Here is a 266,101-nt window from a genome sequence, read left to right on the forward strand (position 1 = left end):
TTTTTTCCTTTACTCTCTCTGTTCCTTCATTTCTAGGGATGACCGCAATACATGCAACCCACTTAACATAAATAAAACAACAAGAATTGATTCGTATTTATAACACGCATCGATCACTTTTCTTACTCATGATAATACATTGGCAAACATCCCTTTAATGTCTCTATATCATGGTAAAAATCTTTTTTTCAAATATATTATTTTGATTAGTTAAGCATTGTCATAACATCTACTAAAACCAAAGGTAAGTATCGCCATTATATAATAACTATAAAGATTAAGATATTTTTTGTTTGATTTGTTCTAGTTTTGATTCTTTTGAAGTTGGATAAATTTCGATGATATTTTTGCATTCTTTGCACTATTTCCCAATGAATCTAAGTCAATAATGGAAACTAATAACAGTTTCACGAATTTTAGATTATTCTTGTCATCTTAAATAATTTTCTGTTTCGAAGAAAAGTTATCAATCTACTTGTGCAAAAAATATCAACTTCTTCCTAGCTCAATAATATTATATATATATATATATATATATACATAATAGTAGAATTAGTAGTGAAAAAAGTATTATTAATTATAATATAAAATATTTGTCCATACTTCAGGTGTTATATAGGGCCAAGCTCAGGCTCAAGATATAGGCCTAATAGTTAGGTTCGAATTTGGACTTGAGCCTGGTCATTTTCTGTTTAAAAGAGACAAAACTCAACCCGACCCATAAACACGTCTACTTACAAATAATAATATGCATTTATCAATTCAAAATATTTTTTGGACATTTTAAGTTGAAAAATCTCTATCTCATAAATTTATATTAATCCGTCCAAAATACAATGGCAATACAACGCCACTATATTGAATTTTTTTGTATGGTGGTCTTAATGTGAAAGGGAAGTACTTTGCTTTCTACAATAAATATAGGAATTGGATTAAGGACATGGTTTCTTTTATTTCAGAACTGTTAGTATGTAAATAAAGAATTGAAAAAAAAAATTGGTTGCATTTGGACAAGCTTCACGATTTGTGATTTTAAACTCCAAAAGCATAAAGCCCCATTTTTTAGGCTTAAAACTTAAAAGTGTTTTGGGCCCTTTGGCTTGAGATTATTATATTTTTAAAAGCAATTCATGCCAAACTCCCCAATTCACTTTTTGGTTCATCTTTGTTTTCCAGAGTCCAAAAGCTCAAAACTATCCCGACTAGCCTTAATTTTGTTTGTAGGTTTGTAAATAGGAAAACAATTTAAAAAAAAAAAAAAAAGCACTAAAGGTTGAGTAATTTTGTCATTAGATAGTTTAAGTGGATTGTTTTTAATCTTTTTTCATAAAGAATAATGGAGAAACAACAGAAAGTTGGGGAAAGATTTAAGGTATCCCATGAAATTATTTAAATTTTTTTCTCTTCTTTTCGTTGGAATTAACAAGTGAATAACATATAAAGAGAACCCTACATTAGAAAAGAACGAAAGATGCAAAATACTTATATACAAGTGTGGCCCGTAATCTATGTGTAAATTCTACACAAACAACTTAATTGAACAACTACCAAACACTATCTTATCAGTATAAACTGTGTAATCAAAAGCGAGGTACTAATGTAATTCGTAGTTATAGTAAGGGTACTTTTATATTGCACTGTCAAACTTGTTTCGTTTTCTTAAAAATGCGTCTACACTCTGTACTTCTGCTTATTTGGAGACACGTGCATCCTATTTATTCCGTATACATGTATCACTTCGCATTGTTCATCTGATAAACCCTACGTTTCGACCCGTATTTTTATTTTCATCTCGCGAGACGCTGGTCGTCACCGTCACCTGACGCTGTAAACGGATCGAATGGAATTCGAATTATAATCGGATACTAAATATATAAAATTATAACTAAATATAATTAAAATGATATTTATTATTAAAAAAATGATTAAAAATAATTTAATATTATATTTTATGAATAAAATAAATTTAAAATATTCTAATCGGAATATATTGGATAGGATACGGGTGATCAATATTTGGTCCAATTATAAACGGATCGAATTTTCGAATCCGAATTCGAACACTCGGTACCGTTTGCAGCCATATCGCCACCAACCTTTTTTCCCTGTTGCATGCATATATATAAATATATAAAATTCCCAATCTTTGGATTTTCTCTCCAATATTTCTCTGTTTGCCTATATAAATCTTTCACGGAATCTGTTACCGGTCTCTTGCAAAGCGATTGTCTGGTCTTCTCTCGATCAGACCTGCTTTTGAAGAAGGAAAATGTGCGGCGGAGCTATAATATCTGATTTCATTCCCACGAATCGCTCCCGGCGACTCACAGCTGATTACCTGTGGCCTGACCTGAAACAAAATTCTGCAAATTACTACTCCAAACCCTTGCGTCCGGCAGTCGTCGACGTCGATGACGACTTTGAGGCTGACTTTCAGGAGTTCAAGGACGAGATTGATGAGGAGGAGGGGGAGGATGTTAAGCCCTTCACTTTGGCTTCAAAATCTGGGTTCTCCCGAGGTATGCTAGACTCATTCTCTCTCTCTCTCTCTCTCTGGTCAGTTTAGGGTTTCTGATTTTATCTTCCGTCTATGATGTTTCTATTTTATAATCTTTTACTTGCATATTTTTCTGGACGAGGTTCCAAAATGGGATTTTTCCCAGATCTCTTGTTTATACACATCATGTAATAGCTATTGCTTGATTTCCCTTTTTTCCTTTTCCCATTGATCTTCTTATTTCAGGGTCGACACTTTGTATGCTTAGGCCTTTTTATTTCACCTAAAGGTTGGGATTTTTCAGCTATATGTCGTTGGCCAATTTTGATTTCGTACGACTGCTTAAATCTTCACCTTTCATCAAGTGCTTTCAGACCTTCATCTCTTCCCGGGGTTTATTTTCGTTAGAGAGAGAGAGAGAGTTTTTATTTGACGTTTCCAAAACTTTTCAATCTAGGACCGCCTTCCTGTATAACAATCTAGAGGCCTTTTTAGTTTTCCCCTCCTTTTGGTTTTATTGTAAACTAACTTCATTTTCGATTTTTTGTTTTTCTTTTTACAATAAAACGCATGATTGTGCTAATCTTTGTTTGCTAATTATTTTTATGATAATATATATATATATATTATATTCTTGCCCCTGTTTCTTTGGCGGGTTAGAAAGAAATTGAATAAGCAATTAAAGTTAACCATGCCATCGATGGCGATTGAAACTCTTTCGTCGTCATCGGTGGAAATGAATTTGACCAGCAAAAGAAAAATATTATAAGTTAACCATGCCAAGATACTCGTCTATACGGTTTTCATGTTAAATCAAATTCATCTCTCAATAAGGATGTTGTAGAAAATAAGGATCGTTAATTGTTAACTAAACTAAATTTCCCGTCTCCTCATGGTCAATTGGTCATGGTGGATATCTGTTGCGGTAAAATGAGATGATTTCTAATCCTTCGCCTCCTTTTTCCAATGTTTGTAAGTGCTCTTTGGCTTAAAGCTATGTTTTTTTTTCCTTTTTCATAGCTTTATCCATCGTATTGTGCTTCTGTTTTAACGTTGTTATTTCTTTTATAATCGCAGGAGGTTCCACTACTTTGAAACCGGTACAATTCAGTGGACCTGCTGAGAAATCTGCAAAAAGAAAGAGGAAGAACCAGTATAGGGGAATCCGACAGAGACCTTGGGGCAAATGGGCAGCTGAGATCAGAGACCCTAGAAAGGGAGTCCGGGTCTGGCTTGGGACATTCAACACTGCTGAAGAAGCTGCTAGAGCTTATGATGCTGAAGCTAGGAGGATCCGAGGCAAGAAGGCCAAGGTGAATTTCCCTGAAGAGGCTCACCCTACTGCTCCAAAGCGCACTGCTAACCCAAGCATAGAGAAGCCACTTCCTAGGCCTAATTTGGTCTCTGTGAAGCAGAGTTTCAGTTTTATGAACAATGCAGATTCAGACTTTTACGATAATTCAGGGTTTATGGAAGAGAAGGCACCAATTAAAGTGTCTGAATACTTGAATTCTATCCCCATTGTGGAGGACCAAATCAGTTTCAAATCGTTTTCCCCTTCTGATGGTACCACCATGTGCTTTAATTCAGACCAAGGAAGTAACTCTTTTGATTGCTCTGACTTCGGTTGGGGAGAATGCGAGCCCAAGACACCTGAAATTTCATCAGTTCTTTCCTCGACAATGGAAAGTGATGGTTCTGAATTTGTTGAAGATGCTAATCCAAAGAAAAAACTGAAGACCAAATCCGAGGAAGCAGTGCCTAACGAGGGAAATGCTCCTAAGAACTTGTCTGAAGAACTGCCAGCGTTTGAGTTTCAAATCCCATATCTTGAGGGCAGTTGGGATGCATCAGTGGATAGCTTCCTTAGCAGTGAGACAACTCAGGATTGTGGAAGTTCGATGGATCTCTGGAGCTTTGATGACCTCCTCCCACCAATTATGGGAAATGTCTTCTGAAGGATCTGTCTTTGCGGAATGGCTTTAATGTAAATAAGACATGTTAGTAAAATTCATCACTTGTAGCTCCTTTATTCTTCTGGTATGATTTAGTTATGGCGTTATTTTTATATGTTACTTCATTTAAAGGTTTGATCTTGAAAACGTAGGGGGTGTTCGGCTCTCTGCCAATAAATTTGGTTTTAAAAAACAATTGCCATTTCATCGATGAAATCATGCTTTTGTTGAAGCAGCGGTCATTTTGGGTTTTGAAAAACAAACCATTCACATTGGCCAACACTCAATTTGTTTTCGAAAGATATACATTTCATCATCCTGCATTTTCTTTCTCAGGACTGGTGTTTGGAGATGGAGTGCAGACAAGACATGGAGAGCAAAACAGTTGGAACCTACTTCTGAGACCATGAATGCAGCGTCTGCAGGCAGCTTTGGGTTCATGGTAAGTAGGTTTTAGCTTTAGAATTTTAAGCGTAATTTGGTGTATTGTTCTTTTTTTTTCCCTCCTTTTAGGGTACCTTGGATTTGGAAGACATTTGCTTTTCGGACTTAAGTCTGTATTGATGGTCATGTGATGAATATACTAAAGCTGTTCAATACCAGCTTGATCTCCCTTAGTACTTGGATTAAATAATTTAGGGGGTGTTGGCTTCACCAATACGTACTCTTCTGTCTTTCGATTTTAGTTTTGGAAAGCAAAAGCTTTCATCTTCATGTTGGCAGATACCACCGTAATTAATAAATAGGATTCTGTATGAATGATAACGCTGTGCATGGACAGTGGGCACGGTCCTAAACCTTTGTTTGCCAGGATTTGCTTCTATATTTGTTTCCGATTGGCTTTTGGAAAGGTGAAATTCGGGCGGCCGATTCCATGTGTGTTGGCCATTGGCTACCCTTTCGCCTTTAGTGAGATTGTGGGATGTTTTACTGTGTTAATGTTCTAAGATGTGTCATGTGGAGATCGACAAGCGATAAGAATTCTTTATACCATCAAAGCAATTATCATTTATGGTTAGAGGATTACACGTGTTTTCCCTTTTATATACACGTGATAGATACGGTCGATATAGATCGAATAAATTCTTACGAATCTTACAACTACCTGAATCTAATATTTGTATAAGGTATAAATATGTAAGAAAATGTTTTTAGATATCGTACAGTTTACTAGTAATACATAAAACAATTGTTTGAGCTTATAATCTATAAAAAAGTTCATTATAAGGTCCAAAGTCTCGATATTTATCTTTATACTGTTTTACTGTCATTTTTATTTTACCAAGAATAAAGTTTTAAGTCATTATATATATATATATATATATATAAAATTGGGTCACCTGATTCAACACCGATCCATACCATTCCCAAACCGGACCCGGCCAATTGACAGCTCTAAGTAGTATTCCTCAAAGATTAAAAAACAGTATAGTAGTTAAAAGCCAACGTGTGAGCAGGCACACAGCTAGCCCTCCACTCTCCAGTTTGGGTTTGGCAAGAAGGAGGATGGGCGATAGCAGCACTGCGCAATAGAGCTGCGTGACGTTAAAATGAGCACTCTAGTCTTGTAAGCCATATTTTGTATCATTCCAATAAAATAAAGCTTTTCATGTTGTTTCGTTTGGCTTTGTGAAGTAGATCACATTCAAACAGCATACAATGATAAGCAATGTTCGGTGAAATTTTCAGAAAACCCAAATTCGTTGTGCTTCAGGCTTACCAAAAGAAGGATTTTCAGTTGACCACTGGTTTTTTAACTAAATTAACCGGTTCAGTTAATCAGATTTTTTTTTGGTTCGGTTCTTTGATTTTTAATAGGTACCCTACCTGTGATTTACTTTCTTTTTTGCTTGCCTGATACCTACCTGTACATCAATACAATGTGTTTATTAATATGTACAATTTTATTTTGGTATAAAAATGACTGTCAAATAAGCAAAAATAATATAGATTTGCTGTCGTATGAGTTTTTGTTTTGAAAAACAACTATACTTACTGATTGACGCAAAAGAGGGAGTGATTTTTTTTTTTTTACGCCAAAAAAGGCAATTCATTCAAAAATTAGTTCAGTGTACAATCCTAGAGAAACGAAGTAAGAAATCAAGAACTGTGGATCAGGTAAAAAAGATGATATGTTAAGAGCTTTGGCCAAGGTGTATGCAACTTGGTTTCCTGAACGCTTGGTGAATCTCACTGAACTGTAGGATGCTATCTAAGAGAACCCTGCAATCAGCAATGTTCTGTTTGTTGCACTACGGAGTGATATACTGATTATACTGATAAGGAACAAGTAAAAAGTTGGAACTTTCGATTAAGCTGACAGAGACAGGTCATACATAAAACCAAAAGCATTGTTCTTTGAACAGAGATGAATAATTTGTTTGCCTTCTACAAATCACAATCCTTCAACGCAGTCGTCCTCACTTGCCACACAAAAAAGTGGAGTTGATAATTTATTGAGGTGTTCACAAATTAGCATTTTTCTGCCTATTTGCAGCGAGTACATGAGACCAGAACGGGAGAGTTCGGCTTCAGTCAGGGCACAAACAGAGGACGCGCAACGCGTTTTTTCTACCGCATAACTGCTGAAAGCGTGCGAAGCCTATAAACAGTGTTGATAGTAAGTTCTGTTAGAATTCATTAAAAAAAACTGCTAATTGCCGTCTCGCACCGAACCGTATTCCCTCCCGTTCTCTCCCTCTCCAACCAGTGACAACCACAATTATCACCGGCAATTGTTAACACCGGTGACCGGAGGAAAAACTCAGGTGTTTTTATCAGTTTTTCTTCCCCAAAACATTGCATCAGGTATTGCATTATTCTTTATTTTTGAACAAACGGAAGGAAATGCAATACCTGATTATCGCCAGTCGCCGTTCGTCGTTTGCCATTCGCCGCAGAGAGAAGATGAAACTACGATTTAGGTTTTGGGGAAACAAAAGTTAAGAATAATGCAATACCTGATGCAATGTTTTGGGGAAGAAAAACTTAAAAAAAAAAAAAACAACACCTGAGTTTTTCCTCCGGTAGCCGGTGTTAACAATCGTCAGTGATAATTGGGTTCAGTGCAAGGAGGCAGCGAACAGTTTTTTTGAATGAATTTTAACGGAGCTTACATATGGCTTAGTGTGACTGGGGGGTACACCAGGAGCCTTGCCAAAATGCTTCACTGCTTCTCTTGTATTCTTGGGGCCTCTCAGAATAACCTGTTATCATATTCAATATTATTTCGTTTCATTAAAAAACAACACTTGTGTACGTTTTTAAATCAACTGTCGATTATTTTTTCTTTTATAAAAAAGGGTTCTGGTGCAGGTAATTGGTTGGCTCCAATTGAAGCTGCCGATATTAAGGATGAGGAGAAGCCAGGTTAACCACTTCATTAGCAGACATACTCTAAAGTTAGGCAACTAAAAACCAGTGTTACATGGATACCCAGCAACACACAGAAACAAGGACTACTCAAAGACATCTATAGAACAATACAGATTATTAAAACAGTCTACATTTTGTTAAATTTTAACATTACAATTACAAACCTATAAGAAAGGTATAAAAGATATTCTTTGTTGCTTTGGCATTTTATAGGAAAAATGGCACTCGTTGTGTACATTATCTGTTCATATCAGTGCAACCAAACACAGCCTAAGTAGAAAAAGAAAAATGTCTTATAGAAAGAGTCATTCAAGAATCCACCAAGTGCTCAAGTCCAACATATACATTTCATTCATTTGTAAGAGTCCATGTTAACTATACTAGAAACTAACCCCCTGATCCAATTGAGCAGCCCCTCCCCTTGTTCCACCAACTTTTAATCTAGCCAAGCTCCTGCCAAGCCAGATGGGAAAGGAAGAAGAATTAACAAACACTCCAACAATATATTGAAAGTATGCATGAACTCTATGTTATCAACCAGAGTGGGAGCTTTTTACCTTTCCTATGTCATTAACAAACAACATCCTACAATTTCTGAAAATTTGGGCGACATCTTTACCTTTCCTTTCATGAAGCCTATCAACCTAGACAATGACAGTGGCGATTTGTTCACCCTGCTCCTAAACAACCTCTTCAATATAACAGCACTGAATTTGCTGCCGGTCCTCCTGACCAAAAACCTATAGAGCTGGATAACAAGAGTGAGATAAGAAAATATGATATTCATCTTCATCTTCTAAGTTGGAAAAAGGGGGAAAATGATTATCAAATCAGCAGAAACTTCAATATTCTCAGAAAAGAATTCAGGAACTTCCACATTCGATTCCAAGCATATACAGGAAAACCAAAAGAACGACTTCAATAGTTGATAGTAATAAGGAGTCCAAAGTTATCAAACGTGACAATGAAATAACTCAGAAAATCAAAACCAAGAGAAGCAAAGAACAGTGGAAAATACTAGAATATATGAACACGTCAAGCGCATCATGTTACAACTAAAATTTGTACATAAATCATCGAAAAAAAAAAGAAGGAAATATCAGTGTAAGTAAAATAGATCTTTTCAGCGCGGGAATGGCATTCTAAATTCCGAATTCCGGAACTTAGGAAGTTGGAAGAAAGGTTACTAAGTTGTTTTTTTCCCCTGAGGGCTCATGATAAAAAGCGTAAGGACGCTGACCATTAGAATTTAGATTGAGAGGTGAACACAGACTCCTACAGGACAGCTGAACAAAACAGGATCCAAAACAGAAACAATAAACCAAATAGGAATTGCCATCAAAGTAATAGAGTAGAGGTATCATAAATTGGGAGGCAAAACTAACCTTCACTATTGGTTCGAACGGTCCGACCATTCAACCTAAATGGCTTGCCTGTTCTGACAAAAAAATAAAAAAATTAGAAAATGGTCAAAACCGTTCGAACGATTAACTAACCGGTTCAGCGGTTTACTGACCAAAATCAACGATTTTGAGAAAAAAAAAACAATTTTGAGAAAAAAACGGAACCGATCAAATCCCAGTTTTTCCAGACCGACCATTCGATCCGATCCGATTTTGAAAACCATGCTCTCTATCTCTGTTAGAGGCTATGGCCTATGCCTAGCTTATAGGGTGGGCATACACTAATTTGTATTTGTATGAAGCCTGATAGTGTTATATATATATATATATATATATATATATATATATATATATATATATATATATATATATGTGTGTGTACCAAGTCTAATTTGAATTATGTATATGCTAAAATCTAAAATAAAGGGCATGTTTGGTAATGTAGAATCAGGAAAGCAGGTGATTGTGTACAAACTAAGTCTAGCTGAAGCTGAATGCCTGAACCCCTTCTTTGTGCAAATTCCATCCAGTCCACCCGTAATTAATAAAATTTATTAAGCCATAACAAAAACGTGCCTGCTTGGATGGTAAAGACTGAAGAGTGAAGACAGAAAGGCCATCATATAACAAAAACGTACCGCATAGAAATAAACTCCTTCTTCCATGTTTTTGAATCGTCGTTGATTTGGACGATCGGATCGTTTGGTCCAGAAATCGTTGAGGCAATTGGTTTCATTTACCCTAAATTCGGTCTTTAGTCAAAAACCGTTGAATCGATCAATGATTCGTTGGTCTATGCGGTCGAACCATTGGCCTGTTTAATGGTTTTTGACTGTTTTTTATTTTTAATTATTTTTTTATTTTTAAAATTTTTACTATCAGACAATTGAACCGTCAACCTAGAAACCAATGGCCAGAACGGTTCCATTTCCAAGTCATTTTTTAAAGGAATTTTTAAAACCATGCCTTCTTGTGGATGCAAGCTGGTTCTTATTATCATCTATCCCCAACACTCAACTATAATTGCAACCAAATTAATAATGCCCTTTTGAATTCATACTTTTCTTATTGACTAGTAATTAAGCACATGCGTTACACGTGAGAAACTTTTCTTCACATTAATTACTTGAATATTAGATATATCATAGTTAAGATAGAAATTGAAAATAAAAAAAAAATATAAAGTTAAATATTTATTATTCAATTATGACATCATGCGTTTTTTTGAAAAGTTTGATCATTAACCCACCATCTAGATAAGAAAATAGCATTACTTTTGAATTAGTTTTAAATTAGGGAAAGTTATAATCAGAGTTGGCTGTACATTTAAAATTTGGTTACAAGTTGGTCCATAAACCAAAAAAAACTCTAACAAATAGCTCTACATTTCAAGTTATAAAAACCCTCGCCATGTCATCAGAGGGTTATGTGGCTATTGCTAACATGGGACTCTTAATCCATATTGGACACAATAAAAAGCTTATACTGAAATTGCCCTTTAATGTCAGGTGATTGGAAAATAAAAAAAAAAAAGGTTTTTAGTTTCTCTCAATCTCCCTCACACTCTTTCACTCACAGTCATCTTTATCTGTTCAATGACTGAAAATAAATAAAAATGGTCTTTGGTTTCTATATTTACGTTTTCTATATCAATTTCTCTCATTCTCTCTCTCTACCTATCGTTCTCCCTCAATCTCTCTCATTCTCTTTCTCGTTCGACCTCTCCTCCCTTAATTTCTATCGTTCTCCCTTAGTTTCTCTCCCTCTCCCTTTCTCGTTTTTTTATTTTCTTACACACATATGGTATTAATCAAATCGTATTAAAGAACATGAGACCAACTTGGTATGGTTCAAAAATTATTACACCAAATTGATAAAATTCACAAGAAACTCTTGGCTATGAAATTTACACCAATTGGAGAACGATAGAGATTGAGGGAGAAGGAGATTTTGACCGAAAGGGAGAGTGAGGGAGAAGAATGAGAAAGATTGAGGGAGAACAATAGAGAGAGATGTTTTGATTTGGCTACAAAAAGAAGCATAGAGAGCGGGAGAGACAGAGGGAGCGAGAGATCGAGAGATGACTATGAGAGTGAGAGAGAAGGGAAGGAGATCAAGAGACAGAAGGAGTGGGAGAAAAACTGAAAACCTATTTTCAATAAAGGTTTTCTGTTGTGTCCAACATGGAATAAGAGTCTCAAGTTGGCAACAGTCACATAAGCCTCTGATGACATGGTGGGGGGTTTTTATAATTTGAAATGTAGAGCCAGTTTTTAGAGTTTGGTTAGTTTATGGACCAACCTGCAACCTATTTTTAAATGTACAACTGACTTTGACTATAATTTTCCCTTTAAATTATATATTTCATTTACATTATATAAAATATTTTTTACTTGTCACACTTAATTTGTGTTTGTCTATGGTATCATTTTACTCAAACCACTAACCCACCATGTAAAAATAAAAATTGATTTATTTCTAGTTTGACATTAAATTGTGTATTACATTTCCATCATTGATAAAATTATTTATGATGTATAAAACTTATTTTTGTTCAATATAATGAATGTACAATATTAGAGATGTACCCAATATTTTATTTTTTATAAATATAAAACATTAGATATGTGCCCAAAATTTTCTCTTATCTTTTTTTTTTATTTGTGTGATTCTTTGCATTTTCTATTATTAAAAATTTTATTATTTGACTATGACATCATTTAATTTGTAGGTAGATTTTGAAATTGGCTTTCCATTTTCATCATTAATAAAAATACTTCTTACATTTCATAGTTATTTATCTTAATTTTTTATTATTTAATTATGGCATTATTTATTAATCCATTTGACCCCAAATGGTCAAATTGCTTGCCCACCACCGGGAGGGAAGAAAATGATTTTGTTTTCAAAATATTTATTTTTATACTATTAAAATTAATATTGTGGATTTAATTACAAGAATTTAATGATGAGAAAAATATATTTTAAATATAGGATTTAATGAGAGAGAATAGGAAAATATTTTTATTTTCAATTAGTTTTAAATTTGATATTCCATTTTCATCATTAACAAAAACATTTCTTATTATCATACTTATTATTGTTTAATATATATGTTAAAAATGTCCTAATTTTTTAATTTCTATTTTTTAATTTTATTATTTAATCTTGGCAACTTGGATTAACCCATTTGACCCAGAATGATTTAATTTCTTACCACCACTTAGATGAAAACACTATTTTTGCTAGGTAGATTTTAAAGGTATAAGCTTTTATGTTATCGGAATTATTAATTTATTATGAATGAATTTAATTAATAGAACTTAATGATGAGAATAAATAAAAATGACTTAAATATATGATTCAATGAACATGAATGCAAGTTAATAACTTAAATGTTGGATTTAATGAGAGATGATTGAATGCATTGAATATCTTTAAATTATCTCTTTTCAACTCATTTAATATCAAGAACCAATTACCCTATTTGCCCTCATTTTTTATCATTAAATTTAAATATAAAGGGATAAATATTGTCCTTAGAAAATTTCAGAAATACTCTTGAGGCCATTCGTACTTTTTAAAGTAGTATAGATTATTTTGTATGGAGGAGTGATTATTGCACATTCCTTGATCTTTTTCTAATGAAGGAAAAGACAATTATGTCCTTTACTACAACGAAAACTAATGCATGTTTTTTCTATCTTATAAATCTTTTCTTAACTAGGAATTTGTTTTTATTCCTGGACAGCCCTTAACTAAGAATTAGTAGAACAGTGCCCCCCCCCCCCCTAATTATCAAAATATGGGATTTACCTAAATCATGTTCCTTTTCTTTTGTTAATTTATATGTGACAAATAAATAAATTATAAGAATTGTATGAAGTCAAGGGGATAAATATTTCCATTATAGCGTAAATTAAACCGTTGCATGTCATTTTTCTTTACCAAATTACCACCAATATTTTATCAATTATGAATGAATTCTCAATTCTGTAAATAATTTTGGTTACAGTAATTTTTTTTTTATCTAAATCAACTAGGAGATTGCACAGACTGGTTTTAAAAAGATGTCTATATTTTACAAAGGAGTAGTTAGATTCAATTTACTAATAAAAAGGGAACTCAATTGATTGTGAGAGTGAGATTAAATATCCCTATGTTTGATGTTTTTTTTTCTAAAAATTTAGTTTAACACAAAATTTTAAAGGGATTGGAAAATAAAGGGAATAAGGAACAAAATAAGAAAAATAAAAATAGTTAATTAGTAGATCTTGGCAGCAAGCTCTTGCTATATAATTGAGGAAAGATGACTAATATTAATTATATCGTGGTGCTGAAAATTCACAATCCCCCCCTGGGCCCTGGGTCCTGGGTAGACCTGTTCATGGGCCCGGTGGCCTGACGGGCCGGCCCGGTCCTCGAACGGGTTTGAACAGGTATATAGGCCCGCGGGCTTAACCTCAGGCCAAAAAGCCCAGCCTGTAATAAATTCGAGCCGGGTTCAGGATTTGCCAAAATAGCCTGGCCCGAGCCCGGCCCGGCCCGGCCCGACCTATAAATAAATCTAGAAAACCTAGTTGAATACCCCTCTTTTTTTCACCTCTTTCCCTTCTTTTTCCAACCAAATTCTTCTTCTCCACATCCTCTTTCCCTTCTTTATATATATTTTTTAATATAAATAAATTTTGAATTTATATATTTTTTTAATGTAAATAAATTCTGATTTATATTGATTATTGAATAGGGAAATTTCTAATTTTTTGTATTAGGTCGGGTTTCGGGCTCGGGCTCGGGCTTCGGGCTTTTTATTAGGGCCGGGCTCGGGCCCAATAATGGATGCAGATTTTAAATGACGATTTATATATAGATAGATTATAGATAGGTGAAGAATTTATGCTACCAAAAAGAAATTTGATTTCTTTTATTCAAACTCTAACCCCTTTCATCCTCCACTCATTTCCCTTTCTACCCTTATTCCTTCCTTTCCCTGACCTATATTTTCTTTCGAATTAACCAAACACAGCCTAATGAATTATATATCAATAACCATTATTAAGCAAAAAATAGTTCACAAAAACCCACGGCAAATTAACACAAATACAAAGCAAAGCTGATGTATTTGTAATAACTAATAGGTGTGACAACATAAGTATTGTTGTCTCACATGGTCATTGCTTTAATTAGTTTGAACAAAATAATATGTCCCATGTGCATTGATCGAATGCTAATACAAATGTAAATGCATTTTCGTCAATTATTATTGATATTGTTTAACTGATGAAGGGTGATTTGGCCCGATTTAGCGAGAAGGGGACACATTGACATGACCTGACTAAGGGATGACAGTTAAGCCTGGCAAGCCTAGTTCGTAACATTTGGAGTTTGGGCATTCAGCCAATTCGATCTAAAACTCACCTCGGTGTCGAGGCACCTCGGCATCCAATCCAGTTCGAAACTAAAGAATTGAAGTATCAGCTCGGGGCTAACAACTCGAATCGCCACGTAACCGACTCCAGAAGTATCTCCAACGGATCCCAAGTTACTCGAGATCACGATGAGCTAAGAGATCCTGACTTTTCCGAGATCACGATGAGCTAGCAAATCACGATGATGACTCATCCCAGCTCCGCCAGAGTCGAAAGTGAAACGATAAGCCTTATCTACGTATTGCTCATTCGGAAGCGGAACGAACCCTATCTCCACACCCCGAAGATCCCGGAGCTCTTTTGTGAGACCCACGATTACTCCAGTATATAAAGACGGGAACCTCAAGGCAAAGGTACGCGTGATTACTCTATTCTCTAGCACTCAAGCTCTCAAACTCTCAAGCACTCAGCTCGCATTTACAACATACTAACTTAAGCATCGGAGCGACCTCGCCGGATTAGCCACCCCGGGTTCTCTGATAGGCGCAACTTTCTTTGAGCCCTCCGTGGTTTCTCCTGGAGTGAAGAGTTCCCAGTTTCACGACCTTGTTCAGTGCGTCCGGGCCATTCAGATCTAGATGCAGCAGGTCCAACAGTTTTAGCAGTACCAACAATATTACCTCTACTAGCAATATCAACACCAATTCCCTCCACTGCAACCAAACTAGCAGCCGGTTCCACCTCGGCACCTAGGGCCCCATCATAGTCAGAACTCAAATCACCTTTGAGTTAACCAGAACATCAACTGATCCCCCATCGAAATGAAGAGACCTTACAAGCACTGATTCCTCTCAGATGTCAGGTCTCACCCGAGAGAAGAGAGACGGTCAACACACCCCGAGGGAGGAGTCCGGGAATAGAGTTGCTCGTGAGAGTGCTTTATGAGCTAAGAGGTTTTTTTTTGGTTGCTTTAATGAATTGTTTCCCTCTTGATTTGTATATGTGCCGGACGTTTTTTTTTTTTTTTTTATAAAGAATATATGTGCCGGACTCTGAGTCACTGACTATGAGGGTTGGTTCCCGCCTTAATTGCTCTCCTTTGATTAATAAATTTTCCATATTTTGATCCAAAGAAGTCAGCAGAGATCAAAGAATATTTTTGTAAAATTAAATGATCTAGCTTAACGATAAGGTTTAATATCTACTAACCACAAGACGGTGAGTACAATAGCCACGCATCGATAACATCTCTTGTACCTTTGATTATTATTCATGAGAAATGTTCCTTGCCGTGGTTAGCATTTTGTGCATAGTATGTTGGATCACCCTTTCCCTGATTAATTTGAAACTTGAATTCGGATAACTAATGAGGTTATGGGTTTGGCTGATACGTATCATATCCGTGGTTTCTCGAATTTAACCTGGTTCAAAGGGTAAAAAGGCTTTCAAACCGATCCCTATGAAACAGTGAAAAAAAAACTAAAAAAACGAACCAAGATGCAGTCCGATAAATTTAACCTTGTGTGTAATGTGTAATAACTAGTACTGATCGAAAATTGTTGTTCAGTTTTTACTGTTACTGTTTTATGGCCAACAATCAACATGGTCTCGTTTTGTTGGAATTCTCACACCTAATCAAGTGGTTTATGGTGAAGTGATAGCTAACCAAATATCAGAAACATGAAGAGAGATATTGGTCGTAACTCATAAGACGTGACTGGAGCCACTTTTGTTTCTTGGTTGTTTTTTTCCTCCATTCCAGAGGCTAAGGAAAAGGTTTAGTCGCGATCAGTATTGTAATCGATAGGGGTGAGCATAATTCGGTTAAAACCGAAAAATCGAATCGAAATTTTAGTTTGGGTTTAAATGTTTCGGCTTAATCGGTTTTTCGGTCGGATTTGATTTTTTTTTCGATTTTTTTGAATTTTAGTTTTCGGTTTCAGTTATCAAATTTCATAAATCGATTAATCGAAAAAACCAATTTAATATTATAATTTATAATTTAATTTTATATTAACATTTAATAAATTAAGAATCATGATAAAGTTAAACTGCAAAAAACGTGTTATACAAAAAAGTGAAAAAAAAAAGTGAAAAGTTGACGTACGGGCGTGTAAGAGTCAGAGAGAGAGACTCAGAGAGTCAGAGACTAAAGACTCTAAGCATCTTGCCGTCTCGGGACTCTCGTCTTCCTCTTCCACTCTTCCCGTTCCAGTCTTCCAGACCAGAGTCGAGAGTCCCGTCTCTTCGACTACCGCGGCTGCCGAACGTCACCGATTCACCCAGCACCAACAGGAACACCGAACATGAAGTCACGAACGGCGTTGGCTCATTGCCGAATGCCGTGGCTCCCGACTGCCGCTGCTGGGCTGCATCTTCCTCAGTTCGTCTCTTTGATTGTCGCGGCCGCCGGATGTCAGTTCAGTTCGTCTCTTCAACTGTCGCGGCTGCCGGACGTCACCGGCTCACCTAGCACCAGCAATAACACCGAACACGAAGTCATGAACGCCGTTGACTCGTTGCCGAGTGCCGCGGCTGCTGCTGCATCTTCCTCAGTTCAGCTCCTCCATGCTTTGGTCATTTTCTTCTTCTTCCTGCGCTCCAGGCTCCGAACACGAACAGCATTGAATCGTTGCCGAGTGGCATTGGCCACCTGCATCTTCTTGTGCTGTGTTGCATTTTCAGATTAAATAATTTCGATTTTAATAAAAATATCCGAAATAACCGAAAAAAAAAATTCAATTCGATTTATTCGATTTTCACGTATTTCGGTTTCGATTCGGTCTTTCATATAGTTAAATTGGTTTTTAAAACCGAATGCTCACCCCTATTAATCGAGATCAATCGAAGTCTAACAGTCACAGACAGGCTCAAATAATGCAGATGCGTTTTTGTTTTTACTTTACAAAACAAATTTCCATGCATTATGTCAAAACAAATTAGTAGCTAATAGCCATGATGATACAACAGTATTAGGCTATTGGCTTCACCAAAACATGCAGAAAGCTAGACACTCCCATATAGTATCAGATTTAAAAATAATACATAATATTAAAACTTTTTTTCATCCATATAATTTTTTTTCAAGAAAACAAAGTATCACGAGGTAGAGTGTAAAATGATCTCCAGCTTCTTAATTTGCATGACGCTTTGCTTTTTGCTAGTATTCTGTAAATCTGTTTCTTAGTAGTGTTTGGGATCATGATGTTTCCTCATAAAACGTGTCACATCAGCACCATATCAGAAATCTATTTTCTGAAAAAATGCCTGTTGTTTGATTGACTGTTTTTTCGAAAAATGTTTTCTCAGACTATATCTTGGAAATCAGAAAACGTGTGATCTGAAAAAATGCCCATTTTAATGTTTTCCTATTTTTCTGCAGTTACTATCAATGGCGTACAGATGTGGCATTAAAAGATGCCTATATGGCAGCAATAGCAATGATACCAAATAGAAAAGCTGAGAAACAGCATGCTTATACAACACCTTTTTTGAAAAAATGCCTCCCAAAAAATGGTATGTTCCCAAACACCCCCTTAATTTGCATCTGAAAATAGATTAAGCATATTTGATTCCTCTATATGCTATAGCTAGCCCATAATTCATAGCTCTGATTTCAGCATCTCCACCTCCTTTGGCATCACTAATTACCTTATAATTTATTTGCTGTGTGTAATTAATTGCATCGCCCTTTATTATATATAGATATAGATAAAAGATATTAGGAGACATCTGATTCAAGGAAGTACAAGAACAAATGGAGCATATCTGAAGCCTTGTATATCCCCCTTACAATCCCATTTGGGGGTATTCTGTTTTCTTCCCAAAAGCAAACCATATAATATCTATAGTTGGCCTGCACCATTTTTTTGGACAGCTATGTATCTGCATGTAATAATATTTATAGTATACAAATTGATTTTGTCTATCATTTTTTTTTCATAGGATTAGTTTGGAAGGAGTACAAATGCAAATATGTACAGTATAAATATATACAAAATAATACAAAAATACATAGTTTTGCACTTTACATATTTGTATTTGTACTCTTTTCAAACTAAGTCTTAGAGGGTATTCTATAACATGAATGTTTTTGTTTTCATTTGTTTTTGAAATTATAACATTAGAAAAAAAATGTTTTGGAAGGGCAAAAACAAGCTGGTTTTGTTTCAAAAAGCAATACATATTTTTAGAGCTATAAAAAATAATGGTCATTAGAATAAACATACATTTTATGTGTTTCAGAATCAATTTGTTTTCAAATTAGCTAGGTTTTGTTTTATTTTTATAACAAGCAACAAGAAAAACAATTCACATTTGAAGAAACCCTTTAATGATTTTAAAAGTATTAGGTGGTGTTTGGAATTGATGCCGTTTTTTGAGAAAACGATGTCACATTGGTGCCACATTAGAAAAATGGTGCTTCAGAAATGACCTCTTATTTGGCATTGTTTTTTCATAAAAAACATTGCTCCAGACCATGCCTTAGCGGTGCAATGACATGGCATCATCTTGGGCATTGGATAATGTAGACTAATGTTGAAAACAGTTATACAACACTAGTAACAAACAAAACCAGTTTGTTTTCTAAGGATACAGTCTATGTGGCAGCGTTAATGCCAAACAAAAAAAAAAGGAGTCATTTTCTAAGAAAACGGTGCAATAGATCCTCATGCATATAGCATCTGATGAAGGAGTGATTTGGCCCGACCTAGCGAGAAGGGGACACGTGGACACGACTTGATTAAGGGATGACAGCTTAGCCTAGCAAGCCTAGTTCGCAACATTTGGAGCTCAGGTATTCAGCCACCACGGCCTAAAACTCACCTCGGCATCCAATCCAGTTCGGAATCAAAGAACCGAAGTATCAGCTCGGGGCTAACAACCCGAATCGCCACATAACCGACTCCAGAGGTTTCTCCAGCAGATCCCGAATCTCTCGAGATCACGATGAGCTAACAGATCGCGAATCTCTCAAGATCACGATGAGGTAACAGATCCCGACTTTTCTGAGATCACGATGAAAACTCATCCCAGCTCTGCCAGAGTCGGAAGTGGAACGATAAGCCTTATCCACATACTGCTCCTTCAGAAGCGGAACGAGCTCTATCTCCACACCCCGGAGATCTCAGAGCTCTTCCATGAGTCCCACGACTACTTCAGTATATAAAGATAGGAACCTCAAGGCAAAGGTACGCGTGATTACTCTACTCTCTAGCTCTCAAGCTCTCAAATTCTCAAACATTCAGCTCGCATTACAGTACACTAACTTAAGCATCGGAGCGACCTCACCGGGTTAGCCACCCCGGGTTCTCTGATCCACTGTCTTGCAGATAGATCCAGCTCGTTGCTCGATTGGAAGCCAAATCGCCTTCCAGCTGGGAGTAGTTAGATCGCACAACAACAAATCATTTTCTCATAAAACATCTCTGAAGCAACAACATCAATGCCAAACAGCCTACTTAATTGTTTTATAAAACAAAGCCAACTTTTGTTTTTGCTTTTTAGAACAAAACACAAATCAAAAACATGGTTTTTGTTTTTTGGTTAATGTGACAATAATTTCAAAAGTAAATGATAATAAAAACATTCATGATTGTAACAGATCCCGACTTTTCTGAGATCATGATGAGAACTCATCCCAACTCTGCCAGAGTCGGAAGTGGAATGATAAGCCTTATGCTCCTTCAGAAGCGGAACGAACTCTATCTCCACACCCCGGAAATCTCAGAGCTCTTTCATGAGTCCCACAACTACTCCAATATATAAAGATAGGAACCTCAAGGCAAAGGTACGCGTGATTACTCTACTCTCTAGCTCTCAAGCTCTCAAATTCTCAAGCATTCAGCTCGCATTACAGTACACTAACTTAAGCATCGGAGTGACCTCGTCGGATTAGCCACCTCGGGTTCTCTAATCCACTGTCTTGCAGATAAATCCAACTCGCTGTTCGATTGGAAGCCAAATCGCCCTCCAACTGGGAGTAATCAGATCGCGCAACAACAAATCATTTTCTCATAAAACATCTCTGAAGCAACGACATCAATGCCAAACAACCTACTTAATTGTTTTATAAAACAAAGCCAACTTTTGTTTTTGCTTTTTAGAACAAAACACAATTCAAAAACATGGTTTTTGTTTTTTGGTTAATGTGACACTAATTTCAAAAGTAAATGAAAATAAAAACATTCATGATTGTAAAAACATTTTGTTCAAACGTGTGAAGATTAAGAAGAGAGTCATCTTAGGCATCAAAGCCGAAACAAATTTACCATTTAGAAGAAATGTTGGTTATCTAGGCATTTGGTTTGATTGAAAGTAAGAGAAACAAAAAAAGAAACTTCTTTTTTTTTTTCTCATTGAACATTATATAAAACCAGACATAATCTCGGGGGGAAAAGTAGGAAAAGGCCTTTTTCACATTGGATAAACGTCTCCACACTTGGAAATCTCAATTATTGTTGGCATAGGTGTGCATACTATTGTATGACTTATCCTACTGATGAGACGTGATGACGTGGTGTGGCTATCTACTTCACGTGCTTAGAATTAAAAGTCTTTATATAGCCACGTCACCCAATAGGTGTCTCCAGTCTTCAGCTATAATTGGGTTTTGCCACGTGTGTAAAGGCCGATTAACTCAGAATCTCAGATTGTTAAAAAGATTAAAAATTGAAAAAGGGTCATACAATGATACATACACGAGAGCCTTTAATAACTTATTGCCTTTTTTACAGTTTTTCTACAAACATTGAGTTTTTAACTGCCAAAAAATGATTAAATCCTTAAAATAAGAAATGTCAAATGCAGTTAGAGGGCCATCTTCCCCTTAAATAATAGCTCCTTAATTAATTTCGATGGTGGACGCTGAAGCCTAAACACTATGTTTGGTTTGACAGAGGATAAAAGAAAAACAAAAATTTGAAGTTGTAATAGTGGGCGCACATCATGAACAAGAGAAAAAATAAATACAAAAATTTTAGAATTTTACAAAATTTATTAACAACCTTTTCTTATCTTTCGTTTTTTCTTTCTCATTCTCCATCAAACCAAACATAACTTTAAGTGATGGTGGGTGCAAAATGCAAATCGTCTCGTGGACCGTGGACGAGGGACATGCAAGTGGTGACAGGGCCTCATCATAGCGTGGCTCCATTGATTATTAACAATAATAACAGTAATGCTACTTCGTTGTTTTTATTTGTTAGGGTGGAAATTAAAAGAATTTTTAAATTATCTGTTATGATAATTTAAATTTAGAAATAATTAAATTTTCCAAGCGAAGTGTGAAGACTTGGGATATTTACAATTTTTCATAAAAAAACAGAAAGAAAAATAAGTAAACAAAGGTATATTCACACCAGGATATTTACATTTGATCATTATTGAGAAGTTCCGATGAAGTGCTTCACTCATGCTGGTCGAACCGCGGTGATTCGCTCAACTCTCTCGTTTCAAGTTGCATGCAATCTTCTGGAATCCTTCTCGTTTACTTGCTGATGGCTATATATGAGGATTTGATAGTTTGGATCAAGACCAACAGTACTGAGAAATTATTCTCTTACAACTGATCAGCTTAATTATGAATTAAATCATAGTGAGAAATAGTGCTGCTCCATCTTTCTTGCAGTCAATTGCCAACGGTCCCGATTCTGATCACATGAAAGGATTTTCGGAAGGAATCCGGATCTCTATCCCTCACACCCACCTCACAGTATGTTCTGGTCGGTAGCCACACATCAGAAATATCTCTCATATTTGTATTTATTATTGATGAAAAATGTTTCTAATATATCAGAAGATGTAGTGGTGAGATCAGTATGAAAGCAAATCCCAATTCTTACGCAACATCAAACATTTACCTCCACGTGTCCATGCCTTCCTTTGGTGCTTCTTAAATGGGATGCTCCTAGTTCTGGAAAATCTTGCCACATTATCTAATCATGCTGATATCTATTGCCTCAAATTGTAATATATCAAGCCCCCATATAGTGAGGATTCGTGGTGTTTTTAGGCTTTCAAATATAATGGAGATGTAGGAAAGTAGAGACTTTACCCGTTGGGATGTTATATTAAGTGCCAACGCCCAGCTCAATGAACTCTAAGTCTTATTACAAACAATCCCAGAGGAATTCATCTGATTGCTAGAGTTGCATCTCCCTCTCTCTCTCTTTCTCTTTTTAGATGGATACCACTACCAGAAACTAGGGTGGAGATCAACGCTGATGAAGCTACTTTAAATTTAGCGCCAGGTACAGAAATCATGATATGAGATCACCACGGAGCTTTTTGGATGGGCCATAGCTGTCCGTCTCTCTTTGCTCAATGCAAGAAGCTGAAACTCTGGCCGTCTTCTCAGCCTTACAGTTCACGTAGTCATTGGGCCTCAAATGCTATTATCATTGAAAGTGATTGCCAATCTGCTATCAAACTTCTGTTGGTGGGTTCTACCCCCAAGCGCGCGTATCGCCTCTATCGTCGGCAACGGTAGAAGTTTAGTATTTTCCAGTTCAATCTGTAGTTTGATGGTGTGTGATCTGGCTATTCTTAGCTGGAAGGCAATTCGAACTCTAATTAGGCGGCAAGTTGGACCAATCTGCAAAACAGTGAATTAGAGAACCCGGGGTAGCTAATCCGGCAAGGTCGCTCCGTTGCTTAAGTCAGTACTTATGCTGTGAATGGGATCTGAATGCTTGAGAGCTTGAGTGCTAGTGAGTAGAATAATCACACGTACCTCTCTTTTTTCTCCTCTCTAGGTCTTTAGGGTTGATGCCTTTATATAGGCATTGTTCAGTCTGGGCCTCACGCACCGCATTCGAGATTTCCGAGAGATCGTGCCTAATCGGTCCAAAATCCTTGGAAGTAAACATCATGCACGTTGACCACCCTCCAGAACATTCGGTACGTGGGCCAACTTCCAAGAATCGTGGGAGTGTTGGGATATGCATGCCGAATTTGTTGGCAAGCACGTCTCGCAAGTCGCCACCTGGACCTCTCGAGGGAGATCGCTCATTGCATCGAGGTCACTTCGGCCAGTGATGAGGTGCTGCAGGTCGGCCCTGGACGAGGTGCTTCTAGCCGACCTGAGTTGTCGTCGAGGTCGCCAGGTTGGCGGTGAAGGCAGGTCTTCAGGTCTGGGCGAAGAGAAACCACAATTTGGGACTCCAAGTCATTACTTAGGTGGTGTGTGTCAACTAGCTGTTCCAAGATGCCATGTGTCATGATGTCATTGGAGGGCCAAATCCGCCTCATCAATTGCTCCTTTTGGCCTAGGATGACTGATTCGATCAGTTCGTAGTCGCAAGCGTTGGTTTGATTTACTTCTCAGATCGGAATAGTTCGAGTGTTTGCTGCCTTACGCAGGACCTCACTGTCTTGATTCTCGGGGCACGAGAGCGAACTCATCCTCTCGATGAGAGGTGAAGCAGGTACCCCGAGGACATCTACCTTATTAGGGATGTAACCATAAAGGGGTTCCGCAATCCGACCATTACCTCGAGAGCGAAGCTTACCATGCTGTCCTCAAATGGTGGTTCTAACTGCGTGACTGCTTTATTAGGTCGCTCCACCTAGGTAGACTTCGACGCAGTGTCACTCAAACTGGTTCTTAAAAGAGTAGCCAATGAGTTCGACGCGGAGCCTAAAACCGAGATAGAGGTCTACTGTGAAGAGATCAGCCAAGTTTGCGTTTGTCATGGTGCCCAACTGGTATGCCAAATAGGTGATGTATTTTGTCCTCCACTCCATTGCGTAAAAGTTTTCTAAGTGTGGATTACCCCGAGGTGCCAAATTGTATGCACACCGATGAGGCTAAACGCAAACTATTTTTTTTATTCCCATGCCGAAGAGGCGACTAGGTATATGCCCGAGCTGACGTGGATAAGTGTGGATTACTAACGAAGTGTCGGGCTTACGAGCTAGGCTCTAATAGGAATAACCCGATCTCAATGTACGCCGAAGTGAACAGACATTGTAGGGTATGTGCCCATCCTACCTACGCACAAGCTACTTTTTTATTTACCCATGCCGAAGAGGCGACAGGGTCTCATGTGGTACTGAGGTCTTTTACCAGCTCGGCACCTTAGCCCTTGGGCTCTGGGAGCGATTCGCGGTCCACTCTCCTTATCCTTATTTAGCCGACGTGCAACCTAACCTTTCCGCCTAAGCGGGTGGTCATTCTGTAGTAACTTCTCATATGGCTGCTTCTATGTCATCCCATGGGATTATCTTCTTGGGTGAGTGCTTGCGAGACCACAACATACATGTTTTGCCCCCCTTGTGAGGGCATAATGTTGTTGCCGGTGTGAGTCGGCAGTCAAAGGCCACGACTGCATTGCATCAGCCTCGTTAGTGACGTCGGTCATCCACTCCTACAAGAAGCCATTGGGAGCTCGACCTATGGGGGCAACACTACTGACTTTAGGTCACCAGCTCGTACGGGAGACTTGGAAGGCTCAACCTGCAAGGGCGTCCATGCAGTCTGTTGGCTGTCAATTCCCGTGGAAGCCACGAAGAGCTCGTCTTGTAGAAGCGACCTCGCGAAACAGGGCTGATGAGGCCTCATCCTGGCTAACTGCTATTGAGGATGAGTTGATGATGTTTTGCTGTTGTATACATCGGGCTTCTCCCATGCACAAATATGAAAATTCATACTTCATCTCATAGAACTGCTACGCTTCAATCCCGACGAGAACCACTGATGGCTTTACCGCGGGGAGAGGGGTGTTTACATACAGTAGCAGTGTATTTATCTAGGGCACTGGGGATGCTGAGTTTGGCCTGGACTTATCTGCTTGTCACAGGGGAGTTCTCCAGGTTCATCATAGGTGTTTTTGTCCCCCGGTAATCGGTATTCATTCTGCGTGTTGATGATGCTCAAAAGTGCCATTGAGTTCATAAAAAATGAAAATTAGAAAGTGATAACTTTAGTTTCTAAAATGTGAGATCTTAGCTTTCTGGAAGAAGAGGATTTAGCCTTTTAGAAGGTAGAACTTAGCTTATTGTAGCGTTTTCCACAGACGACACCAATTGATGGTGCGCAATCTGGCTACTCCTAACTGGAAGGCAATCTGAACTCCAATTGGGCAGCGAGCTATACCGATATGCAAAACAGTGAATTAGAGAACCCAGGGTAGCTAACCTGGCAAGGTCGCTCCAATGCTTAAGTCAGTACTTATGCTGTGAATGCGAGTTGAATGCTTGAGAGCTTGACTGCTAGTGAGTAGAATAATCATGCGTACCTCTCTTTTTTCTCCTCTCTGGGTCTTTGGGGTTGGTGCCTTTATATAGGCATTGTTCAGTGTGGGCCTCATGCACTGCATCCGAGACTTATGGGAGATCGTGCCTAACTGGTCCGAAATTATTAGAGTAAACAACATGCACGTTGACCACCCTCCGAAACATTTGATACGTGGATCAACTTCAAAGAATCATGGGAGTGTCGGAATATACATGCCGAATTTATTTCAAGATGTCATGTGTCATGATATCATTGGAGGGCCAAATCCGCCCTCATCATAATTTATTTAACCTCAAATCTCCTGCCCACAAATTCTTCTCATATTTCTCTCCACGTAATACTACTGTCTCTTGTCATTAATGGGTAGGGATGTATAAGATTCTTGTGGGTAGGAGATTCCGAGTGAATTTATATAACTGTGAAGTATGAATGTCGTTACATTTAAAGCATTTTTACTTTAATGGTGTCTGGTTTCATTAAGGCTTATCTGAAAAATAACATCTCTTGCCACATAGACGTTATGAAGTTCCAAGTGTTGTTTAATCAAACTATTTATCAAATAAATGTTATTTTCAGATTGTGTGAATATTGAGAAAATTGTATTTTTTTATGTTTCCCATTTTGAGTGTTTATTCACTATTTAATTTATGTGGTGCTTAGTCCTTGTTTGTTTGAAACAGTACAACTTACCCTTATCCATATTTTTTTTGATTTTTAGGATTTCCAGTAAATAATAAAATAACATTTCTATTTATAAAAAATAATTATTAAAATGGGTAAAATGATCCCATCTTATTTTGTAAAAGTTTTTTTCAATTGAAAAAGTCACTTATTCACCTAAGAGAGATATAAGTTTTACCCAAAAAAGTAAAGGTATTGGTCAATGGGAAAAAATTACCCATTGATCAAATTTTCCATGCATATTTACATGCAAAAGAAGAGACCTTAAAGGTATCTAATAGTGCTTAACTGTAAAAAATATTATTATTATTATCATTATTTTTAGGTTCAAAGAAGATATCATACAAAACATTTATTTAATAATTGACAATGGAACTAAGCAACGCTTTGATCTGCTGAGTCACATTTCTTCCATGAACTTATTGCATCTGATATGTTGAATGAATAAATTCTTTGAATTCTTTAGAAATAATCGCAAATTCATTATTCAGGAAACTTTACTCAGTGAGACATATAATTCCGACTTCGATTCTAATTAGCAACTTTTAAGCAATCCTTGGGAGGCAAATGAGGAAACTCCCAAACTGGCCAATATGCATGTAGCAAAACAGGTATTAGAATCTTCAACTTTAAATAATGATAGGAGGGTAGGATCCTCCGAATTTATTTTTCTGTTAACTTTTTTATAGAAAAGGAATTTTTCCTTTTTATGTATCATCTTAATATTAACTAGAAAACATATATATATATATATATATATATATATTTTTTTTTTAAGAAAGAGATTTATTGGAAGGGCAACCCGCTTGTTGGTAGAGTCAAAACATAAAATGTGAATCAAACGGCCCTCCAATCCAACGCTTGGCCCCCCTGATGGGACCCACAATGATTTACTTATAGGCCGAGAAAAAAATAATAAATTGACTTGATTAATTGATCTTAGCCACACATTCAATGGCAGTGCTTTAAAGAAAATAAAAAATGGAAAATAATGAGTCACTGAAGAATAGATTATAGTGTCATGATTTGATTTTACCATAATCCACAATTATTATTATTATTATTTATTAGGTGGAAGTGTAGAACCTCTGTCAAATCTCAACGATGAGAGATACATGGTGTATGAATAATGAATCTACCATGAGCCCAATCAACTCATGACTCAAGAGACAGAGACCCTCAAAGCGGCATGACTCGTTTATTATGAAAATAACACGCTCGAGTGACCGACTCACAACTTTTCAATCTTCAAATATTATTGAACATTGAGAGAGAGAAACGGTAATTACCGGTTGCGGTTTAATCCTTTGAAAGATCAATTTGATTGGTCAAAACTCAATTTCCTTCCTTATTCCCTCCCTCACCTATCCTATTTTTCTCTTAATTTACTGTTTTCCGAATTTTTCGTTCTTTTTTAATTCAAAGAAAATTATTTTTTTACCCCAAAATCCTTATCACCGTAGAAGAACAATAAAAGCTGGACTGCTGGAATCCAGCTCCAAATTCTTGAGAACTTTGATTTTTTTTTAATATTCACGTTTTCTTTTCCTTTTTTCGATCTTGCTAATAAAAAGCCCTTGGGAAAAATCAATTTTCCTACTTTTGTTTTTTTTGTGTGGATTGAGCGGTCATCGTAGCTGTGGTTTTCCTTCGCTCTGAGGATCTGAGCTTATTATTCTCTCTCTCTCTCTCTCTGGTTCTCTGAAGAACAAGAAGAACCATCGATTTCCAGACTTTTCGAGTCTTTTATTCCACTCTTTCCCTCGCTGCTTCAACCTCTCCTTCTATCTCAGGCAAAGAATGTTTTGATTTTTCCGATGTATTTAATTTTTCTAGATCTCTCCGTGTCTGTGTGCGTTAAATCAGATAACCTCTATCTAGAGTTCAACTAGTTTTGAATATCTTTCTTTTCTGTTCCTTTCTAATTTTCAGCTTCCGTATTTCAGTAATCTTCTTTTTTCAATTTCACAAGCTTGGTTTTTAGAGATTAAAAGCTTCTTCATCGGTTCTACATCCATCTTCGCCGCGTTAACTCTTGGGTAGTTCGTTCTCTCCGTCGCCCGCGCATTTGCTTGTGAATGGAGGAAAATGGATTTCATACGGCGTGAGGTGGCCGGAAGAAAATGCTATATTTGAAACAACCTAGCGCTATGTTAGGGTTTCGGAGCTTGGAATTCCGGTGATCTTTTCTCTCGCATGTACGTTTGATTCTTCCCGAGCCTCAGGCTCGGGATCCGAACCATGGCGTCAGAAAGCGAGCCACAGGCTCGGATCAAAGAGGAGCCAGACCCGGGTAGTGGTTATCTGCAAAAATTTCGATTGTACGAGACTCAATCGGTAATTAATTTTTACGAATTCTAAAGTTCTATTTTATTCGTTTTCAATCATTCCTCCTGTTTGATGTTGCGGATATTATCCGAGGATCTACAATTTTATTGTTATGATAGTGTTTGTTACTCCTCCTTAACAGAGATGTATAATGTATTTTCCTTTTCGTGGTTGATACCGAACTTGTTATCCTTTCCCCTTCCGTCTGACCAAGCAGATTGTGATATATTTTCTCGGTTCACTGTTCATTTATTTCTTTATTTTAAAAATAGGGCAATTGTCGAAATGAGATTTTTCTAATTAGGGAAAATTTTCTGGCACCGATACAACTCCTTTGTTTCTTTATCTTCTCATGCATTACTTGGTTTACCATGGCTATGTTTTGTATTTATTTCCATGACTTGTTTATGCATTTTTTCATCATTTGTCTTCCATGGTTTAATATCATTTTGGTTTGTAAATTCCCACAGAAAATTTACACATTTCAAATTGAAATTTTCCATGCCTCAGAAATTTTATTTGATAGGAAGAGACAAGAGTAGAACATTATGGAGAGTATTAAAGATCGACAGATTAGAGCCTTCTGAGCTAAATATTCGTGAAGACTCAACAATTTACACAGAGGGAGAATGCTATGATCTGTTGAAGCGAATTGATGAAGGAAACAGGTCCACTGGTGGACTTAAGTTTGTCACCAGTTGCTATGGAATTGTTGGTATGTAATATCCAGCAGTAAAGTCTTCTGTAATACCTTAATAGACTCTGCTTATGTACATTGCGTCACTTACTGCTGCTTCTTTGCTTAGGATTCATTAAATTTTTGGGACCTTACTACATGCTGCTTATCACAAAAAGAAGGCAGATTGGTTCTATCTGTGGCCATACAGTATATTCCATCGCCAAGAGCAAGATGATTCCACTTTCGAATTCTTCTATGCAGCCTAATATGGCTAATTCTAAGAATGAGAACAGGTCTTTTGTCCATTCTTCATGTAAATGTGTAATATCAGTGGTACTTCTGAAGAAGACTTTAGGAACTAGTACTAAGAGTAAATCATTGTCCCCATGTGTACAGATGTGTAGTGTCTTCTGATGTTATTCTTTTATTATTGGCTTCTATTTTACCATGTTGGGGGAAATAATCTGAAAGTCAGACTTTCATAGTATTTCAAGCTATATTGGTTTTGGGGGTAAATATTCAAATTTTGCACTTGCATGAATATAAATCAATTTTGTTGAACTATCCACCTTAAGATGATCCTATGTATTTCTTGTGGTTAGGGTTGTTTTAATGAAAGATGAGAATGTATTAAATAAACTATTTATACATCTCAGTATTGTGCTCCTTTTAGTTATTACAATTTTCTTAAAGGCCTTGTGCCATTTTGATTTCTGCAAATGTTCCAAGTTAAAATTCTTGCTGTTGTGAGATTAGTAGTACATTATGAGTGAAACAAGGTGTGTTATCAGGATTTTCAGAATGCAGGTTAATTCCCCAACCCCCATGATGGGTTTAGCTTTTAAAAGATAACTTTTGTGCAGTTTAATATTTCTGTTCTAGCTTTGGTTAAGCTTTGGATGGTGAGTAATCATTTGCATTATGTTTTTTGTTTCTTATTGATGACATAGATACAAGAAGCTCCTGTGCACAGTGGATCTTACAAAGGACTTCTTTTTCAGCTACTCATACCATGTTATGCATAGTCTTCAAAAGAACTTGTGTGATCATGAGACAGGGCAGGTAGTCTATGAAAAAATGTTTGTCTGGAATGAGTTCTTGACTCGGGGAATTCGGAATCACCTCAAGAATACCCTTTGGACAGTTGCATTAGTCTATGGTTTTTTTAAACAGGTAAAGTATTTGGTATAGTGATTTGAGGATGAACTTATTAATACTTAAACTCATGATTTTCCTTCCAAGAATAAAAAAAATTAAGCTCATTAAACAGAGGTAGCTGGATTTAAAATGTTCTATTCAAGGTTCCACTTATCCAGGTAGATTATTTGGCAAAACTGTTCCTCTAGTCAACCTACTGTAATGAAACTTTTTAAGTTCTTTATCAGGGTGGATTTGAGCCAACCTGGGCCAATTATCTATCTTTCAAGCTCTGCTTGGCAGAAAAATGTGAGGCTCGAGTTTGGGCTTGAGCTAGAAACATAGGCTCAAATTCAGCTCAACTAAAATGCTCATGAATTTGAGCTTGTCTTGTCTCAAGATCAACAGTGAGCCATTATTTATATAAAAAACAAAAAGTTATACATGTTAAAAATTATACATATAAAATATTATATATGCAAAGAATTATTTATTATTATACATTTAAGAATTAAAAATATTAAATATAGTATAAGCTCGATCAAGCTTTGAGCTTCACCAGTTGAGCTTCATAGGTCTCAAACTTGGCTCAAAGCACAGTTTAGACCGAGACAAATTGGGCTTTTCATGAGTTGATCTTGAATAGCTTGTGAAATGCTCTATTCATATACAGCCTTAGTGCTGTCATATTTTTTGGTTGTTTCTCATCCTGGAATTTCTTATAAAAAATCTTATTTGTGCATTTTAACCTTGTGATCCTTTGCCATCCCAAGTCGCTTTCCTGTGCCTTTTGAATTTAACTCAACTCAGCATTAATCCCTATTCCTAAGTCCTAACTATTTGGAGTTTAATTGCTTCACTTTATTGTGCTTTATCAAGAAATTTTCCTGGTGTTTGAGTTCATTTATGTAATTTTTAATACAATAGAAGAACTTTTATTATATTTGTTCTATGGAATCATTGGAATATGCCAATTTTCATATGCTGACTTTGCTTGAACGAGCATACACATAGTTATTTGTGCGTGTTTGATTGCTACAAGCATGTGCTATGATAGGTTAATGATGAATTTGTGCTTTGTGAAACCAGGATAAGTTTTCAATATCTGGGAGGGAGTTCAAGTTGACACTCATTGCTAGGCGTTCACGTCATTTTGCTGGCACCAGGTTCAGACAAACTGAAGCTTGTAAATTGTATTTTAGATTCTTGTGATTACTGACAAGCATGTTTTTCAACGATGGAGAATGTTCTTAACAGTGAAGTTTTCTTCAGGATAAAAATAAAAAAACCAAGGCAAACCAAGGCACTGTAATATTGACTTTTAATGGAATTGTGAGTGTATAGTAATGTTTATAAAATGTTGAGGAGTCACATTTTCTGGGGCTCAGGCCAGATATAGGGTGCAAGGACTATTAGAATTGCCTAGACACATCACACATCCAGGCCATTATGCTTGACATATAGACCTGGACAAGTTCTAGGTCAGGCCAAACTGGATAAGAAAATTTAGCTGCCATTATACGACAACTTGGAATCCATATAGAAATTAACAAGATGTACAGGCTGGGCTGGACCTAGCAGGTAATGACACTCAACACATTTGTGGAGTTTTTTTTTTTTTGGGGGGGGTAATAAAATAAAATTGGATCAGAATAAAAAAGAAGATTACGAGAAAGGTGATAAGAAGTCACCTGAAAGTAGAAAAGAAGCTCTACACTCGTTGAAGCCACTAAACTCATCACTTCTCACAACCAAACACCCAACACACACATGAAAAAATTAAACCAAAAGAGAAACTTATCCCTCCAAACAGCTCCAATTAATTAATAAATTATACATCCCACAAAACATCTCCCTCCCAAGGCACACTTAACCAACCACCTGGCCACCCCAACTTCAGACACACCCACCCCTAGACAGACTGACAATAGCAAACATCTAAGAACATTTAACACCACCTCTCTTTAATTCTTTCTCAGCTACTCAGCTTCATCAAATGCACGAGAAAAAAAAACCTTGTTATTTTTTTTAAGAACTTTCTTGGCTTTTTTCACTTCTTTATTAGGCCCTGCCAAATAAACCTCCTATCAACCTGGCAAAAACGTTTAAGAGCTGAATAGCTTCATGTATCTTATCCCTTCTAAAGCATCTTACTGCATAAGGGATCTTCCTAACATCCACATCCTTCAGATCTTTAGAATTATCAGTAATACTGTCCAACTCCAAAACCACCTTTATTTGAAGGTAAATGCAAAAGAAAATTTTATTAGAGAAGAAGGAAAAACACTTACACCCAGGTGATAATATTATCACCCGAAAGAAACAAACTCAAAAGCACCCCACCCGAACCCTTCAAATTTTTCAATCACAAATTGCTTTCCCAACCCTTACAAACAAAAAAACAAGGCACTATAAATACCAATACATTGACACCCAGTCAAAATCTTTATTAGAATCCCAAACCAGCAATGAAACTAACATCCTTCACCAATCACCTTTGCCCCTTGAAGCTTTATTTGTTCAAAGGATTTTTCTTCTAATTTCTGTAAAATTTTTCTCACAATTTCTCCCCTTCCCATAAAAGATAACTCTAAAATCTCGCTAACTTGTACTTCAGCTTCCACAACAGAATCTAGACAGGAGGGTGAATGTGACATTCAGTTCTTTAATACAGAAGAAAAGCGGTGCAGTGAACATAACAGAATTCAGGCCAATTAGTTTGTTGAGCAGCCCCTACAAACTATTGGCAAAAGTACTGGCAGGTAGGCTGAGAAAAGTGATTCAGGAGGTGATAGGGGAGACTCAGGTGTCCTTTGTAGAAGGTAGATTCTGGATGGGGTCTTGGTGGCTAGTGGATGTATAGACTCAAGGTTAAGAAGTGGAAGACCAGGCTTGGTTTGTAAGCTAGACATAGAAAAGGCTTATGACCATGTTGAATGGGGATTCTTGGAGGAAATGCGAAGGTTGATGGGGTTTGAGGAGGTCTGGATGGGTTGGATTAATGGGTGCATTTCTTGAACCTCCTTCTCATTGTTAATTAATGGTGTGTCATCGGAATTATTTCAAGCCTCTAGAGGGCTGAGGCAAGGGGATCCACTCTCCCCTTTCCTGTTTGTCATAGTCATGGAGGCACTTAACTTGATCATGAAGAAAGGAGTGCAAAGGGGATGGATAGAAGGATTCAATGTTGGAAATGAAGGTCTGAGTATCAATCATCTACAATAAGTTGATACCCTAATTTTCCTAGACGCTTCAGCAATTCAAGTCCTGAACCTAAGAGCTATCGTAGCCAATTTTGAGATGTTGACTGACCTAAAGGTGAACTTAGAGAAGTGCTTTTTGATAGGAATTGGGGACTTCAGAGCTGAGGTGGTGAGACAGTATTCAGAGGTGCTGGGATGTAAGGTAGGGGAGCTGCCTTTCGTTTATCTTGGGTTACCGTTGGGAGCAAGGGCATTATCAAGTAGTATATGGAAACCTTTATTAGGTGGAGAGGAGGTTAAACAGATGGAAAGCCAAGTACCTATCTTTGGGTGGGAGAATCACACTCATCAAGAGTGTTCTGTCAAGCCTACCAACATATTACCTTTCCCTCTTGAAAGTCCCCATAGAAGTTGCTGCAAGGGTGGAAAAAATTCAGTGGGACTTTCTATGGGAAGGGGTGGGGGGGACTAAAAAAGTCCACCTGGTTAAGTGGGAGAAGGTGTGTAGATCAAAGGAGGGGGGAGGCTTAGGGCTAAGGAGGGTAAAGCTATTTAATAAAGCTCTGTTAGACAATTAGAGAAATAGCTATGGAGGTTTGGGCAAGAGCTCCTATGGGGTGATGAGGTTCGGGTGGGAATCTAGGGTGGTAAGAAGTTCCTATGGGGTGAGTGTATGGAAGGGAATCATGAGCTTCAATCATAATTTCAGAAGCTTAGCTAAGTTTAAAGTGGAGGAAGGCTTTAGGGTAAGGTTTTGGGAAGATGAGTGGTTGGAGGTGGGAAGATTATGTGAGGTATGTCCTAGACTTTATAAATTGACAGATCAGCATGTACCTATTGAGCAGTGTTATGAGTGGAGGGGGGAGAAAGTGGTCTGGAGTCCAAAGTTTAGAAGACCTTTATTGGACCAAGAAGTGGAAAAATGCATTCAGCTATTGGAGAAATTGGAAGAGGCTAACATTTCCAGAGATACATCAGATGGTTTATGGTGGAAAGATTGCAAAGAAGGATGATTTTCAGTTAAATCCTTTTACAAGGCTCTGCTGAGAGATGGTAGGGATTCAGATCGGATGAAGGGGTGTGTGGGGCAATCCTGTTCCCCCAAGGGTAGAGGCTTTTGTGTGGCTGGTGGCACATGATAGTATCTTAACTAGCGATCATCTGAAATCCAGAGGCTTGCAGCTTGCAAGTTGTTAGGAAACAGTTCTCCACTTATTCTTTTCATGCAATGTGGCAAACTTTATGTGGAAGTTTTTCTCTCATCTGTTCGGAGTGGCTGCTTTTCATTCAGCAATGTCTGCAGAAAATTTTGTGGAGCTGTATTCCATTTGCAGTGTGTTGGGCCATTTGGAAAGAAAGGAACAGAAGGGTATTTGAAGACACAAGTAAAAAAATATAGAATATCTGATAGCAGGAGTGGGCAATATGACTTCTGCCTGGGCCCCAAGTCTTCCAGAGTTTGACCAATACACAAGGAAGATCTGTTAGAGAACTTCTGGAATACTTTGGATTTGAATCCATGTAATTTTGATTCATTTTCAGTGTAATTCTGTTAAGCAGATGGTTTGTCATCTAGACAACCAGTATTTTGAGATGTACTGCATCTTTTTCAATTTATTGAATTTGCTTTTTATTCTTCAAAAGAGAACCTTTTCCAAGTTTAAATTTCTTTCACCTTTCCTCACTCTATCAATATTCACCTCCTCAACATTCGCCACCCCTTCTGCATTCTCTTCAGCTAAATTGAGCTTATCCTGCATCTACTTTTCCCATGGAAAAACTTATTTTTTGACTACTAGAAATAGGTTCCAAAGCCTCCATGTCCAAAGCTTCTTCCAAAGGATTCGATTCACAACTGGTCTTTGTTAAATGCTGTAATCTTGATTTGATTTTCATCCCCTTCATCTTATATATTCTCTTGAATCTACTACAAGGACCATCCCCAACAAGATCTTCCTTCAAATGATGGAAAACTTTGCTGACATGAACCAACTGACAATTGCAAGATCCTTTTGATTTTTTCAATCCCCTACAGTGAAACCATCAGTACTAGGATCTTCCAGTGAAATTACATACCTTTTCCTTCCTATGTCCACCCCAACTTTCTTACAAAAACTTGTGTAACAGAAGCTGAGCCAATCATTTCTGCCTCGCACATAATCCCATGATCCAAGGGCCTCAAACCTTCTACATTTTCCTTAGCCATTTCACTGTTTCCATTCTCAAATGCAGGCAAATCAGTTTTCAAAGCACTGAAACAAGAATAATTTTCTAGATCACCCACCATTGAAAGTCTCAAACTCCAAAACCACTTTTTTCTTAAAAGTCTCGAATTCAACCCCCTCTCCACACTCTACCAGTCAGACCAATGATTCCAGTTGCACTCGTATTGCCGAAAGCTTAAGCAACACCTAAATTAAAACCCTTTTCTTCGGGAGCCAGATTATCCTACACTTCTGTTAACACCTTCCTTTCAAACTCTTCACCAAAAAAAATCCCAATATTTTACTTACCTCCGCCACTTTATTCACAATTTTCTTCAAATCAGCCTCTCTTCCAACTGAATGTGTTTCGTCAACAACAACCAAATCTGGTTGATCAACTTCCTCTTCCTTAATCTTCTTCATTATCTCTGTCTTCAATTAAAGGTTTTGTTCTAAAGTTCAACCTCTTTTTGTGCCCCTGATCCTCCTTACCACACTAACGGCCTTTCTCATCCACCCTATTAACCATGTTCAACTCCTCAATTTCTCCATCCTTCTTAGGTTCTCCCATCCTTGTTATTGCCTGCCTAATTTCCTTTTGATTTTTAGCAGAACCAATCTCATCCAGTCCTCCTGAACGTCCCTCTTCACCCCTTCTCCCCCCTCTTTCCCTTAAAATTATTGAGATCTTGCTTTGCTTAGACCTTTCCATCCCCTAATGATCAACCCCTTTTACACCATCTTCTATCAACCGCTCCTTCATCGAACCACTTTGACAACCAACCCCCTGAAATTTGCCCTTTCCAATATTTATTTCTAAATCCCCACCTTCCTCAAAAAAGCCAACCTCCCTAGTTATCAGCTTATTGCCTCTTTCATGGTGAACAGCTCCCTGCAATCCTTCTTGGGCCTGGACATTTTGTCTAGACACTGCATTCAACCCACCCTTCGCATCTACTGTTTTGTGAATAGAAATTGGACACCCGACCTACTGCTTTAGAATGAGCCATCCCGATACCATCTTCAGACCTTCATGACCCAATCTCTACATCTCCACCTCTCCTAATGATGTTGCTCTTTCCACCTCTCCATCTCCACCTCCTCTTGGCATTTATTTTGGTTTTGCATTAATTCCAGAGATGACGTAGCAACTATCCTCACCATGTTCTGATCTAAGAACCACTGCAGCTGACCACTCTGAGAGAGCTTTGCTCTCCACAGCAGTACTTAGCTTTCCATTTCATTGATTTCTATTTTCAAGCGATAACCCAAATCCACTTTTCTTCCTTTTTGCCTTTTTTGGTCTATTTTTACCTATAGCCTGATCACATTTAGCATTTAGAGAGATGTGTTGTATGAAGATATTTGCTAATTTCTGAGGAGGTTTCTATGACTGGATTTTGGTTATAAATAAATACCATGCCTAATGTGCATCAAGAGGTTTCTAAGACTGCAACTGTTTTTAATAACTCCTTTGCTGTTGGTATTCGGATTGAGGTCCACTTCTTCCATGGCTCTTGTTATTAATTTATGATGACTAAGCATTATAGCTTTTCAATATTTAAATAAACCAAAGGGTAATTTTTAATTGAGGCAATTTTTTTGTCTTATCATAATTTGTTAATATGGTGGTTAATTCATTTATGTATTTGTTCTGGTATAAGAATTATAGTCCTTAATTCTTGTAACATGATACATATAGCCTTGTACTGTTATAAGGTAAGACCAAAATTTTAGTGTTCGCATATGTCATCCTATTTGAATTCAGGGCTAGTTTTAGGAAAATGAGGACTTCTGATGCCTAATCTTCATGCTTCAATACTTCCTTTTTTTGCCTTCTATAAAGCATTCTACAATAGCCATTTCTTCCTGAATATACAGAAATCATTTGATCGTGGTTCACTATCTCACATATGTGCCCTAAAAATGTTGGGTTTATAAAACCACATCCCTGCATGTGGAGTTTGATTAGGAATTTTAAATAACCCTTTTTCCCAATAATATCCTTAGTTTTTTCTACATGCTATTGATTTTGAAACTCGACATGCTTTTTACTCTTGTTGTAGGTATCTGAAACGAGGTGTAAATGAGAAAGGTAGAGTAGCTAATGATGTTGAGACAGAACAAATTGTTTGTGAAGATGTTCCTGAAGGATCTTCAACGCAAATAAGTTCTGTTGTGCAGAACCGAGGCTCAATACCCCTTTTCTGGTCCCAAGAAACATCCCGCTTGAACATTAAACCTGACATTATTTGTATGTGTCAAGCTTGTTGAAATTGAAAATAAATGAATTTTATAGGTAATTTAAAGAAATGTACATAAGCTATATTATCTTATAACTTGCATCTCATTCTCATTCAGTGTCAAGGAAGGACCAAAATTATGAAGCTACCAGACTTCATTTTGAGAATCTTGTTAAGAGATATGGAAACCCAATAATCATTTTGAATTTGATTAAGGTAAGTTCCTTTATATTCATTACTGACTGGAATGTAATCTGTAATCATTTACAAAGCTTCAATAATAGAAGTTTCTCCACTATATTTATCCTTTCTTTCATTTATTTTTATTAATATATGGTTGGCTGTGGACAGACACATGAGAAGAAGCCCCGGGAATCTATACTCCGGGCCGAATTTGCTAATGCAATTGATTTTATTAATAAAGATCTATCAGAGGATAGTCGCTTAAAGTTCCTTCATTGGGATCTGAATAAACATTCTAGGAGGTGGATGACTTTTATATTTTCTCTTTGGATTTCTTATATTTTGTTGAAGTTCTGTTTTAGTAACATAATCTGACTTCAAATAACCTGGATTTTTTTTTCAGCAAAGCAGCAAATGTTTTGGCTCTACTAGGCAAAGTGGCTGCATATGCATTGAACTTTACAGGCTTTTTTTATTGTCAAATAATGCCTACTTTGAAAACTGAAGGGTGTTTAAAGTGGCCCCACTTCAAGTGAGTATTAATAAAAAGTGCATCAACTATTTTTGCCAGATTGTACTTTTGGAAAAGCATTCTGTTTAGATTTTAGTTTTGCTGACTATGATTTTTTTTATCAGCAAGAAAAAATTTCTTTATTGAACTCTGAGATTAGATACAAGTGTTTTAGCTACTCAGTAGCCCAAATTTATCAGAATACTGCTTGCCCCCAATGCTTAGATTTGATAGTTCCCTGTTTTACCACTAACAGATTTCAACATTGCCCAAAATAAAGTTGATCTATCATCTCCCTGTTTTGCTTGGACATCCTTCACCCCATTTGTTGCCCTTTTAATCCAGCCAAAACTATTGTTCAAACTCTTTCCAATAAAGTCAATTTCCCTAGACATAGATCTGTATTTCCAAAGGGCTGAATTGGTTTTCTTAGCCCAAGAAATAACCAATAAGGACTCTCCCAATGTGTTAAAAGCGCAAGGGCCATTTTGCGCCTGAGGCGCAAGGCAAGGCGCACGCCTTTTTGAGGCAAGGCGCACAATTAAAAAAAAAGCTAAAAATTCAAAAAAATAAAAAAAGCAAAAAAATCAAAAAAATTATAAAACATAATATTAATAAAAATATACACTTAAGTTTTAAAATAAATGTTCTAAAAAACCTAGTATCTAAAATTAAAATACATAAATATAATATGTAAAGCATATTCAATTGAGAATTTAAAAATGAAATCAAACATATAAAACATTTTCAAGCATATAAAACCCACAATCTCTTTTTTTTTCTCAATTGCATCAAGTAGGTAATGTGACATATTACATTCCTAATTCTACGAGCCGCCTTTGTGCCACGCCCCTCGAGGCAAGCCCAAACAAATTCATGTTAGGGCCTTAAATTCTTAGTTTTCACACAAAAAAGATAATAATTTTATAGTTTTAATTGCTTTTAAGAAGATATTTTATGAGGATGAATGAATGCACAACAGTGAACTAAGAATTTAAGACCCTAACATGGACTTGTTTGGGCTAGCTCAAGGGGCATGGCATGGGGGCCTGGGGGCGGAGCCCCCGGCCCAGCCGCCAGACTCAGAAAAAAGGAAAAAGTGGGAAATTATCAAAAGGCGCACGCTTGGGCTATGGTGCAAGGTGCACCAGGTGCACGCCTAGGCGCACTAGGCGTGCGCCTTTTGAATGGGTTGTGCCTAGGACCTGGGCGAGGCGCCTACCCTAAAATGCACCTTGCTTATGCGCCTAGGCGTGCCTTTTAAATCATTGGACTCTCCTACTTCCAGTTCTCTAATTCGTAGTTGTACTGCTTGTTCTAATCCTTGTAGAAGAGCCATTATCTCAGCCTTAACCAAGTCTCTGAATCCAATTGGTCCCAATCCCAAAGAACAAAGCCACTAAAACTTCTTTATGGTTTCTAAAGACTACCCTGCCCTCCCCAGATTGCCAAAGGAGTTGCCATCAAAGTTTAGTTTTAGTTTGTCGACTTTAGAGGTATCCAAGGTTCAAAATATCAATATACTGGCGTATCGGGCGAATCGATACAGTGTTTCAGGCCCTTTTTTTATTTTTTTTTCAACCGGTTCAGGGTGGCCGGTTTAGGTCTCCTCTACCCCCTGAACCGGTCAGACCTTCGATACACCCATTGTAGGGGCATATCGGAGGGGTCACAGAACGATATGTATTGGCCGATATGGGACGATACGTGTCAATACTTTGAACCTTGGAGGTATCCATTTCATTCTCATGACTTCCTTGTGTGTTTGTTTGTATCACTTCAAATCATTTCCATAACAAGTCATTTGTAGAGAAATTTCTGAAAAGTTCTAATGTTTTTGCCCAATGTGCAGCTCTTACTTAAATGGTTTTGATCACTTTTTCCTTTGACTTGTTCTTCTCATTGAAGATCCTTTGGTTTCTTTATTCCTAAATATTCCACACCAAAGCTGCTCTTGTTATCCTCCACAAACATCTTCCCCTTTTTTCTGTTGCCTCAGAAGTTGGAGTCGAACAAACTAACCACATCCTATGGGGGAACCCATCTGCAACCAAAGAGAGGACGAAAGTATTTACGAATGCAAGTCCCAAAAGAGCAAGAGATTAGTAAATGAGGAAGGGTCTCACTACTAGCCTTACTAAAGAAACACGTATGAGGAGAGAGGCAAGTAACTTGGCTTTCTTTTCTTTAGCATGTTACAAGTCTTAATCTTTCCAAGGAACATCTCCCAACAAAGAGCCTACACTGTAGGAGGGTTGGTTTACACCAAATTTCTCTCATAGGGAGTGTCTTCCCCATAGGACCATGAGGTGAGGGGTACCAAATTCTGCTATCCAAAAGATTTTGGTCCAACTAAACTTTTTTCCAAAAAAGAGATTAGGAGAATAAGCGTTCCACATTCAAAATCCCTTAACCTCCTTCTGAAACCAAAGTCCCAGTTTAACCCGTGTTTTGAGGGCAAGCCAAAAATTGAAACATGTTCAGTCTTATGATTTGATAACGAGTGTTGGGAATTGCAACTTAAGTGGTAGGTCCCCAAGCCAGAGGTCTTCCCAAAATAAGACTCTATTCCCAGAACCCACATCAAAACGAAAGTAGTTTAGAATGAGGTGCTAGTTTTGCATCCCAGCCATTGTCCGCTACACCATTAATGCTTTTAATAACCTTGTGCCACAGTCTATCTCCTTCTAAGGGGAATCTCCAAAGCCATTTTCCTAGAAGAGCTGTAATTTTTGCAATCAAATTCCCAATACCTAACCCTCCTTGCTCTTTTGATTTAAACACTTGTTCCCACTTTACCAAATGGTCTTTCTTTTCTTCTGCCGGTTCCCACAAGAAGTCCCTCATCAATTTTTCTAGGTAATTGTCTATTTTTTGTTGAGATCCTAAACATGGACACTGGACAAGTAGTAAGTGGGAAAATTTGCTAGGGTGGATTTGATCAAAGTGATTCTTCCTCCCAAAAGATAGCTTCTCTACCACAAAGATGAGTTTTTTGCAAATCTTTCAACTGTTTTCCAGAAGCTATCTGCTCTTGGGTTTCCTCCCAATGGCAAATCAAGATACTCTAGGGGCCAGTTTTCACCTCACAATCTAAGATTTCAGCTATCCAAAGAATATCTTCCTCTCCCAAGTTAACCCCGCCACACCACTCTTTTCCCAGTTGACTCTTCAATTTGATATCCTTTGGAAGCGATCAGCTTAAGGCTCTGAATTTCCTTGAATTGAGATTTGTATAGTTCTCACAGTAGATAATTATGTCATCTACAAATTGCAAGTGAGTCATGACTGTAATCTGAAGTGCTATACTCGAAGTAGCAAGGAAGAAAAGAGAATGACAGAAAAGAAGAGAATGTCGAACTGTACTAGCCAGTCGACCAGTTCTTTATTTATAGATGAATATAGTACAAGGTACAAGAAATTACTGGGATGCCCCTGATTAGTGATGGGACACCCAGATGACTTAAACATTAAACAGGATTAGGCCCATTAACTCAAGCCCAGTTACAAGATAAGTTAAACATAAGAATGGGCTAATAAGAACTCTTATAAGCCGAACATAACTCTAATATTCTAACACTCCCCCTCAAGCTAAGCATAGATATCAATCATGTTTAGCTTGCCAAGTATGTCCCTGAACTTCGTTGATGCCAGCCCTTTAGTTAATACATCTGCAATCTGCATCTCTGATGGAGTATAAGGCACATAGAGTTCTCCTGAAATAATTCTCTCTGACAAAGTGTCGATCAATTTCAATATGTTTTGTCCTGTCATGCTGCACAGGATTGTTGGCAATGTTGATAGCAGCTTTATTATCACAATACAGCTTGAGAGGACCCTCTGTCTTGATACCAAGTTCATTAAGGAGAATCCTGAGCCATAAGAGTTCAGCAACCCCCTGTGCCATAGCTTGGTATTCTGCTTCTGCACTTGATCTAGCCACAACATTCTGCTTCTTACTACGCCATGTGACTAGGTTTCCTCCCAAGAATGTACAGTAACCTGAGGTTGATTTTCTGTCTCCAACAGACCCAGCCCAATCAGCATCAGTGTAGGCTTCAATTTCAAGTCTGCTGTTTTTTCTGAATAAAATTCCTTTCCCTGGGCAAGTCTTCAAGTATCTGAGGATTCTTTCCACTGCTCTCATATGAGGGGTCTTTGGTGAGTGCATGAATTGACTGACAACATGCACTGCATAGGCAATGTCTGGCCGAGTAAGGGATAAGTATATCAGTTTTCCTACGAACTTTTGGTACCTTTCCTTATCACAGTATTCCTCACCCATTGATTCTTGTAATCCATGGCTTGGTTCTATTGGAGTGTCTGCTGGCCTGCACCCCATCATGTCTGTTTCCTCTAGGAGATCTAGCACATACTTTCTTTGACATATGTAGATTCCTTCTCTTGATCTAGCAACTTCAATTCCAAGAAAGTATCTCAGATTTCCCAGGTCTTTGATCTCAAATTCTGAAGCTAAGAACTCCTTCAGCCTCTTCATCTCTCTCACATCATTTCCAGTAATCACCATATCATCCACATACACAATGAGTGCTATAAGTTTGTCATCCTGTCTCCTTGTAAACAATGTATGATCTGCACTGCTCTGAGTGTACCCTACTTTCTTCATGGCCAAACAAAGTCTCTCAAACCATGCCCGGGGAGATTGCTTCAAACCATATAATGCTTTCCTTAGTTTACATACCTTCTTTCCAACATCATATCCAGGTGGGGGTTCCATGAATACCTCTTCATGAAGATCACCATTTAGGAAGGCATTCTTCACATCCAGCTGATGAAGTTCCCAAGAGAATTTTGCTGCTAGTGACAGTAGAACCCTGATTGTGTTGAGCTTTGCTACTGGGGCAAAGGTTTCCTTATAGTCAATTCCTTCCTTTTGTGTAAACCCCTTTGCCACGAGTTTGGCCTTGTACCTCTCAACTGACCCATCTTCCCTGTGCTTTACTGTGAATACCCACTTGCACCCAACAGTGCCTTTCCCTTCTGGCAGGTCCACCAATTCCCATGTCCTTGCTTTCATTAGGGCTTTCATCTCCTCATTCATGGCTTCTTTCCACCTTGGATCAGATGCCGCCTCTGAATACCTGGAAGGGACACTTACAGAGGAAAGAGCAGACACAAAGGAATGATAGGCAGGGGATAAGTGTGAGTAAAAAACATAATCGGCTATGGGATGCCGAATGGTACAAGAACGAACAGGCTTACGGAGAGCAATAGGAAGATCCAAATCTGAATTGAGTGAATCAGAATTACCTTGGATTGCAGAGACAGATTGATCTGAGTTCAACTGGTTGCAATCATGAGGTTGAGGGGCCTTCTTCCTTCTACTATATGTAAGTATCTCTTTCTCTTGTTTACTGGAACCTTCAGAAGTATCAGCCGAATCTGGAGAAGCAACTGGCACAGTGGAAGTCTCACTAGGTTGACCCGGAATGTTATAGCTAGTAGTAGTGGAAGGTGCTGAAATGGGAACAAAAAAGAAGGGAGAATGAGAATCCTCTTCCAACCCACTACTCTCCCCCTGAAGAGGATTCTGAGAAGACCTGAAATAGGGTTGAAACTCAAAAAAGACTACATCCCTGGTGACATATTTTTTCTTGGAGACAGGATCATAACACTTATACCCCTTCTGCGTAGGAGAGTACCCCAAAAATATTCCCTTTGTAGCCTTAGGATCCAGCTTGGTCTTCTTTGGATCTTTCACATGTATGAAGCATGTACAACCAAAAACCCGCGGGGGAAGAGGAAATTCTGGAAGAGTGGGACACAAAACAGAGAAAGGGGTCTTCATACCCAGTACCTTAGATGGCATCCGATTTATCAGGTATGATGCAGTGAGAACAGCTTGAGACCAATATTGCTTGGGCACATTGTGCTGGAAAAGAAGGGCTCGAGCTGTCTCCAATAGATGTCTGTTCTTGCGCTCAGCGACCCCATTTTGCTGAGGGGTGTAAGCACACGATGATTGATGTAACATACCTGCATCTTCCATGAATGAGTTTAGGGATCTTTCAAAGTATTCAGCTGCATTGTCTGAACGGAATTGCTTGATCTTTTTATCAAATTGTGTTTCAACCATCTTGCAAAACATCATAGTTATCCGGGGAACTTCTTCACGTCCTTTCAACAGATAAATCCAAGTGCACCGAGAATAATGGTCAATAAAACTGATGAAGTAACGGAAGCCATCAATGGAAACAATGGGCGAAGGACCCCAAACATCAGAATGAACCAAGTCAAAAGGGGCTTGAATTTCATTACTAGAAATTGGATACATTGATCTACATTGTTTTGACATTTGACACACATCACAAATTAAACTCTGACTCGAAATGCCCTTACATAATTCGGGAAACACATTGTTAAGGAAGAAAAGGACAAATGACCTAGCCTAGCATGCCACAAGTGCAGCCTAGCTATTGACTCCACACTCTCCGGACTAGTAGTAGAAGCTTGCATGGCTGAGCTGACATCTTCATCAAAGTAGTAGAGGCCCCCATACTCATGACCACTCCCAATCGTTCTCCTCGTCAATCTGTCCTAGAAGACACAATGAGAAGGAAAGAAAGTTATACTGCAGTTCAAGTTTTTTGTAAGCTTTGAAACAGACAACAGATTTGAGGTAAGACTAGGAACATGTAGGACTGATTTAAGAGAGAGATCCTTGCTTAGGTCAACCACCCCCTTTCCAGAGATGGTGGAGAGGGACCCATCAGCTACTCTCATCTTATCCTGGCCAGACAACAAATGATATGTGGAGAATAAGGAGGACATATGTGTCATATGGTCAGTGGCTCCGGAATCAATCACCCAAGAGGTAGAATTAATGGAACTAGATGCACTAAATGCAGAGGCTGTACCTGATTTGGCAAGAGAGGTGGAAGCTAAAGAATTGTTCTTCAGACGGGCTAATGCCCGACTGAGAACCTCTACCTCACTAGCTGTGAAGCCCAAAGTACTTGGTCCAGAGGAGTCGATAGCCTGCCTTGCGGTGGAAGATGACACTGTCTGAATACTCTGTGAGTTGTCACTACTGTTGTTGGTGGCAAGATTCCCACTTGCTGTGTGGCCCTTCTGTTGCCTTTTGTCCTTTCTCAGAGCAGCTGGCTTCAGATGAGGGTACAGGACCCAACATTTCTCCTTTGTGTGTTTCTCACCACCACAATGTGTACACTTGAGGGACTTCTTGTCTGAAAATCTATTCCCTTTAGTGGAGACTAAGGCTGAATGTTCTTCAGGTTGTTCTGTTGACTGTGTCTGGGAGTTAATTTGCATCTCCTTTCTCCTTACTTCTTCATTCCTCACCAGGTAGTAGACATGGTGAAGCTCAGGTAATTCATCTCTCCCTAGAATCTGTGACCTTATACCTTCATATACGGGGTCAAGACCCGCCAGAAACATTAAGGCTCTACCCTCCTCAATCTGCTTATCATGCCTCCCCTTATCATTAGCATTTTCCCAATCCAAAATCAAATGGTGGTCAAGCTCTTCCCAGAGGCCTTCCAGTGTTGCAAAGTAGGTTGCCACGGACATGTCTCCTTGCCTTAGGGCTGCAATGTCTTGGTTCAGCCTGTAAATTCTAGCATTGTTCTTTTTCTGGCCATATGTCTTAGATACTTTCTCCCAAATTTTAGCAGCTGTGGGGAAGTGATGAACAGTTCTGGCCACCCTAGGAGTCATAGAGGCCAGCAACCAAGACATGACTGTGGCATTTTCTTTACGCCACACGGTGTATTCAGGACTGCCAATTTCTGGTTGTTTCTTGTCTCCATCCAAATAGCCTGTGAGGTCACGAGAGGTAATGAACAGCATTGCTGAGACAGACCACTCTCTGAAGTTATACTCATCTAGCAGCACACTTGTAATCTGCAAGCTGTGCAGATTAGGGTTTTCCAGGTTTGAGGACCTTGTAACAAGTCTGTTATCTCTAGAGGAAACTTCACCGGATAGTGAGGACATCTTGACTTCAGTCCAAGAGTTGTTCACAGTGCTGTAGGTGATTCTGTTTAGGACTGGCCGAAGTGGTCACAGTGTTCACCGTGCTGGTAGAAGTGTTCACAGTTCGGGTATTGTGCAGTGCTGTTTAGGACTGGCCGAAGTAGCAAGTACAGGGTTGTAACTGAACCAGTTCACAGTGCTAGTAACTGAAGTTACTTCAGTTAGGGCTTGTTGTGCAACTTGAAGTAATTGTGCAGTGCAGTAACTGAAGTTCACAAAGTAGGACTGATAACCGACCTGAAGAGAATCTGTAACTGAAGTTACCACAGTTCTGCCCAAGTCTTGCTGGGGCACGAAGGTGCAACTGTAGAGAAGGCTAAGTCTTTACCACTTGTTCTCCGCAAGTCTTGCTGGAGCACGAAGCTGCAACTGTAGAGGAAGCTCTCCCTCTTTCGGCTAGTGCTAGGACTGCTGAAAACAGTCCTCAATTAGGTCTGTCCTATACAGACCTCTCTTAGTAGCCCAATAGCTACTATTTGCTGGAGATAATCTAGTAGGACATCTACTTCTGGGTCTTACTTCTCTTGAGTCCTACAACCAAGAGAAACCCTAGGTTCGAACTTGCTTTACTCTCTTACACTCCTAGGTCTTCACTGCAGCAACCCAGAAAAGGAAAAGAGAAGATGAAAAAGACAGCAAGAGAAGAGAGTGCGCCTGCTGAAACCAGGAAGGAGCTAATGCTCTGATACCATGTAATCTGAAGTGCTATACTCGAAGTAGCAAGGAAGAAAAGAGTGACAGAAAAGAAGAGAATGTCGAACTGTACTAGCCAGTCGACCAGTTCTTTATTTATAGATGAATATAGTACAAGGTACAAGAAATTACTGGGATGCCCCTGATTAGTGATGGGACACCTAGATGACTTAAACATTAAACAGGATTAGGCCCATTAACACAAGCCCAGTTACAAGATAAGTTAAACATAAGAATGGGCTAATAAGAACTCTTATCAGCCAAACATAACTCTAATATTCTAACAATGACAACCTCATTTCTACCAATCCTCCAGCCCATAAATTGGTTTTCTAAATCAACCTTACTGAGCATTCTACTCGATACCTCAGCAATAAGAGTGAACAGGAAAGGGGAGAAAGGGTTGCGTTGCCTTAGACCTCTTTTAGCTAGGGAAAAATCCTTAGCCACTCCATTGATTAGTATTGAGAAATGTGCTGAACTTGTACAACCTTCTATCCACTTTCTCCATCTTTCTCCCAAAACATTTTTTTCCATCAGTCCCGAGAGAAAAGTCCAATCCATCATATCATAGGCTCTCTTTAAATCTAGCTTACATTCCTTCCCCTCCCTGCCTTTTCCTTTCAACCACACACTCATTTGCCACAAGAATATGGTCAATTATTTGTCTCACTTCCACAAATGCTCCTTGATTTTGGGAGATTACCAAAGGCAACAGTCTTAAATATCCCATCCAAGACTTTAGCAATGATATAGAGGCTATCCACGTCGCTTATAGGTTTATAGTTCTTTGGAGTCTTGACTTCTTTCTTCTTAGGTACTAGGGCTAGGAAAGTAGCATTTGCTTGGTGAAATTTCCCCTTTATGAAAGAATTCACCAAAAACCTCAATCAAGTCTTTATGATTTCCCAACAGTCCTAATAAAAAGCCATTGAGAAACCGTTGAGTCTTGGAGTTTTAGATCTATCCATTGAAAATCTGCTTCATGGACCTCCTCCTCACTAAAAGACTTTTCTAGAAGGGTTACTTGGGTGTCCAGTACTCTACTCCAATCCAGGTTTCCTAGTTCTGTGTTCCTTTCTCCTAAAGCTGCAAAGATCGACTTAAAATGCTCCACAAAACTCTTGACAATCTCCTCCCCCAAAGTTATCTCCTAACCTTCAACCTCAACGCTAGAGATCAAGTTTCTTCTTCTTCTTCCATTTGCCATTGAGTGAAAGAATTTTGTGTTACCATCTCCCTCCAAAATCCTCCTCTCTGACCTTTCCTCCACACTAATCTCTCTCTGGCCTTCCTTTTGGTCTAGCATTTCAATCCTTTTTGCAATTCTCTCTTTTGTTTCTTCCATTCTCCCAAACTTTTAGTCTCTTCAATGTTTTAGTAAATCCCACCCTTGTATTACACGAGTAAGTCCAATTTTTTAGTCTCTTCAATTTTGCCGGCTATCATTAGTATCTTCTATACCTGATTGTTGTTTATACAGATTCAAAAAATTGAGAAGTACATATCTGTCGTGCATCTTCATGAAGAGGTAGTAGAACTAGGGATACAACTTGGATTTATTCATGTTGACCACTTGTGAAATCTCAAAGGGGTTCAGTTTGAGGCCCAACTGATGGAGTCAAAACTCTGCATTTTGCGCCCCTTGTGTAAAACTCATTCCATTGAGTTTGCTACAGATTGGTCTTCCTAACTCTGGTCACATTGCACCTACTACCAATCAAGCATGGCAATAATAGGGTTGAGTCAGTGATAAGAGAAAAAGAGAGTTTAAAAGGGCAAACTAACACCATAAAAGAAAGGTGAATCAAGTAACCTCCTGCTTCAAAATTAAGTGAGGCAAAGAAGTGGTCATAGAGCCATCAACAAACTTTTCCTGCACAGAAAATCTGCAAGCAAACCACCATAGTGCTCCCTCTAAATGCCTACACGGTTTGCTGTTCAGATCCAATCTTCTCATAGAAGTTCTGCAAGCAACCACTATAGCTTTGTTCAAAAGGTTTAAGCTGCTAGCTGTCCAGTTCCTATTTTTGCACAGAAAACCTGAAAGCCATAAAGGCTCAAACTATTTGCTGAACAAGAGATTTCCACTTTCTTTCATATATTTACCGTTAACCACTGCCAAACTACTTATGTTGACACTAAGCCAATACGATAATTGTACAATATTCATCTTTACCTGCAATTCTATAGATTGATAGAAGAGAGAATTGTAAGTCATCTTATCAGGAATGAAATAAGTCATATGGGAGGACAGAGAAACAACTTGGATAGGGGCTCAATGACCTGACTTTGAAGGGTTTGAACACAACCCTGACATTGGGCAGGACTACATTATACTGGTAACATGCCCAACCAAACTTGTATGGGTGGTAGGTGGAGGACACCCAATTAACCACCACTTTGACTTCCCTACCCTCCATATCCTTCAGCCACCAATTGGATATGAGAATTTAAGTCAGTTCATATTAAATATAATTATAACATATAAAGTGGGACCTCCCTGCTTACCACCTTCGGACTTTTATGTTGAAGGATGTATCCTCAAATTCTATCCTAATGTGGTCAAATAACAGTACTTGCGTTTTCTTGGCACATGCATTTTTTTTCATTTTAAGCTGTACTTACAGTGAAATCCATTACAGGAAAAATGACGTTGGTGATAGGCCTCCTGGTGAACATAGTAGCAACAGTGAAAACACCAACAATTTGGTAACTAGACCCAGTAAGGATACCGGTTATGTTAATGGAAATCACATGGTCAAGGAACCTATGCTTCAACAAGGTGTCCTCAGGACGAATTGTATAGATTGCTTGGATCGTACAAATGTTGCCCAATATGCCTATGGTTTGGCTGCACTTGGACATCAGCTGCATGCACTGGGATTTATAGATGCACCAAATATTGATCTGGATGCACCTTTAGCTGATGACTTGATGGCTTTTTATGAGACAATGGGTGACATTCTTGCACTTCAGTATGGTGGGTCTGCTGCACACAATAAGGTAACCTTCTAACTATGTTGGTAGTACCTAAAAATCGTCCAACTTAGTGCTGGTATTTTGTCAAATTGGAAATGTGGCTCAGGAACCACTACCTCAGACATAGGATGCCTTGTAGTATCTGGAACCCGATATCCATATCCTATGGCCAAGGGTGGAGCCAGGGGGGACCTGGGGGAGCTTTGGTCCTCCACCCCCCCTCCCATGGCCCAGAAATCTTCACTTGTATTACTCCCCACCCATGTTGATTTTCCACCCTCCCAAATGGTTCCTCCCTATCCCCCCCCCACCAGTAAAACATTAATGGTTTCAATCTTCTATTTTATTTTTTTTGAGTGGTTGTGTAATAATGGTTCATGCTGATTTATTATAATCCCCTAATTGAAAAATGGCAATATCAGGAATATACATTGCTTGGAAAGTGCCTCATGGTACAGGAACATACTGGTATACAGAAAAATGAAAGAATGACAACCTACCTTCTTCTCAAAAAAAAGGGAAATGTCAGGAAAAAAACATTAGCAACTATAGAAGGGTCTATTTTTTAGCTAATAAATAAATTTAATTTACAAGATGTCTTAAAGTCTGACATGCATAATTATGTATGCTTGTGACTTTTTTAAGCTATTGCTTCTGCTATATCCCCTTGTAAGTTTTGTCTTTCAAGGAATGTCCTTATAAGGGGACATATTTGGGAACATATTGAACTTTATAGAAGGGTCGATCTTTGTTTTGGTAACCTTATAAAATTTTGGGGACATATTTGGGTGGGTAATCTACCATTGAAAGATAAATACCCCTCTCTTTGCACTTTCGCAATATAAAGGTAAATCTGTGGCATCTTTCCTGGTTCCCTCAAGTTCAAGAACTGGTTTTGATTGGGATTTGAGCTGAAGGAGGGGTGTGAGGGATTCAGAAGTTAATGAGGTCCTGGATTTGCTTCATATCTTTGATGGGGTTTATTTGGAATCCTCAAAACCTCCAGCCGTATTTGGACTCCTTCCTCCAGTTCCTTTTCTTGTGCTTCTTTCTTTAAGGCCCTCATTCAACCTTTTGATCCCTTGGGAATTTCGTTTCCAGTGGTTGAGGTATGGTGTAATCCTATCCCTCCAAGAATTAGGGGCTTTTGTTGGGAAGTCCTCCTAGAAAGATTTAATAGCTGCGATTTACTCCAAAGGAAAAGAACAAATTGGTGCTTACCTCCTCACCGGTGTATTATGTGTAAGGATAATGGAGAAACTTGCTTTCACTTATTAATCTCTTGCCCTTTTGTTACTTTTATTTGGGAATGGTTTTTCTTGCTATTTGGGTGCAGGTGGTCTCCCCTGACTAATGTGCAAAGCTTGTTTGATTCCTCTTTCTTGAAGTGGCCAAAGAAAAGGGGACGAATTTTATGGAGATGTGATAGGGTGGCTGTAATTTGGGCCATATGGGAAGGGAAGAATGCAAAATTGTTTTCAGAAAAGGAAAGTAGAGGAGCTATAATAGAACCATTACGGTGAGAGTGATTCATTGGGTTAAATCTATGGATATGTTTGCCAACTTCTCAATAGGTGATATCCTGAATTCTTGGAAGTGGCCAGTTCTGAGTCTTAGACCCCATATAAGTCTTGTTTGGTCTCCTCCAATGCCTAATTACATTAAATTGAACTTTGATGGGAGTAACACTGGAAACCCGGGTCCTTCTGTATTGGAGGGGTTTTTAGAGATGGTGAAGGCAGATTTATTGGGTTATATTCAGGTCCAATTGATGTAGGTGACTCCCCAAGGGCTGAGGTTATGGCAGTCATGGAAGGAGTGCAAAAGGCGAAGGAAATGGATGTTAGGAAGTTGATTATTGAAGGTGACTCAAAGTTATAGTGGAATGGTTGCAAAAGGAAGGCAAGGGTTTCTGGATGTACAACAACGAGAAAAAAATATTTAAATGGCTAACTAAAGATATGGAAGTGCAATTCAGCTGGTTTAAAGGACTGCAAAGGAAGGCAAAGGTTTCTGGATGTACAACAATGAGGAAAAAAGATTTAAATGGCTGACTAAAGATGTGGAAGTGCAATTCAGCTGGGTTAAAAGTAGACCTGTTCATGGGCCAGGTAGCCTGATGTGCTGGCCCGGCTTGACCTGATCTAAGTTGGGCTTGGACAGGATTTCAGGCCTGTGGGTTTGGGCTTGGGCTTAAAATATCGGACAGGATTTCTTTGGCACCTTGTTTTGAAACAAGAGAGCACAAGAAGTTTCTATTAGTCTATTTTTCCTCTCTTTAACTCCATTTTGTTGTGGAGTGAAATTGTAAACGGACTAATATAATGGTCCCTCATCATCAAAAAACACATTTAGAGAATTCTTGAAGAACTCTCCCGCATTATCAAAATGAAATTGTTTAATCTTTTTTTCCAAATTGAGTCTCGATTATTTTATAGAAGACTATGGTGATTCTAGGAATTTCTTTTCTTCCTTTCATCAAGTAAATCCAAGTACATCTTGTAAAGTGGTCAATAAAAGTGATAAAGTAACGATAGCCATCCATAGAAATAATGGGTGAAGGATCCCATACATTAGAATGAATCAAATCAAAAGGATCATAAATTTCATTACTATAGCTTAGATAGTTTGTTCTACAATGTTTGGACAATTGACACATTTCACAAAACAGACTCTCATTTAGCACATTTTGAAACAACTTTGGAAACAAGATTGTTAACAAGGTAAAAGACAAGTGACCCGATCTGGCACACCAAAGATAGATGGTAGCACTAGACTCCTTGCATTCACCAATGTGACTTGTTGAAGCTTGAAGAGTTGAAGTAATATCTTCATTGAGATAGTATAGAGACCACTAGCCTCATGACCACTCCCAATTATTTGCCTCGTCAGCCTATCCTGAAACTGAAAGTCACAATACAATCCAAGGTTTTAGTAACTTTAGAAATTGAAAGCAAATTAGCTGTAAAGTTTGGAACATGCAAAACAGATTTGAGAGAAAGATCCTTTCCAAGTTGGATCTCCTTTTCCATGAATAATGGTAGAGCAGAGAGCCATCAGCAACTCTCACTTTATTGCTAGAACCAAAACGATAAGATGAGAAGTAGGAGGAATTATTTGTCATATGTTCAGAGGCACGCCTGAGTCAATGACCCAAGGGTCATTCAAACGAGGCTAAATAGCACTAAGGGTAGAAGCCATACCTGTCTTGGCAAAGGATCAGGAAGGAGTAGTGGATTGTTTCAATCGAACCATAGCCCGGTTGAGGATGTCTACCTTTGCTGCTGTAAATTCAAGTAAGTTATTTGAGGTAGTAGCGGTCTGTCCCACACAAGAAGAAGCACTCTGGGTGGTAGACATTTGCACTCCATCCACTAGATTTGAACTTGCCACATGTCCGTAAGGTCCTAGGCCTTTATTCAGCATTTTCTCCTTTCTAAGAGTTGCTGGTTTAAGTTGAGGATGCAAGATCCAGCAGGTATCTTTGGTATGCTTCTCTCCTCCACAATGAGAACATTTCAGATTTCTTTTATCACTACCTTTTCCTCCTTTTTGAGTGGCTGAAACAAGGGCTGAGTGTTCACCCAGCTGTGGAGGGGCTTCTATCTTCATTTCTTTTCTCTGAATCTCCTCATTTCTATTCAAGTAAGAAACATGCTGCGAAGAGGGAAGTCCTTCTCTCCCCAAGATATGAGAACTGATACTCTCATAAGAAGAGTTGAATCCTGCAAGAATTTTGAACACTCTCATTTCCTCAGTTTTCTTTTGGTGTATTTCTTGGTCCTCAGAATTCTTCCAATCAAGGACAAGATGATGCTCAAGTTCTTCCCAAAGCCCCTCAAGAGTAGCAAAGTTGGTTGCAAGTGATAAATTTACTTGAGTCAAGGCTGCAATGTCTTGTGTCAGTCTAAAAACTCTTGCATTATTTTTCCTTTGTCCATAGGTGTTAGATAATTTCTCCCAAATCTTATGAGCTGTATCAGATAGTGTTGGACTGTCCATTTATATACCCTAGTAAACCACGGCTTGTGATGTGAGGTTTTGGAGAAATGGACCACTCCTTGCAGTTGTATTTATCTAATTTTACATTTGTGATTTGAAGATTAGGGAAGCTAAAGCTAGGGTTCTCCATGTTAAATAAGCTCTCACTTGGTTGACTTTCCTTAGAGGTTACCTCACTAGAGTTTGAGGACATAATGAGCTGTTTCTGATGTGAAATTTCACCCAAAAAACAGAAGAAACAATCAGTACCTACCGGCCCGTAGACTGGAAAACACTCCAACAAAAAAACAGCAGGGCAATGTGAGGGAACTTGAACTGAAATACAAATTGAACACCTGGTTTGCAATCCTTGTTCCATCCTCAGTAAGGCACTTCCTGGTCTGCAACCAGTCACTGTTCAGCTTCTAAATACTTGAACTAGAGGGCAACAACTTGTACTTCACTTTCAGTCTGTTGGAAGCCTCCAACTGAACATAAAATCTTTGAAACAACATCTGAAAATCTTCTCGGAATGCACCTTCCTGTAGTTCACAATCTTAGCCTGCTTATTGCAGGTTACTCTAGTAGTCCAGAGACTACTCACAGCTTGTCTTGCCCTATTGGAGTAAAACCAAACCTCTTCTGGGTTCCATGGACCTCCCAAGGGAAAACCCAAGAAAGTAACTGGGTTTTAGGACACCACGAGCAGAGCTAGGGTCTCTTTAACAACCCTAAATAACAAATAAATAAATAAAACGAGCAGAATGGAAAAGCAGTATATGAGATTTTGAATCAGTGAAGAAGATAGTATCAAAGCTCCGATACCATGTTTGTATTCAGTTCTGAAGAAGATGAAGAAAACGAGCAGAATGGAAAAGCAGTATATGAGATTTCAAATCAGTGAAGAAGATAGCATCAAAGCTCTGATGCCATGTTTGTATTCAGTTCTGAAGAAGATGAAGAAAAACAGAAGAAGAGAGGTTTAGAGGAAATGGGTGGCACTTTCATCCAGCCCTCCAAATAAGCATAAGCCCATTTAGGCCAGAAAAGAAGTTACACAAATAATTAGCATGGCATAACATAAACAGGCCAAAGCCCACAATGCTAGGCTACACAACAAAATCAACCCCAATTTCCCCATTTGTGAGCCTTGTTTATTTGCCTGTTCTTGGTGGTGCTCTTTTTGTTCATAGTTTCTTTTCCAACTAAAGATGTATCTTTCTATATGTTGACTTTTTTATGGAAAATAGATATTCTCTGAGAGAAGGGGTCAATGGAAGGCTGCAACCCAATCCCAGGAATTCTTCAGAACCCTGCAACGGTACTACAGCAATGCCTATATGGATGCTGAGAAACAGGATGCAATAAATGTGTAAGTCATGGCCTTCCTATTTGATACCTGTAGATTATTTTTGAGTTTTATTCGTTTCCTTAATATTGATATTATTGCATGGATTTATTGCTGAGTAAGCAGGTTTCTGGGGCATTTTCAACCACAACAGGGTAAACCTGCATTGTGGGAGCTGGATTCAGACCAGCATTACAATATTGGGAGGCGGGGTTACACATTTGCAGATGAAAATTCTAGGTACTGTTGTAAGTCCATGTTATTGATTGTAATTTTAATTTAAGGTTCGATCCCTGATTTTAGTCTATGATTTGGATTAGATTAGTCTACATCATTGCAATTGAGAATTTATTCTGTTCCAATCTAGTTTGGATATGCTGTTTTATACCCTAGGAAATATGTGGATTTTACGATGATACCTTCTATCAAAAGTCATCCTGGTGAAAAGATGGTTCTACCAGAGAAGCACCTTTCAGGCCCATGTATAGGGGATGTAACTTAGGTGGGCTGGGATTGGGGAATTGGGTACCTGACTTGCACCCAACCATGTCCAATTACTATTTGTATTTTGCAATAACAGGGATCTGTAATGTATTTTCAGAATAGTACTATGCACTTGATCAGTAACTATGAGTTTCTGTTTGTAGGTCATTTTTCAAAAGATCCTTGTCTGATGGCAACATCCTATGCGAAAATAATACACCCATGGCAGCTACAAATACTGGGCAGAAGAAATTTTCTAACTCAGCATTGCCTGAAAGAACACAAGGAGGGAGTGCCAAAGGTCTTTCTGAATCCATGAAAGAAATACCAACTTGTGAAAGTGAAGTCTCATATTCCAGGTTGGCTTACTTTGTCTTTACCTGATGCTTTGAGGGCCCAACTACTATCTCCATGTTCTATGATTCATAATTGCAACTAGATAGATAGAATATCTATATCCTAGGACCAAAAATATTGTATGTGAAACATTAGTAGAAGTATAGACTCTGCTATGTGCAATTGTAGTGAACAAATATTCTTTGAACCATGACCTTTTGGGGGTTTTTTGATTGGTAGGAGATCATTTTATCGAAATCAGTCTGAATGTCACTCCCAAGATTGTTGCTATTTCCTTAATGCCCCTCATTTTATGTCTACCCGACCACCTTTGTATTCTTGAAATTCAATCTATTTGCCAGTTTTAAACCTTCTTTACCATAAATTATTATAATGATAATGTATTCTGCAGTATACAGGAATTTTTCATTACAAAAAATCAAATATCTATTATCTGCTAAAAATGATTATGATGCCATTCATTGGAACAAAAAAAAAGTACAGGTGGAATGATATGTCCTGTGACTCCTGTCTGAATAAGGACCTTTTGGAATGTGATGTGATGGTCAAGATCGTCCCTATGACAAGCAACTAGTCAATCTCTTGATTAGCCATGTATTCAGGGCCCTAAAGTTATCACCAACCCAACCTGTGAACGCCCTAAATGTCAGTCATACTACTTGTAGATATACACTGATATAGGCATAGTTATCAAGGCACCAAGGCAAAACTAGGCAACAGCAAGTGTGTTGTCTCCTAGGCAAAGGATTTTTTTTTTTGAATAGAAATCCTAAATCCTATGGTAATTCCCCAGGATTCATGGAAACCAGCAATCATCTTAACTATTAGTTACTAAATACTAATAATTGCGGTAATTATGTATGAACTTCATATCAGAACATAGAAAATCAACATGCTCATCAAATGAAAAGGAAGAAAAGAAAATTCATAAAATATAGCAGTGGAAAATCTGTCTTAAAAAGAAGAGGAAAATTTTAGGTGTTGTTTAGCAAGTCTCACTAAAATGATCTTTCAAAAGCTCAACAGAACAGATCAAAAGACTTGATGAGGTTTTGGGAGCTGCTTTTTGCAGAGCAAAACATTTTTTGTAAGGTGTACTTTGAGAGATGTTCTCAAAAGACAAAAAGATAAAAAAAGACCATGGTAAGTTTCGTAAGGTGTACTTTGGAGAAGAGGTTGTTCTTTTGTACTCAGGTCCTTTGGGACTTGGTGACTCTGTTAGGGCAGAAATGCTAGCTGCTATACAAAGGGTGCATTTTACAAACCAAATGGGTGTACTGGTGTACAGCAACTAATTATTGAAGGGGACTCAAAGGTGGTGGTGGGCTGGTTAATGAAACCTAAGGAGACTGTTTGGTGCTATAAGAACAAATCTAAGAAGATTAATTGGCTGATGAGGAATATGTCAGTTTCTGTTCAGTGAGTCAGGAGATCAGCAAATACTTTGGCTGATGTGTTAGCCAAGCAAGGGGCTAATAGGGAAGAATTGTTTTGGGCTCAGATATGATTCCTGTACTCTTTTCTAGTTTCTGCAGCTCATGCCTCTTAACCTGAATCAGTTTCTGTTTTAATAAAATGCCATTATTATTCTTCAAAATAATGTATATTACTTTTTAGTATCACAATTTATAAGTATTTATTAGTTATTAATTAATAATACTATATATAATATTATAATAATTCGTAAAATTGTTTCAACTCGTACACATTTGCTAGATATACATGTACTAGAAAGCTTCAATTTAAGCTTCCTTTAGCTCAAACTTCATTTTAAGTTTCCTGATTTTAGGTGTTTGGTCTTTCAAATGAGGGAGTCTTTTGATCTATCTGTAACCAAATGGAAATAGACCATTTTTTGATCTTTTGGTGTTTCGGAAGACCTATTCTTGTCCTGGAAAAAGAAGAAAAGAAAGGGACAGAAGAAGAAACTAGAATATGCTCTTCTGCGTTAGTCATGTAAAATCTTCAATTTCAGGTTATGAAGTTCTCAAGGGTTCAATACAGTGTCAACTAACTTGTGTGATGGTTGACCCTGAACAAATAAGGAAATAATTAAAAGAAACTAGTATATGAATTATGAAAATATTATAAACTGAGAAAATGAATGATTTGGTTTAAGAATATTGTTGTAGTGTTATAATCATACAAATTAAATATGTTAAAACATTATGATGTCTTGTACCAAAACTAGGCAATTGGGTGTGGCCTCCATGGGTGCTTTGTTGCTTAGGCATCACTTTGACAACTATGGAACTAGGTTTTTTCGCCTGGGTATGTGTAATTTCATCAGTTCAGTACCAGTTCTAACCTGATCTTGCCCTAATTTTTAGCAACATATTTAGAATAGCCCTTTCTTTGTGCATTTGTTTATATTTAGAAATGAGAAAACCCAACTGATTATATCAGTTGGTAAGACTACCATTACAAGGTAGGGAGGGGGGATAATGCTACCGGAATGATGGGAACTGTAGATTGACAATAGGGCATATCTACAGGGCCCCCTTACCCTTGTGCCTGTTAGGATCTGCCACATCATCCTTACATTTTATAAATAGGGTATGTTGTGTAGGGAAAGCTTTTGAATTTTTATTATCCTGATTAGGAAACTACTTTTCTACAATGTCATAAATTGCTAATTCAGAATTCGTTTATTGTCCTTTTGTAGGTACACACCTTCAATGGCTCAAAGACAGCTTTTTGTTGATGGGCAAAGGGATAGATGCCTTGAAAGTGATCAGATTTGTTTCAATGAAAATGGGGAAGCATTTAATTTCTCAAATTTTCTCGACCTTGATTGGCTTTCTTCGTCAGGAAATTCATGTGAAGAGGAAACATATGAAAGGTAATTGATGTTATCTTGCTATGCTCTAAGTTTTGTTATTCTACTGCACTTGAAAATGTGTATAAAATAATTATATGCTTATCAGCGTGATATAATGGTTCGTTCTTATTAATCAGGTTCTTAATGACTGGAAATACCTCAGTTTCATTTAGATTTCTATGCACGTGTTTATGTTGTTTGCCTTCATTCTTCAATGTGGAATTAAAACCTCTCTTTCAATATTGTTATTGCTCAATAACAATATTAAGAAGGAAGACTTTGGAGCTCACTTTTGGCACACTCTGAATGATTAATTAGAAGTTTTGGTTATGCTTTATGTTCTATGAAGTTTGTTTTTTGTGATACTTTTCCTTGCCATTGTATTGGCTGGATGGGGTGACTCCTTGTCACCTGTTTAAGCTGTATTCTCCTTTTTAAGCAATAAAATTTTCTTTATTTATCTTCAAAAAAAAATGTTATTGCTCAACCACACAACACCCAAACAAGAAAGAAAAAAGTTGGTTTTTTTATCTTTGCATTAATGCTGATGCATATGCAAGGAGGTGGTTCCGCCTTGATTATGTTCAGGGTTGAAAATCACATTGCTCAGATGTTCTATCTGACAACATTCTGGGAGTTGAGTATGCTTTGTAGATATGCGAGGCAAGACTAGCCTACTGGTTGAACAGTAAAAGTTATATAAATTATGTAGGTCCTTACCAAATCTTCGGAGTTCAGAATTAGGATGGCTTTATTTTTAACTGTCTTAATCTGGCAAATATGTTTGTGTGGCGAAATTAAAGGGGGCCTGTTTTTTCAAATGCTGCAGGTCTGCCCTCATTAACTCTCCAATCGCAGGCATGTCATCAGAAAATGTCATGAGTGTTGTTACAGTGGAAACAACCCCATCTCAAAGTGAATATGGATCCAGTATGAAGGTCAGTATGTCATCAATGTAATGCTAATTTTTGTCAACATATTTTTATCCAGTATTGATCAAATAATAACTATACAGTAGTTGAAAATTACACCTACAGTAATTCAAATAATGCAAGAAAAGAAGAAAAGAAGTTTCAGGAATAGATTGTGGAAGAAGAAAAGAAGGGACGAGAGAAAAGAAGAATTTGAACCTCTCTCTCTAGCCCCCTTTCATCACTTTTATTAATAATTCTAAGTCTGAGTACAATTACTTGGATGCCCTTAATGGGGCGGCCAGCACTAAGGAGATAATTAAAGAAAATAAAAGACGGCCCATAACTTTTAAACACTACTTGAAAAAAATAAAGAACATTAGGGCCCATTTGGCCCATTCTCACAACAACAGTGAAAAGTTAGTACTGTCATAGCTGATAAATAGTATGACTATTGTTCGCAATTTTTTTTAATTTTGGATCAAAATTTAATTGGAATATTTTTCAAAGTAATGTTGGAAAATACAAGGATGTTTTATTAAAACAGTTACTACGCAAATAATACAAACGCATCTTTGGCCTGTTTTTTGCCTATGACATTCGTTTGATCATGTTCAAGGTTCAAAGTATCGATATGATACGCCCCGTATCAGGTGTATCATATCGGACCTTTTGGTCCCTGATACACCTGTTTACAGTTGTTTTTTGGAACCCATTATAATATATATATATATGTGTGTGTGTGTGTGTGTGTTTGAAACTGAAACTTGAAAAAAAATGAAAGGAGTATTGTTCAAGGTACCGATACTCAGGTGTATCGGTAGTTGAACATTGATTATGTTTTTGCTGTTTCTTTTATTCTTGATCCCAAACTATATTCACATACTTCACTCTGTACACTTGTCCACCAATATCTTTATTCACTCAAAATTTAGTATCTGTTGAATGCCGTGAACCAAAAGCAGTTCCTTGCGGAGATTAATCTGAACCTTTTGATTATTTTAGTGATCAAAGGAAAGTTGTAAGAATTGTTTTTACTGCTAATAAGTGTTTTCAACCCATTGTTGACCTGACTACAATACCAGTTTGGGTCAACCTCCAACCTGCTATTTTAGGAAATCGGATTTGGTCCTCACAAAATTGTGCTCACACCATTCTCTAAGCTGTTTTTGTCCGTTTATCCCATGAATAAAAAGATAATGTATGGAGATGTTTCCAATGCACTGCTGAAAAAGGCTGTGAGAACGGAGTGAGCATAATTTTGTGAAGACAGAATTGGCCCTCCTATTTTAGACAAACCTATTGAGTGGGCCAATGATCCATTGACCTTGGACCTTGGTGGTTTAACTGTTGACCCATCTTACCCATTCTGTGGGTTTAACAGGTTCTTGTATTATTTTATTTTATTTTTTATGTTGTTGATAACATCACAGGTTGACATTTTTTCCTAGATGGATGAGCCACTGACCCATTAACCTGGAGGGGAGAACGGTTCAATCTGTTTTTAACACTGCTGCTGATAAACCCTGAACCCTGTTGTCTGTAATGCTTTGGTACTTTATCTGATGGTTGCGGTAGAATGTATAGTCCTTAACAAATAAAATATCTGTAGTTTATTGTTAGTAGCCTGCATTCTGCAAGATCCCCTGTATTCTACATATCAAGTTCTGCTGCAAGCCGTCTTCCTTGTCATATGTGGACTGGGTAGAGTTAATCCAGTTTTTACCAAACTTGTAAGTACATTGCAGACACTGAAGAAAGCCCTGAATTAAATTTGAATGAGACCCAAATATTGCAACAGAGCCAATTCAAATAATCTTAATATTTACTTTTGATGTAAATCTGAGACTAGTTGTGTACTGTAAATGTGGTGCCCTTGTCAATGTGTAGCGTCAGTCCCCCATGCACACACAGAGCAAGAGAGGAGTGTAATTATCCCTCTACCTCCCTCTGTGTTTTCAAGTTCGTTTGTTACCTGATTGTGAACTTTCTTTACCCGTTTAATCTACACCGGCACAGCTTTATGTTTTTTCCCTGCAGGAAAGAGATCAGGAAGAAGCCGATCTTTCTTATGATGCTACCCAGAATTTGGACATACTTGGTGAATTTTCTGATAGTTTTGTGCGGTGGGTGGCATATGGAGAAACACTATGCCATTGATGTCCACGGTTCCATCTTTCAATTTTGCTGAATCATTATACATTTCCAACCCCTTCCTGATTCAAGCGGATCCAAGGATGCTGCGCCTGGAGAGAAAATTGCGAACACGGAAGAACTAAATCTAGCGGTACCGGCATCCTTTTTGTAAGATAATTTCTTAAAAAGGCCTTCGTCTTGTCTAATTTGCTGCATCGGTTGATCTTCAAAATCCCTCCTTCAGAGTCAAATACAAAGGTACAAAGAGTAAATAGTTATAGTTAATTCTTTTTGGAGCTCTCTATTCCTTCTCTGCAATTGACTCCAAAGTTCTCAATCTTGTATATATTATATAGTTATTATTTGCAAAACTGAGCTCCAATTACAATAGTGCTTTATTATTTCCCTTCACAAAATTTTGTTTCTCCAGTCCCTTGACTATGTTCCAGAGAAAATCTCATCTCATCTTCTTCGCCTATGAACCCATCACTGATGATGTAGTAGAAATCATGCACGAGTAATATGGACCGTACGGCATCTTTTCTTTAAAACACTCGCTAAAAGTAACCACCAATCGGAGGGTGTCTCTTGTCCTGAATCCTAACCACAATGCATCTTCATATCATCTAATGCCCTTATCCCTCAACTTGCAAGTTCGATCTCGGGAAGTGTCTAGCAGAGTTACTGGACTTGGTCAAATTGTTAATAAACTTGAAATATGCTCTTAATTTTTATGACCTGCATTCAAGAATTTCCATTCATATAATTTATTATCGGTTTAAAATAATATATGTAAAATTCTTGAACTGAGCCCAACGTGCCGCATGAGTCCACTGTTATAAATCAATGCCCATGATGAAGGCAAATAATATCTTATATATGTGAAGTGAATCTTACCTATAATTATTAAAATTTTGTAAATTGCTAAAATCTTAAAACCTCCCTAATTTTCTGGTTGTTGCTGAAACCTCTCCTAAAGTTTTGTAGTTGTAATCACCTCTCCCAAACTTTCTGTCATGGTTAGAATTCCCTAAAATGAGACATGAAAATATCTAAAATATCTAAGCAGTTTGACCAAAATGTTTATTTCCAGTTTTTCTGTACATATGAACTGCTATCCAAACCCTTCCAATCTCTTTTCTTAAATTCATTTACATTCAAATTTTCCCTTCATATAGATCATTCAAAGGTAAAGCTGCAATTTTAATTAGGATTCGACTGTCATGGAAAATATATGATATCTGAAAAACAACTGACCAATAAATTGGAACCATAAATGTGGTGGCAAATAGTGTCATTTATCAAAATTTATGGGTGGGTTTTGATTGGTCAAAACTTTCCATGCCATATCTTTTTCGCATCATTGATTTTCCCTTTTAATTTTTTTTTTGTAAAATTTGTAGGTTTTTTCTATAAAAACCAACCTCAGTGGTAATTGCATGGGTATTTTGGATATTTCCATGCCTGGTTTTGGAAGATTCTAACAGAGGATGCTTGCTTGCAACTGTCAGAAAGTTCAGGGAAGATTATTGCAATTATCAAACTTACAGGAGGTTTTAGTAGTGGTCCAGAACTTAAGGAGGTTTAAGCAATTTATCCTATTAAATGACACATCATTAATTTATGGATAAATTACAAAGACCTCCCTATACTATGCAAATTTATCCTAAGAAAAACATCTCATTCTCTCCATGAATAAACAGAAAACAGAACTCCACATATCATCTCAAGGAAGACGGCAAACAATGCAACACATATCATCTCAATGATGAAACGCAAAACTAGTATATTGAAAAGAGTAAGGGAAAGTTGAAAATGATAGACAATGCCTTACAACAGAAATCTACATAAAGAGTGTATGCTTTTGTCCTTTAAGCCCCACATCCTTTTAAAAGAAACTGCCACCAAAGATCATCAGCCTATCTACTGCGACTAATATCTACACTTCGAAAAGGATTAAAAGACAGGGGTAAGAGTTTTAACGACAACTGAAATCCATTAAACAAATGGGGTTATCAAAAGAAAATTAAAAAAGAAATCAAAAGGAAGGATAGGTAAGCTAATGAGAAAGAAAATCGAGAAAGGTAATGGAAGCATTGGTTGGAGAGAAAAAATTCCCGTGAAGAGTGGACAAACGAAAGAGAAAGAAAATCTGTATGCATTTGCATTATGGGTAAGGCTGCATACATTTATCCCTTTCCATTGAACAAGCCTCGTGCATTGGGCTGCCTTACCTATTCAAACTAACAAAAAAAAGGGTTAAATCTCAATAATTTATCTGTAATGTGGAAGGAGGATTTTGGAGGGGTCAAAGTTCAGGACGAGATTGAAGACGAGAAAGAATGAGAGAGGATGGTATGGGAGGGGAAAAGAAAAGAATGGAAAAACAATAGGTTAAAAAAGTTTTAAGAGAAAAAAAGGCAAAAAAAAAAAGAAAATAGAAAAAGTTTAATGGGGTATTTTGATAATTTAACGCATTCCGTCATCTAACTTAATGGTCAAGGGGAGTCTTTGTCTCATGGTCATAGTACAGGGGGGTCTTTGTCACGGACCCCATAGTACAGGGGGTCTTTGTAATTTACCCTAAATTTATATTGAACAAATAAATTTAATTGGATTTAAAAACATGAGTCAGAATTAAGTATACAAACCAACTGTAACGAAATCCAGTCGTATCAATGCATTAGTTTTCATGGGATTTGCTCCAACATCCCACTGAGCATTGGTAATTTCGTAATGGAGATGTTCCTATATGCCAAATATGCATCAAGGAATTTGTGTTTAAAATTTAGAGAATTTTCGATTAGTAGCCTGTATTTTATGCCTAGTGTCACTTCAGTCTCTGAACTTTTAAATGCAACAATTCAAAACCTGCCATTAATTAGCAGTTAAATGATATTTGAAAAAGACACAAGTCCTTCAACTGTCATTTAATTTTTTTCATCAACCATCTAAATGTTAACAAAAAATTAAGTCACAAATCACTGCTTCCATTCAAGAATATTGGGTTATATTTGAATGGACATTCTAGTAACTCCAACTTTCTTGAATAGAAACAAGGATTTAGGAGTTGGAAGTATTATTTTTTTTGTGATAGTTGTTGATAAAGAAAATTAAATGACATTCAAAAGGCATTTGTCTTTTTAAAATGTCACTTAACAGCTGATTATCAGCTGGTTAACGACAGATACTGGATCGTCACAAGCCAATAATAATAACAATAAGCAATATATTAAACAAAAAAAAAGGTTTTCGTGAGTCTGACGTTTTACGCAGACAAAAAATTCAGTATGTACTTGTCGTCTGTATCCATCTATGGACTATCTGTCCGTTCATTTTTGCCAAGAAAAACTAAAACCCAGCAAGGGACAATGCATCAAATAATCTGCAGGACAAGCCTGCCAAATATCACCCTTCGGAAACATCCGTTAAAAAACAGTTTTAAGGGTGTCTGTTGTGATAATTTCTAGCGTGTCAATTCTCCTGTGTGGTCTATATATGCAAGGGTATTTGCACACACGAAATGGAAAACCTGATTGGAATAATGAACGCACGCGACTGTGGTAATTTGTAGCGCGCCAATTCTCATATGCATCGGTATTTGCACACATTAAATGAAACACCTGATTAACACAATTAATGCAAGTGCACGACCAACCTGATTGACACAATTAATACAATACCACCATTGCATTAATACAATACCACAATTAATGCAAATGATGATTGCACAATACCACACATTATAAATTTATCATGGCAAAATGGCATTCCAAATTCTTGAAAGAAACTTTCGAAGACAACATATAACCCTCGGTAATCTCCACAAATCCAGCCATGAGACCTTTTACATCACCAAAAATAAAAATAAAAAAACAAAAACGAATAGATTCACCTAAAAATTCAAAAGATTTCGCCAGATAGATTCACCTAAAAATTCAAAAAATTTCGCCAACCCATCACAAGCTACATTCTATCAAAATTAAGTTCATTCCCTCCACAGCAGAGAATGAAAACGATTGTAAAACATCAATAAATTTTCATGGCAAATCAGATAAAGGTAAGTTCCTAACTAAGGCGTTCGCAAAACTGTAGATCTCAAGCTTCCCAACCCGAAGGTGGAGCCATAACAACATCTATTCCGGTTCCTGCCACTGTCGGCGGTGCAGCTGCTGTATCCCATCCATCGCCTGATAATGGAACTATGGTACAGAATAAAAAAGAACAATGTCACACATTGGTACAACTAATGAAATGGCAGAGAATCCTATAAAAGATCAGTTCGTTGGACTCATAAGAGGAAAATATTAGTCAGGTAGACTATCTACTGTGCATACTATTGCAGACAAATGTGGAAAGATGTTGGATCTCTCATTCAAGGTTCAAAATGTTGATATGATGCACCCCGTTGGCCATCAATGTGGCAAAAAATGGGAGTTAGGTTTTTTGTGATCAAAGGAAATTGGGGTTTGAATATTTTAATTTTTAAACATTAAAAGATGATTTAACAAGAAACCTGCCTAAATGTCAAGTCAAAGAAAACCAAAACATGATTATCTATCCAATGGTTAATTAGGATTTAGGGATAAAATGAGCAATCCAGATAACACAAACTACGCACTTTTCCTTCCCTACTGGCAGAGATTATCAAATTTCCAATACCAAAGTTCCAAACTCTGCTCGGGATCTTAAAATTTATCTTGCATATTTCACAATTTAAATCATTAAGAAACGATAAAATGAAATGTGAGAATTAATACTGACCTGGAGCTCCAGTCCATTCAACACTTGTAACAGGAACACCAGTTGCTGCAGCAATTTCTGGAGCCCATTGGCCTTCAGTTATTTGACCAGCCCATTGATCACCTGGAAGGGCGAGTGTAGCAGATGAATATTCTTGTACCCCATAATCTGGGGCAACAACAACATCTTCTTCTTCTTGTTCCTTGGCCTCCTCGGGCTCTCTGTAGAAAAATAGATCCACCTGCACATAAAACACATTATGAAAAATTTGGAGACACCATAGCATCATGGCTTTCAGTATTTCATCTATGAAAATTGAATAGGCAGATGAACAGAAAAACTTCCCAGTTGAACTGTAAGAACAAAATGCTATCTTATTGCTAATAATTTTTCATTGTCTTTTTATCATTCTAATAGTTTTATTGTTGACCAAAAGAAATGGCAACTATCATAGCATTCTCATACAACAAATACAAGGATAGAGCTTAGACTTGCTTCCAAGTATTTAGCAGCCCTTTTCAAAATTTTGCAGAACATTAGAAATTATTCTTACCATGACATCCCATTTCTGTCCAGGAAGAATAGTCCCACGCATTTGCAGAACCATCCTAGCCAACAACCAGAACAGACAACCAATGCTGTGTTTTCCCTTGTTATTAGCTGGAATCCCAATGTCAACATATCGCATTGGTGAATCAGTGTCACAAAAGGCAATTGTTGGAATGTTACCAAGGGCAGCTTCCTTAATTGGCTGCAGATAGATAAGGAAGAATTATAAGACAATATTTGGCTACAAAGAGAAAGAACAAATCAAATATACTACAGAATAACTATCTAGATTATACTCTTGGTAAATGAGGTTTTACCTGGTGATCTGTTCTGGGATCTGTGAGGATCAAGAGACGAGGCTCACTAAATGAAGTCTGCATTTGGTTAGTAAATGTTCCAGGAGTATGTCTCCCTGCAATTGGATGTGCTCCTGTGTATTGAGCAAACTTTAACACTGCCCTTTGACCATAAGGCCTTGCAGACTGAACAATAATATCTTGTGGATTTTCAATTGCAACTATAACTCGGGCTGCCAACTGTAACTTCTCCCACGTTTTCCCAAGGTTAATAATGAAAATACCTGAGCATTAGGACAGAATAAATTATGCAGAAAAGGTTTAGTAGTTGAGCAAATTAATGGAACAAATTCATGCTACTGCAATTGCCATGAAAATATGGTATGTGTGAAAAACACAAATAAATTGCAACGAAAACATAACAAACCGATTATTTCCCTGCAGTCATGTTCATCATTCAGGATTTTGGTATGCTACATCGATCATGCACATTCATACAAGATCCAATTGACTCCAATACATATTAGCATATATATGGAGAACCAAATACATAAACGCACGAGAAAACTTGCTGTACCTATCTCATCAAATTGAACTAGATCGCAAGCATAGGTGAGACTGTATTATGGATTTTTTTTCTTGGGGGGGAGGGGGGGTTAAGGAAACTGCATTGTACATGAGAAACCAATTCTTAATTCACTTCCTTTTTCCATTCCATCAAACTTAGTAGACCAGTGATCGTGAGGACTCATAAACCACACATGACTCTTATGCTTTAGACTATTAATAGGTTTTGAAAAGGAAAAGGGAATAAAAGAATGGAAGTGAAACAAAAACAGCGTAACAAGAAACAGAAACAAATACAAATAACAACAGAAATATGGCCAGAAACAAATAATGACAGTGGAAAATAAAAATGAGAATAGAAAGGAGATCATACCATCGGTTCTTCTCTTGAAAACATAACGCTCCATCTGAAAGTCGCAGTTCTTTGTCCCGAGATGGACGTCCGCGGCCAACATCATCTGGATGTCGGCCTCCTTCTGCGACAATCCCCTTGTAGCATTTGCCATGGTTTCAGATCAGACAAGTTCTCTCTCTCTCTCTCTCTCTCGGAAAATCTACCTCGCCTTTATTAGGGTTTTCTCCGGTTTTAGTTGAAGAAACCCTTGCTCTATCAAGACTGAAGTGGCGCCGCAGAGCCAGAAAGGAATTTGGTGACTTCACTTCGCCCCTATTAAGGGAAGGGTTCGTGATATCGTGGTCCTCTTTAGGTCTTATTCTCCTTAAACTACGACCGTTGGATTGACACCTTTTATAAAATGTGGAACTGATAAGATGTACTGAATCTCCACCGTTATTGTAGTATCCACAGTAAAATAAGACAAAAGATTCTCAATCACTGGTGCTTGTACATGTGAAAATCCGTACCCAACAGTTTCAAATGTTTGGTTTGATTTTCATAGAAAAAAATATATATAAGAGAGGAACAGAAAGTTGAGTTGACAAACTTTATAAAATTTCTCACTATTCCACTCTAAATTTCAAACACAGCCTAAACCAGAAAACTGCACTGATGGACATCCTTATCAACTTTGGGGGCTTAGCATCAATACCCAAAATACAGGGTGATTGATAATCTGCAATTTATCAAAAATGTGGTAAATAAACCCTAATGTGGTATGTGAAGACAAAAGCCTTTGCTAAATTTTGATTGCATTGAGCTACTTTGAAGAAACTACAAAAATTACTATGCATTTGTGAGGGTTTTTAGGACATGGATAGATGTAAATCGGGTTGTTTTGGGCCGCGCAAAGTATGGGCCGTGTTGTATCGGCTCATGGGTCATTTCAGGCTCTCTTGGAATAATTTGGGGGTTGGCCCGGTATGGCCCACAGCCTGAACTTGCATGGACCCGTGCCATGGGTTGGACTGATCCATGGGTCGAGCCTTGGGCTAGATCAGGTTGTGGACCAGGTCAAGCTATGAGAAGTCTATTTAAAAAAATAAAAAAAAAAATGTTTAAGTTTTTATTTTATATATTTTTTATGTATACAATAATTAAATAAAATAGTATAATATAATTACATGACCCACGTATTATCATGCCGGGGCGGCCCGATTTACAACTCTCACATGATATGATGTTTTGAGTTGGGATCCATATGGAAATATCTGAGGTTCTATTTGGTGAAAATCCAAAAAGTCAATATGGGCGTTTCAAATGCCAGAATCATGACTTTATTTCATAAAGCTAATTTAAATAGCTTATTTGGAACACCAAGGATCAACCAAAGTGATTCAATTAACACAGTTCGCCCCAAAATGTAAAAGCCATCTCAACTGGTGCCTTAGTTTCAATGGAAAGTTGATTACATGACTAAACAAAAGTATAATGGGGCTTTCCAGGTTTTTGAGTGAAAGGTGAATGTTGAGGAAACAAAACCAAAAAAAGGTTCTTAAAATAAACCCAACTGAATGGGCCTTAGAAACGAAGGGATACCATGTGACCATTTCAACTACTCCATCAGCAATTCAATTTCGATGCGGGCCACATTAAGTGGTTGTTTGGGAGTGTTTATCTTAATAAGTGTTTATGAGTGTGTGGTGAAAAGGCGATTCTTTCAAATGTGGATAATATATGTATTTTGAAAACTATGTGGCAGGCCAGTACAAGGGCAGAAATGTAATAAGCATTTTTTTCAAAAAGTGCTTGAAAAAAATTGAGCTTATTCAAAACGTGCTTATTTCCTGAAAAAAAAAATAAATACATATTTTGGTTTATTTCCCAGACACATATATAAGTGCTTAATAATGTGGTCCTGGTTAAATAAGCACTTTTTCCAAGTAAGTACTTAAAAACAAACTGTCCCAATAAGAAACTCACAACTTCCTTCATAACTTATTTACTAAAAGACTGAATAAGTCCTCCTGTTCATTTCATTATTAACCAAACACAGCTTAAGGCTATGTTTAGAAAATGAGTGTTTGTTTTTAAGTACTTATTCGAATAAATAGTGGTGTTTTCTCAAACCATTTATATTTATTTTAAGTACAGTTTTTTGTAAGCTATTTATCCTATAAATACTTATATTTATGGAAATAACAATTATGGCCCTAAATAGGAGACATTCAAGATTCAAAAATAGATTAATAAAGAGTTAGAAAATTAGTAAATAAATGATTTAAAACTGACTATTATAGTAGAAGCCACCGGCTAGGGCCGATTGGGTGCTAGATATAAAAAACCAAAGCAAAGCAGGGCAACAGAATCCAAAAGACTAAGGGAATATAGAAAGGGATTGATGTAATAGAATATCAAAGGGGAAAAAAAAAAAAAAAAGAAAGTTAAACAGTGGGGTTTCACAAACATGATCATGGGATTCCACGATAGTCACCACTGTTACAAGTTAGCATTCATGGAGAGAAAACGATAGTATTTTATTGACTTTTTGAAGATGGGAGAGTCCTCAGAAAATAAGTGTTTTTTACAAGTTTTTATTTTCACTTATTGTGTGGTCCTAACACTTAAGTGCTTATTTACCAAACATGAATAATATTACTTATTCAAATAAATATTTATTTAGGTCTGCCTCTATTTTCAAAAGGATGATAGAACCCTATCATTTTTTCTCCATTAAAGGTTAATTTGCAGCAATGACGGCTATTGTGGAATCAAATATCATGTTCATGAAAAACTCTTTATTTTGGCAAAATTCTTAAACTATCACTATAGTCTAATTAATTTATTATCTATACCCCTACTGTTTAACTATTGTCTAAGAATACCTATTATTTCTGACAATTAATTAACTTTATTTAACACCGCATGACATATAATTTTTTTTAAACTCAATTTTACCCTTTATCACTCTCCCTCTCCCTTCTTTTTTTCCACTTCTATCGTCTTCTTCCAGCAAATCAAACTGGGTCTTCCCCTTAGTTCTCTCTCCCCTGTTTCAACACCACCGCTCGTTGGAGCAACGGACCCTCCACCTTCGGCCCTCTCACTCCCTACTTCAGCACGAACTCCCTCTTAGAGGTTGTAGTAGCGAACGACATACCACATCTCAGATCCCACCTAAGATCCAACAAGCCTGCAAAGCCACTTGGTTTGTAGACAGTTGCACAACCACTATAGCTCAGTCATCGTTCCAGACACCTGTTGCCAGGTCGCCGCTCTTCCCAACGGAAAAAGGATATTTTGGGATCATAAAGTGCTCTCTCTCTCTATCTATCTCTCTCCTTCTTCCCCTTCGTTCTCTCTCCCTCATGTACTCCCTACGAGAGCCAGAAGCATCGAGATTGGAATACCTTCGGCCAATACCTAAAGAACCACATGCATCCACTATCGCTCTCCAGGTGCAGCGGCTGAGGTATCTCGACCAATTAGGGAAGACCAAAGTCCACACCCAAATGTGCCCCTTCTTTGGCCACCCGAATCTCCTTGCACAGTGTCCATGCCCACACCGTCATGCTTGGGGAATCCTAAATGCTCTCATCGACGTCTCCGAGCTGCCTTTGAGGAGCACGGTGGAAAGCCGGAAGCCAATCCATTTGGTGCCTAAGCAGTGAGGTTCGTGAGTTGCAGGAGCACGGTGGAAAGCTGGAAGCCAATCCATTTGGTGCCTAATAGAAGAAGCGGAAGCGCCCATAACAGAGGAGAAGAAAAAGTCAGTTTTGTGTTGTGATGTTGATGCCCAGTTCTGATTATCTCTCAGATTTGAGTATCTTTCACATTTGGAGATTCCAAAGTTTTGGAACTGCTCGGAGATTTCCAATTTCTATCTGCCGATCTTGGGAAGCTTCTCTCTGCAACGGGGCCCTTCTTGGCCTTCTTCTTCTCCGTTGCCCTTTTCCTCTCACTGTCACACACCAATCGTGCGGAAGTTGCAGCGACAAACGTCAAATTGAACTTAAGGGCAAAATGGGCATTTTAGCCCCTCCGTCAATATTTAACGACAATTGGTAATTTTTTGGAATAGTAAGAGTAGTCTTAGACAATAGTTAAATAAGAAGGGTATACTTAGTGCGAAAACATAAAAATAGTTTAAAAAATTTGTCCCTTTTTATTTTTATATTTTCTCTATTCTCACTATTTCTCCCATACCTTTTTTTTCTATCTTCCGTTGATCATTTGGATTCTAACGCTCTATTTTGCAGCTTTTGCTTTGATTCTTCAGATCTAGCAACCAATCAACCCTAGCCTCCTACAGTCCTACTATAATAGTGAGTTTTGAATCGTTTATTTACTATTTTCTATCTCTTTATTCATATACTTTTTTTTATCAATTTATTCATATACTTTTTGAATCTTGAATGTTTTCCAAGTAGAAGTTAGGGCTATAATTATTATTTCTGCAAATATAATATTTTATGGGATAAACAATTTACCAAACACTACAACACAAGTAACTACTTAAAATCAGTAATAAGTGATTTTAGAAAAGGCCTCTGAAACACTAATAAGTACTTATTATAATAAATTACTTGAAAACAAGAGTTATTAAATAAGTACTTATTTCTAACACACTTATTTTCCAAACATAGTCTAAGACTCCTCTGTAGAGGTGTAAATCGGGTTGTGTCGCCCGCGGTTCGACACGATTTTGAGCCAGTCCAGTATGATGGTTCATGGGCCGTGTTAGGCACAACATGATTGTATGAACAATGCCGGGCTTGGGGTTTTAGGTCCGTAGGCCGGGCCGACATGGCCCATATATATTTGTATATATTTATATATAATAGATAGTATATTATAAATTATAATTATATAATAATATATAGTATATAATATATTAATAAAATAAACAATTATTTTCAATTTTATTATATTATTTTATTGAATTATTGTATATATAAGCAATTGTATACATCAAAATTCATATAAAATAAAAAATTTAAGATTTTTTCAATTTTATTTAAATAAATAGCTTTGGCCCAATCCACGGTCTGGCCTAACATAAGGCTCAGCCCATGAACCAGCCCGGCCCGTAGCACGGCATGGCACAAGCCTGTGTGGACTCGGGCCGTGGGCCGTGCCATGCCGGCCCAGTGAGGCCCGTTTTACAGCTCTACTCCTCTACAAACCCCTAAATAACAAAAAAAAAAGATAATCTCTGCTAACTTATAATGTTACGCCTTGTTAAAGTTACAAATTGGCATTGTTTTAAGTATTGACTTTCTAAACCATTTTTACCAGCCTTTTCTTATTAATAATAAACAGAAAATTAAAAAGAAAAGCCATGGTTTAATTGTTCTGTCATTTCCCCTCAAGGATGTTTTTGGTTTGATAGAGAAAATATGAGAGAGAAAAAGAGTGTTGAGGGATCACAAAACTTGTTAATAACTTTCCGTCTAACTTTCTTCTTCCTCCTTTTATTTCAGTTAAACCAAATATAGCCCAAGTGTATGACGTTGTTTCCACTTCACATGAATATCTTATTTTTATTAATGTTAGATTTAATTTTATTAAATGTATTGTTGAGATTTATTTCAGTTGCTTGGATTTTCTATGAATATCTTATTTTTTCGACTATATCTATGCATTTTATATGCATCTGCATAAGTACGTTTCCTGTACAGCTGTGCCTGTACTCAACTAACCTTTTGTACAGTTTTTTTCCTTCAAACCAAACACAGCCTGAATGAATTACGTCCATATCCTTCCTTTTAGTCCTCCCTGATTCACTTTTATAACCATCAACAAAACAGGAAATTGCATTGTTTTCTTTTAGCCCTTCTTGACTATAACCATCACTTTTAGTTCTCCCCGGTTCACTTTTACCAGCATAAGATATGTTAGGAGAGCCCTTTACAGTCTATACATCATGAAAAAAGAGAATGTTGTTGCGAGAAATAACGGTTCCCAACTGAATTTCAGAAGTTACACGTAATAATCCTTCCAATAAACCGGCATGGATGCATGTAGAGTTATGCATGAATACATGTCAACAAGTTTGTTATGTTCTTTCACCATTCTAGAGAAAGGCAAAAACTTCTTGATCTGTTGGACCTCACTCGTAAACACAGCGAAGTGGCATGTCGTAAAAGAAAAAATTAGGATTCTTATGCTGAGATCAGATCATATAATGTGATTTCTTGGATGAAATATTCACTTATGAAAGTACTAAAGAAATAGGAGAGAACAGATTGAATCGTTGAGGATTAGAACCACAAATGTTTTCTTACAGATGGAAAAGATTTGATATCAAGTTCCACCCATTCCAAGTTCTTTTATCAGAAAAGGGAACAAAATTGAGCTCAAACATCTCCTTAGTGATGTGCTCATCAGTTTCACAAAAGCCAACAAGCTTTGCTACAATATCTGCACTCTCTTGTACATGCTGCATGTTGAGTGGGTCTGTCCAAAGCTTGTTTACCAATTGTAGTCTCCTCCTTTGCTTCCCATCAGGTGGGACTTCCCACTTAATATAAAGCATTTCCCGTTCATCTGCTGTTAGCCTCGTACTTACCCTCTTAGCAAGATACTCTCTTTCTTGCTTGAGAGCTCGGATACTGCATCACGACACAGAAGATTAAATAGTAGACAGATTGAGAAAACCAAAAATTAAAAAAAAAAAAAAAAGCTAAACAAAAGACAATCACAGATATTTGAATGTTCATCTCTAATAGGTCAGTACTATGTCAATCACCTTAAGCCACTAATTATGAGGTGAATATGTAGTATACCTCCTTCCCTCTCTCTAAACATATAGATAAACCAATTTCCAGAAACCCTTCCAAGTCATACATTTGGACTCTGCTCAGCCATCATCTTTTGGACCAAACATGGATATTGGATATCCAAAACAATCCATGGAAACTGGTAAGTAATTTTCCAGAAACTAGAGAATCATCTCACTCACTCACTCACCAAAGGGGTGTTCACTAGTAATTTTCCATAAACTAGGGATTTTGTTTTTAAAACAAGAATAACTGCAACATCAAAAAAAAATCATGCATATTGGCAAACACCCCCAAGTCAGTAGAAAATTTGGACAACTTCCATGAGATGGCTAGAAGAAAAAAACAAGGTTTTTAAAGCCAAACTGGACAAAAAACCGGTCAGGGGTCCAGTTCCCGAGTCGAATGGTCCATCCCTTCGAACCAAATGGATGGCCAGTTCTGACAAAAATAAAAAAAAAACCCAGCCAAACCGTTGAACGGTTCGACCACCCAGGTCAGCGGTTTGCTGACCAAATCAATGGTTTTTGGGAAAATAACAGTTCTGGGGTAAAACAGAACCGGTCACCTGACCGGTTCCCGGTTTTCTGGTCCGACCGTCTGGTCCGGTCCAGTCCGGTTTTGAAAACCATGGAAAAAATGAATGTATTCAGCATTTATTTTGATAACTACGCTGCTTAAATGTTAACTCATGATCTACTTGGATTGTCTCTACCTTATCCAAACTCCCCCAAAATTTGTCTACCATTTAATTTATCTAACCACAATAATAGTTGGTTTGACACCGCCAAGTGAACTCCCCTCAAATTTTGGCCAGCTTATTTTCAAGTCCAAGTTACAAAGTTTAGAATAAACAAAGAAATAGATGACCAATTGAGTGCAGACAACAGTGAGGACACTTGAATACCTTGAGGAAATGGAACTAGCAGGTTCATCCCCTAAGAGGGCAGGACTTGCATTGCCAAGCTCAGCCAGATATTGTTCCAACCATGTTAACCTACGAAGCTCAACTTCCATGTATATCTGATCGGCAGGATCCCCTCTGAATAACAAGTAAAATTGTGTACGATGTACAATTGAAACATGGCAAAGATGCCATAGCATGATAATCTGCTTTCTCTGGTCCTCAAATACAAAGTGCCATGACATTGGAGACTGATCTGGTGCTACTGTCTCACTGACAGCAGCTTCATTTGCTTCCAGCTCCAATACCTAATATAAAAGATGAAAAAATAAAAACACAAGTGTTACAGGATATTGATGAAATTATGGTGCTTCAAAAGCTATGTTGGATCACAAACTACAATAATGCAGGTGGCAACTGGACTTTGAATTGCAAGATATTGATGTATATTTTCACAAAATCGGTAACATGTATACATCTATACTATATAAAGTGGATACTTGTCTTTGGGTTCTGTAGAGGTCACAAAAGTTAAATTCAAATACCATATATCATATATGGTAAATACTTACTTGTGTGTGCACATCACATGCCCTTACACTATTATATATTAAATTCATAAGGCGAAGCCATTGTCTTCATTTGGAAGTGTTATATCCATCAGAACAACCAAAACATCTTCATATTTGTTGTTAGAGTCACTGGATTACTTATTAGTTTTGGAGATTGACTTATATTGCCAGAACGGGTGTATTGATACTTTGGATTTTTTATTTTTTTAGTTTTTTTCAAAATCTGAGAGAGGGTGGAAATATTACTATTTAACATTGAAATCAAGACTTTTTAAAAAAGCCTTAAAACAACGTATTGGTGACCTGCCGATACATTGTGGAACTTTTATCCTTTCTCCTAAAAACTCTTTCTTCCTCTTCTTTGTTCTCTCTTCCACTTTTCTTCTTATCTATGAATGCAATTGTATTATCATAGCCATAAGGGGAGAAAGAAGCTCATTTGTTAAATCATTTCTTGGATAGGCAAAAAGGGAAAATCTCATACTGATTACATGATATAGGTTTATAGATTACCTGGAAGTCTTTACCAATATGATTTTGGAATATGGCTATCCAGAAGCTCAGTTTCACTCATGCAAGTATAGGGGCATGCATGGGTTGATCTTGAGTCTAGCCATGCTAATCATGGGATCTAGCCCACTTAGTAAAGAAATTTGGCCCATTGGTCCAAAATTGCAGCCAAGCCTAGTCCTTATGATTTCCACAAGATTGGGCCTGACCCAAGCAGTTTATATTAATTTCAGAAAGGCATAGCCCACATAAAACGACCAAACATGGCCCAATAAACAGTATTATATATAGCTTTTTCATTGTCTCAATTTCAATGTACATCGTAAGTGCAAAATCAATTTTCTTTGATATAAACCATATTCATGCAAACCTAGTTCAAAAATGTTAAACTATTTACTAACTTATTAAACACATGCATATTTCAAAATAGTAAGAAATGATTTACGCACCCATTATTTAATAATGGACATGACACTAAACAAAACAGAATGGCAAAACAGGATTCATGTAGCCAACCCCATATAGTTGGGATAAGACTTGGATAGTTGGATCATCATCACTCATCATCCATGCCCTTATCCACTTGGATTGTTGGATGATGATGATGATTAAACACATGTTGTATGTGTACATACACATATATAAGGAAACACACAAATGTTAAATGTTGTGAGTTAAAATAATGCTGTATGAATGATATTGGACTTCACAATGGCCTAATAATCTAAGTGGAGGCCTGGTCCATTTGATAAATGGGCCTACAATTTAGGCCAAGACCAGTTCATGGTCTGAAATCTGCATCCCAAGCCTGGCCTTTGGAAGACCAGGCTCAAGTGAAAATCAGACCATCCGTAGTCCATGTCAGTCCTTGGAACTAAGGTTCAAAGTATCAATACACACTACCTTGCATATTGTATGTTTCAAAGAGCATGCTCATTTTTTTTTCAAAATTTTATAGGGGGGCAGTCTTAGGCCTGACTACCCCCTGAAAGTGGTCAAACCACCAAATTTCTTCCATTGAGGACTGCTAATGGCCTGTTGGTATGATCAGAGAATATCTGTGGAAGACAAGACAACAGAAAAGGAGCTATAGTCTGAAGGAAGACCATAGCGGTCAGGTGGTCTAGTTATACGGGTAGAATGATGTAAAGGAACTAGAGGAACACTCGAGGGGTCTAAAACAGGAATGTCACTTACATGGTTATCTAAGACGAGCGAAGGATCCAAAGCGGGAAAAAGAGGGGTTGTAGACGTAGGTACTAGACCACGAACTCGCCTGCGAAAGAAGACAAGAAGATATTTCCTAGCAGTTGATGGAGCATCCTGTGAGTCAAAATCATATAAAAGAGAAATAGAGGGTGCAGATAACTTGGAAACTCCTGAGAAAAAAGAGATGTGCTCAAGAAAAATTGTATTCCAAGAAATACGAATACAACATGTAGAGGGATCATAACAAAGAAACCCTTTATAGTTAGGACTATATCCAACAAAGGCACACATGACAAATTGAGCTGAAAGCTTTGAACATTCACGAGGGGGAAGATGAACAAAACATAGACACCCAAAAACATGTAAATGGAAAAGATCTGGGGGGGATCCAAACATCTTTTGATGAGGAGACATGTTGCAAAGAACTGATGAAGGGATACAATTAATCAAATGCACAGCCGTACTAGCAACCTACCTAGAAGGTGGGGGGTGCATGTGACTCTTGTAGAAGAGTCCTCACAACACTAAGAATGTGACCATTCTTTCATTCTGCCACACCATTTTGCTGAGTAGTGTCTAGACAGCACCGTTGGACTTGTATGCCATGACTTTTCAAATAAATCAGAAATTCTCCATCACTGCATTCTCCCCCTGAGTTAGAGCGTAAGGTCTACACACTTGCTTGAAATCGGACTTGAACCATGGTATGAAACAACCAAAAGGTTGGGAAAACTTCTCATTTGTGTTTGAGAAAGTAGATCAAAGTGTATCTGGTACAATCATTAATGAAGAGTACAAAATGCTTGTATCCCAATCGAGAAACAATAGGTGAAGTCCAAACATCACTATGTATAATTTCAAAAGGCGAAGTAGTATGTTTAACTTTGTGAGTGAATGGAAAAATACGACTCTTACTCAAGCAACAAGAAACACAAGATGTATCAAACAATTTCATAGAATGAATTTTAGTTCTAATAAAACCAAACTCAAACAAATATTTAAGTTTCTTAGAGTTTGGGTGACCCAAACATTTATGCCACAAATCCCAGTCATAGCTCCTCTGACCCAAAACAAGACTCAATGTAGAGGAGCTCAAAGAGGTAGATGATGGTGTTGGTTGTGATTTCTCAAACTCCAATGCAAACAAGCGGCCCAACCTACACCCCTTCCCTTTCACCTTCCCAGTGCACTAATCCTGAATCAAACAACCATTAGAGGAAAAAGTTAGTATATGACCTTCATCAACTAGTTGACCAACTGAAATAAGATTAGCAATAAGTTTAGGGACAAGGAAAGTCTTGGCCAGGGACAAGGAGTTTGAGGGTGAGAGTTTGAGACATAAATCATCACTCCCAATAATGTCAAGTTTCTCACCATTAGTAGTGACAGTGTGTTTATGGTTGACTTCAGAAGATCTGTTTGATGGTTCAAGGTAGGCCCCAATCATATGATTTGTAGCACCATAATCAATTATCCAAACTTGAGAGGGAGAAGAACAGAAACCGGAGAACTCATCAGATAGGCCAATAGCAGAAAAAAGGCAGATGAGATAGCAGAGGATACCAGTTTTCGTATCTCTTCCTTATTCATGGATGTAGAGGATTCTCCCTTGGCAATAGAGGCATTGGTCATTTGTCCCTCGGACACCTGATAAGCCCGTGGCTGATTCTTCTTCATAGTGCCCTTGGATGGACGAATTGAGAAGTCTGGAATGATATGGCCATGTTATTTGCAATGAGTGCAGACATTCTTTTTCTTGCAGTGTGAAGCTATATGTCCAAATCCCTTACACTCATAACATTGAGTTTTAGAGGGATCCTTCCTACTAGATTTCTTACTCCCACGTGCAATAAAAATTGTATCAGTCCCTGAATCAAGTTGTTTTCCCTCTATGGTTGCAGCAGTCATGAGTATAGTCTCCTCCTTTAACAACTCTCCCATCACAGAGTCTAAATCTGGAAGAGTTCCTCTACTCAAAATGTTTGACCTGATTATTTCAAATTCAGGTCTCAGCCTCATAAGGAATTGATTCACCTTTCTACTCTCAAAGTGTTTTTGCAGATACTTGACACACTCTGGAGAATCCGATGGATCAATGTGAACTAGTTCATATTCTGCCCATAGATCAATGAAGCCTGCATAGTATTCCTATATCTTTTTGTCTCATTGGCAGTAGGCAAAGATTTCAGATTCAATCTGATATTGCTGAGACATATTGGACTGATGGTAAACTTTCTTTAAATAGGAATAGGAACAGAAATATGAGGCGCAATGGAACTTAGAATCCAGGAAACTAATCTTCCATTGTGCAAAGGCTTTGCTGTCCGCTTCATCGGGTTTGCAGACAGTGCCATTCAAGTAGCCTTCAAGCCCCTTTCCATCAACAAGGAAATCATAATGGAACTTCTACATACTGTAGTTGGTTCCATCAAATTTCACAGGGATAATATCTACTTTGTCAGCCATCAAGAATAAATAAAGGCAACCCAAGAAGAAAAGTAGCAGCACTGGTATGCGCAGTTCAGGGCTGTTAACCACTTCACTTAATCCAATAGCAGTTTAAGCCAAACAATTCAGTCAAGGTTGCAGCAAGCAGTTCAGACAAACAACAATAAATTTGGTCTAGAAGAGAAATATAATCAAATATCTTCAATACAGATTTGCCACTCTGTAGAGGAATCAAAATCCTCCAAGAAATTTATCCAGAGTAACTCCAACAAGATTGAGTGCTGTGTTGACAGTCCAACCTGAGTGTTCCAGGACTGTTGAACTGAGAGGACTAAATGCCCTCCAGTATTGAACACAGCTCCTACCAAGTAACCCTAGGACAGCACAAAAAAACTAGGGTTCCAAGGGAGATTCACCAACTTGATGTGTGCAGTTCAAATCAGCCACCAATAGAATTCAGATAAGCAGCTTGAAAAGGAATGAAGTAGGTCTATTGAAACCCTTCAATCTGAAGCACCAGTAGCAATAACTAAATGTTCAAAGTTTGGAGAAGGCCTGAGAATACACTAGTCCAAGGGAAAACTACTGCCGTCCTTGAGAGAAGACCAGAAGAAGAAGAAAACTGCTGCCGCCCTAGAGAGAAGATCAGAACTTCTCCAAAGCTTGACCAATCTCAAAGAAAGCTTCTGAGTTAGAAGAACAGACCAGGGCGACACAACCAATCAGGTTTCTTTGCAAACAGAGGCTTTCCAAGAGAGTTCCAGGAAGACCTCTCTTGCTGAAATCTCAGAACAGAGAGCAAAGATTAGGGTCGATCAGAACAGCCCTATCTTCAGACAAAGCACCCAGAAGTTAGCAGCCTTTGAGATATCAGAGAGAGAGCATGAAGCAAGTGCTGATTACAGAGCAGCCTGCTCTGATACGATTTCAACCAAGTAGGTTCATACAAGAGAGAAGAAGACAGATTTCTGGGGTTAAAGAACTGAATAGTTTGGCCCAACCCCAAGAGCCTCAATATAAAGATTAGTAAAATAATAATATTTACAGAAAAGCCCTTGAAGGGCTAAAGAGAAAATAACAAGAAAATACAAGATAAAATACAGCAAGGACTACACTAATATGGTACATCAGTGAGACTCTTTACACCTTGCATATTGTATGTTTCAAAGAGCATGCTCCTTTTTTTTTCAAAATTTTACAGGGGGCAGTCTTAGGCCTGGCTACCCCCTGAAAGTGGTCAAACCACCAAACCCCTTTTAGATACAATACGCCTGATATGGGGTGTATCATATTGATACTTTGAACCTAACTTGGAACATTATGGGACATTTATATTGCATGGTCAATATGGACACAAATTAGTATCAAATGACATTTATGCAGTTCATCTTATGTAACTATACAGCACCCTTTTGCCCTTTTTGTTCTGTGGGTAAACCATTTAGAATACATCCATTAATTGTGAATTCCTTGTTGTGAAGTATGGATCCTTATAGCCGGTTGGAGAGGTGTATAGATATAGAGAGAGAGATTGCTCACCTGGCAAACGAGAAGTTGCTTTTGGTATTGTAACTTTGCAACCCGTTCTTTCAACTCAGTCACATAAGTTCTTATATTCCTTATATTTTCCTCAGCCGCATTCTTGAACATCTTCTGCATTTTCTTCATGTTAAGTGATTTTGATTGACATGAGCCAGGTGTGCCCTTGTTGGACGGGATACCATTACTGTCTTCACTTTGTGGTGTATTTGTTTTAATGGGTTGTATTAATACATCACCACCACACACAAAGTCATTGTATTCAGGAAGTACCATGTTCTCTTGCCCATACTCCATTACCTTCCTAGAAGAGGATAGTGGCGAGCAGGGGGGGCACGACATATTTGACCTATTTGTGCTGTTGCTTAAGGTGAAAGGGAGTACTTTTTTCTTCCTTAACTTAGCCTTGGATTCTGGAGTCTCAGACTCTGGACTCTCTTCATTATCTGCAAGAGACAATACCAGCTTGTCTATAGATTTCTGAACATTCTCAAGCTTCTTTTCTAGAAATGCAATGTCGCTTCCTTGAGAGTTCAACCGAGTAATCTCTTCTTTCAGATTGGGCCTGTCTCTAACCTCAATATCTTCTATAGTGGAACTAACAGCCTGCATGTCCTTTATCTCAGACAAAAGTTTTGCAATGGTTTTGGCAGTGTCTTGGTTTCCTAATCTATGATAAGCAACCTCCTTTTGAAGAACTTCAAGTGCTCGGCTTGCTTCTTCCCCAAGCTGCTTCTGCCTTTGCTCTAGCTTTCGAATTTCATGGACAAGCACGGAAGGAACTGTAGAAGAACCTGACTGCAACACCAAAGTACAACTTCCCACTTTGTTTTGTATTATGTTTGCTAAACCAGATGCACTAGAAACTGAAGTATTCTCATCTGAAAAGGAAAGACACTTCACTACTTGGCGAGAAGACCCAGATTGACTCCCCTAAAAAAAAGTATAAGATATTGAAGGCAATCATGCATATAAAGAGTAAAGAAACAAAGTTACGAAAGAATAGGACATGGGGACCATTTTATGCAGTACACTTTTGTACCTTCTTTTCTCTGTGCATTATTCTTTCTAATTCTAGCTGGGTCTGTGCATGGTCTCTCTGGCGTTTTAGCTCTTCCATCTCCAGCTCCATCTGCACATCAAAATTTTGAATTAATGACAAATTTGAAATTTTAGATGGAAAGAAATTTTGATATGTTAATTCTTCCTTGTTCTGTGATTGTTTTCCCCCCTCTCATTTAATGGATCAGGTCCATGAACTAAAGACAATATCCTGATTTGTTGCAAGCAAAGGTAGTATCAACTATCAACATATTGCGCACAGTGGCATGGATATCTTCATCTGGTGTTCAAAAGCAATAAAAAGGGTGTGCTCTTGGATAAGTATCCTGGGATTCAATACAACCAACAATCTTATGGTTGTTTGCAATTTAGAAAGCTTTTAGTTGAGCAATGTTTCAACTCTGGAAATGTAAGATAGATAATATCACTAGAGCTCTTGAAACTGGACTAAAATATATATGACCAAGTAAATAAAACCTCTTAGGAATAATATAAGCAACAAATAATACCAAAATGGAAAATGAATAAATTTCTGTCTAATAGCTGGATAAGTAACTCAAGTCAACTCAATTGAAGAAAGCATTTCGATGTTCCATCCTATTTGATTAGAGTACAAAAATCCTTTCAACATGCCACTCTCAACATTTGTATCCTCTGTTAAATCATGGGTCCTTGGGTCTTTCTCACACTTTGACATGTAATCTTCAGTTCATAACAAGAAAGATTGAGAAATCCCTTATTTCATATATGAATACAGGTTATGTTCCAGAAAAAAAAGGAAGAGAAAACTAATGTATGTTTTCTTGATTAGAAAGAAAATGGATTAATGTATGAACGGACATCAGTTACTTGTCCAGTTGGATAAGTGGCAAATTACAAAGAATGGATTACAAATGAGTGCATTCAGGTGAATTTAGAGGTTGTGTGTGTGTGTGTGTGTGTGAGAGAGAGAGAGAGAGAGAGAGAGATTGTTTGCTAATGTTCGCATAAGAAACCGCCTACTATACCAGTAAGGAGTGACCTGATACAGGCCGATAGTTCTAATGAAGCCAATATGCATTATAATACCTCCTGGATTTTCAAGTCCCTTTCTCTCAATAGGGACTTTAAGCATGAAGAAGAAGAAGATTCAGGACTTCGTAGCTCTGCTTCAAGTCTGGTCACTTCCTTCTGCAAATGCTTTAGTAACTGCTTGTCTGAAACCTGCCCATAAAGAAAGGTCAACTGATGAAAACAACCACAGTTGCACTGAAGAATAAATGCTAAGATAAAGACTTCTTTTTTTCAATCCAGGCAAGTTAAACATGCATTTTCCCTTTCAATATTTGGTAGCTTCTGTGCAATTTATATTGTCCAAATGTGGCTAATCCATCAATGCATTTTATAAGGAGATAAAAATAAAACAAAATAAAAATCACATATCTAAAGCAGTGCAATTTTTTTTGGTGTTGGCCATGGATGACTTAACCAAGAAGAAAAAGGAGATTCCAATTTATGTTATCTGTAAAAGTGTAAATAACACTATTGATAAAACTAGACAGGGTAGTGATATGCATCACAATCTAAAGGTTTCAAAACAAGCTACAGTATAAGAGAACTGGTTAATATTAATGGTCAAGAGACTCCCATAATGATTGTGTCAGATATCTTGTGTTAATTATCATGAGTACAAAGATTGAAAAGATGTAGTCCACATAAAAAATGGATGGATGAAGTGTAAGTGCTTCATGAGTGTAATGCAACTACCAGCATACCCACTAAATTTAAAGAAGCTTATAGAACAGGCAATTAGACCTACTATACTTTGTCAAATAGATTATTAAGTGATCAGGAAACAATACATCCATAAAATTATAGTTGCAAAGATGAGGACATAGAGATGAATAAGTAGAAAGGATGAGCCAATTTTGGGGAATAGTACCAGTTGACAACAAGACAACAGGAAGCTGATTAAGATAATTTGGGCCTTGGTTATGTAAAACTAAGATCAAAGAATACACCTACAAGAAGCTATGGTGCAAGTTAAATATTCTAAAAGAAAGATTAAGGCAAATAGACATTGACACAGGTACCAAGAAAAATATAACTGATTTTTTTAATAAAACTACGGTCCTATATAAAGCCAATGGAGGAAAAACATCCATGCAATTAACCCACGTTTCTGGGTAAGGCAGATGATGATAGTAATGGAAAAACAATGATGATGTACCAAAAAAAAAGAAAAACAGCAGTTAATATAAGGGTTGATCCCTCAAGATGTGGTCAATGGACCGGTTTCCTCATTGTGGCCCAATCCAATTGATATATTAAGGTGGGACCAGTTCTGCTGTATTAATCATGTGCTTTTACAATTCAACCAAAATACTTTTCCATGCAAAAAGGAAATGAAAGTGTAGGAAAATGGGTGATTCAGAAAGAGACTTGAATATGTGGGTCCAAATCATAGTTGACTGACCAAGAGATAGATGCATAAAACAATACAAACTTAAAAATACAAAATAGGTTGACCACAAACAGAGAATGGTTATTATACTAAAAGAAGAAACTAAAGTGACAACTTGGAAGTATGAAATTAGGAATTTAAGGAGAAGCAGGCTTTTAACTATCTCTGGGACATGGCATTAATGGATAAAAATGTCAGATGCCAAAAATAAAGCATCCAAAATATGTGTATGTGCATAATACAAAATTTTGAGAGAGAGAGAGAGAGAACGTGACTGGTGCTATAAAGCCAGAGCCCACTGGTGAACAACTGATGTTTGTATTTATAACTGATGCACCATTTTTTATAAAACATCTACCATGTTCACTTGTGCACAGCTGGTGACTTCTTTTGCACTAGTTGCAAATGAGAGAGTATTCCGTGATTGTTCCACATGACTTAAAGCTGGACTCATGGTACATATAATTGCAGTTCTAGCATTTCCCCCCAGAGAAGGCTGCAATATCCGTGTAAGCTTTGAATCTCTGTATGGTATATGGCCATTCCTTTTTCCACCACTGAAAGAAGAAAAGGCTGGATCAGGAAGAAAATCCTATGCATTCCATCTTTCAACTATTTAATGATTCATTGCTAATAAGGAATAACTAATAAGATAGAACAGATGGATTGGACCATCCAGCTAATGGACCCAACAGCAGAAAGAAGATCATCAGTTAGAGTCCAAAGAGTAATCATGGTTAAAATTCAGTAGTTTCAGTTACTAATTCTCTATTCTTGGATATACTTAAGGAAATTGATGTCCAACCATAAGTTCTCAACCTGCAAGGGAAATTATGAATGGTCATATGTGTTTAGATCCAATGTATTACAGCCAATCAAGAAATTTTGATATTGATTACAACTTCAGATACAGGAGGAAACATCAACTGGATGTATCTTTCAGGGCATGAAAAAACCAGAATTAAACAGAATTACAAAATGATTTCTGGGATGTCGACACCACCATATCATCAAGAAATCTATATATTTACATGTTTGTCCAAGTTTCTCTCTCTTTCTTATTTTTTTTATTTATTTTTCTTTTTGCTTAGGGGGGATTTTTGTTGATATCTTTTATGGTAGGTGCTTTAGTGATCTTACTTATCATTGGCACGGGCACCAGTAAAAGAGGGATATAAACCACAATTATCTGATTCAGATCCTTTTTCCCATTGCACGTTGTACATTAGGGCACTGACCTGAGTTTTCTTATCACTGTAGTGAGTGTTAGTAAGCTGCGGTTAATATGACATCCTTCTTTCAATCTTGTACCATCCACATTTGTTTGAGAAGCCCTTTCACTTCCTGCAAGGTCCACAAGATTCTGCAACTTTTCCAATAAACCAATTAGCAGTGCTGAGATATGAATTCTTTAAAGAAACCAGAGCAGTCAAAGAAAGAAGAGAATACCAGACTTGCTATGAATGACTTGACACATCTCAAGTTTTCATGGAAGCTACTCTCAACAGTCTGAAACCAAAAATGTCAATGACATGTAGTAAGAAATTAGTCTTTTGTTCATCAATTTTTATAATAAAAACAATTATGAGAAACTACTTAGTAAACTGCCCAGTATAAAAACCATGTTTTATCCATATTTCATTGGCAGGTGGGATATAGGTGGTCCCAAAGTACATAATTCGTTGGTAGGGTCTTGGAACTGACACATTCCCTAAAAGAGAAATACTAAGGATACCAATTTGTTTTCTTGTACACCTAAAATGTACTGTATGCCACACATCAAGTGGAACCACATCTGTCAGTACAGGTTGGTCCCAAATAGAATATTCCAGATATTGGTGTAAGATGTGTCTGTGAGGGATACAAGAAAAAGAATTTTATATCTTCAGGCATTTTCTCCCCAGAACTCAATGAACTTAACAAGCTGAGGAAAGGACACTTTCCTGGAGCATCTGACTAGATGTTGAAACTGTTTGGAAGGTTGATTGCCCTGAAACAGGGGTAGGGGATGCAGGATGTTGCATTTCATGCCAATACTGTTTCGCTGGATATAGTATCAGTTATACTTACCAATCTGATTATCTGATGTGATCTTGAGCTTGTATCATTTAGAAAAGTTTCTCCAACTTGCCTTTGAGCTGCAAATATTACTCAGAAACAGAAGAGAAAAGAAACATCACACGTGACCAAAGAGGAGTATAGCTAATACAGTACCATGGCATGAAACCATGTTTCTTCACCCATCCATGTGGCACCAACCATTCCATTAATGCCTTTACTTCCAGATTTCCCCATAAATGGCTACATTGTCCTGCCCTTAAACTGGAAAATATCTAAGGTTGTCACATAGACTGATTGAACAAAGGTCTCCTCCAAATGTACCAATTTTACATGGATGGATGGAATAAGAAATTAATAATATGATCTTCCCCCTTTCACAGTACACTTGCAGTTTGAGGCTACCTTCACAAATATCAATTAAGTGTCTCAAATGCTCGCCGTCCTTAGCTACTTCTTCAACAAGCTTTTCAACTATAGTGCCTTTCTGCATCCAAATGAAGATATTGAAACAAATCTGATAAAAAAAGGAGTTTTCTGTCTCTCCAACTTGCAGAGGTTATATTTATTAAATACCTCATGGTCATCTAAAAGCCGAAGAGGCCCCAATTCCCGATTTAGCAAGTCAACAACAGTCTCATTGTAGATTTCCATAGCTGAAAACTTTAGCACAAAATCTCTCTCCGGAGTCTATTGCACGTTTGATATCCCAAGTAATACCATAAAAAATCCATTAGTCCTCAAAAATATAATTTTAATAGCAGAAGAAAAAACAAAAGCAAAATAACCAATCATCGTCATCATCATCTAATCCTTATCCCATCTATATGGGGTTGGCTACATGAATCTTGTTTTGTCATTCTGTTCTGTTTAATTTCATATCCATCACTTAACTTGTGAGCGCTTAAATCATTTCATACCACTTCAACCCATGTCATTTTTGGTCTTGCCCTAGCCCTTCTAGCCCCTTCAACTTGTAACTGATCATTTTTACATATGGGTGTTGTAGGTGGTCTTCCATGCAGGTGACTAAACCATTTAAGTCTACTTTCTCTCATTCTATCACCTATTGGAGCTACTCTTAGGTTCCTTCGGAAGACTTATTTCTGACTCTATCCTTTCTAGTTATTCCCTCATCCATCTCAGCATATGCATTTCTACCACACTCATTTTTTTAACACATTGTTTCTTGACTACCTAACACTTTACTCCATACAGAATTGCTGGCCTTATAGAATTTTCTTTTTAATTTAAGTGGTATTCACCCTATCACATAAGACTCTGATGCACCTCGCCATTTTTCCCATCTTCTTCTAATTCTATGGGCAACATCTTCTTCAATCACTCCCTTGTTATGAATTTTTTTTTTTGATAATTGAAATAGTTTTATTAATCAGCAATAGACAATAGTACAAAATCCCCAAGGAAAGGCACAAGTTGCAACCTCTCCGGGCTAGTTATTAATTTCCAAATTAATAACAACTTACAAAGAAGCACAAAAAAGATCTTCCCTAGAAACCCCCTGTTTGGCTAAAGCATCAGCCAAAGAATTAGCAGACCTACTAACCCATTTTACCTCAACTCTCATACTGCTGGTTAACCACTTTACCTTTTTGATGAGATCTTTGTAGCACCAAATGGCAGTATCCAAGTTTAGGAGCCACCTTGTTACCACCTGAGAATCCCCTTCAACTAGATGTTCCACCCCAAGCTGGTTGGCGATCTGAATTCCTTGTACTGCAGCAAGGATCTCTGCCCTTGTGGAATCCCCCACTTCCACCGGTCCTGAGAATAGGGAAATTATATTGTTATCCTTATTTCTCAGGGTACCCCCTATACCTGAAGACCTGGGGTTGCCTTGGCTGCTTCCATCAAAATTCAGCTTGATGACACCTTCCAAAGGCAGAACCCATTCTGACAGAATTCTATCCTTCTTTGTTGAAGTGTTAGCTATTACTAGCCAATTCCTCCACAAGTCATCAAAGGAGAAGTCATCAAAAATATCCACAGTTTTCAGCCAATGGATTGCTCTTGTTAGGATACAATCCTTCATTTCATCTAACCCTCTTTCCTTCTCTAAGAAAATCCTTGCATTCCTTTCCTCCCAAAGAGTCCACAGAGTGGCTGCCCTGACACATTTCCACATGACCTTACCTCTTCTAGTGTGCCAAACAAAGACAGATGGGTTGAATAACGAGCTTAAATCAGAAGGCATAGACCATCTACCTCCAAATAAACAAAGGCTCCACCTCCATGTAGCTGTAGCAAAGGAACAAGAGATCAGCAAATGGAAACAGTCCTCATTCTCGGCCTTACACAAGGAACACCAATTTGGGGAAAGACAAAGAGAGGGTCTCTTTTTCTATAAGTTTTCCACAGTATTGATTTTCCCATAGAAGACTTCCCAACAGAATACAACAATTTTTGAGGGAATAGGTCGCGCCCAGACTTCTTTGACAGGAAATCCTTGGGAAATGGGGTTAGAAATGAGAGATTTTAGAAAAGAAGAGCAAGTAAAAGTACCTTTTGGAAGAAGTGGGGTCCAAGAAAACAGATTCTAGTAAATGAATTAGCTCAATAACACAACTCGACTCACCATCCCTTAACCCTCTACGAAACCCAAAGTCCCAGTTCAAAGATTAGGGGTTTAACGGGCTCGGGAGAAAAGTTGCAATTGGCTCATGTTTGTGAAGGGAAAGGGAATAGAGCGAGGGGAAACAATCTTTGAGGGGTTGAGTACCCACCCAAATATCCTCCCATAACATAATAGAATTACTAGAACAAGCATCATACCTGATGAATTTGAGGAAGCGAGGGAGAATACCATGTATAGCCTTCCAAGGTGTAGTAAGGGTAGCTCGGCGAGATATCCCGGAATCCCAACCATTTCCTACACAACCATGAACGCTTGCCACCACCTCATGCCATAATCTCTCTCTCTCTCTCTCTCTCGGGGCCATCTCCATAGCCACTTCCCTAGAAGGGCTACATTCTTCAGTACTATGTTCCCTATCCCTAAACCCCCTTCTTCCTTTGGTTTGTTAACTATCTCCCATCTGATCAAGTGATCCTTTTTCACCTCTCCTGGTTCCCATAGAAAGTCCCTCATTCTCTTCTCCAGTTTCTTAGCCTCCCTTGGAGGAATCCTGAACACTGAAAGGAAGTAGGTTGGAAGGTTGGCAAGTGCAGCCTTAATTAAAGTCAGCCTACCCCCTATTGAAATGTAATTCTTTTCCAATCCGCCAAGCACTTATCAAATTTCTCCACAAAAGGGGCCCAGAAACTACTTTCTTTAGGGTTGGCTCCTAAGGGTAGCCCTAAGTATGTCAAAGGCCAAGAAGAAATATTGCAAACTCCCTATTCTCCATGTTTATTCCAGCCACACAACTTTTATCAAAATTTACCTTCAAGTTGGAGACCCTCTCAAAAGTACTTATTAAAATCTTAAGGTTCTTCACTTTGCTCAACTCATTCTCTTCACAGAAAATAACAATATCATCAGCAAATTGAAGGTGAGTTACCGGAATGCCTCTGCTCCCTATTCTCCATCCCTTTATTTGGCCCTCCTCATCTGCTTTGGAGATCATCCTACTAAAGACATCAGCAACAAGTGTAAAGAGGAAAGGGGAGAGTGGATCCCCTTGTCTTAAGCCTCTATTGGATGGAAAAAAGTCCTTAACCACCCCATTCACCAACACTGAATAACGACAAGAGTTTAAGCATCATCTTATCCAATTACACCATTTATCCCCAAATCCACGTCTTCTTGACATCTCCAGCAGGAAACTCCAATCCACTAAGTCATAGGCTTTCTCCAAGTCCAGTTTGCAAACAAATCCTTTCCTACCCGATCTCCTTATCTCTTCCACACTCTCGTTTGCAATAAGGATCTAATCTGTAATTTGTCTATCCTGTATAAAGGCTCCTTGTGCTTGGCTAACGAGAGAGGGGAGAACTGCTTTGATCCTCCTAGAGAGCACTTTTGCCAGAATCTTATAGATGCTTGTCACTAGGCTAATTGGCCGAAAATCTTTGGGGTGTCTGGCATCATTCTTTCTGGGAATTAAGGCTATAAATGTGGCATTGATTCCAGGACTCACAAAATGTTTATACTCAAATTCTCTAAGTACTCCAATTAAGTTTTCTTTGACTATGTCCCAACAGTCCTGATAAAATGCCATTGTAAATCCGTCAGGACCCGGTGCCTTAGCCCTATCCATAGAAAAAACAGTTTGTTTAATTTCCTCTTCCTCAATCATTCTTTCCAGCCATCCCTTATCTGTTTCGTTCAAAGTTGGCCAATTCTCCTCCCCTACTATTAACCGATTCTCTAAGGGTCTTTGAAAGATGGATTTGAAGTGATCCACAATCCTACTGGCAATCTCCTCTTGAGAGGTTATCTCCACACCATCAACCTCAAGCTTTAGTATCAAATTTTTCCTCCTTCTCCCATTACCAAAGCATGAAAGAATTTGGTATTCCCATCCCCTTCCTTGATCCACTTATGTCTGGATTTTTGTCTCCAAGAGATCTCCTCCCTCAACAAAGTCTCCTCTAACTCCTTTTTCAGTTTCCTCCTCATTTCTCTATCTTGCTCATCCATCATCCCTTGGGATTCTTTTGCATCTAACTCCTCAATCTGAACCAATAATCTAGCTTTTACCTCCTCCACTCTTCAAAATTGATCATTATTCCATTCTTTTATTTTGCCTCTCAACCTTTTTAATTTTTTGTGGAATCTAACCCCATCCCATTTCACTTCTCTCATCTCTTCACTCCACCATTCCTAAACCTTAAGAAAGAAGTCCGGGTGTGTCAGCCACATATTTTCAAACATGAATGGTCTAGGTCCATTACCAAGAGGTTCTTGTCCTACTTCTATAGGGCAGTGATCAGAGGTTATCCTAGGTAAGGCCTTAGCCACCAAACCTCTCCAGTGGCTCTCCCAACCCTCATTAAATAGGAATCTATCAAGCTTTGAGCAGGTTGGGTTTTCTTGGAAGTTGGACCAAGTGTAGGTAGCCTGTAATAAAGGAAGCTCCCATAACTCACAGGAATTTATGAAATCATTGAACTTCCTCATACTAGTTGTAATGGCCTACCTAGGATTATTTGACTCATTTGTGAATCTTATTGCGTTAAAATCCCCCCAAACACCAAGGGCCTTCCCACAAACCTTGAATTCCATGAAGCTCCTCCCATAACTCTTTCCTCTCTCTGTGATTATTTGGACCATACACATTTGTTAGCACCCAAATAAATCCATCTTCCACCATTCTGAATTTTAGGGATACAGTGAAGTTTCCTATTAGCTCCTCTACTGGTTCTATGAAGTCCTCCCTCCACAAAGTTACTATTCCCCCCGAGGCTCCCCATGATGGAGCTGAGCACCATCTTACCCCTCTTATTTTCCAGATCTCCCTAACCCACCTTCTATCCAATTCAGCTAATTTTGTCTCCTGCAACATCACAACATCATGTCTTTCTCTCCTAAGTAGCTCCTTAATCGATCTCCTTTTTCTAGCACTACCCAAACCCCTTACATTCCAGCTTATTATCTTCATTACCTTCCAAGAATTTAGCCCTCCAATATAGTGTTCCTTCATTTAGAACCCTTCTTTCTTTCCCCTCTTATTTTTCTGGCACTCCCTTGTTATGAATTATCAAACCAAAGTACTGGAAAAGGCCAAATTGAGTTATCTCTTGGTCTCCAATCCTAAGTGTACCCTGATTTGCACTCCTAATATTATTAAATTTTGCATTGAATATATTCTGTTTTACTCCTACTTATTTCAAAACCTTTTGTTTCTAAGGTATTCATCCCTAAACTTAATTTTACATTTAATCCTTCATCAGTTTCATCAATTAAAATAATGTCATCAGCAAACAAGCACCATGGAACCTCCTCTTGAATATGTTTAGTCAATTCATCTATGATTTGTGCAAATAAATAAGGGCAAAATTTTTTTATCAATTATGAATAATAATCTAAATACCAAGTCGAATGGCTAAACCATAGGATAGCAAGGTTTAAGTTCAATTCTTAAATTTGTCCAGGATCCCAACTTTAGGCATGAAAATATGTAATATTGTTTGAATAGCTGCTATTTATGGCATTATTTTTACAGTCCAAGTTAAGCTGCAGAATGATATGACATTAAATAGAACAGACTGGTGAAACAGGATTCATGTAGCCGACTCATATAGTTGGAATAAGTATCCATGTAACCGACCCCAAAATAAGTCTTGGGTGATGGTGATGATGTTAAGCTGCAGAAACATATAGAACTGGACTTGAAATTTGAATTTAGAATGAGAAACCCAATAATCATTTGCAATGTTAAGAGACCTAATCTGGATCAAATTGTCAGACCAGTTAATATATGACATGATCCCTTTTCTTGGTTTGAAAAGTTATGAGTTTTAAACCCATCCTGGACTCGTTGACCAGAACCAAGCTGACAAGTTTTTGGTAAGGAATCTTATTAAAAAAGATAGTTTTTTTTTGATAAATTAAAAAAAAAAGATAGTAGTTTTCTTCATTTTTTAATTTAGATATTTTGTTTGTTTGCTAATATCCAAACAACAAACAACATTAAAAATTTAAATGTTACCTATTTTCTATAATATTTTACAGCTAATATCGGATATTAATTTTTATGGGTTTTACCTTTATTAAATTTAATTATGATAGAAGGGGTCATTCGATTGACCCATGAAACAGTCCCTTTACAGGTTTGGTTATGAGGTGTTTTTCTTAATATCACTTGTTTTTATTTCTCCAAACTCATGCCTTCAATGTTAAAGCACTTCAGCTCATTAGCTTGTCACAACTCCCAAATTGACTCCTTGGCTCTTGTTAGTTCTTACTCCCAAATACATGGAGTTGAGTCATGGTTATGACTCCAGATACACATGATTCATCCAAGTTAGGTGATTGACTCCAACAACTATCTCACTCTACACCAAGCTTGCATACTCTATTAACAACAAATGGAAATAAAAGGGAAAAAAGGAAACTTAAAAAGAAGAAAAAAATGAGGAGGCTTGGCCTGCTCTCTCACTCAAGGTCTTTGTACGAAATCCTAGTGAGAAAAAAGAAGAATCTAATTGTCAGGTTTTTTAGGCATTGTATCATTAAATTTATTTCCCAATTGACTAATAGAAAACTGAAGTTTGCCTATTGCTTTTTCAACAGAAATTTTACTTCTCCAGACCCACAAACTTATCCATAAGATCTGAATCAGACACATGTCTTAATCAGAGTTGAAGAACCAAAAACTGATTAAGCATGTAATACAAATATTCAATTTCAGAAATTTAAACTCAAACAAATATTTGGACTGAGTACATGATCTTGAAAGCCAAGGATTTCATTATGCACTCAATAATTTACATAGTTAGTTTTCTGTATGCTTTGTTCTTTCTATGAAAAAACTCAACTACAACAATAATGATTTAAATGTTAAGTGCATTTCATTCTACTTTAGTATTAGAAAACAAATAGTTATTTGTGTTTGAATTTAAAATTATGATTATGAGAAGTGTAAAAAACTAAAAACATACAGGAATAAAAGAAACTATGACTTTCCCCTGTTTGGGAGTACTTAGTTCATAAACAAGTGCTTGAAAATAAATGTTTATCCCAATAAGTGCTTGCGAGTTTTTGGCGAAAAAGCACTTATTTCAGATGGGAGTAGTATAGGTATTTTCAAAATGACATGGCGGGCAAAGATGGACCAGAAAGGAAATAAGCTTGAATAAGAACTTAAAAATAAGCTCAAAATTTGGGCTTCTTGAATAAGTGCTCATTTTCAGGAATAAGCACTTATTCGGGCTTATTTCTCAAATACACATAAGTGCTTATTGGTGTGGTCCCGGCCCAACATAAGTGCTTATTCAAATAAGCACTCCTAAACATGGTATTCTTAAGATTAAGAACTTCAGTACCAAAGGATAAATGAAGAAAATAAGATTAAGAACTTCAGTACCAAAGCCACCAAGTCAGCAAGCTATGGTTGAACAACAAGATCAACAAAGAAAAATCTTAACAACTTTGAGTTCAAAATAGGGTTTACATTCTTAATGTGTTCATAGATGTCCTTTACAGAAAGTTCTGTAATTCCTCTCATGGTAAATGTCTTACCACTGCTGGTCTGTCCATAAGCAAATATTGTAGCTGCAAGAGATAGAAGCCAATAGCAGTTACACGTTGTCAAACTATACAACAAGCTGCATGGAAAGAAAAAATTGAAAACTACCATTTATATCTAAATGTCTAATTACCATTAATTCCACTAAGGACAGATAAAGCAACATCCTTTGCCCCTTCCTCATAAACCTTCCAAGTCAAACAGGTTGGACCAAAAACTTTATCTAACAGTAGCAAACGGTAGATAAGAAAAATTAAGCTCAGATCGGAGTTCCAATCATCAAATCAAGACAGAACTTGCTATAAATTTGTAAGTTTAAAACTAGACTTTTCAATGATAAATGCAAGAGTTTTATAAGGAATTATAGTTAGTTTCTTAATCAGTGAAATAAATGTGAGAACTTCAGTACCAAAGCAATAAGAGGGTGTAGGCCTTCCTGGATGCAAATTCTTGAGTGAAATAGTGTGTTCATCAGTACAATCCCAAGAAATTTGGTCATTCATCTCTTGTTCTTTTTGGCTCAATGGCCGCACTCGGACAGTGACAAATAATTTCTCTTCATGAGATCTTGGACCTCCAGGTGTAGATGAAGGGGTCTTCTCTATTTTTGACAATGGTGTTGCCGGTGTTTTAACCATCATCTTTATTATTTAATCACGAATATCTGCAAATGAGAGTTGCATATTTACAGGAAAATTTATATAATATATATATATATATATTAAGGATTAAAATCTGAGAACCGAACTCAAAAAACAAATAACCAGAATTTGTTACAAGCACTCTAGGTTAGATTCAATGATCATAAAAAAGAATACTTGATTCCCACCGGAAAAGAAAGGGATATTCACTGAAATAGTTCTCACTTCGAGGAGATTATTAAGTTTAATTTACAAAATGCACTGAGGAATTCAAGCTTTGCAAGATCAACCATTAAAAAAAAAGCATTTGTTAAGACAGGAAGAATCTTGGTTTTCACAAGTAAGAATCATCCAGCCCAGGTCACAAGAATATGAGAAGCCCTATCTTTCAAGTCATAATAACAAGATCCAGCTACTCATTCCAAGGATAACAACATATCTTTCTACAGTTCCTGGACTTCAATAATCTCCAATTATAAAATCCGGCCGATATCATGGTAAACCTCACAAGAATTTGTGAAAACAGTAGCGAGTCCTTAACAAATTTGAGAAAAGTCACTTTTCTGGATCATATTAGAAGAAATAAAATCTTAAATAAATCGGAAAATCCAAGATCAATGACTTCTTGGAATTGTATTCCAGTGAAGTGTACTAAATGTATTGTTTCAATGAGCAGTTCTTTCAAGGGTCCGAGAAGTGGTAGCACCCAAAATCTAACAAAATGACCTGAGAGTCTGAGACTATAAATCAACAAAACCATAAAATCCAATCAACATAGATTTTCTTATGTTTAAACCCAAACGATGGATGCGCGTAAATTCCTCCAATATTGCCGGAAATTTTTACCGGGAAATTCAAAATACTGACAGATGCGCCAGAATTCGACCAAATGAGGCTGTGATGACCAGCAAGGTACAAAATCGGAAGAAAAAAAAAAAGAAAAGAAAATGAAGCAAGAACACGAAACAGAAGAGATCATAAATGTAGTAACGAACGCTGGGGGGTGGGAGTTCGGCTATGAATTTCGAATCTTTCTGACTCGCAAACAAAAATGTAACGGCCGGCGTTGGGTTTAACATGTTTCAATTGTGACTGGATCTGCTCCTCACACCTGGCGCCTCACACGCACATCTTACCATGCATTGGGAACATCTCCCATTCTTAACATTTATTATTCACGGGAGATGTTCTCAATGCACGGTGGATGTTCATGTGAGGCGCCCATTAGTGAGGAGCAGATCCCGCCCCGTTTCGATTTCCCTCGCGCACGGCGCCCCACAAGTGCCCCATACGGGAGATGTCCTCAGTACACGGTTGGGATGTGCTGTAGCGCACTTGTGGGGCGCAGATGTGAAGTCCACACTTGAGTCAGTTGTGAAAGCAATATGTTCAGATAACCGGATCGAAATGAACCGGGGGGATGTTCATGCATTAGAGATTGAACCGGAGTCGAATTGGAGGTCCAACCATACTGATATGTATGTACATAATATAATATATAAATATGCACAATTATATCATATATTCATAATAATATTAAGTATATACATATACTCAATTATATAATTATATTATGTTATAAGCCTATAACATTTTTTATTTTAATTTCAATTCTTTTATATTAAAATTCAGATTTGAGGCCCAAAAAGGGTTTTTTGTCAAAAAAATGTGGGGCAAGGTGCCTTAGGAATTGGGATCATGTGGATCTTGAAGACCCAAAATAAAAAAATATATATATATAAAAGAAAAACTAAGGGTTTTTTTCTTTTTAAGATAATGTTTCGTTGATAATTATGGTGAATGAATAGCATCATAGTTGGCATCGATGAGAGTTTTAAGACACTATGGCATTATACGAGGGAACACATAAGAAAACCTAGTACTCTGATCTCTACGGCAATGGGGTGGGTTCGAGGAGGGTTTTGTAAATTCTAGACCTTATTTGTCTTTCTAAACCTTTCAACCCGTACTTTCCCCAAAAACACATAATGGGTTGGCTTTTTAGAATCTAAACCTTACCCACACATGAAAACGCAAAACCCTCTCTGACGCTACCCTCCCCACATTCAAGGATAGGACATGTTGGATTTAGAACCCGTATCTAATTTTCTATTATTTATTGTCATATACAAGCAATAAATAATAAAATAACACAAGTAAACAATAAAGTTCCCAATTAATTGATTAAGACATATAGAAAGCACATGAACTATCAATTATCTTTCACATAAAATTCAAAAATATTACTAAATTCAACACTTGGTACATAAAGTTTATATGCTTTCCTATAATATGCGGTCAGATCTAGCCTAATACTGTACCTTACTCATACCCGTATGGGTTATAGAATATATAATCCTAAAACCTGTCCCCACCTCAAAACCCATCATTCAAGCAAAAGGAAAAGAAAAAAAAAACGCCCCATCGGGTAGGGTAGGAGCGGGTACCCACTGGGTAGGGTAGAAATTGCCATCCCCTACTTGTCCAATGAGTGAGCCAGTTGGCTAGCGCTTCTACTAATGTAGTTGAAGGATTTGGATATCCATTTCAAAGACGACATGTGGACAATGTCAAGTATGGTGTTTCCTTATGGATGGTGGATGATAATACTCAAAGCATCCCACTCTGCAGATAGGATTAGTTGAACAAAATAACTATTCAATAGGTTGTGGAATCAGTAATAACCCTCCACATTAGTCATAAAAATACATAGGAGCTATAGCCATTCAACCTTTTAGAGAGCCACGTGTATTTTGCCATTGACATGGAGCATTATCAAATTAGCATTGGTTTCATAGCTTGTTATGTAACTAAAATGTTCAGCTAATCCAAACTCCCCAACTCCACCACCGCATGGGTCACACTTAATTTGGAGACAACTTCACATCATCTAGCTTCTGCATCTTCCACCGAGGAATACAAATCAGGGGCTTCTTAAACAATCTTTAAGACGATATGTGGACAATGTCAAAGTTGGTGTTTCCTTGTAGATGTTAGATTGGATTTGGGTGAAAACATTCAAAGCATCCGATTCTGGAGAGGAACGGGATCTGCTCCTCACACGGGGGCGCCTCACATGCACATCCACTGTGTATTGGGAACATCTCCCATGAATAATAATTCATAAATACGTGAGATGTTCCCAATGCATGGTATGATGTGCATGTGAGGCGCCCTGTGTGAGGAGCAGATCCAGTCTCCTCTGGAGATAGGATTAGCTAGACACAATAACTGTTTAGAAGGTTGTGGAACTAGTAATAGCACTCCACATTAGTCATAAAAATACATACGACCTATAATCATTCAACATTTTAGTGTGGGCCATGTGTATTTTGTCATTGGAGTGGAACATTATCAAATTATCATTGGTTTCATAGCATGTTACATAGCTAAAGTGTTCAGCTAATCCAAATTTCCCAACTCCACCACCACATGGGTCACATTTAGAGACAACCAATACAGATATATCTAGCCTCTTCATCTTCCACTAGGAACACAAATTAGGGGTTTCTTAAACCACCAATATGAAACGTTGGTGACTTATGATAATACAAACCTACAAACCAAACCATATGAAAATGGTGGAAAGTTAAAATTAGCATCACAGTGTTGTGCTCGATAGCCTTACCTAACATGGGTGAATTAGGTATAGCTTAGAAATGTTAAATAAAATCTGAACTCTTTGACTATTAACAAATCAAGCTCAAACCCGGTCCCCTAAAACTGAATCTAAACCTTTTGACACTAGGGATCAAGATGCATAAGAATAATAGGCTTAATTTAGTTCAACAATTAATCAAGATGTCACTCAATGATTAACAGGATTTTTAAACAAGAGATCAGCAACTATACAGACAAATAAACAGTATGAGCAGGAGCTGCAATGGTTACCAACCAACAAATAATAACAGCAATAACATTGATTGCTAACAATATAATATAAGTTGAAAAAAATAGACTAGATAAATATTGCAAGCTGCTATTTGGTTGGTGGTTCTAAAGTAAAAAAATATAAATGTTGAAAGTAACTAGACTATAGGAGTTAAATGATCAATTGAAAATAAATAAATGATAAAAGTAAATTGTAGTATATATAATAACCTGCTAGAGAGAGGACCATCCACTAATAGTAGCATAGATAATAATAATATATTACATGATGATAGTTGAGATGATGATCAACTATCCAAAATAATCAACTTGAGATTCAAGTAGTCATTAGTTGCTACCGGAATATCAATGATAGATCTAGCTATAAAAAATGTAAATAAAGTTGAATAATAAATGAACAATAAAAATAAGCAATTATAAAAAGGTAAATCAACTAGGTTAAATGGTTACCAACTGGGAGATGTTGGTAAAATGAAACCCAAACTGCAGAACCAGATAGTTAGTGTAATTAGTAAAGCTAGTAGGGTTAGCAGCTCAATAACTACACTAATTAAATGGTCATATATCTTGTAGATCCAAACAAAGAAAAACAAATAAACATAATACCTGCAGGATCTCAAGAACTCAAGTTGTTGCAGTTATGGGATTAAGTTAACAGATAAAGATAAGCCACAACACTTGAAGAAAAGAAGTACAACACACAAGGGGCACATGATTTTTTATAGATGATTGACCAATGGTACCTATATCCTTTACCTCATATCACCACCGAGGATTTCTATTAACCAAACCAACTTGATTTCCCATACACCAATAAAATATTTATGCTAACAAGACTTCATAGGTGTCTGCAACACCTTGATCGTTTGGACTTCATGGATGCCAATCCAACATGAATTAACAAGACTTTTGGGTGCCTATAAGATTTTGTAGTTGGGCTTCAAAAAGATGCCAAGAAGACCTTAATAGTATTCAGAAGCTTTTAATAACTATGTGCTTAATAATATTTCTTTATTTTTTTAGCACATGAACAAGTTTACAAGCAAGATAAGCCTCTAGATAAGCAAATATAGCAATACAAGCACAAGCTATTAAGTTGTTAGAGTTCTCAATATATTCTCAACTCAATAAAGTAGAGACCCCCAATAAATGGAAGATATTCTACAAGCTCAAAAGATCCCCAACTTTGTTCAACATTGGCACTATTGAAACTCAATGATCCATAAAACAAAAATGGCTCTAGCATATTTACTCTCTCTAAAAAACAACTATGTACAATGTGCATAATGGATGCACAAGTTGTTTTTTCACATGTCTTGGTTTAATCTTTTTTTTTTTTTTTTGGGGGGGGTGGGGGGGGTTTGAATCAAGTAACCGTTTTCTATTTATAGGGGAGTCGAGAGCAAGTAACTGTTTTCTAACCATTGAAAGGATTTGTCGTTTTCCTTTATAAACGATTCAAATTTCTCCCAACATGTAAGAAAGTTTTCCATACAAGGCAAATATATTAGAGCCTTCAAATGACCTAATATCTTTAATGTAATTAAATATTAATGTTGCTAGTCAACTAGTTGATGAAGTGATGAATATTTTTTTGGGTTTCTGGAGGATAAGGGCAATTTTTTGCCATGAATATCAATAAAAGATAATGTTTTTATAAAATAGCCAAAATAAGATTTTTTTTTTTTAAATATCAAGGAAGGGCAATGGCACTACTACTAGAAACCCTATATAACCCCTGTTAACTAGAGTCTCAAAGAAGAAAAAAAATAAATTAAAATAACCAATTTGCTTCTCCTCGTTCCTCCCTCCCCCGTCTGTCTCCCTCTACTGCCGAAACAGATATCAACCCGGCCAATCGCCGAGGAAAGGAAGAACACCGCCAATGGTGACGTCAGAGAGAGACCCTACTTCCCAGTTAGTGTTGCCGCCGGGCTTCCGGTTTTATCAGACGGATGAGGAGTTATTGGGCCTGACTTATCTTTTACCTTTTCAACAGCGTCCATCTATCTCAATAAACCCAATATCTATTTTCACCTCTTAGCACCGTTTTGATGCGTTCCAGACCCTTTACATTCAATCAATTCATCAGGTTTTTGTAAATTGAAGTTTTATCACTTTTCCAAAAGTTTAATTGCATATTTGGAATACTTGACTTCCTTAAGTACCGTAATATTAGTTTTACTTTTACAGAAAAAAAAAAAACACACTTTCATGTTCCTATTTCGTGCCATTAAGGTGATGCTTGGAGTTGCGGTATTGCGCGTCCATTGTATTTTTTCATTGGAAATCATGAAAAAAAAATGTTGAAGGCACGAAAGGCAATGAAATAATAATCTCTTTCTTCACTCGGCCAGTTTGGTTTGGCTCTTGCTTGGCTATTAGAATGGATTATTCCATTTACCAAAATCTTGATGGATGACTTTCTTTCTAGTGGGATCAGATCCAGTGTATTTGGATGAATGCAGGGCAGAGGAAGATGATGAACAGTGCCATTGCCCATTCTTGATATATTTTTTTAAAGTTACCTTGTTTTAGTTATTTTATAAAAATATTATCTTTTATTAATATTCAGGGCAAAAAGTTGCCCTTATCTGCTGGTTGACTAGTCCCCTCAAATAGTACATATTTTGTGCCTCATCTGACATAATTAGCCGACTATATTTAACAATGATATCATTCATGTCACAATTAGTCAATTGTGATATTTGGGAGTAGACAACTATGTCTCACTGTTAGGCTAAACTTTCCTATCAAAACAACACGATACTTAGAAACCTTAGAAATTCTTATCCAAATGCTTGGGATCTCTTATAGTCCATTGTCAAATGAAAACTTAAGAACTAAACCCATTTTAATTGGTGGTTTCTAAGGTTGATTATATTAAGTTCAGCCTTGTAGAGTATCTAGACAGTACATAATGCAGCTAATTACATCAATACCCTAAAATATAAATACAATTTGGGAACAACATGACATAGTCTTCTCATCGATAAGATGTTGTAGCATAGTCCTTTGAGCAACTTCATAAACATTAAAGTTCTTATGTAGCTTTATGCTTGAATTTCTCAAATCTTCCTTAGCTAGAAAGATGTGGCGATGGTGTGGAGATCCTTGAAGCACAGACAACCAACTCAATAAAACTTCCATTCTTCTTCTTTGGTAGCATTCTAACTTCAATACACTGCTGATCTCTTGGCTGCTAAAGCATTGGAACAACAATATCAAAGAAAATTGCAAATTTTTTGAAGAACCTTTAAACTCTAATTTTTCTTTCTTCCATACCATTGACTCCAGAGATGACTTTAGAGCTTCATTTAATGTGATAAATGGAATTTATTATGTAGATTTCACTTTTGTGATGGCTCCAAATAATGTTGTCTTGTTTCAATTGAGCACTTGGAGGGATTGCCACTATGGCTATGGCTTTCAACTCAGGGAAAAAAAAATAGCTCGTTCAAATGGTTGGTATTTTACATGCCCTTAACCCAGATGATTTAGGGGGTGTTTCACAATATGGATGCTTTTGTTTTTTAAACAAAAACAGCTACAATGTCAACAAAAGCAATACAATTTTGCCAATGTGGCAATTGCTTTTATTTTCAAAAACAAAATCAACCATGTTTGTTTAATGCTCTTGTGTTGATCACTAGCTTTATAGGTGATATGTTCTCCTTCTTCCTTGACCCTATATGATTAAAGGCTCATTTATATGCATTAAATGTGTGTGTGTGTGTGAGAGAGAGAGAGCATATCAAATTCATGAATCACGTCTTATCCCATAACCCCTAATCTCTCTCTCTTTAGGACATAACCCAAACAAAAGCATGTCCATTGCCAAATAAACAAATAAATAACTAAAAGCATGCCCATTTACCCCCAATGAGTTAAGATGTGTTTTATAGCTTTCTTTAAAGAATGACATCATACTTTGATAGAAATGCCCATGCTTTTTACCTAAAACCCTAGCACCATCTCACATTAGTGCATCTATTTATTATGTCATTGGTTCCATGGGCATTTAGATATGGGTATGTTTCTCAGATAAATGTTTAATTGAAAAATATTACTTTAAATGTTTATTGTTTTGGTTATTCGGTTGGGCATTTAAAGTAACACCTCATAAAGTTATTTTATACTTCAAATTACAATGTTTCAAGTAAGCATTTCATTTTAATAAATGATGGAGCAGAGAAACCAGATTTTGAATTTTCCCCCAATGCCTCATGCACATAAGTCCAAACGTTTATGTTTTTTAATGTTTATTTGATAAATGTTGAAATCAAACTATGGTTTCATGTACAATAAATGCTAACACCTAAGTGGCGCTGATGTGACATTGTTTTTCCAATAAATGCTCACAAAACCAAACATAACCTTAGTTTCTCTTTACTTAAATGGAGCCAATGCTATTACCAAATCACTTTTCATAATCTCATTTTATCTCTTATATAGGAAAAAAGCATAAATTTTTAGGGGTAAATATGTAAATAATCAATTTTCAAATATTATTACATTCGGATAATCAAAATGTTCAATAACATTTGAAGGGTAAAACAGCTAAACTTTAGGTTACACTCAAATCTTGTTTACTTTTCCAAACATCAGAGTTTAATTTTGTGTTTTACCAAACGCAACCTATGCAAAAGCCGAGGTTATTGTTTAGGATTTATCAGAAAAAACAGGGGAGGTTTATAGGATTGTCAGAAAACTCAGGGAGGGTTTTTAACTTTTTATCCCTCACGCATATATAGTATGTGTTTGGTACCGTTTATGTTTATTGAATAAACGTTTGTATTTTATTTGTTGGTAAAACCGAAAAATGCAATAATTGCAACCGTTTATGACAATTAGGCGCCACTTCAACATAACAGTGAATAAACGCCTGACCGTTTGTGGAAGCTTCAAAAAATAATTTCTACAAAGGGCTGGCATGCACATAAACCAAAGTTCACTTTCCATATTTTCGATGTATGCAGAAAAGCAAGAGAGAAAAAATGCTGTGATGATGTTTATTGACACCATCAATAAACGTTTAATGAATAAACCTAAAGGGTACCAAACATCACCTATAAGAGGTTTTCCGAGTAAGTTGAACGACCAAACCCTAACCAGCCGGCCAACAGGCCATTTATAAACGGCTTTGTGGCCTTGTGGGGTGGGTTGGGGAAAAAAAAATTCCACAAATTCCCGTCATTTTGTTCGAAGTTCTAAAACCCTATGTGACATTCGACGTCTTCTGTTCTGTGGACTTCACTTGCGACAGTTCAATGAACCCTGTAAGAGAGGGTGGAGAGAACATGACGATATCCAAAACTAAGAAGCATGAGAACCCTGAAGACGTAGAGCTTTTGAAATCGGATGTAGCGTTCTTTGCTTCCTCAATAGGTCTATCTTCTGCAGTTTCGTCTTCTCTCCCAAAATTTGATTTTGACGACTCGGATTTTCGAAAAACTGGCCCCCTGAAACCTAAAGAAACAGAGAAGACTCCAAAAAACAAACCTACACATGGGGATAACAAGAAAAAGGAAACGAAAGTGGCCGAGGAAAAGAAGGGGAAAAATGGTGAACGAGAAAAGACAAGGCATCCTCCCTTATCACTTGACCATTATAAACCATTTGATCGCTGGAAGCATCTTCCTAAGCTGCCGTTGATGAAGGCAAGTTCTTTGGGGGTTTGGCACGTGGATGCGGATGAATTGGAAGCCAAGGTAATCGGAAATGAAAGGAAGAGAATTGAGGTAAAGAACGCGGAAGAGCTGAAGAATTTGGTTGCAAAGAAGAAGGAACTTGGGGAAAGGTTGTTGGCACAATATACACAGGATTTCGAGACGTCGAGAGGACAGAGTGGGGATATAAAAATGCTCATGGCGACGCAAAGATCGGGAACAGCAATTGACAAGGTCTCTGCTTTTTCAGTATTGGTAGGAGAAAATCCAATTGCAAACATGAGATCACTTGATGCCCTTCTAGGTAAGATTTGTTTCTTGAGAAGCAAAGGTTCTATATTCTCTTTGGTTCCACAATTCCAACTTTTATGATAATGTAATGTGGTTTTAGAGGACACGGGGAAGGCACAGGAGAAACTGGTTTCGGGCAGTGAGAAAAGTGTTATTAGTTCATTCACAAACTAGTTACTGGCTCATTCATTGTCAGAAGATATGGTCTGGAATAAGGTAGAATGACTATGATTATCTTGTCATTCTGACTTCACTTCTAAACTAAGAGTATATATTTGCTTCAATTACATCGAAGGAAAAAAAAGAAAGAAAAGAAGCTAGTAATTAGTATCTTGAATTTAATGTGAGGTGGGGAGAAACAAATTTTAGTAAGGTTAAAGCTAAGCTACATATGCTAGGTTTTTGCTGATGCTAGTTTTTTTTTTTCCTTTTAATATGTTGCAAGCTTCTGAAGTTTTTTTCCTCCTTTTTAATCTGGAACTCATGAGGTATGAAAAATGCATTTGATACTACGACTTCAACTAATTTGACCAGAAAAGTAATTTATATTAGTTTATAGAAAACATATTGTTGTGAGTGCTTTTTGTTTACACCCCAATGTTCATATTTACTGGTCAAATAATAGCAACACATTTGCCTTTTAATCCTTTGTCATATCAACCTCTATTTGTATAATGGTTTGCTTACGAAATGGCCTTGACCTTATAAATGCAGCAATGGTGACTTCAAGGGTGGGGAAGCGCCATGCATTTTCTGGATTTGAGGCTTTAAAGGAGTTGTTCTTGTCGAGGTCTGCATTTTTCTTTCTGTTTTGTGGACTGCTTTTTCCTTCGTGTGCTATGCTAATTTTTGCAATCTGTTTTAGACTATTCTTTGCAGCTCTTTAGCCTCATTGTGGAACTCTAGAATGACAAGAACCATGTGTTTATCTTTGAGGAATACAAATATGATTCTATTATTGTTTTACATATCTATGCAATATACCCATAGTTTGTGGTTATAAAAAGTTGATGTCAAAGACATCTTTATTATACAATGGACCTTGGGGTTTGATTTCTTTTATTAGTCTAAGAGATTGGTGAGGCACCTTAGACACTCCAAATCTGATGATTACTATTAGTGGGATCCATAACTGGATCCCCAATAGGAATACACCTTCAAGTATGTAAGCACAGATTGCTGCATACATACAATGCATGGCCTGTATTTACATGCTTGAAGGTGCATTCTTGTTGGAGGATCTAGCAGTGGATCCTGCTAATAGGTAGCCAGCATATTCCTATGCTGTTGCAATGATGAACTTGAAAATAATATAGTTATGAATACATGAGTGTAAAAAATGAAACAAAAACAAGATAGTATTTAGTTTTCAACAGTGTTTACCTGGGACATGGCAAGTTTTTGGGTGTTTAGCATGTTATTCGGAAAAATTAATAGCACTGAGACAATAAATAGGAAAACCTTAGAAAATCAAAGTGTATTGTCTAGTGCCAAGTCTCAGCATGGGTGTCCAAGTCCTATCTTAGCTACTTGCTTGGAATGTTGGAAAGCTAGATGCTTTCTATTCGTACACTGCGTGTGCACTCTATCTCATCATCTACAGTTTGAGGCAAGCACCTTGATGATATTGCTGAGCATTCATCTAAAGGCTTTGGGGTTTTCCTTGTGTTAGGTGCTAGATTAAGGTCATTAGGTAGTATTCAGATAAAATTTATGTTTCAAGTAATTGCTTGAGTTATATGTTTTCATGCTTTCTGGTAGGAGGTGACAATTGTTCTTATGTCAAGATGGAAAGGTTTTCACTGTTTTCCACATGCTTTTCTCTCGTCTAAGAAGCTATGCTCTTCTTGTTGTTCATTTAAAGAGTTCTGTCTGAGTTCATTCTTGTTCTTCTTTATGCCTGTTCTTATGCCCCTGGTACAAGTTAAGTGCTTTACTTGGACAGCAATGTGCTTCTCAGGATTTATTATTTGATTACCTGCTTTTCTTTTCAGTCTATTACCTGATCGTAAGCTGAAAAACCTTCTTCAGCACCCGCTGAACCATCTTCCTGAATCAAAAGATGGCTACTCTCTTTTACTTTTCTGGTATTGGGAGGAATGCTTAAAGCAGAGGTATGTTGTAACTAAGGCTCAGTTTGGAAGGAGTACAAATACAAATATATAGAGTGCAAAGCCTTGCATTTTGTATTATTTTATATGTATTTGCACTCTACATATTTGTATTTGTAGTCCTTCCAAACTGATCCTAACTAACTATTTGCATGACAATTTTTGTTTCCTTTGAAACAATATATGCTAATATGCATGAGCTTCATTATTTCTGCACCAATGTTTTAAAACTCAAATCCGACATTGGACCTGAAAGCTGACTGGGCCACTGATTCAATAGGGTTGTTCAGCCATCCAGCCCCGTTGGGCCATTCAAAATGTGGAAATTAGAAATCTCTTTGGTTACTGCTTTGACCACCCTGTCTTTTTTGGGTTTCAAAACATTGGCTTATAAAGAATCCTTAATTTTGCTATGTGTGCTCATGACAACTAATTGGCCTTTTAATGGTGACTTGCAAATCAATAATATATTGAAAATTCTGGATTTAGATTCTATTCTGTGAATGAATAGTCAGTGCAAAAACATGAATTTCTAGGATTTTATACCATAACTGTATGTGCATGGCAAATTCATTGTAGAAGAGTTTAAAGAAGATACAAGTTTTGTTACTCTTTTTCAAGATGCCCTGATGTACATTGTTCTTCTCTTTCTTTTGACAATACATGAATATTATTATTATTATTATTATCATTATTATTATTTGATCAGTAACGAGAATTCATTATCTTCAATTTAGGTTACATTGCAAACATTACATTTTAATCTATGGGAAACATTCCCTCCTTCATTAGAAACACCATCCAGATTACATATGTGTTTGGTTCCGTGGGCTTTTATTGATGAGATGTTTATCAGATAAACGTTTATTTGAAAAATGCTACTTTAAACATTTATTGATTTTGTTGTTTGGTTGGGTGTTTTATTGGTGTTTCAAGTAACACCCCATAAAGTTACTTTTCACCTCATCTTAAAGTGCATCACGTAAGCATTTTGTTTCAATAAATGCCCATGCATTGGGGGAAACAAGAATTTGAAGTTTCCCCAATGCCTCATGCACATAAATCAAAGCATTTCTGTTTTTCAGTGTTTATTTGATAAACTTGTCAGCAACTGAGTTTAAGCCTGTTGTGATCCACCTGATCCAAAGCTGAGATATACACTAGGGTTTCTCTCATCTCATTTGCAAGTTTCCAAGAACCACTTTCGACATTTTACCTCTAGTTGATTGTATTAACCAAATCACCTTCAATGGCTAATGAAGTGAAGTGCCACTGCCTTACCTTGCCTAGAATGGGAGTTGGAGGGGTGGGGTATGAGGGGAGGACCCAATGATATATGGTGGGTGCATTCTAAGATCATCTGAGATACCTATGGGATTGTTTGAAAGGATGAGTATCCCAATTTTAAACTGTCTTTTGTAAATAAGTCAGCACTGATGTACTCCACTGTACAATGTACACAGAAGTAACATATGATATATTGCTTTTTTTCCTTTGTAAATACAACCTTTGCCCTATTAGGAGACAAACTATACATCTAATGCTTCAAAGCACTCTAAACCTGGTTGTAAGTTGGATCTAGTGGTTTCAACAGTATGCAGGAAGAATTGATTATTTAAATGTTGAACTTATCCTAAAATATTCTTTTGTTCATTGATTGTTCCTATTAAATTCTGTGATAAGTATCTAGATCATGCTCATCTGGACTAGAGTTTTTGGTGTACTGCAAGGGTCAAAGTATCGGTGTCGGATATCGTATCGGACAGTTTGGATACGGATACGCTTTGGAAACGCATGGATACGGACGAAAGATAGGAAAACACATGGATACATTATGAAAATGATACAAATTTCATAAATACATCAATTACAATAATTTTAAAAGTCAAAATAACCACAAATAAAGCATAAATACATAAAGAAATATATTACTAATATAACAAGATACATATTTTATAATTTTGTTGATAATCCAACAATCAAGAGTCCAATACTCATGTTGTATAGTTTTTACAAAGTAAAACATTCACAAAACCATTATTATGTTAAATTCCATAAGTCCAAAATACAAAACATATGCAATTATTATATTTTAATTACTATAACAATTATTTTATATTTTTACTTTTCAACATTAACAAAAAAGTCAATTAAATATTCAATTTTGAAATGTTTGATAATATCAAAATTACTATCATATGAAATTTATAATTTTTATAAGATACATATATTATTATCATATTTTTACTTTTAATCCTAACTAAAAGTATATCAAAATTATTAAAATTTCTAAGATACATATCATATGAAATTTATAATTTTTAATTATTAAAGTAACAATTCCATAATTAACATTTTTATTTCCTATAGTTTTTTTTTCTGAAATAACAAATCATTTTTTTATATAAATTTAAATTAGTGGATTTGATAAATTCAATTTACTATTATATTTTTGAATATTTTGTAAACATTTTTTTATTTTGTAAATAATAAATATGTTATTTTTAGTCTAAATTAAAATATCAATGAATAATTTATAAACAAATATATAGAATTTGAAGATACATATAATGTACAAATTTATGAAATTTAAGTACTAGAATAATCTATATATATACTTATTACGGAATGGGTCTTTTCTCCTTTCTGCAAATGGAATCTACTCGTGCGAGTAGATCCAAAGTCACACGTGAAAACAGTGCAATCATGTGTTCTTGCTTTCGTGTGACACGTATCTATTATTAATATTTTTATTTGTATAAATTTATTGAAAGTAAAAAACAATTTTTGATATAAATGTAAATTTGGTAGATTGTTTACTTTGTTAATGTTTATAAAGTAGTAATTTTTAATATTATTTATTTATTTTAAGTTTGGGTTCATGCTAATGATAAAGTTAATAAAATTTATTTTAGTTTAACAAGTATCACAAATTGAATGTTGGCATAGTGGCTTAGAGTCCTAGCGCATAGTGGCATGTGTGCACTGAGACTTGAGTTCGAATCCTCGTAGCGGCGCTTTTTAGACAAGATAATAAATGTGCGCGTGTATCAGCGTGTGTCGAATCGTATCGGTTTGTATCGGCCGATATGGTGCTATACACACCGATACACAGATACGGTGTCGATATGCACGACTGGACGTGTATCGTACCAGTTGTAGCGTATCTCATATCCGCTCTTATGGATACTGATATGATACGCCCCGTATCGGGTATATCGTGTCGATATTTTAATCCTTGGTGTACTGTTTGAGCATGACTTGAATCCATTTCATTGGATGTTCTTTTTTTTTTTTTGGTTTCATTGGCATTGTAAATGCATGGTAACCTTTGCAGGTATGAGCGGTTCATTTTTGCACTTGAGGAGGCATCAAGAGATACATTACCTCCTCTCAAGAATAGGGCTTTGAAGGTTAGCGTGCTCTTTTATTTATCTTGTTTTCTATGCCAAACAAATTTATCCATGAGCCATGTATATTTGTATAATGTGCTTCAATTTTGTTTCTAATATTTGATTTGCTGTTTATTCTCAGTTATTTACTTTTACTCATTTTTCAAACCACTGTTTTCTAGATCAACTTGGTCTTTTTTTTATTAGAAATTGGTGCCAACTGCCAACTATTACTTGGTTGCTGTGTTTAAATGGTGATACCATGAATGAAAAGTATGCAAGATTATTATTTTTTTGATCAGCAGAAGAAATTTTATTAGTGAGATTCGAAGATTACAATCAGGTTGATTAAGATACATCCCGTAAGAACAAGATTTCACAGAAGCGCCCAGAACAGCTTCTGTCTTGATGCCCCTTGTTTCGCTAGAGTGTCTGCCATTCAATTTCTGTTCTTCTCACCCAATTGAAAGAGACATTCAGTTCCCTTTTTAAATGCTCAATCTCCCTATATGTTTGCTGAAAAGCCCAAGGGATTTGGACATTTGCTTTTGCCCAAGAAATAACCACCTGGGAATATTATGCTGGATTAGTATCAAAACTCTGCTATCTTAAATCTCTCTTTAATTTCTTGATCATTAGTCTCTACTTAAAAATCTTGGAAGAGTCCCTGCAGACAATAGATTGTATGATGCTATTGTTATTATTGGCTTGAAATAATGATGTATTGATTCACCTGATGCAAATTTACAATTGCACCATGGATGTGCCCTGAAGTAAATTGTTAGAACAGTTCATCTCAGAGTGCATGCTGGATCACATTTTCTGTTACTGGTGTTTGATATTGGGCTTTATTGTTTAATCTTTTTATTCAAATAAGGCCATTACCCAATGTTTGTCCTAGCTATCTGGGGCCTTGGGAGGGGTTGACTGGATAGAGTCCTAGCTATCTGGGGCCATTTTGCACAAAATGGCCGCTCTCAGACTCAAACCCACATTCTTACACTTGATAGCCTGAGATTTTACCATTATACCAAGTAATGTGGGTCATTATAGGACGCAGCAGTTTTACAGGGAGCACAGATTACTAGAGAGCTGAACTTTGAGAGATTGCTAATTGAAGGTGACTCTAATCTGGTAACCGGTGGCTGAAGGAACTGGAGACAGTAGCTTGGTCCTATAGGGTATCTATGAGAAGATTCAAGTGGGATGGCAGACTTTCTAGCTAAGCAAGGGGCGCATAAGGATCAATTATTTTGGTCTCTATTTTAATTCTGCTTTGTTTTTGAGGCTGCATCTCGTGCCTCAATGTGGGAAGTCTTCATTGTGTAACTCTGTTGATTGGCCATTAATAAAATGCTTATTATTATTTATCAAACAAAAATGTGGGTCATTATTTGATAAACTACAGAGGTTAGTCAGGCAAATCCATTAGAGTTGGCATCTTCAGAATTCAGAATTTATTTTTATTTCTTGTATAATTTGATAGTTTGATCAATATTTTACTGTTTAAAAAAATCGGTAGTTTGATAATGTGTTTTTAATGGTGTTAACTGGGATTAGAAAGCAGCTTGAGAGGAGTTGGTAAATCTTGCAAAATGAGAATCTATTTTCCATTTAAATAAGTATTATGTGTGGCATCAATATTTCAGCATGCTATGTGCCCTGCTTCTTACTTTTTTGTCTGGTCAAGTGGAAAAGATCTAAGGTATTTTTGTAACTTGGTTTCTCTTCATTGGTCAAGCTGAAGACTATATTCTCTAGACTAAAGTAGTTATCATTGTCTAGGAAATGACTATATTCATGGGACTATTCTTATGTTGTACGGAATTTCTTTGCAGATTATGTATTCCCTGCTAAGAAGTAAATCAGAGCAAGAACGCAGATTGCTCTCTGCCCTTGTCAATAAGGTATGTCTCATTGAATTTCTCTCTAGATGAAGTGCTATTTCTGTAACTATTTTGTTTATGAACATTATGGTGAGATGGAATATATTGAGCCTTCTGTGTGTGCTTTCTTCTTTTGCATGCTGTCTATAAGAAACTGATATAATTCCAGTGTTACGTACTGTTTCTCAATTAGATTTTTGATTATGAACCTTTTCTAATCTTTTCAATTACTTTCAGCTGGGGGATCCTGAAAATAAAGGGGCATCTGGTGCTGATTTTCACCTGTCAAACCTTTTATCTGAACATCCAAATATGAAGGTGGAGTTATCTAGTCTCATCATTGTTTTCAATGGTTTTTTGAACCTGTTGGAGATGTGTGTGGAAGTATGCAGCATTATAGTTGTATTAACTGCTTTTTAAATTGTTTTTTATCTGTTGAAATCACATAAAAAGCTGGAAATACATAGTTCCATCTAACTTTCAGATGTGGTCTTATGTCTAGAATTCTTGAATGGGATTTGTGGAACTCTTTAGGGTTTGACAAATTTGAAAGTACTTACCTTTAACTTTTTCCATGTATCAGTTGAAATATTGGGTGACCTTTTCTCTCATAAAGTGAGGAATGGAGCTTTGGTCTATTATCTTAAACTAATTTTCTTCTCTTCTATCTTCACTTAAGCTCACTGTATGCATCAAGCTTATTATTCATTGATGGTGGGGCCATAAGAAATGGCAATGGAATGGACATTTATTAGGTATTTTTTTTGCGTAGGCAATAGAACAAACTTCAAATGGTGTATGGATGTTATTATTTTGTCAAGGGGTGCAGTGAAGTGCTATTTTGGTCTGTGTAGTGAAATGAAACTTCTATTTAAATAAAGGCTGCATAAGATTTTTGATGAGATTACTCTTTGAAACCTGGTGCTATGTTGTTTCTAGAGGCAAAGAAGGTAGTTCTACTGGATGCAAGCAATCCAGAGAAGTGGAAGTGTGAATGTTCTTCCAGGGCCATTATATCTTTAAATACGCGTGCTTGGGTAGTGTAGTAGCAGATGGAAACTGGTCTTGTTAAATAATGGACATGCTTGGATGGTAGTTGGTAGCATTGGGGCTTGAGGTGGATGCTGGAGAACTGACAGACTATATAATATGTATAGCTTGCGTGAGTTATTTTATTTGCTCTAAGTCATCAGCATTGGCAGGGGGCCGGGAACCTCATGCACTGGGCTACCCTTTTTTTGAGTCGTCAGCATGTTCATTATCCAATTTATGCACTCTTAGAATTTGATGTTTAGCGATAAGATTTTCTTACTTGCAGGGAGAAGTCTGAAAACATCCGCCTTTCAAAATATGCTAGTGTGAGGAAACCAGTTTTATTTTGACACACACAGTTATTGGAATCCAATATGTGGAATCCAATATGTGTCTGGGTGTGACTTTGCAAGACGAGAATACATGGATTAGGGCCTATATATTTTGAACTCTAACATTGTATGCTTATTGATTAAGGCCTAAAATTTCATCTAATGATAAAGATCTAAATGTTCATTTTTTATTAAGTTCTATATGAAATATGGTTTTGAATCATATATATTGACTGTTCATTTATTTATTTATTTTGATAAGAAACAGAAACCATAGATTCGTTTAAAAAAGGTGAGCACCAACTATACAAAATGTTGTAACTGAGATTTCTGCTTGTGGTTAACTGAGGCTAGTGACTTTCTTGTAGCTATACATATTAATTTCTTCATAATCAATAAAAAAGTTTCACAGTTATCGATAAAAAAGTTGTGACCCTAAAACAGAAACAGAATGAACTTGACTACTCTCCTCTTCTCATTTATGTTAACTGTTCATTATGTCAATAAGCAAGAAGAAAAAAGGAAAACAATATGTAGAATTGTAGAAATGCCCCTCAAAAAGCAATGTAGTGTTGGAATCTCTTGAAGCTTCTAAGTTAAGAATTTAGTTTATGCTGGATTAGGAACAGTCTATTAAGCTACTCCAATCACTGCTTATAAAGAATTCTTGTTGGGCCATTTGTATAGGCCCAGCTATGTGGGCAGTTTAAAATATTTAATTTGCGCCTGCAGACCATTTAATTGGGCAGCAAGCCCTAAACTAATTTAAACAAGGTATCAATCTTGGTTTTTTAAGTGATCCACTTTGTGAGCCTTTTAGGAAAGTTAAGCCTCTCTTTAGGTGGGTTGACGCATCCCTAAGGGTGATGGGGTGGGGTAGTTAGCTAATCACCTTTGTTTCTATAAAAGTCCCTCTCCTACAGGGAGAAGAGGTTAATGCTAAATTGTAGCGAAATTTCCGCAGATCAAGAACAAGATGAGGAGCACAATCAAAGGAGAAACCTTAGTCGAAGTTAATTAAGATAGGGGTGAAGATGATCTTTCTTATCTTGACTGCTATATCTATATACCCTCCTCCAAGAGAAGTAAGGTTTTATTTCTACTTTTCTCCCAACCCCAGATCTATCTGAGGAACCTGTCAACATATTAGCACTCCTAGGCACCCAATTGAATGAGGAGCTCAAAGAATCACCCAGAGAGTGAGCCATACCCATGGCCTGAATTTCCAAGGTATCTGATCTTGTGCCTTCATCCATAGGATAATATGTTGACAATTACCCTTCAATTCATTCATAGGGTTTATTTCTACTTTGTTCTATAAGTAAAAAGCTCATTGAAATTTTATTGAATTCAATAACGATAAGCAACTGTTACAAGCATCCCAGAGAGAGGTGCGAGCTGCAGCCTCACTCTAAAAGAAAAAAAACAGCACAAAACTAATTACCCCTTGCTTAGATAAAGAATCAGCCACTGCATTGGCCTCCCTCCCCACCCATTGTATAAACAGATTCATATATGTTGTGTTAACCATTTGAACTTCTTCATTTCATCTCTATAACACCATATCACTGAATCTGGATGTTTTAGCCCTCTCCACAGATTCTTATGTTGTGTTATTTCTACTTTCTTCAAGCTCTATACAAAGAAATTTACTCTCATTTGGGGGGAGAAAGCCATCTACAGCCTTGTTCATGATACTTGACTAATTATTGGCTCCCTACACAATATTTATTTGCAAATTCTAACAAAATCTTAACTTTATTTAGGGGAGGACAGTATTGATTTATGAATTTAGCAAATTCTTAATTTTATGTGGGGAGAATAGCCATGTACAGAATTTGTCAAAAAAAAAAGGGTGTGACTCCTGAGACTATTGATTTATGAATTTTAACAAAACCTTAATTTTATGTGGGGAGAATAGCCATGTATAGTATTGTTCGTGAAACTTGGCTGATCATGACTCCCTATACAATATTAATTTTATAAATTTTAACAAAATTTTAATTATATGTGGGGAAGAAAATCGTCTATGTCCTTGTTAAACTTGGTTGATTATGGTTCTCTACATGAAATAAATGCTAGAACAAAGGCTTATAGCCCATAATAGGATTGGACTGATTGCAATATATAAAAGTTCTATCTATTTGTTTATTTTTTCTGGATTCTCTCTCAAATGAAAGAAGGAGATATAAACCAAATAGGAGAGTTCTGCAGTTAAACCATAAAGCTTCCTTTAGATCCCCCCCAAAAATCAATGCTTTTTTGTTGGGAAGTTTGCCATGCTTGCATCAATACGTGCAACTTGTTGCAAAAGAAAAGATCAAACTGGTGCTTGTCTCTTAATTGGTGCTTCTTGTGTAAGTTGAATGATGAGAATGCTCACCACCTCTTAATCTCCTGCCCCTTTGCTGTATTTGGCAATGGTTTTGCTCTCCTTTTGATTGCATGTACATCCCTCCTGTTAGATTGGATAGACTCTTTAGCCCATCTTTCATGAGGAGCACTAAGAGAAGAGGTAGAATATTGTGGAGATGCACAAGGGCAACGGTAGTTTGGACGATTTGGGCGGAGAGGAACTCAAGAATCTTCGAGGAGAAAGAGAAGAATAAGGAGACAATTATTGAGATTGTTATTCTAAGGGTAGCACACTGGGTGAAGACCATGAAGTTTTTTTTTTAGATTTTACAGTAGAAAACCTCTTCAGAACTCAGAAGTTAGGGTTCAATTGCTGGCTCATTGTCTAGGAAGCAAAGAATCCATGAGGTTTGGTCACCCCCAGATGGAGGATGGATGAAATTAAACTTTGATGGAAGTAGTTTGGGAAATCCGGGACCCTCTGCAATTAGAGTGATTCGGAATGGGGGTGCATATGTGGATTGTTTTCGGTGCAAATTGGATAAGGTGATTCAGTTAGGTCAGAGTTAATGGCTGCTGTTTTGGGGGTATAAAAAGCCAGGGAAATGGGAACCACAATGTTGATTGTGGAAGGGGAACAAAAATAATAATTGGGTAGCTGAAGAAAAGAGAGTGGGTGATTTGGCAATACAGGAGTGATCTCAGGCTGTTCAAGATGTTGTCAAGAGCCATGAACATTCAAGCTAGTGTTTGGAACCGATGCTGTTTTCTTGAACAGTAGCGCCACATCAGCTCCATGTCTGAAATCCGTTTTTTCAGAACACACCTGATGTTTGGTTATATGTTTTTCCAAAAAAATGTTTTCTCAGACCACACCTTGGAAATCAGCAAAGGTTTGGTCTGAGAAAATGTCCCTTTTGGTGTTTTCTCATTTTAGCAACAGTATGCTGATGTGGCATTGGAAAACACTTATGTGGCAGCAACCAGCAATGGTTCCAAACAAAAAAAAAGTTTTTAGAGAAAATGACAAAACAGTGCAGAACCGTTTTCTCACAAAACACCTCTCAGTAAAGGGCATTGGTTCCAAACATGGCCCAAGTTAGATGGTTAAGGTCCGCTAATGGATTGCTGATGGATTAGCTAAGCAAGGAATGCATAGAAATCACTTGTATTGGGCTCAATTGTAATGGGATGGTGGGGTTCTTTTGATGTAAAGGGTGTTAGATTTAACTTCTTGTTGTAACCTATTTCTTAATTAGTTTATAAGGTTTTCTTTGTTGCTGATAAAAAAATCTGCAGTTAAACCTTGTTTAGTTTATTTTATTCATTTGCACTTTTAAATCAGACTCAAAAAGTTTTCTCTGCCCTTAGCATAGATGTAATTAAGGGAATATTTGTCTGATATCCCGAATGGGACTTACCAAATACTAAAAATCCAATCACTAGTCTAATTGGGTGAATTGTTTTATGTGAGAAATTCATAAAAAAAATTCCATTAATAGAATCCAATGCAAGTTTAACATGGTTACTTAATATGTCTAGGAAGGTACATGCAACTATGCAACACTTGATGACACCTAACTTGCAGTACAGCACAGGGTTTTGGTCTAGGTTAGTAGGTAAGCTTTGTTAATCGATGACTGTTGGGCTGTTCACACCTTTTCACCTGACATCTTCTCAAAAAGCATTTAGGGGCAAATTCAGTGTTTCTTAAATGTGTCTCCTCTTATTACCTCCAAAGTTTTGTGTTTCTTTCCTATGTTAAAATTTTAATTTATTGAACAATAAAATTTCAAGTTATGGAAAAAACATTTGCAAGTAGTGTTAATGGCCTTAAAGCAAGTTTTATATTTGATATTTCAGCAGAGTTTGATTTCTATCCCACTTTTGACATACTACTTTTTGAAGATCAGAGTTTGTACACAGGGCCGCAAAGGGCATCTGTTTGCCCAAATTTGTATTTGAATTTTTTTTAGAAAGAGTAACTTTATTAAAGAGCAATGAAGAGTACATGAGATGATGCACAAAAGGCTAGCCTCACACAGGGTACATAAGCATTACACTATCACTATAGAGGTTTTCCCTGTGAGCACCAGACTTGGCTAAATTATCTGATATAGAGTTTAGAGTCCTGGGAATCCAGATTAAAGTTGCATCCAAGGAGTATAAGAGATCTCTAGCCTCGTCCAGGTAGTGAGCCAGTCTCCAAGGTCTGCCTTCCTTCTCCCCAAGCCACTTTATCGTGTTTCTAGAGTCACCTTTGACCACCAGGGTGGTCAAGCCTAGTCTTCTTGTGATAGGAGGCCATTTAGCAGTATTTGAATTTTAATCTAATCTGATTAAGGTGATCCAAGTTTGATATGCTTATAATTGGGTCTAATAAGGATTTACCCCAATTCAATCTGATATTATCTGGTCCGATCTAGTAGTATTTAATCATTTAAATTTATGCTTATATCATCATTACCCAAGCCTTATTCCAACTATATGGGGCTGACTACATGAATCCTGTTTCACCATTCTATTTTATTCAGTGCCATATCCATTGTTAATTTTTTTTGATGAGTCATATACATTGTTAAATTATGGGTGCTTAATCATTTATTACTACTTCTCCCCAACTCCTTTTTGGTCTGCTCCTAGCTCTTCTAGTCCCTTCAACGTGTAACAGATCACTTCTTTCAACTGGTGTCTTCCGTGCATGTAGTATGTATCTATTGGTAAAGTTGGTTTGAATGTTGTTGTTTAATAAAGATTCATAAATTCAAGTCTCATAAAAGTTGTTTTGAAGTCATTGTATTGATGATATACAATATTAAATTCATTTTTAGTTTATCTTACAAATAATATATAATTTTTTGATATTTTTACTTTAATTTATTAATCATATTCAATATCTCAATTCAATCTGAATCTGATGGATAAGCAGTTTTGTTCAAATTCAAATGTTAATGAATCAAATATGGATCTAGGTATATCTGATTCCATCTGATCCATTTGCAACCGTTCATGTTGTCAGTTATCCTGTTGCATGTTTGCACACAACTATTATAAGATTATGTGGTTAACTTATCAACTCATTTACACTTGAAGGGGAAGTTCTTGTGTTGGTAAGGACCATTTTTTTGGGTAAAATGGTAAGGACCATGCATAAGATATTCTAATGGTTCTAACCTAATAATGCCATTTATAAATTAATGTTTCTCAATTCCACCACATAGCTGACAGCTCCATTTAGGAGTAGGTAGGGCTTTTTTATAGTGACAATTTCATTGCCATGTAGCAGTTTTATTTTACTTGGTATTATTGTTTTTTGTAGTGGGTAGAACTACTTGTTCATATTTTGTTAATTGATGTGCATCTCCTCCTATATCTTCCTTCTTTATACGTAGAATACACTCCATTTATCATATCTTGAAGGGAAAAATATCATTAATAATGTAGCTCCTTTTTTTACATGTAAATCTATGATTTTCTTGAATGTTAGATTTTGTATTTGCATACTGATTGCAGAAAAATTACCTACAGATAGTAGTGATTGACGAGGTGGATTCTTTTCTCTTTCGGCCTCGTTTGGGATTAAGAGCAAAGTACCATGCTGTATGTCTATCATTTTACTGCAATTTGGCATCATTTGAATTTTTTCTTTTGATCTCAATGTTTGTTAATTATTGGCTACTTTTGATATTGTTGGTTAGAAATAATTGCTATGCTTTGTTTGGGACCTATAACAGTGACAAATTTAAAATTTTTCTTCCTTATTTTCTGGACAACCAACTGGTTGTTGGGAAAAGAACTGTTTTTTTCCCTATGTTTTATTTTGTTCTCTATGCAATCAGACATGGCCTTAATGACCAACCTGTCCAGAACCCTGGTGGGAATAGGTTGCTTAAACAATTTATTCTTTGTTTGTATTCTTTGTATTTTTAATCTCAATGACTTGGGAGTTGGGACTTCCATCTTTTTCCTGACTATATTTTGAAATCTTTTGGAAGCTTCAAAATAATATAGACCATGTCAGCTGATGTTGTCCATTTTCAGGTCAACTTTTTGAGCCAAATTCGTTTAAGCAATAAAGGAGATGGACCAAAAGTGGCAAAGCGTTTGGTGGATGTTTATTTTGCATTGTTTAAGGTATGAGAGGATTCCTTGTATCGGAAATTCCAAATCATAATATTTACTTCATACTAAAGCATATTCTTGTTCCTTGGGGAACATACCTTTTGCAACCTTGTTACTAAGATTCTGATTTCACAGTACAAGAATATGGAAAAACTAAAATGTTCCACAGTAAAGAACATGGATTTGGGGAAAATTGTTGGAAACTTTGGGGCAAAGTTGTGCTTTCCAGCTGATGTGAAGAGTCTCATGAGTGCTTGGTGGCTAAGGGGGGTTAAGTAAGGCTGGCATAGTAGCTTGGAACATCATACCTGCAGCAGTTTTTTGTGCAGTTTGGTGAAAGAAATAACAGAAGCTTTGAAGGGAGAAGAATTCAAAAAAGGAGATTTTCAAAAAAAGTTTTGGGCATGTTGTTTTTGTGGTTACCAAATCACTCTCTGTTCAAATTCAGACATACAAGTTTGTTTTTGGATAGGGATTTTCTTTTGGTCAGAAATATGTAAATTTCTTGTTGGTTGGGTTTGTTGTAATTGGGTCTGTTGGGTTTTCTCTAGTACAGGTTCTCTTTGTACAGGGGTTCTGGGCTGATTGTATATCTTGGAATATTTTGTTTTATCTTAATACAATACATTACCTTTTTCAAAAAAAAAAAAAAGAAAAAACTAAAATGCTCTCAGCAAAAAAAGTGGTGGCTATAAACACTAGGTTGCAGATTGTGGGCAAACTATCTGCTCTTGTGTTGTGGTTTGTTATCTGTTCTTGTTCACCTCACTCTTGATTGTTTTTAGTAATATTATCAACTAAAAAGTTACACAGACTGAACTCCTTAAGGTCACTTTGTTTTATAAAAAAATTAAAACAAAATTTGGGAGTTGATTGTTGAAGCAGCAGGGTTTTGCATGTGTGTGTGTTGAACTATTGTTGTGTTTCAATATCTACCTTTGCACTTCAGTATGGGAGCGATGCTTGTGCCCAGGCTTAATTGATAAACATAAAATACTTATCTTTGACCTGTTTTGTGGTAGTATATGATTCAAGTTATCTTGTTGCCTAGAATGGATTATTATTAACTTTTGCAGTCACATTTTATAATTTCAGGTCCTGATTGCTGAGGCAGGTGGGGGTAAAAAAATAGATAGTATCACGAAAAGAGATGGTAAAAATGGTACAGACTCCCCTAAAAATGGTAAAGGACAAAGTGCTATGGAATCTAATGTTGGAATGGATTCACGACTTCTTTCTGGTCTTTTAACGGTCAGTGTTGTTTTCTTTTATTCGTAGCTGCAAACTCCATTTATAGGCCATTTGAGCTTACTCTAAAACAATTAATCTCAAGTAGTAATGTTTTTGGTCATTAACAGATCCAAGAGAATGATATTATCATATAATATACGAAATGAACAATCTGCTATAACGTCTCCTTAATTGGAGAGCACCCTATTTTGAGCCTTCAGCTGCACTTTTCTTTTTTCCCTACCCCTCATCCAACCTCTTACAGAGTTTCACATACATCTCACGTTCTCAACTTGATCCACTCTATCCCTTGCTTGAGTTTTAGTAAGTACATTAACTGATTTGTTAGGTCTTAACTCTTTCAAATGAGGAGTTCAAATTACAGGTCAGGAGTCCTGGGCAGTCAAGAAACATGTAGTATGGAAGAAATCCATATGCTGAGATGGATGAGTGGAAAAGCTAGAAAGAGTAAGATAAAAAAATGAAGTCATTCGAAGGAACCTAGGAGTAGCTCCAATAGGTGATAAAATGAGAGAAGCAGACTAAGATGGTTTGGTCCAGTGCATAGAAAACCATCAACAGAACCCGTAAGATGTAGCGATCTGTTGCAAGTTGAAGGGACTAGAAGGGCTAGGGGTAGACCAAAAAGGAAATGGGTCAAAGTAGTAAGAAATGATTTAAGCGCCCATAATTTAACAATGGATATGGTATTAAGCAGAACAAATGACAAAGAAACCAGGATTCATATATCTGATCCCATATAGTTGGGATAAGGCTTGGACGATGATTTTTTTTTTTTTGTTTTGATCAATTACACAGTTGATTAATTATCACAATGGGAATTACAAAGAGGAAGACAAACTTTCTTATCTTCCAACTTCAGCTTGAGCCCCAAGAAATGAAAAAGAGAGAAAGAGAAAAGGAAAAAGGAAAAAACAGATTTAAATTACAACTGTGCCAGAACATTGACTTCCTGTCCACCCCTTGTTTAGCTAACCCTTCAGCAAAAGAATTAGCTGATCTTTTTACCCAACTGATTTTAACTTCCATTTCTCGAACCAGCCATCTGAATTTCCTTCTCATATTGCTATATCTCCATAAACCACTATCGTCTTTATTCAGCCACCCTACCACCACCTTCGAGTCCCTTTCAATTATGAGTTTTCTGAGATTCATCTCCCTAGCTTTCTGAACTCCTTCCAAGACTGCATGGATCTCAGCTCGAAGGGAGTCGCTACTCCAATTGGTGAGTCATCCAAGACTCATCATTCTGGTCTTTATGGGAAGAAAAAAACTCCAGGATCTTCTCTGAAGAAGAGAGAAGTGCTGAAGATCTGAGGGTGGTTGTTTTTGTGGTTACCAAATCACTCTCTGTTCAAATTCAGACATACAAGTTTGTTTTTGGATAGGGATTTTCTTTTGGTCAGAAACATGTAAATTTCTTGCTGGTTGGGTTTATTGTAATTGGGTCTGTTGGGTTTTCTCTAGTACAGGTTCTCTTTGTACAGGGGTTCCTTCCACCTGTCATCCACCTAATAACTACCTGTGAATCTCCTTCCACCACCAATCCAGATGGCAATAAGTTTGAAGTGAGCTGTAAAACATGTAGTAGTGATAGTAGATCTCTACTACAGTTGCGAACTCCAATGGGTCTGGAGTACAACTGTATCACCCCTTTGTGGTTCTGGAAGACCATATTTCCTGAACTACCTTGGTTCCAAACAGTGCTCCCCTCGAGCTTTCATTTATGCCAAAGACCCACCTTGAACTTTCAGATTCTGGCACTTTGTCCCCACTCTGTTAATGGCTTTGATGGTAAGGATTAAATTACGAAAATGCCTATCCAAGGTTCTGTATTCTTTTGTATTTTTCTTTTTGTAATTTTTTTTTCAAATTTTTGTATTTTTGTTGTATTTTCTAAATTTTTACTGTTTTTTTCAAATTTCAGTGTTTTCATATTTTCCTGTTTCATGGTTCTTCCCCTTTTCTTTGGCTACCTTAGGAAGTTAGGATCAAAGAGAGTAGCAAGGTTTTGTCGAGGAGTCTGCCTACAACCAATGAGAGAAGAAAACCATTCCAAAATACTAGATATAAAAGCAGAAGAGATCAGTAAATGGGTTGTTGTCTCACCACTAGCCTTACAAAAGATACAAGTGCGAGGGGAAAGACACCAAAAAGGCTTTCTTCTCTGAGGCATGCCACAATTCACAAGTATTGATCCTATTTAGGTCCACCTCCCAACAAAAATTCCTGACTTTAGGAGGCACAGGCCAAGGCTGGAAGGCTGCACAAGCACATTGAAAAATGAGGCACAAACAAACAACTCAGAAGAAGGAGACCATATCCTACTACCCGCGCAAGAGAGATCCAGAAAAACTCTATTAAACAAAGCCAAACTATTAATAGATAGAAGAAAACTCTCCTAGGCCTCTCCTAAAACCCAAATCCCAATTTCCCCATTGAAAGAAAACACAGAAATGGGTCTCAACTTATAGGTAAAAAAAGAAGGTTTAGGAACTGCTCTTTGAGAGGAGATTCCCCCACCCAAAAGTCTTCCCAGAACAAACCTTATTACTATTGCAAACATCATACCTGATATGATTGGGAAAAGGACGGAGAAAGTGTGTGGACGTTGGGAATTGAGAGGAGACTTACGTGGAATCATTTAAGTCCTTTTTTTTTTTTGATCGGAAACGGTAACTTCATTAATATAACTTAAAATAACTTTCCAGATTTAAGTACAGCTTTCAACCCCTAAGTAGGTATTGAGCCCCCAGTAATCTCTCTTACAAAACTGCCCAGAACATACTCTCCCTCATAGTCCCTTGTTTAGCCAACGTGTCAGCTAAACCGTTAGCTGATCTCCTTGTCCGTTTGAAGCATGCACCGATCTCCCTTGTTATGTTGAGGATTTCCCTTGTGGGCTGTCTATAAATCCAGGCTCCCAACTTACTAGATTGCAGCCACTCAATCAACAATTTAGAGTCTCCCTTATCTCAATTTGGTGTAACCCCAAGTGTTTTGCATATCTTACACCTTGAAGCAAGGCCATCACCTCCGCTCTCAATGAGTCCCCCACTCCTATTGGTCCTTTAGTTGATATTGATGTTGAATGTGGCTTTTGATTACTTTTCCCCAGGCCTTTGATGGCTGTTGGTGGCTGATCTTAGATAAATTTGGAGGAGAAGACAATAGAAGAGAGTGAAAGAAGGAAACCTATGAACTCTTAGAGATTCTAGAATAAGTCTAGGGCTATATATATAGTTGCAATTATTATTTTTTGATTGGATATATAGTTGCAATTATGCCAGTCAAAGTTCAGCTGAAAAATTAAACAATGACTCAAACTTATTAAACACAAGTAAACTACAACTAGAGAAACCAAACTATCTCATTGTACAAAGGACCATATGCTTTTGATATTAGTACAACATTTTTTACTTCACCTTTTTAAAAAAAAAACCAATACGTTGGGCCCCATTTAACATATTCTAAAATTACCAAAATACCCTGACTGCCTAAAAATACAAAAATTACATAAAAAATGCAGAAGTTCCAATTTTGACTTGTTTTCTTGTATACTGTCTAGTCTTCACTCAATGTTCAACTCTCATAGTTATCGAATCAGTTTGTAAGTTCTGTCCTAGTTAGAGAAGATTCTCACACTTCTTTCTTCTGAAATGGTGTAGTCCAAAGTATTTGTTGTTGGAAGGGGCACGAACATTCAGCTTTAGTTTTAAATTTCTGTTTATTCCTTACTTCCTTCCATCAGTGGGTCTAGATATGGTGATTGTAATATCAATTTGCAGAAATTGGTGAATCTTATTCTAAAAATCATTTGGATTTTAAAAATTTGATGGCAACCCCCGCTCAAGTTTTGTCTATTTCCAGTTTTCTTACTCCCCCTCTTCTTTTTTCCTCTTTCAATTGATATGGGAAGAGGGTATCAACAGGTTATTTTAAACATTTTTCATGACTATTTTTTCCACTGTTTTATTTATTTATTTGTTTTTTGCAATAAATACTAAGGTACTTTTGAGACTGTTCTGTTCTTCATTCTTCTCAGGTCTCCTGTATTCACATTCACAGTTATTTTGTTTTACCTTTATAGTTGTTCCATTACCATGGTTATTGTTTGGGAGAGAATAGCAGGAGTACTGAAAGCAATAATTTGATAATTAAAGGAAAAGCTGCAGTAACTTCTTGTATTTTGTATTTGACTGGATATATCAAATTATCATATTTGATCGCTGATAAGAGAAGTTACCATATTTGATGTATTCCTTGTGGTAGGTTTCTTTAAAGGACCCACTTTGAATGGTAAGATTGCAAGCTGGGATTATTGGTTCAAATTACAAAGATGGAATTCTTTAGGATGCTTTTGGATCTTGGGAGCAGAACTGGTTGGAAATTCTGTTGCTGTCTCAATCCTGTGAGATGGCATTTAAAGTTCTGCCAAAAATGGGTCCGATGATCTTCTTTTCATTAAATTTTGCCATGCTCATAAATGAACTCAAAAGAATTATAGATCCAAGGGACTGACAATTCAATCCCCTCACCAAATCCAAATCCATCCTAACCCAAATGCAACCTTAGATGATGTGATTGTTTGAAGCATTTTTACTATAAGTGCTTGTATGGTTACATATTTCTCCTATGAGAGATAGAGCCAAAGCTCTGGTTGATGTGGTTCTTTTTGCCTTATGTATGTTTTCTTTTTCTAGTTCTTTCCCAACAGTTTGCAAGTTCAAAACCTCAACTAACTGTTTGTGAGGTCAATTCTTAGGAAAACATTATATGAATATTTGGAGTTTTATAAAAAATATTCAAATGTACAATGCTTCATACTAGATTATATGGAGGTTAATCTTGTTTCAACCAATACAGAAAAATGATCTCAGTTAGCTCTCATCTTTACAGGGAGTCAACAGAGCATTTCCTTATGTTGCAAGTGATGAGGTTGATGATGTTATCCAGGTCCAAACACCGATGCTTTTCAAATTGGTAAGCTTGAGAGATTGATATCTACTCCAGCATGATCGACAAGCACTAGTTCATTTAGTGCTTATACATGAATTTGTAATTGTTAATCTGGACGTCTGGATATTTACTTTAGTATTAATAGAAATCAGAATTTCAATTCATTTTCCTTTTCGTTTTTTATTGTTTTTTAGGCTTAAGGTGTATTGTTTGTTCTTAAACTAGATCTTTTAAATGCAGGTACATTCAAAAAATTTCAATGTTGGGGTTCAAGCTTTAATGCTTCTAGATAAGATTTCATCCAAAAATCAGATTGTCAGTGATCGTTTTTACCGTGCTTTGTATTCAAAGCTTCTGCTTCCTGCTGCCATGAATTCTTCAAAGGTATCTGATTTTGGCTATTTATTCCTCTTAAATTGGAAGGAAAATTTTATAAAACAGTTGTAAGGCCAGCTATGTTGTATGGAGCAGAATGTTGGGCAGTCAAGAAACAACTTGTCCAAAAAATGAGTGGCAGATAGGGCTGTACACGGGTCGGTTTGGTTCGGTTGCACACAAATTTTCCAACCGAATCGAACATCTCAGGTTGACTGTTACATCAACCGAAACCGACCGAATTAGAACAAGAACTGAAGTATAATAGTATGTCTCGGTTTGTCAGTTTGATCGGTTTATACCAATCCGAGTAACTCTTTACCTTAGTCTTGATTTGATTTGGGCCCACAACCCAAGGAAATTGATCTGTTTAGAGTTCAACATGTAAATAACTAAATATTTTATTCTTTTGTTAATAGTTTAGACAATGAGTAGAAATTACAGCCTATACACCCCTAAAAAACCTAATATTATTGCTTTATAATTAATTATTATTCAATTATTAATCTCTCTCTCTCTCTCTCAAAACAATATATTATTATTATTATTATTATCATTTTTAAAAGTAAATCAAGAATTAATATGAGATATGAGAGAGAACAACTAATAAGTTTGACTTTTGATAGAGAGAATAATTATGCCTAGGGACTAGGGGTCAAGTCACTTCTCACTTATACAATGCCTAGGGGCTATGCCTAAGGATCAGACCTTCACACCAGTCATTACTTAACTGCCTCTTACGAATTGGGAAATGGGAATTGAGACATGGGAGTGGTTGAGTTAAGTTAAGGTCACATGTATTATTAACATGTACTCGGTTTGGTTAGGTTTTATTTCAGTTTACAGATTTTTAAACTGCAACCGAACCGTTCAATCGGGTTATGCTTATTTCTAAACCGAAACCGACTGGCTTATTTGAGAACCGACCACGTTGGTTCGAGTTGGATCGGTTTGGTTGGTTTTTACACTAGTGTGAACAGCACTAATGGCAGAAATGTGTATGCTGAGATGGATGAGTAGAAAAACTATGTCAAATTCTTCTTCCCTATATTCCCTAAACCCAAATTTCTTGCCTTTCAAACAACTTCACTACCCTTTTCAAGTTTCTTGCCTTTTGTGGGTCCTCACCTTCATAAAAATTGATTGTATCATCTGCAAATTGTAGGTGAGTTACTGAAATGTTGTTCCTATCAGTCCCCCATCCTCTACAAAGATCCACTCTACCTGCTTTCGTCATTGTGGATATCATCTTTTCTATGTTTTCTTTATACTGCTTATACAGTTGCTTTTTAGTGTTACTTCTTAAAAGCACAAATGCTATATTATCTATAAATAATTTGTAGTACAAGAAATTGTTTACCAGTTTTTTCCCCTTAGGTTTTTATTCTGTCTATATCTAGAAGTTTTCTTGGGGATGAACATTGTTTCCTCTATTAATTTTCTATATAGAAATTATACTTCACTTTATCCTATAAAAAAAAACTTCACTTTATATTCTTACATAAGCTGAATAAAATCCTTATAGATTGTCATTCTTTTCTGCAAAATTTGCTTCTTTGCATTAACCTGATTTTATTTTCAGGCGGAAATGTTTATTGGGCTGCTCTTGAGAGCTATGAAAAATGACATAAACTTAAAGCGGGTTTCTGCCTTTTCGAAACGTCTTCTGCAGGTTTGTGATGAAAGAGATTCTTTCTTATTTTTCTTTACTGGATACATGAGTTTCTGTATTGGAGGTCTATGTATATCTTAGAGTGTGAATTTATACTTCCTGAATATCCAGTAAATCCTTGCCTATGCATATTTTGCATTAGTTGTAAACTTGGAATAAGGCTTTGTCGAGTACTTGAGTTGATTTGGTTCAAGTTGTTATGTGTAGAACTGTAGATACACATCTTATCCATGAATCATGGTGACAATACCTTGTCGAGTACTTGAGTTGATTTGGTTCAAGTTGCTATGTGTAGAACTGTAGATACACATCTTATCCATGAATCATGGTGACAATACCTTGTAATATTTCATGTCTAGGGCTCTACGCCTCTACCCCATAATGTACTAATATAATTTTCACCTTACCTATCAAAAAACAATGGATAAAATGGGTAATCAGTTGAAAAGGGTCCTCAAAATGGCTGATGGAAGTAGATTGTATGCTCCCATAGTCTGAAAAGCCAAGTGCAGTATTTGGTTGTAACTCTGAAGGAGTTACAATAAAGGCCCAAATGAAGTCTGTCTTTGAAGGAGACTGGTACTGCAGGTGCTGTTACTGTTATAAAATATACTGCATTTCATTAAAATTGATTATTTAATTGCTTGAGCAGGTTTGTGATGAAAGAGATTCTTTCTTATTTTTCTTTACTGGATACATGAGTTTCTGTATTGGAGGTTTATGTATATCTTAGAGTGTGAATTTATACTTCCTGAATATCCAGATAATCCTTGCCTATGCATATTTTGTATTAGTTGTAAACTTGGAACAAGGCTTTGTCGAGTACTTGAGTTGATTTGGTTCAAGTTGTTATGTGTAGAACTGTAGATACCCATCTTATCCATGAATAATGGTGACAATACCTTGTCGAGTACTTGAGTTGATTCGTGTAGACAGCCTCATATAAGGCTTTGTCGAGTACTTGAGTTGATTTGGTTCAAGTTGCTATGTGTAGAACTGTAGATACACATCTTATCCATGAATCATGGTGACAATACCTTGTAATATTTCATGTCTAGGGCTCTACGCCTCTACCCCATAATGTACTAATATAATTTTCACCTTACCTATCAAAAAACAATGGATAAAATGGGTAATCAGTTGAAAAGGGTCCTCAAAATGGCTGATGGAAGTAGATTGTATGCTCCCATAGTCTGAAAAGCCAAGTGCAGTATTTGGTTGTAACTCTGAAGGAATTACAATAAAGTCCCAAAGGAAGTCTGTCTTTGAGGGAGACTGGTACTGCAGGTGCTGTTACTGTTATAAAATATACTGCATTTCATTAAAATTGAGTATTTAATTGCTTGAGCAGGTTTGTGATGAAAGAGATTCTTTCTTATTTTTCTTTACTGGATACATGAGTTTCTGTATTGGAGGTCTATGTATATCTTAGAGTGTGAATTTATACTTCCTGAATATCCAGATAATCCTTGCCTATGCATATTTTGCATTAGTTGTAAACTTGGAATAAGGCTTTGTCGAGTGCTTGAGTTGATTTGGTTCAAGTTGTTATGTGTAGAACTGTAGATACACATCTTATCCATGAATCATGGTGACAATACCTTGTCAAGTACTTGAGTTGATTCGTGTAGACAGCCTCATATAAGGCTTTGTTGAGTACTAGAGTTGATTTGGTTCAAGTTGCTATGTGTAGAACTGTAGATACACATCTTATCCATGAATCATGGTGACAATACCTTGTAATATTTCATGTCTAGGGCTCTACACCTCTACCCCATAATGTACTAATATAATTTTCACCTTACCTTTCAAAAAACAATGGATAAAATGGGTAATCAGTTGAAAAGGGTCCTCAAAATGGCTGATGGAAGTAGATTGTATGCTCCCATAGTCTGAAAAGCCAAGTGCAGTATTTGGTTGTAACTCTGAAGGAATTACAATAAAGGCCCAAACGAAGTCCGTCTTTGAAGGAGACTGGTACTGCAGGTGCTATTACTGTTATAAAATATACTGCATTTCATTAAAATTGAGTATTTAATTGCTTGAGCAGGTTGCACTTCACCAGCCCCCTCAATGTGCTTGTGGATGCCTTTTTCTTCTGTCTGAAGTCCTTAAAGCGAGGCCCCCTCTTTGGTAAGGCTATATTTGAAATATTTTGATCTATGGATAACTTCCTCTTGCTGTGATTTGAGTTTAAAGTATACTCTCTTTAATATTTGCTCTGGTCATGCAGGAACGTGGTTCTTCAGAATGAATCAATTGATGAAGACCTCGAACATTTTGAAGACATAATAGAAGAACCTGAACATAAACAAGGATTAGGTCCTAATATGCAACAAGAAAAGGCTGTTGATGATGTTATGAATAGCAGAGATGTTGGTAAAAGTGGCAGCAATTCATCTTCTGATTCAGAAGATGAAGACACTCCAGCCTCTTATTCTGAAGAAGATGGTGGATCAGATGGAGGAGAGGACCTGCTCATGGGAGAAGGTATGAATGTGGTTGAAAATTTTAAAACAGTATCTAATTGTGACAGGGGCCATCCTCAAAATCCCAGTACTGGAGAGGACTCTCGAGCCTCTTCACTGCCTGGAGGGTACAACCCATTGTACAGGGAACCTTCTTACTGGTATGTTTTTTTAACCTTTTTCATTTCTTTAGTACTTTGTTTTTCCATGTTCAGAAGTCATAGTCCTTTGAATGTTTGGAAACTAGCAGTTTGAAATTTGAAGATGTTTAATGCAAAATCTACTTTCTATGGAAAGAGAATCAATTCTAAAAATGATTAATATTCAGTGCTTTGAAAACAAGAGGCACAATAAAAGCGCAAAGGCTTACCATCCAAGGCATAAAGTGAGGTGCATGTTTGGACGAATCAGGGTACACATTTTTGAAAAAGAATTTAAAAATAAAAAAATAGTAACAATTATATGAAAACCTGGATTTTAAAAGAAATTAGATGTTTTGAAAAGCTTATTAGCTCAATTCAAAATACATAAGCATGTGAAACTCTTGATGTGTTTGTCCATCTCTTAGTTGCATTTTACTTAAAGTATCTAGTGTCATGTTAAAGTCTTACATATCTAATCCTAGGGGTTGACCCTTGTGAGGGTTTTGGTGTGGCACCTCACCACAAATTGTTTGCTTATATATATAAAGTATTGATTTTGTAATCTTGGTCACACTTCATTCTATTTTAAGGTTAGGGATGAGTGATTAGTTGTATGTTGCTTTAGTGAAAATTTTGCCATTTGAGATCCTATCTGCAACAATGAAGGCTTCAGGTATTCAGAATTTCAGATGGTCTTTGTTTTTGTTTCTTTTAAAAGTTGATATTATCATTGCTGGTGTAAAAGCACTAATGGAAGACAAATTGAAGTTAGATGACTGTTACAGACATGTAAAATGCATAAGAATATATAAAACGTAATAAAAACAACTTATAATAGATATGCGCTGGGGTTGCCTTGTGCCTCAGCTTAGGCATGTGCCTAGGTGTGCACCTTCTAATGGGTTGTCTCCTGGGTTCAAGTGAGGTGCATGCCTTATAAAATGTGCTTTGATGTGCACCTAGGACCACCTTTTAAAACATTAACAGTGCTATCCATACAGGCTGGTTAAATTGTATTTGCATTTGGATGTTTGAACACCATGGATCTGCTATGCTATATGGGGTTTGTTGTATTGCACTGGACCTAGGGGTGTCAATGGACTGGTTTTGGGTTTGGACCCATCCAAATCAAAATCAATTTGGACGGATTGGACGGATCTTTACATATTGAATTGGACCAGTCCTGACTTAATGGTCCAAAATATTTATTGGATTGGATTGGACCTGCTCCATCCATAATGGGTTTATATTGGATTGGGTCAGATTGAACCAATATTCGATCCATTGATAGAAGATAAGGATACAGATTTCAAAGGACCAGGTTTTGGTTGGAACCAATCTAAATTAAAACTAATTTGAACAGATTGAATGGTCCAGACATTGAATTGGACTGGTCCAAAATGGTCCAAAGTATTCATTGGATTGGATTGGACCTGATCCAATTGACACCCCTAACTGGGCCCACATGCAAACACAGTTTGATCAATCCATATGGGTATCATTGCTCATGTAACAATAGTAGTATACAGCCAGTTATAGAGATGAAAGGTACTTGAGTCTTAAAGACAATTGAAAGGTAGTTTTGACTCGTTGTTGTATTATGAAGTATTCTTCATCTTGGATGATATTTGAATCGTCTTTCTTGTCCTCCTACATTTTGTCTTTCTAAAAGCAAGTATGTTATATCCATTTCTTTCTTTTGCTTTATGAAACAGCAATGCAGACCATGTTTGCTGGTGGGAGCTGATGGTACTGGGTTCACATGTGCATCCATCGGTTGCTACTATGGCTAGGACCCTGCTTTCTGGGGCTAACATTGTCTATAATGGGAACCCCTTAAATGATCTTTCACTGATTGCATTTCTAGACAAGTTCATGGAGAAGAAACCAAAGTCAAGCGCATGGCATGGTGGTTCCCAGATTGAACCTGCAAGGAAGGTTAGTTTCTTTATGAGCTTATGCTTTATTCTAATGGTTTCATATTTATCTTCTTACTTTGTGAAACCGCTTGAGTTATGTTTCTTTTTTTCTCCATTCATGGTAAGGTACAACCCTGCCCCTGAAGGCTGAAAATATTTATTGCTACTTGTCCAGTCGATTCAATTCAAAGCTGCACTCTGGTTAAGGAGATGCTCAATATTTTGAAAACAGGGAGATTTGGTGGATCATAGCAATGTTAAAATAATTAGAGAATATGAGCTTCTAACAATGTTTTGAAAACTGATCCAGAACTGGAACCGCTTTGTAACTGGTTTCTGGGTCAGTGGTTTGACCGTCTGGTCCAAATGGATGGCCTGTTGCAATTTTTTTGATAAGTAATTGCCTGTTGCAATTTAAAAAATAAAAATAAAACAATTAATTAAAATAAAAACAGCCAAAAGCCGTCCAGGTCAAACAGGTCAACGGTATGACTGTCCAGGTCAGCGGGTTGCTGACCAAGTCAATGGTTTGATTGCCTGGGCGGTTTCCAGACCAAATGGTCCGACCGCCCGGTCAGTGATGGTTTGAAAACCATGGCTTCTAAAATGAAGGAAAGAAAAAGGTTGATTACCTGAACTCAGCTCGGACATGGTTCTTTGAGTGCTAGTTTAGAGTTTATGTTGTTAAAAAGTGGAATTCGTGTGATATGAATGCCAGGTTTATCTCCCAATATTTTATTTGCTATGGTGCTTCACATCCCTACTGACGGTTTGAATGACCTATAACTCCATATCAATTGGTGGAAGCATCTTTCAGATGGCAATTTCTCCTTGTTTCAGTTGCTGATTGAGGCTATGTTTTTACAGTTGGAAATGAATAACCACTTGATTGGAGCGGAACTTCTTTCATTGGCTGAAGTGGATGTTCCACCAGAGGATCTTGTCTTCCACAAATTCTACATGAATAAAATGAGCTCTTCAAAGAAACTGAAGAAGAAAAAGAAGAAGAAAGGTGCTGATGATGAAGCGGCAGAAGAGCTATTTGATGTGGATGGTGGGGATGAGAGTGACAATGAAGAAATCGAGAACTTGTTGGATTCTGAGGAGGTTCCTCTGGAATCTGAAGGTGATTATGATTATGATGATTTGGATCAAGTCGCCAATGAGGATGATGATGACCTAATTGCAAATGAGAGTGATGTTGAGACAGACCTCCCATCTGATCTTGGGGAGGGGCAAGAAGAAGAAGATGGTCATTTAAGTACTGGCGGTGCCAATAATGACACTACCATTTCCAAACAAATAAAGAGGAAACGGAAGTCTGGGACAAGAGCTGGCGTATCCCCATTTGCGAGTCTTGAAGATTATGAATATCTAATGAATAATGATAGTTCCACAAGAGAGAAGTCTAGATCAAGAAAGAAAAGAAGGCAGTAAGGCTAAACTCGCCTTCCACTTCGATACAATATTAAGCATGGGCGACAAATTTTTGTAAATTTTATCCATTCATCCATCTGTGTTTTATGATGTTTAATTGATGATCCTCTAAAGGTGCTTGGGCAAGAATTTTGTGCATTAGTCCTTCCCACAATTTTTGCTTTAGAAAGGAAATACAAAGGGTTAAGGAATGGTGAGAATACCATGTATTGTCTTTAAATTATCAATTGATTGCCATTCTAGAACTTTATGGTTAGTTTTTATATAAGTATTGGAGGTTTGGTTGGCGTCCCTAATAAATAAAGTTCCATACAATGCCAAAACTACTCCTGTTAGTACTCTGCTTGGGGGAAGCTTTGTATTTTAGATTTTCCACCAACTGAATCTAAAGTGCTTTGGTACGAAGTTCAACAATTAATCGATTTTAATAAGGTATAGTATTTGAAGACCTAAGTAGGAGGTCTTTCTTTAGCTCGTCTAATTTCTTTGATCAAACCCGAAATGATAGAAAAGATGTTTTATAACACATAAGAGTCCGTCAGAAAGACCAAGCAATTGCCGTAAGATAATGTTACAAAAATGATAATTTAATAAAATATTTAGGGCATAGTAATCAGCAGAACATGCCATTCAGCCGTTAGATAACAGCTGATGTCTTAGGTTCAGTCTGTTCATTGTTTGTTCGAAAATATCGCATCAACAAAACACAAAGTCCAGTTGCTGATCTCTCTTTTAGTTCACTGAGAACTGTTATGGTTTTAAAGGCTTGGTTTGGAAAGAGTATAAATACAAATATGTACAGTACAATTATATACAAATAATATAAAATACAAGGTTTTGCACTCTATATATCTGTGCTTGTATTGCTTCCAAACTGAGTCAAAAAGACGGTAGACATTTTTAAGCTGAGAAGATATTGGCTTCTAAAGGAGAAGAGTCCCCCTCCCTCACAAGATGCTTAAACTTTGACGCCAAGTCACCATCTTTTTGCCTAAGAGGTGGGTAGTCCATTTTATCTAAAAAAATTTAGAAACATCTCCCCATAAATAATAAATACAAGTATTGAGGTGTGCTCTTTGATGACCAGATCCAGACTCATCACTGCCACACATCATTCGTTGGAGAGATATCTTTTTTTTCCCCTTTCTGTGTCACTATTGCATTTTTCTATGCCCTTCCATCAGTACAAAATAATAACGAGAAGCAAAAGAGGGTTATCCTTTCATCTTCCTTGAAACCATTGTTGATTTGAGAGATATGCTAGATAGTTAGATTAAGGCATACTCCTTGGTGTTGCTAATGAATCAGGGTTTAATTTCATTAAGGCACATTGGACTTCTTTAGATTGAGTTTTTTTTTTATGATAAATTGTTTAGGGTAAAATATAAAAACCTCCCCTGAGTTTTCTGACAATCTTATAAACCTCCCGTAGATTTCGACCCTGACAAAAGCCTCCCTTAACCTTTTGAAAATGGGTATAAACACGTCCCTTCCATTGGTTTTATTGACGGAAAACGTCAATGTAATACATTAATAGTTTTAAAATACCAAATTCATCCCTGATGTGGCTTATGCAAAATCTATGATGAAATGAAAACTATGAGGAAAGAGCACAACAACAACCAAAACCAAAGCTCTCTGTCACTCAAATCTAATGTGATGGAGACTGGGTTCTTTTTGGGTTGATCCTAATCGAATATCAGGGGCAGAGGTTGAGCCTTTGGAACTTTCCTTTGCTTTTGTCTTGAATGCTCATCGATTGTGAGAGTCATCATGCTTGCTTATTATTCTAGTGGATTAAAAGGCTTTAAGGTTTGATGAGATTCTTAAATCTTAATGGAGAGGATGATAGAAGAGTCCAGGGTCATTGGGGTTCACCAGACGCCAGAAGATGGAAAGTGTGTGGGCGATCTGTATTCGCAATTGCAAGCCAATAAGTGGGCGATGATTCATCCAAAGTCCAAAGTAGAGTTGTTTGTATAAGGGCATTTTAGCAATTTCAACATCTCAATTAGTGAAAATCCAAGAAAAAGGAGGTATTTGTACATTTTTCAAAGCATTTAGGGAGGTTTTTATTGAAGTCAAAACACATGAGAGGTTTATAAGATTTTCAGAAAAATTCAGGGGAGGTTTTTATATTTTACTTAATTGTTTATCCTGTCTATTATAATAATCATGAAGGCTGATATTAATTATCTTGTAAGATATAAAAGAGTAGGAAGTATTGTAAGGCTTGGCTAGTCCAATTTTGACTTTTGGAGCTATTATCACAATTCTACAGCCTAAGAGAACTGAAATGCATAGTTCATCTCCTTTTTTCGGCAACAATCTGACTATTCTTCTCAAATGTGTATGGTGGCGGAAGCCGATAGCGGGCTCGCCCAGGCTTTTTTGCCCAAAACGGCCGAAGTTTTAAGTTTTTTTTCCCCTCTTATTATAGTATTGTATGGTCGCACTCACACAGAAGTTGGCCTACTACGCTTATCATCATCACTCATCACTCATCAAAAAGGAGCTCTGAATTGGATTTTTGATTTTTCCGGTGTCAGCAGCACATGGCACATGGCACATGGCAGTCCAGTGGGTGTTTCAGAAGTAATACTAAATTATCTCATTTTAAAATTCAGGGACCATGGCATAGGCCGAGATTAAAGGGTACTAATTGAGAAATTTCCCAACTTATAATCGGTAAAGCCTGCTGGAGTCTGAACAGCTAATCTATTTCTCGCTCCTCTTCAATCTCAAATTCTCAATCACTCCTCTTCATGCTTGTCGTCGTCGTCTCATCCTTATATCTCAGGCTCAGCTCAGGAAAAGTGGCCAAGTGGGTTTTCGTTCTCCACCGTACAATCCGACGGTTGAGAAGAACAGACATTATTACCTAGATGATTGAGTGATGGGTAGGTCCATATGCCGACGCTCCCAACCGTTCGCTCTGTCTCTGGCCCTCTGCTTAGCCCACGCGCCAATGCTCATGGCCCATGGTCCCACGATCAGACCACCCTCCCCACCTTCAAAGGGATATCCTCCGCCAGGCGCCAACCGTGAACCGCCATCCACCATCTCTCTATTGTTTCTGGAGTTATCGTGCATTGGCTTTGCTCTCCTCTCTCTCTCTCTCTCTCTCTCGCGGTGGTTTAGACAAGAGATTAGACACATATGAGCTCTAAAAACAATTTCGAATTCGAGGGATCTCAATTCATAATCGAAATCATACACATATGAGCTCCAAGTTAAATTATGTTGATCTTAATCTTCGACCCTCATGTTTCTTACCAGTCAACAATCTTACCTATCGTCGTCCAAATTTACAATTCCGTGGGTCTTGCGTTTGGAGGCGTCGAAAACTAAAATCCCCGCCAAAATTCACTCTAAGTAACCGGTTAGGTCCTTCAATATTTTCTGCCTTGGACGATTTATCTCAGGCCCTGCTTTCCCTGTTCCCTTCCGTAAATTCACTGGATTTGATTGCTCCGGCGTTGGGTTTCGCATCGGGACTTGCTCTGTATTTCTTTCATTTGAAGTCCTCTCGGGATTTTGCCGTGTCCCATATTGGAAGCTGGATTTTGTTCACTAGTCCTACGCCGTTTAATCGATTTGTGCTGCTTCGTTGTCCATCTTTATCCTTTCAAGGGAGTGAGCTGCTCCAGGACGTCAATGAGAACCTCGTCAAGGAAGACCGGCATTTCGTCAAGCTCAATAGCGGCAGGATTCAAATCAAAGAACCCGCTGGCGTTTTCGAGGGAAAACTTCTTTACCAGCGAGTTTGTGTACCCACCGATGATGGAGGGGTGATTTCCCTGGACTGGCCTGCGAATTTGGATTTGACCGAGGAACCTGGAATGGATACCACTCTGTTGCTTGTTCCCGGAACAACAGAAGGAAGCATGGATAATAACATACGCATGTTCGTCTATGAATCTCTGAAACACGGATGTTTTCCAATCGTCATGAATCCCAGGGGATGCGCAGGTTCACCACTGACCACTGCTCGGTAAGCTTCACTTAACGATGTATTCTTCCTTTCAAGCTCTGCTGTTGTTCGGTTGCACGGAATTGCTTTGAATAATTTGAAAACTTCCAAGTTTGAGAAGTCTGTTTCTCCTATTATCTCACCATCTCTACTGACTGTTCCGGTAGTATGTTTATTTCACAGTTTACGACCTTTGGGTTATTGATATTAGTTTTAATTAACAGATGCAATATCCTTGTAAGTTTTATTTTATTTGTACACCAAAGTGTTCATTAAGAGAAATTTGTTTATAAGGGAGAGAATTCCAAGTTCAATTATGAATCCAGCATAACCGGCCTCTACTCTAACATGGAACTGTAGCTCGGTTCTCTGTCATCCATTTACTGTTTACTATTTATTTTAATACACATTTTTCCATCTTCACTTGAGGTGCAATTTGCCCTTTTTCTTTGTAACAGTTCTGCTACGCTCCAAATTCCCTCCAGCTTCCCATTTTCCAGATTATTACTCCAAGCAAGGAGCTTATGGTCAACTTACTAGTATACCAAATGATCAAATGACTGACTTTAGTCCTTGAAAACACTCAGTATATCCCAAGAAGGAAACATTTAGAGCCTTGAACTACCTTATCTGTTTTGCACCCTAGCATGTCCAATCAAGGTTTCTATGTTAGACCCCAAGAGCAAGAGATGATCAACATGGAAAGAACCTTGAAGAATTGAAAGTCTGATGAGATTTAAATATTCCAAGTTGGGAAAAAAATTTACTTCTTTTATTCTTTTCATTATAGGATGCATCCCATAGTTTTGCCTTTACACCATGATAAACTGCTTATTTCCCTTGATCAGGAAATAGTTAATCCCAAGTTCCCTATGTTTGCACTATAAAGCTGATTATAGGACTTTTGGTTACTTCATTTATGTAGGTTATTTACAGCTGCTGACAGCGATGATATCTGCACAGCTGTACAGTTCATCAACAGGGCAAGACCGCGGACAACCTTGATGGGTGTTGGTTGGGGATATGGTGCAAACATGCTGACAAAATACCTTGCAGAAGTGGGAGAAAGAACACCTTTTACAGCTGCGACATGCTTTGACAATCCATTTGACTTAGAAGAAGCTACAAGGTCATCTTCTCATCACATTGCTGCAGACCAGAAGCTCACTGATGGCCTGATAGATATTCTGCGTTCTAACAAGGTGAATTCTTTCAAACCACAAATTATCATGTTCAGAGTTTTTTTTGGCTTCTGAAAGAAAGCATTTTTTTTAACTGTAATGAAAAAAGTTTTTAGGAGTCATTGTTTCATGTAATGGTAAAATCTTGGTCTGACAAGTGTGAGAACATGGTTTCAAGTCTGAGAGAAACCACTTTTTGCCAAAAAAAAAGGCCAGAGGTCAGGTCTGTGTCCAGTTCATGCCTCTCAAAACCCTGGATATCTTCAACCAACATTTGGTAATGGTCTATAAGGCAAAAAAAAAAAAAAACCTTCATGCACAGACAGTTTGATTGCATCTTATTATTCTTTTTCTGTTTCATATGGTGATTATCTTCTTATACACATGCTAACTACTACAAAATTACCATGTGTTCAGGAACTCTTTTATGGAAGAGCAAAAGGGTTTAATGTGGAAAAGGCTCTATCAGCAAAATCTCTGCGTGATTTTGAGAGTGCAATCTCTATAGTTTCTTATGGGTTTGAATCCACTGAGGAGTTCTATGCAAAAGCTAGTACAAGACAATTAGTTGGGAATGTTAAGGTTCCCCTTCTCTTTATACAGGCATGTGCTATGTACTCTTCATACTTCATGCATCCTGAAATCTGTTTCATATTATCTATATATTCAATATGGATTGGTTATGGTGTGCTTTCTCTGCATTGCAGTAGCGGTGCAAGACACTTCTTCCTGTGCATCAGTTTTTTAACTTATTTAGGACTAACATCTTCCTCAAGTGCAATTACTTTGATATTTACTTTGTCTTATTTATGTATACAATGTTAATATCTTTAAGGTTTCAAGTTACTAAGTCAAACCTCTCAAGAGGTGAAACTTAGTGGTTTCAAATATTTTGCAGTTGATACCAAGAAGAATTACTTGCAGAACTTTCTTTTTCAGTATGTTACATGCAGAAATTCTATACGTGTATAAGCTTTATCTAGATTCTAGTATATATTACCAAGTATATTAACTCTTCATATTATCTATGAACCAAGATTTCATATTGTAACTTGTATTATTTTCTTACAAATTTCTGTTTTTCTCAGAGTGACAATGGGACAGTGCCGGTGTTCTCTACTCCACGCAATTCCATAGCAGAAAATCCATTTACAAGCTTGCTTCTCTGTTCTTGTTTGCCTTCTAGTATGCTTATAAGATCTTGGTACCATCAACTTGCAATTGAGGTGAAGAACTCTCTTCCTTGAGAATTGAAAATCAGACTAGTATTATTTATAGAAACATTTGGAACTGAAGTGTGTTCTTCATGGGTTTGCTCATATTATTAATTGGCATTGTTTTCTGAAGAAATGTTGTGGTTATTATTGTTTTCATTTGGTCTACTTTTGGTAGTTCTTACTTCAGTTTCATAGATCATGTGATGAAACAGGACTTTCCTAGTCAATCCTCAATGTTAGGATGTAATAGTCATTCTCCTTACCCCATATAGTTGGGATAAGGCTTAGGTGATGATTTTTTTTTTTTTTTTCTTTTGGGGGGGGGGGGGGGGGCTGAAGATACTTGTTTTTGAAGAGGGAATGTAATGCTGGTAATAGGATATGCTTTTTATTTGGTGGAAGTTTGAAGGGGAAATGTTTCAGTATTACAGTAAGAGCTGACTTGTCTTTCACCCAAAAAGTAGAAAGAAGGAACAAGGAACTGGATCTGGTAGTTTTGGACTGGAAGGGATTTTCCTTTGAGCTCACATGGTTTGCAACATGCCAAGGATTGTTTATGTCAGAAGACCTGTAACCAACAGCAGTATTTGCTTTTTGGTTAACAACTTTTCGACTTGAAATAAAAAAAAAAGAAGAAATGAGACAAAATCTTCAAATGGTGACAAAAACTGGCAAAATTAATCGAACCTCTGGGTTTTCTTTTTTTAATTTCTTGAATTCTTTAATTGATTTCTTCAGTTTATTAAATTTTTTCAACAAAATAGAAATGAGATATTAAAATCCTGAGAAAACTTGGTCTTTAAGACATTTATGTAACATATATTTTAACAGAAACACCAAGCATATAATATTATAGGCAAAGAAGGGACCACACCTTATCTAATAACTCTTGGTGTTCTACCAAAGGATGATAAGGTACTTTGAAGGATGTCTCTCAGTAGGCTAAGTATGATTAGTTGTAAAATGTTAATGAAGCATTTGACATAATTATTACTGTGATTTGTACTATTGTATCGTTATTATAAAGAATTAGTTATTCTTAAATTAACCGTTCAACTAAAACTTTTAAAAGAGCTTTATATTCTGAAATCCTAGTTAAAGTTGTTGGGATAAAGGTCTATAATTAATAAATCAAAATATCTTTTACTTAATTTTATGCAAAAAAAATTATTGAGCATTTTCTATGTTTCACAATGGTTTCCCATTGTTTTTTTTTTTTTCAAAACCAGTAAAGTTTCCTAATATTTTGACAAAATTTAGAATATTTGCATGTAACAAATTGATTTTTTCGTTGCTATATTAAATTTATTTTGAAATATCAGAGAAATTTTGAGAGATATTTGGGAATTGGTTCATTTGATTAATTAGAAATTGGTAAGTAGAAGGGTAAAAGAAGAGGGTTTAGGATTGGGGAAGTAGCGCTCAGAAATTCTCTCTCTAGCATATGGTCGAGTTAATGGTCTCTCTGGCAAAAAAAAAAAAAGAAAAAAGAAAAAAGAAAAGAAAAGAAAAGAAAAGAAAATCCAAGTTTTGGAAAGACCTTTGGTGGGGGGATTCTATCCTTGAAGATAAATCCCCTTCTATTTTTAAATTATCTACTTAAAAAAGATTGACTTATTTTTGAATGTGTCAATGCAACTGAAGCTGTGGCTCTAATTCAATCTTGGTTCCTCTAGTTCTAGTTACTTTTCTTGTTCATCTTTCTTTGAGGATCTTTCATTAAACTCTAACCTATCCCCTTATTTTCCTTTAAATGCTCTTTGGTGAGGACCAGTACCACCAAAGATCAGCTTTCAGCTGGGAGGTAGTTCCATAACAAAATCAATACTTGTGAGTTCAGCCAATGAAGAAGATCTTATTGGACATTTTCTCCTAATGTTTTCCTAATGTGCAAAGCAAATTGTTAAAAACACTTCTACACTTACTAATCTTCTGTAAATTTCTGACTGATTTTCAGAAGCATTTGTTTTCATTGTTTAGATGCAGGTAGTGTCTACCTAGTGGTCTACAAAATCTACTTCCTTTTTTCTCTCCTATGAAAAGGAGAGGAAAAATATTGTGGAGATGTACAAGATGTGCAGTGTTATGGTGTATTTGGGAAGAAAGGAATACTAGACTCTTCAATGACAAGACAAAGGGGATTGAGGAAGTGATAGATTACATTATTGTGAAAGTGGCAATTGGGTGGAAACCTTGGATATCGTTTCTTTATTTATAACTGATGAAATCATAAGAAGCTGGAAAATAGTGGCAGATTCCTCTATTCGCAGAACTACTATAAGCACCAAATGGAGTTCACCACCAGCACCATAGCTCAAATTCAATTTTGATAGGTGTAGCATAGGCAATCCAGGACCTTCAGGGGTGGGAGGATAATCAGAAATAATTAGGGTAATGTGCTGGCTTTGTTTTCAGGACAGGTTTTGGAGATTTGACAAGGGTGGAGTTGTATGCAGTGTTGTATGGATTACAAAAGGCAAAAGCACCAAATTGCAGGAAAATAATCACAGAAGAGGATTCAAGGGTTGTGGCAGGAAGGCTACAAACAGAACAAGATGGCTCGTGGATAGACCTGTTCACGGGCCGGGCTTTGGGCTGGGCCCCATTCAAATTTTGGTAAAAGTCAAGCCCGAGCCCGGCCCATGAGCAGGTCTACTCGTGGATGTATAGACATGTTACAGGAAATTAATGCTTTGATGCAGGAATTGTGTTCAAAAGTTAAATGGATTTACAGATCTGTAAATAGCTTAGCTGATAGCCTAGAAAAATAAGGGACAGAAGGGAGCAGATGTTTTGAGGTCAATTACCCTAAGAGGGGAGTTGTAACTGATGGAACTCGGTGGTGGTTAGCTGAGGCTAACTGCCTCTCTTTCTCATTTGTAATTAAGTCAAATTTTCTTACAAACAAATAAAATGTTATCAGTTACTGATCAAATTTGGAATTCTTTATTCCATGATGTCTTTATTTCGCCCTTTGGGGAAATGGGTAAATTTCACTATGTTTTAGGGAAATTGTGAGCCCTGAGTCACCAACATAGGGATGAGGATCAAGTCTTACCTTAGTGACCTAAATAACTTTTTTTTTTTTTTGATAAATGAATGAATATTATTAAGCACCAAAGATAAGGAATACAAGCATCCCAAGGAGAGGCACGAGATGCGACCTCTCCGGAAAAGTTAGATACAGCTTTCCAGACTTGCTTGGCCAAGGAGTTAGCCATAGTATTTGCTGACTTGCTTACCCATTTCACATCAACTCTAATATTACTGGTTAGCCACTTCACCTTTTTGAGGAGGCCTCTATAGCCCCAAATGGCAGTGTCCGGCTTTGATAGCCACCCTACTACCACTTGAGAATCTCCTTCAATTAAAAGATGTTCCACCCAAGTTGGTTGGCAAGCTGGATCCCTTGAACAGCAGCTAGTAACTCAGCTCTAGAGTCTCCCACTCCTACTGGTCTTGAGAACAAGGAAATAATGTTGCTATCCTTATTCCTTAGAACACCCCCTACACTCGAAGGTCTAGAGTTACCTTGGCTGCTCCCATCAAAGTTCAATTTAATGACACCTTCTGGAAGAGGTTCCCACTCTACCACCCTTCTATTCTTCCTAGCGAAGGTATTAGTCACTTCTAGCCAATTCCTCCAAAGATCATCCAATGAGAATTCAACAAACAGCGCTAATGTCTTCAGCCAATGGATTACTCTAGTTAAGATACAGTCCTTCACTTCAGCAAAACTTCTTTCCTTCTCTAGGAAAGTTCTAGCATTCCTTTCCTCCCAAACAGTCCATAATATAGCTGCTCTGATACATTTCCACATGATTTTACCTCTTTTTGTGTGCCACCCAAAAGTAGATGGATTAAACAACATACTTACATCAGACGGCGGGTTCCACCTACATCCAAATAAACTAAAGCTCCAGCTCCATAAAGCTGCAGCAAAGGAGCAAGAAATCAATAGATGGTAACAGTTCTCATTCTGGGCCTTATACAGGAAGCACCAATTAGGGGAGAGGAAAAGATAAGGTCTCTTCTTTTGCAGGTTTCCCAAAATGTTGATTTTCCCATAGAATACTTCCCAGCAAAAAAACAATTTTTTTTTTTGGGGGTGGGGGGAGGGGATAGGTCTTATCCAAACTTCTTTAACTGGGAACACCAGGGGGTTAGGGTTGGCAGGGGTCCAAACTCTTTGATCAGATTTAGTGGGGTCCAAACAAACTGATTCAAGGGCTGATAAAAAAAAACCGACTCAAGTGGCTGAAGAAACTCAGAAACACCAATCAATTCAGCATCCCTTAATCCCCTACAAAAGCCAAAGTTCCAATTTAAAGACAAGGGAAGTACCAGACTAGGGAGAAACTTTGAAATAGGCTCATTTTTGTAAAGGGGGAGGGAATAGAGAGAGGGAAAAAGATCCTTGAGGGGTTGGTCACTCACCCAAACATCCTCCTAGAATTGAATAGAAGTACGAGAGCAAGCTTCATACCTGATAAACCCGAGGAATTCTGATATTTAGTCGAATAGAAGTAGCCTAAATAATTTTGATAGACCAATTTTCCTGCACTAGTCATCATAGAGGAATTCTGATATTTAGTCTTAATAGATCTCCCTTAATTTAAGGGCCCATAATTTAACAACAGATACAGTACTAAGAGTTGCCACTTTGTGCAAAACTACTTAAATAATACCAAAACTAAGTGAAACCAACAAATTCTAGTCCTAAATTTAGGCTACAAGAAAGTGTTCTGATTACAATCTCATTTTTCCCCAAAACTAAAAAAGTTACTGTTAAGACTCTTGTAACTATTCTTACTGTTTAGATTAATTCAATGTATTAAGTACGAAGAACTTGAAAATAACTCAAAGAAAATAAAATTGATCTAAACAAAAACAAAAGGTTATGAAATTGTGACTGAAGGAGAAAAATGGAGTGACTTGATTTTTTTTTTTTTGATGAATGTATGACTTGATTTTTCTCTCCATATCTTCTTTTCCTTTTGCCTAGTTGGGTTTCTGTCTAATAAGGAAGCAAAGATATTTTGGTAGTGATGACTACATCATATTGGATCTTTGTCTATGCTATCATCTAATTCTTATATTTAAATAACGAACATATATACTTTTAATAATATTAATTTACACCTAAAACTACTTGTGCTAGTATGTGCATTTGGTTCTGATGGGTACACATGTTCTATGCAGTGGCTTACGGCAGTGGAGCTTGGACTTCTGAAGGGTCGCCATCCTCTGCTGAAAGATTTGGATGTTACCATCAACCCACCAAAAGGTTTATCTCTGGTTGAAGGTAAAACATTAGATAAAGGTAAAACTGTTAACAATTTTTTGAATCTTACCCAATCAGGTGCTTTAAATGGATATTCTGTTGATCCAATAAGGGATATGCTTGAAGAAAGTGATACTGCAGCTAATTTTCATTTAAGATCGAGAAGATATTTAGAAAAGGAGTTGAACTTTGGTGGTCTAAGATGGCAAGAAGAGAACAACCGTGATGTCTCACAGCAAAATACTTCAGTGGATGTGCAACCAGTCAAAGAGGAGGGGGATAATCCAGTTAATACCGAAAGAGGCCAAGTGCTACAGACTGCACAAATGGTCATGAATATGCTAGATGTGACTATGCCTGGTACACTAGCAGATGAACAGAAGAAGAAGGTTTGCTTAATTATCATGCTCTTGTTTCAATTTTTTGTTCTATTGCTAGACACGATTGTGGTGGATATTTGCTTTTAATGGTATTTTATGTGAATTCAATGATCCTTTTTGGTAATATTCATTATGCTTTATAAATCAGGATTTTAGCATGCAACAAGAGCTGTTAAATTTTGGGCCTCTATATTCATTTTATGTACAACTACTAGAAATGGAATTACATTCTACTACTGATTTAATGTTATTAAATTTGTTTTGTGGCTTTTCAACCCTCATATTCCAAGTGTTGCTTTTACTTATTGTAATCAGGTATAAGGATATATTAATAATTTTTTATAGGACAATGCTTGTTTATTTTCCTCTGTTAGTTGTTACTGTTAAAGCTTGATGCAGTAGTAAAACTTTAGGCTGACAATGCATGGATCGTAGGTTCAAGTCTAAGAGTGGCTGACTGGCCACTTTTTGTGTAAAAAATGCCAAAGGCTAGGTATGTATCCAGTTCACCCCTCCCAAGACCCCCCAGGTAGTCTGGACCGAAATTGGGTGATGGCCCTAACAATATTATAATTTTGGCCTTTTTACTATTAGATTTGGACAAGTAACTATCCTTAATATTGTTCATATGAGAGTAGTTCCATTATGTTAAAATAAACAACATGGAAGTCATCTTATGTTTTCATTTCCATGGCCATGCGTATCTTTGCACAAGTTGGACACATGTTTGTTATTTGAGGTAGTAAACAATAAGTAGGTCTTGACAGTGCATCCATCAAGGTATTGAAGTCTTAGTAGCTTGGATCTAGTTAATTAAAACCATCAAAAAGAAGTTGGTATTTCAAATAGGTAGTTTTCTTTTCTCCACCCTCCCCTAATTATATTTTCTTGTTCTTTTCCTTTTGTGTGTGTAGAGGTGATTTTTCTTCTATATGGGTTTCCTCTAACACATTTACCAAGTTTATGCCCAATGACAATCCATACTGAACACTGGCACGTTTTTCTTAGAACCATTTCTTTTGGAATATCTTTTGTTATTGCTCACACAGGGATTTGATTCTTTACCCTGATTTATTACTCTGTGGGTATTCACTTGTATTCTTATCCAGGTCCTCAGTGCCGTGGAACAAGGAGAAACACTAATGAAAGCTTTGCAAGGAGCTGTACCAGAATATGTTCGTGGAAAGCTTACTGCTGCTGTTTCTGAAATTGTGCAGACCCAAGGAACAAAGAAGATTGGTGAGATTCACAATGTGCCATCCAAGGGAAACTCAAGGGTCCAAGAAACACTTGGAGGACTATCAAATTCTGAAGTTGTGTCTAATGACACTCATCCTTCAAAACAGGCAAAAGGGGTTGATGATCCACCAGGTGATTCTGTTAACAATCAACCTGACATGGAGAAGACTGGTGGGGAACTAGAACCAGAGCTTCAACCTACACAGAACTTACAAAAATCTGTAGATCCAGGTTACTCTCAATCTGGGAGTAATCATGCAGGTGATATCTCCAGTCCAGAAAGGAAAGATGGTAATAAGTTGGAGAATAATCATGTAAAGAGTGACATTTTAAAAAAAAAGGCTGCCCAATTTTCTGACTTTGAGGAAACGGGAGAAAGAGGTGTTAATCTCAACCACCATAACGGGTCCAAGATGGCAGGTGGAACTGAGGAAGGTATCTGTGAACAGGATGGAATGAGTCAAGGCAGTGGAATAGCTCATATGAAAGTGGAAGAAGTGAATGACACTCAGAACAATGAAGATAAAAAAAGGATACTATCATCCATTGGTATTGAAGAATCATTGTCAAATTCCAAACCCTTTCCTGAGTCTCCATCAATGGAAAAGAAAGGGAATGGTAACGAGAAGAATGAAGACAATGATATGCAGCCTGCAACTAATCATAGTAAACGAGGTTCCATAAAATCTGAAGAAACTTCTCCATCACTTCCACCAACTTCTAACACCCCCTCTATCAGTGTTTCTCAAGCATTAGACGCATTGACAGGATTCGATGATTCTACCCAAATGGCTGTGAACAGTGTCTTTGGAGTTTTGGAGAATATGATTACTCAGTTGGAGGAGGATAAACATGACAAGAATGATGAAAATGAAGATAAGAATGAGGATGGAAAACCAGGCTCTACATCTGAAATACATTCTTCCAATGCCAATAAATATAAGTTGGAAGCAGAAGAAGAGTGCAAAATTGAGTTGAGCTCCCAGTCTGATTTATCATGCATTCACCCTGTAAGTAATTTCCATGAGAACTGTGCAGAATCACATCAAGAGGGAAGTAAGGGATGGAATGAAAATAAGCTCACTCAAAACCCTATCTCATCCTTCAATAACACTATTGCTGATTCAAATAGAATTAATCATGTCTACAAAGAGGACAAAAGGGAGAAGCATCATTTTTCTGGACCCAAATATTTGGTTTATAACTCAGATAAGGTTAGACATGTCTGTAATATTCCACTATATGTAACTGTAGATCCATATGGAGACTCAATGTACAATGAATACCTCCGTAAATATCTTCTTTCAAGGATTCCAACTACCAAATCACTAGATTTAGATACAACTACTGATCTATTGCTTGACTACTTTCCAGAAGAAGGTCAATATAAGCTATTGGATCAATCGGAAAACAATAGAAGTTATGCTGATGACGGAACAACTGATGTGGGCCTTGATGGAAACAGTCAGGCTATCCTATCGCCAGATCAAGCCAATGATACAGACACATTTATTGAGCCATCTTATGTAATTTTAGAAACTAAGAAAGAACAGGAACCAGTTGGAGAATATGAGACCATAAATACTTGTAATAAAAAGGATGAACTGATCCCTTCTAAATCCTTGGATCTAGTACAGTTAATTAAGAACATTATACTTGATTCTTTGAAGGTGGAAGTTGGTCGCAGACTTGGTTCACCTGATATGGAAGCAATGGAGTCCAATCTTGCCCAAGATTTGGAGAAAGTTGCAGATACAGTGTCTTTGGCAGTAGAACATAGCAAGGAGGTGAACTTGTGTTTGGAAAACAAAGATACTGCTTCAGGAAAGGTTGGCACTCTTGATGCAGAACATGTTATAAGAGCAATTTCCTATGCTGTTCAAGATGCTAGTTACTTGAGAAAAGTTCTGCCGGTTGGTGTTATTGTAGGTTCTAGCCTAGCTGCTTTGAGAAAATACTTCAATGTGGCTACACTGCATGATAATGATCATAGTGAAGCTGAAAACGTGAGGGAGAAGTTTTATGATAAAATGGTTGATGTAAGAGACAATCATAAATATTTTGACAAAAAAAATCAATATTTTGATATAGACAGCTCAGTAAGCAGTGGCAAGGAGAAAGGTGATGTAGAGAATGATGATAGAGTCATGGTTGGTGCTGTTACAGCAGCTCTGGGTGCATCTGCTTTGCTGGTACACCAGCAGGTAAAGTTATCAAAATCCTTCTCAACCTCTACCATAGCTTTCATATTCTCATTGTTGGTTCTTCTGTTCTCTTATGTGATTTTTTTTTATATGTCAGGAAGAGGCTCATCCATATAATTTCCACAAATTACTGTTAGTAGTAATTAATCAATTGCTATAAATATCATCCCAGATATGATCTTAAAATTCGATTTTCTTTGTATATCTCTATATGCAGATGGTTTAATTGGCACAAGGAAATTGGGAAATAGCCTTCTTTGCACATGAGCTGTGATGCTATTACAAAATCAGTTTATTCTGTTGATATATTTTTTTTCTTCCTTTTTATCAGAAATAGAACAACACAACTTTCACTGAAATCAGAGAAAAAGTAGAAAAGAATATAAGGGACTAAGGGAAGCCAGCAGCTTCCAACAAGCAATTAATCCTATAGTGTAGATAAAAATAAAATACACCCTACCCCCACTTGCCAGGACACCAGTACAAGGAATCCCTCTTAACCCCTTTCCCTGGCCACTGTATCTGCATGTCAGTTGGAAAGTCTCTGTGATGTTTACCTGAATGTAGATATCAAACTAGAGCTAGATATTGTGCGTCCCTGATGGAACATACATACATTCAAGGACAAGATATCCCCTCCCTGATCCATCCAATAACCACTTGAATGTCCATTGTCCCCTTCAATTTCTAACCTTGTGTATAGCCTAATAAAATGAACAATCTTAGCCCTTGGAGTAAGGACAATAGTTTATCCCTCACTGAAGGCCCAATCCCAATTGGACCCAACACCCAAGTAGAGTAGCAAGGTTCCACTTTGATGGTCTATAAATATCCTTCTTACACCTGAAGACCCCCAGTTTCCCAATCTACAACCATCAAACTTGAGTTTAATGAAGTTCAGTTGTGGAGGAGACCAAGATGGTAGGACTAATCCTCACTGTGTGGCCTTAAGTGTCTAAAACTCCAATTATCCAACAATTCCATTTCTTCCTGTCAAATTTCAGGTTTCTGTTTGTTGAGATACAGGTTTTGAATTTGACCAACATTTTTTTTTTGATAAAAGGTAGAGTAAAATTTTAGTTATTGAAAAAAAAATGATACAACAATACAGACAGGAGCTCCCAACTGAGGGGCCCCAGACACCACTCAAATTACATCCCAGCTACTAGGGAAGAACTGAGAGCCACTCAAACAACTTCATGAAAGAAACAGGTCAACTTGATACAGGGACCACAGAGGAGTGGTCATAGAAATATGCTTAGAGACTGAAGCCCATAAGACAATTCTGCCCACAGTTATGTTAATGAGTTCCTCCACAAATTTGCTCTTGACTCTAAAGGTTCTGCTATTCCTTTCAGACCAGACTATCCAAAGAATAGCCGCTGGTACCAGAGCACAAATGGTTTTTATCCTAGAGCTTCAGCTTGGGACCTGCCAGGCCTACAAGACTCCAATACTGAGCCCATTGACCAACTTAGGTTAGCTTATTTGAAGAAATGAGTCCAGTGCAGGAATTGATGACTGATTGACTCCAGCTCTCAACCACACATACCACAAGACTAGTCCTGGATCCACATCCCTCTTCTAGTTAAACTGTCCCTTGTAAGGCCTTTTCATAGAGCAGCAGACCAAAGAAAGAAGGTAATTTTGGACGACACTAACGAGTTCCAGATCAGCTTGCTGGGAAAAGTGACAATGGGCTGAGTTCTTCAGTCTGTTGCATGAACACACAATGAAACAGCCAGACTTTTCACCTTTCTGCTTTAACCAAATTTATATTCTGGAATTCCAATAATTGCATCAGTCCAATAGCACTCTCTACTTCCCAATCCTGTAAATTCCTTCAAAGTATTGGGGACCAAACTACTCGGGCCTCTTGTTCAGAGTAGTAATCTGACACTAAGCCTCCTTGTTTTTGGCAAACGGGTATAACTGTGGAAATGACTCTAGAGGGTGATCCCCACACTATCTGCCTTTCCAGAATCTGATTCTGTCACCTCTTCCCACCCTAATGGTTACCTCTTGCTAGAAATATGGACACACTTCCAAAATGCTTTTCCAAGCAGAGCATCCTTGGGATGGTAAGCAGTCACCCAAAACCCAGTTACCTCTGTCAACACCAAATTTACTTGCAATAAGCTTCCTCCACCAACCTTTACTTCTGTCCCATAATGCCATAACTGTTTGCTCAAAAAAGCCAAGGTGAAATCCTTGATTCTTCTAATTCCTAAATCCCCTTCACTTTGAGGCAGGCTCATCCTAATTTAAAACATATAATTTTTTCTTCTTGCCACCCATGCCAGAGGAATTCCCTTTTTAATTTTCTTTTTTATTTGGATTTCTGGACATTTGCTCTTAAAGCTTTCATGTGCTTAGTTTTAGTTGATATTATGTTTACAAGAAGTGTTCTTATGACGCTTACTGCAATAAATCTGGTAGTATCATTTTAAGCATTGTTTTATGTTTTTCAATGCCATTCTTTTATTGTTTTGGCTCTTTTATGTTATTATGTCAGATTTACTGCAGTAACTCTGATTGTAACCACTAATTGCAGATAAAAGAACCATATAAAAGTGGCAATATTTCTGAAGTTTCTTCCAGGTTTCCAAATGAAAAAGAGAACCATGAGGCAGAATGTGGTAAGTTTGAGGAAACAGTACCAGAAAAGAGCCAAAGCAATATAGTGAGTAGCCTAGCTGAGAAAGCCATGTCAGTTGCTGCTCCTGTGGTACCTACCAAAAGTGATGGTGAAGTGGATCAGGAAAGGTCAGCATCATGGCACTAGCACTTTTTTCTTTGAATTGTCTGTAATAATAATCTTTCTTCAAAATTTTAGATCACCTTCCAATTTTCTACATGTGAACAGGCTGGTCGCAATGCTGGCAGACTTGGGACAGAAGGGTGGAATCTTGAAGCTGCTTGGTAAAATTGCTTTGCTTTGGGGTGGCATACGTGGTGCTATGAGTTTGACTGACAGACTTATTTCATTCTTGCATATTGCTGACCGCCCTTTGTTTCAGAGGTAACAAAATTATAGCATGCTTATTTCTGTTTTTCCTTTTTTCTCTTGCTTTTAGTTTGATGAGAGAAACATTACTATTCCAATGAAAACACAAGAATACAACCACCAAATGTACCCAAGATGGAATCTCTCATAATAAGAAGCAGGCCATTCTATTGTTCCCTTGTCTTGTTCTTTCATGGATGAAAATAGAAAATACAGAGCTTGGATCTGATGAAAGCAAAAAGTGTGAACACACTGAGAGCACAGCATCCAGCCGCATATCGGGAGCATTCCCATACTTGTATATTAAGTTCATGGAGAGATGTCCCCATTGGATGCTATGCTCTCAGCATGTTCACATTTTTCTTTCACCAGATCTGTCTTTAAAATACAACCATCAAGCATACCCAAGATGGAAGCTCTCATAATAAGAGGCATGCCATTCTATTGTTCCCTTATCTAATTCTTTCACTCCATATTAAGCCGTAGTTGGTTTTTGGTATTTTTTTAATCTGATTTTCCTGGAGGCTCTAAAATATCCTCTGGTAATTATGTAGAAGAAGCCTTCATATGGGTATAGGGCCTATAGGCCCTCACTCTCTGATAAAAGATGGTGCACAATGTGCATCTGTTTCTATTCTAACTTACCCAACGAAGTTCCTACCATTTTGATTATCTAGTCTGATTATGTAAAAACCAGTCCCATCCCCATGCTCATTTTCCATCGAATTTATTTGATTTTTTAGTTCTGTATGGTAATAACGGAAGCATTGCGTACTTGTGAGAAACAGACAATGTAAACAGTGTAATGGATTCACAAAACAGATAAAATCATGGAAGAATCAGATTTGCTAACATGAAAGTTTAAAAATCAAAAGAACATATTGGATCTTCAAGAGTTTGGATTTGTAACTGTATCACATCTTAGAAGAGTTCGGACTTAAGTGGAAATTTAATAATCTTCGATTTTGTTTTGTTTTATGGGTATTTTCCATTACTTTTTTTAGTTATCTTTGTCCATTTTTTGATAGGCTAAGTAGAGGTTACTTACATTTAAAAAAAATGCAAGTTTTAGTTTCTATAGGATTCATTTGATTTTTTTCTTTGGATTTGTTTTTGATAGTGAGTTAATGGCATAGGATGGTACTAATATAGTGTATGTGGTGGGTAAAGAAACAAACCAGGTCTTATATAGAGGGAAATAGGAGAATATAAGGATTTCAGATTTGAAATATAGAACTATTAAGAAATGTTTAGAATCAAATGGTTTACAGATAAATAGGACTAAGAAAACATGTACTTCAATTTTAGCAATAATCAGGGTGGAAAAGCAGATATAGGATAAAATCAATTGCTGAGAGATGCCTTTTTTTGATCAATAATTGCTGAGAGATGCCTTAAGCAGTTATTTCTGCTGCCTTGGTTTGATAACCTTACAGTGAGGGAGAAATTGAAGAGAATGTTGCTTACATATTCAGAGCATGAAGTAGAGAGTAGAGAGGTGCTTCTGGAATCTTGTCCCTTTGACAAACCAATAAAAATGAAAGATATTTTGTAGGAAATAGACAAGTTCCTTATTCTGAACCCTGATACCTGCTTGTGTTTTAATATCCCCCCCCCCCTAACAAATTTCCTACTTTGGTTTGCAGAATTCTTGGGTTTATCTGCATGGTGCTTGTTCTATGGTCACCAGTAGTTATTCCTCTCTTTCCAACACTAGTGCAAAGCTGGGCAGCACAAAATTCTACTGGAATTGCTAAATATGCTTGCATCTTAGGCCTTTACACTGCTGTTATGATCCTTATTACGTTATGGGGTAAAAGAATTCGAGGATATGAAAATCCACTCAAGCAATATGGGCTGGATTTGACATCATCACAAAAGGTATGTACTTGGCCATAGGCATATACAAAAACAAAAATCAACTGAAAATCCTTGAATTAGGAAGTGAAGACTTTGTGTTCTGTATTATTAGTTTTTGTCCTGAAGGGCATTATAACCAACTGTCAATTGATTATAAGGTTGAATGTTGATAGTGTTCTATCAATTTTTTTTTTTTTTAAATAGTTATGTTCTATCAAATTTTGCAAATAAAAAATTACTTATTTCCATCTCCCCACCCCTAGAAAAATAAAGTGTGAGCTTAACCAGAGGTACCTAATGCATAACTAAGCACATGAATAATAACTCATGTAGGTATTTTGCATTTTGTTTATTGTTTCTTCAACAGCATCACCTGAAAGAAAGAATAAATAAGAAACCAAATGAGAACCAAATGAAATAGGAAAATAAGATAGATCAATGACACTGTTGGAGTTACTCTGTCTTTGCTTTTTATCAAACTCACTGTTTCTTATTCAGTTTATGTTTAACTTGAATTCATGAACTAATCACTGATGCTAGATCTTGTGTGCAGCTCAATGATTTTTTAATGGGTCTGATAGGAGGAGCAATTCTAATCTCATTGATGCACTATATAAACACATTACTTGGTTGTGCATGCTTGTCTTGGCCATTAGGACTGACTCCAGCATCACCAGATGCCATGTCATGGATCAAAGTGTATGCAAGGATGATAATACAAGCTTGTCGAGGAATTGTTACAGCAATTGGTATTGCCATAACAGAAGAACTGCTTTTCAGGTCGTGGTTGCCCGAAGAGATAACAGTGGATCTTGGTTATCACAGGGCAATTATTATTTCAGGATTTGCATTTTCTATACTTCAGAGGTATGCTCTTATATGACATTCCATTTTTTGTGAAAGATTTGTCTCTATATTTTATGTAGCTAGAAAAATTTATTAAACAGGGGTCATCTTGGGTAATACCAGATAATTATCATTTCAGGATTTGATTTTCTATACTTGGGAGTTATGTTCTTGTATCTTCGGTGCTTTTGGATTGAATGTAGTAGGTAATTAAAAACCTAATTAATGGGGGTCATTTGATAATACATTATTTTTATCATCATCATCTAAGCCTTCTCCCAACTATATGGGATTGGCTACACAAAACCTTTTCTGCCACTCTGTCCTGTTTAATGCCATATCCATTGTTAAATTATGAACCCTTAAATTATTTCTTCCTACTTCAACCCATATCCATTTTTGTCTGTCTCTGCTCTTCTTGCCCCCTCAACTTGTAAAAGATCACTTCACAAGTGCTGTAGATGATTCCTCTGCACATGACCTAACCATCTTAGTCTGCTTTCCCTCATTTTTTCACCTATTGGAGCTACTCCTAGGTTCCTTCAAATGAGTTCACTTCTGACCCCCGTCTTTTCTAGTTCATTTGATAATTATATTTCAATAAAACAGAAAATATTTACAATAAAGTGCAGTGGGGAATGAATGAGAAAAATAAGATATTTCTTTTGCTGTTCAATGCATGTTTAAAGATGATACTTGGTTCTTTGCACCTTTGACGTTTCCATTAATGATTTAACATGGTTGTGGACTACATAAACAAAAGAACTTTCTTACAAGCCCAAGTTCCACTCCACCTTTTCTCTATCATTTTCCTTGCATGTTCTTTAATATTCCTGAGTTCGTAATCTTTCCATCCATCCTCCCCTCACAGGTGGTATTTTGGTTGAATTATCTTTTAGGGGTTGCAGTTTATAGGCCCATGGGTCTAGACTAGAGTTAGGGCTATGAAGGGCCTTATTTTTTATACCATGTCCAGCCTGGCCTGATCTTCAGCTAATAGTGGGCTAGGATGGGGATGGGTAATTAGGCTTGTCCCCGACATAGTATCCATGTACCATACTATACATGGAAAACTGCTTTCTAATTGTGTCATTAGGAAAGCTTCCTAGACAATCCCATCCCTTTCTACTGCATTGTGGAATCCAATGGCTGATCTGAATTGCCATTGAAGATATCCCCCCCCAAGCTATAATGTTCATTGCAAGAGTAATCCTGCAATTACCAGCAACAGAAACATAAATTTTATTAAAAGAGGTAAATTTACATCTCTTGAGTAGCCTCAGCCACCCCAGTAAAACTTAAGTCAACAACAGAACATTTTCTTAGAATCACAATTGAGCCCAGAAATAATGCCCTCTATTAACCCCTTGCTAAACTAATTGATCTGCTAAGCAGTTTGCTGATCTAGGAACCCACTGTATAACCACTTGCATCTTTACCATTATACCTTCGATCAAATTTTCTTGACTTCTATTTTTCTCAAAAAATCCCAGGTTTCTTTCTTTCCAAATTGTTCAAATCACTGCAGCTCTTGTGTAGCTCCAAAGTAATCTTCCCCTTTTTTTCGTCCAATTGAAAGTAGGGGGATTAAACAATCTGTCCAAACTAATTGGAGTGTTCCACCTGCAACCAAATAAAGAAAAAACCAATCCCAAGCATAGCAAGCAAAAGAACAAGAAATGAAAAGGTGATGGGCAATTTCACCATTTGATTCACACAGAACACACCAATTTGGGGATAGGCACCAGCCATGTCTCCTCCTTTGTAATAAGTCGCTTGTGTTGATTGCACCATGGAAGACTTCCCAACAAAAACACTCACCCTGGGGGGATTGGATGACACCAAGCTTCTTTAACTGGGAACTCAAAGGAGGATGAGAAGAAACCAACACTCCAAAAATTATCAAAAAAAAAAAAAAAAAAACCAACACTGTAAAAAAGGAAGCACAAGTGAAAACCCCTGACGGATGACCAGTCCACAATTTGCTATCCACTTTACTGTTATCAAGAGAAACCCCATCCAGCAATTGTAACAACTGTGACACAAGACCTACCTCTGAATCCCACACATTCCTGGAGTGCACCCTGCATTTTGAGGAATATGATGTGTAGTTGCTGAATTATGAATTGTCCAAGCAAAGGCTTATTTTGGCAATTTACTGAGGTAAAATTTAAATTGCCCTATGATTAGATAGAAGAGAAAGAAGCCTGTAGGATGAAAACAAATTGCCACATGGAAGATTTCTGGATTCTTTGACCCCACTGAACCACACTGGTGGCAAACCTGTTTCCTTCACATAGCAAGCAACGCTGGGGTGCATCACCCTAGTATCAGCGCCAGCTCACCATTTTCTGTCCGGTGCTGAAATGAGGGAGATGCACCTTGCTGTTGTTTATAAGAATTATACAAAAATTCATGAATATTATTTATAAAACGTACTGAAAGTAGGCAATATTTACAGCCTAGTTAGTGGGCTCGTATGCCAGTGGCCTATCTGGGGGGTTGGCAGATCTATGGATGGGCCTAGGTCGCCTGGCCTGTTCAGCTCAATATCTTTTTTCATTCTTTTTGTTAGCCTAAACTAAAATAGCCCGAGCCTGATCCAGCCAGGCAGCCACACAAATTCTTTATCTTTTTTCTTTCCCATTCTTCTTGCGTTCTCTCTCTGTCTTTGCCTTTGAATTTTAATATCGATTATTATGTTCCAATCATAATTAATCTAAAGTTTTTTTTTTCCTCTTGACGGAATTGTAGGTCTCCCCGCGCCATACCAGGGCTATGGCTGTTATCTTTGGCTCTGTCTGGGATTCGGCAAAGAAATGATGGTAGTCTCTCCATTCCAATTGGGATCCGTGCAGGAATGTTGGCTTCAAATTTCATTTTACAGACAGGTGGCTTTTTAGCATACAATTCAAATTCTCCCCTCTGGTTAACAGGGTCCTATCCTTACCAACCATTCAGTGGAGCTGTTGGTCTAGTGCTATCCTTGTTATTAGCTTTAACTTTCTATCCACGGCAACCTCTTCGGGAGAAAAAAATTTCGGGGGCCATCCAAGAATAGATTCAGAAAACATTCATCTGAATTCTGCACGTTCTCTGAGTATGACATAGTGGATGAGAGCATACCAGGGACGATTTTCTGACTGTACACTAGTGTACACCTTTGTAGCTCTGCGGGTTCAAGCTTATGGGTTGATACTTCCTTCGGCCAAGCCTGTGATCGTGCACAGTTTCGAGAAGAAATTGAGGCAATCCTCCAAGGAAAGCTTTGTACAAATTGCCCCCATTACATGTAAAAACTTTGGCTGTGGTCTGTTTCCCAGCTTACTGCACACCATACCTAACTCAGGTCCTCGCTTATTGAAAATATTCTTTTTGTCCATACTCATGATAACGTGTAAATGTGTAATGCGCAGAAGGGTTCCCAAATAGCCAGAGTTCACCCTACATAAGAGTGCATCTTCGTAAGTTCCGTACAACTTGCAACGAACAAGAAAATGGATGGGATGCATGTCTGTTCAACTTTCTCTTCGTAGATTCCTACAGTCAGCAGTTATGTCTCACACATTTTTATGTGGAGTGGTCAGTAGCAGTGTCCACCAACAGGAAAGAAATGAAAGTAATACAAATACAATTGCAAAATATGCAGTGTAAATATACAAGGTTTTTCACTCTATAATCTATATATTTATTTTTGCATTCTGCATTTTGTATTATTTTGCATGTATATGCACTGTATATGCTTTGTATTTATACTCTTTAACTCTTAAGAGAATTACTCTCCAAGATGAAATCAGATGGGCCAATCTCCAGAGCAAATACAAGTGCATCCTAGTTCCCAGATAGCAAAAGCTTCAACCTCCAAGGGTGAGCTAACGTGGAAGGAAGCACGATTAAAAACAAAATGGTCTGAGTCATTTTTATCATGGTTTTCAAAATTGGACCGGACCGGACGGTTGGACCAGAAAAATTGGGAACCGGTGACCGGTTCCATTTTTCCCAAAAACCGTTGATTTTGATCAGCGAACTGCTGAACCAGGTGGTTAATTGTTCGAATCATTCAAACAGTTTTGACCGTTTTTTATTTTTTAAATTATTTTATTTTATTGTCAGAATGAGCTGAACGTTCGGTTCAAACAATTGAATCGTTTGACCCGGTAACCGGACCTTTGACCGATTCGGTCTCCAGGTCAGTTTTAAAAATCATGATTTTTAGTGACAATACCTGCAGAGGCTGCAACAGCCTTCGAAGAGCTCTAGTCACAGAACATTGATCTTCAAGACAAGACGTTAGTTGGGGGCTTGACCCAAGTAACAGTGTATCTGTATCCACAACCCAACGACGAGCTAGTCACAGAACTAATGATGCTTAAATGGTTGGCTCTCAAAAATGGGTTTGTTGGAAGTGCAAGTGATTTATATATTATAATATATCCCACATTAAAAAGAAATAAGAAGTGCAAGTGATTTATATATTATAATATAAACTTTTACGTTAAAGATGATATATATTTCTTTCTGTCTAATTTTACTTCTACATACTTGTATGAACTCTCCAGTTTTAGCAACTCCCCTCAATATACAATAAATGGGTATTCATTAGTGTATTATAATGTCAACGAAACTAGTGGGGGAAAAGTGTTGCACTTTTCCCAAACTGAGCCTTGTTTTCTTATATAGTCAGTTCTGTTCCAGTTCTTGCTTCCTTGATGCTTAAACATCATCATTGGTTTTGTTTATACTTTATTAGGGTATTGGTAACGATATTTTTAAAACAAGACTTGGCATTGAAACTTAAAGGGGCCAATTCAAGCTTGTCCCAGTTTAACTAAGCGGTTGAACCTCGAAAGCGCCTGAATCGTCCGGTTCACTGAACCAGATTGGTTCCTGATTTTCTGGTCCAGTTCAGTTCAAACGATTAACCTGGTTTTAGAGTATCAGCCATTAAAAACCATACCAAATGTAAGCATATTCGTGTCTTTCTTCAGCTGCACGGATGTTCAGTGAAATACCAGATATGAAAGTCAAAGCTGTGATTAGGATCTTCATTGTACTTGTTTACAGCAATAGAATTTTGTAGATTCTCCTGATGGACAGGATGAACGTTCACAATCAAATCGATATTATCACCTCAGAATTTTGGTTCCCCTCAGAAGTTAGAATTGTGTGATCACAATTGCAAAATTCTAAACTTTAAAAATGTAATAATTCAGTATTTGAACTTTCAAAATGTGACAATTTGGTATCTGCCGTTAATCAGTTCATTAATCAGCCATTAAGTGGCATTTAAAAATTAAAAAATGTTCATCTAATTCTCTTTATCAACCATCCAAACATCAACAAAAAACTGAATAATTCCAAATCCTAATATCTTCTATTCAAAAAAGTTGTAGCTGTTTAGAAGAATCTAAAATTTGAGACTGTTTATTTTATTATCAATGTTTAAATGGTTAGATGGCATTGTTAGGACATTTTTGATTTTTTAAATGTCACTTAATATCTAATTAACAGACTGATTAACGGCAAATACTTAGATTGTTATATTTTAAAAGTTCAGATATTAAATTGTCAAATTTTAAAAGCTTCGATACTGAATTATTACATTTTAAAATTCAGAAACCAAATTGTCACACGAGAAATGATATGTTTATGTCAGGACAAGGACAGAATTCAGGGTAGATCTCTGTAGTTTATCGAAGAACCTACGCAGGTTATTGACCTTATCAGAGCGACGAGGCTAAGGTGCAATGCTAGTTTCCAAACAAGCTTAAAACTCGTAGGCGTTTGAACAGGTTGGAGACATGGAGTGAAATATTGATTGAACCTGATAGCGAGATGCCTATTCGTCTACACAGCCTCTGATATCTCGTGCTGAAATAAATTGTTTCAAAAATCAAAATTGTTATTTGTATATCAATCGGCTTGATAGAACACAGTAACTAGCTCACTAAGAATTGTTGTCAAACTATATAGTGTAATTTATGTCAGGTAAACGATATCTGGGCTTCTTGCCCCCACTGGTATTCTTTGATCACCGCTATTCATACTTACCCAAAGAAGATCCGATAGAATTTGGATCACTGCCCCAAACGGGCAAACAGAGCACCAACTTGAGAATATTTTTTTTACTCTCCTCTAGTTATAATTTAGATTTTTACTGGATTTACGTGATTCATATAGCCTTATAGAGTTGTAGCGGCAAGGCCAATGAATTGAGGATTAGGAAAAAAAAAAAAAAAAAAGAATTCATCAAGGATTAAGGATAATTTGCCTGCATTACATTGATAACAGGAATATAACTACAGACTCTAGACCTAGTACAAGGAGGGACGAAGCCAATCGACTATGTAATTTTAGGTATATACAGGAGGGTCGCCCATCGTGACGAAAATGGCTGTGCAAAAAAGGATTCTCTAATCACCACTACTAGTGTACTACTGTTGAAAGCAAAGAGAGACAGTGAGTCAGTAGACTACACTTAAAATCTCAAGTGCTACAAATACAATTGGTTTCTCAAGAGTCAAGATATGGTGACTTCAATGGTCTTGGACTTTGGGGGTGGGGGGAGCTTCTCCACCGTCACCGTCAAAACCCCATTATCGCACTTGGCTGAAATGGTGGAAACATTGGAACCGTCAGGTAGCCGGAATTTTCTCGTGAACTTGGGGGATGCTCTCCTTTCCAGCCGGATATACTTGCATCCCTCCTCCTCCTCCTCACGTTTCCTCTTTCCATTACTTCGTATCACAAGAATGCCCTCATCTTCAACCGTCACCTGCAAACCATTTTTTCTACTTTATTTATCAGACAATACACAAAGGCAGCAACGGCAATAACCTCTCGGCAAAATCAAGACGCCGACCAACTAACAAATTCTTCCTAAAAAAAAAAAAACGCATTACATTTGTGCTTTTCTGATCTCTGATTTCTATTTGGCTCTGCCCAACAACCGCAGAGCCAGTGCTTTTCTGATTTCGATCGACAGGTTGTAATCAGCACACCACAGACTGCTGTTATGGTTGGATGAAAATTGAAACTCAACCATTTCATTTCACAAGAGTATTCCTCTTTCAAGTTTCAAATTTTAGATACCGAAGCTACGGGATAGAAGAAATATTTACCTGAATATCAGACTTCGACAAACCAGGCACGTCCATGTAGAATATGTACTCCCTGGGAGTGTCAAGGACATCAACGGGAACCGCAGCCATTCCTTTAGATTCTTGGTTGTCATGGGACCGTAAAGGGAATACCAACTTCTCAATACTTTCAGGGAAGTTAAGCAGCTGATTTACCGCAGAAGCCAAATTTCCGTTGAGGTAACTCGAATCTGCCACTGGACTCATCCTGGATTTTCAGAAAGAAAGTAAGGCAACCTGAGGATCAAAAATCGACTGAAGCCCGTTTAGCTGAAGACTGAAGTGAAAGACACAAGTCACTCGGTACAGGGGGTTAGGGTGAAATTGCAATCTCAAAGCTGGTTCAAAATCGATTAAAATCCATAGAAACAGGAAGGCCTAAACAAAACATCGAACCTTCCGCAGAGGAATCCGGATTTCGTCCTAACAAAATTCCCCAGATAACATGACAAAAACGATTCCCTATAAACCCCAAATGTTGTCAAATTCGAATGCCTCGTGTAAAAGAAACCACTGCTAGCCAAAAAAAAAAAAAAAGTGTACAAGAAAACCACTATAAATCACAGAAAAAGTAAACGCTACAAATTTACAATAACAGAATGCCGGTAAAGAAATACAAATTTGCCAAGTTGGAAAAAACGTTACAAAACCGAGGCATATAAACCCTCACCTCTGAAAATGTAGGTTCGTTCTCAGATCAGACGACTATTTGCTGGAAAACAGAATTGTTGATGGTGCTAATTGCGAAACGATGCTTAGATGATCTGAAAGGGGATAGTGAGGAACTGATTAAAAGGATACACAGGAAAGTTCGAGAGAGAGAGACGATCAGAAGAGAGAACGATCCAGAAGAATCCCGCCTCTCGTTGCTGTCGCACTTACACGTATGCATGCATCATAACTTTAAGTTCATACTTCATACGGTTTGGGCCATTCTATTGGGCTTATCCAATTATAAAGCCCAAATGACATACTTTCCCGCATGGTTTTCGAACCGCCGTTAATTCGGACGGTCGGAACGTTCGGTCCGAAAATCATTTAGACAATCGATTCTGTATTACTCCAAATCTGATACTTCGGTTTTTTTTATCAAGTGGTCGAACCATCAACCTAAAAACCGGTGACTAGAATAATTCTATTTCTGGGTCATTTTTTAAAACCATACTTTCCCGTATCATAACTTATGTTTAATTGTTTTTATGGATCAGACATTAGATGTAAATTTTGAAGCTGAATTTCTCAAATTAAATATGAAAATGAAAAGACACTTTACAAATTTGGGAAGACGAACAAAACCATGAACAGACAGGTTAATTGGCTCACATTCTAGTTACTTATTCTGTTCAGTATGGTTTCAAAACATTGGAAGGTTTAAATATTTAAACAATCTAGTTACTTATTCATTCTCCTTTGCACTTGGCTACTATAATGTTTAAATATTAGGGTTTGGTAGTATTTTCAGTATTATCATCAATAATAAAGGCTATCCAAGAAAATTTTGAGGACATTGTTGGTCCATGTATTTTCCAACTGGACTGTACTTACTATGACAGCAGTCGCCAATATTAGAATTTTGGTCTTTTTTTCCTTCTTTACCCTTTTGTTTGTTTGTTTTAATTCCATTTTTTTTATTACATTGGACAAATGGGAAAGTGATACTTACTAAAGTCTATTATATAGGTATGATCATGGGTTGGGTGAGGTTTTCATAGGGTATAGGATCCTTTTGAGTTGTCCAAGCTGTATGCTTTTTGCAGGCCAGGCTGGGCATCTAGGCTTGCATAAGCCAATGAAGTTGAATCTTTTATAAAAATCAAAATTTAACCTAAAACGTAGATAATTCTTGTCAATAGGGCGGAGTTGAGGTGGAAGGACGAAGTCGTGCAATGGAATCTGCGAACAAGAAAATGTCAGAGGCCCGAGGAGTTATCCTCAGGTAGATACTCCGATGCTCAAGTCATTGGAGGGCAATAAGTAGTCAGGCCGAGTAGTTGGAGAACAATGCTAGTTCGAGCAGTATAACAGTATGAGAAATTGGAATCCTTTACCTCGAGTGGAGAGTACCTTTTTATAGCTGAAGATTCGTGTCCTGATTGGATTAGGTTTTTGGGGTTGTCAGGATGAGCCATGTGGCACGTGTTACCCAGAACCAATTCAACCATGACCCGAACATATATAATATTCAAGCTTTTATTGGAGACTAGAGGAGAATTATTTTCCCTTTCAACAATTGTGTGATTTGTAATAGTCCAAGAGGTTGTAATTCAATGACTCAAATATTAACATAATATGCCAATTTATGTACAAGAAGGCCTCTCCCCCTTCTTTCATTGTTGATCATTTGGGGAGAGATTTGTAACTTGATGTTTTTCGTGAATGTTATTAGCTTGAGGGCTTAAAAAAATGCAACATAATGTTTTTTTTTTCTTTTGTTGGTTGGGACAAAGGATGTTTTTTTTTTTTTTTGGTATTAAAGGGTCAAGGATTGTATGGAAACATTATCTGTGACAACATTAGGTTATGTTTGGTTCAATTCTTATTCTTACCTAAGATGAAATTATAAAATAGATAAAAAATGGGTAGAATGAGAAAATATTACTATAGACCAAACATTTTTTCCTCAAAAATAATTTCTTTTCAAACTGACAAGTGCCTTATGTTGCTCATTTTCATTCTTAGAAAAATGTTGTAATGGTCATAAACCACTGGCCTAGGTCTTAGAAAAATATTTATCAGTGGATGCCCAGCCTTTAATGCAAGTAACATGGTGTAGGGAGAAGAGCATAATTGATATGATTCTCCCATGCGTCGTACGTGGGGCCCATTATTCATGTATCCCCTAAAGTTTGAAGGCTGCCACAAGATGGGAAAAAAGACAATTGGGCAACCGCAGCTATATATTATCACCTAAGATTTAAAAAATCAATATGATACGCCCTATATCGGATATATCGTATCATATCTTTTGGGTTCTGAAACATCTGTTTTGAAACTCACCCTTTTTTAATTCCCAAAAAACCAAAATTAAAAAAAAAAATAAAAAAATTAATTCCGTGTGTATATAAGTACCGATAAGCCTCTGGCAATACGCAGAGGCGTATCGATACTTTGAACCATATTACCACCGTAATTCTAAATTAAACCCAGAAATGTGCATGGGAGATGCTCATGTGATTTGATCAAAGTTAAGAATGGCAACTGGGTTAGAATTTAGAAATGCCAAGGACGAAGTTGGGCGTGGGCCTCCATTCGACGTCGAGGCCCACTATGAGGTACGATAACGATGCATGATGGTCGTGAATTCGTGATCGATCCATCAGTTGACAGTGGTGCTACTGGTATGGCCTGGTGTGACGACTGACGAGCGAGAGAAGTTGTAGGATGGATTGGTTGGCGGCTGGGTTAGATTTTCTATATATTCATAACCAGGTTATTTGGGCCTCCGTTGGACGTAAAGGCGTATGTGGTGTTAGTGTGGTACGTTGTGAATTGTAATGGATAAAATGGTCATTTCGTACCTTCCATTCTTATATCTCTGCTGTCTACAACATAGAAACAGAGGTGGTTCTTACCTTCTTGGCAGTTGGGATCGATATTAGATTTTTTTTTGGAAGCCTAATAAATCGAATTTCTTTCAGTAACATGCTCCGATATATACAACCCAAATAAGTAAAAGCCCAAGCAAAATGATTATGTCAAAATTAGAGGAATAAAAGCTAAACCTACCAGGCTACCATAAAAAATAGTAGTCCAATATTCTAAAACATGGAAACAGTCAAATTATTGAGTATTATGAGACATTTGCAAGTGGTGTTGAGTATGGTTTTGGAATCGCCGTTGACCTGGAAGGTTGGATTGTTTGGCTCAGAAATTGTTCAGGCAATCGGTTTCATTTTATCTCAAACCTGGTCCTTGGTAAAAAACCGTTGAAAAAGTCAATGATTCGTTGATCCGGGTGATTGAACCTTTAATCCATCAACCCGTTCAACAATTTTGACTATTTTTTATTTTTAATTATTTTTGTCAAAAAATACCGTCCGTTTGAAGCGGACGATCAGACAATCAACCCGGAAACCGATGGCCAAAAATGAGTCGTGTTTTAAAACCATGGTGTTGAGTTTGATCTCATGAGCTCAGCTTGAGTTATATAACATGTAATAGTGGAGAGTGATGATAAAATTTTGGTTGAAATGATCAATAGTTTGATCTCATCTCCATGCATGCATGGATCATTCAAATTTCAATTATACCCTCTTCAAGATTGAAGATTTGGTCTCCTCTACAAATATCACTTTCAGTCAGGCTTTCTATGAAGCTAACAAGTCAGTCAGTTAATGGTTGAGAAAATATAGGTATTATAAATTTAATCTCACTGAATTCCTTGAAAGAAGCAGAATTTTGGTTATAGAGGATTGAATCGATCTTGGATATAGTAATTAAAGTTTTATTTCTGTTTTGTTGTGTTTGCTTGTATTGGACTGGGATGAGTGTGTGAGGGAAGGACTTGTAATCTCAGGTTTTGAGGCAAGGTGGTCTAAATCCTCCATTGTTCTCTGTTCTATCATATTCGTTTTTATTAATGAAAAAACTTTTAGATGGTCGCCCCTCTGGCCTCTACCTAGAGTTAAGTTTAAGGGTTAAAAAAATGACATTGAGTTTCTCGAGAATGGCCGAGAAGTCTTCATCCTACTAGAAAAATTGAACTTGGAGATATGCATGAGACAATTAATTAATTGTCCATCCAATATTGTGTGTAGCCACAAACTTTAGTGCATATAGAGGGGTGGCCATCTTAAATTTATTTATTTATTATCTTATTCAGTTTGCTTCCACGTGTGTAAACGGAGTGCAGTATTTTGCAGTGAGAGTACTGCGTGCTGTAATTATTTGGATTTCGGGAGTGCATTGAAAAAAGTGACGCCTAAAGAAGAAACAACGAACAAGACAATATGGAATTAAACTATTAAAGCGTAGGAGTTGGTGAATGTGGTCAGTTAGTTGACTGTGCATCAATGCACTGACACCCTTTTTATTTCATAATAATAATACTAAAAAAAACCAGAAAAGGAAAATTGTCTAAAACTAGGGCTCTGGATTCGAGCCGAGTCGAGCTGAATAGTATCAGGCTCGAGTTCGGCTCAATTCGGCTTGTTTTATATTTTATAAAATTATTTTAAAAAATAAAAATTATATATATATATTTTTTTATTTTATATTTAAAAAATTAAGAATTATAATATTTTTATTATATATATATATGTATATTCGAGTCGGCTCGCGAGCCTTACGAGCCGAACTCTAATAGGCTCGAGCTCGGCTCGTTTAATAATCGAGCCACTGAATTGGGCTTGAGCTCGGCTGAAACCAAGCCAAGCTCGAGCAGCTTGTGAAAAGCTCGGCTCCTTGCCACCCCTATCTAAAACTCACCATGGGTTTTCAATATTTCTCTTAAACTCACCACAACTTTTCAAAATGTCTAAACTTCACCATGTCATTAAGTTTTTATTTTCCAAAACTCACCTTCCGTTAGTGTACCGTTAATGCTTCTTAACAGAGGTTTCCATGTCAGCATAAATAATAATTTTTATGACCAAATTACCCTTGAATGGTGAGTTAGTGGAAAAAAAGTGTATTTCAGTTTTCAATTTGTTTTTTGCATTTTTAGTGTTTTGTTATAATTTCCAATGTTTTTTATAATTTCTGTTTTTTTTTACATTTTTCTATTTTCTACAATCTATAAATTTTCTTGTACTTTTTGTTATTTATTTGCAATTTTTGTGTTTTTCTATAATTTTTGGTGTTTTTGCTTCAATTTTTATCTTATGATTTTGTTTTTCAATTTCTATAGTTTCTATAATTTGAAAATAATTTTTTATTTTGTTTGAAATTTCTATAATTTTTTATATTTTTTGTAATTTCTATGTTTAATGTATTTTATATTTGAAAATAGTTTTTTGAACTTTTTCCTTTTTTCATGTCTAAATACTAAAATGGTAATATATTAATACTCATTAATTTATTTTTTGTATATATTTTATATTTTTCTATGAAGGTTAAAATGATAATATATTAACACCCATTAGTTTGTTTAACGTCAAGTTAGTGACATGGTGAGTTTTAGACATTTTAAAAAGTTGTGGTGAGTTTAAGAGAAATGTTGAAAACTCATGGTGAGTTTTAGACAAATTCCCTCCAAAAAAATGAATTTGGTGTAGTTGAAACATGAAACATCTTACACTAATGATTTCACCAACTAATTAATTAAACACATCACATGCTTCAACACTACATTTCCTATATGCATATGCATCGATAAGTAGGAAATTGCAGTTATATTAGTAGCAGTTAAGGCGTGTGCGCCCTTGAATTTGGGGGAATAAATCATGTATGGTTATAGTTAACAACAGTATCCCTAAACCCTAATCAGTCATAGGCAAGAGTAGAGGTGAGCATTATTCGGTTAAAACCGAATAATCAAACCGAAAATTTTGGTTTCGGTTTTTTCGGTTTAAAACGGTTTTGGAATTAGAATTTCGATTAACCGAATTAACCAAACTTTTTATTATTATGTGTAATATATAATATATTATATATTTATATATTAATTAATAATATACTGAAATTTGATTTTATAATATATAATATATTATATAATAGAGTATATATTATTAAAATTCAGTTTTAACCGAAATAACTGAAGACTGAACCGAAAATATTAGTTTTGGTTATTTCGGTTTTTCTAAATTCCGATTCCGATTTTGGTTTTGGTTTTTACTTTTTATAATTCGGTTTTTAAAATTTCGATTTATTCGATTCGATTTTTAAGTGAATAAACCGAATGCGTACCCCTAGGCAAGAGTCATGACACTGTTTAATTAATATTTAACAATAGCATATATATATAATTGATGAAAAAGTAAACTAATTAGAGTCGATAGACATTGGGATATGTTTGGGCCCACGTACATACATTTCATTTATTTTAATTTCATTGTGCACATCCAACTTGGAATTTATATATGCCACAATTAAATGATTGTTCATGTGTGTGTGTGTGTTAGAGTTTTGGTTTAATTGGCTATGTTTTGAAGAAAGGGATGAGTAATAAGTAATAACAGCTGTCTGCATGCACCATGTTGACGGTGCTAATTAACATGCAAAATCCAGTTGAATCAAGCTAAGAGATTAAGGCTGATGAAAACCTCACCAAGACTGACCCACACCAATTCACACCAATTAGGTTTAGGTGTTTACCATATAATTATTGATCCAGTACTGAATACTGAGTACTGATGGAGGTTGCCCATCTAGTAATATTTGGTGAAAAATCCAAATTGATCGACCATCCTATCTTTATTTAAGCCAATTGGAAGACTATATCAGTTAATTTAGGGTGGATTATTATTCTTGATATTAAAGCAACTGAGCTGAGCCTGAAGTACATGCATATACAATAGTGAAATGGGACATCGGGGCGGGGGTATTGAGCAATGCTCATGATCAGTGTGCGGATAATATAATAGCTTCCGATCCAATATATACTTTTGGCAGCTTGCTATCTTGCACATGTCTGTCGCTTTCGCCATTAACAATTTTCACTTGCAGATGAAATGACACAGTGGCCGGCCGGGGTGAGCTTTTATCCTCCTTATCCCATATATAAAATAATTCCATTTACAGGGGAGGAACGAGGAATCTACCGCTGCGGGCGGTTAACCAGCTAGCGACCAACAACCAACCACGTAAGACTTGACAAGTTCAGAAATGTAATAAAACAATCTTAGCAACATTTGTTATTACACAACACTCCTCCAATCTCCAATCTCCAAACGACGACTATATATAAATCTACAGATTATAATTAGATACGTCTGTCCATACTGCGGAAATAAAAGCCCACCAGGCTTGACTCAAGTGGCTTGTCTATTTGCATTATTGCTTATTGAGTGTTCTGATCAGATTATATATTAAGACTAGAAAGCAAAGGAGAACCAAATTAATTAATAGCTAGAATGACGCAGGGGGGTAATAACTGCGTTACGTTAATATAAATAAAAAAGAAGGAGCGAGCAGAACAGGACCATCTTTAATTTGAAGTATCTAGAGTTGTTGTATATGCAAGATCCATTCCAAGAGTCAAAAGTCCAAGCACAGTGCTGCTGCTCTGTCTGCCTGCCTGCTGGTTTAGTATGCCACTGATTCCAAGTTGTTATCATCTTACAATGGGCCCCCCACGTCTGCTCCATCTATTTCCCTTTCCCTTTCCCTTTCCCTTTTGGCCTGTTAAATAATTCCGCCCGGCCCCCTTCTCCATCCCCAGATGCCAGAAACCAGAGACCAGATACCCCCATTTATTTATTTATTTTTATTATTATATATATACCAAGCTAATTAGCTCCTGTTTCTCAGCCCAAGCCCAACGCAGCACTAGCTAAGGCAGCTACTTTAATTTAGCAGCTATTAGACTACTAGCTAGACATACCATCTTCTCTTCCTCCATTATTCCCCTTTCTCCTCTTTCTGACTGAGAGCAATTGCAACCAGAATCTTATTTTCACACTTGCTCTTTTTCAATATTACCAATATTGCATTTGATCCTTTTAATCAGACTTGTCAGTCATCTTGGCCTTTTAAGCCTGAAAGAACCTCAAATTAAACCACCTGGAACTGGAAGAAATGGCTACGAAAGGCAGTAAACTAACGAAGCTGAAATCAATGTTAAAGAGATGGCCGTCGATGAGCAGGATGAGTAGTCGCAGCAATAGCAGTAATAGCATCAGCAGGTCGTCCTCTGTAGTAGCCGCCAATCCCGTCGTGGAAGACGATAGTTACAATTCGGTGCTGTCGAGTAATAATAATGATAGAAACAATATTGTTGGGGATGAGCATGAGGATGAGGAAGGGCTACAAGCAGTATATGTGGGGAAATCACGGCGGAGGTACTTAGTCAGCTCCCAAGTCATCGATCACCCATTGGTGCAAGTGCTGGCGGGCAGGTCGTCGGACGGGATGACGGTGGAATGCGAGGTCGTACTGTTTCAGCACTTGCTCTGGATGCTGGAAAACGCTGACCCACAACCGGATTCGTTGGACGAGCTCGTCGACTTCTACGCATGTTGATTTATGAATTTCCGATTCCTAGCTAATTGATGATGATACATGCATAATGGGTAGTGAAAGAATGACCAAATCAATCACCATTCACCACGACCACGACCACGACACAGATACTTATATATATATATATATATATATATATATATATCCCATCCCATGTATCATTTAGGCTCATCATATCCCGCATTCATCCTTAATGTTGTAAATCTAAATTTATTTGTTCCTTCTTCTTCTTCTTCTTTATCCCTTATCCCTCATATGTAGTAGCATGGCATGATTGAAATAAATTATAGCTCCATTAATTTGAAGATTTAAATGATCCATTTTGAAGAACGAGAGGATTTTAGCCAGATTAATTATTGATGTCTGGTGGTGTATGTTTGACAAGGCATTTGTACGTGTGCCGCCGGCGCCGCCCCATTCGTCTACCAATATTAAATCAGGACAGAAAAGTTACAAAGTGGTGCGCACAGATAAGGATAAGGCGGCGCTACTTATTAGTAAGGATAAGGCGCCTCATACTCCGGGTTTTTCCCGACGTTCTCTCTTTTTTTGAGAGAGCTTCTGTCCTTACGGTCCTTGCGTTCTTTCCTTCTTTCCGTTTCATTTTTCCACTCTCTTCTTGATTAATTCGATCCAATCATCTATTCTTTTTTGTTTCTTCTCGTTTTTTCCTTTTTTTTTTATATTTTCTTTTCTTCTTTTTTGTAAATATTTAGTACATAAGGAGATGCGCTGATTTATCTCTTCTGTTGGTGGTTAAACTTTAAGTTAGTTCTAATTTCGACGACGGTTATGATTCTAAATTTTTAAATTTCTTTAGTTCCAGTTCAATAAAGTTCCGGTAGTTAAAGTTAATGACGAATCACTACTATATTTATCCCTTTCTTTCCGTGGTTGAAAATGCTCTCATTTATCTATTGGTGGTTCTATCTCACTTTTTGTATATTACAGAAATTTTTTCATTTTCTCCTTTATTTATTGTGAATATTTTGTTCTTTTTAGAGACTATTTTTGCTTGATACTGTTATCATTTTTTATATATTTTCATTATAATGCTTATATACTTTCTTACTTGGTACTGTAACTAATACTCTATATTTATACAGATTTCATAGATGAATGAAATATGATGTTTTATTTAAAAAAAAAAAACTAGTTGTAATCGATCATATAAATTACTTGATTTGGATTAAATAACATCCAATATTCATTTGCAGCCGTATTTATTATCATATACTTGTCATTGCCTCACGTCACCAGGATTGGATTGATTAGAGCTGACTTTTGCTTCTACTATAAAAAAAAAAAGCATGAAGCGACCATCGACGGTGGATGTTAAAGCCACTTCATCCAAAAGTATCACAATTTTCAGAAATAATAACAGGTGGTCCAATCATTCACCATGGATTATAGTCGACTGTTTCCTATTTTATAGAATTGAAAGAAAGAAAATAGTTTTTTCTCATTCAAATTAATTCCAAAATTTTTGTATTATGTGATTCAAGATGTAAAGAAAAAAAAAAAAAAACAACGAATATATGCATGTTGTGGGGTAGGGGAACGTGAAAATGTTTAAGCAATCAGCAGAATCCCCATCAAAGAAAATACCAACTGATTGGGTACCACTTTTTATGACACGGGCTAATTGGTTATGATCACCTTCTTTTAGATATAATCATTTGGTAGTTTCCTTTCTTCTTTTCTTACTCGTGAGGCAATTAAGTGTCTAAGTGGTAAATAACGCTAATTGGGCTTGATTTTTATTTCATAAGATAAAAGAAAAATTTAGGGATGATGTCAAAAAGATATGACACGGAAAAAAAAAGGCCTTTGACCAATCAAAACCCACCTGTTAGGTTATTGGTACAACTTTATGGTATCGGTTGCCTATAAATTAGTTATAAATTTTTCGGCATCATAATCGAACATTACATTCCTAATAATGCATTAATTTCATATTAACACGAAAATTGAATACATGATGATATCATCCTCATTCATGCATGAGTTTCACATAATATTATTATTACACACGTGCCTTCATCTGCATCACTTGTAAAAAGTGACTTCAACGACAAGCGTGTGTCTCTTTATCAGAGCCTGATCGAGGTCGTTTGATAACGATATCGTAATGTTCGTCAATTCGTCATTGTGTTGTACTGTGCGTACCACCACGTCCATTCTTAATTACATTACATATTATTTGATTTGATGGTGTTTGTTCGGTAGTGATATGCGATATATAATACTTTCTCATTAAGCAATGATGTTTGATAAGTCTCTGTTTGATGTATTAATTAATTAGATAAAGTCCAAATCCTATTAATTGAGGTCTTACTCACGTAATCTTAATTTGCATGCCTTCACCCATAAGTTCAACCGCACCACTTAAGAATTGAGGGCGTATTTGGTTTGCACTTTTCAGTTGGAATGGGAATCGAAATTCCTTGGAATAATCTATTAGTTTAATTATTGGTTTCAGATTAGAATTAGAATCAAAATCTGTACCAGGAGGGATGGTCACTCCTTCAAATAGGGGAATTTCATCCCACTATAAATGGAAATTGATCCATTTCTGTCCAATCAAATGATTTGTATTAGAATGGGTTATTCTGTTTGATTGCAATAGAAAAGAAGTCGATTAAGATCTGACGTAGAACAAAGTAAAAGCCAAAACAAAATTAAACCAAACGAAGCCTAGTTGTCAAACAATATCATCCAAAAGTAAATAATTTAGTTATTACATTAGAAATAGTGATGATATTTGTTGAATGGAAGGAAGGCCTGAAGGCCACTGGGCCAGGGTGGGTTGGGGCTTATCCAACATATCCACAAGGCTCACTCAACGGCTCAGCATAGTGTGATTGACTGCATGCAGACAGATTGCGGATTGCGCGCGGCCGCTTGACGCTTGTGACGACGTCTGGTAACTGGTATGGTCTAATAATACTAATAGAGATAGCTCTCTACATGATCACCGCCAACATGGCATGTTCCATTCTGATTTGGTAGCTGTCATGTTTCATACCCTTCCTTTTATTGTTATTGTTTACTCCAGAGTCCAGAGACCATCGCCCACTCCTACTCCTGGTCCACTAAACCCCAATATTGCGTTGATCAATTCACTCAGTATTCACCACCTTATCTTGTATCATCATATCATCACTTCATGATCACTTCACGCACGTCATCCATCATCCATTCAAAACACAGCCACCATCCCCATTGCCATTTGCCAGTTGCCACCAAAGTATGGTCCTCATCATACCATCCATGACCCATCATCATCACCCACCCTCAGATTTTTTTTTTTTTTTTCAGAGCACGTGCTAGTTCCTACATACACCATTACAGGACAGGACAGCACAGTCTCCCCAAAATTATCCCTTTCTCTTTTAAACTTCTTTGCTGGCGGGGATGTGCTGTGGGATATTATGGAAAACAACCTTGTGGGGGAGGGGGCTGATTTGATCTCCACTGTTATGTCATAAACGCGCGTACATTTGTATGCCACGGTTTTATATCTTTTGTGCATTGGAATTCATAATTGAGAAAAACAAAGCTGCACTGCACATGTACATATATTAATTATCCTTACATCTTTTACATTTGGTCCCTTTTGCCTGTTTTTTTTTTGGCACATACTTGTTTCTACCTGAACGAATTCAGTAAATTCCATGTAATTTACCAATTTTCAATTAATCTGGATTCTGGACAATTAATTAAAGTAAAACACCAAATTTTTAAATATCTAAACCAAACAAAGTGATTATAGAATTATGAGCATCAAGATGGATTCCTGTTAATATCAACTGTGTGTTTAATTTCCATCCATTCACATTGTGCATCAAGATTTCAACTAGTTTAGGGGAGAGGGAGGGGGGAAGGGGGGGTTGATAATATATATAAAATTGTTTCTCTTTGAAAACAAAAGTGACATCAGCAAAAAAAAAAAAAAGATTAATAGAAATGTGTGACTGTAATTGACGGCGGGTAAAGAGTAAATAGGAAAAGTGAGTAAAAAATCCCGTGTAGTTATCCAATACCCCTATACTTAACTTAATTATGATCCAAAAGAAGCTAAGTCGGTACGTAAATTACGTGGCATCCCTTTCCCTTGGGCCTTGGAGGGTTGGGTCCAAATTAAACCTGTGGAAATTAAGGCAGGTTTTGGGTGGTAGCTCGCTATCACCAACTCATATTAAGTATTAACCTAGCTACTTATTAAAGTAGGTCCCGTCTAGCTAGCAAATAACACGAGGCCAAATTAAGCTGCATCACATGTTAAAAAGACATCAATATATATATATATATATATATACATCTAATCCTTCCAATTAAAGTGATATTTTTTTACAAGGGCTGTGGTTAATTTTACTAAGACTTCAATTGTACGCACGCAGTGAAGAGCAGCGAGGTCAATACATGCCTGTAAAAACCTTAAAAAACAGCCCATGTGACAGTCCACCGACAAATCAGATTTTAGATAGTGGGGGGACCAAATTCATCATGTCTTTTTCTACGCGTGTGTTTGTTTAAGTGTGTGTGTGTGTGTATGGGTGTCAAATTAATGCCGTTGAAGGCCGAAAAGAACAATAGCATCGCTATTATTAATACACGCGACGCGCCCCCTAACAATACAAGAAATATTTTGTGAATTTATGGCCCGGCCTCCGGCAGAACCAATATATACTTGCGATCTTTTATAAACCTATAATTAACTTGCCACGTGCCGGAAATCTAAAATTTCAGTACCCAGTAATCAATGATCACATCTAAGAGAGGCCCCACATCAATGATCAGCCTCTCAAATCTTAATTGGAGAGGCCTCTTCTATTCATATTTTAAATGAGATCTGATTTAATCTTATATGAATCATATGTTACTATACATTACCAAATATTTCCCGGGCTTCGCCTCAAAATAAATAAATGATGTTCCGAAATTATTTTAATCCATTGGATTCTCCTATCCACTCTCTCTCGCTCTCATCTAAGTCATGCATCTTTGAACCACTCAACCTCAACCAATCTATAGAGGAGCCATTTTTCTCAAACTTGAATTATTTGGAGTGCATAGAATTAGAACTGTAATGTTGATAGATATACGCGTGGCTATAAAGAACCAAGTAGAGGTGGTTACAATGAAGAGAAAGTCTGTGGTATCATTGCTTTCTCTCTTCACAAGAAAAATACTCGCATTTTACAATCGCTTGTTAACCTTATATGTAGCTAATTAATTGCGAGATTACTACTCCATGTTATAGTTTCATATATATATATATAGAGAGAGAGAGAGATCATCACCTCGTTAGTGTATAGTAGTATTGAAATGTTTGGTTGAGAGGTGCGTAACTCTTTTAATTACCTTCATACTTATTTCCTTGTTACCTAAATAATGCTTCAACTTTTCTCATTTTCTGTATTAATCAGCTATATATGTCAACCCGTTAATTGGTACTAATTAGTAAATAATACTTTAATTTGACTAGCTGATATCACCACACAACTACACCATTTTCTTTGTTTTTCATCTCAAAGCTTTTAAATCTAAACGAGTTAATCACAAAACCTAGTTTTTCTTGGCACCAACCATATTTGATATTTGAGAGGTGTTCAATATTACAGTCTTCATAAAATGTGTGGCATTTGAATCCAGTAGCCCCACTTTAATGTGGCAGAAAATCATACATTCAATCACATCAAATTTTTATGTTGGTCATTTATTGCAACAAAATATCTTATGTTGGTCATTTATTGTAAAACATTATGATAATGATTGAACAGTGAACACCACCCTAGTTGTCATGTATTCCACCTCAATTATAGATATGATAATGGTAGGTACTTCGATTTTTTTTTTTGTTTATATATATATATATATTTTTTTTATTGCGTGCCCATACACCAATTGATTATTGATGCCACTTCTAAAACCTAAATCGTATGAAAACCAAGTAAAAACCCAGTGGTTCAGTGGTTGAACCATTTTGCAATTTACTCATAAAAAAACATTTCCAATCTTGTGAATGATTCACGCTATGCAATTAGAAACGTAACAACAACTAGACGGGGTCTTTAGGTATCCTACATCGATCGGCCATGTCTTTATTCACCGATGTTTGGAAAGAGAGAGAAAGAGTTGGGACAAGACATGACATGTGATGTTCGGAAAGCGTCGACTATTACTTCATTGACCAACCAATGGGTGAGAAACAAAACACTAACCGAACAGAATCCAATTGGATATCTGAAATTGAATATTGTTGGAGACAGACAAAGATAGAGAGTGAGAGGTGGGCCCACCCATGCCTGGGGAACTTGTTCTTATTTCCAACTTCCTTCTTTCTCTACTTAATTTGATTCCATCAATAATGCATACATGCATAAATTTCGTTTTTATTTTTCTATCATATATATATATATATATATACATACATGCATATCCAACAACATCGTAGTTTCGTACATTGAAAACAGCAACACTCTGGCATTTCAACTTTCAAGTGGGCCACAACTGCACTCGCATTTAGAATATTCATCAACTGGGTAACACACTAACACCCCACCGGGTTGTCCCTACATCTACTCATTTATTACTCTGTTCCCAGTTGCCTCTTAGGTTCAGCTGTATAGGATTTGGTGGCTACTGACTTGGTGTTGCAACTATGGCTCGACAACTTCAATCGGATCACATATACGTAGATGTAAATAATTTGAATTTAATTCAGATTAAATAATATAAATAAATTAGACTAATTTTTATACTTTTTTAATATAATGATTTTAATATTATAATTTATGAACTAAATAAGTTCAAAATTATTTATATGAAACTTGAACCTATGATAATTGAGTAAAAACACAACATTCTAAACAATTTTACTGATAGATATAAGTCTGACAATGTCTATTCATATGGACATATATGTGCATACAGGGACCATATAAATCCAAATAACCCTTTACCTGGTTTTTACTCTTATGCTCTTTCGCTTGGATTTTAGAGCTATGTTAATTACAGTGTCATCTGACAAAAATGTCTGTCTTCCTTTGAAGCTCCGAAATCGAATACAAAACTTTAACTTTTTTTTTCAGAAATGTTTTCGAACTGCCATTGATTCAGACGGTTGGATCGATCCGATTAGAAATTATTGAATTGGTCAATAACCTATTGATTCAGGTAATTGGTTCTATTTTATCTCAAATCCGATCTTCGATAAAAAATTATTGAATTGGTCAATAACCTATTGATTTAGGTGGTCAAACTATTGATCCGTTCAACCAGTTTAACGGCTTTTTGCCGTTTCTTAATTTTTTTAAAATTTTTAGATTTTTTGTTAGAATGAGCTATCCATTTGAATTGGATGTTCAAACCATTAAGCCAGAAACCAATGGCCAGAACAATTCCAATTCCGGGTCAGTTTTTAAAACATTATCATTTAGGCTTTATTTGTTTTGAAAGAAAAAGTGGAAAAACAGGGAACTTTAAAGGTAGAGAAACCTATACAAGGACTTGGCCTTTCCTCCCCTTTCCCGACCTTTCCTAGTTTCCTTTCAAACCCCACGCAGCCTAGCCTTAAGGAAAAGCTTGGGCCAATTGGGTTGAGTCTAGGCCCAACATAAGCCTAGATCGAGTAGGATCAACACTTCATACCCATGCATGGTTTCTGGACCTAATTAAACAATTGACTGATTAATAGACATTGACATTGTAGAACCATGTAAATATATATAAATTCACATGCTTCTTATATTCCTCTCCTTTTTCACACATGTGATTATCTATTTTTAATTAAATTATACAAAATGTAAGGAGTTACACAAAAAAAAAATCTCTTAGGTCTTAACTTTCTCTAATAAAACCCATCGTTAGTTACTCTCTAATTAAATCATTCTTGATCCCCTCCTCTCAATAGTTAATGTTTATAACATCTCCTCTCTCCCATTAAATTCATTTTTTCCTCTTAGGGGCATTGGTTAATGGGATTTTGATTCTCATTGACTAAGAAACCCATGTTCTTTTTTTCAGATTTAGGTGGGGAGCAACGAAAGTTTATTTTCCTAAGTATCACTTAACGATACCCTTCTCCTAGGTGGATAAATAACTCTCCCATATGGAGGGAAAGTTAGTAACACTTGAATGAGACAAAAATGTCCCTTTTAATAATGAATTTTTATGGATAAAATTGTCATTGCCTTATTTACCTGGGAAATAAAAAACATAGGTAAATGCACTTAACTATGTAAACCTTTCATAGGAAACACTTACCCGGATAAATACATTTACCCAGATAACTAATTTACTGAAAAAAGAACGGGGGCCTTAAATCCCCATTGATAAATAACTTACCGAAAAACAAACCCTTTCTAACTTGCTAGTTTATAGTAATCCAGGTGCTAGTAAACACGTACACTAGGGTGGAGAATGCTAAATTAGAATCAAGAGCTTGGGTTTCACGTTTAGGAAGCCCTTGAATTACAACAAGACAAGACAATATCACATAAACACCCACCTTTTTTATTTGCACATATTAACTTACTTTTCACGTTTTGTACTGTTGTGCAAAAATGTCAGAAATTCAGTGTTAATCTGATAATCATTACTTCTTTTAGATGTCAAACATACATAAATACCCCAATTCAACATTTATATTACAAACAAACGAGGTTTCTATGATGGGAAATACTACCACAAGGAAAAGCTAAACATTACGCCACAAAAGCTTTGGTATTGCTGAAGATTGTACAAACAATTGACAACCGGGATATGTGCGTGAGATGACAAGTATCTAACTTACAACTTCTAAAACTAGTTTCAGCTGAAACAACTTTTTAAATACTTGTTTGCACCATTTGAAAAAAATCGAATTACCAGTCATGAAAATCCTAATTTCTGTTCAAATAAATAACATATTAATAAAGATATTATTAGGATATATGTCTGAATTTCAAGAAGTAAAGGAGTCCCACATTAGAAAAATATATAAAATACAATGGCCCAGAACCAATAGATTAGGCTTTTGGGTTGCAATATGTGTAAGTCTCATTCCTGGGTATGTGCACACCACCTCTCCCCTCCCTGTATGGAAGTACAGTGCCAATTGACTTCAGTGCTCATAAGACCGTGTTCACATCATTCTTATAGTCCCTTACAGCTTTTTATTGGGAATATCTCCCCATGAAAAAAATAATATATACATACGAGATATTCCTAATGCATGGTGTAAATGATTGTGCGAACGGTGTAAGCACAGTCTTGTGAGTAGGGGTGCTCATGGTTTGATGGGTTTTTTTGAATTGAACCGGTATTATCGGTTTTTGGAAAATCAATAACTGAAGCCAGTCGGTTAACCATCAGTTCGGTTTGTCGATTTTTAAAATTTTATAATATATATTATAAAAATATATAAATATAAATATATAAAATATTATATTTTAAATAATAAATAATATATCATATATTATAAATATATATTTATATATAATACATATTTATTAATTTATAATATATAAAAAATATAAAAATATATATATAATATACATAAGTATATATAAAATATATAGAAATATATGTATACCGGTTGGTTCGGTTAAATGCCGATTTTCTATATTAGTTAACCAAAACTGAACCGATACCTTCGATTTTTTAAAAACACTGAACCGAAATCAAACCGACTGGTTCGGTTTTTTGGTTTTTTTTGCTCACCCCTACTTGTGAGCACTGAAGCCGATACCATGGTTACGTTTAAGAAATGATGCCAAAATGAGTGGCTTTTCTAAGTCCCTCTAAGTGGTAAATTAGTGATTTAACAATCAACCATTGTTTTGCAAGGAAAAAAAAGGGTTGGACTATGATATGGAAAAAATAACTGAGCAATAAACTGAAATCACAAACGTGGGAGCAAATAAGGTGTTGTTTATCAAAATTCATGGATGGGTTTTGATTGGTCAAAACTCTTTTCATATCATATCTTTTCTGCATCATAAATTCCCCCCCCCCCCCCAAAAAAAAAAAAAAGATAAAAGCAAATACTGATTCCCCGTTAAAAGACAAATTATATAAATTTTACTCTGTGCTCTAATATCAAACATACCTTCCATTCCTTTCCATATTTATGATGATTTTGTGATCTTTTCATTAGGGTATTTTTTATATTGGTTTCGGTTCTCAGATTTCAAAATTCAGTTGACAAAAAATAACAAATTAACCAAAATATAGCACATTAAGGTTAGGGTTGTTTTAGGTTTTTGTGTTTGTATAAGAGATATTTTTTTAAGACCCCTAAATTTACCCCTGGTTGTAGAGTGGCCACCTTAAAATTTATTAATCAACCAATATCAAAAGGGAGAAAGATTAAGAAAGGGGAAGACGTAGCCCATCTTGCCCTGAAGCCCAAATACAAAGCACACAACCTCATCGTCTCAATTCAACCCACGTGCTCAGTTGGAAGAAGTACAAATGCAAATATGTACAGTGTAAATATATACAAAACAATACAAAATATAAGATTTTGCATTCTATAAATTTGTATTTGTACTCCTTCCACACTGAGCAACAAAAACAAATAAAGAAAAACAGTACATCAAGACAAAATAAGAACAAAAACTCTCCACCCTATACCAAATTGGAAGTCTCTGATAGTCTTCTTTCAAAAGCTTAATTTACAAGGTCATGTGGAGTATTCTCTAAAGAACCATAACTGAAAAAAAAAAAAAAAAAAAAATTGGGATAAGTAGACTACACTCCCCCTCAAAATTTATCTGATCAAGGTTACGTGTTTGTATGAGAGATGGATTTGAAATGTGTTTGTGTTTATACAGTACTATTTACATTTTGTGACATAGGTCAAATAGCCAATTGGTAACTTCCCACAATGAAATCCAATTTAAACCGAAATAACCAAATAAGGAATTTTGTTCAATTATTTCGGTATTTCCTTAATTCAGTTTGGTTTCGGTTTTCCTCTAAGATTTCTGTTAATTGGGGTTTGATATATTCAATTGGGGTTTTAACTAAACTGAATGCTAACCTCTAGCCAGGACAGCAAATGTGTCGGATCTAATCTAATCACGAAATCTAATTTTCTAAGTTATTGGGCCGAATTCGGATATGGACTGTTTCAATCTATTAAGATCCAATCCAGTTGTTATTGTTCTCATATTGGTGACTAAGGTTGAGAAGTGAACGCTAGAGATTATATATAGAGGAGTAATGATAAATTTGCAGGCCCCCACCTCTTTCTCTCTCCCCGCTCCATCTCGTCTTCTCTTGGGTCTTCATCTCTTATTTTCATTTTCGTTCTTTCAGTTTTAGATGAGAGAGCAGACGATGGATGGCGAACACCTCCATAGGAAACCACGCAAGTAGCCAAGTAACCAAAGTATCTGCTATTTATTTGATCCAATCCGTTTGGCAATTGCAACCCTAAATTACCATGTCTCATTGTATATCTGAAAGGTTTTTTGATCTCCTTGTTTCCAGCTTTCACTTCAAAGGCACCAATCAATCCAAACACTCGCTTTCTCCTCTCCCTTTGTCTCTATCTAGATATGTGCAAAGAACATGAACATGGGAAATCATGGATTTATTTGAGTTCTTCGCATTGGAGCATACGAGTGTGTAGAATCGTTGTGAATTTTTGTAAATGCTCCATGGTTCTCCTAGTTGTATGAGCATGTTGGGTTCCTTCTGAATCTGAATCCGTGGAATTTCAATTTCTGATCAAATAGAATTCCATTCGGATATACTCCTCCTATTTGGGTCCATTTGCCGCCCTATTTGGAGCTACCTATATATTGTTATTGTCAATGAAGTTGAGGGGGTTTTAGATAATTTCCTTTATTAAATTCCATATGTATCGGACAGCCAATAATGAATGACGAAATTTACGATAAATGCATCTCCATCTTTGGGAAGGAGTCTCTCTCTCTCTCTCTCTCTCTCCTATCTGTTTAAGTTTAGCTCGTCGCCTATAAAACCGACTCTACCCCGCCCCTCCACTTCCCTCCTATCCAAACACAAGCAGACAATATGGAGGGGAATACGAAAAGAGTCGTCCATCGTCTTCAGGTGAGTTATACGATGATTACGATGTTGATTGTGCTTGCCCCCATCGTGTTCTCCCAAGACCAAGAGCCAGAAAATACTTCCAATGATCCGACCAGCTTCGACAATTGGATTGAAAATAGCATGAAGACGTTCTATGAACGTAAAGATCAGATCAGACAAGGGGAAGACGTTGTTCTCGATGATGCCCTGGCTCAAGCTGAGAAATCCAGCAAGGTGATCAAGGTGAGAAAGGATGGCACCGGCGACTTCAAGACGGTGGCAGATGCCATCGCAAGTATTCCTTCCGGGAATAAACAACGCATTATCTTGTGGATAGGACCGGGCGAGTATGCGGAGAAGATAACGGTGGATAAATCCAAGCCATTTCTCACGTTCTACGGATCGCCCGAAAACATGCCGATTTTGTCCTCCCATGGTGCATCTGCTTCTGTCACAGTGGAGTCGGACTACTTTATGGCCGCTAACATCATCTTTAAGGTCTCCCTGTCTTTCCTAATTAAAAGAGTCTATTAATCCCTTATCCTTCCTCATTTCAAATATACTCTCTTACTGTGATGTGTCTGTTCCACCGACACACGTATCCTTCCGGCCAGTAAGTGGAAGTGGAACCAATCAATCTTCAATATAGATGGTTTTCACCGACACATCTCCTCACACACAGATTGATGGTTTTCACTTTTCATTCCATGCACCCATCTCGCATTTTCTTTAACCAATTCGAGAGAAATGGTCACTCCTCTAATGCAGATGCATCCCTCATGAGTCAGTCAGGTCGTAGCATTAATATTTTGTTCTGTTTTGCTCCTCGTGTTGTTTCAGAATTCGGCTCCAGAGACCGACGGCAAAGGTGGTGGACAAGGAGGTGAGGCTGCGGCAATGAGAATCTCTGGTGACAAGGCGGTGTTTTATAGCTGCAACTTCACTGGCTCCGACAAATCATTGTACGATGACAAGGGAAGGCATTTGTTCAAGGATTGCTACATTGAAAGCACACTCAATTTCATCTCTGGGAATGGAAAATCTCTCTACATGGTTCGATAATAATCTCCCTCTTTTCTCTCTCTCTCTCTCTCTCTCTTAATTAATTTGTTGATGTCGTTGGATGGTTGGGGTGGGGTGGGTGGTTCTTCTTCTTCACACATCACACCCGCTTCTGCTGCCACTGGCACGTCACGCCCTTGCGAGTTGCAACCCCACAAACCCAATGAATTGAAATCCGAGGAGAGCACTCCAGACTCCAGAGACGGAAATTATTTAGATTTTGTTGTATGCAGTTCACGGAGATACATTCGAAGGCAAAAACTAATGCACTGATCACGTCATCAACCAAGGAGAAGGAAAATGAAGATACTGGCTACTGTTTCGTTTACTGCAACTTTACGGGCAGCGGGCATATTTATCTGGGTCAGGAATGGAGAGCCAAAGGGAGGGTTATCTTCGCCAACGCCGACATCGGCCTGCAAATCAGTCCTCAAGGCTCCTCTGACGGTGGAAAAACAACCGACGAAAAGTATGCCGCCATGCATCTTATTACCCAGCTATCAACATAATTAGTAATTACTTATGCTATTGATACAAAGGAAGATCCTAAATAAAATGAAGTAACTAGGATAACCTTTCAATCCCAAGCTTTTAATTTTTTTTGTTAACAAATAAAATATGATAAATGCAGGACAATATACTACGCAGAATACAATTGCAGCGGACCAGGATCATGCGCAGATAAGCCTCCACCTTACGTCAGGATGCTAAGCGATGCCGAAGCCCAACCATTCGTGAGCATGACCTACGTCCACGGCAGCACTTGGCTTCTCCCTCCTCCCATTCTGTAAACCAGTTCACGGCGGTTATACTAACATTGTCATTATCTCCATTGTATTTTATTGTATACTTGGATGCATGCAAGTTAACAAAAAAAAAACTTTCAAGTTAAACTTGTTAATTAAAACAGCTTCCGTATGAATGAATGCTCAAATAATAACATAGTAATTAATTATAAAAGTACAATTAACTAATTATTCTTCTTTTTTTTCATGTTATTTTGTGCATAGCCAATGCTCATCAAATAATACGTACAACACAAGGCTTGATCAGTCCTAACTCCTAAACAACATAATTTAAATTTGTGTAATAAGGGTCCAAAGATTTTATTAATGTAATTCCTTCGATTTGATTGGCGTTAATGTTATGAACTCCAAACTCTTTAGACCACTCTTAAGGTTGCTAAGCCTCTCAACATCTAACTACACCAAATCACAAGAAGAGTGAACTTTCTTTTTTTTCATCGGCTAATGGATAACAACGCCAGCCATTGGAATTTGGATGGTCCAAAACCTGGTCCATTGACACCCCTAGTTTTCCATTGCTAATGTAATGAATAATGATCCCATAGCCATTAGGATAGCATTCTTCCCTCCCTAGTTTGTCCAAGTGTGTTTGTGGCAAAAAATTTAAGGCACTCGATCACTTGCATGCAAGAATTAAAAAAGTTATGATAGCCACTTTGTCCTCGATCGGAAAGATCTCCTTGCTCAATTCAAACACTAGTTTCCTCTTTCAAAATTCAAATGAGCAAAGCCTAGTGTAGGAGGGTACACCCAAGAAACAAGAGAACAAGTAGAGAGGATGAAATTAATTGTAACTTGTGAGAAGAAGAAACAGATCGATCATAGTGTGTAGGAGGGTACCCGGTGAAACGTGTGGTAAGACGGGCTGTGAGCAACATGAAGTGGCAAACCATAGGTATAATTAAGGAATAAACAACAACCATAGAAATTGTTGGAAATGTAATTTCAGAAAACAGGTGAAACTTCAAGCTGTATCGAATTAAGGATATACTAGTATGTTTAGAATGTTATTTTCCTCCAGAATCTCTAAAAAAACCTTAAAATTTTACAAGATAAAATCAATTAAACTAAGAGAAATAAAAAGTGTTCGAAATCTATTTGAAGAACCTCTTTATATAATTGTGAATTCGAATTAAATGATTGTCACATTGATCACATCTGACCATTGAATTAAACTTAAAACGTAAGAAGTCATGATTTTAGCCCCTAAAAAATGTCGTATGGAATATTTGTGAATTCGAGTAAATTCCATTGCGGAATTCCAACTGTGCACCAGAAATCTCATGTGAATTAGCACCTACATCTGTTCATGGGTCGGCTTGCCTGATGGTCCGGCTCGGTCCCCAGATGGGCTTGGAAATATTTTTAAACCTGCAGGCTTGACCTCTAGCCCAAAACACCAAGCCCGATTAATTTTTAGGCCGGGCTTGGGATTTGTCAAAAAAAAAGCCTGGCCCGGCCCGGCCCGGCCCGATTTTTATTATAATATAAAATATATATATATATAAGTATTTTTATTTATTTTGTAAACCCTATGTCCCTAATCGAGTTAGTTAGCCTTTCCATCCCTGGCTCTCGTCAGTGTTCATCATATTCTCATCCACACAGTTCTCAAGTTAGCAACCACCGGCACCAACGATTCAACGAACCAACGATCTCTAACGGCAGCAAGTCGGCAACAAGAGAGCAGTGGTAGGCGGTAGGCCTGCAGCCATTCTTTTTGGCCTTCTCCGGCGAATAACAGCGGCAGCCAACAACCTCAGGTAGTCGCAAACAGGTCCTCTCTCTCTGTATTCAAGCTTCGAGCTTTTATGAAGGCCGGGCTGAGGCCCAAGTTGTAGGCCTGCTGATCGGCTTGGGCTCGGACTCGGGCCTAAGTTTGTCTCATAACATAAATTTGCACGTTTATTTATGAAATTCACAAAATGTATACTTTACCTGCATGGGACAATATTCAAAAGAAAAAAAGCAAAAGATTTAACCAAAAAATTAGTAAAAAACCTCAAATTAAAAACCATCTCACTACCTGATGAAATTAAAAATTTAAAATACAAGAGGACGCACATGACTTGGGCATTCCGGTGATGATGCCCCACACAAAGAATGAACCGTTAATCCAAACTGGCGTGCATAATTATCTGACAAATACAGATTCTTGAACATCCTCTACGTTCAAGGTGAAGATCTGGATCACCAACCATATAAATAAATGCATCACTTGATGCTGCTCAATCTGAGGTAATTCTTGAACTGAGGTTACTATCAGATAATTTTGCCCATTAGGCGGAGCCAATATGGAAGGACGAGTCTGCACTCCAAGATTTGAAACCAAGAAAAGTCAGAGGCCTGAGGAGTTATCCCCGGGTAGATACTCCGACACTCAAGTTAGTCGAGGAAGGTGGACGATCGGGCCGAGCAACTAGAGAACAGTGCTAGTCCGAGTAGAGTAATGGTATGGAAATCAAGAGTTGAATCCCTTACTTTGAGCGGAAGTAAGACCTGATATATATTAATATATAAATATATAATATATTATATATTATATAATATATGTTACATATTATATATTATATATTGCATTAAATAATAAAAAATTTGATTAATTCGGTTAACCGAAATTCTAATTCAAAAAACCAAAATTAAAAAATCCAAAAACGAAAAACCGAACCAATTTAACCAAAAACCATAAAAGCCGAACTGAAAAAAAAAAGAAAAAACTAAACCAAAATTAAGTTTGATTATTCGATTTTAACCTAATAATGCTCACCCCTAGCAGAGGTGACGCGACACTAATATAACTGAGGAGAGAAGATGACCACATAGACGATATATGACGTATAAGACCCGATCAACCAAAACCCGAACACCACTGTTTATGTTGGACCCTTCACAAATAACCATTAATCCATGCTTTCCTCGTTTCTCTCGTTACTCAAACCCATTGTTGGTCATGGTAGACAAATTCACCAAGGAATCTCCTTTAATTTAAACTGCACCGATTCATCCCCAATTGCATACTTCAAACATGGCTCGGGGCCTCGGCCATGCATCATTACTCTTTTACTCCTTAGAGCCTTTAGCATAGAGCCATCGACAAGTTTCCCTCTCCAATCTCCAATCATAATACCAAATAAACATAGTTAGATTGGTGCCCCACAGGCGCACCACTTGTAACATCTCACCGTGGATTGGGAATATCCCTGTATTTGTTGATTTTGCTGTGAGGCACATGTGTGGTGCATTCTGTGGCTACCCGGTCTACCGGATGGAGCCTTCAGAATAGGTACAGGAAATGAGTTCGGGTTTCCTGCACTTGGTTACATGTGTACTGGGGGCTGGGGTGCACTCCCAATTAAATTGGAACACGTCAGAATTTACATGGCATCTCACATGTGTAAGTCATTTAAACGGACCATTTGCATCACTTTTTTTTTTAATATTCTCTTTTTTTTTCATATTAAAAAGTAAAAGAAAGAGTGAAATAGACACTTTGGCCGCTGCCAAGTTCGTGAGACGGTAAAGACTAAAGAGGAAAAATACAGAACACTGTTACAGACCAAACCCTTTCGTAGGGTGGATGCCATTAACAAACAATTGCAGGGGGAAAAATTCTGGTGTTGTAATGTTTATACTAAACTGCTTGCATAGCTCCATATTAAACTTGAGTCAAGGTTCAGTGTCTTTTATTCGGCAAATGAGAACAGAAGCAACAAACCGGTAAATCTTACTGTTTTGATGACTTTAGTGTATGCTATATCCAATTGATTGAGGTAAAGATTCAGAAGTCTTGAAGTCGACAAGTTCAAGAGCAGAATTAATAAATGTTAATTACCCTATAAAAAGGAAGCCATTACCGAATCCAATTCAAAATGAGGTGTAGGTGTTTTGAAAAAAGTAGAGTACTCAAGTGAAGAAGAAATGATGGGCACCTGAAACAATTACTTGCAAATGACTTCCGCCCTTATTTAGTCAGCAATCGTTTGTTAATGCACCAGGTTAGAGGCGACTTGGTTTGCAACAGTTTTCTTTGTACTCATCAGTCAAGATTTCATGTGCTTCACAAATTTTTTGAGAGTTTTCTATAGCAACGTTTTCACCTGTGGAAGTCGGCATTTATGGAGTTCTAGATTTGTGCCCATCGACAATAAACTTTTCTAATTTCTTCATCCCATGTTTCAGGAGATATGTGAAGTAGAGCATATAGCTCTTTATTTGGACTTCCGATTTGTTCTTCTTTCATTCTATGTTAAACAAAGAAAAGGATAGTAGGGTTTTACAGACGAGATTAAATTTTGCAATGAAATATAGTCTTGCGGATAAAGTTTTCACTTTTCCTTTTATTTTTTTAAGTATTAAAAAGCAAAACTAACAGATTTAAACTGATTGTTTAAATGGCTCGTATATCTGAGTTAGAGTTTTATACAAATTCTGGCGTGTCCCAATTTGATTGGGAGTGCACCCCTCCATAAAGGAAACCGAGTGCAGGAAATCCTAACTCACAGGAAATGAGGCTATTGGTTTCACAATACTTGTTAAGGATTTGTCGGTTGTGCATGCAGAAGGCCAAACTGTCAAAGCTTCATCAGTAGCCCAGGCCGAATGGAGAGTAGTAATCGAAGGGTTAAAGGCAGCAAGCAGGCTTAAAATCTGATCAGTTTTAGTTTTTTGTGATTTATCGAATGCCGTACGAGCTATACAGGAAAAAGGCGATGTAGAATGGAACCAGCTGTTACATCATCTCAGAGATCAACTTCGAAATATTTTGCTTGATTTTGATAGTATATGTATAAATCATATTAGCAGAACAGCAAATACTTTTGCCCATGAATTCGTATGCAATGCATGTAATTATATTACAGAGTTATAAACATTCAAAAGGATCACAACCCACACTTTATGCATCAACCTGCCGGTGAATTAGTATCAATTCCGAGCTGACACCTACCCCGACAGTACTTTGAACTAACGAATTTTAACCCTAGGATGATCAGTCATTCTTTCAAAAAAAAATCCACTGCAAATTACCAGCTAATAAAACACATTCTAACCCTCTACTAATATGATCTTATACCCCACTTCACATATATAACAAGTCTTACTTTTATCGTGGGTCTCAATCTCATGGTAAAATGTATGGTGTTAGATCAAGTTGTTAAGTGGGTTGGAACGTGTTTATCGGCAGAAAATCTCAACTCCTCAGATATGGATGCACGAGGAGAAAGGCTGCCCAATCCAGTACGTGAAAAATGAAGACCCAGTCCTGATAGACCACCGCCTGTCATCTTCCTGGCGAATTGCTGTACACCTGCAACTCTGATGTATGTTTGGTAACTAAAAGAAGGGAAATTTCCCTATAGGTACTTTGTATTTTAGGCCTAGTGTCAATTAGTATTCCAACTTTAAAACGCGATGATTAGTACTTACTGTTAATGGATTGTCAATTATGTATATCACGTGACTTCATGCGGGATTTAAGACTTTTAAAAATGTTAAAATTACCCTTGAATACTGTTCATCATCTTCTTTCTCAAAAAAATAAAAAAGAGGCAAACAACTGCTTCAAACTCTAACAAACCTCCAAGCACCGGACAACAAGCATTTTCCATTGAGTTCTCTAATCCAACGTGCACCAACATGCCAAGAGCATCCAATGCCAAGAACATCCAAGCACAACCCTAGTTTTAGCACGTTGATCGGGCGTGTTGGACTGATTGAAGGTAAGGATTTGTCCCTGAAAGTCCACTTCCACCTCCAAAAGGTGGTGTAAGACCACCACCACTGCTACCTCCTGAAGGAGGGTTAGGGTTACCAGTGTAAGGCGGGTACATGGATTACAGAAACACCCATCTGCTGTACATCAGTGGAAATTAACACATTGAACAGAATAAAGAAAATAATACACCCAAGTGTCCTTTCGAAAGCTTGAGTCCACTGTTCTAAATGCCGAGGCTAAAATAAAAAGTAACAACACTGTTTTGTCTTCTCTGCAACTGCTATAGCTCTTTTCTCCACCACCTGATCTGCTTTCCCAATCACACCCTCCACCATTTTCATTTCTTTTAAGAAGGATTTCCATATGCTTCATTTAAACTAGAGTTTCGTCTCTGTGACAAAGCAATCTCTGAAAAACTGTCAAGTGCCTTAACCGAAGACCCCAACTGATCTCCTTCTTTTTGCACTGCAGCTCTTATCTTTCTTGCAACTTCACTCGCCTTCGTTTTCATCTCCTTCCCTTTTTCTCCCTCACCCATCACCAACTTAATTGCTCTTTCCACCTCCCCACTCATGACCCTACCGTCTGGTCCCCTTGCCAATTCCACACGCTCGGCAACCCATTTATTAAGGGCTCTCTGTTCAATCCAATGTTTCAAGGGTTTAACAGCATTACGGGTAATTCTTCTCTTGTTTCGTGGCCATATGATACCATTCTTAGCATTGGCCAGGCAAATTGAGCAACGAACAGGCTACGTCATCACCACCGCCACCACTCCCAAGAACGTCGTTTACCTCCGATCGACCATCTCCTCCTCCTCCACCACCACTTCTACAACCATTCGTGTTGCCGAGCTGCCCTTTTGCAGAACCGACGATGGTCTACCACCCAACACCGAAAACACAGAAGCCTTGCCAAACCATCACATGATAACCCTCTTCCGTGCCTCACAAACCCTTGAGCCTTCCTTCCACAACCTTGTCTCCACCATCATCCAGCAAGACGGCCAGCCTCCACTGTGCATCATCGCCGACGTATTCCTTGGATGGTCAGTTAATATTAACAAGCGCGTCGATCATTCCGTGTCGTTTTTACCACCTGTGGAGGCTACGACACGGCCGCATTCTTCTCTTTGTAGTTGAACCTCCCACACCGCCACACGAACTCCGATGAATTCACCGTACCGGGCTTTCCTGAAACTGTGAAACATACTGTTTCCATCGCTCATAGCTTCATCCAAAACTGAGATCTACCGATCAAATGGCTTCTTGTGTAACACAGCCGAGGAGATGGAGTCATTTGTGTTGGAAATATTGAGAAAATTCCAGTGCATATTGCAGTATCCCAAAGAATAACAACAAAAAGGTAATGGTGAGTGAGAAGAAGCAAGCAGAAGTGCTTGAACAGGTTTCTCCGTCCAAGAGAAGAGGCGAGATAATGAATAGCGGCATTAATCCCTGAATACAAGGAATTCACTTTCGCTCATTCAAGGACGGACGAAAGCATCCGTCCCGAGCTTTTTATTGGGCCAGCTGGATGTATTAATCCACGTCAGAATTGCTTGTCCCAATGCGTTTAAATGAGAAACGATTGGTTACGGCGTTTGTCTAACGACGTCAGGTTAGATCTAATTTGAATAACTCCAATTATTTTCATTTTTTACAGCTTATATCTATTTGGGTTTGAGTTTTTTCCCAAAATCAAAAAGAAGAGAGAAGAGGGAGGCCGAACTTACTCCTCCCCATCACTCATCACCATTGCAAAGCACATGAAAAGCACAACCATTTCCATAATATGAACCGGTTAGCTTTTATTTTTTTTTTGTTTTATTTTTTATTATCTATTTTTTTTTTTTGTTTCATTCTGGTTTTTGTTACGCCAATAAACCTCTTCATTTCTGCCAATAACCCCTTTGTCTCTATTATTAGAATAAGTTAGCTTTAAGCCTTTAAACAAAAAATCTTCTTTGTTCTGCCGATAACTTCATCTATAACTTATAGAAAACAACTTTGTTTTTAATGCATGAAACTATTTGTTTGTATCTCACCAATATATAAAGAAAAAGACAAGGGTAATATTTGGCTTGTTAACCTTATGTTAATGTGTTTCTTTCACATGTAGGGAGTTGTTAACGTATTAGATCTAAAACCATATTTCATCTTTTTTTTTTTTTTTTTTTTGCTTGATATTACATTGTTTTCAGAATGGTGAGATAGAGTTATTGGCGTAACAGAAATCAGAATGAAAAAATAGAGAATAAAAGAATAAAACACAAAAATAAAAGAATATTACATTGCTTCCTTTCTTGTTCTCTACATTAATGGTGAGACAAAGGAGATATTGGCGTAATAGAAACCAGTTCGTATTACGAAAATGGTTGTGCTTTTCATATGCTCTGCAATGGTGATTGGGAGGACTAGTAAAGTCGGTCTCCCTCTTCACATTGCTTTTTAATTTTGGAAAAAAAAAAAACCTCAAACCCTAATAGATGCAAGCCGTAAAAGTTGAAACTAGTTGGAATTGTTCAAATTAAATCTGACATAGTTAGATAAACACCACCATAACCAATAGTTTCTCATTTCAATATTGAGACAAGCAACTCTGACGTGGATTAATAGATCCAGCTGGCCCAATAAAAATCTTGAGACGGATGCTTTCGTCCGTCCTTGAATGAGCGAAAGTAAACTCAAGTACAAGATACCTATCGGGTGTTGCCATTTGGTTATAAAATTTGTAGTTATGCATATGTGGATAATGGAAAATAAAACATGGGGTTCCCTTTTTCTTTTTTAGTTGTCTTACTGTATATCTTTTTTTGGGGGAATAATCAATCACTGCCAGTATAATATCACATTCCACAGCTCTTTTAATTCATCCAGCCACCAACTGGGCTTACTGTATAGTAGGATCTGTCTTTTGCTAATTTCATATCTCACTTGTGATTGCTGCAACCATTTTACTTATTGTAAGAAAATAAACTAGAAGGTGATCTATCATCCAGAAAACTCTTCTTTTATTTATTTATTGTTACTAATGAGAATACAAATTAACAATAATCGCCCCGAGTGTTGTTCAGAAAGCCGTCTGTGAGCTTAGCACACTTGAAACCTTTGAAGAATACCATTACAATCAACCGGTAGTAACAGATGAGCAGTAGTATATTCATGTTTCAGATCAGAGGAAACAAAATTAACAGAATTTTGAACAAATCTAAAGATTGAAGATTGAACCCTGGAATGAAGGGGATAAAAAGTAATCAAGTTTTAAACTTTTTATTATGCTACGCTTATTGTTATTCATCGATCCTTTTCTACCTGTGCAATTATTATTGTTTTTGGCACTAATCTGATAAATCAAGGTGACAAGCAACACATGTTAATGGAATTTTCAGTCAGAATCGTACAAAACAAATCGCATATGTTATTCAAAGTTGAAACATTAGGTGTGGCTCAGAGACCAACTGTGGGTTACATTATTCTTACATCAAACTTCCAAGATTACATCTTACAATGATTGTTTTGCACCGATTGTGACCCAAAAATCCTAGCTAAAATTCCCTATTTTGCTTTACTTGAAACAAAGCACAAATCTTCGTACAAGGAGACTTCTTTACGCCAACATAAATGGAAGAAAATCCTAAGTTGTGGATCTTTAATTTATACAAACCATGTGCTAATGATCTATTCTTCTACGGTCGACGGTGTTTCCTCTGCAAAATCACAGCAAGTATTACGGTTAGTAAAATTTTAGAAATGAAAAAAAAAAAAAAATTAAACAAACAGAAAGGTTTGACCACATACCAGCAGCATTATTGTGATCATCAGCATCAGGGTGTTCCTTATGGTAGTTGTCCATGCAATTAAGGAGATACTTGAAAGTCTCGATCTCGCAGGGAATAGTGAGACCGCCCTTGTGTTCAAACCCAAACTCCTCCTCAACCTTCTCCAATAACACCTTGAAGACAGGGAGGGTGAGATAGGTGGTGGGGATGATGAACCTCCGAAGCTCTGGTCCGACATATACCGCCAGATAGCCTTTGGGAACGCCAAGCGGTGGTGACTCAGGGCAAGGGCTATGGCAACTCTCTTCATCGGAATCGCAGATTGTGTAATTTGTGACGTCAGGGGAGATGCCCCCACGACTTTTGTTGTCGGAGGGAGACCCACTGTTTCCTCTGTGGCTCAAGGTGATTGACTGCCATTTCTGGATTATTTCCTTCAATCGAACTATTTGTCTGATCCCAGTCACTTTGCCAGCCTCGTAGTCACTCATTGTGATGATGAGAAGACACGAGACACGACAGAGAGTCGGGGAACGTTACTTTATTTTATTGTCACAAACTCTGATAATAATAATAATAATACTGATTTACCCGAGGTTGAATTTCGACCGTCCTACTCCTGACTCCTGAGTAGCCTGTCTCATCACAACTTCTAAGGTTCCACCACAAATATTACCAAATTTATTAGTATCAACTATCAAATAATGTTGAACATCCTAATCTTTCACCAAATAAGAGAAAATAATTTTGAACGTGTCTTCCCCTGTTATTATTATTATTATTATTATTTTTTTTTTTTATGTAGGATTCCTACAGATTAGATTACAGACACTAATCAGAACGGGATCACAGAATATATATTTCATATGTTAGTTGGTGGGAACTGGTAAGAAAGATGGGCTACGACCACGAGAATAGATGGGTTCAGGCACAGTTAAAGCTTAAAAGTAACAACCTAAAATCATAGATCAGTTTGAAATTTGAACATCCTGAAAAAAGCCATTATTTTTGTAGAAGAGGAAGATACAATTAAAAGGAGCGAGGCCAGGCCACATCCCAACAATCAGAACGGACAATAGCTATCAGATCAGCCCAAAATCTGGACCTCTCTTCAGACGTGAGATTTCCGGTTTTTGCCTAAAAAAAGCCATTCCGGAGGATCCAACCATCCATAGCTAAATAATTCTATGAATTCAATGATACAGGATTTCACCTAATTAGTCTTAATTACCACTAGTCGTCTACAGTTTTATTCGTAACATTGGGCTGGTTATAATCGCCATGTCAATTCCCACTATAGTCTATAGTTCGGTTCCGTTAGAGGATTGGGTCACTGGGACGAACACAACAATGTGGAAGAGGAATAGAAAAATAGCAAATAAAAAAAAAAAAAAAAACGATTGGGCAAATACTATAAGATTCAAGCACACGACAAGACTTGAAAGAAATGAAAGGGAAAGAGAGAAGAAAGGGAGAAAGAATAAATAAGATACAGAATTGATTAATGTATGAAACTCAAAGGAAGCAAAGATTAGAAACATATACCTGGTTAGGCAGTGGATGTGAGTCCATTAGTTACGACAGCGGTGAAACTCCATTAGAGAAGAGCTCCGGAGGTTGGTGGTGCAGGGGCGAGCTCTTGTGATTCCGAGATGAAGATACAAAGAGACGGAGGGGAGGGGAGAGAGAGAGAGAAATAAGGCAAAACAGATCTCATCAAACCAAAAATGGATATAATATGTTTTATACGACAAATCAGTACCGAAGAAATTCTCTCTTCTCGGCAATGCCGATGGGTTCGGGGAGGAGAATTAATGCAAAACACGGTAGACGGTAGAGAGAAGAAGAAGAAGAAGAAGAAGAAGAAGAAAATCTCCTCCATAAAAGGGGGGAAATTGTAACAAGGATGCCACAGTTGGCAGGCAGGATAGGAAATAGGAAGGAATGAAGAGCGAGGGGAAAAGCCAAAAGTAAATAGCTTAAGCTCTGCTGCCCGTGGATCGTGGTACGCGAAATCGGATCTGCTCCCCACTTGATGTTCTCAATGCACCTCCGGATTCGCTATTTTCTGATATTTCCGAATTCCGAGACTGGATCTGTTCCCAATAAAACACCCTTCCTGCATGATCAGATACGATGGGGCTCACATCATAGAATAGACTGGTGGATCCCAATTTCATGGTGAGATGATGGATTCCAAGTTCACGGTGAGATGTGTCAAGAAGAATTGGGAGCATATCACAACTCTGTTTCTATGGAGGCCTTAACACAAATCTATATCTATACGGAATACATCACATAGTTGTGATTGTAATGAATAAATAAAGTGATTAATGAAGAATGTATGACGAGGATAGAAGATACCAATCCGACTGACGTTGCTCCTTCATAAATTTGTTTTCCCCCCCTCGGAGCAATTTATAAAGTAAAAAACTGTAGATTCCACTCGATTGCATGCATGTGCTGAACGTGAATGTATAAAAGCTTTTTTTTACTTCATCGACAATCAGTTACTTCTTATTTTTACTTCTTATTACGAAATAAATAGAAGAAATGGTTGTGTTATTAAGGATTTATATAATACTAATATATAAACACATTGAGTGGCTGAACAGGAGACAGGTCAGAATCAGATAGATAGTGAGGAAAGAAAGAGTTAGATTGATAAAAGAAGTTAAATTTATAATGGTGGTCTGGACGTGACGCCAAGGCAAGATTTAAGGGAGAGGAGCGGGGTAGAGAGGTATAATTTGTTTAGCTGCTCTTTATTTTTTATTGATAACGTATTCATTTAATATAATTGTATATTATATATTATAATCGGTGCCTTGTCTTTGTTAAGTTGTTGCAGCGTTGCATGAGAAAACATAGAGCACGGGAGTGACATTAATTTTTTTTTTTTTTTTTTTAAGAAAAAGTTAATTTAATTTATAACATAAAAGCATGTATAGATTCTTATTCTTTAGGTGAAAGCATTGTTGGCATAAAAGCCTAAAACTGTGGACTGTGGGGGATATATGAAGCAACAGCTAAACTACCAGGCGTTTCAATTAAGCTTTTTAAAACTTGTTTTTTAATTAATAATAAAAACATAGGCATGATATCTTCAGATATTTTATTTGTTTATTTATTTATTTATTTATTTTTAATCCTAAAACCGTAATCATTATTTGTCAACAAATGGCAGGCCTCCCCATAAACACGCATACCAGCTGGGCCTGGGCTGGAACTGTTGGTGCGAGTGGAATGCCCAACACAGTTTCTTAACTATATATTACTTTGCTTGGTTTTATATATACTAAAAAAAATAATAGACAAAGACCTGTACTGATGGGTGGGGTGGGCTCCAGCCCGGAGCGCCAACTCGAGTTGCGACCCTAGCATTAAAGATTTGATTGTTAAAATGCCCATCTCTCTCTCTCTCTCTCTCTCTCTTCTATGTTTAAGCCAAGGTTTAAAACAAAATCCCAAGGTTTTAAATGTCGGAAAGAATGTTTTTTCAAATTTTTTATTCATTTATCATTATGAACTAATATAATATTAGCCATGGCTAAAAGAATTATAAAAACTTTAGAAAAATATCAAAACAACCATCAGGTTTTGATGCTTGTTTAATTACTAATAAATCATTTTGGTGATTTGTTATTTTTCATAGCGTGTAGGCTTCCTAAAAGATTTGCAATTGAAACTGAAGCTCCGGCTATTAAATTTAGTTTGGAATTGCAGTTTTCAGAGATAGAGATGCTTTAGTTTAAACATTACATTACTTGAGCTATGTCGGAGAAGGAGAATCACAATCCTCCTTGCCAACTGCGTTAAACTTTAGCCGATTCTACTTTCGTATTTGCTCCTACATACATCACCAAACAAAGCGGCCCGCCCATTGTTTAGCACGTTATCAAGCTCTTCCTGTATCTTCTTCTGTTTTTACTGATGATTTATCCATGACTTCTTTAAGAAACAGAGAAAGAGAGATACATCTATGACAGGCAAGGCAAACAAACACGAAAAAACAGAAAAAAAAAAAAAAAACAAACAAACAAACTACTTAAGGAAAACAGCTATTACAGACGATCACAAAAAAAAAATCTATGACTTCTTAAAGCTCATTTTGGAAGGAATACGGATGCAAATTTATAGGGTACAAAACCTTGAATTTTGTATTACTTTATATATATTTAAACTGTACATATATGTATTTGTACTCTTTTCAAACTGAGCTTAATGAATGAATTTCACCTCATCATGCTTAAATACACCCACACACACAAAAAAAAAAAAAAAAACTAGAGAACAAACCAATATATTTTTAGGAATCAAAGTGAACTTGGAAAAGAGAAATTAGTAATTTAGGAATTAAAAATATGTCAAAAGAAACCGTCAGCAGTGATTTGTGTAACGTGGTTTTTATCTTTTATAATTGAGAGATTTGGTAATGTGGTTGGTATTTGAAAGAAAAACACTCTAACACCCATCCACCCCACTGAACCAAAACAAGGGAGAAATATATGAAACAAAGAGAGGGATCCCTCGCCTTCCATTATGCATAACCTCACCTGTAAATTAAATCTTATAATTTTTTGTAACTATACCCTGTATATTTAGGCTATGTTTGGTTTGAAGGAAAAGGTAGGTAATTCTATATAAGGTTTGCAAAGATTTTCTTACCTTTTCCTTGTTTTCCCTACTTTTTTCCTTCAAACCAAATACAGTTTTAGAAAACTACTTATATATATATATATATCGTTGGCCTTTCAAGTTAAGTCTAACAGATGAATTGTAAAAGGCACAAATGTTTCATTAAATTTTCAAAATATGCCATTTCTTATTCTTCTCTTCACGGTGGTATTTTCACAATAATAATGGAGGCCCACTTAAATAATAACGAAAAAGGCTTCAAGGACGGTGGTCCCGGTGAGGATGAGCAATAGAAAATGACATTATAATGAGCTAGCCTTTTCGTTCTTTTAGGTTTTTCTCTTCTAAAAATTAATCAAAATTGTTATCTCCCCATTTTCTCCACTTCTCTTCCATTTCCTTTTCGTTTTCATTTTCCCCCACTCTCCATTGCTACGATAATCAAATCATAAACCGTGCATTGTCCACTGTCGGAATAAACTCCACTTGCATTGAAGTGAGCCACTGTCACCAATTGCATCTCCATTGTTACCATCAACCACCGAACACCTTCTCTTACTTCCTCCTCCCTCTTCATTTCTACCGCCGAACGGAGGTCACCCTCTACACCTCTTATTTGGCTGTATGAATCCAGGTTTTTATTTGATCTACCTAAGCCATTATAAATTGATCCACATGGCTGCAAAGAAACCAAGAGAAGGAAAACAATAATATAGTAGTAGACACGCAGCGTGAGGCCGAAGTCTGACGTGTGCCACCTTTGAAGGAAACAAGGTCGTAAGTCGCAATTGACGGAAAGTCAGATGTTCCATCACCACTTAATCTGAAGCTATATTTCCAAAATCCAAATATCAAAAAGTTCAAAGATAGAATTAGACCACATGTTCACTACCATCGATCGAGGGGTCCGGGTTGGAAAAGGGGGAGGGAGAATAAATATGGAGGGTAGGTGGGAGGGCCGAGGGGTGAACCATTGGCATTGGGGTGGCCCGTGGCCGGGTGGGGAGTGGGGCGAGGGAGAAATATACATGGAAGAGTTTAATTCAAGTGGGGATTTCTGGGGCATAGAGGGGCCATGGCTCCCCCTGGCTCCGCCCCTACATCTCATTTATGATAGGGGGCATTTATGTCAAAAGCTACCGGTAGCCTTCAAGTTCAAGCTGAATGGTGGGCATTACTGCTTGAACACCTCCACATAAAATCGATAGCTGTCTTTTCTGACTCGATGAGTATATTGTGAATAGTTTCTATGGAAATGAAGATATGGACTGGCCTATCAAGCCTTTATATGAGGAAATCGGCAACCTCATACCTTTTTGTTTTTATTTATTTACTCAGATTTAACTACATTAACAGATCGTGTAATGAGGCTGTCCATGATCTAGCTTATTCTGCCTGTAAATATAACAAAATAGTCTGTATGTATAACAGTATAACAGACACTCTATGTACCCTTTTGCTACATCTAATGAATGATATCTCTCTGGAGGTTTCTTTTGGCAAAAAAAAAAAAACAAGGGTGCCATAAACCAAACACTCGGAAATGGGGGGTAATCTTGTTACTCCTCTGCAACAACACTGATCTCGCCTTTATCTAGCATGTCATAAAATGCTCTTACTTTCCTCTGTTCATTCCAGTGATGCATTTTCCACATCCCACCTGCGAGCAAGCCAAGTGTGATTCCAATGCAGATCTCCTTCACCACACTTGGTCCTTTCAAAGTAGCATGAGCAATCTTATGGGCAGCCATTTCTGGATTGCAAGATTATACTCCCTAACACAGAAGTAGAAGCAAATCATTGGAAGACCATATCACTGTATGAAGTTGTCACAATGTACCAAAGTTACCAAGGAAAACAAGATCATATTTTCCATTCTCCCTTTTTTATATTAAATGAGAAGAATCAGAAAACCTTCCTCCATCCTCAAAATAGATACAGCCTATTAAACCAATCTCTCTGTAAGCAACAAGGTTTGGTATCCACAAATGGCTCTAATTGCTGAAGGGGTTACTATTCATTAATAATTAAAAGCACTACAGAGAATAATTCTTACATTGATTATTGGACTAATTTAAAGAAAATTTACCTTTCCAACTGGGATCATAATGTTCCTCGGTTTTATTATGTCAAAGAAATTAAAAAAAAAAGGATATTTAGCTTTCCAGTTGGGATTTTAATGTTTCTCAATTTTATTGGTTCCATAAATATTTGGATTCTTCCAGTTTCATCTCATTTTCATCGTTTCTATCCTGCCCTTGCCTTCTAACTTAATACTTCTTTTATCCTAGATTCAAGACCCTCTCCATCTTATGATAAGCTCGTGGATGTAATGCCGGCAATGCATTTTCTGACAAAAGCTTAGGAGTCCCTTTTCTCCACAAGAAGTGCATAAATCCTGATTCCTGATCTTCTTTGCTTCTTTTCCCTCTATTGCAGGTCACTAGAAAATGAAAATAAAGTAGAAAAAGAATACATAACCATGTAACTTTTTCAACCCAAAAAAAAAAAAAAAACTAACTTTTGTGATAGAGATAAATCTTTAGCTCTGTATTTGGTCCAACTTCACATCACTTATTTGACATCCTTTTTCTTAATAATGAAGTAATTAACTCTATGTTGTTGGTTGATGAAAAAAATTATGTAGTTGAACTGATGAAGAATTGCAAGTAAAGAAAAGTTATGACTCACTACGGAATGTAATGATAGAAGTTTATTGAAAGCCAACATGGGATAGTTAGAACAAAGCTTAGCCTTAACTAGCTAAGGTGGGTTGATTGAATTTATTACCCATAATGGCATAATCTGCAAATAAAATGAAAAATCTCTTGTGGTTGGTCTGAAATCCTACAACTAAACACTTTCAGATAAATATATTCTCAAATTCAAACTATAATTTCTATTTCAAATGCATCCCATATTCGCTACCTTTCCTTCATCTTCAACCTTCTACGTTCTAAAACCTTTCAAGAATTCGTTTATTGAATACCCTATTGGCCCAAAAGCTCATAGTTTTCACAGAATGAAATTTATTTTTTGTCAAAACAGGGAGTGGAATTACACCGGCCCAAGTAATTGGGTGAGAACAATCAACAAATTGCATAGCACAATAATATCTAATATCCATATGACTTTGAGAAACAATTAACTTCTCTTCAGAAAAAGAAATGGAACCCTGAATTTGTCTTATTGAAACAACTAAAAGTTTATTTCAATTAAAAAAAGTAAAACAATACAATGAAATTTCAAGTAAAATCCATGTTACAGCTTCTTCCTTTTTCACGTTCCCACTGAAAATAAACAATGTTGATTTGCCCCTTATAGGAAGGTGCTGCACCTGCGTAAATTTTAATTAGAATAAAAGTCTCTATGGACATTCTCTGAGAACCTTAACTTCCTATTCTTTATCTCTCTTCACCTGATCTATGTGTATGTGTCTTTGTTTCATTGTTTTCGTTTTGCTCTTTTTTCCCCTTGCGGGGATGGAGGAGAACAAAAGGATTAGTAATTGATTGGTATGTTTCTTTTATTATTATTATTATTATTTTTTTTTTTTTTGTAAGCACTAAGCAACCAAAGACCGGTTTTTAAGGCGAGGTCACCGTTTAATGATGACTAATCCAATTGTATCTAAGCATAAAGTACTAATACCATACCCCAGAAACTTCTATGTCCAGATTCTTACTAAAGCCTGTGATCTTTAATGTATGTAGACATAGTCAAGATTCGAGAATATATGAGCTAATGGAGTAATGGTTGCACAATTGCAAATTTGCAAATATGAGCCATCTAAACTATTTAACAGCTCTTAGAAAGACCCACAAATTCCTAAAGCAGGACAGAAATTATGAATTGGACGAAACGGTAAAATAGGGAACAAAAATATAGAGATTCAAATAGAGAATGGATATCGAGAGAGAACGATACGAAGTAGCATCATGAACTCCTTGTGAATGCCTTGAAATTATTTTAAGGTTTAGAGTTTCTTAAAATAAAAAACACCTATATCATCTCTAATAAACCCTAGAATTCATACCCGCAAGCGGCGATCGGCAGAAATACCGGTTACAGCGAATAGCTCGAGTCGTGGCGTGTCCGGAAGCGATAAGGAGATGCTCTGGAATGAGGTCAACACGGGCGGGATAAATAACTTTTCAAGACGGGAAATAGGCAACCGCCAACCGACGAGAAAATTGAGAAACCAGAATGGCAAATCATTCACTTGTCACAAACTCTAACCGGGAGCGTAGGTGTTCCGTTCTCTCAAGTCTCAACTGATCAACTCTCAACTGCGGTTTCTTCTGGTTTCCGTGCAATAACGATTTGTTGCGCCGCGCCGGTACAAAACCAATCACTAGTCAGTCACGAGACTGACGGTGACCGGCCAAAAGAGTAAACTGTAAATCTATAACTACAAAAAGAAAAATGGCGAAAATAAGTGGCATTCCCGTAATTTTCCATAAAAGAAGGAGCATTATTTACTAGAGTGGGCCATCGACCTTTTTCCGGTAAAGTAGATGTGGATGTAGAGACTAGAGAGATACAAAAACTAGACATAGACAGCCAACCTGGGGGGGGGGGGGCTTGGGCACTGAGAAGTGGGCCAGGTTTGTATTATAATTTTACCGGTGCCACCAAAGAACCTTCTGGAGAGTGTAGAAAACAAATATCTGCGCCCACCGAAAATCTAAGCCGTCCATCAAATCCCATCTAGACAGCCAATAACAAGAAACCAATGCAACTAGTTAAAATGCCGGCTTCCGGAGAGTTCTGATTTCTGAACCTTAGCGTCTCGGGGGATTACCCTCTCAAAATTCATCCCCCTTTCTGAGTTTTCCGCTTTCTTGCCACGAAAACTAGGTTTTTGAGGTTCCGTGTTAAAATCTGCAAAGATGTAGCTCCATATTACCAAATTTTAATTGTATGTATTGATTCTTTATATTTCACGGTTCCGGGTAAAGAAATTTGTCGACAATTCATAGTTTAGTTAAGTTATCATTTCTTCTTCTTCTTCTTCTTCTTCTTCTTCTTCTTCTTCTGGTTTCTTCTTTCTTTGTTCCAAGGAAATAATGGCTTCCGGAGAAGAGAAAAGCAACGATTTTTACGCTGTTTTGGGTTTGAAGAAGGAATGCACTGCTACAGAGCTTAAGAATGCATATAAGAAGCTTGCATTGGTTAGAACAAATTGAAGCCTTTATAAGTTCTTTAATGGCCCCTTATCATTTTTTCGTAATTTTTAGATTGTTCAATAATGGTCCAAGGGGATTTGGAAAAGATTAGTGTTTGTAGAAGAAGGGTGGAGTGGTTTTTGTTATGTTATGTCGTCTGAAAATAAAATGAAACATAAATACACCGTTGTTCGTTTAGGTATAACCTCTGTTCTGCCTAAGTTGGTTTCAAAAGCATTTTAGAGGTCGAAAATGTAAATTATGGTGCCAAATTAGGCCGATCAAATTATGGATCTTTGCTAGTTTCTGCAAAGGTTTCCAATTTTTTGAGAGACAGGCATCGCGCTATTGTGTTTTAGATAGGAAAGTAGTTTGTTTTTCGGCTTCTAAACAGCAACAACAATGTTAAAAAAGAAGAAGAAAAAGGGCTATTTGTTTTATTATCGTAACGAAGTATAATTTTGGAAGGATGAACCTGTTGTTGCAGAAATGGCATCCGGATCGATGCTCCTCGTCGGGAAACTCTAAGTTCGTGGAAGATTCAAAGAAGAAATTTCAGGCAATTCAAGAGGCTTATTCTGGTAAGCTGCGTGTATATTACCTTCTTATCAATCAGTGTTACTTTACTCGAAGAAGTCGTGTTGCTAAGAAACTTTGATTGTTGCCGTTAAGGTTTTTCCATTTTTCTTTGAAATTATGACAGTTCTATCCGACGAGAATAAGCGATTTCTTTACGACGTTGGAGTTTACGACTGCGACGACGATGACGATGACGAAAACGTAAGCCCGGGCCATTAGCCCAGTACTACTTCTTCTAAATAATAATAATAATGCAAAGTTTTCACTTTGATTGCTTTAAAACCTTAAAATTATTACTGATTTGATTGTGTGATTTTTGTTCAGGGAATGGGAGAATTTTTGGGGGAAATGGCGACTATGATGAGCCAAATTAAACCCAGCGTAAGCCTCCGTTTGCTTTTGCTTTTGCTTTTTGCTTGTATTAGTATTTGTTTAGTTAGTCATGTGAAAATTTGAATAATAATAATAATAAATCATATAAACATAGGCAGCATTCCATCCAGCATGGTAGCATTTTGGAAAAATGGAAGCAGGAAACTTATATTACCGGAATGCCCTCTACTCGAGTTCGGCTCGCCCACGGCCAGGGGCGTTGCCAGTTGCCACATAAAGCAGAATCCGCTTTTTGGAAACTCCATCGAGTGTTCTGTATTCATGATTCCCGATATTTGGCTTTTAGAAAGAGGGTCAGGGTGGTCGTAAATTAAATTAAATCATCCTTTGGAAGCCGAAACATTAATGTTACTTTTTTTGAAAGCTCAAACATATTTTTGGGGTGGAATGGATAAACAGGAGAACGGGCCGGAGAGTTTGGAGAAGCTGCAGGAACTGTTCGAGGAAATGTTCCAAAGGGACATGGATGATGGTTTCTTCTCCCCCTCCCCCCAATGCGCTTCTTTTTCTTCGTCTTGCTCATCTTCTTCGTCGTCGACGACTTATTTTTCATATAATAACAACAAGCACGACAATAAAAGGAATTGCTCCGACATCAGTTCTATGGACGATTTCTACACATTTGGCACGGATTCTATACAATTCAGCAATTTCTGCATTGGGGTAAACCACTCTCTCTCTCTCCTCGGTGTTTTTGAATTCCGATTGCACTGCACTTTCCGAAACAGTAGTTATTGGTAACTCCCCATTCCCCACTAACACTAACTAGCAAATTAGTATGACATACATACTATCCAGTGACTAGTCTAATAGCATAACAGATTAACAGCTGTTTATGTATGATATTTGGTATGTAAATTCAAATCTAATGACCTATAACAAAATCAACCAAGTATTAATAGATAATAGATTAAAATAATAAAAATTTTTTAATGATAAATATATTGTTGAAAGCATGTTCTCAGGGAATAAAAGGTCATTCACATTTCACAATAGATTGGGCGGGTACCTCTAGTTTTACCAGAAATAGGAATGGCAAGACTGGCAAAGGGGAGGGTGCCACTCCCATTTCCATCCCCACCATTGGGGTTAGGGTTTCCTTATCTTTGTCCTCATGGATGTATGGGATTTTTTTTTTTTAATTTTAAAAATAAGATAGTTACAAAAGTAACTATGATATATCATTTGTTGTTATTTTGGATTTTAAGAGGGGGAAAGTTGAATAATGTTATTTCGGTTCCTAGATACCCGTATGCATTTGATTCAATGCTAGTAGAAGTTACATTATATATAGGTAGAATTTAAATTGATCATATCAATCATCAAGGTTCCATTCTTTTTTTAATTTTCACTTACAGGTGGAAGGAGGAGAAGATTCAAAAGTAAGAGGAGGAAAGTCAAGGCGGAAGAGCAACAGGAGACAAAAAGTTTCATCGTCTAAACACGATCCGTCGTGCCGTTAATGCCAACGTGAACTCTATCCACTGCAATGGGATTGGGATCTCCGCACCAGACTTCTGGTCGTGGATGGGGCTGCAATCACCAACCAGTAAAGCCAATAGGTTTGGTAATTCGTATAAATCTCGACACCGAGATTCCCAAACCTTGGGGTCTGGCAAGCTTTTTAAGTGCTTCGTCTGGCTACGGGTTTAAGCTTGCTGCTCGCCTGCTTAATTAAACAGTTTAATTGGCCCATTCTGTCTGTCTTTGTTTATCAATTTTATCATTTATTTGAGGAGTTCCTTTGATAATTCTTTTAGAAGAAATTCATCAGCCAATATTTTCTTCCCCAACAGTTTACAACTTTACACAATTAAATTTGAGAGAAAAATTATTAAGCCCCTCCCCCTTGGTTTCTTATAAATTATTAAAACATCTCTAACCATTCCTAAACACCGATATCTCCTATTGTCTGTTGGCAGTATAAAAGCAACCCTTCACTTTTTCGCCTGTTAGTTGCCACAAGGATGGTCAGAGTATCAAGTGTGTAAACAATTTGATAATCTCTTATTAGTTTAATAGTTTGCAAATAAATAGATATATTGAAAAGACCAGCTCCATATTTCGAGGTGTAAACAAATAGAATCGAATCACACAATATCCAAATTTAAATCTGATTAGAAAATTCAATAATAGGTATTGAAAATTGATGTTTGATTAATTATATAGGTGACATTTATGTATTTTGGTTTTTATGGTTTCTTTACAGAAATGCCCCAATAATTATAAAAAGTTAGTCTGGGGGCATTTTGGGTAAAGTGATAAATAACTTTACAATGACCAAGGTACCCCTCTTAACAACTAAAAAATAACTAATTTTTAGGGTATTTTAGATAATTGAATTATTTTCAATTCCTATAAATAGTTCTATCCTCTAATATTCTTAACACACCAATTCAACAATTCTCTTAATCTCTTCTTTAGTTCTCATATTTAAGCTATTGTAGCAAAGGTGGTACTGGCTATTTGGGCAGTTATTTGCTCACCCATGAGGAAGAAGAAGAATAAGAAGCAGACAAAGAAGAAGGAGAGAAATAATACAAACACAAATTGGGCGGGGGGATTTTGGTACTTTTAAATATTCTCAAGAACAAATGAGTTAAGAATTAACAAAATACATTGTACATGTTGAACAACCATTTTTGTCAGTTGCTGATACTAAACTTGAAAAAGGGTTACGTAATTCTGTAAATCCACAATTTAAAAAAAAAAAATTCTAGGAATACTAATAGATAGATGCTTTAAAATTTTTTTATTCATATAAACAAAGTTTAATTTATATCTTATCAAATCTTAATTCTAAAGTTGCAATTACTTTTGATATTTAGACATATAAATTTAACATAAGTTATATTTGTGTTACCAGTTATTGATGAAAATTATCTTTTAAGTAAAAGAATTTTAAGTTTTATTAGGTTGAAAGGCCACATATTGGCCCAACTATTACTACAAGTATTTTGAATACTTGACATGCTTATGGAATTGATAATGAATTATTTTCTATTAATTTTGATAATGCTAGTAAGAATGATTCAAGAATAAATATTTTAAAATCTAAATAAAAACCATGTTTAAATGGTAAATTATTTCATATCAGATGTGCATGTCGCATCTTAAATTAATGTATTCAAGATTCTTTAAATATTATTTCTACTTATATTTCTAAAATTAGAAATTGGATTATATATATTACAAGTTCCAGAGCAAGAAAACAAGAATTTAAATATTTATGTCAAAATGATGGTTTAAAATATAAACATTTTATATTAGATGTTAAACATAAATGGAATTCTACCTATACTATGTTAGAAATTGTATTTCAAACAAACAAATTCTTAGTGGTTTTTATAATACAAAAATGTCTACAGATATTAAATTTGAGGAAGACTAGAAAATGGCAAATTGTCTTAGAGATTTCTTAAAACATTTTTATGATGCAACTAATGAATTATCGAATATTTATTATCCAACTAGTAGTAATTTACTTTATCAATTAATGATGATTTTAGTGATTGTTTTGCAAAATATAAAAAGAATCCACAATTTAAAAGTATTGTTGAAATAATGGAAAATAAATTTAAAAAATATTGGGAGAACATTTCTCCTCTTTATTGCTTAGCTACAATATTATGTCCTATGATTAGGAAAGATGGTTTAGATATTTTACTTAAAACATATTGTGAAAATATGAATATTGAAATTGGAAATTAAAAAGAAGAAATTAATAGTTTATTATTTGAAATATATTGTTTATATGAATATGAAGTAATAGAGAATAATAAAAATTCTACAACTTGTACACCTACATCTTTCACTTCTGAATTTAAGTCCAATATTAGAAGAGAAAAACTTTTTTATTTAATAAGTAAGAGGCAGAAATCCACTACCTAGACAACAAGTTCATTTATTGAACTTAATTTTTATTTACAAACAAATTTTTCTACTTTAAGTGATTCTTCCTCCACCCTAGAGGGAACAAATAATTTTTGATATTTTAGCCTGGTAGAGTGAACGTGCAAGAAATTATTCAGTTCTTGCCACCATGGAACGTGAACTACTAACCCCTCTAGCGTCTACATTTTCATCGGAGTCTTGTTTTAGTGCAAGTACTAGGGTGTTGGACAATAAGAAAAGTTGTATGGACAATGAAGGTCTAGAGATGTGGATCTACTTTAAAGATTAGATGGATATTGAAGATAGATTACAAGACAAAGGAGGGCATGACACTACACATGTTTCACTTGAAGCAGATGATCAAACACAAGAACAATAAGAGAAAATGATGAAGTTAATATTTTTTGTATATTGAATAGTTGTATAGCATTTTTTTCAAATTATTGTAAATATTGTTTTAATTTTATTTAATTTATTTGATATTTTTTAATAACATAATTTTTTATTTTCAATTTGTAACTATATTGTATTTTTTTATATTTTATTAATTTATTCCATTTCACAATTTTCATATTTCAGTCATCCAACCATTGTACGTTTTGTATCATTCAAATTTAAATGAAATAAAATTCCTAGTTTTCTTCCAATATGTTATTCACTTTGAGCCTTTGTCTCTTTGACTTCTTATTTGATTAATTTTTTTTTTTCATTTCTTTGTTAGATTTCTTATTTTTTCAAATAATTCTCAAAGGGAAGTTAAATATTTTAGTTTTACTTAGTAAATAAATAAAAAAAAAATCAAAAATGTCAAAAAAACAAAAAAAAAATCTAGTTTGACAAGGTTTGACCCACGCCCAAGGCCCGACTTGTGGCCCAGCCCGACACGGCCTAGGCACACGGCACAGCCTACAGCCCACTCAGCCCAAGCCCGTGGCATGGCACGAACCCACACGGGCTTGGGCCGTGGGCCATGTCAAGCCGACCCCCTAAATTATCCCTAAGGAGGGCGGTATGAGTCATACTTTGCATGGGGTGCAGGCAGGCACGACCTGTTTTACACCTCTAACTACAAGTGGCATTGACCAATTAAAAGCTCATGTGAGATGTAGTTAGTTTATACCCTTTTTTCAATTAACCATGCCTAGAGTTACAGTTGCGCATCCAAATATGATTGGGCATGATTTTTTATAGAGGTGAAATTTGGGCGGGGTCGAGGCCCCGACGATGTCTCAGTCTATAACCCCTAAACCCTGGCGATTAATTTCTTCCCCTTTTTGGCTTTGTCACTCTCTTTCAAGTCAGTTGTAATACACAGTCGTTTATCGAACGTCATTATTTCCGGTGGTATCAAGCTATGTTTTTTACAGATCTATGTGTATACATTGTAGATCTAACATGCTTATCCACTTATTTTGTCTGCAAGGTTCAAGTATTTCCATTCAACTACGGGAAAGTAAGAGCTCCCTCTCTTTTCCAGATTTATCATTAATGGACATTTCATGCTTCTTCAGTTTGTATCGTTATGGGTCTTTGCTCATGCTTGTTTGAATAAGTGTCTTCTAGATCTGGTGTTTTCTCTATATCTATACAGTTGTACATCTATTTCAGATCGTTTTGTTCCAGATATGGCGTTTGATCTGATAGATTCGTTTCTAGATCTGTTATGGGTATTTGTCCATTTCTAGATCGCTCGACCATGCCATGTCATTATAGGTGAGAAAGGATGACAAACTTGGTTTAATATATTTATTTTTTTGAGAAACAAACATTGAATACAAAAATAGAAAAAATATATATATATATTCATTTTTCATCTCATCCTTTCTCGTCAACCAAACAGACCATTAGTTAACAATTTTGACTTTTCAATTCTCTATTATACTTTTCATTTGCAATCTACATTTTCTTTTCATTTACCTCCGATTCAGCCCGGATTTGGACCTTATGTCATCGTGATGGTATTGTTGTTAAAATAGTTATTCGTATATCGTATGTGGGAAATATGAAAGAAAAGAAACAGATTTCATTTTGATGACGATGATGATCCATATTCAGTAATTCTTGCTATTAACAAACAAGCCCATTATAAAAACATGATCTTGCATTAGGGATGGAAACGAAAACCCTTCCAAAACCAAGGTTCATATTATCGGTTTTAGCTTGGATTCCTCGAGATGTTCATGACATGTCTAAATTGACTTCTCATCCACGCTTTCGGTCAGCCGTCTTTGTTAGGTTATTTGCTCTGTTTTATTCTGCAGTTGTTAATTTGTAGTCTTCTCGTTTGTTTTCTTTAATCAATTATCTTTCCTATCAAAAATTTCACAAACAGAGTAGTAATTAAGGCTGTGTTTGGTATGAAGAAAAAGAATACAGAAAGAAAAAGCAAGGAAATATATACAAACCTTATATTTTCCTTTCTTTTCCTACCTTTTCCCTTGAAAGCAAACACAGCTTTTTAGTGTAAGTGCCAGAAGTCACAATGGCAATTACGGGTGAAACGGTCAGGTTCAATCACTGTTTTCTCTGACATGGCACCATTTTCTGAGAAAACGGTCAGGTTCAATCACTGCTTTCTGAGAAAATGGTGCCATGTCAGAGAAAACAGTGTTAGAAACAATGTCCTCTTATTTGGTATCGTTTTCTCAGAAAAAAAAAAAAATATATATATATATATATTGTTCTAGACCACACCTTGGAAATCAAAAATTGTGGTACGGAGTAATGCCAAATTTGATGTTTTCTGGGAAAACGATGCATTACTTCTAACGATGTAATAATATCGCATTATGTTAGACGTTGGATAATAAGATTAATGTTGAAAATGTTGCTACCAGCACTGATATCAAACAAAACTAGTGCTATTTTCTCAAAAAAATGCCTATATAGCATAACTGGTTCCAACTAGAAAATTAAAAAAATAATCTTGACAACTCCACATGCCCAGCACCTTTTTTTTTTTTCAGAAAACAGTAGGTTATTATCAGCACCGATGCTGAACACCTACTGTGAGACTGAGACATAGAAAATGAAAGAAAAAGCACGGGAGATGGCATAATGGTGGATTGTTTTGAAATGAAGGGTAGTAATTCATGGTAAACAAGTAGGACACAAAGATTAGACGAAGAGGTGTGACAACTAGGTCTTGAGGAGCTGCTCCAAGATTATCTCTTAATTTATTGCTAATAAAAATGGTATACACCGTCATTTCACTTTTCGGTTTCGTGAATGAATGAATGAATGAATGAATGAGAGAGAAATGGGCCCCAGGTTGCGGAACATTGAATTGGGAACGGCCAAGGGGGCCACCAGTCCAGGTCCACCACTAAAAGCAGAGGTTTTACCTCTTTTACAATTTTGTTTTAATTCTTCAAATTGCCAACTTGATTCAACTGCAGATGACTCGCGATTTCTGTCCATCAATTCCTTGAACCACAATATTAAACTAACTTATCTGAAAAAAAAAAAAAAATGAAGCATCACCATCATCCTTAATTTAGAAAAGATGTTGCAATGAAAGCGCCCTCAGTATAATTGCATCGGTGGTAGCTCTAAAGTGCCACAGGAACCCACTATCAAAGGGGTTTCACCAAACAATAGATGGGCAGAAATTTACAGTGTTGTGGAAAAAAGACTTAAACTGACTATCAAGTTTTCAGAAACAAACAATTAGGATTCTTACAAATAGAACAATCAGTAAAAATAAGTTTGTTCTGTCATGTTTACTGACAAAGGCCAAATGCAACTAATCATGATGATAAATTGTATAATGCACCAGCTAAGTTCAACCAGACAGTAAGAAAATATGAGTGTTCAACCCAGGGTGAAGCACAAAACCCAGCCAGCTATTCATGATATAATGAGCCCACCAATCAATAATCTAAAACCCAAGGCTTTCTATGAGGTGGCATGTTTTTCCAAAACAAAATACCGCTTCAATTGTTAAACCCAGGTAAGCCCAAAACCAAGCTCTAAGAAGAATTATTCTCATTAGTTTTTAAATTTTTCAATTAGGCTTTTGTTACTCACAACCTAATAGTAACAATAGAAAGACTTGTACAGAAAATGGTTTTATCTTCTTTTTTGTTCTTTTTGAAATTTTAAAAGAAAGTGGAGGATAAAAAAAAGGTCATAACCTATGTTTAAGTCCATTTCTAATGGACCGTGCAGAGGTCTGCTAAGGTGAGATGGGCCTAAAGCTCAGCAACGCTTGTACAAAGTTAAAAGCCCAATTCTAGTATCGCAGGCCAACTCTAATGATATTGGATCTAAAAGCTGTGACTTTAGTCTTAATATGGGACCAGACCACCTATATCTATTGAAGAGAAGAGAAGGGAAGAGGAACATCAAAGATCAAATTACCTGTCCGTCCTTATATGGTGTTCATTTGTAAGTAGCCTCACTCACCACTCACCAGTCACCAGGGACGTTGTAGGGGTAGGGTATCTTAGCTATGGGAATGGGACCGAGGGAGTGCCCCCGCCCAATTGCTACTCATATTTTAGATAACTATTGGTGTATAAAGATATTTAATAATCACTATTAATTATTACCATTAAAAATTAACACAAGTCAGTAAGAAAATAATGTTTAATAGAAAATTACTGTTAATTGAAAAAAAATTAACTTAGATTAATGAATAAACTACTACTTAAACCTCTCCTATAATTTGATCTCTACAGAAATCCCTCTTGACATTTGGTGAGAAATTATTATAATGCCTGTATTAATTACTAAATCAACTTAATTAGATTATCACCATAGTGCCCTTATTAAGGCTTCAATTGAAATAAGAATTGCTCTGTGCGGTCTGGTCTATACACCAATTGACAGAACAAAGTACCAAACTGTATCCTTTTAATATTCATATCGATGGACACTTAGCATTTACAAGAATAATTGTCGACCCCGATGCCAATAATATAGGGGTCATGCAGCTTCTCTGGTGGAGTGAGATGTGACAGTAAGAAGGTGTGGAATAGGAACCCATTAAAGTTGTTGCATGCAGTAATATTAGTAGTTAGTCCTAGTCCCTATATCATATCATCACCTCATTCAATTATATTATAACCAACCTCAAGTAAAAAAAAAAATGTAATATTTACACAACTTGTATATTAATTTACTACACAACAAGTCAAGAATTCAAATGTGGTTGCTGGTTGGTGGCAATGCAGCAGATTCACACTCCAAACTTCGTAGCCATTAATAATGGTACGAAAATCTATCATGTTTCTACTAGTAATGGCAATGACCACTAGGCCCACTACTCGTTCGTATTCGTCATGAAGTTCAAGTCTTTCAAAAAGAAACCCTTCTTCTTCCCAAATCTTTCCATGCAGATTCATTAATTCACGATCCCAAATGAACTTGTAATTTAATTGAAACGACAATGCATACTGCATAGCATCAAAGGCCTTCAAGAAACCAAGGATTTTCTGAAAATTACAATGGTTTCAGGGCTCTTGTCCCCTTGCGATGAAGACACACGTGACGCCACTCACCAGTCACCAGTAGTGAAGTTTATTTATTTTGAACAAGGCAAACACATTGAATGAAAATTTGGGCCGAGACTGCTCATTGGCTAATGGGCCAATTTCAGGCTGAAGCTCGCCCTAAGTAGATCATGGGCCCATCTTGTCCAACTTGAGAACTAAACCCAGAGACTAGGTCCATATTTGAGCATTGCAGCAGCAGACTTGAGCATGACTGCTTGCTTATTCATTACTTCCTTTTACTGCTTTGATACATCCTTTTTATTTTAAATTTTTATAAATTATGTTTTTTTTTTTTTTTCTGCATAGTGCTACACAATGGGGACAGCCCATCCTCAAACCCATAACCACCAACCCTGATGGCAACCGGATTTGATCCCGTCCCACAACTCCACTACAACTAATTAAGTTAAACATCCTACCAATTGAACCACCATTAGTTGGTTGGTAAATTGAGTTTAGAATGGTCATTATCAATGGGAAGTGGGATTATAAATCATTACAATAATTAAATAACTAACTTATTTTGCATAGTAAATTCTTACTGGATTTGGAATGATTATAACCAAGGCAAATATCAGCTATTATTATAATAGTATAGATATTGTTACATCTGATCAAATAGGAGAAATCGAAACCACCTCAAAAGAAAAACTGACATATCGTCTTAAAAAAAGAATAAGCAAATGAAACAGTGGTCAAAATAATTGGTATGCCAACTGCCAAGGCTTAAGTAAGATAATATTCCTTGTAAGCATGCAATTGTGAAATCTTCTTTTTTTTTTTTTTTGAATTTAGAATGTATTATTATTATTATTATTATTATTATTATTATTATTATTATTATTCGATGAAATGGCAACAACAAGGTTACAAAATTGGTAGATAGCTTATCACAAGGATAGACTACCACAATTGGGTGTGTGGACTTTGGATGCTTATTTTTTAGTGCATGGTCCCCATGAAAAACATCAGAAACAACACAAGTTTCCTTGATGAAAGAAACGTTGTCGCTTGTCCTTGTGTCTTATTTCCACAATTCCATGTCAACACAGAAAGCTCCCTTTCACTTATATTGATCCATGTCCACGCGTACGTAAGTTGTTATTTTTCGGAGACATGACAAACAACACTCGCATTTCTTCTCATTCCAGAAATGAAAACGTATAGGCAGTTTTATTTTCTCTCTACCCTTCAATTTATTTATTGCCCCAAAGATGCGAGAGAGAAACAGAGATAGAGGGGGAGAGAGATGGTCTAAGACTTATGCACATCTCACTACATGCAAACATCTCCCTTCCTCCTCTCGCTCTTGACACCAATTCCCTAGTATAGTCAATATCTATGTTCAATCGCAATATAATAGTGTTAACGTTGATATGGATGTTGTTGTTGATATTGTCGATGTTTCCACCCTTAGTACTGCTACTAGAGGTAAGGAAAATAAAAAAGAAAATATTAGGTTGATTAATCCAATTTGGATAATATTTAAAATAAAGAAAGTTGAGGAAAAGGGAAAGAGAGTCATTTGTCAAAAATGTACAAGTAACTTTAGCTATAATAGTAGTGGTTGTACTGGCTACTTAGACAGACATTTGAAACACCACTTGATGAAAGAAGAAGAAAAAGAAACATCACAACTACAAATAGGAAGTGAATTTTTTTATACTTTTAAATATTCCCAATAAAAAATGATGCAAAATTTAACAAAACATATTGTACATGCTTAACATCCATTTTTATTAGCTAAAGATACTAAACTTGAAAAATTTTTACGTAGATCTGTAAATCCACAATTTAAAAAAGTTTTTAGAAATACTATTAGAACATATGCTTTGAAAATTTTTTTATTCATATAAACAAAATTTAATTTCTACGTTATCGAATCTTAATTCTAAAATTGCAATTACTTCTAATATTTGGACATCTGGATTTAACATAAGTTATACTTGTGTTACCATTCATTTATTGATAAAAAGTGGATTTTAAATTAAAAAAAAAAATTAAGTTTTACTAGGCTTGAATGGCCACATTCTGGCCCAACTATTACTACAAGTATTTTAAATACTTTACATGGTTATGGAATTGACAATAAATTATTATTTATTAGTTTTGATAATGTTAGTAATAATGATTCACTAATAAATATTTTAAAATCTCAATTAAAACCATTTTTAAGTGATAAATTATTTCATATTAAATGTGCAAGTCACATTTTAAATTTATGTATTCAAGATGCTTTAAATATTATTTCTCATCATATTTCTAAAATTAGAAATTGTATAATATATATTAAAAGTTCTGGAGCAAGAAAACAAGAATTTAAATATTTATGTCTAAATTATGATTTAAAATATAAACATTTTGTATTAGATGTTCGATGGAATTCTACCTATTCTATGTTAGAAAGTTGTATTGCTTACAAACAAATTATTAGTGATTTTTATAATGCAAAAATACCATGTGATCCTATACTTGGGGAAAATTGGGAAATGGCAATGTGTATAAAAGATTTTTTACAAATTTTTTATGATGCAATTAATGAATTTTCAGGTGTTTATTATTCAACTAGTTGTCTTTTAATTAATCAATTATTTATAATTAGTGAATGTTTTGCAAAATATAGGAAAAATCCACAATTTCAAAATATAATTGAAATCATGAAAATAAATTTAAAAATATTGGGAGAAAATTTCTCCCATTTATTGCTTATCTGTAATATTAGATCATAGGATTAGGAAAAATGGCTTAAAAATTTTACTTGAATCATATTGTGAAAATATGAATATTAAAGTTAGAAATAAAATAGAAGAAGTTAATAATTTATTATTTGAAGTGTATAGTTTATGTGACTGGGCATAAGAAATCTTGTACAGGTGCAAGTTCCACTTCTGAAACAGTTAGTTCCATTTCCAGTAGTGGAGACAAAATTCTGTCTCTACTACAAGAGGCAGAAATCTACTACCAGTTCATCAGCAATTTAATTTACTTAACTTAATTTTTATTTACAAGCAAGTGTTTCTACTTTAATTGATTCCTCCAACAATGAGGGATGGGTTAATTTTTTATATTTTAGACTGGTGGAAAGGACATGAAAAAAAAGAAAAACTATCCAATCCTTGCCATCGTGGCACATGATATACTAACCCCTCTGATGTCTATAGTTCCATTGGGGTCTTCTTTTAGTGCAAGTTCTAGGGTGCTGGATGACAAAAGAAATTGTATGATGATGAAACTCTAGAGATGTTCATCTACCTTAAAGATTGGTTGGATGATGAATAGATTACAAGATAAAGGAGGGCATGACATTACACCTGATGTTTCACCTGAAACATATGATCAACAATCAAGGAGATGATTATATGAAGATGTAGGTGGAGGTAGAACTTGAAGAAAATTGATGAAGTCAATATTTTTTATTCTTTTGTATACTCAATATTTCATTATTTCAATTATTGTAATTTTTTTCAATTTTATTTATATTAGTTCTTATTTTTTAAACAATGTAATTTTTTATTTTCAATTTATAATTGTATTATATTTTTTATATTTTATTCCATTTTCTATATTTCATTCATCTATTATCCATTGACCATTGTATTGTTCAAATTCAATAAATAAAATTCATATTTTTTCCAATTTATTGTCCATTTTGTAATTTGTTAAGTATTTAAGTATTTTTTTTTAATTTCTTTGTTAAATTTTCTATTTTTCCAATTTGTTCTCAAAGCTCAAAGGAATTATTGAATTAAGGAAAGTGAAGTATTTTAGCAAAAAAATAAAAAAAAATGCAAAAAAAAAACAATTTGCCTCGATTCAGCCTAGGCCCAAGCCCCAACCCGTAGCCTAGCCTAACACAAGTCGGGCCCACTACATGACCCGCAATCCGCCCAGCCTAGGCCTGTGGCACAGCCCGGCACGAGCTTGAGCCATGAGCTATAACAGGCTGACCCCCCAAAGTATCCCAGGGGTGAGAAGTATGGCCCGGTCTAACCTGCAAGCTAGCACGGGCGACACACAATACAGCACGGCCTAATTTACACCTTTAGCCACCATGTATCGGTAACATCTCCCGTATTTATTTTTTGTTGTTCATGATAAATGTTCTCAAAGTACGGTTGAATGTGCCTGTAACGTCCGTATAAGGTGCATTCTTTAAAGAATAAATTCACTTATTATTTTAAATAAATATTTTCAATACACAGTTGAGATGTGCTGTGTGTCATACGTTATAGGGCGTAGATGCGAATTCAGCTTCGTGTTCCTTCGAATTGAGTTTGAGATATTAGGGAATGAAGAGAGAGAGAGAGACATGTGATACTTAAAAAGGAAATTTCATGGCTTGAGAAAGAAAATTGTTTATTGAATAAACCTAAAATTTAACGATTTTGTTTTCAGTTCAGAGCAGGAACAGGATCATTCACCTATGATTTATTTAATTTTATGCTCAGTTAATTACTTAATTAATAAATAAAGGTAATTATCCAAATTAAGCATACCATATTATTCGGTCTTATCCGATAACAACCCGACTTACTCGACGGGCGGGGGGGGGGGCTTGTAAAGTTGTAATTCTCTCTCTGACCATTGATCGCAGTTTAAAACTGTCCGTACTTTTCCGGGTTCGGGTGGCCGGGTGAGTGGATGTTAGGAAGCAAAGACCGGCAGATAAAGCCTTGCATCACGTGACGTGATAGGCAACCTGGGTCCCACCATGTGTCAACGTCCTGTTGGTGGAATCCGATTTCGATCTTATCCGATGACCCGTTAATTATTGATTTAATAATAACAATAATATTTAATAATAGGGTAAATTGCTGAATTACCCCTTTCACAGTTAGGATTCAGCACCATATTTTATGATAGTTGCATTGCCATCCCTGAACTTTTTAATATGGTTTCATCTACGTTCCTTCCATTACGTCACTGTTAAAAAGTTGACAGAATTTGTTAATATCATCAATTAAATATTTTTCAATGTCAAAATTACCCTAGTGAGAAAATGAGGATTTATATACTAAACAAAATCTTCCTGAGCGAGCGGTCTCTCTTCCGAGAACCCTTTAACCTTTGCAGCGGCATCAATAGTTCTTCTAATTTCTAAACAAATTTCTATTTATATAATTCATCAACCAATTCAATAAAATATCATAAATCCACCTACATGCATTTGCCAACGTGCGTGAATGGCTGATTTTCTAAACAAATGATTCCGAGGGAAGTGTGTGATCAATCCATGGTCCAGCCCAATCTAACCATAGTTTTTTTTTTGGTAATAATCTAACCATAGTTTGATTTCAACAAAATTGGCACTCCATCATCAGACCCTCAATATGCCCGCCGTTTGATTTCAATTCTTTGGTCATTCTCTCTAATACAGCAGACCGGTGTTTTCAAAACGGAGCATTCTATTTGTTTTCTGCAACTTCATTTCTTTCCATTCTTCTCCTGTCTAGGGGAGGGAGGTTATTTTTGAAACCTGGGTTATTGGTTTTTGAAAAATCGGTAATTGAAATCGAATTGAAACCAATAGATTAACTGGCTGATCAGTTCATTTAACTATCGATTTAGTTCATCGTTTCTTTATTAGTTGTAATATATATTATAAAAATATATATAAATATATAATAAAACATTAAAAATATATATAATATTATATTTTAAATAATAAATAATATATTATATATCATATATATAGTTATATATAATGCATATTTATTAATTTATAATGTATAATATACATAAAAGTACATAAAATATATATGTATATCGGTCGATTTAGTTAACCGCCAGTTTTCTATTTTGATTAACCAAAATCGAATCGATACCTTTGATTTTTTAAAATACCAAATCGACTAGTTTGATTAACCGAATTTTTAATTCAGTTTCAATCAATTTTTTTGCTCAATTCAATTTTTCGGTTTTTCTTACTCACCCCTACTACTACAGCAAAACATCAAAACACTTGACAGAGCCGGTATTTGGTTTTCAACTACCGTTCACTTGCTTTCCACATCCTAAGTCGTAACTATTGTTTCATCTTCATTCCCAACAATTGCACTTTGGGTGAATGCATGTTTTGAAAATTTAAGGCTGCATTAAATGCGGTGTAAAAGTAAAATTACATCATTGGATGGAATTGTGGTTTAAATTAAACTGTTGTAAATGGTAAGTGGATTTATCAATATAAATATTTACATTATTTTTATTGATATAAAACTTGATATGAACGGAATTTTATATTGATTTTTGATATCATCCAAACGCAAACAAAATCGGATTGAAGTATTTAATTATATCGATTTGTATTTACACCACAAACAAACTAAGAGCCAAGAAGGGAAGGGTATTTTTTATCAATAGTTCCACCAAACTGAAATAGTAGCGTCTGCTCTCCGCAAAGGAAAAGTGGTGGCAGATATTTGATTGTTTGATAAACAAAAAAAAAGAAGAGAAAATCAAAACGTCATGGAATGGAGCTTCCTGTCATTTTGCCCCTTCTGTTAGAAGATTTTAACAGAAGGGGTGTAAATGCAATGATATGACAATTTTAAGAGATGATATTACAATTAACATAAAGTAAGACACTGAATCTCAAATATGAAAAAATCAAGGATGGTTAGAGTGGAGAGTCTGAAGGAAGACCTGGTCATTGGTCAAGGCACAGCTCCCTGAAAAATTGGGCTTCTTCGCCCCTTCGGCTCGGGCCGCTTAGCCTTTGCGTTTGGCTTCTGCATTATTTACCTAAAACCACCCCTTTTAAGCAAAATGAAATAAAAAGGTCATCAAGGGTTCCTTTTCATTTCACAAACACAATCAAAATGTTAAACTCAAATAATACTGGCTGTCTGCACCAAACCTTTTGCACTACCGGTGAAACCCACTTAATGCAAAGTCTTAAGCTCAAACATTTGAAATGGACAACTTTTATTAAAAGAAAATATATTCAGCTGTTCAGAAAACAAGGAAAACATATTCAAATTGTCAAAAAAAAAGAAGGTGCAAGGATGAGGCTTCATGCCTATTATGTCTTCTGCCATATAACATTCATGCAGATTGGAGACCTTAAGCAAATCATAGGGTGAGGAGATTCATTTACTTATTTCATGGAACTCTGGCTTCTTCTTCTTCTTCTTCTTCTTCTTCATTTACTTATTTCATGAATTCGCATCTGCTCCTCACAAAGGATTATCATCATCATCATGAAGGGTTATCTACATCCCATCCAGTCATGTATTGAGAACATCTTTGTATAAATAATAAATATAAATACCTTTAGAGAAGGGCTATCATCATAAATTGGGACATATTACTCGCAGGGCATGCCTCACATTCACATTTCATCCTGTATTAAGAATATTTTTCTATAAATAATAAATACAAATATGGGAGATGCTCCTTATGAGTGGCCAAGACATGCTGGATGATCGGTGTGAGACGCGATCTGTGAGAAGCAGATCTGGACTCTATCCTGTTTGATTTTTGTTTTTTTCTGTTTTTCTTCCTTTCTATTAATAAAATGCAGTAAAAAGGAAAACAGTGAGGGTGCCAAACTAAACGGATGTAATTAGACAAACTAAAACGTAAGAGGGGGAAATGTGAAACTTTAAATCAGGGGCGAAGGGTGAATTAGTAGCTTTTCTTAGGCAAGCTAAAAATAAACATAATTTATTGGATGGAAAGAGAGCCACACCCACATGAGCCGAGCAGATGAACGGGAGAGAGATCAGCCGTCGGAACGTTATAACAATAATATCATCTCCTTGGCTTTTTCCTCTCTCTCTCTCTCGCTGGCTATAAAATCCCCTGGCTCCCCCTGGTTGGAAGAAATCTCCGACCATTTTCCGTATCCGATATCTTCCCACTTCGTTTCCTTCCTCCCTCTCTTTGTAACAATCTGTATCGGGCTACCTCCGACCTCCTCCGGTATTACATTTGTTACAATAGATATGGGTTTCCTCGATAAGCTCTGGGACGATATAGTCGCCGGTCCCAAACCCGAAACGGGCCTCGGCAAGCTACGAAAGTACGACTCTTTCTCAGCCTCACGACCCCCTCCACTTATCACCGACGATATTCCAATATCTCGGAGCATCACCATCATCAAGACCAACTCCAAATTCCGCAACTTTTCCGGCGATTCGGGTTCCGTCCCCTCTTCTCCCGCTGGCTCTAACACTCCTGGGTCGCCGTTCTCACGTACGTTAGCTTTCTTTCCCCTGATTGTTCATAGTTAGGGAAGGAAGTCGGATTGCTCCCACTTCCACATGGTTCTAAAAGGATTTACTTCAAAGTCTTAACTTGTTTTTTCGATGTTGTTGTTGTTGTTGTTTTGCAGCGGCTACGCCGGGAGAGGATTTTAGGAGATTGATGAGAAGGAAATCGACGTCGGAAGTGCTCGAACGCGCACAACCTAGAAGCCCAACCGTTTACGACTGGTGTGCCTCTCTCTCTCTCTCTCTCTCATCTGTGTTTCCACAGCTTAAATTTATGTCTTGTAATGGAGTTTCCTTGGCTGAAACAGGGTAGTGATAAGCGCGCTGGATCGTTGAGAGAGGAAGCGGCGATTTTGTTGAAGAATCGGCACGATGTTTCTGTATTACTGTATATAGAGAACCAGAACCATTGCAAATATCATCTATCTATCTACCTATTTATCTATCTACTATAAATAAAACAAAATGTGCCAATGGAAACTCTTTGGAGTTTTGGATAGAGTAGACAGAGCAGCAGAGAAAGAGAGAAATTAGGAGAGGAGAAGCTATCATTTGGCATTTGCTCAGCGACGGCTTGGCTAGCTCTCCTCTCCACCACCCCAGCTACCTTGCTGGATCTTATTTTTCTTTGTTTCTTTCTTACTTTTCTCTGTACATATATTTTTTTCTTCTTCCCTTGGCTTTATCCTGACTTTTGTAAATTCGCCTATGTATCATCAAACTTATGTCAATATAATGAAATATAAAATTAGTGGATCCCACTAACAAAAATCATCACGATCGGCACATCTCTCTTTTTTTTCCCTCTCAATTTCTTTTCACATTAAACATTAATCACCGATTTTGGCCGTCCGTTTAGATGAATATTTATCTTGGCAGGACTGTATCATCAAACACAGGTTTCTTGCTTCTCAACAACTCCATTAATAAAGCAAATTAGGGGGATAAACCACATGATGATTTCTCCATAATAATCTATCTATACTATACTATCTACAGAAAGAGCGAATGCCGCTTCTTATTAAAATTTTGTATTCCTCTCGTTTAAGCATACAACAGGCATAAAGAGGGTATGTCCTTTACTCTAGAAACTGCCCATTAAATTATCTATGAATTATAAATAGTTTTGTCTTAAAGATATTACTAATTCTAAATCAACCATTTTAAGATGTAAGATTTAGGGTGCATCAGAATTTCAGTTTTGTTCAACTTGATCTATCCATCTTCCTCTCGCCCAGTCGTCCTTCCAGCCATGACCATTTGGTGATAATTTTGACTTTTGAGATTTTGATTTCCAGGTCCACTGGCCGTCTGGAACCACTTTAATACTCTCCTTTGTTGTGCCCAAAAACTTTTCACGGTTGCAAGGTGGTAGAATTGCGCTTGAGATTAATCTGAGCTGGAAATCCCAATAGTTGGGCCGAGTCCTCCGATCCCCCAAAAGAATTTAAACCAATCCTGACCCATAATAACCGGGCTCTGGCTTTAACTGGACGGACCATCTAATAAGGGACCAAAATACCAGCCCACTAATATACCTTCGGCGTTCCTCTATTTACAATGTTTTCCTTTGATGACATTTTATTATGCTTCTTTTCTTTTCTCATTTTCAATAAATTTAGGGGGTATTTTGTAATATAAACGTTGATACTTTCATTCGTTTTTGAAATTGTCATATATCAACAAAATATAAAAACACGTTCTTGAACCGCATTTTTATTTTGATTTTTGAAAAGCAAAAGGATTTTGTTTCAAATAAACCAATTCATGTGTTCGAAACCATCAAAATGATTGTTTTTAAAATAAAGTCACATTTTGTGTGTATATATATATATACAACCATGGTTTTCAAAACCAGACGGTCGGACCGAAAAAACCAGAAACCGGTCACTTGACCGGTTTTGTTTTTCCCCAAAACCGCTTTTTTCCCCAAAATTGTTGATTTTGATTAATAAACCGTTGAACCGTCCGTTTAATTGTTCGAACGGTTTTGACCATTTTACAATTTTTTTAATTTATTTTTATTTTTGTTGTCAGAATTACCGGGTCAGTTTTAAAAACCATGTGTATAACAAAGAAAATGTTTTCTCTGTTTTTTATTTTAACTATCAACATTTTTTTCAAATCAGATGGATTTGATTTCTCTTAGAATTGGCAACAACAAAAACAATTCAGATTTGAAAATACCCCCCTTATAGACTTTCTTTTTAATAAATCCATCACCATAGTCTTTGAGAATAGAAGAAAATCCATAATGAGAGAAAGGTATAATACCCAAAAGAACTTTGACCAATCAAAACCCCTCATGAATACATGACTTAATCCTAGATCTCCCTTACAAGTTACAACCAGTTAATTAAGACTTTACCAGCACACTAGCTGGCATAAAGCGCAATAAAAATATGCTGACCACAAGATGCTAAGGCATCCTCGCCACAAAGACACTACAGTCGCACATGCAGAACATCCCCCATGACATAGTCACAAAAAGTAGAAGAGATATTGAAAATGTGTGGCTGTAGGAGCCTGCTAAGTTGGCTTCCTTCTGTATGAATCTGCTCATGAATTAGGCTTGGGCTTAATTTTTGCCAAAATTTGAATCAATCTTACCTAAAGCCCAAGGCCCGGATTAAGAATTCCAGTTTGGTTAAATTGAAATTATGGTTGGAATCGTCGGATATATGTATGGTGGATGTTTCAATCTTCAAATCCGACAAAAATCAAAACATATGTCCACACTCCACATGCCACAAGGTACACCAGACCAGAAATGTTATTAAATGCCAACTAATAAGTTGATAGCCACCCAGCCACCTACCTACTCCCTTATTTTAACTGTTTAAAGAACATATTTTATTCTTTTTTATAAAGTGGCACATGTAGTAATGCATCGTGCCTCTACACTTATTACTAGCGGAGGGGTCTTGCGTTTGCAATGGTTCACTTATAAATTATCAGGTTTGAGTTCGATTTGAATTAGAGAATTGAATTTGAATTTGAATTCGGTTCAAGTCAAAAGTTCGAAAGTTTGACTTCAGCTATCTTTGATTGAAGGTCTCTCAAACAGTTGAGATTCCGAACCGATGTCTCCCTCAATTGCTGAGGTGCCAAATCGAGGTCTCCCTCAACTAGTGAAGTGTCGAGCTGAGGTTTCCCAGCATGAAAGGTGTCGAGCTAAAGTCTCCCTTGGTTGATAAGGTGTCGAGCTGAAGTCTCCCTCAGTTCTCAGTGACCGATGTGCCAAGCCGATGTCTCCCCCAGTGGTTGAGGTGTCATCTAGCTCGACCTCGATTTGAATTAGAGACTTGAGCTTGAGCTCAAAAGTTCGAGTTCGACTTGGTTCGAACTCGACTACCTTTGGTTGCAGATCCCCTAGCAGCCGAGATGCCGAGTTGAGGTCTCCCTCAGTTAGAGAGAGAGTGGCATTCTTGTAATTTACAAGGAGAGAGAGATGCCATTCTTGTAATTTGTAAGAGAGAGAAAGAGAGAGAGAGTTGGTAGGAGAGAGTGGCATTCATATAATTTGAAAGAAAAAAAAATTAAGAGAAAGAAAGTTGGTATAGAGTGGTATTCTTATAATTTCTATGAAAAAAGAAAGGCAGAAAATACTATTAGATTCCATTTTCCTCCTTGCCAGGCCTTCTCACGTATACATTTCAGCTTAATATATTTATATAAATATTTATATAGATTCTCAATTATCCTCCGTGATGTATAATACTGTAATTGACTACACATAAAAGTATCATCCACACCCAATGAAACATACCCAAAATATTCATTTTGGGTTTTTTTTGTTTAAATCCATGCCTTGTTCTGTTTGGCATCCCCACTGTAGCCTCTCTTTTGAAGAACAACCATAAGAAATGAAATGCAGTATTATATTTTGATTAGAATTATCACACCATCGCATATAAGATACTAATTATTATATGTTGGATTCATATGATATGTTTTATTAATTTCATCGTCAAGCCCCAACATTAAAGTTAAATAATCACCCAAGCTATCAATTTAAATAAAATTACTTAATATGGCATTATATTTGATGAGAGATAATTTGGCCTGATCAATGATGTGACGACACATGGAGTAATATCCTAATTTGGTGACACTACAACAACTTCATACACCTCAGTGATTTTGGTCACTTAAGGCACCTCAGACCACCTAGCTATACCGAGACCTGAGCAGCTCACTATATTCACCGACCTGCCAAGGTGTCACATAACCTCCTTCTAGAAAAAAGCTAACCGTCTTCGATCTTCTTGGGATCATGGCATATGTCAATGGATCTTATCTTCATCCTGCCCGATTCGAATGGATCTAGATAAGCCTTATCAATTTACACAGAGTTCATCTTCAAATACGAAACTAACTCCAAACTAGACGGATCGATGATCTCGGACATGCATCATGAGACCCACGACAGCTTGCCTATATAAAAGCTTCGCCTCTAGCCTCACAAGGTAAGCGCGATTTAGCTCTCAAATTCCATTATTATTAAACTCTCAGCTCTCTCAAATTTCCATTGCTAACTTAAGCATCGGAGTGCCCACACCAAGTAAAGCACCCCGAAACACTCTGACTGTCTTGTTTTATAGCACGATTAGGCGACATCACTAGCTTGACATTCGAACTGTCCTCTAACAGGGAGCGTTTAGATCACGTATCATCAATATTCAAATTTAAACCACTTTGAAAAGCTTAAATCTGAAGCTCATAGACCTGCTCTTGGAAATAAGTCTTACACCAACAAAGATAACCCAATTTAATTGCAAATGATGAATGTAATTTGAGTGATTTAAGCTCATAAGTTCACTAAATAATGGAAGTATGGAATTGTAACACTTACTGTGTGCTTGTAATCATCCCTTGGAAAGCTGCTTTAACGAAGGATGGTTGTAACTAGGGTGGGTATGGAGATCAGCGTAATCACTCTAATTTTTTTCAATAGAAGTGAAATTAATTTCATTCCACCCTAAAGTCGCTAAACCCAAAAGTTACTAAAATTAAATAGCAGGAAACTATCTGATTCTGATTTTTTTTTTTTTGGTTTTTGTTTGTGCTTTTGCCTTTCCATGGTCTATTTATATCTTAGAAAGAGTGATGGTGATGTAGCTCAAATGGTAGAATGCTCATTTTGCATGCGAGAGGTATGGGGTTCGACACCCCATATCTCCACGAAAATAGTACGAGGCTCGAGTTTAGTTCGAGCTACAACCTTGAGTTCGAGCTTGGCTCGAGTCAAAAACTCGTAAGCTTGAATTTGGTTCAGCTGGAGCTTGATTTGAGAAAAATGTTTTATAAAAATAAAAAATTATATATAAAAATATGTTTATTTGATATTTATAAAAATAAGAATTAAAGTAATTAGTTATTATTATATATAAAAATAAAAACATTATACATATAATATTTTATATTCTACTACTATTACTATTATTATTATTATTATTATTATTATTATTATTATTATTATTATTATTATTATTATTATTATTATTATTATTATTATTGTTGTTGTTGTTGTTGTTGTTGTTGTTGTATGATGAGAATGTGGCCACCCCTAGTTCTACCTTTTGTCTCCTCCATTTGCCTTTTGCTCCTAACTTTAAAAAAAAAATGAAAAGATGAACTCCATATTGAGGAGTTCATAGTGGCGATAGAAGGACTCAAGTGGAAAGATGAAATGGGAATGTAGAGAATGCAATGATGGTGATGCAAATAATGCATGATGAGAATGTGGGGTGGAATGGATTATTTGGGGGGGCGTTATTTGTTTGGATTTTGAAAGGGGGAAAGCTGGTCAATGGGATTGGGATTTTTATTCCCATTGACCAAAAAACCCATGTTTTTTTTTTCAGATTTATGTGAGGATCAAAGAAAGTTTATTTTTCTCAGTATCACTTATGGGGATAAATAAATTTCCCACCTAAAGAAAAGTTTGGTAACATTTAAATTAATGGGACAAAAATGCCCCTTTTAATATTGGATTTTTATGACTAACATGATCATTATCTTATTTTCATGGGCTTACCCAAATAAGTCGTTTAGAAACATTTACCTGAATAAATAATTTACCAAAAAGCGAAATAGCGAACAGTGCTTTGATAAAACATCAATCAAGTTACCACATCAATAATTTTGGAGAACGCTGGCATGGCTTGATTGAGGTCCTGTTGTAATTGTCTCTATAATCTAGTTAATTTTCTGTTAATTGTGGCATTGATCTTAAATAAATCGAGAGATATTATTCATATATATGCCAATGAAGATGTAATTAACTGTATATATAATTTTAAAAGTTCAGAGTAGTTAATTACTGCACTAATATGTACACATGAAAATTCAGCCTGTTAAATTTTACTACCTAAAATATCTGGTAATAGCAATTTGCATGCCCAAGTATGCAAAATGGGGTATTGCTTCTGAATTAGATTTTCATAAACCGACCAAGACAATTAAGTTATCACTTGGGCATGTGGGGTTGTTTCACATGGCTGTTGATATCGATTCTTATGCAACAAATCCAAATCGCGATTGGACCATCCTCCTAAGCCCTATCCTTGGCTTTAAACAATTGCCATAGTTTATATTTATTATAATAGGTAATTAAAGAGATTAATTTCAAGTTCAATTTGTTTCCAATTAATCTTAATTATCTAATATATCCTGGGGAGTAATGAATAATGATTACCCCCAATAATAAATAAGCGGCAAGTGCTAACTACTCCGTAGACAAGTAAAGAGGGGAAAAAAATTATTCTTCTGATCGCTCTATATATGCATATAGACAACAATATATTATTCTAAGATTAGCTCCGCCTTTTTTTTTGTATCTAAGAGAACTCAGAACCTACATATGTATGTATATGCTTCATTCCTCTCAATTTTTTGGATTAATCAAACTTTTTCCAAGTCCAAAATTCAGCATTATTTGGAGTTCAATTTCAGTCCACTCATAAAGGATGAAAGACTCCAGCCGGGCTCTGGATATCTGTTACAAACAAGGCAACGAAATTAAGGTTCCATACAGTTACATTGTCACCCTTTGTAATTAAGATTGCATTAATTTTAATTTTTCTTTGTGAAATGGACGTAAATTTTGTCAATCTATTATCTTTGCTCCCCATCATTCATATATATAATTGCATCTTTTATCATTTTTTCTGGCATCTGTTTGACTTTCATAATATGTAAGTGCAATGATGATCAGTGCATGTTAATTGGGACCAACTAGCATTTGTGAGACACAAAGGATAGAGAAATCTGTTTTTTTTTTTTTTTAATATCATCTTTTAACGGAAAAAAAAAAACTAGTGTTAATAAGGGCATTTTAACAGCAAAAGGAGGTCCTTAAAATAAGGAATGTCAAATGCACCCTAAGCTTAAATTCCAGAATTTGTTGATCTTCTTGCTGCATATATACTCTTCTATAAAGACTAAACTGTTATAATTAACATATTAAAAGACCAAATCATCTTTTTGAAAGAATTTCTTTTTTTTTATTTTTTGGATTTCAATTTCCTTTTCATTCAGTATAATATGCTACTCATTGTTATATTATGAATACACCTAATATAGTTTACATGTTTATTAGGAAACACATCCTGCTCTAGTATAGAATCAAAATCCCTTAGTTGCCTTTGGATGCAATGCAAATAAATTTTGCACTATTGCAAATGACAGTTCAAATGATTCAAGTGTAAATTTTGAGCTATTTCTGTTTCAAAGTTTAGCTTATTTTGATTGATTACAGTATAAATAAAATAAATTAAGACATAAAGCAGAATAAAATACACCAAAAAATAAAATGAAACGAAATTTTTCATTCTTTTTATTTACGCTTTCATACATTTATACTAATATAAATAAAATTGTACTGCAACCAAACACAGTCCTAAATTATTAATTAGTGGATATTAGATTATTAATATTAATTATTATATAAATATAATCAACTCAAAATAATATAGTATATAACCAATGTAGTTTGTGTAAACAGTATAAATTACAAGGGGCCTACTTATTATATGCAAATATCTCGGTAGTTATCTAGTTTATAGGTAGGATGAATTATGACCATCGATTGATATCAAATTAATGGACAGGATGTAATTTATAGGAGGGCTACTAATAGATTAGATTATAGGGGGTTATAATTTCAGAATTTTGCAATGGATTGCAAACGGGAGAATGACTATTCAGTCTACCTCAAAATTCTTAATCCCATCATAAGCTAGGATGAATCGTGACCGTAGTTTGATATTAAATCCACGGACAAGGTGCAGTCTAAAGGGGACTATTAATAGACTACTGGGGATTGTAAATCTGTAATTTCAGAAATCTGCATTGAGCTACAGTTATTTATCCGAATAAGAAATTCGCAGTGTGGCAGTGTAATAAAAATTTGACCATAGCTTTGACAACGCATCTTTTTGGGGGAATTAATAGACTTTATAGACCTGTTGTCTTCCGTTTCGCAAGCTACCATGCAGAGATCGTACAAAGATGACGCAGCAGCCCCCAACCCGGCCGGTTGAAAAACCAGACAACGCCCGCGGAATCCCGCGCTACGTGGCAGAATTTCAACGCTTTCCGTTACACGTAAAAGCTAAACCTCTCTCCCTCTTGGTTGGGGTCGATAAAAAAAATTTCATTAAACAATTCGGATTGGCATTTGATTTGAAAATAGAGGTGTAAAATAACGGGATATATAGAAATTCCACTTACCACAAAAAATTGAGTTTCGTCCACAAATCTCAATTGCCAAGCGTTGAATTCATGTGCCAGAGCCAGTTTTCAATATAATTCAATAGCTAGGAGTTCAAATTACAGATTTCCCTGAGGCTGACGGAGTGCCAGAGCCAGAATCCCTCGATGGGAGGAGCGATGCTACCCATCTTCCACGACGATCTCATCAAACATACCCAGCACGATTTGGTGGAAGTGACACCAGAGCTCGAATACGATTCCATCCTTGTATGTAGTGTCACTCCCACTGCAAGCGGAGAACCGAGTGGAGAAGGCACCACCTCCTCTCCACCATTTTTCCACCGCAACCTGTCGTTTACGTCCAGGATTCGCCAGAAATTCCCGTGGCTGACATCGCCATCCGCACAAGCTTCCTCCCACTGCACCAGTACCCCACCATTTTTCCAACACAATTTGTCGATTACGTCGAGGATTCGCCAGAAATTCCCGTGGCTGGCATCTCCGTCGGCGCAAACCGCCTCTCAGTTCGAAGAGCCAACTGCTTCAGCTCGGGATGCTCGGAAGATCACAGCTCAACTTGAACGGACGAGGTCGAAGGCTCGTCGAACGCTTACGGGCCTCAGGTTCATAAGCAGAACGACTGATGACAAAGACACCACCGAGCTATGGCGAAAAGTCGAGTCCCGGTTCAAGTCGCTCGCCAAGGATGGTTTGCTCTCCCGAGAGGACTTCGGTCAATGCATCGGTAAGAATTTAGCAATCGGCTTTTGTTATTCTGTATACTCACTCCGTCGTAGATGGTTGCTCGAATGGCTCAAACGCCACCTGTCCCGCCTCTACAGTTTTTTTTGTACTTGGATGAATTATTTTTTTTCATAATTATCGTGTGACAGGGCATTCGAAATGGGCGAATAAGCAAAAGGCTATTTAAAGCACTTATGAGCTCACTCGACTAGGCACGCTGTTGGGGATTTTTGACGCTCTAGCTAGACGGAGACGTCAAAAGATAGAGAGGATTACAAAAGAACTTTATGACTTCTGGTTGCAGGTTTCGGACCAGAGATTTGACGGTCGCCTTCAGATATTCTTTGACATGTGTGTCACTGATTCCACCGATCGCCCTTTTTCTTTTTTTTTTTTTCTTTTTTTTTCTTTTTTCTTTTTTTTTCTTTCTTCTTTTTTTTTTTTTTTTTGTATTTGTATCACATCACCGTTGATTAATTTGTTAGAATTTTGAAGCCTAGCTACCTTGAGCTTTTCGATCAGTTGATGGTGATTGAAATTTATAATAACGAAGTTTTAGGGCTCTGCTGATCGACTGCTCTTTCTGCAGAGCTGACAGCAACGAAGACGGGAGAATCACAAGAGAGGAAGTACAGGAAGTAAGATTTCTTAACTGCTCTCTTAATTTTTTTCTTCTTCTCCCCCTCTCCATATAAAAGAAAATCGAGGATGGGGCTCGATGGTAGACGGTGGGGTCTCTCGTCGGAATACGCTATTTTTATTTTAATTAACCAAGAAAAAAAACCTCCTTTTTTGAATTTGCAGCTAATAAAGCTCGGTGCTTCTGCAAACAAGCTGTCCAAATTGAAAGAACAAGCAGAAGAATACGCCTCTCTAATAATGGAAGAATTGGATCCAGAAAATCTGGGGTACATTGAGGTAAATGCACAGCATATATACACAACCATACTACCATCTTGCCCTTTCATTAAGAAAATTACGAGCACAAAGTCCCGACCTCTGCCATCCTTTTGCGCGGGGGAGTTATCTGTTTTGTCTTATTATTCAAGCTATAAATAAGTTGGTATTAGGCCATAAAATCGATCAGTTCCCCACCAAACAGCTCGATGATCTTTAGACACATCCGCTCTGGTCTCTGGACAAGTAATCGGTAATTAACAGTAAACACCTTTGTACATAGATTGTCAAAAGTCTAAACAAATAAATTAACAAACAAACAGTAGTAATATCATCATAGTCCATGTCTGCTAAATTCAGAATTGGGATGTTTTACTTTTATAATAGGGTACAGAGTTAATGAGGAGCCCACCAAAACCATGCATTATTGTTGATTTGTTTATCTACAAACAGATATCCCCTGATGAGTGATGAGTGATGAGATGAGGAGTTGTCTCTGTTTTTGTTCAGTTGTGGCAGTTGGAAGCGTTGCTTCTAGAAAGAGACAAGTACATGAGTTACAGCAGAGCCCTGAGCATGGCCAGCAGCGTAGGTTGGAGCCAGAATCTAGAGACTATCAAACCTAAGAAGGTGGGAGTGGCACGCAGGATAAACAGCAAGGTTCTTCGGTGCCTTATCCTAGAGAAGTGGCAAAGGGCATGGGTCATCACGCTCTGGGTGCTGGCGATGGCCGCTCTGTTTGCCTGCAAGTTCAACCAGTACAGGAAGAAAGCGGCATTCCAAGTGATGGGGTATTGCTTGACCACTGCCAAGGGCGCTGCCGAGACTCTAAAATTAAACATGGCTCTCATTTTATTACCAGTTTGTCGAAACACACTCACCAGGCTCCGCTCCACCAGAGCAAGGCTATTTGTTCCCTTGGACGACAACATCAATTTACACAAGGTAAGATGATGATCGCGCGCCTTGCGCAACATCGATCGATCAACGGCCTCCCTCATTGGTGGCATTTTTTATTTGCAGATGATCGCCTACGCAATAGTAATAGGAATCCTCCTCCACGTCGGTACCCATCTGGTGTGCGACTTTCCCCGCCTCATAAACTCTACTGCGCAACAATTCGCCCTCATATCATCGGATTTTAATCACAAGAAACCAACCTACCTGGATCTTCTTAAGGGTGTGGAAGGCGTTACGGGTATCGCAATGCTCATTCTCATCGCCATCTCCTTCACGCTGGCAACCCACCACTTCCGGAAGAATGTAGTAAGTCTCCCGCCACCCTTGAACCGATTGACGGGCTTCAACGTCTTCTGGTACTCCCATCATCTTCTCGCACTCGTCTACATCTTGCTCCTCGTCCACGGTTACTTCCTCTTCTTAGCCCACAACTGGTACAACAAAACGGTAATTAATATTAATTAGCTACGCATACTTATTCCGATTATCGAAATGTCAAAAACCTTCATATATATAATATACGACTGCTTCCATGCATTTAGTTTGATACTAAGAGTTTTCTGCCCATTTTATTTTCCAGACATGGATGTACATCTCCATTCTACTCTTACTCTATCTAGGCGAGCGAAGCCTACGAGCATCTAGATCAACACATTTCTCGGTTAACATCTTTAAGGTATTTAACCTTGTTTTGTTTGATTGTACAAACGCAATAGTCAGTTGTTTTTCCTATATCATAGTCGAAATATCAGACCAGATGGAGAATCTCTAAATTGAACTGCACCTCTACTCTTCACCACATGAACTACGAATTGACATATTTGTTTGTTTTATTTCCATTTTTTTTACAACTTTGAGTAATCTCTATGCACACTTTAATTTTGTCTTAGGCGAATTTTTTTTACTCCAGCTGGTTTTCACTCTTATTACAGGTTTCAGTGCTACCAGGAAGTGTGTTGAGCTTAGTCATGTCAAAGCCCCAAAGTTTTAAATATAAGAGTGGGCAATATATATTTCTAAAATGCCCAATAATCTCTCCACTTGAATGGTGAGTACGTAAAACAAAACCGTAGTCTGGAAAGAGTCCAATACATTAATTCCAAATTCTTCTGCGATTCCACTCGTTTTTACCTTTCAATTAATAGACATGTTTGAATATGGCTGCGGGCACCCCTTTTCCATTACTTCAGCACCTCGAGATGATTATCTCAGCGTTCACATCCGGACTGTAGGGGACTGGACAGAAGACTTAAAACGGGTTCTAACAGAGACTTGCGATTCCCCGACTGTGATTGGTAGAGCCAAGTTTGACCACCTTGGAAGAATTTATCAGAAAGGGTAAACTAATTTACAATAATGATTTTTTTTTAAAAAAAGTGATGATGATTTGAGCCCATCATTGAGATGGATGGATCATAGCCTTGGAAGATTACTGACAGAAGAAATGCATGTTTGCATAAAAAAAAAAATGGATCGATGCAGCGTACCAAGGCTGCTAGTGGATGGCCCATACGGGGCTCCGGCGCAGGATTATCAAAACTACGACGTATTGCTCCTTGTCGGGCTGGGTATTGGAGCCACCCCTTTTGTAAGCATCCTCAGAGATTTACTCGACAACATACGAGCAGCCGAAGAAAAAGAAGAAGAAGAAGAAGTAATTACTATAGATGTCTTAGCATTAATTTTTTGTTTCCACATTATGCATCATCATGCTATAGCATACAATATTCATTTTGTTGGTGGGATTCATGGAGTGCTTAATTAATTAATTAGGAAGCAGCAAACATGGAGATGAGCAGATCATCATCATCATGGGAAAACAGGCTAAATAGAAATGCATCTCCCACTTTGATAGTGATGGTGCACGATCCGGCCGATCTTAGCTGTTAACGATCTTGCCTCTGAATCGGGTGGTCAGGGACCTGAAACGGAGGGAAAAGAGAAGCTCCGGGGAGAACCCAGCGTATGGGCTCCGAAGCTCAAGTTAGAGTTTCTCAAGGCAAGATAGACCAGATAGCGCAAATGTTAGCATACCTCGTTTCTGGGGGGTAGGAGCCTTTTATAATCACCTCGCGCACTCTCTCCCAGGCTTCTGTCAGATCAGGCATGATTACTTCTGAACTCTTGCCAGTTCGAATGTCATTTCCTCTGGCCGGTCAGAACCGCCACTGTTCCTTTGTCAGAGCCGTCTCTACGGTTAGTAACGACGGTGGCAGGTGGCGGTAGCAGGAGGCCGTTTGAAGTGCGGCTGTCAGGCGTCGGATCCCAAATCAGTCAGGTGCGTCGCCCAAGGATACGGATGTCCCTGGCGTCAGGTACGTTTGATCAGCCTGGTGTTTCGGAGGCGAAGTGTTGGAGTGAGCGAGGTGTCTTTGAGTTCGGTTTGGGGAGTGTTTCGAGCTGCCAAGGGCCGGCTCGGGTCACAGCTTTGCGAGGCTAGGGGAGCTCGGGTTCTCAGTAGAGAGCTCCGAGTTCCTAATAGGGAGCTCGGGCTTTTGGTAGGGAGCTCGGGCTCTTGGCGGGGAGCTCGGGCTCTTAACAGGGAGCTCGGACTCCCAGTAGGGAGCTTGGACTCGTGGTAGGGAGCTCGGGCTCTTCAGGGAGCTCGGACTCCTAGTAGGGAGCTCGGACTCCTAGTAGGGAGCTCGGGCTCTTAACAGGGAGCTCGGACTTCCAGTAGGGAGCTCGGACTCTTGGTAGGGAAATCGGGCTCCTGGCGAGGAGCACGGGCCCTTGGTGGGGAGCTCGGGCTCCTAGTAGGGCGGTCTGGAGTTCGGGCTCAGTAGCGAGCTTGGACTCTGGTTTTGGTGCTTGCTTCAGGCGCTCTACTGTCCCGAGTTGCTTGTTTCTGCCACGTGTCGGGTAACTGCAAGGTCGGGCCAAATTTCCCTTCATCAATTGCCCCCCACTCCCTGCGACAAGGGTCCCGTCCTGGCGCGGGGAGTTTGTAAGGTAGCAGGAGGGTTTTGGTCCATGCTGAGCGCGCTTGCTCTAATTTGATTTTCAAAAAAGGGCGCGCGTTTGGGAGTTGTGACGGCAGTTGTTCGGGAGTTGCGTTGTAGACGCTTTTAATGCAAGGAGACGTGCGCCGACACCCCGTCAGTTTTGGGAAGACGCGTGCCGACACCTGTCCTCTGACAAGACGTGCGCGACGCCTTGTCGGTTTCGGAGAGACGTGCGCTGATTGGTTTTGGAAGACGTGCGGTTTACCGCGGCTGTGGGCCGTTGGATTGGCTTCGATCTGGGCCGTCGCTTTCTGGCCGTAGTGGATATAAATAGCGCGCGGGGGGGACCCCGTCCGTGCTACTGTTGTATCTCTTGAGCTCGCGCCTAAGTTCCAGTTCGCGTTCAGGCTCTTCAGCTCGCGTCCCAGGTTCCTTGCTTGTTCGAGCTTTCGCGGTCTTCCTTCAGTCTTCTTCCCGGGTGAGTGCTTTCGGAATCCCGCTTTATTCTCTGATGTCTAGTTCGGAGGGTTCGGGCTGTTCAAGCGGGTCTGATGTAGGTTCTACCAATCGGTTTGCGTCCCCTGGTAGTTCAAGTGAGCCCTATGTAGGTCCTGAGGAATGGGTTGAACCTACGGGCCGAGGTGCTTCGGGTAGGTCGGCGTCCACCTCCCGTCGTGGCCGGGTTATAGATCAGTTCGGTCCTTTGACTATGACGCCTGAGGGGCTTCAATCCCTCATAGACTACTACGACTTGCCCGGGGAGCACGCTTACTTCATCCCTACGGGTAGCTTCCCTTGGGAACACGGTCCTGATGAGATCGTGATTTTCCGGGAACAGCTCGCTGCGGGGCTGCGACTGCCCTTTCACCCTCTTCTCGTCGAGGTCCTAAACCACTTCAGTGTGACGGTCGGCCAGCTTCACCCGAACTCTATTAGGAACTTAGTGGGGACGATCTCTTTATTTTGTGACGAGAACTTTCCTCGGGATCTGGAGATTTTCTCCTCCATTTTAATGCTGAAAAAGCAAGCGGGTCCCCTTCTGGGGCGTAGGCGGGCATACTACCTGTCCCCTCGCCTAGGCTTCAAGCTCTTACACGGACTCCCTAATAAGGTCCCGGCGTGGAAGCGGGACTATTTCGGGGTGCGAAGTGCGCTGGGGTGGCCGTTTCAGACCGGCTGGGGGGTGGCCGCTCCCGACTCCGACGTCACACTTGATAAGGAGACGGCGAAGGGCCTCTGGCAATGGGCGCGGCTCGGGCTAGAGTGTCAACGGTATCTGACGAAGGCCAAGCTTATTGCTGCGGGCCTGAGTTTGGGTAGGTTCTTTCCCTAGCGATCCTGTCTTGCTCTTCTTTGACGTCTTACTGATGCCGGACTCCTTTTCGCAGGTACGATGGACTCTCGAGGGACCCGAGGTGGGCACTTGTTCCAAGGCATGAAGAGGAGAAAACGGGTGGCTAAGCGAGCTCGCGCCGAACCGTCCCAGGGTGTGGAGCCCGAGGTGCCGGACTATCCGGCGGAGGAGCCCGAGATGGTTCCGCCTACGCAGGAGCCGGCGGGGGCTCCTTATGCCGAAACCACGCACACTGGGGCTCCTGCTTACTCCGAGTCCGCCCATACGCGATCTGGGCCGTCGAGCTCGGAGGCCCCCGGGGGCTTCAGGAGCGTGTTGTCACCTGTTCACGCTCTTCAACGGAGTAAGGAGGTGATGTTTCCTGAGGAAGTTGCGGCGTGGACCGAGCTCCCTTTGCACCAAGTGGCCTGCCGTGCCGTTACTCACGCTATGGTGGTAAGTGTTCCCTTTTTTAGAGTTCTTCGGCTTTTATTCTTCTATTCGTTCCTTTGATCCCGTTTTTCCTTTGATAGGTGAACTCTTCTATTCACGCTTTAACGAACCAGGTGGAGAGATACTCAAGGCAGGCGCGAGCTACCGAGGAGGCCGCTCATGCTGCCGAGGCTACTGCTCGCCTCGCGCAGTCTAGGCAGGCGAGGTCTCAGAGAGATGCTGAGGCCATGCGAGTGGTGGTGAAGAATATGGCGGAGTTGAAGCTGGACCTACAGCACCAGGTCGAGTATCTTCAGGAGGATATCAGGGAGAGGACTCAGATCTTCTCTCAAGGCATCGAAGACGCGAAGAAGAAGGCTGTCAGCGATTACATTGCTTCGCCGGATTTCGATGATCTGATGGTAGACTCCTACAGGAGGGGTTTCAAGCTAAGCCGATGGATGATCCGGAATACGTACCCCGAGCTCGACACTAGCGCCATATCCACTTCGCGCATTACTCAAGAAATGGCTAATGCTGCGGATGTCAAACCGGACTCCAAGGGGGAGGCAGGTCCTTCGGGTGTTGTTGAAGTGGCTTCTGATAACGATGAAGTAGCCCCTGGCTTGTGAAATGAAATGTACACATTTTTTTTTCGAATGTACACATCTATTCTGAAATGAAATGGCTTTTTGTTCATGTACTGGTTCTCCTATCTTCGAGCTATGTTTTTTGCCGAACTGACCATTTTGGTCCTTCAGTTTGTTTTTTGACATGAAATGGCTTCGGGGTATTTGTCTTGGTGGCCTATAGGTAGTACCTTCTTAAGTTGACAACGTTCCATGCTCGGGGTACTTGTTTTCCTTCTAGGGTTCCGAGCTCGTATGCTCCCCCACCGAGTGCTTTCTTTACTCTGTAGGGTCCTTCCCAGTTTGGTCCAAGTTTCCCTACGCCGGGTTCAGGCACCATGACCTTACGGAGAACCAGGTCGCCGACGCGGAAGTTCCTCTTTTTTACTTGCGCGTTATAATACCCAGCTACCTTTTGTTGGTAGGCCACAGTTCGGATGTGCGCGAGGTCTCTCACTTCGTCCAGTAGGTCGAGGTTGGTGCGTAACTCGCCCTCGTTTGTTTGTTCGTCGTACGCTTCTAGTCGCAACGTAGGTACTTCGATTTCCGCCGGGATTACTGCCTCGGTGCCGTATGTGAGGTTAAAGGGGGTCTCACCTGTGGCGGTTTTTTCCGTGGTTCGGTGTGCCCATAGAATGCTTGGTAGTTCGTCTGCCCACAAACCTTTGGCTCGGTTCAATCGCGCTTTCAGTCCGCGGAGGATGGCTCTATTCATTACTTATGTTTGGCCATTTGCCTACGGGTGTGCGACCGATGTGAAGTTCTGACTAATTCCCATACTTAGGCACCATTCTTGTGAAGTAATCTACTGCCACCACTAGGAATTTTCTCCCGCCTGTTGCTGGTGGGAATGGCCCCAGGAGGTCGATGCCCCATTGGGCGAAGGGTCATGGGTTGGTGAGGTATTTGAGGTCGGCAGCGGGCTGATGGTGGATGCTAGCATGCTTCTGGCACTTGTCACATTTTCTTACGAGCTCGATTGCCTCTGTCTTCATCGTTGGCCAGTAGTATCCTTGTCGAAGTGCTTTTTGGGCGAGGGCTCTGCCCCCCAGGTGTCCGCCGCACAAGCCTTCATGGGTGTCACGGAGTACCAACTCGGCTTCGGCCAGGCATAAGCATCGCAGGTAGGGGAGCGTGTAGGATCGTCGGTACAACCGTTCGTCTATCATGACGTATTTGGCTGCCGGGTGCTGCACCCTCTTGGCTGCGTTGCGGTCCGTGGGGAGGGTTCCGTCTAGCAGGAAGCTCGCGAGTGGGTCAATCCAACTCGGCTCTGCTTCAGTGACGGAAGCGACCTCTTCTGCTCCATCGAGAATGCTGGGCCGAGCTAAGTCCTCTACGTACACGGTTCTCCTAGCGTTGTGGCTCGTGCTTGCTAGTCGGGATAGGGCGTCGGCCTCAGCGTTCTCTGACCTCGGGATTTGCTTGATGAAGTGTGACTGGAAGTTGAGCAGAGCTCCCTTTACTTTTGCCAAGTATGCAATCATTGTGAGTTCGCGCGCTTCGTATTCGCCTGTAACTTGGTTGACTACGAGCTGGGAATCACTACAAATAACCATGTGTTTTGCTCCAACCTTGTGCGCCAGATTTAGCCCGGCTATCAGTGCCTCGTACTCCGCCTCGTTGTTAGATGCCGCGAACTCAAAGCGTAGTGCGTATTCCAGTTTTGTTTCGCTCGGGCCACATAGCACTATTCCAGCCCCGCTACCTTGTTGGTTCGATGAGCCATCTACGTGAAGGATCTAGGGCTCCTCCTCCCAGTTCGCGCTTGGTCTAACCAGGAGGGATGCCACACTGGCTGCTACTTCATGGGGTTCGGACTCGTTTGGTTTGGGGGCTCCGAGTTTGCCCGAACTGGGGATCTCGGGCTCGACCGGTTCACGGGCTTCGGGGCTAAACGTGCACTCGGCGATGAAATCTGCCAAGGCTTGGGCCTTAATGGCAGTTCTAGGTTTGTACTGGAGATCGTACTCGCTGAGTTCGATGGCCCACTTCGTCAGTCGGCCGGAAACCTCGGGTTTGAGTAGTACTTGTCTCAGAGGTTTGTCGGTCAGGACGATGAAGGTGTGAGCCTAGAAGTACGGGCGGAGTTTTCGTGCTGCTATCACCAGTGCGTACGCTAGCTTCTCTATCTGCGGGTACCTTGTCTCTGCTCCCTGCAAGATTTTACTAACATAGTATATGGGTCACTGGACCCGGTCTGTCTCCTTTACTAGTACCGAACTGACCACCTCGTCGTTAGTCGAGAGGTAGAGTTCTAAGATTTCGCCATCCTCGGGCCGAGCTAAGGTTGGCACACTGGCGAGGTAACCTTTCAGCTCGTCAAACGCGAGCTGGCAGTCTTGGGTCCATTCGAACCCTTTGCCTTTGATTGCTTTGAAGAAGGGTAGGCAGCGATCTGCCGACTTGGACATGAAGCGACTTAGAGCGGCTATGCGGCCGTTTAGCCTTTGAACTTCTTTTACTTTCCGAGGCGGTCTCATATCTAGGATGGCTTTTATCTTGTCCGGGTTGGCCTCGATGCCGCGCCGATTGACAACGTAGCCTAGGAATTTGCCCGAGGTGACGCCAAAGACACATTTGTTGGGGTTCAACTTCATGTTAAACTGACGCAGGATTTGGAAGACAGAGTCCAGGTCTTTTATTATTTCTCGCGAAAACCGTGTTTTGATGACCATGTCGTCTACATAGCACTCTATCTTTGTGCCGATCAGGGGCCGAAACAGCCTATTTACAAGTCTTTGGAAGGTCACCCCGGCATTTTTTAATCCGAAGGGCATGACCTTGTAACAGTATAGACCGAACTCGGTTATGAAGCTGGTTTTTTCCTCGTCGGATTGGTCCATCCGGATCTGGTTGTAGCCTGAGTAGGCATCCAGGAAGCTTAGCAGTTCATGTCCCAAGGTCGCATCCACTAGGCGGTCGATCCTAGGAAGGGGGAAGCAGTCTTTCGGGCAAGCTCGGTTCAGGTTGGTGTAGTCGACGCACATGCGCCACTTGCCGTTCGCCTTTTTCACTAGCACAGGGTTGGCCACCCAGCTCGGGTAATGGACTTCCCTTATGAAGTCTGTCGCGAGGAGCTTCTCGACTTCCTCGTCGACCGCCTTCCAGCGCTCTGGGGCTAAGTTCCGTTTCTTCTGTCTAACGGGTCTGACTAAAGGATCAGTGTTGAGTTTGTGAGTTATTAGACTAGGGTCAATACCGGGCATATCGGCTGCAGACCATGCAAAAATATCTAAATTTTGGAGTAAAATACTTATCAGTTCGGTCCGTAGGGGCTCTTTGACGGAAGCACCGATCTGGAGTGCGCGAGCTGGGTCCGCAGGCGAGGTTGGGATCGCGACTGTTTCTTCTGTGGGCGAGGCTCGTTCTTCGCCTTGTTCCGTGGGCCGCTCCAGATCGAGGTCACCGGCCGCCTTGGTCTTTCCCTTTAGGGCGGCAACGTAGCACTTGCGGGACTCGAGCTGGTCGCCCCGCGCTACCCCCACACCGAAGTCCATAGGGAACTTCATGGCCAAATGGTAGGTGGAGACCACCGCCCGCAGAATATGCGTGATTGGCCGCCCTATTATGGCATTGTATGGGGAGGGGGTCGCGACCACCAGGAAGTCGTGGTTGAGTCTGACCGCACAAGGCCACGTGCCGACTTCCACAGGCACCGTTATTTTTCCAAGGGGCCTGACTTCCTCTCCGTTGAAGCCCACCAGGGGAGTGCTTGCGGGTTTTAGTTCGCTCCTCGGCAGCTGTAGCCGATCAAACGCCGATTTGAAGAGGATGTCCGCCGAGCTGCCTGAATCTACAAGTACGCGCCTAACCTCGAAGTCGCTGATCCTGAGTTTAATAACAACTGCGTCGTCGTGAGGGTAGCGAACTCCTCGCGCGTCGTCTTCTGTGAAGAGGATTGGCTCCTCGGTCTTTGGCCTTTTCGGAGGGTTCCACTCCTTGAGGACCGCTTCGCGAACTGAAGTTCGGGCTGCCGCTGATGTACACCCCACTACCACCGAGCCTCCCACGATTACATGGATGGTTCCCCGAATTGGCCTTTCTGCCGGAGGTTGTCGCTGCATTGGTTTAGCAGGCCTGCTGCTGGTTTCGGGGGCGTCCTTTTCGTGCTCGCCTGGCTGATCCACTTTATTGCTATTATTGTTGTGCTGTACAAAGTTTCTTAAGTATCCGCGACGGATGAGCCCCTCTATCTCGTCTCGGAGGTTATTGCACTGCTCGGTACTGTGACCATAGTCCCTATCGAAACTACAATACAAATTCTTGTTTCTTTCGTTCGGATTTCCCTTTAGGCGAGGAGGCCATTTCACGTATGGGGCGTCCTTGATCGTCATTAGGATCTCGGTCCACCTCGTGTTCAGTGGCGTGTAATCCGTCCGAACTGGCAGGGGAGCTCGGAACGATTGGTTCGGTTTTGGGTCCCGGGCCGGGTTTTTTCGGTCGGCCGAGCTAGCGGGCTCGCCGTCCCTCTTTCTTTTCTCGTTTCCGCCCTCGGTTCTTTGGTTGATTTCCTCCTCAGTCCTCATGAACTTGTTCGCGAGCTTGAGGAACTCGGCCACGGTCGCGGGCTGGTTAGCTACCATGTGCCACTTGAATTCCTTGTGCGTCACCCCTCTTTTTGCTGCGGCGAGCTGCACCGCGGGGTCTAACCGCGGTATCTGTAAGCATGCCTCATTGAATCGTTTGATGTAGCCCCGTATGGGTTCTCCTTCCCTTTGGACTACCCCGAAGATGCTTTCCTCTGCTCTGGGGCACCGTTTGCTGGTGACAAAGTGTGCAGTGAAGACCTGCACGAACTGAGCCCAACACTTTATCGATCCAGGGGCCAGGTTCCTGTACCAAGTGCGGGCTACCCCCTTGAGGGTGGTGGTGAAAGCCACGCACATGCATGATTCGCTGGCTCTGGCGAGGAGCATTTGGGACTGGAAAGCGTCCACGTGGTCGTTGGGGTCGAAGGACCCATCATACTTGTCTAGGGGCGGGAGCTTGAAATCTCTGGGCAAGGGGACTGCCAGGAATTCTGATGCGAGAGGGGAAGGAACTGAGAGAATCGGGGCAACTCCTACCTCGTCCGAGCTCGTCTCGCCTTTGCCTCTGAGCTCTAGCAGGACGCGGGTGGCGGTTCGTCGACCTCGACGGCGCCTTCGCTGCTGAGTGGGCCTTGTACTGGCGCTGCTGGCCTCCGTGTTGCCGAGCTCGATGGGCCCGGAGTGCTGGTAGTCCACTGCTGCCAGTGCGCCGAATCGGTTTTCCACCAGTGGGGACTCCGGTTTGGAGCCCCGAGGTGCCGATCTCGCGGGCGAGGTTCCCGATCCGCCTGCGAGCCGCGAGGCGGGGATGACTTTTCTTTCTCTCCGGCCTGGGGACGAGGCCTGGCTGTTTGGGGGATTCTGGGGCCTAGAGGCCTTTCCTTGGTGGAGGCGCCCATCCTGCGGAGAGGCCTTGACTGGCTTTGGGGCAGGGTGGCGAGGTGGAAGTAGTGGTTGGTTCGGTGTCAGTTGGGGGAACTGCTGTTGATAGTGGTACTGGGAGAGGTTGTGCAACACTTGGTGCTGGTGAAGCTGGTGTTGCTGGAACTGTTGCATCTGGGCTTGCATTGCCCTCATGCACTGCATTAGGTCGTCCAACCGATTTTGGCTAGCTGCCAGGGGGACGGCGGTTGGTTCAGTGAAAGTAGTCTCGATGGGAAGAGGGAAGGGGATGTTTGCGGCAGGTAGGCTTACAAGCGCCACTGCTTGTGGCGTAGTCAGATTGGGGATTCCATCCACCGAGAGGGGGATGGTGAACTGCCCAACACACACCACGGGAACTTGGGGCTGTTCCCCGGTGGTGTTTGTCTCTGTGCCGCGTCCGGCGTTGCTGGATGAGGCCATGAGTTTTGAGTTTTTCAAAGAAGAAGAAAAGGGTATGAAAGTTTTTGAGGGAGGCCTTTTGAAGCGTTCCCACAGACGGCGCCAATTGATGGTGCACGATCCGGCCGATCTTAGCTGTCAACGATCTTGCCTCTGAATCGGGTGGTCAGGGACCTGAAACAGAGGGAAAAGAGAAGCTCCGGGGAGAACCCGGCGTATGGGCTCTAAAGCTCAAGTTAGAGTTTCTCAAGGCAAGATAGACCAGATAGCGCAAAAGTTAGCATACCTCGTTTCTGGGGGGTAGGAGCCTTTTATAACCACCTCGCGCACTCACTCCCAGGCTTCTGTCAGATCGGGCATGATTACTTCTGAACTCCTACCAGTTCGGATGTCATTTCCTCTGGCCGGTCAGAACCGCCACTGTTCCTTTGTCAGAGCCGTCTCTACGGTTAGTAACGACGGTGGCAGGTGGCGGTAGCAGGAGGCCGTTTGAAGTGCGGTTGTCAGGCGTCGGATCCCAAATCAGTCAGGTGCGTTGCCCAAGGATACGGACGTCCCTGGCGTCAGGTACGTTTGATCAGCCTGGTGTTTCGGAGGCGAAGTGTTGGAGTGAGCGAGGTGTCTTTGAGTCCGGTTTGGGGAGTGTTCCGAGCTGCCAAGGGCCGGCTCGGGTCACAGCTTTGCGAGGCTTGGGGAGCTCGGGTTCTCAGTAGGGAGCTCCGAGTTCCTAATAGGGAGCTCGGGCTCTTAACAGGGAGCTCGGACTCGTGGTAGGGAGCTCGGGCTCTTCAGGGAGCTCGGACTCCTAGTAGGGAGCTCGGGCTCTTAACAGGGAGCTCGGACTCCCAGTAGGGAGCTCGGGCTCCTAGTAGGGCGGTCTGGAGTTCGGGCTTAGTAGCGAGCTTGGACTTTGCTTTTGGTGCTTGCTTCGGGTGCTTTACTGTCCCGAGTTGCTTGTTTCTGCCACGTGTCGGGTAACTGCGAGGTCAGGCCAAATTTCCTTTCATCAGATAGCGACATGGGCAAGAAGAAATCACAGAGGACTACCAATGCTCATTTCTACTGGGTGACAAAGAGAAACCGGATCTTTTGAATGGTTCAAAGGAGTGATGAACGAAATTGCAGAGATGGATAACGAGGTCAGTCTCAGTCCCCTGCCACCAGTAGAAATATGTAATGTTTGAGTAATATAAATAAAATGATAATAAAAAACAGGGAGTGATCGAGATACACAACTATCTAACAAGTGTGTATGAAGAAGGGGACGCGAGGTCGACGCTGCTTACAATGGTGCAAGCTCTAAACCATGCCAAATATGGCGTTGACATCCTCTCTGGCACTCGGGTATATATAAATGAATTAATCCTTTCTATCTATATCATTCATTAACGCATATGCATGCTGCTGCTTGTTAAAACATTGTTCAGGTTAGAACACATTTTGCAAGGCCAAATTGGGAACAAGTGTTCGCCAGGATAGCTTCAAAGCATCCCCATGCCCGAGTCGGTACGTGCTACTACTACTTCTTAATTAGAATTTAGAAAACAACCAGAACTACCACACCAATAATAATAATAATAATTTGATGAGATCCCAACACTTTGTGTTCTGATAAATGCTCCTTTGGATTAATATTGAGGGTAGACAAAAAGATATATTATTTAACATTTTTCTATTTAGGTTAAGAGAGAGAACAATGTTAATTCAATTTAAGAAAACCAAGTTTTTATTATTTCTTTTACATTGTAGGTGTGTTTTGCTGTGGGACGCCCTTCTTAGCAAAGGAACTGAAGAAGCTATCACGCGAGTTAACCCAAACAAGTTCCACAAGGAGTATTTCTAACTCATCAACATATATATGATCAGATAGATCCACCTACCATACTTGATATACTTTTATTTACTTTTCTTGTAATTATATATATATATATATATATATATATACACGTAACTCAACATCCGTAGTCAATACATTAACATGTAACATGTAAATACCCAATATTCTCAACCATGAGACAATAGAATGCCGGTTGTCCATAACTGAATTAAACATGGGTTATTTACTTATTAGCTTCACATTGTTTTGTGGTATTTTATTGCTTTTGCTTACATACAATCTTATTCTTTAATATTTAAATATACTTTTGAGAATCTCCTCTCGCTGTCAACAAGTTATGTATTAAGTACATATACGGGGTTATTTATCATTTATTACTTAATTACACGAGATCCAAAGTCTAAAACCACAACCCAGGAATCATAGTAGGTAGTTACGAAGAATTCCATCTCTCTCTCCCTCACCCTGCAATGTTAATAATACTATCACCGGGAATAGCCTGAACACATGTTTACCCAACACAAGCTTTCCACATGTCTGGTGAGAAAAAAAAAAAAAAAAAATTGTGGGAAAGGGAAGGGAAGGGAAAAAAATAAAAAAGAAAACGTTGGAGATTGAGAAGAAGAAACAACTTTAGTATGCCCTCCATACATAGTCAATAGTTGAACAGTGAACACTATTACTATTAATCACTCTAATTAGTAATTGGCATAACAGTCGCCGCTGTTGATGCTAATCAGTTGGCAGGTTAGCATGCGCGTCAGGAGAAGAGCCAACCAGTTGAATCGGCAATTAGAAAGAGAGAGACAGACGCTTGGTTTCTCCTTCTATGTCGATCCAGATTATGACAAATAGAAATAGATATAAAGGAGTTCAACACTTTAATGGGACCGCCGGCGCTCTATCACGTACGTCGAAAGCTCTTTCTGTCGCTATAAAGTATAAACATTTGACGACATTAATCAAAAGAATGTAACAATTGTCAGTACCCAAATGGATCAATGGATCACATGTCACACCTTCGGTGGAGAGAGATCAAATCAGCATTCCACAAGATTGCTTCTCACAACGTCCCACAGCATTCCCCACCGTGTATTGATGATGTCATCATCGAGATGTTCTTAACACATGGTAGGAATATGCTGTGGTACGTTGTGGGGGACTGATTTGAACTCGTGTGGTACCGGGTACGTATATATGCGTCAGAAACCTAAGAATTGCATAAACTCCTTCACCAACTTTCCTCACGAATTACTGTTACTGTTTAGAAAACCTTCGCTACGTACGGAAAATGCTTAGAAAAGAAACTATGTGACTTGGTAGCAAAAGGGGGGATAAAGTGGACTAGATTACGAGAATATGGAGATAAGCCAGGGCAATTATCAGCATTACATAAAAACGCCTTTCTTTTGTTCTAACTACGCTACTGGAAAAATTGGTAACAAAGCCAAGGCGATGTTTGGAACCGGTACCTTTGCTTCAGAAAACAATGACACATTAGTACTGCGTTATTAAAATCAGAGCTCTAAAGAATAGTAAAATGATTAAAACCGTTTTTCCATAAAAAACAGTGTTATAAGCCACACCTTGAAAATAAAGTATGGTTTAGAATAACACTAAATTTGACATTTTTTCAATTTAAAACTAATGAAGACATGATGTGGCAGTGAAATGGATTTCTTATAATGGATATCAGTGCTGTAGAGCACTGGAACCAAACAAAAAGTGTTGCTGTTGCTCCAGGAAACATCCTATCTGGCAGCAACTTTTCAAACAAAAAAAAAAATTCCAACTAATAAAGAAAACAGAACTGTATCTGCAGCATTGATGCCAAACATACACAGGTATCATAAAAGTTATAACTAATCAAGTGGTATTTGTCAAAATTTACAGGAGAATCATGGCCTTGGGCATATTGATGTGACCCACCAAGACGCCACCTTCATCTAATTCAAGGTGGGCTCTACCAATAATGCATCAAGATCTCACGATACTGTCCTTTTTAGGGCGGCACCAGGGCAAAAGTGATTTGTTCCCTTATCATTATTCAATCAATGTTTTAGACTTGAACAAGCAGCCATCAACCCAGAAAGTTGGCTAGGTGACAGATTTGGCAGTTTAACAAGACAGTTGATTCAGTCAAAACCATGAAAAAAAATCAGCATCCGCGTGATCACTAGCTCAACAGCCCGGAAAACACTGACATCATTCCGGTGATCCAAATTTCAGAGGCCTTACCAGCTCAGAAGTTGTATCCATGAATCAAACTAGAAAAATGCTAGTATGTGAATATCACTTTGGACTTTGATACCCACAACCCTCCCCCCCAGGAGTCAGTAGTCATCAGGCCATCAGAGATGATCAAAGATAGAAACCATGCGTCAGGGTCGGGGATTTAGTTAACCCACATATTAAGCTAACCGCCATTGATCATCTTAGTAGGTTAACCGCACAAATACCTCAAGCTCAACCAATCTTTCCAATTTAAGATTCCATAAGCAGGAAAAAAAAATGAAGAAGCGTTGATGCATCAAAGATCAAGAAATATGACAGCCACCTGGCAGTTCAGTACATTCTTCCATAAACACCCACAAGAACACTGACCAAATGGGAAGGGTCTGACCAGGTAGTCAGGGATTCCAATGACGATCAGCATCAAGAGATTTTACTTCGAAAAGTAACCATGCAGATTACTAGGACTCAGTTGAAAGTCAAAGGCTTGGTGGTCTCAGTCATCCTTCAAACGTCTGAGAATTTTTGCAGCCCATCGCCGGAGACGTCGCTTTAAGGTGAAGCCAACAACAACACCAACAGCAAAGCCAAGGGCACAAAGTTTTGTGCATGTCCAAAGTGAAACTACTTTCCTACAAATCCACAAAGAAAACTAAAATCCATAACACACTAAATGCGATCCTAGGCATAGTTTTGGGATATTATTAGATTGCTACCTCAACCAATTCATCAAGACACAGATTCCATCTACTTTCCTACAAATCCACAAAGAAAACTAAAATCCATAACACACTAAATGCGATCCTAGGCATAGTTTTGGGAGATTGCTACCTCAACCAATTCATCAAGAAGACACAGATTCCATCTACTTTCCTACAAATCCACAAATTCATCAAGAAGACACAGATTCCATGTAATAACTTCAGCAATTTCAACTTGATCTACACGATACAGATTTTTTTCTTTTTTTTTTTTTGAGAATGGTCTACTTTGACCATAAATGAATGGTCTTACATTCACCATCTAAGATTTCTAGTTAATCTGTTCAAATCTTCCTTTTTAATCAATTAAAGTTCATCTTATAGCATCAGGGATGTAAAAGATTCCCTGACCACAGTTACACTGTCAGATCAAGGAATTGACCATTGTAGTGTTATCATGATTGTTGAACGACTTTAAGAAAGTCCATATTGCTAGAAGTGGGAATACTGATCCCAGAAAATCAAACCTTCTCTGATTTTCATGGATGAGTTCTTTTATAGATGGCCTGCTTTTAATGAAATTGGAACACACACAGATTCCAATCATCAATATAGCATAGAGAATAAAACTATGCAAGAAGTCAGGAAAGGTAATATAGTTCAATGAAAGCGTGTACATCTCCCAGTATTTGTTATTTCTGACGTATTGACAAACTGAAAAGGTTACAAAAGCTGAAAACTGAGAAAAATAACAACCTCATTTGGTGCACACTGCAAAAGCACAGATAGTAAACATTTGCCGGGTAAAGTGGATAACTCTATACAAGCATACAAATGGTCGTTCCTTCCCAAACTCAAACAATGCCTCCTAAAAGGCTAAAATATAGATGTGGCTTCTTGCAAGAGGGCCTCTAAACACACACACAAAATGACAAAATGAGTACCACACCAACCCACACGACCAACCTTGCACTCAACCTCTTTAACACTAATTGTTAGTTGTAATTAATTTTGAAACTTTTTAATAGTAATATTTCAGTAAAATAAAAGAAAGCACAAGAAACACGACAAGAAATCAGTTGAGAGGGAAAAACATGAACAAACTGCAAATATAACCCAACCGCAATACACCCAAATCAGCATAAGGTAATTATTCCCTCTGTCACAACCTAACAACAGAACCGAGTATTAGCCTTACCCCCCCCCCAACACCCAAGGTTCAAAGTATTGACACGTATCGGTCCGAGACCTCTCCAATACGCCCCTACAGTGGGTGTATTGGGGGTCTGACCAGTTCAGGGGGTGGAGGAGCTCTAAACCGGCCCCACTAAACCGGTTTTTAAAAAAATTTTAAAAAAAAAGGTATCGATACGCCCCTACCGGTGTATTGGGCATATCGATATTTTGAACCTTGCTAACACCAACCCAAAAATCAGATCAATACTAATGCTCTCAAGGAATTCCACAAATCCCTCATCGGTAGGGCTGTAATTGGAATGGATCCAGCTACATACATCCACATCCACAGCTGATTAGTAGCAAGTCTTTGGATCCGAAGTCCAATATGTCGAACTTGGATTGGATTTGGATCTAGTACGTATTCATCTAATTGTATTTAAAAGGACAAAAAATGAAAAAAGTTCATAAAAATTTAATTATTTCTAATTTATACATGCATAATAAATGTATATAAATAGAAAATATTAAATTTATCAGATATAAACTTTATATAATTGTATACAATTATAACTCTTATCAAACCATGTTTTAATCAGACTGAATGAGGTTAAATCCATATCAGATCCAATTATTAATCAGATTAAAACTCTAACATCCAAATCTGGGATAATTGGATTTGGAGTTGAATTGGATATTGGACTTTTGGAGTTCATTGACAGCCCTATTTCACTAGATTGCCAACTCCTCTCAAGCACCTCTTCACAAAATCAACACCACATTACAAATGTCACGGGTACAGATTTAGACATTCTCTCCTCTACCACTTTCAGTTGCTTCCGATAAATCACCACCGCCTCACTTGCAACCCCAGACAGCAAATTTTTGTCACTATCTTTAATGATACCAGGCATATCAGCCTTTGAATGATTTCCCATATTCAAGGAGTAGTAAATAACAAAAACATAAAATAACTGAATGGAAAAAAAGAAGAGTTTTCAGAGTGGAAGAGGAAGAAGAAGAAATGTGAGAAAGGGAAGAGAAGCCAATAGTAACCTGACCGCTACTCCCATTAACTTTTATACTTAAGAAATATAAGTTGTACAATATCAAATATGCCCTGAATAGAGTCGCTACTGTCATCATACTAAAAAAAACACTTAAAGCAGCAACTTAAATCTAATGGGCCTTGGGCCCAATAACAGCAATTAATTAACAAGAAAATAAATGACAGAAAATCCTAAACACAAGGGGTCCCCACAATCATTCTCTGTCAACATTCAACAATAGTTCAATTCAAGAGCTCCAAAAATCTTTGATCAGCAACTCATTCTGGAACTTGATGACGCAAAAACATACACTTGGTTAGATCAGTTGAAGCCTCTTTAGAAGCCCAAAAAGAATCTAACAGATCTTAAGAGAAGGAAGAAATGGTTTGAAAAAGACTTTTGGCCTCATTCTCGCCTTGAAGTAAACTTACAGGAAAAGAACAGGCAAAGACTAAGTGGGGTCTACTTAATTTACTTTTTTTTCGAAATTACTATTTATGGTAACCTTCGGGTTTACTATTTATAGTACTTGAGTCTATAGTGCAAAACCTGAGTTAATAAGTTGAGTCTATAAACAGTCACTGTAATTGGAGTTGAATGAGAAATGAAATAAAATTGCCTGAAATCCCTTATTTATTGCATCCTACTTGCTTGTCCATTCATATTCTTCATCTCTACTCTTTTTTATCAACCATATTCTTCATCTCTAGTCACCAGCAGCCCTCATTTTCACCCCCACAAAGCCCACCACCAGTGGGGGTGTCAATGGATGGGATTTGGATTGGACCCCGTCCAAGCCAAAATCAATTTGGACAGATTGAACAGACCAACAAGATATATTGAATTGGACCAGTCCAGACTTAATGGTCCAAAGCATTTATTGGATTGGATTGGACCTGATCCATCCATAATGAATTTATATTGGATTGAGTCAACATCCAGTCCATTGATAAAAGATAAGAATATAGGTGTCCGTAGACCAAGTTTGGGTTAGAATTAATCTAAACTAAAACAAATTTGAACATATTGGACGGTCCAAACATTGAATTGGACCGGTCCAAATGGTCCAAAATATTCATTGGATTGGATCAGACCTGGTCCATTTGTAATGGATTCACATTGGTTTGGACCGGATTGAACCAAATCCAGTCCAATTGACACCCCTAACCACCAGATCCTAAGTCAGCAGGACCCATACCCATCCTACATCATATTCTATATCACCCCTTTCTTATGAACCTTCTTATTGAGGCCTACCCTAAACAAGCCCCTTCTTAACCAAGCAAAGACCTTAGGAACTTGGACTATGCTTTGGTTCTTTGGCCCCTTAAAGCATTTAGTCATAGTTGGTTCCTTCTCTTTCTCCCCCGACTCCTTGCCCTCCTCATTATGAAGTAAAGTGGTATCCTTTCAATATGACAAACCTTCTTCAACCCATCTCCATCCCCACCCTATCAATTTATATTCCAATACAACTTCCATCATGTAAATCCAACTTCTTACCTGTTTCCTCCTCTCTATGACCGTGAGACCTCTGTACTTCCATGTAAATCCAACTTTCTTCCCCCTGTTCTCTCCACAATCTTTCAAAGTAATTGTAATTGAAACATCAGCTTCCTTTTACAAAATGTATCCATTCCACCCGATCAAGAACGTGTAGTCTGCTACACTCATCTTTCTCCTCTCTTTCCCTTCTTTCCAGCTCTTCAAATGCCTATTAAACTCCTCTCCTCCTAGGAAAAGAATTACAAGAGCTTTCCTGATTGCTACTTTTTCTACCACTTTGTTGATCCCCACACTTCTGCCCACCTCGTAAGTTTTATTAATACTGATTACTGCTTCAAGAGCTACATCTGCCCCCTCTCCACACTCACCATCACACCCTTCATTAGAGTCTATACAAGTTGTTCTGTATTTAACCCTTCTCTTATATACTTTTGTGCTAGAGAGCATATTAAACCCTCCTTTTCAGGACCAACTATGCTTCCCACTGTTTCCTTCACCGATAGGCCCCAAATTTTCTCCCACTTCGCTATATTCATCACCAGGCTTGCCTAGGTGTGAACCCTAACTACCCTCAATTTCCTCAGATTGCTTTACATTCATACCATTCTCCGGTATACCTGCAGGTGCTACCCCCTTAAATGAATTGAAAACCAACCAATTCATCCACTTGCTGGCATTGGCAATTCATGGACAGCTTTTCAACCTTAAACAATTTGACTCATGTCAAAAGCAACACCATAAATAAATTAAAAATGGAAAAGTAGAGTGAAAGTAAAACAGCATCAAAAATGAAAATAGAAATAAACCATTACATAATTAAAAAATGTTTTAACCCTTTCAAGCACTTTTTGTCATTGGTATATAAAAAAACAAACAGCCCAAACCCCAAGTTTCTGAACAATCAATGAGAAGACCAAAATTATTTTTGACCAATGACTGTACAGGAACTACCCTGAACCCCGAGGGCAATTAGTTGACAGTCTAGTGATGGAAGAAAATTACATGTGCAGAAGAATAGGAATTTTGGACTATGTTACCATGATAAAGCAAGGACACAGCTGGCCATGCAGAATTTACACAAAAAGTTGAAGCATCCATGATCCAACACGATAAGGCACTATTCTACGGGTATCCAGAGCAACTCTGTTTGCTTCCTTTTGATCAACTTGATCAACAGAACTCCCTTGGATTGGTGGCAAAAACCAGTAGGTCTAGTATGGGTATCTTACGCCCTGTTTGGCATCGTTCCACGGGAATGCTTCTGGTGTTCCCGATGTTCCCGTGGAACAGGAATACACTTGGTACAAAAATAATGCATGAAATAACTTGTTCCCAACGTTCTAATGGAACAAGAAACTGTGTTCCTATGTATCCTCATTCATGTGTAAATGGGGTTATTTTGGTGAAACCACAAAAAATTAGTATCTCATGCAACCGATAAGCCCAAACCTCTCGACAAACCGCCTTCTTCCTTCTTCCTCTTGCCCCATCAACCGGCTGCCACTCTTGCTCCATTGACATCGCCCTCTTCTCCAACGACGACACCAGGTAACACTATCAATGTGGCATGTTTCTGTTAGACAGTGTATGCCCTTAGCTCCAATCAGAATGATGTACATTATGACATTTAATGTAAATGAATAAAGTACATATTTGATTCATGTTATTATGGTGTATTTCTGTGTAATACCCTTAAACTGGACACATATGAGACTCATGTTAGTTTAGAATCTTCACAGCCGTTGGATAGATCTGGGGAAATTTATCCTGCCAAGGCTGACACTGATGTGCCGCCAAGTTGGTTGGGGTGGCTTGTCTCAGCTGCCAGGGTGAGACCTGAGGTACATGCAGTGTGGGTTTTCTTTAAACCCTAAACCGGACCAGAATTCCAGTATTGCCCTGGACCTTGGAGATAGATGGGAAAAACTGGAATGTTACACCTAACCCCTAGACACGATTATGATATTGCACTAGGTGTTGAATTGGGTTGTCTTTGATATGCCAATCAATGAGATCCTTAGAGCGGGTCAAAACCTGGGTATGTTGGGACAGTCCGAGAATTCATCTGAGTGGGTGATCATAGTGACAGGATCAGCCCCTTTGTTGTTACAGAAACTACGCGACCTAAAAAGAGGACCTACCCGGGCTCAGGCCGGCCTGCACAAGCTTCTCCTCGGCCAAGTAGTCCGAGCAAAGGAAGCCTACCAATGCCCAGGACAGCATCGTTTTCCGAATTTCGGAGTCCAGCTCGGCCCCGGGGTCCTGGATGGCGCCCCTCCAAGCAGTTGGGAAGGGCCACCCCTCAGAGTTACGGACCACAAAGTAATCCCGCTTCCAGGTGGGAATCTTATTCGGTAGCTCGTATAAGAGCTTATAGCCGCGGCGGGGAGAGAGGTAGTAAAAACGCCTCTCCGGAGGAACCACAGGAGCAGCGTTCTTTATACAAAGGATAGAGGCACAGATGTCAAGGTCCAAAGGAAGGCAGTACTCGTAACACAGAGATATAGTCCCAACCATGTTCCGAATGGCATTGGGATGAAGCTGGTCAATGGTGACGTTAAAGTGATTTAACACCTCCACTATCAAGGGGTGCAGAGGGAGACGCAAGCCAGCCTCGAGTTGTCCCTGGAAGATTACTATGTCATTGGGACCATGCTCCCAAGGGAAGTTGCCAGTAGGGAGGCTGTAAACCAGGTCCCCAGGGAGGCAAAAGTAGCGGATCAGAGACCTGAGTCTCTCCGCTGTCATCAAGGAAGGACCAAAGGTGTCAGGCTCCCTCCCCCTAGAAGTAGATGCTACGTCACCGGAGGCCTCCCGGGCCTCCGGGATCTGCTCCCAGGCTCCCCCCCGAGCTCGAGGGAGCATCATCGTCCTGGCTATCACCCATGTGGTAGGTGTGGTATGGATACCCAGACATGGCTGATAGCGATTGAGACTCACCAGAAAAGACGGAACGAGGCAAACTGAGGAATTCAGGTAGACTAGATGAAGTGCGCGACCTCAGAATCCGAAGACAGCAAGACGGTGTGGGAGAAAGTGAGGCCCAAGAGCCCCCCCCCCCTATTTATAGTCTCCACCCTTCCAAGTTGATGGTCTGGATCAAAGAAAATCCAACGGCCTGCGGGCGCCCTGACCGCACGCCTTCTGAAAACCAAAGGTGATTGGCGGCACGTCTTCCGTAATTAAGGTAATCGCGGCTGCACGACGTTCGGAGTTAAAAGCCACCTCAGCACGTTTTCAGAATCCGAAAAGTCAGGAAAGTCGGAAAATCTCTTGATTCCCGTAGATACATTTAATGTGGGCAGTCAATCAAGTTTGAATTTCGGTCAAATCAGTCCATCGCACTTCATAAACTCCCCGCGTTAAGGCAGTGCTCTTAGCCCGAGGAGTGGGGGGCAATTGATGGAGGATGATTTGACCCAACCTATGAAATGGAGACACATGGACACTGACTCAGCACGAGCGACAGCTCAACGTTGTAGCCTGGTACGACCAAGTGACGGGCCTACGAAGCAGCTCGCTACATTGTAGCTCACGAAAGGAGGAGTTCGCCGCGACGCGAACCCCGGGCTCCCCGTGCTACCTTTGAAGAGATACTCCGAGGCAATTTTAGCTTGCGAGCTAAAGTCATTAGCTCGTCCGAGCTCCCAAGCAGACAAGCCATCCCCAGGACCGATTCTACTAAGGGTAACTCTGGAGTGTTCCAAGTTCGCTACAGAATAGCTCGCGAATGAACCGCACGTGCACTCCCCAGGAAGCTTCCGACTGACAGACCGTACCGGTCAGACTGCGCCATGTCCCTTACTGAGGGCGTAGTCCCAGTCCTTTCGGTAGTCTGCGTCCACGTCTCACAGCAGGCAAGGGCGTGCCTGTCACTTCGAAAACGTGTCACTCACCCGGGCGAGACGTACACCCCAACGGCCACCTACGCAGCCCTGGCAAGTAACGGCTACAGCAGAAGCCCAGTGGCGGTTATGCCCAATCTAACGTGAGTGTCCCTATAAAAGCCCTCAGGGCAGAAGAGGAACGTCTTCTTGAAACCTCTAATCTCTTGAATATTGTGAGAACGCGCTATCTGCACTCTTAGCCTCCGTCTCCTTTTGCTTCTCCTCCAGAATACTAACTTAAGCATCGGAGTATCCCCATCAGGTAAACCCCCCGGGGATTCTTCTTCTTTCTCACCTCAAGTACCTTCTAGGAGCCACGTGAGCGCCAGCCAGGAGTGATCAGATCGCTCTACATCAGAAACCAAAACTGTCGACAGTTGATTTCAACCGTTGAAATTTGTTTTGCAAAATATATTTATATAGATATATATATATTATGGTTTCAAAATGTTTGCAAAAGGTTTTAATTCCCATGATCCATGTGAGTAGAGAGTGCAGCACTGTACTTTGCAGCCAAGGGAGAGGTCTTCTTTTGTCAGGCAGTGTTTGATCATTATGGGCTGAAAGGTTAAGTGTAAGACCATTGAGGGTAATACCTGATGGGCTAATCTTGCATTTGCCATAGTCCTTGGGTTTTTATAAGGTGGCTTGACCCAATGACCATTTAGTGTAAATGTTGGGCCCATTAAGAGCCTGTGGTGATGGACTCAGGGGTTCACTGTCTCCTACAGTGTATTCGGCCAGGCCTTGTAACAAAGGTTGGGCTGAACCCATGTGGTTGATGTGTAGATCAATGTTTGGGTCCCACGCCATACAAGGATAACCAACTGGGCAGCAATTAGGAGGCTAAGTGAGCAGATGGACTTAATGGGCCTAAAGCCCAATTCGAACTGGCTTAATGAGATTAATTAAAAGGGGGCGGTTCTGGGATTTAGATCAGCAGATAGGATAAGGGATTATCCCTATCCACTCAGAGAGTCCAGATCCAAATAAAGATTTGGATCAGAAAACTTCTAGTTAGATTAGAAGGGTTGATCTTCATTTGCAGATAAGATAAGGGATTATCCTTATCTCTTAAAAATAGTCCAAATCCAAATACAAGATTCGGATTAGGAAACTCCTAATGGGATTAGGAGAACCTCTCTTTAAGGTTATAAATAGGAGAATAGGGCAAACCCTCAGGGAACATCAGAAATCATCTGACTGACTCCTGAATTCCAGAGAGAGACAACACAGTTTGACTGCACTGTCTCCTCTCCTGCTCTTGCCGCCATACCAATTCGATCTCCACCTGTGGGAGCGATCAAGAAGGGTTCTTGATATTACCTTTTGGCAGAAAAGGTAATCTGAAGTCGTGCTCACTAGCCCTCCATCAGATTCTTGCTGAAGAATTCGGTTCTTGCTGAAGAACCATCCTGTTGATTCTGCTTCATCCTGCACCGTGTCATCTTCGGTGGAAGCAATCTTTGGATTTTTCGTTGGGCATGAACACCTTCATTGGAGGTTATTATTACTTCGTATCAGGTATAACCCTCTACTCCCTTTTGGTTTTAGATCTGGTCCGGTTTGGGTTCAAGATTGATCTTTGAAAATGTAGTTTTCTAAAATAGGGAATGCGATTCCCACATGGGAGAGAGAGAAACTTTTTGAAATTTCGCCCAACCTTCCTGCAAGGTTCGGCCATCCATATGATGGATCTCTCATCCCTTCAGTTTCATCTTCTTTTCCCCCTTATTAAATGAATTGAGTTTTTAAATCAATGCCTATCTCTTGCTCCACACACAACCTTCTTTCACCAATGACTCGAGGGATTATTTCACCTTCTTCGTCTTCTATTCCACCGAAAACCCGTCCAGGTAACACTAAATCTACTTTACTATCTACCATTTCCAAATTTTTTTCCATCTTTCTATTGTTTCCCCCTTCATCAATTGGTTTTTCCACCTTTGTTCAGGTTTGGCGTGCTTGACATAATAACCTATTGAATTGACTATCTAAACATTGTTTATGTTTCTGTAGAGCATAAATCTATTCCTGGAGAATAAATTGCCAAACGCCTCAGTTATTTAAATAAGAAGGAACAATGCTAAATGGGATCTAATGTTCTAGATATTTAGAATATCAGGACCCCCCCCATTGAGTGGACCCCATATAGGGCAGTTGCAGCACTACACTAAACGAACATGCTCAAACGACTCTCATTCATTTTGGCAAACAAAGAAAAAATATATTGTTTTAAAAGTATTAAAAAGAAAACACACAATCAAATGTAAATTGGACTTAGCATTTTATTCTAGTTTGTTCGACTATTATTGTTTCATAAACAATGATCTCCAGTGTTGTGCTTATATTGAATGGTAGTACCAAAGGAGCCCCACTCATGAATAGGGGCTATTCTGAGACACCTCAAAACTCCATGTGGTGCTAATAGTAACAAAGAGGAGCCATGAACCACCTTAGGGTTGTATTTCTGTTGCTTTTCAGTTTTCCTGCCTTGGTTCTTCTCTCGCCACTATAGTAGGAAGGTTTCACGTATATTTTTTCATCTCGACAAAATGATTTTGATTGGGAGGGGAGGGATGATCAGGAGCCCTATTCAATAGTTTTATAGGGAATAAAATAGATGAGACATATGTATGACAGAGGACAAGGAGATATCAAAATCGTGCTTCACAGACAAAATATCAAATGATCACCTAGGTTCAAAAACATGGGTCATTAAAATCAACTATGATTATAAATATTAAAAAAAAAAAAAAAAAAAAACTCATTGGGGAAAAGATAGCTTTTTTTTATCAATAACAGTTTCAATAGCTTTAGAACCACATAGATGATGATCAAAGTCGCGCTTTCGATCATCTTACACTTAGCCGGTTTTTGAGCTACGAAGAGCTAAAATGTCTATCTATCGCTTCATGTCTTAATAGTTTTACTTTCGAATTCGAAGAAAAAGGCAAATGGGAGCAAATAAACACCGAGGATGCAATAACCAGGTATTCAGGGCTTGCAATGTTGCTGGATGTAGTTGATTGATTAGATAATTACAAAATTCACAGTAAAGGTAGCGAGATAGACGAAAGTACCCGGAAGCCCTGGGAACCAAAACCCGAGATTGATCCGCATAAATGGTAGACTCGCCGAAAGAAGCTCTGTTGGAGGTGGTGGAGATGGGCTCCTTCGAGAAAGCACGAAGTCCTTGCTTTAATCCTTCCATCGAGTGAGCATAAACCCAACCAAAAACTGATAAGCAAGATGAGACCCAACAGTCTACACTTTCAAGACCATTGTTGATACTTGATTGTTCTCAAAAGTATGAATGGAATCGATGGGGTTTAGGGTTTGTTTATGTAAGGGGTTTGAAAACGATACTGATGGGTCGTTTGAGAGATGCGTTTCGCAACCGTTCCGTTTTTATTAATTATTATTACCAAGTCAGAATTTGAACAGGAACCGTCAAAAAATAGTTGATAAATGGTCGATTTTGTCTTAAGATTCGATAAAGTAGGCGATTCAGGAAACAGTTTTTTGACATTTCTTGAACTCCCATATTGCTTCGAAAAAAAACGCCACATTCGATGTGGCTCCAAGTCTCCAACCCATTATTCACTTTTCGGTAAGTTATTTATATGGGTAAATGCTACCTGGGTAAGTTTTTCTTGGAAAACACTTGCCCAGGTAAGTGTATTTACCTATGTTCTTTTGTTTTCAAAATAAAAAAGGAAATGATCATTTTAGCCACAAAAATCAATTATTAAAGGGGCATTTTTGTCCCATTCAAGTGTTGAAATCTTTCCCCCAGGTGGAAAAGTTATTTACCCACCTAAAAGATGGGGGTAGGTGATAGCCAGAAAAATAAATTTTTCTTGGTCGCCACATTAATCTGGAAAAAGAAGATGGGATTCTAGGTCAATGGGAACCAAAATCCCATTGACAAACTTTTCCCCCTCTCAAAATCCAAAAAAAAGAATGCCCCTTGAATGGCAAATGGAGTCGAGTTCGATGCGGGAACCATATTCCCCATCTCCAACCTCGGTTTTTAAACAAATATCTAGGGGTGAGCATTATTCAATTAAAATCAAAATACCGAACCAAAAACTTCAGTTTTTGGCTAATTCAGTTTTTAGATTTAGAATTTTGGTTAACCAAAAAAACCCGAATTAACTAAAGTTCATTATATAATATGTAATATATAATATACAATATATAACATTTAATATATAATATGTTATATATTTACATATTAATATATTATATATAATGGATTATAATGAAATTAAATTTCATAGTATATATACATTATAGTTATAATATATAATATTATATATATTAATTAAATTTGGTTTTTAACCAGAATAACCGATAATTTCGGTTCGATTATTTCAATTTTATTGTAATTCGGTTTCGGTTCGGTTTTCATTTTTTATTTCAGTTTTAAAATTTTCGATTTATTCAACTCGGCTTTTAATTGAATAAATCGAATGCTCACCCCTACAAATGTCAGTCCTCAACCTTGATTTCCACCTAAGAAAAAAATGGCCCTCCTGATCCCGATGGAGACTGGGGAACTTGCAACCCCAAATTTTTTAAATTACAACTATTTTTTAAATTATATTTATTTAAAATAATGAATTTTAAATATAATTTAATATAAATAATATTATATTTGTATATCTATCTATATATATGGCAGTATGGTCCATGCCACCTTGCTTCTTCTTGCTCCATTACCCCAACCCTGCATTCTCTTTCACTCTCTCTCATTTCCTCCTTCCCACCACTCCTAATTTGCCATTTCAACATCATCTCCCATCCCATTGGGTTCTCTCTCTCCCCCCACAATTCACGTCTCTCACTTTCTATAACAACCTAACTTCTCTCCTTCACTTATATCTCTAATTTCCCTCTATTCTCTCAATTTCCCCACAAAAATAAGGCCATAATTTATTAAGATTTGGTTTTCAAAACAAACAATATTTATATCTATAGACGTTATTTCAAGCAAAGAGAGGGGAATAAAGGTGATTCGATGTTTCCTATATATTCATGGCACCTTTCATTATTGTTAAATAATACCCAATTGTTAAATAATCCATTAGTTATG

The 266,101-nt window shown here is 37.7% G+C and overlaps 13 protein-coding genes and 1 pseudogene across 25 annotated transcripts; 9 read left to right on the forward strand and 5 right to left on the reverse strand.

Annotated features, from left to right (window-relative positions):
- Positions 1–2,151: 2,151 nt before the first annotated feature.
- Positions 2,152–5,110, forward strand: LOC104600466 (ethylene-responsive transcription factor RAP2-12). 2 transcript variants are annotated; one of them, XM_010263404.3, is made up of 3 exons: positions 2,152–2,519; positions 3,575–4,497; positions 4,789–5,110. In XM_010263404.3, the coding sequence occupies exons 1-2, from the start codon at positions 2,270–2,272 to the stop codon at positions 4,453–4,455; spliced, it is 1,131 nt and encodes a 376-aa protein (XP_010261706.1). In that variant the 5' UTR covers positions 2,152–2,269; the 3' UTR covers positions 4,456–4,497; positions 4,789–5,110. The 2 variants fall into 2 exon arrangements, with proteins under 2 accessions (XP_010261706.1, XP_010261707.1); XM_010263405.3 differs by having other exon boundaries at positions 2,153–2,519; positions 3,575–4,484.
- A 22,911-nt stretch (positions 5,111–28,021) lies between these two features.
- LOC104600468 (phosphoinositide phosphatase SAC2-like) lies at positions 28,022–63,151 on the forward strand. Of its 5 annotated transcripts, none has more exons than XM_088893525.1 (17): positions 28,022–28,312; positions 28,466–28,856; positions 29,358–29,562; positions 29,654–29,819; positions 30,477–30,699; positions 31,753–31,829; positions 38,137–38,324; positions 38,432–38,529; positions 38,665–38,798; positions 38,900–39,028; positions 50,362–50,722; positions 55,930–56,051; positions 56,154–56,267; positions 56,675–56,869; positions 59,533–59,709; positions 60,518–60,626; positions 62,619–63,151. In XM_088893525.1, the coding sequence occupies exons 2-17, from the start codon at positions 28,761–28,763 to the stop codon at positions 62,757–62,759; spliced, it is 2,535 nt and encodes an 844-aa protein (XP_088749651.1). In that variant the 5' UTR covers positions 28,022–28,312; positions 28,466–28,760; the 3' UTR covers positions 62,760–63,151. The 5 variants fall into 5 exon arrangements, with proteins under 5 accessions (XP_088749651.1, XP_088749652.1, XP_088749653.1 ...); XM_088893526.1 differs by having other exon boundaries at positions 62,640–63,151; XM_088893527.1 differs by lacking the exon at positions 62,619–63,151 and adding an exon at positions 62,033–62,188 and having other exon boundaries at positions 28,030–28,856.
- A 3,334-nt stretch (positions 63,152–66,485) lies between these two features.
- On the reverse strand, positions 66,486–69,562 carry LOC104600469 (small ribosomal subunit protein uS2). The gene is made up of 5 exons (XM_010263412.2): positions 69,264–69,562; positions 68,345–68,607; positions 68,032–68,229; positions 67,500–67,719; positions 66,486–66,937 (listed from the first exon to the last, which is right to left on the reverse strand). Exons 1-5 carry the CDS (start codon positions 69,394–69,396, stop codon positions 66,834–66,836), a joined length of 918 nt encoding a protein of 305 aa, XP_010261714.1. The 5' UTR covers positions 69,397–69,562; the 3' UTR covers positions 66,486–66,833.
- A 2,669-nt stretch (positions 69,563–72,231) lies between these two features.
- TES (ATP binding microtubule motor family protein) lies at positions 72,232–98,576 on the reverse strand. 2 transcript variants are annotated; one of them, XM_010263413.3, is made up of 15 exons: positions 98,395–98,576; positions 97,317–97,571; positions 97,041–97,130; positions 96,833–96,933; positions 89,331–89,444; positions 89,160–89,241; positions 88,767–88,834; positions 88,146–88,205; positions 87,935–88,059; positions 87,055–87,253; positions 85,322–85,456; positions 84,234–84,323; positions 83,192–84,124; positions 76,917–77,221; positions 72,232–75,841 (listed from the first exon to the last, which is right to left on the reverse strand). In XM_010263413.3, the coding sequence occupies exons 2-15, from the start codon at positions 97,546–97,548 to the stop codon at positions 75,511–75,513; spliced, it is 2,865 nt and encodes a 954-aa protein (XP_010261715.1). In that variant the 5' UTR covers positions 97,549–97,571; positions 98,395–98,576; the 3' UTR covers positions 72,232–75,510. The 2 variants fall into 2 exon arrangements, with proteins under 2 accessions (XP_010261715.1, XP_088749763.1); XM_088893637.1 differs by having other exon boundaries at positions 87,935–88,065.
- Positions 98,577–106,510: 7,934 nt separating this feature from the next.
- Positions 106,511–137,121, forward strand: EDA25 (CCAAT-binding factor). Its single transcript, XM_010263414.3, has 16 exons — positions 106,511–107,412; positions 108,114–108,189; positions 109,394–109,513; positions 112,848–112,923; positions 114,741–114,809; positions 115,026–115,106; positions 122,036–122,107; positions 122,549–122,641; positions 123,725–123,880; positions 128,780–128,863; positions 129,080–129,223; positions 130,797–130,886; positions 132,937–133,019; positions 133,120–133,515; positions 135,213–135,435; positions 136,284–137,121. The coding sequence occupies exons 1-16, from the start codon at positions 106,710–106,712 to the stop codon at positions 136,851–136,853; spliced, it is 3,036 nt and encodes a 1,011-aa protein (XP_010261716.1). The 5' UTR covers positions 106,511–106,709; the 3' UTR covers positions 136,854–137,121.
- Positions 137,122–140,003: 2,882 nt separating this feature from the next.
- On the forward strand, positions 140,004–161,837 carry LOC104600473 (alpha/beta-Hydrolases superfamily protein). 3 transcript variants are annotated; one of them, XM_010263417.3, is made up of 12 exons: positions 140,004–140,847; positions 141,752–142,028; positions 142,425–142,610; positions 143,096–143,233; positions 148,427–148,511; positions 148,587–148,897; positions 149,998–152,331; positions 154,886–155,097; positions 155,198–155,353; positions 156,985–157,219; positions 157,752–158,065; positions 160,799–161,837. In XM_010263417.3, the coding sequence occupies exons 1-12, from the start codon at positions 140,075–140,077 to the stop codon at positions 161,103–161,105; spliced, it is 5,328 nt and encodes a 1,775-aa protein (XP_010261719.1). In that variant the 5' UTR covers positions 140,004–140,074; the 3' UTR covers positions 161,106–161,837. The 3 variants fall into 3 exon arrangements, with proteins under 3 accessions (XP_010261719.1, XP_010261718.1, XP_010261722.1); XM_010263416.3 differs by having other exon boundaries at positions 148,427–148,897; XM_010263420.2 differs by having other exon boundaries at positions 141,790–142,028; positions 148,427–148,897.
- A 2,463-nt stretch (positions 161,838–164,300) lies between these two features.
- On the reverse strand, positions 164,301–166,056 carry LOC104600474 (HSP20-like chaperones superfamily protein). 3 transcript variants are annotated; one of them, XM_010263423.3, is made up of 3 exons: positions 165,854–166,056; positions 165,166–165,420; positions 164,301–164,819 (listed from the first exon to the last, which is right to left on the reverse strand). In XM_010263423.3, exons 2-3 carry the CDS (start codon positions 165,388–165,390, stop codon positions 164,565–164,567), a joined length of 480 nt encoding a protein of 159 aa, XP_010261725.1. In that variant the 5' UTR covers positions 165,391–165,420; positions 165,854–166,056; the 3' UTR covers positions 164,301–164,564. The 3 variants fall into 3 exon arrangements, with proteins under 3 accessions (XP_010261725.1, XP_010261724.1, XP_010261726.1); XM_010263422.3 differs by having other exon boundaries at positions 165,166–165,391; positions 165,854–166,054; XM_010263424.3 differs by lacking the exon at positions 165,854–166,056 and having other exon boundaries at positions 165,166–165,438.
- A 7,131-nt stretch (positions 166,057–173,187) lies between these two features.
- Positions 173,188–174,616, forward strand: LOC104600475 (auxin-responsive protein SAUR76 pseudogene; annotated as a pseudogene).
- Positions 174,617–185,797: 11,181 nt separating this feature from the next.
- On the forward strand, positions 185,798–188,408 carry LOC104600786 (putative pectinesterase 63). Its single transcript, XM_010263925.2, has 4 exons — positions 185,798–186,852; positions 187,195–187,407; positions 187,650–187,885; positions 188,048–188,408. The coding sequence occupies exons 1-4, from the start codon at positions 186,337–186,339 to the stop codon at positions 188,205–188,207; spliced, it is 1,125 nt and encodes a 374-aa protein (XP_010262227.2). The 5' UTR covers positions 185,798–186,336; the 3' UTR covers positions 188,208–188,408.
- Positions 188,409–197,335: 8,927 nt separating this feature from the next.
- On the reverse strand, positions 197,336–200,103 carry LOC104600476 (uncharacterized). Of its 2 annotated transcripts, none has more exons than XM_010263427.3 (3): positions 199,262–200,103; positions 197,736–198,365; positions 197,336–197,644 (listed from the first exon to the last, which is right to left on the reverse strand). In XM_010263427.3, the coding sequence occupies exons 2-3, from the start codon at positions 198,205–198,207 to the stop codon at positions 197,616–197,618; spliced, it is 501 nt and encodes a 166-aa protein (XP_010261729.1). In that variant the 5' UTR covers positions 198,208–198,365; positions 199,262–200,103; the 3' UTR covers positions 197,336–197,615. The 2 variants fall into 2 exon arrangements, with proteins under 2 accessions (XP_010261729.1, XP_010261728.1); XM_010263426.3 differs by having other exon boundaries at positions 197,736–198,368.
- Positions 200,104–203,711: 3,608 nt separating this feature from the next.
- Positions 203,712–206,664, reverse strand: LOC104600477 (cytochrome c oxidase subunit 5C-like). Its single transcript, XM_019198300.2, has 2 exons — positions 206,391–206,664; positions 203,712–204,129 (listed from the first exon to the last, which is right to left on the reverse strand). The coding sequence occupies exon 2, from the start codon at positions 204,103–204,105 to the stop codon at positions 203,914–203,916; it is 192 nt and encodes a 63-aa protein (XP_019053845.1). The 5' UTR covers positions 204,106–204,129; positions 206,391–206,664; the 3' UTR covers positions 203,712–203,913.
- A 428-nt stretch (positions 206,665–207,092) lies between these two features.
- Positions 207,093–210,358, forward strand: LOC104600478 (dnaJ protein P58IPK homolog A). Of its 2 annotated transcripts, XM_088893117.1 has the most exons (7): positions 207,112–207,275; positions 207,418–207,528; positions 208,010–208,103; positions 208,226–208,302; positions 208,426–208,482; positions 208,894–209,157; positions 209,853–210,358. In XM_088893117.1, the coding sequence occupies exons 2-7, from the start codon at positions 207,424–207,426 to the stop codon at positions 209,955–209,957; spliced, it is 702 nt and encodes a 233-aa protein (XP_088749243.1). In that variant the 5' UTR covers positions 207,112–207,275; positions 207,418–207,423; the 3' UTR covers positions 209,958–210,358. The 2 variants fall into 2 exon arrangements, with proteins under 2 accessions (XP_010261732.1, XP_088749243.1); XM_010263430.3 differs by lacking the exon at positions 208,894–209,157 and having other exon boundaries at positions 207,093–207,528.
- A 15,270-nt stretch (positions 210,359–225,628) lies between these two features.
- Positions 225,629–226,870, forward strand: LOC104600480 (Dormancy/auxin associated family protein). Its single transcript, XM_010263431.3, has 3 exons — positions 225,629–226,082; positions 226,222–226,321; positions 226,408–226,870. The coding sequence occupies exons 1-3, from the start codon at positions 225,833–225,835 to the stop codon at positions 226,433–226,435; spliced, it is 378 nt and encodes a 125-aa protein (XP_010261733.1). The 5' UTR covers positions 225,629–225,832; the 3' UTR covers positions 226,436–226,870.
- Positions 226,871–234,982: 8,112 nt separating this feature from the next.
- LOC104600787 (respiratory burst oxidase homolog protein E-like) lies at positions 234,983–250,668 on the forward strand. The gene is made up of 11 exons (XM_088892979.1): positions 234,983–235,562; positions 235,774–235,912; positions 236,151–236,199; positions 236,366–236,479; positions 236,969–237,403; positions 237,482–237,865; positions 237,999–238,094; positions 238,351–238,756; positions 238,901–239,072; positions 250,040–250,118; positions 250,362–250,668. Exons 1-8 carry the CDS (start codon positions 234,983–234,985, stop codon positions 238,468–238,470), a joined length of 1,917 nt encoding a protein of 638 aa, XP_088749105.1. The 3' UTR covers positions 238,471–238,756; positions 238,901–239,072; positions 250,040–250,118; positions 250,362–250,668.
- The last annotated feature ends 15,433 nt before the right edge of the window (positions 250,669–266,101 follow it).

This window comes from Nelumbo nucifera, chromosome 8 (assembly GCF_055504915.1).
Source record: "Nelumbo nucifera cultivar China Antique chromosome 8, China Antique-T2T, whole genome shotgun sequence".
Lineage (NCBI taxonomy): Eukaryota > Viridiplantae > Streptophyta > Magnoliopsida > Proteales > Nelumbonaceae > Nelumbo > Nelumbo nucifera.

Coding starts and splice junctions, on each gene's coding strand:
- LOC104600466 (XM_010263404.3), top strand. CDS start 2,270: ATGTGCGGCGGAGCTATAATATCTGATTTCATTCCCACGAATCGCTCC. Junction 2,520..3,574: donor AAAATCTGGGTTCTCCCGAG/GTATGCTAGACT, acceptor TTATAATCGCAG/GAGGTTCCACTACTTTGAAA.
- LOC104600468 (XM_088893525.1), top strand. CDS start 28,761: ATGGCGTCAGAAAGCGAGCCACAGGCTCGGATCAAAGAGGAGCCAGAC. Junction 38,530..38,664: donor TCATTTTGAATTTGATTAAG/GTAAGTTCCTTT, acceptor GGCTGTGGACAG/ACACATGAGAAGAAGCCCCG. Junction 59,710..60,517: donor GAAGAGGAAACATATGAAAG/GTAATTGATGTT, acceptor CAAATGCTGCAG/GTCTGCCCTCATTAACTCTC.
- LOC104600469 (XM_010263412.2), bottom strand. CDS start 69,396: ATGGCAAATGCTACAAGGGGATTGTCGCAGAAGGAGGCCGACATCCAG. Junction 68,230..68,344: donor ATCCCAGAACAGATCACCAG/GTAAAACCTCAT, acceptor ATCTATCTGCAG/CCAATTAAGGAAGCTGCCCT. Junction 66,938..67,499: donor TGAATGGACTGGAGCTCCAG/GTCAGTATTAAT, acceptor TCTGTACCATAG/TTCCATTATCAGGCGATGGA.
- TES (XM_088893637.1), bottom strand. CDS start 97,548: ATGATGGTTAAAACACCGGCAACACCATTGTCAAAAATAGAGAAGACC. Junction 96,934..97,040: donor TGTCCTTAGTGGAATTAATG/GTAATTAGACAT, acceptor TATCTCTTGCAG/CTACAATATTTGCTTATGGA. Junction 88,206..88,766: donor CACATCAGATAATCAGATTG/GTAAGTATAACT, acceptor TTTTGGTTTCAG/ACTGTTGAGAGTAGCTTCCA.
- EDA25 (XM_010263414.3), top strand. CDS start 106,710: ATGAACCCTGTAAGAGAGGGTGGAGAGAACATGACGATATCCAAAACT. Junction 122,642..123,724: donor TTTATTTTGCATTGTTTAAG/GTATGAGAGGAT, acceptor TTATAATTTCAG/GTCCTGATTGCTGAGGCAGG. Junction 133,516..135,212: donor TACAGGGAACCTTCTTACTG/GTATGTTTTTTT, acceptor TTTATGAAACAG/CAATGCAGACCATGTTTGCT.
- LOC104600473 (XM_010263416.3), top strand. CDS start 140,075: ATGAGCTCCAAGTTAAATTATGTTGATCTTAATCTTCGACCCTCATGT. Junction 152,332..154,885: donor CTTTGCTGGTACACCAGCAG/GTAAAGTTATCA, acceptor CACTAATTGCAG/ATAAAAGAACCATATAAAAG. Junction 157,220..157,751: donor ATTTGACATCATCACAAAAG/GTATGTACTTGG, acceptor TCTTGTGTGCAG/CTCAATGATTTTTTAATGGG.
- LOC104600474 (XM_010263423.3), bottom strand. CDS start 165,390: ATGAGTCCAGTGGCAGATTCGAGTTACCTCAACGGAAATTTGGCTTCT. Junction 164,820..165,165: donor TGTCGAAGTCTGATATTCAG/GTAAATATTTCT, acceptor AATGGTTTGCAG/GTGACGGTTGAAGATGAGGG.
- LOC104600786 (XM_010263925.2), top strand. CDS start 186,337: ATGGAGGGGAATACGAAAAGAGTCGTCCATCGTCTTCAGGTGAGTTAT. Junction 186,853..187,194: donor CCGCTAACATCATCTTTAAG/GTCTCCCTGTCT, acceptor GTGTTGTTTCAG/AATTCGGCTCCAGAGACCGA. Junction 187,408..187,649: donor ATGGAAAATCTCTCTACATG/GTTCGATAATAA, acceptor TGTTGTATGCAG/TTCACGGAGATACATTCGAA.
- LOC104600476 (XM_010263427.3), bottom strand. CDS start 198,207: ATGAGTGACTACGAGGCTGGCAAAGTGACTGGGATCAGACAAATAGTT. Junction 197,645..197,735: donor TGATCACAATAATGCTGCTG/GTATGTGGTCAA, acceptor GTGATTTTGCAG/AGGAAACACCGTCGACCGTA.
- LOC104600477 (XM_019198300.2), bottom strand. CDS start 204,105: ATGGCTGCCCATAAGATTGCTCATGCTACTTTGAAAGGACCAAGTGTG.
- LOC104600478 (XM_088893117.1), top strand. CDS start 207,424: ATGGCTTCCGGAGAAGAGAAAAGCAACGATTTTTACGCTGTTTTGGGT. Junction 208,483..208,893: donor TGAGCCAAATTAAACCCAGC/GTAAGCCTCCGT, acceptor ATGGATAAACAG/GAGAACGGGCCGGAGAGTTT. Junction 209,158..209,852: donor TCAGCAATTTCTGCATTGGG/GTAAACCACTCT, acceptor TTTCACTTACAG/GTGGAAGGAGGAGAAGATTC.
- LOC104600480 (XM_010263431.3), top strand. CDS start 225,833: ATGGGTTTCCTCGATAAGCTCTGGGACGATATAGTCGCCGGTCCCAAA. Junction 226,083..226,221: donor TCCTGGGTCGCCGTTCTCAC/GTACGTTAGCTT, acceptor GTTGTTTTGCAG/CGGCTACGCCGGGAGAGGAT. Junction 226,322..226,407: donor AGCCCAACCGTTTACGACTG/GTGTGCCTCTCT, acceptor TGGCTGAAACAG/GGTAGTGATAAGCGCGCTGG.
- LOC104600787 (XM_088892979.1), top strand. CDS start 234,983: ATGGGAGGAGCGATGCTACCCATCTTCCACGACGATCTCATCAAACAT. Junction 235,913..236,150: donor CTTCAGATATTCTTTGACAT/GTGTGTCACTGA, acceptor CTCTTTCTGCAG/AGCTGACAGCAACGAAGACG. Junction 236,200..236,365: donor CAAGAGAGGAAGTACAGGAA/GTAAGATTTCTT, acceptor TTGAATTTGCAG/CTAATAAAGCTCGGTGCTTC.